The 258,926-nt window shown below is 42.1% G+C and overlaps 6 protein-coding genes, 1 long non-coding RNA gene and 1 pseudogene across 10 annotated transcripts; 4 read left to right on the top strand and 4 right to left on the bottom strand.

Moving 5' to 3' along the window:
- Positions 1-7,666: 7,666 nt before the first annotated feature.
- On the top strand, positions 7,667-13,178 carry LOC106564829 (mitochondrial import receptor subunit TOM20 homolog). The gene is made up of 5 exons (XM_014131264.2): positions 7,667-7,938; positions 9,224-9,270; positions 9,880-9,961; positions 10,202-10,344; positions 12,270-13,178. Exons 1-5 carry the CDS (start codon positions 7,815-7,817, stop codon positions 12,315-12,317), a joined length of 444 nt encoding a protein of 147 aa, XP_013986739.1. The 5' UTR covers positions 7,667-7,814; the 3' UTR covers positions 12,318-13,178.
- A 1-nt stretch (position 13,179) lies between these two features.
- Positions 13,180-22,627, bottom strand: LOC106564828 (RNA-binding protein 34). The gene is made up of 11 exons (XM_014131263.2): positions 22,361-22,627; positions 17,844-18,006; positions 17,426-17,544; positions 17,118-17,334; positions 16,890-16,949; positions 16,663-16,706; positions 16,448-16,531; positions 14,486-14,549; positions 14,252-14,294; positions 14,027-14,145; positions 13,180-13,813 (listed from the first exon to the last, which is right to left on the bottom strand). The coding sequence occupies exons 1-11, from the start codon at positions 22,384-22,386 to the stop codon at positions 13,403-13,405; spliced, it is 1,350 nt and encodes a 449-aa protein (XP_013986738.2). The 5' UTR covers positions 22,387-22,627; the 3' UTR covers positions 13,180-13,402.
- Positions 22,628-22,661: 34 nt separating this feature from the next.
- Positions 22,662-31,583, top strand: LOC106564827 (tubulin-specific chaperone E). Of its 2 annotated transcripts, none has more exons than XM_014131262.2 (17): positions 22,662-22,893; positions 23,172-23,342; positions 23,519-23,603; positions 23,860-24,036; positions 24,431-24,516; positions 24,902-25,001; positions 25,103-25,205; positions 25,640-25,716; positions 25,820-25,912; positions 26,209-26,273; positions 26,517-26,581; positions 26,938-27,090; positions 27,554-27,707; positions 27,993-28,061; positions 28,816-28,875; positions 29,635-29,726; positions 29,964-31,583. In XM_014131262.2, exons 2-17 carry the CDS (start codon positions 23,210-23,212, stop codon positions 30,057-30,059), a joined length of 1,608 nt encoding a protein of 535 aa, XP_013986737.1. In that variant the 5' UTR covers positions 22,662-22,893; positions 23,172-23,209; the 3' UTR covers positions 30,060-31,583. The 2 variants fall into 2 exon arrangements, with proteins under 2 accessions (XP_013986737.1, XP_013986736.1); XM_014131261.2 differs by having other exon boundaries at positions 22,752-22,893; positions 23,161-23,342.
- A 25,213-nt stretch (positions 31,584-56,796) lies between these two features.
- Positions 56,797-60,985, bottom strand: LOC106564831 (uncharacterized). Its single transcript, XR_006757980.1, has 3 exons — positions 60,872-60,985; positions 57,180-57,347; positions 56,797-56,895 (listed from the first exon to the last, which is right to left on the bottom strand). It is a non-coding gene; the product is annotated as an uncharacterized lncRNA (long non-coding RNA).
- A 3,556-nt stretch (positions 60,986-64,541) lies between these two features.
- Positions 64,542-119,521, top strand: LOC106564830 (complement C3). 3 transcript variants are annotated; one of them, XM_014131265.2, is made up of 41 exons: positions 64,542-64,777; positions 67,179-67,374; positions 68,227-68,395; positions 69,004-69,074; positions 71,060-71,148; positions 71,238-71,320; positions 75,056-75,143; positions 75,301-75,403; positions 75,569-75,689; positions 75,790-75,905; positions 76,099-76,251; positions 76,344-76,553; positions 77,794-77,988; positions 78,224-78,379; positions 83,164-83,293; positions 89,320-89,388; positions 89,769-89,963; positions 90,146-90,263; positions 90,382-90,464; positions 90,553-90,692; positions 90,922-91,134; positions 93,064-93,124; positions 93,358-93,444; positions 94,696-94,899; positions 95,588-95,663; positions 100,041-100,200; positions 101,463-101,564; positions 101,899-102,049; positions 102,231-102,394; positions 105,741-105,899; positions 106,204-106,263; positions 106,410-106,500; positions 106,726-106,774; positions 106,938-107,025; positions 110,623-110,712; positions 110,835-110,940; positions 111,268-111,357; positions 111,721-111,804; positions 113,444-113,527; positions 114,650-114,785; positions 119,196-119,521. In XM_014131265.2, exons 1-41 carry the CDS (start codon positions 64,704-64,706, stop codon positions 119,338-119,340), a joined length of 4,959 nt encoding a protein of 1,652 aa, XP_013986740.2. In that variant the 5' UTR covers positions 64,542-64,703; the 3' UTR covers positions 119,341-119,521. The 3 variants fall into 3 exon arrangements, with proteins under 3 accessions (XP_013986740.2, XP_045547257.1, XP_045547256.1); XM_045691300.1 differs by lacking the exons at positions 67,179-67,374; positions 68,227-68,395 and having other exon boundaries at positions 64,662-64,777; XM_045691301.1 differs by lacking the exons at positions 110,623-110,712; positions 110,835-110,940; positions 111,268-111,357; ... (2 more) ...; positions 114,650-114,785; positions 119,196-119,521 and adding an exon at positions 107,171-107,775.
- A 2,032-nt stretch (positions 119,522-121,553) lies between these two features.
- LOC106564832 (nidogen-1) lies at positions 121,554-187,609 on the bottom strand. The gene is made up of 20 exons (XM_014131267.2): positions 187,268-187,609; positions 167,603-167,905; positions 166,951-167,183; positions 166,111-166,658; positions 160,149-160,289; positions 159,671-159,922; positions 157,751-157,951; positions 155,948-156,181; positions 147,734-147,871; positions 146,731-146,859; positions 146,240-146,383; positions 133,273-133,401; positions 130,419-130,655; positions 129,805-129,977; positions 128,213-128,339; positions 126,208-126,379; positions 125,786-125,943; positions 125,291-125,414; positions 124,298-124,410; positions 121,554-122,084 (listed from the first exon to the last, which is right to left on the bottom strand). Exons 1-20 carry the CDS (start codon positions 187,469-187,471, stop codon positions 121,966-121,968), a joined length of 3,879 nt encoding a protein of 1,292 aa, XP_013986742.2. The 5' UTR covers positions 187,472-187,609; the 3' UTR covers positions 121,554-121,965.
- Positions 187,610-193,202: 5,593 nt separating this feature from the next.
- LOC106564968 (vitamin D(3) 25-hydroxylase-like) lies at positions 193,203-197,126 on the top strand (annotated as a pseudogene).
- A 5,253-nt stretch (positions 197,127-202,379) lies between these two features.
- Positions 202,380-228,352, bottom strand: LOC106564833 (zinc finger and SCAN domain-containing protein 21). Its single transcript, XM_014131268.2, has 4 exons — positions 227,724-228,352; positions 226,677-226,870; positions 226,179-226,347; positions 202,380-204,414 (listed from the first exon to the last, which is right to left on the bottom strand). The coding sequence occupies exons 1-4, from the start codon at positions 228,100-228,102 to the stop codon at positions 203,663-203,665; spliced, it is 1,494 nt and encodes a 497-aa protein (XP_013986743.2). The 5' UTR covers positions 228,103-228,352; the 3' UTR covers positions 202,380-203,662.
- Positions 228,353-258,926: the final 30,574 nt, after the last annotated feature.

Here is a 258,926-nt window from a genome sequence, read left to right as displayed (position 1 = left end):
ATAATTGAGCTAATGGAGAAACTCTAGCCGGCAACCGCATGGGAGAGCTGACATCATGAGGTAAAGTGAAACCATACACCTCCTCCAACTGGAGACATAGCTGTCTGTCTGTCTCCCGAACAAACCATCCGATCTGATTACTCACACACATGCACATGCGTGCACACACACACACACACACACACACACACACACACACACACACACACACACACACACACACACACACACACACACACACACACACACACACACACACACACACACACATATATACACACAGTGGTATATCCCCATCCCAAGTCAAAATTAAAGTAAAAGGACAATGTATGATCAGTACACTGACTGAAATAGTAGGGTTTATTTCGGGACGTAAACAGAGGACAGGTCAGGGATGGAACTCGCTGATCCTCACAAACAACATGAAACCCTAACATGAGTTCCATATCAATAAATTATCATTCACTTTATATAATCGCTATGAAAAGCTTGGTATTTTGAGTCTCTTCTCTCATCCAAATGATTTAAACTCATATAATATATGATACAATGTAATTATTAAATCAAAGAAATCTAAAAGTTTGGTTTGATGGAGGCATGGGCTAGAGTAGGGGTATCAAACAAATGTTGCCCTGGGCGCCACATTCGGTTTTCACTTGGGTCAGGAGAGCAGCATTTAAAATGTATTATATTTCCTTACCGTCAAAAATAATCATCTATCCATCACTTTTTGTATTTTTGATGCTCCCTGACTGTCTAGCTTTCGTTTTGATGACTGTTAGCAAACTGGACAGAGTGAAGAGGCTATAAAACGTAGGTCCATTAATATTTCTACCCAGTTTCAAATTGGGTTTAGTCATTTCAATGTCAATTGAGACTGCCCCAAAGTAAAAAAAGAAACAGAGTATTTTACTCAAACCAATCCCGGGACAGATTTCCAACATACATTCCATCTGAAATTCCCCGTCTTTTGATGAATGTTTCTCCTCCCCGGACGGCGCACATGTGATGTGGGAAGCGGTGGCCCGGTCATCTGGACTCCCCCGATCTCCCCTTTAAGTCTGGGGTGACCACCAGAGCCCTCCTTTAATGCGGTGGGTAATCATTGCCATGTGCTAACGGGAGGTCGGAGGGCACGGGGAATTTGAACACACTCGAGGCAGCCATGAGAAAAGAAAAGAGAGATGGTGATAGGGTGGGAGGGATAGGGTTGACTGTCTGAGAACAAGGTATTTTCTGTTTTGTGGAGGAGGGGATGTGAGTGGAAGGGGAATGTGGTTGGGGGGGGTTGGGCTTTGCTGGGATGTAGAAGTCAATCAATGACTTCGACAGAGACCACGAGACAGTCAAATGAAAGGTGTCAAGATCAAACGAGAGGCGGACCAGTCCAATTGTCTTCTTTCTTTCTTTTGTGCCCTCACTGGCTGGTGGTGCCCCTTTCAAAAAAGGTCACTGTCCCAACCTTTAAAGTAGGTCTACCTCCTCGGTATGTACTCTACACTTCTTAAGCGCTCTCTTCTTCTCTTCTCCCACTTTTTCAAAGGGGTGCCGTCATGCTCCCATAAAGCCTCCTTTCTTGACTTCGCCTATGATCCCGATAAATCCGGTTGGTTAACCCCTCTTTTCTACCCCCCCTCCCCCTACCACTTCATTGCTACATATCCCAAGCTGTGACTGGGCTATTACACATGTTAGACATATACATTCATTTCTATTGGCCACATATGTAGTCCGATGACCCATTTCTATCAGCCATAGGTGGACGCTATTGCTCACGTATCACTCTGAATCGAATCATGTCTACACTATTCTGAATCATACTTATGGGTACGGTCAAAATGACCTTGCATGCTGAAGGGGGGGATGATACTGGCTCTGCAATATCCTTTTGCAACCTTATACTACAAACCATTTCAAAGCTTTGCATTCCTGTCACCAGGAAATGAACACATGCCCATGACTAAGCTGAACAACATTATATGACCCCAAGCAATATGGCCGCCTCCTTAACTACACAGCCACAACCATGTTTACATTTTTCCCCTGCCAGAAAAAAAGAGCGAAAAACAGTTGCTGGGGAATCCAAACAACAGCTTGGCCTGTGTGTTGAGAAAGCCCTGGGCTCTGTCATAATTTCCTGAACACAGCACCTCTTTAACACCCCTCTAGCAATCCTCCCCCTCCTTTCTCCTGGTACAGCGAGCTAAACTAAAGGCAGGGTGTCTGCCTACATCCTTGACGACCGGAAACTCCGCTAAAAGCTCACAGACAACCTCATTAATCCCCCCAAAGACTTAACCCGAAGGAGTGCAGAGATTCGCTGCAAGTCACTGCATGGTGGGTATCCCACGACCACGCTAAGGCCCACTCTGGTTTTAAATAGTCATCTACTGATCAGTCTGCTTGTTTGTTTGGTTTACCCACCTCCAGGCAGGCTGGGACAAGCCACCTTTTCAACCAGACTGCTATCTGCCAAGCTTCCCGACACACTTCCTCCTCTTGTGCCCAAATTATTTCCTTTGTTTGATGCCTTCTCGACACAGAGAGAAGGAGAACATTTGTGGACAAAACATTTGTGGACGTCGACCTATACTCAGTCTTCTCACCGCAAAGCAAAGAGGCTGAATTCAAAGAAGATTCCCTCTATTCAACCCTTCCTTCCAAATCTGGTGATGACCAAACAACAACAAAAATAATATGTTCAATTGCTAAGACAAAAATAACACTATAGCTACATTACATAGTGACAACACGATAGCTATACTTCAAAGAAGAGTGAGACCTCCAAGGCCAATTGGTATGCTGAGAGAAGAGCCTCCATGTAAATGGATGTCTATCTCTTTCAAAGAGGGTCTAATCATCTGAGGCATCTAAGGCAGAGGCGTCACACTGAGCTGCCATCCCCGGCCATCTGCACAGACAGCGTCGCTGCCAAGGCCTTCCTACGGGCGTGCTTGGCTAGGCAGCCGTGATGGCAGAGAGACGATATAGCTAGCTAGCTTGCTAACCAGGCTACAGCAGACCGGGACGCTATAGCTAGCTAGCACTACTAACCAGGTGCCGCAGAATAGGGCTGGGGGTAGATGTATGTTGCCACCCAAAAACAGATCTAGGAACAGCTTACCAGGACCCAATCTTTGATCTGACCATAGGAGATGGTTCTCCTCAGCATAGATCAGTGCTTACGAGAACTGTCTCCCTATAGCTCCTGCAGCTGCAATAGGCTGTTATGGAATAGAGCCAAGAAAACAAACAAATACACAGATTGACACTGAAAGTAGCTTTACAGGTTAAGCTGTGCTAGATGGCAATTCCCCAAGTGTAAGAATCTGTATTTTGTACTAAACTACAGCAATGACAGAAAAGCATCTATTGTATACAAGGAATACAATCCTGTTCAGTTAGCAACACTAACTTCCAAGGTCTTGTTTTGTCCACTCTTAAACTTCCCACTTGGCAAAAACGGGTTGAATCAACGTTGTTTCCTTGTCATTACGTTGAATCAAGATGGAAAACCGATTGGATTTGAAAAAAGGCATCAATTTAAGGGAATTTTGTGTATTTATTCACCCAACTTTTAACCTAAATCCAATGACAAGGTGAAATGTTTTGTTGATTTCACGTTGAATTCATGTTAGTTGACTGGACGTTGAGCTGCTGACGTCTGTGCCCAGTGGGTTGTGTGTATTGATATAACCTACTCTAGACTACTACTTTTGTAGTGTCATTCACCCATTACTTCAGCTGAAAGTTATCTTGTTTTGGGAGAGTGTGTGTTTCTCTGAGTGTGGTTGTGTGTTAGTGTTTGAGTGAGCGAGTGTGTTTTTCTGTGTGTGTGTGGTGCTGTGAATGTTGTGCTGGAGCAGCAGCTACCCCTATTGAAAGCTGAAGGGTGGTGGGCTATCTGCCTTGGCTCAGCAGCCTCTTCTCTCTCACTGTGCCAAACAGCCCACTCCATCTTCCACTCTCTTATCAAATCCCTCTAGTCCTCCTTGGCTCCCTCACAGCTCAAACCCTAAACTATATCTCAAGCTCTACAACCAAATGATAATCCTAGAGCTAAATCAGAATATAGAGTTAATTCTAAAATGCTAAATAGCATGAAAGCTCACTCTTGGTCCTGGAGCTAATTCAGCTAACTTTTGGAGATAAAATGGTAGCCAACTCTCACTGGCCAGAACTCTGTTGCACTCATATCCGCCCAGAGATTCCACTCACCCAGAAGGGTGGAGGGAAAGGGAAGGAAACTGTCTGGAGCTGTAGCCAGCCTCCACCGCCGGCGCTTACTTTCCCCTTACTAACCCCAGAGGGAGGGAGTGGTGATTTAAACATGGAGGACTAGTTGGAGCACTGCAGAGAGGGAGACATGGTTCACTTACAGCTGCCAATAAAACCTCCACCGCCAATGCCGATGCCAAGAGCTGAAGAGAAAGCTAGCTAACGGGGTCCTGGAGCGCAACACCATGCTAACACAAGCGGTCCTCTTTACCTCTCGCTCTCCCTTCCCTCTCTCTCTCATTTTCCATTCCTTTTCAGTCAGCACTCTCTCCTCCATTCAGACAACCTAAACAGAAAAGTCTCTCTCTTTCTCCACTTGGCTCAGAGAGTTGGCAAGCCTGCCATCCTCTCTCCCTCCTCCCTCCATTCCTGGTTCCACTACGTGTTTCTCCCTTGAAAACACATCTAATGACATAGCCTTTGGAATGGGGAGAGCACAGGGTTCATGGAAAATACAGGGTAGGCCTGCCATTTCCAGTTTTATGGGACGTTCCTGGGCCGGGATTCAAAACGTTCTGTATTTTATTCCAATAGTAAGAGAGGGGGATTTTTTCAGTTCCTGTCTCCTGGCCTGTCTCTCTGCTGCTGGAGCCAGGGCTGCCAAGACAAACAGAAAAACAGCTGCAGCCAGGGTAAAAATAATTACTTCTCTGTTTGTCCCTGCAAGCTTTCCTTCACTGGAGCCCTTGTGCAAATCTCCACTCAAAAAACACTTTGTGTGTGTGTGTGTGTGTGTGTGTGTGTGTGTGTGTGTGTGTGTGTGTGTTTGTGTGTGTGTGTGTGTGTGTGTGTGTGTGTGTGTGTGTGTGTGTGTGTGTGTGTGTGTGTGTGTGTGTGTGTGTGTGTGTGTGTGTGTGTGTGTGTGTGTGTGTGTGTGTGTGTGTGTGTGTGTGTGTGTGTGTGTGTGTGTGTGTGTGTGTGTGTGTGTGTGTGTGTGTGTGTGTGTGTGTGTGTGTGTGTGTGTGTGTGTGTGTGTGTGTGTGTGTGTGTGTGTGTGTGTGTGTGTGTGTGTGTGTGTGTGTGTGTGTGTGAGCGTGCATGTAAAGCATCAGTAGGAAAGACCTGTGGTTGTGTGTGCATATCTGACTTATTCAGCTGCTCTGAAATAACCGCTTTTAAAAAATCCTGTCATGTTTGAACAGCTTTCTCTCTCTCTCTCTAGCCCTCTCAACACCCCCCCCCATCTTATCTCTCTCCACCGCTTTAGGGAATACCAACAGTGTTGCCATGGTTACCTCTCTGGTCCAAAACCATGGCAACGGAGGAGTGCGCGCACCATTCCAAGGAAGATGACAGTGCAGAAGAAGATAATTGCTTTTGCACTCGCAGACGCAAGTCGCCGTGCCAGGTTTTGCAGTAAATGTGCCGAGTCAGCATGGCTGCGAACATCATATAGCGATGAGCTCACCGTGCAGCATCATGCACACTGATTGGATTATGAGCCCAAGCATTCTAATTGCCTAGCCCTTATGGAGCATGCTTAATTAATTGAATACTATTATGTGCACAGCCAATAAAGGTACAGTGTGGCTCGTATACTGCACAATAAGCAACTGCAGGGTGTCTCCTGTCTTATTGCCAACCTTAGCACACCCAGGAGAACAGTACAGGTTATTCCCATATAAGTGGTTTTAAGAGAGATATGTAGGAATCAGTCGGTAAAGCATCCCCATTGGTTGGTTCTCTTCATAAACTCTAAAGTCTTACATAATTCTACTATCTGATTGAAAGATAGTTTTGCAACAACCATTATTTGTACAACATCCCTAAACAGTCTCTGATGTGTGTGTCAAAGTCTTTCTATCCAAACCTCCAGTCCCAGCTATTGACAAGAGTTCTGGTTTTCTAGGGAGTTGTTACAGACATGTATAATGTGGCCTGGGATGACAGCATGGATTAGGAGACCTCCGAACACACACGCACAGAGATCAAATACAGTAGGGCTTCCAAAGCAGCTTCCAGGAACGATTGAGTAATGGTAATAATAGCCCACCGCCGCGAGAAGACGAGCCTCTGGCTGAGCCGCCTCACGTCATGCCCAGGGACCTGGCGGAGCTAGATGTCCCTGAGGGGTGAATTCTTCGCCAACCCCCAGGCAGCTGCATGCCAGGTGCGAGCTGCTAAGCCGCTGGCGAGAGAGACGACAGGGCAGACGGATAATCCTCCTACCATGTAAACTGTCCATAGACAAGTGTACACACGTACGCACATACACATACATGCCAGTGGAGGCTGCTGAGGGGAGGACGGCTCACTTTATTTCCGGCCATTATTAATGAGTCGTCCTCCCCTCAGCAGCCTCCACTGATACATGCATGCACACACACACACACACACACACACGCGCACACACACGTAGTATGAAGAAGTACACATGCAATGCATGCGCACATACACACACACATAGAGACACAAATAAGGGTGTGAAGGTGTACACACTCTTGTTCAAACACACACTTGTACACAACCACACACCCACAGCTTAACTGGAAACCCCCCAAAAGCACAGACGCCCTTCCAAAAACCCTGTCAACCGGCAACGTTTGGTCAATGACACCAATCTCTAAGGTTCAGTTATCCCTTTAATAAACTGTAACCACAACAACCGGCCACAGAAATTGTGCAAGGGTGCAGAACGGCTCGGTTGCCATTTAAAGGCAAAGGCGCACGTAATGCCAGACCCAGTATGGTGATGATGTAATCCATGCAAGGATGTGCATGCCTGATGGTTTGTATTAATGCAGGTCTGAGCATGTGCCCTCAGAAGCCTAATAGTCAAGGTGGTATATTTTTGCAGCAGTCTGGACTTGCACATGTATTGCAGCTGACCATCTGTTCTGTTGAGCAGCACTTCTAGGGATTTGCTATCATCTGGGAGATGAGAAGTGCCAACTAAGGCCAGACAGGCATATGAGCAACTGGCATCATTTTTCGTAAATGAATTGGTCATAGTGAAAGCAGAATTGTACATGTTTTCTTACTAGTCTTGATGATTGTGTCACTCACCATGTAGCCTAATGTTCAATATTTCACTTGGCCATTGTTTGCTGCTGTGTGGTCTACCCCAGACGTCAAAATACCTAGAATTGTAGCTAAATTGTTTCTATTTTTGTTACTCTGGGGAAAATAGTGTTAAATTGTATCAAATGTGATCATTAGCCTGCTGCTTCTTTTTTTCATGAATTACTACTGCCACCTTGTGGCTTACATTTCAATGCGACCGACTGCTACTTACATCGATTTGAAGAAATCCTAACGCATGTATTTTTTCCCATCTGAGTTCAACAACATCCAACACTTTATATGCACTCAAAATGCATACGTTATCGGAGATATCATGTGATTGGGAATTAACGTTGGATTATTTTTCATCAGGCGTTCAATGCGGACACCCTAGCTGTCAAATTAGTCAGTGGTCCTACTGGTCCTTTTTGCTGGGAACTTGCGCCTGTGTGAGGTCATGTACCGTCTCTGATATAAGCCAAAATTGAAATATTATCTTTGTTAACACAGAAATATAAACCATTTCGAAAGTGATGATGGGCGGTAAATCGAGCACGATAGCCGCCGGTGTTTGCGGGGCTCTGTTCGTCGGCTACTGCATCTACTTCGACAGGAAAAGACGGAGTGACCCCAACTTCAAGAACAGGCTGCGAGAACGTGAGTGTTGTCTGCATCCTGTACACCGGTCTCTGTTTGGGAGACCTGAGGTGCAACAAAATGCCTGAGCCAGGCCGAACTAGTTTAGTTTAACTATTCCCAATTAGCGAAGTATTGATTGGTAACGTTAATGATTTGTGCAATAGATCTGATTCATTAATTCATTGTCAGCGCACTACTAACCCCAAAAGCCCTGCACTTAACTAGCCAGTGCTAACGTTAGCTCCTAGCAGAGGAACGCTCAACTCTGTTCTCTTATAGAGGAGTTGAGCGTTTCTCAGCTAACTAGCTTCTATATCATGTATTAATGTACTTCCTACTCACTCACAAGCGTTCTGTTAGTTGAATTCAGACATGGACAGCTGCACCTACCCTGATTCATTCATTGATAGTGTTTTGAACTGTTATGTAACCTAAACCAACCATTCTAGGCTGCTAGCCATATCAGACAGAGCTTGCCAAGCAGGATTAAAAGCAACCTGGATATCCCTAATGTTACTCTATCCAGGCTTACCGTTCATGTAAGAACGTGGGTTGTTGGTATGAAGAAGCTGACAATGCGCCTTAAGTGCATTAGACTGCGAACTTTAATGATGAGACTGCATAACTCATAAGGGGATATAAAATAAATGAGGATTGCCCACACCTCCACACACTACATCATGGCATCTCTGCCTTGTCTTCTACCCAGAATCCCTCACTCTAATAGAGGAGTAAATTAGAATACAAATATGGATGCATGTATGTCACAAATCCTATACATATATCACATCCTCCCCCCAAAAAATATTAACATTCCAGTCCCACATTAACTAGACTACAATTCTAGCTGGACTACAGTATGAAAGCTGGACTTTGGCTGTCAGCTGGCCACAATGCTTTATACACCTGCTTTACTGCAATTGAATGAGCCATGTTCCTCTGTTTGCATTTTTGTCATTCACCTTCCACTGTGGTAGTTCATCACCTTATCAGAAAAAAAACTAGGATTGTTTGGCTAGTTGTCACTTGCTACTTAGCGGCTACGCTTATATTTCCTGATTCTGACCCGGGTAAACCACTTTATCAAGGGTTATCAGAAGGGGTGGGGATTATATTGGAGCTTTGTTCAAGACTGAAGCTGTACTTCAGGGTGTCAATTTAGGATGTTAATGTGACTTCCTTATTGTTCCTAATCATAGTCTTGCATTGTAGGATTGCCAGAGAAACTAAGATGTCCAAGTACAAACAGGAACAATCCCCAAAGCTATTTATATTAACAGTGATTGTGTTACCTCTGCCCTAGGGAGGAGAAATCAGGCGGCTGCAAAACAAGGGACAGGACTGTCGAAGGTGAGTAAAATCCCCTCAAGGTCATTTTTTAAATTCTTCCTCAATGAACACACAACAGAAGTCATGTCTAGTACGCATCAATGATACCATGTGGAAAATAATCTTCAATGATCTCCAGTGAAATAAACAAGAGACGATCTTCACTGGCATGTATTGGGACACGGCAAGGGGATGGCTGGGTAGGACTGATTTTTAGACTGGAATTAGTGCATTGACTAAACCTTTTGTCTGTACAGTGGTACCAAATTTCAGTCAACACAACTGTATAGCTCCCCAATAGAAACTGACCGACTTGACTACTCTTCCCTCAAATCTGTTACTTAAGGCCCATATACTTGACTCGCACAAGAACGGTTCTGTGGTGAACAAGCCATTGTTTTCCAATGGAGGAAGTGCAAACCCAGCAAGAACTGCTCTGCACTAAGAGTTCACTTAAATTGAACCTTGCACCTGACGAAGTGGCACGCCTCTGTGGATTACCCGACTCATTTGAATAGGCCTTTTATTCCTCCTGGAGCATAGGTCATCGACAACAGTTTTTCCACCAGTACATTGTTTTAGTTATTCCTTGACCTATGGAAAGTAGTGTGTGTTGTGGGACTCTTGCAGCTCCCAGACCTGAAGGATGCTGAGGCGGTCCAGAAGTTCTTTCTGGAGGAGATTCAGCTGGGAGAGGAGCTGTTGGCTCAGGGTAAACCAGTCTTACATTGACATCACTTGGGCTGTGTGTGTGACACACTATTCCCCATATAGGCCTTCTAGTGCACTTCTTTTTACCAAGCGATGACCCCCTATTCCCCATATAGTGCACTGTTCTCCATATAATGCACTACCTAATTTACTTGTGACCAGAGTAACAACACTGTTCTCCATGTGATGTACTACACATTTTGTCAATCTAAACCTCTTTGCACTTGGTGTTCCGGTATAGGAGACTACGAGAACGGCGTGGAGCACCTGACCAACGCCATCGCCGTGTGCGGCCAGCCCCAGCAGCTTCTCCAGGTGCTGCAGCAGACCCTCCCGCCACCTGTCTTCCAGATGCTACTCACCAAACTGCCCACCATCAGCCAGGTACAGTCCTTTTCTCCACTTCAAGGTAATTTAGCAGACACTCCTACCCTGGGCTGCGTACAGTAAGTGCATACAATCAAGGAAGCTAATGTATCTAATATGCAATGTATCTAATGATATTAGATATGCATAATATGTAGTCAGAACTGCAAGCCTATTCGACATTGAGCTTATGTAACAACACTAACCATCAGCCAGGTACAGTGCCTCTCGTACGTTTCAGGATAAAGTTGCTGCGCTATTAGCAGAACCATTGCCACAATGTGTGTGCAACACAGTGCTCTGTCGTCTCCTACTGTTTGTGACAAACTAACTTTTTAGTGCCCGGAACTGCAGCAGATCCGCTTCTATTCAGAGCAACTTGCAGTAAGTGTATTCAAGCAAGGAAGTGGAAACCAATTATGGATGGCTGATGAGGCGTAAAAATCACATCTTTATTTTTAAACATGGGCGATTCCCAATATACCTAGATTTCTCTCATAAGCCTTGTTGCAGTTAAAGGTCAACACACTGTATTTCAAACAATCAGCAATAATGAATTCAGGGCTTGTAAAATGATAACTCGGCTAAGTATAAGCCTTCCACAACCATAAGACTGACTAATTCAATTAAAATAGTTTTAACCTGCTTTTTAAAAATAATTGATTTGGCTTTCAAGTCCATGAAAATGCCATTTGTTACAAATTTAACCAGAAACATGCACAATGACCAACTTCTTGTAGCAGGCATTATAGAAAATTTAACAGGTCTCTTAAACAATTTCTCAAGCACAAACCCACGTGCTAGGGAGTAACCAGCTAACGTTTTATATTAAGTCTAACCAATGTGGATCTATTTGCTTGCCAACAAGGTAGAACACTTATGAACAGACCCTCCAAATCTGTCTCAAGCTGTTTGAACAACACAGCCTGTCCACTTTATTTAGATATCGAAATCAAGTGGCCTACCTGGATAAACCGATGCTTATTTCTCAGAATGAGAACGAGTTACCAATTCCTAATATAAATGCGTATTTTTATGCTCGTTGCATAAGGCTGTGGCTAAAATGCTGCTAGCTGTGCCGCAATCCCGCGCCCGACAAACTGAGCATTACTTTTCCACAATCATGTTCATTGATACTCGTTTTAGTACGGTTTGCTCTGTTCTACATGTTGAGACATAAAAAGGGTATCATCAGAAAGGTTAAGTCCTCGTCTATTACAGTAAAATAGTGTCTAAGCGTTTGTCCATATAAACGATTCTACGTTTTTAAACTGCTTGTCAGAGGAAGTTGTTGTGAGTGGCGGGGGGAGGGGCTTGTCTGTATGCTAGTGGGAAGGTGCACAGTGCACACAAGGAACAAAGGAGACGAGACCAAAGACAGAACGCCAATAAAAACAGATTCATGCGATACAGGCACTTGAACATTGTGCTAAAACAAATTAAAATTAATTAGATATCGCCCAGCCCTTAAACCATTTGTATAATATGCTAGACAGAAGTCAAATCTGATTTCAAGAATGAGTTTAGGTAACAAACATGTCAATAAGACAAACACAGCTCATGACTTTGGTAGAGCTATAGGTGCCTCCAAGTACAGTTCCAGCATTATTATTTTTTTACAAGGCTTGAAAGGTGAAAGCAGTATGGTGGTCTTTCAAACCTAATGAAAGGCACCCACCACACTGTTTAACCATCTTCAGGATATCTCAACCATAGAGTAGGAGTGCTGATTTTAGGATATGTTTTTACCTTGAGTAAGAACATGGACAGAGGGGACCTGAGCCCATATTCATATAGCATCTGAGTAGGAGAAGATGCTTTTTGAATACGGGGCCTGACCCCAGATCAGCTTTGATTATTGTCCCATATCAACAATGAAGAGGAAATGGGACACATTTCTTAAGCATGTTTATGGATTTAGAATTTCCCTGTCTTTCCTGCAGCGTATTGTGAGCGCACAAGGTAGCTTGAATGAAGATGACTTAGAATGAGGATCGTCGATGGAAGTTTCCCCTCGGAACGCTCTTCCTCTGGACCCTCCTATAACAGGAGTTGGGTGAAGTTGCCCCTAGATGCTGATCTTGGGTCAGTTTTGTATTTTCCCCACTAATGGTTAAGGTTAGGATTGGGGAGGGGAAGGTGATCCTAGATCGGTACTTAAGGGAAGTTCATCCCGGAGCTCCTATAACCCCTTATCCTGACTTGTATAGAAAATTGGTAAACTTTTTTTTTTACTCACCTGAGGGTATTCTTTTGCTTCTGTCCAAATGGAAAAACATGAACCCGTCCAATTACCACATGTTGTGTTACTATTGGTCGCATCAAATTACCATCTCTTGATTTGCAGCAATGGTAACCAATCAAATGCCTATCGGACCCATTTTATTCGATTCATATGCAGTTAGTGTTTTGCTTCTCTTACAGTTTGTCTCTGAAAGTTATAGCAAAACATTTCTCAGCATTTACAATACCATCCCTGCAACCGCTCCCACGTTTACACAGCTCTGGGACCATATGTATTAAGCTTCTTGAGTAGGAGTGCTGATCTAGGATCAGGTCCTGCCCATGCAGTCTTATTCATTGTGATCTAAAAGGAAAAACTGATCTTAAATAATTCCTACTCTGAGGCTTGATACATATAGCCCCTGTACTAAAACCTCTTTCTACAAACTTAGTCTTTCAATTTCCTTGTTCCTACATGTGATCTGTCTCAACGCTGTTGCTTCATTGTATAAGTTATTGTTTTGTTTTCAGTCCGACATGGATACTTTAAAGTGATTGAATGTTCTGTTACGTCATTAAGAGGTTGTTCCTCTTTGTAAGAAATCTAAATAAAAAGGTACATGACAACACTTTTGCTTCTTCAAATTTTATTTAGTCTGTTTAATGTCTAGAATAGTTCATGAATGTTTTCCTTACCATTAGATGGGATTGACATACATATTTGGTGGGACAGTCCCAACCAAAAACAACCATGTTTCAACTGGAAATGTGGCTAGGCCTGGATGTTACGTCAGGAACGTTTACACACCATGATAGTTGTACAACAAATGTTCTGCTTTAACGATACATCACATCAAATGTGTACAACCCGATTCCTTTTCCTCGGTTTGAGTTTCTTCTTCAGTGCTTTCGCCTTTGCTTTTTTGCTGTTTGGGTCTGCCATCTCACCTTTGAAGGAAGAGGGGCCTGTGGTGGCTTTCTGTGCCTCGCCTAGACTTTTCTTGAATGTCTTCCCCATCGATTTGATTTGAGGTCCCTTCCCCTGCGGCCTCCCGGAAGACTTGTTTTGGGGACCGCCCTGGCCCAGTCTCCCCTTAAATCCCCCTTTGATAGGTTCCTTCCCTGCACCCTTAGTCTCCCTTTCTTTCCCTCTAGGCCCTCTGTGCACTTCTTTCTCCTTCTTCACCGACCTCTTCACCCGGACCGTCCTCCCGAGGAGTTTGGAGCTGTCTAGTTTCAAGGCCAGCTGGACAGCATCGATGCTCTACAACAAAAACAGCCGTTAGAGATGATGCAGGGGTGTAGTTAGAAAAGAGGTTTCATAAGATATTAATTAGTAGTAGTCTAAACTTAAACTGTGTGCATGCAACGCATTGGCCGCAGTATGAGACTTGGCCAACTCAGTAGTGGGAAGCCTCCTGAAATGCATACATAATCTCTGAGCGGGTCTGGTGCATATGAAATGTTATTTCCTCACCTGGAATAAGATGTAGCCGAAGCCCTTGCCCATTCCGGAGTTCTTGTCCCGCACCAACCGCACCCCCTCCACCTTGCCACACTCCTCAAAGTGCTGTCGCAGTGGCAATTCGTTTATATCTGCAAGTTAATACAGTATGAAATATGAACCTAATAACCTGCATGTAATTGGTTTCCTTTTGACTGACAAGTTCACAGGAAAGTAAACCCTCTTATAGTTACTCACCGAATGGTAGATTGCCAATGAATATTGACCTCTTGTGATCGTGCTGAAAGACGCAACAATTCTATTCAATAGATGTGTCGCAGCATCCTTGCTCAAACAAGTTTATACAAAATCAAAAAGATTAAGCAAATGTATGACCTTTAACGGTCAAAGTGCATTCTATTGCCACCAAGTATACCGGTCTTAACGCTCGGCATGTTCTTTTTAAAATATCCACTGTCGTGGGACACTTACCGATGAACTTTTGGAGACCCTGTCCACCCGGATGTGAAAGTTTTTCTCAATCTCCATGCCGTTCCTGCGAGATTTAAAGTAGTGTAATACATATTAACCCACAAGGGCCTAAAGAGAACACTTGATATGTTAACCTCTCGGACAGATGCGCGTAATATGGTATATATACTGCTCAAAAAAATAAAGGGAACACTTAAACACATCCTAGATCTGAAGGAAAGAAATAATCTTATTAAATACTTTTTTCTTTACATAGTTGAATGTGCTGACAACAAAATCACACAAAAATAATCAATGGAAATCCAATTTATCAACCATGGAAGTCTGGATTTGGAGTCACACTCAAAATTAAAGTGGAAAACCACACTACAGGCTGATCCAACTTTGATGTAATGTCCTTAAAACAAGTCAAAATGAGGCTCAGTAGTGTGTGTGGCCTCCACGTGCCTGTATGACCTCCCTACAACGCCTGGGCATGCTCCTGATGAGGTGGCGATGGTCTCCTGAGGGATCTCCTCCCAGACCTGGACTAAAGCATCCGCCAACTCCTGGACAGTCTGTGGTGCAACGTGGCGTTGGTGGATGGAGCGAGACATGATGTCCCAGATGTGCTCAATTGGATTCAGGTCTGGGGAACGGGCGGGCCAGTCCATAGCATCAATGCCTTCCTCTTGCAGGAACTGCTGACACACTCCAGCCACATGAGGTCTAGCATTGTCTTGCATTAGGAGGAACCCAGGGCCAACCGCACCAGCATATGGTCTCAAGGGGTCTGAGGATCTCATCTCGGTACCTAATGGCAGTCAGGCTACTTCTGGCGAGCACATGGAGGGCTGTGCGGCCCCCCAAAGAAATGCCACCCCACACCATGACTGACCCACCGCCAAACCGGTCATGCTGGAGGATGTTGCAGGCAGCAGAACATTCTCCACGGCGTCTCCAGACTCTGTCACGTCTGTCACGTGCTCAGTGTGAACCTGCTTTCATCTGTGAAGAGCACAGGGCGCCAGTGGCGAATTTGCCAATCTTGGTGTTCTCTGGCAAATGCCAAACGTCCTGCACGGTGTTGGGCTGTAAGCACAACCCCCACCTGTGGACGTCGGGCCCTCCATACCATCCTCATGGAGTCTGTTTCTGACCGTTTGAGCAGACACATGCACATTTGTGGCCTGCTGGAGGTCATTTTGCAGGGCTCTGGCAGTGCTTCTCCTGCTCCTCCTTGCACAAAGGCGGAGGTAGCGGTCCTGCTGCTGGGTTGTTGCCCTCCTACGGCCTCCTCCACGTCTCCCGATGTACTGGCCCGTCTCCTGGTAGCGCCTCCATGCTCTGGACACTACGCTGACAGACACAGCAAACCTTCTTGCCACAGCTCGCATTGATGTGCCATCCTGGATGAGCTGCACTACCTGAGCCACTTGTGTGGGTTGTAGACTCTGTCTCATGCTACCACTAGAGTGAAAGCACCGCCAGCATTCAAAAGTGACCAAAACATCAGCCAGGAAGCATAGGAACTGAGAAGTGGTCTGTGGTCACCCCCTGCAGAACCATTGGGGGTGTCTTGCTTATTGCCTATAATTTCCACCTGTTGTCTATTCCATTTGCCCAACAGCATGTGAAATTTATTGTCAATCAGTGTTGCTTCCTAAGTGGACAGTTTGATTTCACAGAAGTGTGATTGACTTGGAGTTACATTGTGTTGTTTAAGCGTTCCCTTTATTTTTTTGAGCAGTGTATATAGCGTCTCAACGGACTGTGGGATGTGACGACTAATGAGGAACTTTGTTCTAGTATGCAGATTTTGTTTTACATCACGATTTTGCAGGTGCTCACATCTTTCAAATTTCTTAAGGGGAATGTAATAGAGCATCTGACGCAATTAAGCAAGACTTTAGTTCTGGGTTTATGAGATTATGATAACTTAAGTCACGCTAAAATTCAAGTTGAATGCTTGTCAGTGACTACCTTTCCAATGCCTTCTCGGCTCCTTCCTCAGCTTCGAACACCACGTAGGCATTGATGCTCTGCTTCTTTGGGTGAACCTTACGTCTGGAGAGGGAAAGCAACAACAAAAAGTACTTGAGAATACATGCGTCATGTTACCACGGATAAACTCCCATTCAATCAGTGTTAGCATTTCTCATGGTAAAAATAAAAAAAAAAAATCAGGGGAAACTTACTGAATAGCTGCTACTTTGCGTGACATAGATGGATCCTCTCTTACCTGCAAGAAAAATGCCATGTTTTAGCTTCACCGATCAGGGTTGAGTCTTCAGAAAGCGTTGTAACACTAAGATCTTTCATCCGTTACTATTAAACATTCAAGAAGCTCAACCCTAGTGGAAATGAGCACTCGCATTGTCTGATGGGTATTAGGTTAATCTAACACAGTGAATGGAGTACTTACCACTGATCGAAATCGAACGCTTTCAATGGCTCCCTGACCCTTGAAGACAAGCTGTAGTGTCTGGAAAAACCAAACCGGGAAACAACACAAGGCATTTGTATTTTCACTTGATCACCATTTATTTGCTTTGATTTCACATGCTATTTGAACCCAGGTCTGCTTTTGACATACCTAATCAATGAGATTATGGTCACTGCTTATAACGACTAGGACTGGGGCTGCTGTTACCTTCTTTGTGCAGCTGGGAGGAAGGTTGCCGACAAACACCGTCCGTTTCTGCTTTACCCTCTCCTCCGCAATTTGGGGTCCAATCCTCTGTTTTTTTGTCTGCCTCTCCTCCTCCTCTGTCGCACCCCCTTCTCCCATCTCAACAGCTTTCCTTTTAGACTTCTTGGGCATCTTTGGGACCTGTTCATCTTCGTCAGCATTTTGTAACGCACTTTCTCTGAAAGCGAGAGAGAGAATGGGAGAGAGCTTTATCTATCAATCTACATCTCTTGCATATTATTTTGCATGTCATTTACTTTATCGCTCACCTGTTTTCTAGATTTAGGTCTGCAGCCGATTTGTCCTTTGCAGCTTTCTTCGTTTGTTTCTGGTTGTTCGGGACTTTTGTGACTGCGCCTTCCTTCACCTCCACGCTCCTCGGTTCAGGCTATGAAGGGAATAAAAAAGTAAATTAGAATTTCACTCAGTTGGCAAACAAAGAAGATTCTAGCAAGGGTACACGACTCAGGCCCTCAAGCTCTGTAGGCCTGTTGGTTTTCCAGATAATGGGGAGGTATGTCTCTACTGGACACTGATTATCATTTTGCAACGGAAAGCGAAAGTGTGTTTCTTAGTGGACAGGTAGAAACTCCGTTTCTCTACTGAACATGGCCTTGGTATCCTGGAAAACAAAAATTAGCTGGGCTGCAGCATTAAAAGACCTGTGCGTCCTTTCCTTGGCCTTACCTTGGGAGCAGGAACAAAGAACAGAGTGTCAACTACTGGTGCAGCTTGGAACAAGGCAGATAAAGATCCCGAACTGGATGCAGACTCCTTTGGAAACAAGCTGCCTGATACTGATCCCACTACATAGTCCATGGACTGTTTGTCCACAGATGGCCCCTCCTTACTAAGGAAAAACAAGTAACATTGTTAGACTCATGAGATACTGCAGCAGTTCACGACCACAGTGCTGTGTTAGGTAGCTAGATCTGCATGAATGCCAAGGTACGTGTAATATTTATTACTACAAAAGATGTCACATAAGGGCAGCAAGCTATCTTCATAAGCATTTCCCGAACATCCATAGAGGTAACACAATCAAAAGGTAGGCTATCCAGCGCCAATGAGCTGCCAAACGAATTGGTTGCTAACTAGAAGCAACTTACTGAAAAATATAAATGCAACATGAAACAATTTGAATGATTTTACTGAGTTACACTTCATATGATAGTCACCTGAAATAAATAAATTAGACCCTACTCTACGGATTTCACGACTGGGACTACAGATATGCATCTGTTGGTCACAGGTAGGGGCGTAGATCAGAATACCAGTCAGTATCTGGTGTGACCACCATTTGCCTCATGCAACGTGACATCTCCTTTGCATAGAGTTGATCAGGCTGTTGAATGTGGCCTGTGGAATGTTGTTGCACTCTTAAATGGCTGTGCGAAGTTGCTGAATATAGCGGGACCTGGAACACGCTGTCGTACACATAGATCCAGAGCATCCCAAAGATGCACAACGGAACTAGACATTTTCTGCTTCCAGGAATTGTGTAGAGAGCCTTGGAGACATGGTGCCGCACATTATCATGCTGAAACATGGTGTTGGCGACAGATGAATGTCACCACGACGAGAGGCCAATTGTCGTATCTCTGTGCATTCAAATTACCATCGATAAAATGCAATTGTGTTCGTTGTCCGTAGTTTATGCCTGCCCATACAGTACCATAACCCCACCATGGGGCACTCTGTTCACAACGTTGACGTCAGCAAAATGCTCTCCCTCATGATGCCGTACACGTGGTCTGCAGTTGAGGGTGGTTGGACGTGCTACCAAATTCTGTAAAACGACGTTGAAGGCGGCTTATGATAGAGAAATTAACATTCAATTCTCTGGCAACAGCTCTGGAAATTCCTGCAGTCCGCATGCCAATTGTCTATAATAGAGTGGCCAGCACAGTCACCGGATCTCAACCCTATTGAGCTGTTGTGGGAGCAGCTTGACCGTATGGTACGCAAGAAGTGCCCATCAAGCCAATCCAACTTGTGGTAGGTGCTTCAGGAAGCATGGGGTGAAATCTCTTCAGATTACCTCAACAAATTGACAACTACAATTCCAAAGGCCTGCAAGGCTGTAATTGCTGCAAATGGAGGATTCTTTGACAATTATTATTTATAACCTTGTCAATGTCTTGACTATATTGCCTATTAATTTTGCAACTAATTTCATGTATGTTTTCATGGAAAACAAGGACATTTCTAAGTGACCCCAAACTTTTGAACGGTAGTGTATTTAACAGATGTTATTGCGGGAGTAGCGAAATGCTTGCATTCCTAGCTCCAACAGTGCAGTTGTTTAACAATTCACAACAATTTTTTTTATTTCATTTAACTAGGCAAGTCAGTTAAATGTTTTATTTACAATGACGGCCTACTAAAAGGCAAACGACCTGTGGGGACGGGGGATCAAAGAAATTAAACAAAAATATAGGGCAACACATCACGACAAGAGAGACAACACTACATAAAGAGAGACCTAAGACAACAACATAGTATGGTAGCGACACATGATAGCAGCACAAAACATGGTACTAACATTATTGGGCACAGACAACAGCAGAAAGGGCAAGAAGGTAGAGACAACACATCATGCAAAGCCTCCACAACTGTCAGTAAGAGTGTCCATGATTGAGTCTTTGAATGAAGAGCTTGAGATAAAACTGTCCAGTTTGAGTGTTTTGTTGCAGCTCGTTCCAGTTGATAGCTGTAGCAAACTGAAAAGACGAGTGACCCAAGGATGTGTGTGCTTTGGGAACCTTTAACAAAATGTGACTGGCAGAACGGGTGTTGTATTTGAAGGAAGATGGGCTGCAGTAGAAATCTCAGATAGCGGGGAGTGAGGCCTAAGAGGGTTTTATAAATAAGCATCAACCAGTGGGTCTTGCGACGGGTATACAGTGATGACCAGTTTACAGGGGAGTATAGAGTGCAGTGATGTTCTTCACCAATGCTCCTTATAGGACACATCTAGCCGCTCGAGAGCACTCTTACCTGCCGATCTATAAATTACGTCTCCGTAATCTAGCATGGGTAGGATGGTCATCTGAATCAGGGTTAATTTGGCAGTTGGGCTGAGAGAGGAGCGATTACGATAGAGGAAACCAAGTCTAGATTTAACTCTAGCCTGCAGCTTTGATATGTGCTGAGAGAAGGACAGTGTACCATCTAGCCATACTCCCAAGTACTTGTATGAGGTGACTACATCAAGCTCTAAACCCTCAGATGAAGTAATCACACCTGTGGGGAGAGGGGCATTCTTCTTAGCAAACCACATTACCTTTGTTTTGGAGGTGTTCAGAACAAGGTTAAGGGCAGAGAAAGCTTGTTGGACACTAAGAAAGCTTTGTTGTAGAGCGTTTAAACACAAAATCCGGGGAGGGGCCAGATGAGAATAAGACTAATCTGCATATAAATGGATGAGAGGACTTCCTACTGCCTGAGCTATGTTGTTGATGTAAATTGAGAAGAGTGTGGGGCCTAGGATCGAGACTTGGGGTACACCCTTAGTGACAGGCAGGCAGTGGCTGAGACAACAGATGTTCTGACTTTATACACTGCACTCTTTGAGAGAGGTTGTTAGCAAACCAGGCCAAACACCCCTCAAAGACACCAATACTCCTTAGCCGGCCCACAAGAATGGACTATCGAATCAAAAGCTTTGGCCAACCAAACATCTAAAAGTAAAAGAAGAGAATTAAGAAATATTTAAATATTAGATTGAGCAATGTCGGAGTGACAGTGACTAAAATACAGTAGACTAGAATACAGTATATACATATGAGATGAGTAAAGCAGTATGTAAACATTAAAGTAACTAGTGTTCCATTATTAAAGTGGCCAGTGACTGCAAGTGTATGTATATAGGGCAGCAGCCTCTAAGAGGCATGATTGCATAACTGGGTGGAAGCCAGCTACTAATGGCTATTTAACATTCTGATGGCCCCGAGATTGAAAAATAGCTTCTGTCTCTCGGTCCCAGCTTTGATGCACCTGTACTGACCTCGCCTTGTGGATGATAGTGGGGTGAACAGGCCGTGGCTCGGGTGGTTGATGTCCTTCATGATCTTTTTGGTCTTCCTGTGACATTGGGTGCTGTAGGTGTCCTGGTGATGTGTTGGGCAGTTGCCGTACCAGGCGGTGATACAGCCCGACAGGATGCTTTCAATTGGGCATCTGTAAAAGCTTGAGGGTTTTAGGTGACAAGACAAATTTCTTCAGCCTCCTGATGTTAGAGGTGCTGTTGCACCTTCTTCACCACACTGTCTGTGTGGACCATTTCAGATCGTCAGTGATGTGTACGCCGAGGAACTTGAAGCTTTCCACCTTCTCCACTGCGGTCCCGATGTGGATATGGGCATGCTCCCTCTGCTGTTTCCTGAAGTCCACAATCAGCTCCTTTGTTTTGTTGACGTTGAGTGAGAGGTTATTTTCCTGGCACCACTCTCCCAGGGCCCTCACTTCCTCCCTGTAGGCTGTCTCATCATTGTTAGTAATCAGGCCTACTACTGTTGTGTTGTCTGCAAACTTGATGATTGAGTTGGAGGTGTGCGTGGGCATGCAGTCATGGGTGAACAGGGAGTACAGGAGGGGGCTGAGCACACACCCTTGTTGGGCCCATGTGTTGAGGATCAGCGTCTGGGCTGGCAGCCTTGCGAGGGTTAACACGATTAAATGTCTTACTCATGTCTGTCGGGAGAGCCCACAGTCCTTCGTAGCGGGCGGAGTCAGTTGCACTCTGTTAACCTCAAAGCGGGCAAAGGTGTTTAGCTTGTCGGGAAGCAAGACATCCGTGACCGCAACGTGGCTGGTTTTCCTTTTGTAGTCCGTGATTGTCTGTATACCTTGCCACATATGTCTGTGTAATGATCATGCTGTTTAATTGTCTTCTTGATATGCCACACCTGTCAGGTGGATGTATTATTTTGGCAAAGGAGAAATGCTCACTAACAGGGATGTAAACAAATTTGTGCACACTATTTGAGAGAAATATGTTGTTTGTGCATATGGAACATTTCTGCGATCTTATTTTAGTTCATGAAACATGGGACCAACACTTTACATGTTGCGATAAAATGTTAGTTCAGTGTAATACACAGTGTGAGTTTCACCAACTACCTTGTATTTCCAACAATGTACAAATTGAACATAATTATTAACGTTAGTTACATGCGGACACTCGTGGAATGGCGACTAACCTCTCTCCACAAAGTTTATTTTTCATGGTCAGTTCACTTCAATGTTCTCGATGGTCGATCCCAGCTGGTTTGAATGAGACAATCTTATAAAAACGTGCTTTTTATCATGGAAATAATTAATCAAATAAGTTGGACGGAAAGTTCTAATGAACACATCTCATTAGAACTATTTGTTGATGCCAAAAAGAACTGTAGCTATTTACTCACGCACGTAGTCAACGAAGGCCTGTCCTTCACCTAATTATATCCTACCATGCACAACGCAATTGTAAATGGTTCCTAGCTGTAACATACTGGTGGGCTTTCATCCAGTGATCTAAATATTGATGCATTGATTACCTGATTATAACGATGATAGCTATTTAAATAATGATACTAAAATAACGTTTATTGCCGATAACTTAATCATTAATAATCCATCAAACTTGAACGACAAACGTGTGCATCATCATATTCAGTTACTTCCTGTCGGGATGTTGTGAGCTGTGATTATTTATGCTGCTGCAAAATATGACCAACACTCTCTGATTAAGGTAACTATCAAACAAATATTTGGAAATAACAGCATATCGATTCTGTGGATAAGTAGTACTCGTGTTTCTTTGGCGTGAAGATATGTGTTGTAGCTAATCTAGCTAGCCAAGCAAATAAAGCTAAACAACGTCGCAGTTTCCTGGGAGTTGACATGACAGCAAGTATTTTAGCTAGCTACTATAACGTTATTACCTAACTCTTTCTTAAACAGCGCTGTCAAAGTACAGTAAGTACAGAAGGCTTTACCTGCTCATTCTTTTTCATTGTACATATATAGGTAGAATTATACCCAACGTTATAAATACAGTGAGTACAATGAGAGTCCCTGACCAGACACAACCCACCACCATGCACGAGGGCCTTCCATCAGACGCAGTGGGCAGACGTGTGGCTTGTGACGGGGAGCGTGGCACGGTGCGGTTTGTTGGCACTGTACCGCCAACTGCAGGTAAGCTAACTAGCTACAGACTGCTTGGGATATGGTTATAATAGGCAAAATAACATAAGCGTTATCGACGGTGGGTGTGGCAGCACTGTTTGAGAGAAATTTTCCATTATTCTTGGTCATATACTATAACCAAGTACTTATTAAATGCCTGTGCTTACCAATGCCTCTGTGCTTAGGGTTGTGGCTTGGTGTGGAGTGGGACAACCCTGATCGAGGCAAACACGATGGCAGCCATGAAGGTGTCCACTACTTCACTTGCAGGTAAAGTAAACCCTATCTAGTATAGGTGTCATCCTAATCTCTGTTAACCCGTAAGTCAAATATTGCGTAATTTGGTCAGCTGCTTGATTCATTTCTGTGTTCATACGTGTTAGAAATTGAGAGTTCCGGCAAAAATGAAGTCTCCACCCTCAAAAAAAGGAAACGGGAAACATAATTTTTGGGGGTTTGGAATGTGGCCATTATGTGTTTTGCTGCTCTCAGACAAAGGTTCTCTCCCCCCTCCACCCCACTTAAGGCACCCGAAGGGAGGCTCTTTCGTCCGGCCCAAGAAGGCCAGCTTCGGGGTGGACTACCTGACGGCCATCAGGCGGCGTTACGAGATGGAGGTCCAGCAGGTCTTGGGAGAGGAGATCCAGATCTCCACGAGGACGGTGGAGATGGTGGGCTTCGAGGCCATCACAGAGAAACAGAAGTAAGGTGACAACAAGGCTTTGGAGTCTGAGAGTGAGAGTGCATTTTAGTCCAGGGCTAGGCTTAATCTGACTCAGGGAATCTGTCCCTAAGTGTGCTTATTTGTACGGTCAACTCTGTATGTACTGTTTGGAATATTGTTAAAGCATGCAACCTATACCAGAGGATGCCAGTATCAGGCCCCCCTCGCAAAATAGGTTTCTAACCTAAAGGGTATTCCCTGGCTAAATAAAGGTTAAATAAATATTAAGTAAAGAATGGTTACAAAAAGTAGGCTAATGCACTTGAGTTGGGACTGTTGAACTGCACCACACTCCAACAGAGTTTCACTTATCTGATCTGCAGTCATCTGTACTTATTCAGTGAAATGCGTTGTCATCTGTGCTCCTCCGCAGGGTGGAAAACCTGACCGATGTTGCACTGAGGTTGTGCGAGGTTTCCAGCCCAGGCCCTGCAAATGAAATCCGAAACACCACTCCCCGTATCCTTTCATTTAGTAGCTTTTAATTAGTTAAATAAGTGCTCATGTCCAAAAAGTTACAACTATCAGTCATATGAAATTGTTCATGTTAATAATACTTGAGTGCACTTCTCTGACCTGGACTTACTGTGATATGTAGCTACTTGACACCATGTTTGTGTCCCAAATGGCACCCCTTTTCCCTATATAGTGCACTACTTTTGACTAGGGCTCTGGTCAAAAGTAGTGCACTTTAGCGAATATGTGTGTCATTTGGGACGCAGCCCCATGTGTCTTGTTATTAAATGTACGGTCCACCCACCCAATTGAATTAGCTTGGGGGAAGCGTTGATTGGACATTTAGCTGATGGTGCACTACAACTACATCCTTAATGGTCCCTGTCAGACGTGCTGATGTTAGACCTGTGTGGGAACCTCTTGTGCTGCTGGGACGATGTGATGGCCGTCACGGAGCAGATGGAGGAACTCAAAGAGCTTCAGCTCAGGTAGATCACGCTGAATAATGATGTGTGTGTGTTTTTGTGCCTCACTTTTCTCAAACTCTGATCCCCTCACTGACTCTCTCTCTTGTCCTCTTTCCCCTCAGCCACAACAGACTGCGTGTGCCCTCCAACCCTACGGTGCGACCCCGGGCCTTCTCCTGCCTCAGGGTCCTCTCCCTCACCAACTGTGCCCTCACGTGGCCTCAGGTGACAGCCACCACCCTGTACCTTTCCCTTAGGCATTATGGGTCTTTTTCTCAATTCATCTTTCCTCAATTCCTCACATCCTCTATGCTTACATCCTTCTCAAAACCCATTGGAGAAGAAGGCTGGAGGGGAAGAACCTTGGATTTTATCCACCAATATGGTTGAGAAGGAGGCGAGGAGATGGGATGTGAGGAATTGATGAAAGATTAATTCGGATCGATCCCATGTGAAGGAAATACAATATTTTAGGCTGATTTTATTTTTAAAGGTGTTTTTGTACCAGTTAATACGGTAATAGATAATTAAGTTGCAGTGCACAATATGTTAATTAACAAGCTGGTGCAAACATGTGAAGGCCAAATGAAATGAGAAGAACTGATCTATATGCTGTCTCTTTACATTTACCCCATCTCCCTTTGGTGTTGGTCTGTTAGCTGCTTGAGTGTGCCCCCATGTGGCCACTGCTGGAAGAGCTCTACGTCTCTGAGAATGACATCACTGAACTACAGAAGTAAGGTTTTAGCCGTCTGTTTTGGGTCTCCGTTCAGATGTAGTTTTTTTTATTTCTAAAGCAACATATAGGACTGACTTGTATTTCCGCCTCTTTCGCGCAGGCCAAACAATGTCTTACAGTCTTTGACAGTTTTGGATCTCTCAACAAACCCTTTGGTTGATGGAACCGTACTGAGTATTGGCGAACTGCCTAGGTAAGAGCGGGCAAAACCGTACCAACACAGACACTTCTCATAACTGTTCGCTACACCTTATGACAAATGACATAGCCCTGTTGTTAGCTTCGACTTGTGCATTTATAGTTCTTGGGAGTACTTTACTGAGCGTTATCATCAACAACAACAACAAAATGTATACTATTATCCTAATAAATGTCATTATTTGTAAACATTAGCATTTCAATGAATAAGCATTTGTAACATTTATAATAACTTATGTAGCATTTATAATGTAATTTACCTTTTACATCCATGCTTTTCATGAATTTCAGACTGGAGAATCTAAATATGTCTAAGACTGGTTTGTCAACCTTGCGGTTTGAGGACGCACTGCCTGGTAAAGTTTACGTCGGACATTGTTTGAAAAACGTGACACTTTTTTTTGACGTGTTTGTTAATGGAAGTCAAGTTTAATTAGCATAGCAGTAGAGGTAGTTGAACAAGATCCCAGAAGATGCATGTGGATATGTGTTTCGATGACACAGGCATTTGACAATGTGAAGAACTGTAAGGGCGAAAGATCGACGTTGAGTATACTGGTAAGACTCTGTAAATGATTATTTTATCACGTCTTCTGAAGGTTGCAAAACAGCTATGTTTCCTGCCCTGAAAACTCTGTCAGTTAACAGCAACAACATTTCAGAGGTGAGTGTTGTCTGTCTTCTAAGAAAGATTTGATCGTAGTGAAATATATCCGGAGATATAAATGATTAATTACTAAACAAATTTGATGAATGTCACTAAGTCTGCAAAAAGTTAATACTTGTTTTGTGAAGATGGATAGTAAGAGAGAATATGTGAAATCCTTCTTCTAACTCAACCCTTTATCTCCTTTCTCTCTCGCTCTCTCTAAACCCTGCACATACACTCGCTTGTGCTTACACACTGACACGGCAATACGTACAACAATATAAAAAAAAAACGCACACAAACACACACTCACCAACACATTCTTACAATCTCATTCACTCGCTGACACATTCATTGACACACACACACAGTGGTCGGTAATAAACGAGCTAGAGAAGCTGCAGAGCCTGGTCCGGTTGTCGTGTCGGCAGAACCCCCTGCTGAGCCAGGAAAGGAACCCCGGCACGGCCATGCAGCTGCTTATTGCCAGGGTGGGCCGGCTGGAGGCCCTCAACAGGTGGACGGTGAGGCCCCGTCCTCTGTTTTAACGCTACCGCCAAACCTGGGGGTGTTCATTAAGCTCCATTTTAATATACCCGGTTCTGAACGACAGACCCAGCTTCTTACAGTTGATCTCCACATGGCCGACATGCAATTTATACTGGTGCGATTAATGGTCAGCCACTGCGCAAGCAAACCTAAAGTAATCGCAGTGATAGATCCAGCTCTATGCCTCCGTCCCAAATGAATGGAAAAGATATGCACTGAAGAAAACCAGGAAATTAGACAGTGCTTACTATATCTTCATTCGAGATTGAGGCATAATGTCTTGGAACTTCACAACTTTTATCTAGACATTGTGAAATGTTCCTTTTAAAGCTTATATATGTTTCCTTCTCGCATCTCCCACTATGAATACATCAGTGTTTGCAGATGCGCTTGCTGAAATCCTCCATTCTCTTTCCCTGTTACCGTGGTTACCTGTAGGTCCTGCCTGAGGACAGGAGGGGGGCGGAGCTGGACTACTGCAAGATGTTCGGGCTAGAGTGGCTGGCATCCGGGGGACACCGAGACCCCCAGCAGAACCGCCCCAGTGCTGAATTCACCGCACAGCACCCCCGCTATCAGAGTCTCATACAGAGTGAGTCAAGAGTGGTACATTCCTCCCAAGGTTTCCCCGGCACTCGGCTGCTACACCCTATTTCACACTGAGAAGTGGTACAGCCCATCCTATATCTACTCCACTATAGGCATTTCTGAAGAAAAAAACCATCTGCCGTACTGCTACCCATATCCCGAGAAAGAAGTGATACAACGCAACCCATGTCACTCTTACAAAGAGACAATGGTGATCCTAATTCCCGCCCTGTAGTCATTATGAATTCAACGAATTGACAGAGAGGCTCGATTTTCTTTTGTTTTTCAGAATACGGAGCTCCAGAAGACAGCGAACTGAAGAAGCAGGAGCCATTTGCACTGAAAAACCAGCTCTTAAGTGAGTCCTCCTCACTTCTCTTAAGTCTAATTTATACTGTACACAACGCATGAACGCAATTAGCTATGCAAAATGGCGATCCTGTGTAAGTGCGTCAAGTTACAAATTCCGGGGCTGCACACATTTTTGTAAAGCAGTGTTACTTAATCCTGGTCCTGGGATTTTTGCCCTAGCACTACACACCGGATTCCACTAATCAACTCATTATCAAATATTTAATAAGTGTAATCGGCTGTCTAGGGCAAAAACAAAAGTGTGGCCCCCAAGAGCAGGATTATGAAACAGTTCTGGAATTAATAATATTTTTTTAATGATTTGCTAATAACTGTAATAATCTCTTTCCCAGAACTGCATGTGCTGTGACCCAATAAACACATCTAAATATTTACTCAGGAGATGAGTCAGAGTATCTAAATTGCATTATAAACTGGGTGGTTCAAACCCTGAATGCTGATTTGGCTGAAAGCCGTGGTACTGTATAGCAGACCGTATATACCATGGGTATGACAAAACATTTATTTTTACTGCTCTAATTATGTTGGTAACCAGTTTATAATAGCAATAAGGCACCTCGTGGTTTTGTGATATATGGCAAATATACCACGGCTAATGTCTGTGTCCAGGCACTCCGCGTTGCGTCATGCGTAAGAACAGCCCTTAGCCATGGTATATTGGCCATATACCACATCCCCTCGGGCCTTCTTGCTTAATTAGTTCTTAAGAGTAATATAGCTTTTCAAACCTCCCCCACCAGGCATAACATTTGTTTGTCCAGATGAGACGGACCGAAAATCTGTGGTGAAGAAACTCCCAGGTAAAGGCTCCCACCTGTCTTCATCAGCTAGTTAGATGGCATTTAATGTTATTATTATCATTTATGTTTGGTAGCTAAACAAATGAATTGAGATGTGCATGGATGTTAAAGGACTTTTCACATGTGCCAGACTCAGACTCACATATAGCCCCTGGTAAATGTCTGTTCCTCTTAATGTTTCTCCTTCTGTCATTTCTGACTGTGCTTTCAAATAACAGTACAAAACATGCAAGGAGGTCGGGACCCCGATTTTTTTTATTTTATTTTTTTATTTAATTTATTTTTTATTTTTTCCCCATAAACTGAACCGAGCTGAGCCCAATGAAAGTACATCTATTTGACACCCTCGATACCTGTGTAGAATTATAGTAAGAGACACTTTACTAGGCAATAGGAAAGGTGTTGGACGTTTTTGTATTGTGGTCAACATCCAACAACTGCAGACTTTGGAATGTTTGCAGTTGTCAGGCAATGTTTTGGGCAGTGTGCACAATGCATAAAGTTGTCCTCTCTTGACCATAGACCCACGTGAAAATGGCACGCCAAATCATAAATAGTTGCACTTATCCACTGTTTTCATACTCTTCAATCTCTTTGTGCCAATGGGAGATCATGTGTGTAAGATCCTAATGAAATGGCACCTTCAGTGTAAGAGCAATTGTGTGCGACCTTCAGTGTAAGAGCAATTGAAGTGACGGTAACCTATTGCATTTTAATAAAGATATTCAGGGGTCACTCCACTCTTTTGATGTGTTTTAGATTCCATGATCGTTCAGAAAGTGAAGGGGCTGCTCTACAGACTGCTAAAGATACCGGGTGCTGAGTTGAAACTCTCCTACACTAGCTCAAAGGTAAAGAGGTTTACTGACAACAGAAACTGCCCTATACTACCTCAAAGGTAAAGGGGTCTAAATAGACTAGGTGAAATGGTCTTACTCACCTAGACTAGCCCACAGTCTAGTTTTATTTCTGTGTTGGTGTAACCATACTCGCCACTCATAAGTGAATCTGTTTAATAGACCAATGGTGCAGTCCCACTTTCTTAGCAGTGGAATGGGCTCCCTAAAACGACATTTGTCTTTCCTCAGATGGAGGGCAAAGAGATTGAGATCGACAATGACCTGAAACCGCTGCAGTTCTACTCCATCGAAGACGGAGACAAGGTCCTTGTCCGCTGGTTGTGATCCGCAAAGGTCCGGATTGGCTGCCTGATGACTCAAACTGAGTTCTTCCATGGCATAACGTTTGGCCGGAGCAAGGAGTTTGGGTAGCCAGGCAACCGGATTTGAAGTTTAAGCGATATTCCGAAATCCACGAGGAAAAATGTACAGCACTAAACCTTGGACGAAAACACAGCGCAGCTCCTATTCAGCCAGAGGAGACCAATCAATGTAGGAGAAAGAAACACAGGGTCATGTTCATTTGGCACAAAATGGAAGATAACTGTCCAAAAAGGAGTAAAACAGGAAGGGAACATCTGAACTTGTCCAATAAGAGTTGTCCTAATGAACACAACCCAAGTGTGAACAATGTGTATTTGTATTTATTAGGATCGTATCAACAGCTTACATCATAAATAAAACAATTCATCATCCAATAAATAATTTTAAAAAATGACTTTTATTACTCTCACTCAATGAGGCACCAGGCAAAAGAGAATTAGAAGACATTTAGTCCCTTGAGTGGTGGATTTCCCATCCCTGAGCTATGGTAGCTGTCATAGCTTGGCCTTTAGTGACTTAGCAGCAGTTAAGGTATTCTTTACTTAACCTTTTATTTAACTAGGCAAGTCAGTTAAGAACTATTTCTTATTTACAATGACGGCCTACCAAAAGGCTTCCTGCGGGGACGGGGCCTGGGATTAAAAATATTTAAAAAAATACTATAAATGTTGGACAAAACACATCACAACAAGAGAGACAACACTACATAAAGAGAGACCTAAGATGACAACATACCAACACTGCATGGTAGTAACACAACATAACAACATGGTAGCAACACAACATGGTACAAACATTATTGGGCACAGACAACAGCACAAAGGGCAAGAAGGTAGAGACAACAATACATCATGCAAAGCAGCCACAACTGTCAGTAAGAGTGTCCGTGATTGAGGCTTTGAATGAAGAGATTGAGATTAGGCTGTCCAGTATCATCATGTGGTGTCAAATTAACCTAAAACTTTCAATCAAATATAGCTCTGAATATGTGGTCGATAGGCTGTTGGTCGACCAATATGTTTAGTTGTAGCAAATAGATTTTTTTCATGCCACATGAGACACCTGTGTGATTTGCGCCTGTCTCAGTGTACTAATCCATTGAGGAGGCCACAGGGATGCCACGGTCCAAGAAGAAAAGGAGCGTGGCTAAGATGCACAAGGCACATCTCTCTCTAGAATGCGCTCTCCAAACATTTTGTGCACATTCACTGTTTCATAACTTCATTGTGTTAATTGTTTGCCCTTTGATGTTAGTGTTTATCAATTCCCCATTACATGTCACCAGTAGTAGCCTACATTTACTGTTAATTCCCATCATTTCTAATCTACAATGTTTCTTTGGTTACTGTAATTTCTGCTAATGCATTCAATATATTCTTTTTTATAGTCATTTACCATTCTCTTTGTCGGAGTGGACACATTGTTTGCAGAGCTCACAACCTGTATGACACTTGTAAGAAACACGTTTTGGTTTATTTCATTCCATTTACGAGTTTTGTCAATTTTATTCATTGTCTTTTGTTTGGAGCGCTCCTGTCAATGTTGAGTAAAGACGCGCACCTGATTACAGATATAGAGGTACACCCACTCTAAAATAAAAAGGTTCATGGAGACACCTTTATGACTTCCTCAGATTGCCACACCGGTGGAACCACCAAAGGTACTTCCAGGAACCTTTCCCTGAGGAACCTTTTAAACAGGTTCCTCAAATAACCTTTTTAGGGTGTTAGAACCTTTTTATGTCCCATGTATTCTATTATTAATAATAACAATACAAATAACATTGAGTGGAAAACTTGTAAGTCACAAATCACACATTGTATTGACTTTAAAAAGTCACAGAAATCTCACTTGCAGACATCACAGGAATATCTGCTCTCTATCTCGCTCTACAGCAAAAAGTTTGCCATTCATACAATATTTGTTGGTAATTTATCCCCTTATCAATTCCCTGAAGACATTTCTGAATGAACAGCATTGTGCTTTTCACTGATGCTGCTTTTTAAAGTAACTTTTAATACGGCTGGAAATTCTGGAAGCCTAAACACAGACGGCAAAACTCTCTGGTTGATTGATGTGTCCTGTTGCTGGCCAGTTGATATGTCACGCTAAAGGCCAATTGGTGTCTCATTTTGCTGGTCTGTTTGCTGTAGCTGTGAGCTAACAATAATATACATTCTTTCACTTTCAGGCTCAAAAAGCAAAAAAAAGAGCAGAGAATTGGAGTAGGATCAATGATGCAGATGACGTCATAGATTGACTTATGCGTGGTGATGGCTGTTGAAACTGCCTGGTAGTAGTACTTTACCACACAAGCACCAAGGAAACTGTATATTCCACACACTTCCATGAACACAGAGATCTCTTCTGAATGGACAGTGTTGATGACCAGATAGTCTTTTACATTGTATTGCACGTTGTTCACTGCAATGGACTTTGTCTTGGTGACACTTTTTTTTTCTCTGATGGCTTCTCCGAATCTGGCACTTAATACTCCACGGTAGAGTTTAGAAGTGCATGCAGTGGGACGTCTCTTGTGTCCGCACAGTGTGTTGTTGTGTTGCCAAGGCAGTTGTTGTTGGTTTGCTCCCAGCATTGTCTGAGCTAATGTATTTTTGCAAGGGTCTTCTTCGTTCTATTTTGTAAGTTTCCCACAACTGCTGAGAGCCTCTTGAAATATTGGTTGTTCTGCTTCAAATCGCATGGTGGACTGGTGGATCAAAGTTCCAAAGGCAAGTGGCAGGCTAGGGTAGTGGACAAAGTAGTGCGTCTTTGGGATTGTCTTCCCCGGAAACAGGTCCTGGAAGAGCGCTTGAAATTCAGTGATTATTTTTTTCCTGACAGATATGGGATCCAGGATCTTCTTAAAACTGGGGCCAAGATGATGTTGGATATCTCTCGGAGCAGGAAGTAGAGATCCCGAGCACTGCCGTTTTGCCTTTCATGAACTGAAAAGTGTACATTTTTCTGATGCACTTCCGGGTAGATGGCCATTCTTCCTTAGGACTCTCTCGGATAGTGGCACAGATTTAGAAGACATATCTCGTTTGCCATAAAAACAAGTTCTCAATATCATAGTTGATCTGTACAAGAGTAATGTGCCTCTCTTGAACCAGTTATTGCAGCACTAGTCTGAGCACTGTGGGTATGATGCCGTCATGAAGGTCATGTCTGGTGGAAACAGATAGGTAATTGGAGATGGCACATGATTCAGCTGAGAGAAGCAACAGGCTTTTTTGATGCCATACATCAATGCATTGTCTGGATTTTCTTCCACAGCCTGATGGTACTTGTAGTTGTCTAGGTCGCGCATGGTGATTTCTCTTCAGCATTTCTCTTCAGTGATTTTTTTTTAACAAATGAAGGCAAAAAATAAATTTCCCTGCCTAAAAAAACAGCTGGAAGGAATCAAGGCAAGACAAACCACACTGAGCAACAACAAAAAACTGTCCTGCCTAAGAAAAAAGCCAAAACAAAGCACATTGAACTAGAATGTTCAGATTCCTCCAATGATGAAAACTTCTGCATTGTGTGCAAGGAGCACTTTAACAATTCCAAGTCCAAGGAGGTCTGGGTGAATTGCTGGGAATGCAAATTATGGGCCCAAAAGCCTGTACCCCAGGACAACCATACCAGTGTCACAACTGTGACTCTGATTAAGTGAACATTCAGTCACACACACACACACACACACACACACAGAGACACACACAGCACAAACGTTCAGGTGTTTAGTTTAGCCTAGTTGTTGTTTGGTTGAGAAATACTATTTAGTGGAGAGTAAAATAAACATTTTATTATTTATATTTATTATTATTTCTGCCCAACAAAATGTTAAATATCGCAATGTTGCTCTCATGGTCTCAATAAAGGAGTTCAATAATTAGTTGCATGTCATGAGTTATGCACTTTTTCATTCTGTTACAATTCACTGTTATAACTAACCCAGATCATGGGGTAAATTGTAACACTTCACTCCTTGTATTTAAGACAACACCATGATTTGCACTTTGATTTACATATACTGTATAACAAACCACACCAATTTGTAAAGGACAGATGTAGGTTGTTTGTATCACGTTTGGAATACATTACCATAAACGATCACTGAGAAACTGACAAAAAGGTGAAGAGTGTAACAACCATCCCGGTCTCCCCTATACTGTTTACAGGAAACTCACTCTACATCTTTAGATGAAGTTTCGTGGAAAAAGGAATGGGGCGGTGGAATAATTTTCTCTCATGGACAAAGAAACTCAAAAGGTGTAATGATAATAATAATGAACAAAAATGTAGATCTGAAAGTGCAAACAGTCAGGAATGATCCGCAAGGAAGGTGGACCCGTTTGAGTATGAAAGTCGATGAAAAACAGATTTGGCTCATTAATCTATATGGTCCAAACTATATGGTCGAGGATTATCCACACTTCTTCGAAAATATTTACACCAACCTATTGAATTTACAGGCAACAAACGATCAAATCATTATGGTAGGAGACTATAACACAGTGTTTAGTACCTCAATGGACCGTAAAGGAAATCACTCTACAAACTATCATCACTGTGCCCTTAAGGAAATTACAAATATTATGGACACATTATAAATAGTGGATATTTGGAGATTAAAAAACCCAGAACTGGTGAGATATACATGGTGGAGACTTAATCAAGCTAGTCGTCTTGACTACTTTCTTGTTTCTTTCTCTCTTGCATCAAAGGTAAAGAAATATATATATATATTGATAGGAGACCGAATGAGATTGGACCATCATCTAATTAGCCTTCACATAACTCTTAACCTGTTTGGGATAGGGGGCAGTATTTTCACGGCCGGATAAAAAACGTACCCGATTTAATCTGGTTACTACTCCTGCCCAGAAACTAGAATATGCATATAATTAGTAGATTTGGATAAAAAACACTGTAAAGTTTCTAAAACTGTTTGAATGGTGTCTGTGAGTATAACAGAACTCATATGGCAGGCCAAAACCTGAGAAGATTCTATACAGGAAGTGCCCTGTCTGACAATTTGTTCTCCTTCTAGGGCATCTCTATCAAAAATACAGCATCTCTGCTGTAACGTGACATTTTCTAAGGCTTCCATTGGCTCTGGGAAGGCGCCAGAAAGTGGAACGAGAGCTTTCCAGTCTCTGGGCGAAAAACAGCAGGGGTTTTTGTGAGTGGTCCTTCTGAAAACAATGACCCTGAGGCGCGTGTGCACGAGACGACTAAATTTTTTTCTTTCAGTGTTTGAATGAACACAACGTCGCCCGGTTGGAATATTATCGCTATTTTACGAGAAAAATAGCATAAAAATTGATTTTAAACAGCGTTTGACATGCTTCGAAGTACGGTAATGGAATATTTAGCAATTTTTTGTCACGAAATGCGCCGGCGCGTCACCCTTCGGATAGTGACTTCAATGCACGAACAAAACGGAGCTATTTGGATATAACTATGGATTATTTCGAACCAAAACAACATTTGTTGTTGAAGTAGAAGTCCTGGGAGTGCATTCTGACGAAGAACAGCAAAGGTAATCCAATTTTTCTTATAGTAAATCTGAGTTTGGTGAGGGCCAAACTTGGTGGGTGTCAAATTAGCTAGCCGTGATGGCCGGGCTATGTACTCAGAATATTGCAAAATGTGCTTTCACCGAAAAGCTATTTTAAAATCTGACACCGGAGTTCTGTATCTGTAATTCTTAAAATAATTATGTTTTTTGTGAACGTTTATCGTGAGTAATTTAGTAAATTCACCGGAAGTTTGCCGTGGGTATGCTAGTTCTGAACATCACATGCTAATGTAAAAAGCAGTTTTTTGATATAAATATGAACTTGATTGAACATGCATGTATTGTATAACATAATGTCCTAGGAGTGTCATCTGATGAAGATCATCAAAGGTTTGTGCTGCATTTAGCTGTGGTTTTGGTTTTTGTGACATATATGCTTGCTTTGAAAACGGCTGTGTGATTATTTTTGGGAGGATACTCTCCTGACATAATCTAATGTTTTGCTTTCGTTGTAAAGCCTTTTTGAATTCGGACAATGTGGTTAGATAAAGGACAGTCTTGTCTTTAAAATGGTGTAAAATAGTCATATGTTTGAGAAATTGAAGTTTTTGCATTTTTTAGGTATTTGTAATTCGCGCCACTCTATACCATTGGATATTGGTCGTCTGTCCCTAACGTCTGTCCCTAACAAGTTTTAATGAATATTGGAAATGTAATCAAAGTCTACTGGGGGACAATTTGTTCTTAACTAAGTCAAAATTATTTATCAAAAAATGTCCAGTACAATTTACAGTACCAGTCAAAAGTTTGTTCACACCTACTCATTCCATGTTTTTTATATATCTTAACGATGAAATAACACATATGGGATCATGTAGTAAGCAAAAAGGTGTTAAACAAATCAAAATATATTTTATATTTGTGATTCTTCAAAGTAGCCACACTTTGCCTTGATGACAGCTTTGCACACTATTGGCTTTCTCTCAACCAGCTTCATGAGGTAGTCGCCTGGAATGCATTTCAATTAACAGCTGTGCATTATAAAAAGTCAATTTGTTGAATTTCGTCCCTTCTTAATGCATTTGAGCCAATCAGTTGTGTTGTGACAAGGTAGGGGTGGAATACAGATAGCCCTATTTGAAAAGACCAAGTCCACATTATGGCAAGAACAGCTCAAATAAGCAAAGAGAAACGACAGTCCATCATTACTTTAAGACATGAATGTCAGTCAATATGGAACATTTCCAGAACTTTGAAAGTTTCTCCCAGTGCAGTAGCAAAAACCATCAAGCGCTATCATGAAACTGGCTTTCATGAGGACTGCCACAGGAATAAAAGACGTTACCTCTGCTGCAGAGGATAAGTTCATTAGAGTTACCAGCCTCAGAAATCGCAGCCCAAATAACTGCTTCACGGAGTTCAAGTAACAGACACATCTCAACATCAACTGTTCAGAGGAGACTGTGTGAATCAGGCCTTCATGGTTGAATTGCTGCAAAGAAACCACTAATAAAGGACACCAATAAGAAGAAGATACCTGTTGGGCCAAGAAACACGAGCAATGGACATTAGACCGGTGGAAATCTGTCGTTTGGTCTGATGAGTCCAAATTTGAGATTTTTGGTTCCAACTGCTGTGTCTTTGAGACACAGAGTAGGTGAACAGATGATCTCCACATGTGTGGTTCCCACGGTGAAGCATGGAGAAGGATGTGTGATGGTGTGGGGGTGCTTTGCTGGTGACAATGTATGTGATCTATTTAGAATTCAAGGCACACTTAACCAGCATGGCTATCACAGCATTCTGCAGCGATACGTCATCCCATCTGGTTTGCGCTTAGTGGGACTATCATTTGTTTTTCAACAGGACAGTGACCCAACACACCTCCAGGCTGTGTAAGGGCTATTTGACCAAGAAGGAGAGTGATGGAGTGCTGCATCAGATGACCTGGCCTCCACAATCACCTGACCTCAACCCAATTGAAATGGTTTGGGATGAGATGGACCGCAGAGTGAAGGAAAAGCAGCATATGCTCAGCATATGTGGGAACTCCTTCAAGACTGTTGGAAAAGCAATCACTGTCAGAGCAGCTCACTGATCACTGCACCTGTACACAGTCCATCTGTAAATAGCCCATCCAACTACCTCATCCCCATACTGCATTTATTTATTTATCTTGCTCCTTTGCACCCCAGTATTTCTACTTGCACATTCATCTTCTGCACATCTACCATTCCAGCGCTTAATTGCTATATTGTAATTACTTCGCCACCATGGCCTATTTATTGCCTGACCTCCCTTATCTTACCTCATTTGCACACAATATATATAGACTTTTTTTTCTACTGTATTATTGACTGTATGTTTGTTTATTCCATGTGTAACTCTGTGTTGTTGTATGTGTCTACCTACTTTGCTTTATCTTGGCCAGGTCGCCGTTGTAAATGAGAACTTGTTCTCAACTAGCCTACCTGGTTAAATAAAGGTGAAATAAAATAAAGCAATTCAATTCCAGGTGAAGCTGGTTGAGAGAATGCCAAGCGTGTGCAAAGCTGTCATCAAAGCAAAGGGTGGCTACTTTGAAGAATCTAAAATATATTTTGATTTGTTTAACACTTGTTTGGTTACTACATGTTTCCATGTGTGGCATTTCATAGTTTTGATGTCTTCACTATCATTATACAATGTAGAAATAGTAAAAATTAAGAAAACCCCTTGAATGAGTAGGTGTATCCAAACTTTTGACTGGTACTGTAGGTTCAGAAAATCCCCTTATTGTTTGTGGTACATTTAAATGTAGCTTCAGAGGTCATTGAATTCAATATTCATCGGTAAAGAAAAAGCAGTTTCTGTCCAAAGAGACAAGACTAACAAGGGAAATACAGGAACTAACAGTACAGGTAGATAGCAATAAATACGTTACTACAGAGATACGAAAAGAACTGGAGGAACTTATTCAAGAACGATATAATGTATTTTAATTTCAGCCCCCAGAAAAGATAGAACAAATATATTACAATAAATATTATGGTTGATCTCAAATGTGCTGGTTGATAAAATACCTGTATTTATAGAAAATATGTTTGAAAAGGGAATGTTGTTTTTAAATGATACTGTAAATTGGAATGGTAGAGTTATCTTTTTCATGGCGCTGTCAGAATTGTATGGAAAGGTCTGCTCAATCCAAGTTTACAACCAATTGATTAAAGCATTACCTCAAAAATGGAGGAGGCAGGTGGCAGCGGGAGGAGGTAGGGAATTGGTCTGTCTGCCCAATATAAAGGATCAAAACTGGCGGAGGAACAAAAATAGCATAAATAGGAAAATATACCAGTTTCATTTGAGGACCAGGATGTTGACAGCTGTGCCATCCAGACTGCAAAATAGCTGGGAAGAGATTTTTGATGTTCCAATTCTAAGGCACAGGATGTATGAGTTGATATATAAAACGACGCAAAAATTCAAGACTATTTGGGGCATACAATCATCGCAGCTCTGCAGAAATTGTTGCGAGGACACAGAATCAATAGACCATTTGTTCTGGTATTGCCCTCAGGTAGCCTGTCTCTGGTCTCAGGTTCAGGAATGGTTGAAAAAGCATAACATGACTCTAAAATTGACCCTAGAAATAGCATTGTCGGGAGATTTAGAGAGACCTGGTCAGTCAATGGTTGTTTTGGTTGGGATAAGATGATGCTCCAAATGGGGCATTAAATTCTTCTTCTTTGTCAACCCAAATTGGCCTATTAGAGTTCTCAATAAAGAGAGAGCCTATTTGGACAGTTATAAAGGCTTCTTGATACAGTGCTGTGAAAAAATATTCTCCCCCTTTCTAATTTATCTGGTGTGACCATCATTTGCATCATGCAGCGTGACACATCTCCTTCACATTGAGTTGATCAGGCTGTTGATTGTGGCCTGTGAAATGGCACACTCCTCTTCAATGGCTGTGTAAAGTTGCTGGATATTGGCGGAATTGGAACACGCTGTCGTGCATGTCGATCCAGAGCATCCCACACGTGCTCAATGGGTGACGTATGGTGAGTATGCAGGCCATGAAAGAACTGGGACATTTTCAGCTTCCAGGAGTTGTGTACAGATCCTTGAAACATGAGGCTGTGCATTATCATGCTGAAACATGAGGTGATGGTGGAAGAATAGCATGACAATGGGCCTCAGGATCTCATCAAGGTATCTCTGTGCATTCAAATTACCTTTGATAAAATGCAATTGTGTTCGTTGTCTGTAGCTTATGCCTGCCCATACCATAAACTCACAACCACCATGGGGCCCTCTGTTCACAATGTTGACATCAGCAAACCGCTCGCACACACGACGCCATGCACGCTGTTGGCCATCTGCCCAGTACAGTTGAAACCGGGATTCATCCGCGAAGAGCACATTTCTTCAGTGTGCCAGTGGCCATCAAAGGTGAGCATTTGCCCCTGAAGTATTTATTATTATTATTATATATACACAGTTGAAGTCAGAAGTTTACATACACTTAGGTTGGAGTCAAAAACTTGTTTTCAACCACTCCACAAACTTCTTGTAAACAAACTATAGTTTTGGCAAGTCGGTTAGGACATCTACTTTGTGCATGACACAAGTCATTTTTCCAACAATTGTTTACAGACAGATTATTTCACTTATAATTTACTGTATCACAATTCCAGTGGGTCAGAAATGTACATACACTAAGTTGATTGTGCCTTTTAAACAGCTTGGAAAATTCCAGAACATGATGTCATGGCTTTAGAAGCTTCTGATAGGCTAATTGACATCATTTGAGTCAATTGGAGGTGTACTGGGGATGTATTTCAAGGCCTGCCTTCAAACTCAGTGCCTCTTTGCTTGACATCATGGGAAAATCAAAAGAAATCAGCTAAGACTTCAGAAAAAACTTTGCAGACCTCCACAATTCTGGTTCATCCTTGGGAGCAATTTCCAGACGCCTGATGGTACCACGTTCATCTGTACAAACAATAGTACGCAAGTATAAACACCATGGGACCACACCGCCGTCATACCGCTCAGGAATGAGACGCGTTCTGTCTCCTAGAGATGCAAAAAGTGCAACTCAATCCCAGAACAACACCAAAGGACCTTGTGAAGATGCTGGAGAAAATAGGTACAAAGTATCTATATCCACAGTAAAACGAGTCCTTTTTTTACATAATCTGAAAGGCCGCTCAGCAAGGACGAAGCCACTGCTCCAAAACTGGCATTCAAAAAACCAGACTATGGTTTGCAACTGCACATGTGGACAAAGATCGTACTTTTTGGAGAAATGTCCTCTGGTCTGATGAAACAAAAAAATAACTGTTTGGCCGTATAACCATAGTTATGTTTGGAGGAAAAAGGGGGAGGCTTGCAAGCCGAAGAACACCATCCCAACCATGAAGCACAGGGGTGGCAGCATCATGTTGTGGGGGTGCTTTGCTGCAGGAGGGACTGGTGCACTTCACAAAATAGATGGCATCATGAGGATGGAAAATTATGTGGATATATTGAAGCAACATCTCAAGACATCAGTCAGGAAGTTAAAGCTTGGTTGGAAATGGGTCTTCCAAATGGACAATGACCCCAAGCATACTTCCAAAGTTGTGGCAAAATGGCTTAAGGACAACAAAGTCAAGGTATTGGAGTGACCATCACAAAGCCCTGACCTCAATCTTATATTAAATTTGTGGACAGAACTGAAAAAGCGTGTGCGAGCAAGGAAGCCTACAAACCTGACTCAGTTATAGCAGCTCTGTCAGGTGGAAGTTACAGCAGCTCTGTCAGCAGCTTGTGGAAGGCTACCCAAAACGTTTGACCCAAGTTAAACAATTTAAAGGCAATGCCACCAATTACTAATTTAGTGTATGTAAACTTCTGACCCACTGGGAATGTGATGAAAGAAGTAAAAGCTGAAATAAATAATTCTCTCTACTATTATTCTGACATTTCACATTCTTAAAATAAAGTGGTGATCCTAACTGACCTAAGAGGGAATTTTTACTAGGATTAAATGTCAGGCATTGTGAAAAACTGAGTTTAAATGTACTTGGCTAAGGTGTATGTAAACTTCCGACTTCAACTATATATATTTTTTTACTCCCCAATTTTGTGGTATCCAATTGGTAGTTACAGTCTTGTCTCATCGCTGCGACCCCCGTACGGACTCGGGAGAGGCGAAGGTCGAGAGCCGTGAGTCCTCTGAAACACAACCCAACCAAGCCACACTTCTTCTTGACACAATGCCCACTTAACCCGGAAGCCAGCCTCACCAATGTGTTGGAGGAAACACTGTACACTTGGCAACCGTGTCAGTGTGCACTGCGCCCAGCCCACCACAGGAATCGCTAGTGCGTGATGGGACAAGGACGTCCCTGCCGGCCAAACCTTCCCCTAACCCAGACGACACTGGGACAATTGTGCACCACCCCAGGGGTCTCCTGGTCGCGGCCGGCTGTGACAGAGTCTGGACTCAAACCAAGAATCTCTAGTGGCACAGCTAGCACTGCGATGCAGTGCCTTAGACCAATGCACCACTTCGGAGGCTGACCTGAAGTTAGTTACGGCACCAAACTGCAGTCAGGTCAAGACCCTGGTGAGGATGACGAGCACGCAGATGAGCTTCCCTGAGATGGTTTCTGACAGTTTGTGCAGACATTGTTCAGTTGTGCAAACCCACAGTTTCATCAGCTGTCCAGGTGGCTGGTCTTAGACAATCTCTATGGTAGAGAAATGAACATTCAATTCTCTGGCAAAAGCTCTGGTGGAGATTCCTGCAGTCAGCATTCCCAATTGCACGCTCCAAAAAAACTTGAGACATCTGTGGCATTGTGATGTGACAAAACTGCACATTTTAGAGTGCCTTTTATTGTCCCCAGCGCAAGTTGCACCTGTGTAATGATGATGCTGTTTAATCAGCTTCTTAATATGCCACACCTGTCAGGTGGATATTCCATAATGATATTCAATAGGCTACATCTGTTGGTACATTGAGAAATGATGAAGTAATTTAAATTAGTATTGCTCTCCGGCACCTAAAAAATGTGCACTACACCATGAATGGGAGGGGGATTGTTGTGTGTGTGGGTCCCGCAAAATCATCCTGTTGTCCCGCATTTGAGTATTTTAAATGTGGTCACTCAACTGCCATCAACCAATAATATTAGTATTTTCTGTGCAGCCATGTTGTATCTGGCACGTGTCACATATAACGTTCCACCTGAGAACAGGGATCAATCTCTGCTTCCAACCTTGTCACTGTTTCTCCCATTTGCCTGTCTCCCTGTCTCTTTTCATTACTGTCTGAATAAAGTGTCAAACCACCTAAAAAAGATGTTTAACAAAATTATCAGCATACTTAAAATTTCCTCCCCCAAAAACTCAAAGTAACAAAGTTGTAAAATGTGTTCATTTAATGTTCAAATCATCCTGAATAGACCTGACCTGTGTTTTTTTTTGTTATTGTCCACCCTGGTCATAGGCCTAATACGTAGAATTCCAGGAAATGTGCTTTAAAAACAGTAAAATGTTCCTGGCAGAGGACCCCCAGTCCCCCCGTCTAGGGGTTGTGCAAGGAGATAATGAAATTCACAGCAAATCGACCTCAAGCTTTCTACATAAGTTGGCAGCCCTGATTTGGGTAGCCTTGTGAAACCAGACTGACCGCTGCTCTCATGTTTTGTAACAGTTCATGTGAGATCAGGCTGGTTTAATGATGCTAACATTTTGCCGATGTTCATTGGCATTCACACAACTCTGTTAAAAATGTATATTGAAGAAACCAGTTGATTGGTTTGGTCCCCTGGTTAAACACTCCAACATGTAAGCTTCCCCAACACTGTCCCTTCCTACCTGGCAATACATCCCAATTCTGCTTAACCTGTTTACTGAAGATCTGGGTCAAATATGTATTTATTTTCTGTTGATTACGCAAGGTGTGTTTGATTTCGTTGACTCCAGTGTGCTGAGCAAGCAAAATTACCTAAACAAACACTGATGTTTGCAGAGAGATAAGAGCTGCTGGGAATTCTGGTTTAAATGATCGATCAGTAGTTATAACACAACACACACACACACACACATGCTTACAAACCAGCTAAATCGCAAAACATTCCCCAGGTATTGGTGGGTAGAAAGGACTCAATCTTCTGTTTGGTCCAAGTTGATCTAAGAGGTCATATTACAAACAGACATTTTGTAGCTATCAAAAACTTACAGTGCATTAGGAAAGTATTCAGAACCCTTCCCTGTTTCCACATTTTATTACGTTACAACCTTATCCTAAAATTGATTCGATTTTTCCTCATCAATCTACACACAATACCTCATAATGACAAAGTGAATACAGGTATTTAGAAATATTTGCAAATGTAATAAATATAAAAAACAGAAATACCTTATTTACATATGTATTCAGACCCTTTGCTATGAGACTCGAAATTTAGCTCAGGTGCATCCTGTTTCCATTGATCATCCTTGAGATGTCTCTACAACTTGATAGGAGTCCAACTGTGGTCAATTCAATTGATTGGACAAGATTTGGAAAGGCACACATATGTCTATATAAGGTTAAACAGTTGACAGTGCATGTCAGAGAAAAAACAAAGCCCTGAGGTCAACGGATTTGTCCGTAGAGCTCAGAGACAGGATTGTATCAAGGCAAAGATCTGGGGAAGGGTACCAAAACATTTCTGCAGCATTTAAGGTCCCCAAGAACACAGTGGAGCTGGCCGCCTGGCCAAACTGAACAATCGGGGGAGAAGGGCCTTGGTCAGTGAGGTGACAAAGAACCCGATGGTCACTCTGACAGTGCTCCAGAGTTCCTCTGTGGAGATGGGAGAACCTTCCAGAAGGACAACCATCTCTGCAGCACAACCCTAAGCACACAGCCAAGACAACGCAGGAGGGGCTTCGGGACAAGACTCTGAATGTCCTTGAGGGGCCCAGCCAGAGCCCGGACTTGAACTCGATCGAACATCTCTGAAGAATGGGAGAAAGTCCCCAAATACAGGTGTGCCAAGTTTGGAGCGTCATACCCAATAAGCCTCAAGGTTGTAATTGCTGCCAAAGATGCTTCAACAAAGTACTGAGTAAAGAGTCTAAAAACTTGTGTAAATGTGATATTTCCTTTTCGTTTTTGCACAAATTTCTAAAAAACTGTTTTTGTTTTGTCATTATGCGATATTGTGTGTAGATTGATGAGGGGGAAATTATTTTAGAATAAGGTTGTAATGTAACAAAATGTAGAAAAAGGGGTCTGATTACATCCCGAATGTACTGTATATACAAAAGTATGTGGACACACCTTGAAATTAGTGGATTCGGGCATTTCGGCCACACCCATTTTTCACAGGTGTATAAAATCAAGAACACAGCCATGCAATCTCCATAGACAAACATTGGCAAGGGAATGGCCTTACTGAAGAGCTCAGTGACTTTCAACATGGCACCGCCATAGAATGGCACCTTTCCAATAAGTCAATTCGTCAAATTTCTGCCCTGCTACAGCTGCCCTGGTCAACTGTAAGTGCTGTTATTGTGAAGTGGAAATGTCTAGGACAACAACGGCTCAGCCGCAAAGTGGTAGGCCACACAAGCTCACAGAAAGGGAACGCCGAGTGCTGAAGCGCGCAGCAAGTAAAAATTGGCTGTCCTCGGTTGCAACACTCACTAAGAGTTCCAAACTGCCTCTTGAAGTAATGTCAGCACAATAACTGTTAGTCGGGAGCTTCATGAAATGGGTTTCCATGGCCAAACAGCCGCACACAAGCCTATGATCACCATGCGCAATGCCAAAAACATCGACTGGAGAGGTGTAAAGCTCGCCGCCATTGGACTCTGGAGCAGTGGAAACGCGTTCTCTGGAGTGATGAATCACGCTTCACCATCTGGCAGTCCGACGAATTAATCTGGGTTTGGCAGATGCCAGGAGAACGCTACCTGCCCCAATGCATAGTGCCAACTGTAAAGTTTGGTGGAGGAGGAATAATGGTCTGGGGCTGTTTTCATGGTTCGAGCTAAGCCCATTAGTTGCAGTGAAGTGAAATCTTAACGCTACAGCATACAATGATGTTCTAGATGATTCTGTGCTTCCAACACAGGATTTTGGTGGCGCCTTAAAACCTCTCTTGGGCAGGTGGGACGCTACCCTCCCACCCACGGTTCACACTATTCAACAGCCAGTGAAAAATCAGAGCGCCAAATTCAAAACCACAAAATGTCATAATTCAAAGTTCTCAAATATATGACTATTTTACACCATTTTAAAGATACACGTCTCCTTAATGTAACCACATTGTCCGATTTCAAAAAGGCTTTACGGCGAAAGCATAAAGTTAGATTATGTTAGGACAGTTCCAACACAAGAAAAACCACACAGCCACACATACACACATACATTGGCGCGTGATGTTCCGAAAATATTTAGCCTCCAATACTACCGGTGAAGCAGCACAACAATTTACAAAAATACTCATCATAAACGTTGATAAAATATTAAACTGTTATTCAAAGAATTATAGATGAACATCTCCTTTATGCAACCGCTGTGACAGATTTCAAAAAAGCTTCACGGGGAAAGCACACTTTGCAATAATCTGAGTACTGCGCTCAGAAAAATACACTAGGCAATACAGATACCCGCCATTTTGTAGTCATCTAAAATCATAAATAGCATTAGAAATATTCACTTACCTTTGATGATCTTCATCAGAATGCACTTCCAGGGATCCCAGGTCCACTATAAATGTTGTTTTGTTCGATAAAGTCCATAATTTATGTCCAAATACCTCCGCGTTCAGTAAGCTACTCCAAGTGTAGGAAGCGCGGCCAAAATGTCACGACGAAAAGTTATATTTACGTTCGTTCAAACATGTCAAACGTTGTATAGCATCAATCTTTAGGACCTTTTTAACTTAGAACTTCAATAACATTCCAACCGGACGATTCCAATGTCTTGAAAAACGTTTTGGAACACAGCTAACTCTCACGTGAATGCGCGCCAATGAACTCTTGTGCTTTCCTGAGTCAACAACTTCCAACTTCCTCTGTTCGCTCTCTGTTCATCATAGACGCCTCAAACAACTTTCTAAAGACTGTTGACATCTAGTGGAAGCCTTAGGTAGTGCAAAATGAACCCTAAGTCACTGTGTGTTCGATAGGCAATGACTTGAAAGGACTACAAGCACCAGATTTCCCACTTCCTGGTTACATTTTTCTCAGGTTTTTGCCTGCCATATGAGTTCTGTTATACTCACAGACATCATTCAAACAGTTTTAGAAACTTCAGAGGGTTTTCAATCCAAATCTACTAATAATATGCATATTCTAGTTCCTGGGCCGAGTAGTAGGCCGTTTAATTTGGGTACGTTTTTCATCCGGCCGTGAAAATACTGCCCCCTACCCTAGAGAAGTTAATTGGGGGGGAACGGGCTTGTGGTAATGACTGGAGCGTAATAGGTGGAATGGTATGAAATACATCAAACACATAGTTTCCATTTGCGCCGTTCCAGATATTATTATTTGTTGTTCTCCACTCAGCAGCCTCCTGTGGCTTCCAACTTTGTGGCAACAGTTTGGTCAAGGCCCTTTCCTGTTCCAACATGACAATTCCCCCGTGCACAAAGCAAGGTCCATACAGACATGGTTTGTCGAGATCGGTAAGGAAGAACTTTACTGGCCTGCACAGAGCCCTGTCCTCAACCTCATTGAACACCCTTGGAACGAATTGGAACACGGACTGCGAGATTTTGGAATGGGATGTTCGATGAGCAGGTGTCCACATACTTTGTATATACCATGTAGTGTACATTTAAAGATGATCCCTGGGCTTTGATGGACAGTAAAGGGCTTGCAGAGGAGGTGGAGTTTGTCAAGCATGGAGCACAAAGGCCAAGATCTCACAGTCAATCCCCAGCCACCATACACAATGACATACAGCGTCTTTGTTTAAATTTGACCATCCTACGGAGTGTCTTGTTTGCCATAGATGGCATATGAATTTAAAGGGATGTTGGGATTATTGCAGTTTCCCAGAAAAATGCATGAGTCACCCCAACACGAGAGCTCATTCTTGGCATGCAAGTTCAGTTCAGGTATCACATGTGGTGGCCAGCCATTGGTGGTAGCAAAATACAGATGAAGTCAGAAGTTTACATACACCTTAGCCAAGTACATTTAAACTCAGTTCTTCACAATTCCTGACATTTAATCCTAGTAAAAATTCCCTGTTTTAGGTCAGTTAGGATCACCACTTTATTTTAAGAATGTGAAATGTCAGAATAATAGTAGAGATAATTATTTATTTCAGCTTTTATATCTTTCATCACATTCCCAGTGGGTCAGAAGTTTACACGCACTCAATTAGTATTTGGTAGCATTGTCTTTAAATTGTTTAACTTGGGTCAAAGTTTTTGGGTAGCCTTCCACAAGCTTCCCACAATAAGTTGGGTGAATTCTGGCCCATTCCTCCTGACCGAGCTGCTGTAACTGTGTCAGGTTTGTAGGCCTCCTTGCTCGCGCACAATTTTTCAGTTCTGCCCACAAATGTTCTATAGGATTGAGGTCAGGGCTTTGTGATGGCCACTCCAATACCTTGACTTTGTTGTCCTTAAGACATTTTGCCACAACTTTGGAAGTATGCTTGGGGTCATTGTCCATTTGGAAGACCCATTTCCAACCAAGCTTTAACTTCCTGACTGATGTCTTGAGATGTTGCTTCAATATATCCACATAATTGTCCATTCTCATGATGCCATCTATTTTGTGAAGTGCACCAGTCCCTCCTGCAGCAAAGCACCCTCACAACATGATGCTGCCACCCCCGTGCTTCACGGTTGGGATGGTGTTTTTCGGTTTGCAAGCCTCCCCCTTTTTCCTCCAAACATAATGATGGTCATTATGGACAAACAGTTCTATTTTTGTTTCATCAGACCAGAGGACATTTCTCCAAAAAGCACGATCTTTGTCCCCATGTGCAGATGCAAACCGTAGTCTGGCTTTTTTATGGCGTTTTGGAGCAGTGGCTTCTTCCTTGCTGAGCGGCCTTTCAGGTTATGTCGATATAGGACTTGTTTTACTGTGGATATAGATACTTTTGTTTCCTACAGCATCTTCACAAGGTCCTTTGCTGTTGTTCTGGGATTGATTTGCACTTTTCGCACCAAAGTAAATTCATCTGTAGGAGGCAGGACGCGTCTCCTTCCTGAGCGGTATGTACTATTGTTTGTACAGATGAACGTGGTACCTTCAGGCGTTTGGAAATTGCTCCCAAGGATGAACCAGACTTGTGGTAGTCTACAATTTTTTTCTGAGGTCTTGGCTGTTTTCTTTTGATTTTCCCATGATGTCAAGCAAAGAGGCACTGAGTTTGAAGGTAGGCCTTGTAATACATCCACAGGTACACCTCCAATTGACTCAAATGATGTCAATTAGCCGATCAGAAGCTTCTAAAGCCATGACATCATTTTCTGGAATTTTCCAAGCTGTTTAAAGGCACAGTCAACTTAGTGTATGTAAACTTCTGACTCACTGGAATTGTGATACAGTGAATTATAAGTGAAATAATCTGTCTGTAAACAATTGTTGGAAAAATGTACTTGTGTCATACACAAAGTAGATGTCCTAACCAACTTGCCAAAACTATAGTTTGTTTACAAGAAATTTGTGGATGTCACGTCCTGACCAGCAGATGGAGCTGTTGTTGTAGTTTTGGGGTCAGGACGTGGCAGTCTTGTGTGTGTGATTGTTCTGTGTTGGTCTTGTGACTCCTGATCAGGAACAGCTGGGGATCGTTGTTCCTGATTGGGAGTCATATATGTAGGAGTATGTTTGTCACTTGGTTTTGTGGGTGGTTGTTTTTGCACTGCGTGTTGTGTGCCTGCAAAACTGTTCCTGTCGTATATATTGTTTGAATTGTTAAGTGGATGCTCTACTCCTTTATTTTAATTAAAGATGAGTATTCACATACCTGCTGCGCCTTGGTCCATTTCTACAGAAGACAGCCGTTACAGAACTACCCACCAAAGGACCAAGCAGCAGAAGAGGAGGAAGCCACAGGAGAAGAAAATGGAAGAATGGACCTGGCAGGACGAAAGAAAATTCTGGGCGGACAAGTTAAGGGAGCTAAGGGAACCCGAGAGGCAGCCCCAAGATTTTTTGGGGGGGGGCACACGGGTAGTTTGGCCAGGCCAGGGAAGAGCCGTAAGCCAGCTACCCGTGACTACAGGGAGGTGCGTACGAGGTGGAGGGCGTCATGTTACGCTGAGGTGCGCACCATCTCGCCTATACGGACGCACAGCCCACTTCGCCCAGTACCAGCGCCCCGCAGGTGCCAGGGCAAGGGGAGCATCGAGCCGGAAGGGGTGATGCCAACCCTGCACTCAAGACCGCCAGTGCGCCCTTTCGGTCCGGTGTTTCCCGCTAGACACACTAGCATGGAGGTGCGTGTCTCCAGGCTGGTACGTCCAATACCTGCCCCACGCATCAGGAGTCAACAGTCGTCATCAGAGCTGCCCGCCAGTCAACAGTCACCAGAGCTGCCCGCCAGTCAACAGTCACCAGAGTTGCCCGCCAGTCAACAGTCGTCAGAGCTGCCCGCCAGTCAACAGTCGTCGGAGCTGCCCGCCAGTCAACAGTCGTCGGAGCTGCCCGCCAGTCAACAGTCGTCGGAGCTGCCCGCCAGTCAACAGTCGTCGGAGCTGCCCGCCAGTCAACAGTCGTCGGAGCTGCCCGCCAGTCAACAGTCGTCGGAGCTGCCCGCCAGTCAACAGTCGTCGGAGCTGCCCGCCAGTCAACAGTCGTCGGAGCTGCCCGCCAGTCAACAGTCGTCGGAGCTGCCCGCCAGTCAACAGTCGTCGGAGCTGCCCGCCAGTCAACAGTCGCCGGAGTGGCCGGACTGCGCTGAACTGCCGGAGTGGCCGGACTGCGCTGAACTGCCGGAGTGGCCGGACTGCGCTGAACTGCCGGAGTGGCCGGACTGCGCTGAACTGCCGGAGTGGCCGGACTGCGCTGAACTGCCGGAGTGGCCGGACTGCCCTGAACTGCCGGAGTGGCCGGACTGCCCTGAACTGCCGGAGTGGCCGGACTGCCCTGAACTGCCGGAGTGGCCGGACTGCCCTGAACTGCCGGAGTGGCCGGACTGCCCTGAACTGCCGGAGTGGCCGGACTGCCCTGAACTGCCGGAGTGGCCGGACTGCCCTGAACTGCCGGAGTGGCCGGACTGCCCTGAACTGCCGGAGTGGCCGGACTGCCCTGAACTGCCGGAGTGGCCGGACTGCCCTGAACTGCCGGAGTGGCCGGACTGCCCTGAACTGCCGGAGTGGCCGGACTGCCCTGAACTGCCGGAGTGGCCGGACTGCCCTGTTCTGCCGGAGTGGCCGGACTGCCCTGTTCTGCCGGAGTGGCCGGACTGCCCTGTTCTGCCGGAGTGGCCGGACTGCCCTGTTCTGCCGGAGTGGCCGGACTGCCCTGTTCTGCCGGAGTGGCCGGACTGCCCTGTTCTGCCAGAGGTGCCCGCCTGCCCTGATCTGCCAGAGTGGCCAGACTGCCCGGTTCTGCCAGAGGTGCCCGCCTGCCCTGATCTGCCAGAGTGGTCCTCCTGCCCTCCGGTCCAGCCCGAGTGGTCCTCCTGCCCTCCGGTCCAGCCCGAGTGGCCCGCATGCCCTCCGGCCCAGCCCGAGTGGCCCGCATGCCTTCCGGCCCAGCCCGAGTGGCCCGCATGCCTTCCGGCCCAGCCCGAGTGGCCCGCATGCCTTCCGGCCCAGCCCGAGTGGCCCGCATGCCTTCCGGCCCAGCCCGAGTGGCCCGCATGCCTTCCGGCCCAGCCCGAGTGGCCCGCATGCCTTCCGGCCCAGCCCGAGGGGCCCTCCTGCTCCCCGGCCCAGCCCGAGGGGCCCTCCTGCTCTCCGGCCCAGCCCGAGGGGCCCTCCTGCTCCCCGGCCCAGCCCGAGGGGCCCTCCTGTCCTCCGGCCCGGCTCGAGGGGTCCGTCTGCCTGGCGCAGCTATCGGCTCCACCGAAGTGGGCGACGCCGAGGGTGGAGCAGGGTCCACGTCCTGCACCGGAGCCACCTCCAGGATAGGTGGGTTGGGGAGGGAGGGTGTAGCACAGTGCCGTCGTTGACGGCAGCCACCCTCCCTTCCCTCCCTTATTGTTTAGGGGTTATTGTTTATGGGTTTTGTTGGGGATTTTGTTTGTTGGTGTTTTTTTCGTTTGTTAGGTGCATTCCGGGGTCTGCACCTTGAGGGGGGTACTGTCACGTCCTGACCAGCAGATGGAGCTGTTGTTGTAGTTTTGGGGTCAGGACGTGGCAGTCTTGTGTGTGTGATTGTTCTGTGTTGGTCTTGTGACTCCTGATCAGGAACAGCTGGGGATCGTTGTTCCTGATTGGGAGTCATATATGTAGGAGTATGTTTGTCACTTGGTTTTGTGGGTGGTTGTTTTTGCACTGCGTGTTGTGTGCCTGCAAAACTGTTCCTGTCGTATATATTGTTTGAATTGTTAAGTGGATGCTCTACTCCTTTATTTTAATTAAAGATGAGTATTCACATACCTGCTGCGCCTTGGTCCATTTCTACAGAAGACAGCCGTTACAGTGGAGTTGTTGAAAAATTAGTTTTAATGACTCCAACCTAAGTGTATGTAAACTTCCACTTAAACTGTTGGTACTATTGTGCGTAATGCAAGCCAGCTCTTTCCATGTGGCATTTTGGCTGTTGAATGGCCACCTGACATGTGGCAGTCCAGTTCTATGGCGTCTCTGTCTGTTGTAACCGCCAGAGGGGAGAGCTGATGGTGGAGTGGGCCTATCTAGGATTCAGGATGGCATTGACCTTGTAGAGGAGAAATTCCTATCATATGTGAAGGCCCAGTAAGAATGGCATTTCTTGACAATGAGTGTCAGGTAGTGTTGGTTCAATGTGGTAAACACCTGCCTTATGCGCTAGTCATGTGTGGTTGCATCCTCCCTATACACTACACTGGAAAGCCTTATTAGTTATCATTACTCAAGGGTTTTGTGGAAACCCACTGCACTAGTATACTAGAGTACAGTTACTTACAACGTTAGACCTGGCTTTACTAAAACTGTAAGTGTCACATGATCCCAACTAGGCCACAATTTAAAGTTGATTAAACACAAAACGTTTTAGTAGAGAAATCTTTTAAGAGAAGTAGAGAAAGTCTTTTAAGTACATTGTACTCAACATAGTTTGCTAAATGAATTAGGTTAGTAGCATAACACACACTTAAATAAAATAAAAATCCACTAATAGTAATTTCAGAGTTACATAAACATAATAGTTTGAGTTAAATATTCTGAGTCTGGGCAACATGTTGAAGTATAATTTTTTGAGTGCAGAATAATTAAAAGATGTCTGTCCATTAACTTGCTTTTACTCCCTACAATAACTTTAGTTGTAAAGTTAGGTTTGTACTCAAAACATTAAAGCCATGGCAACTTGACACTTAACTTGGTTCTATCATGTCACTGTGAATTCAATTGTTATCCAAACTGTGTAACTTTTGAGCAACTTACTTACAATACCAATTAATATTACAATATTGTATACAGTATGTTAATATCACTTGATTAATAACTTAAATCATTCATGTTGTATCACTGTAAGTAATGACTTTAGTTACTGTATTCTTTGGAGTTCATTCAACAAATACCGAATCAACATGTTCAAGTTTGCATGCAACTTTTATTGAGTAAATTAAACATAAAACAGTTTAAAAAAATGGTATCACATTTTAGTCCTGTGTAACTTCATATTTTTTGTTACTTAACTCAAATAATTTGTGGAAACCAGCTGCACTTCAACATATTAAGTCAAAAACTACTCTTAAAATCCAAGTTCTTTCTTTCAGTCAACTACTGTTAACTTCTATGGGCTAGGTGGGACGTTAGCGTCCCACTCTATTCAACAGCCAGTGGAAGAGCGTGGCGCGAAATGCAAAAACCTCAAAAATGCTATAATTTCAATATTTCAAACATACGACTATTTTACACCATTTGAAAGATAAGACTCTCGTTAATCTAACCACATTGTCCGATTTCAAAAAGGCTTTACAGCGAAAGCAAAACATTAGATTATGTTAGGAGAGTACATAGACACAAATAACCACACAGCCATTTTCAAAGCAAGCATATATGTCACAAAAACCCAAAACACAGCTAAATGCAGCACTAACCTTTGATGATCTTCATCAGATGACACTCCTAGGACATTATGTTATACAATACATGCATGTTTTGTTCAATCAAGTTTATATTTATATAAAAAAACAGCTTTTTACATTAGCATGTGATGTTCAGAACTAGCACCCAAAACTTCTGGTGAATTTACTAAATTACTCATCATCTCAATCACTTTCTCTTTTTCTTTCTCTTTTAAATCCCCATTTTGGGTAACACGTTATAGTGTGTTGGCCCGTTATACTAAGTTCTAATCAATAGCCTAGACTGTGTTATTGTGTATGTGTATCTTTTATTATCATTTTAGTTTTCTAGTAAATAAATAATCAACAAAAATTGGTGTGATACGAACTCATTGGTGGGACACGAGTTTGTGCAGATTCCCGGATTATGCGATGTTCAGAATGAGACTGTAGAGGAAATCGATGAATTAGCGACTGTTGTAAAATCGATATTCTGATATTCTTTGAGTTAATTTGGGAAATAGAAACTCAATAAAACTAATTTTCCCATGGTGCCCCAGGTTAATGAGTTCACATAATGAGTTTAATCACGCAATTATAAACCTTTAATCATTCGATGAGCAGCAGTCGTCACATTAACTAATACAATGTCACAATACACCACACGCACTGACAGAGTACAATGTTATAGAGGGCCAGATTAGGGTCAGCACAGAAGTCATTGCAGAGGACAGTACATCAGCACAATTTACTCTGTCTGATGGGAGACTATAGGGAGGACAAATTGTGTAAGGCATAAAAAAATTGACAAAAGAGTAGAGGGCATGAGAAGACCTCACCAACCATTTCTCACACCCTTTCATTTCTTATCTGGCTGTATCCACATGATGTGGCTGGTGTGTGTTGTGGGAGGAGACAGTAGGAGACAAGTAAGATGACAAGGCATAAGAGGAGAACAAATGATAGGCAAGAAGAGACACTGACTTAGACCTCACTAGCCACCCCTTTCCTAAGCTTTCCATTTCCCTAGTTTCAAAATTATATGTATGGTGAGTCTTAGAAGTAGGGTCTACTAACAGTGATGTTCAGATGCACCAGTTAACCCTGCTGTGGAAAACAATTTTATGCTGTGCAACGAACAAGTAGGTGCCACCCAACATGCCAAAATCAATTCTCATTGGAGCACTGCTGTTAACACTGTGTGGTGAAATGATTGTACTCAAATGGAGAAACTTTTAGATTTCTTCAAAACAGTCAAACTTTATTATTTAATTACTGCAGTAATGGAGCTGGTCGGTAATCAACCATGGAGGTGATCACTGAGAACTCAAAGAGTGGATTTGAGCCACAGCATTTTATTGCAAAGTCCATCCTCCTGGATGTTCATGACAAACAACAGATGTATGGAATGGGTCACAAGGTTAAGATTTCTATGAAAGATACTCATAATTCACAGCAGACAGTAACTCATGCTCTGGAATGCGGTATCACCCAAAGACATTGTAAATCTTCTAGAGGCCCGTCCTCAGTAGAACACACACAGATGAGTGTTCTAACAACCTCTTATTCTGTTGCATAAAACAACCATTTGATGCAATAACAGCATTATAACATAATCTTGAAATTTCCACCATAATCCCCCATTTTGAGAATTCTCTCAATTTAAAAGAAAGTTACAAGATTTAAGAACATTAACTTACATGTAGAAAATGCATACATTCTTCATAAAACAAGAAGCATAAAAGCAATAACTAATTCCATGGGTTCCTGCACATGACCGGATGCTATAGCACTGGCTCAGCCTCCTCCCAAGAAACGTAGCACTGTCTCACATTTCAACCTCCTACACATATTCTAAGCATTCTAGCAATTTGTCTGGGGAGGTCTTGATTCCCAAAGACATCGTAAATCCTCAGTAGAACACACACAGATGAGCATTCTAACAACCCCTTAGTCTGTTGCATAAAACAACCATTTGATGCAATAACAGCATTATAACATAATCTTGTAATTTCCACCATAACTGCCTGAAGGAGCACCTGGAGACCATGAGCTCGCTCAACACCATAATATTATAACACAGACAGTTGACTGATTATCTTACTGTATAGACTGCTATATGAATTACTCTACGTACAGTATTAGTACTGTACGTAGAGGTTAGCATGATGGCATGTTCTCTCAAAGCAAACCAAGGAGCAAAGTTCAAAGCCAAGCCAACCCATTTAGCAGTTCATCATGTGTTGTTTTGTAAACGTCTAATGACTTCAAGTTAATTAATACGAGTATCGACGTCTGATAATTCAAGTAATGATTGTGAGTATTTGTTGGTCAAGCAATATAACCTAAAACAAACATAATAGCTGAAGTGAGTACTATTGTGTAAAACAAATGTAACCCTCTGGTTACACTTCAAGAGAACCCAAATGAGGGGAAATAACAAACAAGCATACACTCTGAAACTTTTTTTTGTTCCAACAATCACCAAGTTCTCTTTTCTAAGGTTGAAGAAAAACAAAACAAAAAGCATCTGTTGTTGTCTTACCACAGGCACATTTGACCTGAAAACAGGTTATAATTAGGTTATAGTTTATTTTTCAAGGCCAAAACTTTTGATTTGAGATTTATGGAATCAACATTAAGGAACACTTGCTGGATGAATAGAAATGAGCTGGACATGGGTTTTGGGTAATCCGGATGTAGAGCATAAACCAGGCCAAAAAGAACGAGAAAAGCATCTGGCCATGATTGGAAGCTGTGCATCACCACTCTATCTTTGAGGATGATGGAGACTTGGTGTGGCTGAAGGGAGACTGCATCTTCATCATCAGAGATGATAGCAAGTTTGCAGACTGGACCAATGAGGACACCATGATTTCTTGACTCACGTTCCTACAGTATGACAACCGGAAGAATGTGAAATACAAATCAACCAATGTGGAAGATGTGTTGTGATTTCTGGGCACGGCTAGTCAATATTAAAAGGAGCAGTCTTAAACTCTGTAATAACCGTGTAAGAACTAACCATCCTTGCAGGTTTTGAACACCTCAGGGTCGCTTTCACGAAGTAGTGCTGGGAGACAATGAAAGGCAGCAGTTCGACTGAAATTCACATCCCTTGATTGCTAAAAGGACACAGACAGAACATTCATAAATCAACTTGTAGAGGACAAATGGGAAAAGTATATAGGCACTGTGATTTTAAACCAATATGGCTATCCATTGGCTCAATCCCTAATCGAGACATAACACCCCTTTTACTACCATTTCACACCAAACCAATTTTATGTACTGTACACTACAGGTGGGGTTTGGAAAATTGTCAAAAATGTAATAAAATAATAAATAGGGGGAGTGCCCGCACAAACCAATGAAACCGACCAAATATGTAAATTAGAATGTAACAAACCATTTCATCATACGTCTTCAGAATGGCAGAGAGCCGAAAACCAAAGCTCCCCATCTGTCCCTGCACCTCCCGGGATAAAGCCAGCAAGCGTTCAGTGTGATGGTCTAGTGCAGCAAAGAACGATCGCTGCAGGTTCTGATTAGTTATGGGATGAAACTCAGCACATATCTGTAGATTAAATATATTTTTTAAAGACTCTAGAAATTGTGTCAGCCATCTATTCTCCACTGTCTGTATTTCAGGACTGCTGTTCAGAATCTCCTGTCTTCTCAGGGCAAATGTCTTTCCCATACAGCGATTGATTACAGCCGTCTTTGTGTGTCTTAATCTCAAGAGCAATAGCGGTCCTTAGTTTTTCCAGATCTGCTTCAACTTTTGATTGAGGGAACTGTGAGAGGTTGACTGGGCCACAGTAAACGGTGTGTTTTAGTGGTGGTTCTGGATCTTTCCTTTTTTTGGCACTTTTTTTTACCAACCTGGGACTCCTTTCTCTGCTGTGACGACCCTCCCACTCTGTGTGCCGAATTCTTTCTCTTTGCTCTTGTTTTCCTTAATAGGATGTCGGTGGGCGGAGCCGGGAGGGTCATCAGCGAAATGAGACACACCTGGGTTCGGGTGTGTCCCAGGATAAATGCACCTCTTCCCCATTCATTGAGGAGACTCTCCATGCAGACACCGATATATTTTGGTTGTGGCATTTTTGTTTGTTTGCGTTGGCACCTTTCAACACCCCCATTATCACATTTATGCATGCATCCACTCACTGACACGACTGATTACTGACTACACACACCATTGTTAATTGTCTTTAGTTTACTTTAGTTAATAAATATATTTTGTTATTCCTTATCTCCACGTTGTCTCCCTTTTTGTTACGATCTTTGAGCCGGTTCGTGACACTGCCTAGTTTTGTTCTGTATTTGCCTACTTTAAGGGGCTAGGGGGCAGTATTTTCACGGCCGGATGAAAAACGTACCCAATTTAAACAGGTTACTACTCTGGCCCAAAAATAGAATATGCATATTATTAGTAGATTTGGATAGAAAACACTCTGAAGTTTCTAAAACTGTTTGAATGGTGTCTGTGAGTATAACAGAACTCATATGGCAGGCAAAAAACCTGAGAAAAATTGAGTCAGGAAGTGGGAGAAATTCGAAATGTAGTTTTCTTTTGAATCCCTTGAAAAACTACAATGACATAGGATTTACGTTGCACCTCCTGACTCTTCCATTGGCTGTCAACAATCTTTAGGAACTGCTTTCATCCGTCATCTGTAACCAGGCAGAAAATTCTGGCTCGTTCAATCCCTGGCCAGTCTGAGAACAGGTGTCTTATGACGCGCATCCACGTGACTTCGCTGTTGTTTTATTTTTCTTGTATGACGAATACCTATAGCCCGGTTGTAAAATTATCGCAATTTTACGTAAAAAAAATACCCTAAAGGATTGATTGTAAACATCGTTTGACGTGTTTCTACAAACGGTAATGGAAATTTTGGCCATTTCGTCTACGGATTTGCGTCCACGCCACATGGTATTGTAAAGTGTTCTGGATAGGTCAACAAAACGGACGTATTTGAAAATAAATTATGGGCTTTGCAGAACAAATTAACATTTCTTGTGGAAGTGGGTGCCCATCCGAGTGCATTCTGCCGAAGATCAGCAAAGGTAAGTAAATATTTCGAACATATTTTTAGAGATTTGTCAACGTATACTGTATAGCTTAGCATTGAAGGCTAAGTTCTGTACTCAGAATATTGAACAATGTGCTTTTTCCGTAAAGTTACTTTGAAATCTGACAAAGTGGCTGCTTAAAGGAGTAGATTATCTCTAATTCTTTAAATAATTGTTAGAATTTTTTTTCAACGTTATGAGTTCTTCCGTAAATTAAATGTGCCTTTTCACCAGAAGTTATCGGGGGAGAACATTTTCTGAACGTAACGCGCCAATGTAAAAGTTGTGTTTTTGGATATAAATATAAACTTGATCGAACAAAAAATGCATGTATTGTCTAACATGATGTCCTAGGAGTGTCATCTGATGAAGATTGTCATAGGTTAGTGCTTAATTTTAGCTGTATATCTGGTTTTGTGATGGCTATCGTGCTTATTTTTTTTTTAAATTGGTGATGTGCTATGCTAAAATAATCTAATGTTTTGCTTTCACCATAAAGCCTTTTTGAAATCGGACAATGTGATTGGATTAACGAGTAGAGTATCTTTAAAATGCCGTGTAATACTTGAATTTTAATTTTGAGATTATTATTTTTTGAATTTCGCGCCGTGTTCTCTCACTGGTTGTTGCCCAACCAATCCCGTTAACGTGATTGTATCCCCAACAGGTTTAAGGCCATTCTTCCATCCCTCCCACCCTTTTGGTGACCCATTGTCAGCAAGACATTTATGTCGGTGGACTAAGGTTTCTGCAGCATCAAAGTCACACTCACCTGGATACTCATTCCTCTCATACATAGCTTTTGCCTCGCTGTCACAGATCCCTCCGGAACTGTCATTACGCACACCTGGTCCCCATTTTCCTTGATTAAATACTAAGTATGCCATTTGTTCACCATGGTCTTGTCGGTTATTGTTCCCATGTCTGTTGGTCGTGTGAGTACCTATGCGTTGGTGCAGCTGTTATGCTGCATGCTTTATATGTTGTGTTTTACGGGCATCGTCCTGTGTCGTTCAACGAGGTTTACCCTTGCTCTTTTGTTTGGGTATAGCCCATTGCATTGTATATGTGTTTGTTCGGTCTTCGTCCCCGTGCCTTACATGGTGCGCTGTAATTTGGGATTACGCATTCCTGCTCCTGTCTCCCGATCCCTTATACCAATGTGACAGAATAATTGACCATTAAGGGAGACAGCGGGAATGGTCCGTCCGACGGTCCTGCGACTGATCCGTCCAACGTCGCCGCAACTTTGGCAGCTGCAACTGGGCCGTCTGACGTTGCCACAACGGGTCAGTCCAACGACGCAACTTCAGCAGCTGCAACTGGCCCGTCCGACGCAACTTCGACAGCTGCATCGGATCCTGATCGACCCACACTGTGTTCCTGTGATCACCCTCGAGGCCGGTGTCGTTGTTCCATTTTCCTTGATTAGTATTGTATAAGTGTGCCCTTTGTTCACCATGGCCTTGTCGGTTATTGTTCCCATGTCCGTTGGTCGTGTGAGTACCTTTGTGTTGGTGCAGCTGTTATGCTGCGTGCTTTATATGTTGTGTATTACGGGTATCGTGTTGTTCAACGAGGTTTACCCTCGCTCTTTTGTTTGGGTACAGCCCAGTGTTTTGTATACGTGTTTTGCGTGTATTAAAAACCCCTATTATGTATTCCTGCACCTGTCTCCAAATCCTTTATACCAGCGTGGCACCAGCCATCCAAAATCTGTCTTTGGTTTCTGGTCAACACCAGTTGTCTTCCAAATTGGTAATACCCTTGATTTCCCTCTCTCAGTAACAATTCAAGATCATGTGAAAAGGTTGTCACTCAGTTTTCCTGGATGCTGTGAAGTTGATAAGTGTGGATTACTCAATGACACCCCAGAGCTAGTCATGGCATCCTCCAATATCAAAAGCTTAATTGTGCCCCTGTTTGGCAGATCATCAATGCAAGTCAGCTTACAAAACTGTGAATCATACTGAGTTTTGAAACTGAATGTCAATGACGTAAGGAATGTCAAATTGCTACCTCAGTAAAATGATAAGTTGGTCAATCGAGGCTGGACGTTATGGTAGTATCATCCTTTCAATTCCATCTTCCTCCAAGATCACTAAGTTTGAAGGGAGATGATACCATACCCATTTCTGCAAAACCAGAGAGAACATAATAACAATTACTTTAAGACGACTGATGTCAAGCCTGTAATTCAATAAGTAGTAACGGAATTAATATGCATATGCTCGAATTAAGCATATCCATAATATGTGAATGTGAAGCTGTTTTCAGTGATGTCAGTGGCCACACACAACAAAAAGTATGGTGCCACCACATGGAGGTGGGCACAAACTAAACCTTCAATTCCATCCAACAGAACGGCATACATAAAGTATAGGTTACACAAAACACATGCACTTTTCTTTAACTAGCTAAATACCTTTACTGTGGGGCAGCAGGTTAGCTGTATCTAGCTAGCCTGAACCTCGCATATCACATTTGCAAATATCAAACATGCAAACATGCAGTACAGCAAGTTAGCTTTCTACGTACCATTAGAACAAAAACGTCTCCAGTCCCGTGCGTTGTCGTTTGCTAGCAGTGGCAACATAATCGTAAATGAGCAAGTACAATGGAAGTAATCGCGACCCTGCAGCCGAACTCTGAAAATTCTTAGCAGGAAGCAAGTAACGTTGGCTAATGATCCTCTAGCCATTGCATGGCATGACATATCTAGGCTGGGAATTTCACTATGGAATTATATGTAAACAAAATTCTGTGAATTTCCAAGTAAAAAAATATTACTTAAATTAGGCAATTTTTTTATTGCAAAGTCAGCTGGACGAAAACCTGTAAGTCATATTAAATAAATAAGTTATAAGTTGAAGACACACTATATTTAATATTGAAGTCAACACAAAGTTGCTCTAATTTCCACATACTTTTTTTATTGAAAGTAATGTAATACTGGAAATGTTTTTGTACACACCCATTGCAAGTTTTATGTTCACCTGACATGACACTTATAAATCAACAAAGTAGCCTACTTTACTATTCGAGTGCTACATAAGTACTTAATTTTAGCAAGGTAATAATACTTTTATTGCGAAGTCAGCTGAACAAAAATATGTAATTCAAGGTTGACAATTAAAATGTAATTGTAAACACAATATGTTTACCTGATTTGAACACAAAATTACAATGTTACAAATCCCAACTAAGTATCACATGTAACAAAAGAAAAATATATTTCTTACTTAAAAATCAGGTTTTGTTATGTTACAATTACTTTTAAGTTGCATCTACAAGCAAATGAATGTTCAATGTACAAGCTATCTTTTGTTACATGCACTTATACAACTAAGCTACTGTCACTTAAAAATAATATGTTACAAGTACTTAAAAGTGTTTAATTGTTTTGGTCAACTTACACATGTAAAGTTCACATGACTTCTCATCAAGTTTTGTGTCAGTACCACTTAAAGTGTTTGAGTGAGTGAAACATTTGGAAATATTTAAGTTCAGCCTACTCAATATATTTGTGCTAGTAAAGAATAAAGGTTTGCAGTGTATAATGTCACCAAGTCAACATTCACTTTCCTTTTGTTGGAGACTGAGTTGGCTCATTGAACCTCAAAGAGGCTTGTGACTTGGAATACATGGTGTTGCCATGACAAGCAGTCTGCTTGTAACGGCTATCGTAGAGAGGGGACCAAAGCGCAGCGTGTTGATTGCTCATGATGAATATTTATTATAACTCAGAACACAAAAGAAAAAAGAACAAAGAGAAAACGAAAGTGCACAGTTCTGTCAGGTACAGAAAACTAAACAGAAGACAACTACCCACACACACAGGTGGGAAAAGGCTGCCCAAGCATGATTCCCAATCAGAGACATCGACAGACAGCTGCCTCTGATTAGGAACCATACTCGGCCCAAAACAAAACATTGAATGCCCACCCCACACCCTGACCCAACAAAACAGAGAAATAAACCGTCTCTCTCAGGTCAGGGCGTGACACTGCTGCCTTTTCTATATCCAGAAAAAGATGATTAAGTGTAATTATGGCAGGCATATTGGATTCCCAACATAATTGAATTGCACAAAATAGTATTGAGTACAGGTCATAATAACTGTCACGTCCTGACCAGTAAAAGGGGTTATTTGTCATTGTAGTTTGGTCAGGGCGTGGCAGGGGGTGTTTGTTTTGTGTGTTTCGGTGTTTTTGGGTTTAGGTTCTATGTTCTCTATTTCTATGTTTGTATCTAGTTTTCTATTTCTATGTTGGGTTTTTGGCAATGACCTCCAATTAGAGGAAGCTGGTTGTCGTTGTCTCTAATTGGAGGCCATATTTAGTTGTGTTTGTTTCACTTGTGTTTTGTGGGTGGATATTTTCTGTATAGCCTGGGAGCCTTATGGAACTGTTATCGTCGTTTGTTTATTTTGTTTAAGTGTTTTCTTTAAATAAATTAAGAAGATGAGCACTTTACCCGCTGCGCCTTGGTCCAATCCTTACGACGCCTATGACAATAACAGTACACAAATTGGAATGTCTCTCATAAAACAGGTGATTAAACAGTAATTGAATGGTATTGTGGCAGCCATATTGGAGTTTTTTTTGCGGGGAGGGCTCTAACGTATTAGAGCCAGCTGGTTGTCATTGCCTCTAATTGGAGGCCATATTTAAGTGGGCTAGTTTTCTCTTGTGTTTGTGGGTGGTTGTTCCTAGTATAGTCTGTGCACCTTACTGGGCTGTTTTCGCCGTTTGTTTTGTTCAAGTGTTTTTCTTCAATAAATAAGAAGATGATTAATAAGAAGATGATTAATATACCTGCTGCATTTTGGTGTACCTACAACGACGCTTGTGACACTACCAAAAAGTAAAGCTTACATTCATTATAAATATTCATTGTAGATATTTATGCCTATTGTATCTCTGTGTTTCCAGGCATGTCCAAGATAAAATAAGATATCTTAATGTTATTTGTGTTATTTGTGTAAGAAGTGCATACGACTGACAACTTTTATTTCAAATTTAAGCAATATCAGAGCACGTGATATTGGGTTACATGAGTTATGTGGCCCATCACCACTCAAGCCAGGAATTATTCTGCACTTTTTGAGTTTAGGGGCAGGGGGTTGTCACAGTATCTATCAATTTAACCACTTTTGCATAACATATTTCTACACAACCATCCATTTCATAAATGGATTAGGGATGTGAAAAAACATTTGTATTTTGTTGTACCTTGGGTAGGGTTATCTGAAAAAGATTGGGGGCATTGCCACTTGCCTATTACACAGCAAACACTGTTTGCAGAGAGAGAGAAAAGCTGCCAGGAAATGTCGTTGAAATTATCAATCAGTAACCCACACACACATTAGCTAAATCATAAAAAATGTGCCAGTTATTGGTGGGCAAGAATGGCTCAAACATCTATTTGATCAACGTTAAGTAGAAACAGAAATGTTGCATCTATCAGAAACCCACTTAGCCTATTGTTTTTCTTTAAAGAGTCTCTCAGTTGAACTCCTTCACACATTCATTTAATTTATCTAGCCAACCGGTGTCCCAAGTTCTCGTTTTTTGAAGATACCCACATGCCATCTTACTGACATGCATAGGTAAAGTCTTAACAGCAATAAATAAACAATTACACACAGTGGGATTTAAGGGATGTCTTGTATCTCGCTGTCCTGGGAATTCCCAATTCTGCTAAGAACAAATACAGGGAGGGAGGGTGAGCGTGTTGTCTGGCACCCGTCCCAATGTGAAGGGTCAAGAGCAGTTACGGTCAGGAAAATGCAACGATAAAAGCTTGAGCCTGGGTGAAGCTATTTAATTTGGATTTTAATTTGACTCACATGATGCGGGTGGAGCTGGTGTTGCTGGCCGCTGTGGCTGTATCTCTCCCTATTCTCTCCAAGGGTGAAGTGCTGTGAGTACATCATAAATAAGATCGGTTTCAACGTGGTACAACATTTGGTTCCACAATTGTAAAGGCAATACATCAGCCATCATTCCAAGAATTGTCATGGTAAACGTATCATAGAAACATTGATAAATAATAAGTACTACTTCTAAAAATGGTGTATTAATAGCTAGGTTTCCATCCAATTGGCGACATTACGGATTTGTTCCGGATAAAATTGACTAGTTGTGGACACATATCTGTGTGTAATAACGTAGTGCATTACAATGGCGATAATAATAACAACAATAACAATAATGACGTAGTGCATTACACACAATATGTTTCCATCGCATTTTCAACTTGACTTAAATAGCAAATGTGCCTACTCTGGTCTTGGCAAATGCGCTCTATCCAACCGCTCGCAGATACAGTGAGGGTAGGCTAGTCTAGTTGATGAGATTATTATGGATAAGAGCGAGAGAGAATATTTGTATTTGACAAACGGCAGTCAAGCATCGATCATCATATCACCAGAATAAGACCCTCAATATTTATTGGAAAGAAGCATCAAGATCACTGTGCACTTTTAACCACCCTGTGAAGTTCATCATAACTTCATAACTTAATCTGTAGCCTAATAAACTGAATGGATAAACTGAAAACCACACACCATGTCATTGTGTGACTTACAAATTTAGCTCGATATGATGGTTATTATATCAATATTTGTGCATAAAGGAGTTTCCACCGCAATTTCTCGCATAATTAATTTTACAGACACAAAAAGATCACATCATGTCAAACAAACAAATTATTTGTCTGCATTTATAAAATTGTACCTGAAATGTATAGTTTCCATCACAGCTGTCGTGATTTTTTTTTAGACGATGACTTTACTCTATGGATGGAAACGTGGCTAGTGCCATACAATTGATTGTTTACCAGTTACTGTGCATGCATTGTGGATTTATTCATGTTTTGTTTGCATGGTCACTGCGGGTCCCATAATGTTATGACACACCAGTTGAATTTTTATCCCCTGTGATTACACCAAAATTTGCAATATATTACAAAAAAAAAGGGGGGGGGATTGTTCACCTTTTAAGTCAAATAGGAAGATCGGATTTTACAACTTGATGTTAAGAAGTTCCTCGCCCTGAAAGTAGTCTATTGGCTGGGAGAAACTGTAATCTATGGTTTAGTTTTCTTTAAACAACCTCTACAAACATCAGTTTACTTTAGCCACCGTCTCGACCTCTACTGTCTCCACCTCTGAATGCTCGGCTATGAAAAGCCGACGGACATTTAGGGTACTAGGGGCTAACTAGCCCCTTCTAAGAACAATGTCGAATTGCTAACAACAAAAAAGCAACATTTGGGAAAAAAATGTGAAGGTCATGCTTAGGCAAATAAACTATAAAGGGAAATAAATGGGTACAGTTTACATTTAAACTCCATTTAATACGTTTTATATGGAAATGATTTAGTAAGTAAGAATTAAAAGCTAAGTCTAGTTGTCTTATTTTAATTATTTAAATCAAACATGGGGTGGAAATGGTGTTGCACATGTCACCATTAATATCCGCAGTATGAGGAGATTTATTGTAAAGTGCCTCTTTTTAATTCACCTGCACATTCATTTACTTTGTTCTTTCTTTGTTGTACAATTGCACTGAATATTATTTGAATAATGCAAGATTTTAAATCCCAGCAGTCAATAAAATTACATTTAGGAGCAAAAGGTTTTCAATAGTTGTTTTTAATTATTTTTAAAAAATGTAGTAATTTAAATATAATATTGGAATAGGAATACAACTAATAACATTAAATAACATTGGAATATAACATTTAATAACAATAACTTAACTAATTAACAAATTAATTCAGTGTAACATTGATCTCTTACGCTCTGTTATTGCACAATTCTCATTTGTACATACGCCTACTAGAACCTTGTTCAGGGGTAATACATTTGTAACACACAATGATGGTCTCTGCAGATTACAGCATTTTGCTATACTTTATGAATGGCGTGAGAAATGGGAACTAAAAAGGATTATTATGCTGCTCCAAACACAGCATGTTTCTGCAGACAGATGCCCAATAAACACATATGCAGACAGATGCAAGTACAAACACACTGATCAGATGTCAGTCATTCCATAACAAAAAGGTCTAGGCTGGGATTCAGTGCACTAGACAGCCAACAATATGCCTTTTGAAGGCATTTTCTCCAACATTCACAGAGATCACATTCATGGTAAATGCTGCACATGTCAGCTCAACTGTAAATTACCTTTAAAGTCTGTTATAGCGTGCTGTGCTATGACGTGCCTTGAATTAAATCCTGGCCTTAGTTAAGTACAAATCAATCTTCCACCCTCCATATTTTTCATCTTCCTTTCTCCTCTCTTAACCACTGCAGGTATGTCATGTCTGCTCCTAACCCTCTACGGGTGGGTAGCATGGAGAGGGTCTTTGTTGAAGCTCAAGATTACTCAGGCAATGATTTCAATGTCAAAATCACGGTGAAGAACTTCCCTGCAAAAGATAAACTGCTCGCATCTACAACGGTGTCCCTGAATTTAGTTAACAAATACCAGGCACTTATGGACGTTAACGTAAGTCTTTATATATGTTTCCTTACATAAATTAAATGTACAGTGGCTTCAGAAAGTATTCACACCCCTTGACTTTTTCCACATTTTGTTGTGTTACAGAGTGAATTAAAATGGATTACATTTCGATTTTTGTCACTGGCCTACACACAATACCCCATAATGTCAAAGTGTATTTATTTTTTATTTTTACAAATTCAAAACTGAAAGTTGAAATGTCCTGAGTCAATAAGTATTCAATCCCTTTGTTATGGCAAGCCTATATAAGTTCAGGAGTAAACGTACTTAACTACTCACATAATACGCTGTATGCACTCACTCTGTGTGCAATAAAACGGTTTAAAATGATTTTTGATGACTTCCTCATCTCTGTACCCCACACATACAATTATCTGTAAGGTCCTTCAGTCGAGCAGTGCATTTCAAACACAGAATTTTGAAATTAATAATGGACAAATGTCGCACAATCCAGGTGTGGAAAGCTCTTAGAGACTTACCCAGAAAGACTTACAGCTGTAATTGTTGCCAAATGTGCTACTGGAAAGTATTGACTCAAGATTGTCAATACTTATGTAAATGAGATATTTCTGCATTTAATTTTCAATACATTTGAAAAAATGTCTAAAAACATTTTTTCACTTTGTCATAACGGGGTACTGTGTGTAGATGGGTGATATTTTTTTGGTTAATCCATTTTGAGTTCAGGCTGTATTACAAAATGTGGAATAAGTCAAAGGGTATGAAGGCACTGTATCTGAGATCACTTCATATAAGATATTAATTTCAGTATTTTACCTGTGGTCGTGTACTTCGCACAAAAAATCCTCATCACCTGTGTTTTCTCAAACTTGTCAGATCTTGGAGGGACCTGACTTCTTTGATGAGGACTACACAGGGAACCAGTATGTGTACCTGCAAGCTGAGTTCCCAGGCCGCAGTCTTGAAAAAGTAGTCCTGGTCTCCTTTCAAACCGGCTACATATTTGTACAAACGGACAAAACCATTTACACGCCAGAAAGTAAAGGTATGGCTGAGCCCACTGACCTAAAGTCTTCGAATTAGCATTGCTCAGCAATCACCTCTGCTCAGGGGCGGACTGGAACCAGAAATCGACCCTATTATTTCTAATGAGCCGGACCATTTTTTTAACTTGAGGCCACCACACGGCCCATGTTTTTTTCTTGAGGCCACCAATATTAGCCAGATAAAAAAAAAATAGTTAGACAGGCCCACTGGGCTAAAAATGTGACCTACCCATCTGTCATTTGCCGGAAATGCTTTGCCCTGTGAATCAGTTTGATTAATTTGGGGTCAGGTCGAAAGTCACATGAAACATTAATGGACATTTATCTTTAAAAAAATATATAATAATTTCACCTTTATTTAACCAAGATAAAGCAAAGCAGTTCGACACATACAACAACACAAAGTTACACATGGAATAAACAAACATATAATCAATAATACAGTAGAAAAATCTATATACAGCATGTGCAAATGAGGTATCTAGCGAGCTGGGAGATGAACATTTGGGTGATTTTGATCCAGAGTCAAAACCGTGTTACTCTAATTAATCCACAGATAAAAGTGTGTTACACTATATAAACCTAACATCTTAAACTGCATTCTTAGTGTTTTACAGAGTCTTTTCCTTAAACTCCGGTCTAGTGCCTGTAACAGATACCATCAATGTGGAAATTATGGTAAGTTGTCCTCATAAAAAAATGAAACTGCATTGAGAATACTTCCTTAGTAGTGGTTGATGCATATGGCCCGTTAACAAAATAGGTATTTTCTGACATTACAAATGTTTACTACTGTAAATCTTGAGCAGCAACAGATTAATTATCTGTGATCTGTCCATGTATTCTTTCACATATCATGTACAGTTAAAGTCGGAAGTTTACATACACCTTAGCCAAATACATTTAAACTCAGTTTTTCACAATTCCTGACATTTAATCCTAGTAAAAATTCCCTGTCTTAGGTCAGTTAGGATCACCACTTTATTTTAAGAATGTGAAATGTCAAAATAATAGTAGAGACAATGATTTATTTCAGCTTTTATTTATTTCATCACATTCCCAGTGGGTCAGAACTTTACATACTCTCAATTAGTACATGGTAGCTTTGCCTTTAAATTGTTTAACTTGGGTCAAACGTTTCGAGTAGCCTTCCACAAGCTTCCCACAATAATTTGGGTGAATTTTGGCCCATTCCTCCTGACTGAGCTGGTGTAACTGAGTCAGGTTTGTAGGCCTCCTTGCTCGCACACACTTTTTCAGTTCTGCCCACAAGTTTTCTATAGGCTTGAGGTCAGGGCTTTGTGGTGGCCACTCCAATACCTTGACTTTGTTGTCCTTAAGCCATTTTTGCCAACTCTTTGGAAGTATGCTTGTGGTCATTGTCCATTTGCTTCAATATATCCACATAATTTTCCTACCACATGATGCCATCTATTTTGTGAAGTTTATTATTTTTTATTTTACCTTTATTTAACTAGGCAAGTCAGTTAAGAACAAATTCTTATTTTCAATGACGGCCTAGGAACAGTGGGTTAACTGCCTTGTTCAGGGGCAGAACGACAGATATTTACCTTGTCGGCTCAGGGGTTTGATCTTGCAACCTTTCAGTTACTAGTCCAACACTCTAACCACTAGGCTAACCACTCTAATAACTAAGTGCACCAGTCCCTCCTGCAGCAAAGCTCCCCCACAACATGATGCTGCCACCCCCGTGCTTCACGGTTGGGATGGTGTTCTTCGACTTGCAAGCCTCCCCCTTTTTCCTCCAAACATAAGGATGGTCATTATGGACAAACAGTTCTATTTTTGTTTCATCAGACCAGAGGACATTTCTCCAAAAAGCACGATCTTTGTCCCCATGTGCAGTTGCAAATCGTAGTCTGGCTTTTTTATGGCGGTTTTGGAGCAGTGGCTTCTTCCTTGCTGAGCGGCCTTTCAGGTTATGTCGATATAGGACTCGTGTTACTGTGGATATAGATACTTTTGCACCTGTTTCCTCCAGCATCTTCACAAGGTCCTTTGCTGTTGTTCTTGGATTGATTTGCACTTTTCGCACCAAAGTACGTTTATCTCTAGGAGACAGAACGCGTCTCCTTCCTGAGCGGTATGACGGCTGCGTGGTCCCATTTTGCTTATACCTGCGTACTATTGTTTGAACGTGGTACCTTCAGGCGTTTGGAAATTGCTCCCAAGGATGAACCAGACTTGTGGAGGTCTAGCATTTTTTTCTGAGGTCTTGGCTGAATTCTTTTAATTTTCCCGTGATGTCAAGCAAAGAGGCACTGAGTTTGAAGGTAGGCTTTGAAATACATCCACAGGTACACCTCCAATTGACTCAAATGATGTAAATTAGCCGATCAGAAGCTCCTAAAGCCATGACATAATTTTCTGGAATTTCCCAAGCTGTTTAAAGGCACAGTCAACTTAGTGTATGTAAACTTCTGACCCACTGGAATTGTGATACATTGAATTATAAGTGAAATAATCTGTCTGTAAACAATTGCTGGAAAAATGACTTGTGTCATGCACAAAGTAGATGTCCTAACCGACTTGCCAAAACTATAGTTTGTTAACAAGACATTTGTAGAGTGGTTGAAAAACAAGTTTTAATTACTCCAACCTAAGTGTATGTAAACTTCTGACTGTATATTGTTTACTTGTAGAATCCTGATGGAATCACCTTAAAGCAGAAAAATTACAAACCAGATAATGGAATGACATCTGGAGACTTCACTGTCCCAGAGATCACCAGGTTTGTTTTTGTTATTCAATCATCCTAACACACTTATCAGGAACACTTTTGCCTGTGAACTCTTCTGCTCTCATTCTCTCTTAATATAGCTATGGAAACTGGAAAGTGGTGGCAACCTTCAAGAATACCCCACATAAGAACTTCACTGCAGATTTCGAGGTGAAAGAATATGGTAAGAAGGGTATTCATTTGGGTAGCCTTTTATTAAAGGACAATTCCACCACTTTTCAACCTCATATTCATTATCTCCAGAACCATACTGTACCAGTCTACATATGTGAAAATGGCACATTTCTATAATCTGTGGTTAAAAAGACAAGATGTTTTAATCTCTAATGATGCCATTATGTAGAACATTTTAGTTTATATATTTCTTTCAATAAAACCTAGAAATGCACCAAAGTTGTGGTGGAATTGCCCTTTAAGAACAGTCCTGGCTAGTCTAGGACTTGGAGTGTTTATATATAATAAATAGGGCCTATATAAACTAAATTAACTGAACAAAAATATAAACGCAACTAGCAAACAATTTCAAAGATTTTACAGAGTTACAATTCATATAAGGAAATCAGTCAATTGAATTTTTATTTTTATTTTTTATTTCACCTTTATTTAACCAGGTAGGCCAGTTGAGAACAAGTTCTCATTGACAACTGTGACGTGGCCAAGATAAAGCAAAGCAGTGCGACAAAAAACAACACAGAGTTACACTTGGGAAAAACAAAAGTACAGTCAATAACACCATAGAAAAATCTATATACAGTGTGTGCAAATGGCGTAAGGAGGTAAGGCAATAAATAGGCCATAGTAGCGAAGTAATTACAATTTAGCAAATTAACACTGGAGTGATAGATGTGCATATGATGATGTGCAAGTAGAAATACTGGTATGAAAAAGAGCAAAATAACTAAATAAAAACAATATGGGGATGAGGTAGGTAGTTGGATGGGCTATTTACAGATGGGCTGTGTACAGCTGCAGCGATCGGTAAGCTGCTCAGATAGCTGATGCTTAAAGTTAGTGAGGGAGATACAAGTCTCCAACTTCAGCGATTCTTGCAATTCGTTCCAGTCATTGGCAGCATAGAACTGGAAGGAAAGGCGGCCAAAGGAGGTGTTGGCTTTGGGGATGACCAGTGAGATATACCTGCTGGAGCGCGTGCTACGGGTGGGTGTTGTTATTGTGACCAGTGAGCTTAGATAAGGCGGAGCTTTACCTAGCAAAGACTTATACATGACCTGGAGCCAATGGGTCTGGCGATGAATATGTAGCGAGGGGCAGCCGACGAGAGCATACAGGTCGCAGTGATGGGTGGTATATGGGGCTTTGGTGACAAAACGGATGGCACTGTGATAGACTGCATCCAGTTTGCTGATTTGAGTGTTGGAGGCTATTTTGTAAAAGACATCGCCGAAGTTGAGGATCGGTAGGATAGTCAGTTTTACGAGGGTATGTTTGGCAGCGTGGATGAAGGAGGATTGGTTGCAAAATAGGAAGCAGATTCTAGATTTCATTTTGGATTGGAGATGCTTAATGTGAGTCTGGAAGGAGAGTTTACAGTCTAGCCAGACACCTAGGTATTTGTAGTTGTCCACATATTCTAAGCCAGAACCGTCCAGAGTAGTGATGCTAGTCGGGCGGGCATGTGTGGGCAGCGATCGGTTGAAAAGTATGCATTTAGTTTTACTAGCAATTAAGAGCAGTTGGAGGCCATGGAAGTGGAGTGTTGTATGGCATTGAAGCTTGTTTTGAGGTTTGTTAACACAGTGTCCAAAGAAGGGCCAGATGTATACAGAATGGTGTCATCTGCGTAGAGGTGGATCAAGGAATCACCTGCAGCAACAGTGACATCATTGATATATAGAGAGAAAAGAGTCGCCCCGAGAATTGAACCCTGTGGTACCCCCATAGAGACTGCCAGAGGTCCGGATAACAGGCCCTCCGATTTGACACACTGAACTCTATCTGAGAAGTAGTTGGTGAACCAGGCGAGGCAGTCATTTGAGAAACCAAGGCTGTTGAGTCTGCCGATAAGAATACGGTGATTGACAGAGTCGAAAGCCTTGGCCAGGTTGATGAAGACTGCTGCACAGTACTGTCTTTTATCGATGGCGGTTATGATATCGTTTAGTACCTTGAGTGTGGCTGAGGTGCACCTGTGACCAGCTCGGAAACCGGATTGCACAGCAGAGAAGGTACGGTGGGATTCGAAATGATCAGTGATTTGTTTGTTAACTTGGCTTTCAAAGACTTTAGAAAGGCAGGGCAGGGTGGATATAGGTCTGTAACAGTTTGGGTCTAGAGTGTCTCCCCCTTTGAAGAGGGGGATGACTGAGGCAGCTTTCCAATCTTTAGGAATCTCGGACGATACGAAAGAGAGGGTGAACAGACTAAAAATAAATTCATCAGTCCCTAATCTATGGATTTCACATGACTGGGAATGCAGATATGATTCTGTTGGTCACAGATACCTTAAAAAAAGGTAGGGGTGTGGATTAGAAAACCGGTCAGTATCTGGTGTGACAAACATTTGCCTCATGCAAATAGAGTTGATCAGGCTGTTGATTGTGGCCTGTGGAATGCTGTCCCACTCCTCTTCAATGGATGTGCGAAGTACCTGGATATTGGCAGGAAGTAGAACACGATGTCGTACACGTCGATCCAAAGCATTCCAAACGTGCTCAATGGGTGACATGTCTGGTGAGTATGCAGGCCATGGAAGAACTGGCACATTTTCAGCTTCCAGGAATTGTGTAAAGACACTTGCAACATGGGGCCGTGCTTTATCATGCTGAAACATGAGCTGATGGCGGCGGATGAATGGCACAACAATGGGCCTCAGGATCTCGTCACGGTATCTTTGTGCGTTCAAATTGCCATTGCTAAAATGCAATTGCGTTCGTTGTCCATAGCTTATGTCTGCCCATACCGTAACATTGTCACGTTTGTCGTAGAGAGGAGCGGACCAAAGTGCAGCGTGATTATCGTTCCACATATTTTATTGAACTGTGAAAGTATGCAATACATACAAAATAAACTGAATGACACAACAACAACAACAACAACAACAACAACAACAACAACAACAAACCGTGACGAAAAGTACAACATACACTTACTCAAAACAATCTCCCACAAACCCAGGTTGGAAAAACACCTACTTAAGTATGATCTCCAATTAGAGACAACGATGACCAGCTGCCTCTAATTGGAGATCATCCCAAACAAAACCCAACATAGAAATACAAAACTAGAACATAACAACATAGAAAAACTAAAATAGAAAACCCCCCTGTCACGCCCTGACCTACTCTACCATAGAAAATAACAGCTTTCTATGGTCAGGACGTGACAAACATGGGGCACAACGTTGACATCAGCATACCACTCGCCCACGTGACGCCATACACACTGTCTGCCATCTACCCAGTACAGTTGAATCAAGCATTTGCCTACTGAAGTCGGTTACGACGACGAACTGCAATCAGGTTAGTACCCTGGTGAGGATTAGAACGCAGATGATTTTCCCTGAGACGGTTTCTGACAGTTTGTGCAGAAACCCTCAGTTTCATCTCTCATTCCTACAGTGCAATGCTCCCTCAAAACTTGAGACATCTGTGGCATTGTGTTGCGTGGCAAAACTGCACATTTTAGAGTTACCTTTTATTGTCCCCAATACAAGCTTCTTGATGTGCCACACCTGTCAGGTGGATGCATTATCTTGGCAAAGTAGAAAAATGCTCACTAACAGGGATGTAAACACATTTTTGCACCAAAGTTTTGAGAAGTACACTTTGTGTGTTTACAAAATGTTGAGGATCTTTTATTTCAGCTCATGAAACATGAGACCAACACTTTACATGTTGCATTTATATTTTTGTTCATTATATTAATTCTTCCTATCTAGTTCTACCCAGCTTTGAAGTCAAATTGACAGTGAGCAAGTCCTTCTTCTACGTTGATGATCATGAGCTATCGGTCAACATTGATGCCAGGTTGGAGCCATTGTAGAATGTCAAAATATATTTATTGTTGTTATTTCCATGGTAACTAGTAACTAAAATTGCTACTTAACATATCTAATTTACAGTACTCCTCTATTCCCCCCCCCCCCCACCCCCATTATCTGGTATTTCTGGTTTGGGTCTGAAGGTACCTGTTTGGGAAGCCTGTGACAGGATTTGGTTTTGTGGTGTTTGGGGTGATCCAAGGAGATGGCAGGACGAGTTTTCCCGGCTCTCTCCAGAGAGTGGAGGTTTGTGCATGTAATATGGGAGGGAGTTTATTTGGATAATTCGGTACACATATAGGTATTCACAAACATTCCCCATGGGTAGTCTATATTTGATGAGCTTTATAGCTAGAATATCACAAGAAGTCTGACAGACAGACATCTTTGCTCTGTTTCTTACGAATGCAGCTTATTGAAGGAGTGGGCAAAGCGGTTCTGAAGATGCAGCACATTGAAGAAACTTTTCGAGACATCAATAACCTTTTGCAGAAATCCCTCTACATATCAGTCAATGTGTTAACAGACACAGGTAAGTAGAGTGTTTGTGGTACGTGCATACTTTTGCATCTTATGAAGTGTGCGTTTGTGTTCAATCTCAAAACAGGGAAGGTGTTGGTTTTATCCCTCAGGGAGTGAGATGGTGAAAGCAGAGAAAAAGGGAATCTTCATAGTCAAGTCACCGTATAGCATTCACTTCAAGAAGACCCCACTGTACTTCAAACCAGGAATGCCTTATGACATCTCGGTACATTTAAGAACATTCAATCACTGTGTTCTACATTAACTCAATTACTATGCTATTCCAAAGTGTTGCCTAGTTATTTTAACCATGGAAACCAACCAAGTAACTGTGGTCAAGGGGTAGGATGGTATATTGGGCTTGCACTGTCTTTCCCACCTATTGGTCTAATTGTACCACTTTGAATTTGTACCATTAGGTGTATGTGACCAATCCAGATGATTCTCCAGCCAAAGGTATCGATGTGGAGGCTTTACACAAAGACAAACAAGTGCAGGGGAAGACTCAAGAAAATGGTATTGCCAAAATGACAATTAACACGGATGTGAGCACTGCTGAGCTGTCTATCATGGCAAGTTCAAAAACCAAACATGTTTTTTAATTGTGTCAAGAACAGTGTTGACACCTTGTAGTCATTCATTTTGTTGCTTTATTTCAACACAGGTGAAGACCAACGTCAATGGACTTAGAGATGACAGGCAGGGCACACAGACGATGACTGCCAAGCCCTATAAATCAAAAGACAACTCACAGAACTACATTCACATAAGCATCCATTCTGCAGAGGTCAAAATCGAAGATCGACTCAAAGTAGACCTAAGCCTCGGCAGCAGTCCTGCGGCCCAACATCCCAAACATGAGATAACCTGCCTGGTGTGTACCAGTCAACTTTAATCATTTAGACTTGTGCATTTGACCAAGCTGTGGTGCATTGGTTGCCAACATTACAGGGTAAAAATGCTGCATGATGTGTATCGTGTGGTATGTAAAAAGAAAAATATATATACACTACCGTTCAAATGTTTGGGGTCACTTAGAAATGTCCTTGTTTTTGAAAGAAAATCACATTTTTTTTGTCCATTAAAATAACATCAAATTGATCAGAAATACAGTGTAGACATTGTTAATGTTGTAAATTACTTTTGTAGCTGGAAATGCCAGATTTTTAATGGAATATCTACATAGGCATACAGAGGCCCATTATCAGCAACCATCACTCCTGTGTTCCAATGGCACATTGTGTTAACTAATCCAAGTTAATCATTTCAAAAGGCTAATTGATCATTAGAAAACCCTTTTGCAATTATGTTAGCACAGCTGAAAACTGTTGTTCTGATTAAAGAAGCAATAAAACTGGCCTTCTTTAGACTAGTTGAGCATCTGGAGCATCAGCATTTGTGGGTTCGATTATAGGCTCAAAATGGCCAGACCTTTCTTCTGAAACTCGTCAGTCTATTCTTGTTCTGAGAAATGAAGGCTATTCCATGCGAGAAATTGCCAAGAAACTGAAGATCTCGTGCAATGCTGTGTACAACTCCCTTCACAGAACAGCGCAAACTGGCTCTAACCAGAATAGAACAAGGAGTGGGAGGCCCCAGTGCACAACTGAGCAAGAGGACAAGTACATTAGAGTGTCTAGTTTGAGAAACAGACGCCTCACAAGTCCTCAACTGGCAGCTTCAATAAATAGTATCCGCAAAACACCAGTCTCAACGTCAACAGTGAATAGGCGAATGGCCTTCTAGGCAGAGTTCCTCTATCCAGTGTCTGTGTTATTTTGCCCATCTTAATCTTTTATTTTTATTGGCCAGTCTGAGATATGGCTTTTTCTTTGCAACTCTGCCAAGAAGGCCAGCACCCTGGAGTCGCCTCTTCACTGTTGACGTTGAGACTGGTGTTTTGCGGGTACTATTTATTGAAGCTGCCAGTTGAGGACTAGACACTCTAATGTACTTGTCCTCTTGCTCAGTTGTGCACCAATGCCTCCCACTCTGTTCCTTACTTAAACCGGGAACTCTCTGACTCCACCCATCACTGGCTGGCACTCTTTTCCAGTTAGTGCCAGTTTGTCCTCCCCGTAGAGATGAATACTGACAAGTCTCTGTGTTCACAGATCTTGAGCAAAGGACAGCTCATTTCCTCCCAAAGGTTAGAGTGGAGGAATGGACAAGGACTGGTGACACATTCTCTGACGGTGAACAAGGATATGATCCCTTCCTTCCGGATTGTGGCATATTACCATGTGGGCCAGAAAGAGGTTGTGTCTGACTCTGTGTGGGTCGACGTCAAGGATACGTGCATGGGATCGGTAAGAATGTTGCCTCACTGTACAGAACCCATCGTCTAGTGGTTACACATGGCTCTAGTCACATCTACCACTCTCCACCGGAGTTTGGGGTTCAATCCCTGTGTCCAACCTTTCTACTGTTATACCCATTTGCCCATTGCCCCCTCTTAAAACTGTTGCCTTGCTGTGTTAGTATTTCTATGTGAGGTATTGTATTCAAGACTTCTCAAACATTACCTCTGTCTGTGTCCCACAGCTAAAAGTGGATGCTGTCAGACCCAGTGCTAGTTATGCACCTGGGGAAGAAGTCACCCTGTCTGTCATTGGTGATTCAGAGGCCAGGGTGGGACTTGTGGCTGTGGATAAAGGGGTCTACATCTTGAATGACAAAAACCAACTTACTCAGACTAAGGTGAAGAACTGCAGACTGAACATACCCTACTTCTGCCACCTAATGAATAAGACTCTGAGTCTTCTCATCTAAATTGTCCATAATTGTTTATTTATTGATGTTAGTCCATACCTACAGTGGGGTCCGAAATGATTGACATGCTTGAAAAAGATACGCAAAAATGACTGTTTAAAAGAAATACTGAGTTATATTGCATGTCCCAAAAAATTTGGAAATTCTATTATTTTATACTATTGCAATTGCTCAGAGAAAGAGATTTTGTTTAACAACTAATAAAAAATAAGGTAGAGTTTAAAAAAATTGACACCACGAAAGATTCTTATCAATAAAGTAGTCAAAAGTTTAGTATTTGGTCCCATATTCCTACCACGCAATGAATACATCAAGCTTGTGACTCTACACACTTGTTGGATGCATTTGCAGTTCGTTTTGGTTGTGTTTCAGATTATTTTGTGCCCAATAGAAATGAATGGTAAATAGTGTATTGTGTCCTTTTAGGATAAAATATGTTTTTAAACACTTCTACATTAATGTGGATGCCACCATGATTAAGGACAGTCCTGAATGAATCGTGAATAATGATGATGAGAGGGTCCAAGATGATACCCCCCAAGACTTGCTAACCTCCCCTGTTATTGGAACTTCAAATGCAAGCTTGATGTAGTCATTGTGTACTAGCAATATGCGACCAAATGCAAAAAATGTTGACAACTGTATTTATAACAATCTTTAGGGGTGTCAGTAATTTTGACATCCACCGTTTTTTAGAATAAATGAATTACTTGTTAAACAACATCTCTTTCTCAGAGAAATGTATTAGCATAAAATAATATAATTTCCCAATTTTGGAGCGTACAATAGTTGATTTATAATTTTATACAGTCATTGTTGCTAATCTTTATCAATGGTGTCAATAATCTCAGACCCCATGGAATGTATTTCATGTGGGTATAAAAAAGTGACGTGTTTTTAAAAAAAAAGCCATGTGGGTACAGTGCATTCGGAAGGTATTCAGACCCCTTGACTTTTTCCACATTTTGCTACGTTACAGCCTTATTCTAAAATGGATTAAATTGTTTTTCTCCCTCATCAATCTACACACAATACCCCACAATGACAAAGCAAAAAAATATTTTTAAGCATTTTTGGCATATTTAGATATAAAAAAAATGAAATATCACATTTACATAAGTATTCAGACCCTTTACTCAGTGCTTTGTTGAAGCACCTTTAGCAGCAATTACAGGCTTGAGTCTTGTTGGGTATGACACTATAAGGTTGGCACACCTGTATTTGGGGAGTTTCTCCCATTCTTCTCTGCAGATCCTCTCAAGCTCTGTAAGGTTGGATGGGGAGCGTCGCTGCACAGCTATTTTCAGGTCTCTCCAGAGATTTTAGATCGGGTTCAAGTCCGGACTCTGGCTGGGCCACTCAAGGACATTCAGAGACTTGTCCCGAAGCCACTCCTGCATTGTCTTGCCTGTGTGTTTAGGGTCCTTGTCCTGTTGGAAGGTGAACCTTCACCCCAGTCTGAGGTCCTGAGCGCACTGGAGCAGATTTTCATCAAGGGTCTCTTTGTAGTTTGCTCCGTTAACCTTTCCCTTGATCCTGACTAGTCTCCCAGTCCCTGCCGCTGAAAAACATCCCCACAGCATGATGCTGCCACCACCATGCTTCACCGTAGGGATGGTGCCAGCTTTCCTCCAGACGTGATGCTTGGCGTTCAGGCCAAAGGGTTCAATCTTGGTTTCATCAGACCAGAGACTCTTCTTTCTCATGGTATGAGAGTCTTTTTGGTGACTTTTAGTAAACTCCAAGCTGGCTGTCATGTGCCTTTTACTGAGGAGTGGCTTCTGTCTGTCCACTCTACCATAAAGGTCTGCTTGGTGAAGTGCTGCAGAGATGGTTGTCCTTCTGGAAGTTTCTCCCATCTCCACAGAGAAATTCTGGAGCTCTGTCAATGACCATTGGGTTCTTGTTTTTTTCGCCGACCAAGGCCTTTCTCCCCCGATTGCTCAATTAGGCTGGGCGGCCAGCTCCATGAAGAGTCTTGGTGGTTCTAAACTTCTTCCATTTAAGAATGATGGAAGCCACTGTGTTCTTGGGGACCTTCAATGCTGCAGACAATTTTTTGGTACCCTTCCCCAGATCTGTGCCTCGACACAATCCTGTCTCGAAGCTCTACGGACAATTCCTTCGAACTCATGGCTTGGTATTTGCTCTGACATGCACTGTCAACTATGGAATATTATGTAGACAGGTGTGTGTCTTTCCAAATCATGTTCAATCAATTACATTTGCCACAGGTGGACATCTCATCATCTCAAGGATGAGCAATAGAAACAGGATGCACCTGCGCTCAATTTCGAGTCTCATAGCAAAGGGTCTGAATAGTTACAGAAGTTTACATACACTTAGGTTGGAGTCATTGAAACTCATTTTTCAACCACTCCGCAAATTTCTTGTTAATAACAAAGTATAGTTTTGGCAAGTCGGTTAGGACATCTACTTTGTGCATGACACAAGTCATTTTTCCAGCAATTGTTTACAGACAGATTATTTAACTTATAATTCACTGTATCACAATTCCACTGTGTCAGAAGTTTACATACACTAAGTTGACTGTGCCTTTAAACAGCTTGGAAAATTCCAGAAAATGATGTCATGGCTATAGAAGCTTCTGATAAGCTAATTGACATCATTTGAGTCAACTGGAGGTGTACCTTTGGATGTATTTCAAGGCCTGCCTTCAAACTCAGTGCCTCTTTGCTTGACATCATGGGAAAATCAAAATAATTCAGCTAAGACCTCAGAAAGAAATTGTAGACCTCCACAAGTCTGGTTCATCCTTGGGAGCAATTTCCAAACGCCTGAAGGTACCACGTTCATCTGTACAAAAAATTGTACGCAAGTATAAACACCATGGGACCACGCAGCCGTCATACCGCTCAGGAAGGAGACGTGTTCTGTCTCCTAGAGAAGAACGTACTTTGGTGAGAAAAGTGCAAATCAATCCAGGAACAACAGCAAAGGACCTTGTGAAGATGCTGGAGAAAACAGGTACAAAAGTATCTATATCCACAGTAAAACGAGTCCTATATCGACATAACCTGAAAGAACACTCAGCAAGAAAGAAGCCACTGCTCCAAAACCGCCATAAAAAAGCCTGACTAAGGTTTGCAACTGCACATGGGGACAAAGATCGTACTTTTTGGAGAAATGTCCTCTGGTCTGATGAAACAAAAATAGAACTGTTTGGCCATAATGACCATCGTTATGTTTGGAGGAAAAAGAGGGAGGCTTGCAAGCCGAAGAATACCATCCCAACCATGAAGCACGGAGGTGTCAACATCATGTTGTGGGGGTGCTTTGCTGCAGGAGGGACTGGTGCACTTCACAAAATAGATGGCATCATGAGGGAGGAAAATTGTCACTATATTAAAGCAACATCTCAAGACATCAGTCAGGAAGTTAAAGCTTGGTCGCAAATGGGTCTTCCAAATGGACAATGACCACAAGCATACTTCCAAAGTTGTGGCAAAATGGCTTAAGGACAACGAAGTCAAGGTATTGGAGTGGCCATCACAAAGCCCTGACCTCAATCGCATGGAAATTTGTGGGCAGAACTGAAAAAGTGTGTGTGAGCAAGGAGGCCTACAAACCTGACTCAGTTACACCAGCTCTGTCAGGAGGAATGGGCCAAAATTCAACCAACTTATTGTGGGAAGCTTGTGGAAGGATACCCGAAACGTTTGACCCAAGTTAAACAATTTAAAGGCAATGCTACCAAATACTAATTGTGTGTATGGAAACTTCTGACCCACTGGGAATGTGATGAAAGAAATAAAAGCTGAAATAAATCACCCTCTCTACTATTATTCTGACTTGTCACATTCTTAAAATAAAATGGTGATCCTAAACGATCTAAGACTAGGATTAAATGTCAGGAATTGTGAAAAACGTAGTTTAAATGTATTTGGCTAAGGTGTATGTAAACTTCCGACTTCAACTTTATGTAAATACGTTTTTTTATTTTTATACATTTGCAAAAAAATATATATTCACTTTTCCATCATGTTGTGAGTAGATTGATGAGGATTTAAAAAAATAATCCTATTTAGGATTAAAACGTAACAAAATGTAACGTAATAAAATGTGGGAAAAGGGAATGGCCAGAATACTTTCCGAATGCACTGTATTTAACAAAATTCTGCTCAAATGAATTTACGAGGGAATTCAACTAGGAGAATCTTCAAATAAAAACAAATTGCTAAATGGGTTTTTGATAGATGCAACATTTCCGTTTGTATTATGTCCTTTTAGACTGAAATAAATTTGGACCTAACAAAAGATTGTGCCCTACTTGCCCACCAACACTTGTGAATGTATTCGTACTTAGCTGATTTGTGTGTATGTGTGTTTTTGGTTTTACTATCCTTGTGCGGACCAGAAGCGGACCAGAAGTCCTCACAAGGATAGTAAAATAGGAACGTTTGGACAAGTGTGGACATTTCGCCGGTCGCCACAAGGAAAATGGCTATTTTAGGCTTAGGGGTTAGGGTTAGAATTAGGGTTAGAGGTTTAGGTTTAGGGTTAAGTGTACGGTTGGGTTCGGGAAAATAGGATTATGAATGCAAATCAATTGTTTTGTCACCACAAGAATAGGTAAATGTGTGTGTGTGTGTGTGTGTGTGTGTGTGTGTGTGTGTGTGTGTGTGTGTGTGTGTGTGTGTGTGTGTGTGTGTGTGTACATGGTATTGGTATGTGCATGAATCCATCCTTAGATCTGGGACATAATAGAGAAACATGACACAGGCTGCACTGCAGGGAGTGGAATGGACAGTATGGGGGTTTTCTACGATGCTGGGCTGGTGTTTGCATCCAGCGGTGCAGGGGACACCCCTCAGAGGACAGGTATGTGAATCCCAAGTATAAGGCCTCTATATAAAAGCTGAAATACACATTCAGGCCTGCCTAGTCTTGCGTGGCCAGCCTTCCAAATTCCTATCTCGTTCACTTGACTATTGGAAGTCAGGCGAACTTCACATTTGGATTTTTAGTTTGAATGGGAACGGTTGGAGTCAATTGCATTCAGCGCTCGGATTTGATTGCCTTAGTAGAGGCAATTTTTCGTAATTTTTTCTTGTTTTGTCCGTGTCTCTGTTTTAGTAGCCTATGCGGCATTTGTTTTCTATCTTATGCACGATAGCTTGCTGCAAGTCAGAGGTATTTTTTTTTAACTCAATGTCTCTTTGGAACTGCACCCATTCAAAATACTTTATTGGTTTGATAGAGGCAATGTGTCACTACCCACTGGGCACAAACTGGTTGAATCAACGTTGTTTCAACATCATTTGTCAAAAAACTGTTCGCTGCTCTGGCACCCCAATGGTGGAACAAGCTCCCTCACGACGCCAGGACAGCGGAGTCAATCACCACCTTCCGGAGACACCTGAAACCCCACCTCTTTAAGGAATACCTGGGATAGGATAAAGTAATCCTTCTACCCCCCCCCCAAAAAAAATATAGATGTACTATTGTAAACTGGTTGTTCCACTGGATATCATAAGGTGAATGCACCAATTTGTAAGTCGCTCTGGATAAGAGCGTCTGCTAAATGACTTAAATGGAAATGAAAAACATATTGTGACATTGAATCTATGTGGAAAATAAATTGGATTTGAAAAAAGTCCAACTTTTGGAAAAAGGGAAGGGAACTGTTGTTTTGAGGGTGAAATTTCAACCACAGGATTATGTCATCATGGTAACCAAATTTCATCATCGACAAACCTTTGTACCTTTTAAAACAATGTCAGATCTTCAACGTTATATCCAGTATCAGAAAAAAACTATAGGCTGGGCAAAACTAAATAGATTCACTGTTGCTATCGATATCAGGTATGAAGGTAAGACCCAGATGCAGACCACGTCAAATAAACAATAGTTTAATATTCCAACAGGGGCAGGCAATAGACAGGTCAAGGCAGGCAGGGGTCAGTAAACCAGAGGTGGGGCAATGGTACTGGGTGGCAGGCAGGCTCAGGGTAAGGCAGAGGTCGGTAATCCAGAGGAGGGCAAATGTAAAGGTCGGCAGGCAGGCTCAGGGTCAGACAGAGTGGTCAGGGCTCGGAGTCAGGACAGGCAAGGGTCAAAACCAGGAGGGCGAGAAAAGCGAGACTGGATAAAGCAGGAGCTGAGACACAAAATGCTGGTTGACTTGAACAAACAAGACGAACTGGCAACAGACAAACAGAGAACACAGGTATAAATACACCGGGGATATTGGGGAAGATGGGTGACACCTGGAGGGGGATGGAGACAGTAACCCTCCCAGTCAACCAGGTACTGGAATCCCCTGCCCCGAGGTCGAACCTTCAGGAGACTTCTCACCATGTAAGCCGGTTGGCCATCGATAAGACTGGGGAGAGGGGTGGGCCTGGAAACGGGAGACAAAAGGCTGTGAGACATGAGTTTGTCTCTGGACACATGAAATGTGGAATGCATATATGAAGGGTACGGGGCAACAGAAGATGAACAGCAGAGGGGCTAATGATCTTGGAGATGGGGAACGGGCCGATATTCCGGGGGGAGAGTTTGCGGAATTCCACCCGGAGGGGCAGATCCCGGATGGATAGCCATACCTTCTACCCGAGACGATACCGGGGAGCTGGGATCTGATGGCGATCCGCTTGTCATCGATACCTGGATGTGGTCTTGAGGAGGGCCGACCGAGCTCTCCTCCAGGGACGATGACAGCAGCGGAAAAACATCTGGGCAGAAGGTATGTTGACCTCCTCTTCCAGCTCAGGGAAGAGCGGGGGCTGATACCGCAGGCAACAATCAAATGTTGATAGGCCCGTGGCAGAGCAGGGAAGGGTGTTGCGGGCGTATTCCACCCACACCAGCTGCTGGCTCTAGGTGGTGAGGTTGGCGGAGACCAGGCAGCGCAGGGTGGTCTCGAGGTCCTGGTTGGCTCATTCCAACTGGCTGTTAGACTGGGGATGGAAGCCGGAGGACAGGCAGGCCGACGACCCAATGAGGGTGCAGAATGACTTCCAGAACCAGGACGAGAACTGAGGGCCGCGGTCAGAGACCATGTCTACGGGCAGTCCATGGATCCGGAAGACGTGCTGCACCATGAGCTGGGCCATCTCCTTGGCAGAGGGTAACTTGGGGAGAGGAATGAAGTTGGTGGCATTGGAAAAGCGATCCACCACGGTCAGGATGGCAGTGTTGCCATCAGACAGGGAGACCTGTGGCAAGCCTGAAGGAATGGGCCCACTTCAGGACCGCGAAGCGGACAGCATCAAGCACAAACATCCCAGCCGAACCACTGCGTCTCCCGGCCCTGTTTCCAGATACCCCAGCTGAGTGCCATCGCCAGGCACGAGGTGGGAAGGATGGTCTCGGGCTCCGGGGTTGAGACAGAACGTTGAGACAGAACAGCCCCCACTCCGACATCCGACGCATCGGCCTCCACCACGAACTGACAGGAAGGATCCGGATGAACCAGGATCGAAGCCATGGTGAAGTGATGTTTAAGGTCCCGGAACGCCCCCGATCCACGGCCGTGAACCGCGTGAACGGAATCTTGGTAGAGGTGAGGGCAGATAGGGGGAGGCCAGGGTGCTGTAACCCCAGATAAAGCTGCGATAAAAGTTGGCGAACTCCAGGAAGCATTGCAGCTGCACCCTGGACGTACTGGCAACAGACAAACAGAAACACAGGTATAAATACCCAGGGGATAATGGGGAAGATGGGCGACACCTGGAGGGGGTGGTGACAATCACAAAAACAGGTGAAACAGATCAGGGTGTGACAATCGAAGTCATTCCAATGGGTTGGTTTAACCTGTTGGGGCTAGGGGGCAGTATTTGCACGGCCGGATAAAAAACGTACCCGATTTAAACTGGTTACTACTCTTGCCCAGAAACGAGAATATGCATATAATTAGTAGATTTGGATAGAGAACACTCTAAAGTTTCTAAAACTGTTTGAATGGTGTCTGTGAGTATAACAGAACTCATATGGCAGGCCAAAACCTGAGAAAAATACAAATACCTAAAAAATGCTATAACTTCAATTTCTCAAACATATGACTATTTTACACCATTTTAAAGACAAGACTCTCGTTAATCTAACCACATTGTCCGATTTCAAAAAGGCTTTACAGCGAAAGCAAAACATTAGATTATGTCAGGAGAGTACCCTGCCAAAAATAATCACACAGCCATTTTCAAAGCAAGCATATATGTCACAAAAACCAAAACCACAGCTAAATGCAGCACTAACCTTTGATGATCTTCATCAGATGACACTCCTAGGACATTATGTTATACAATACATGCATGTTTTATTCAATCAAGTTCATATTTATATCAAAAAACAGCTTTTTACATTAGCATGTGATGTTCAGAACTAGCATACCCACCGCAAACTTCCGGTGAATTTACTAAATTACTCACGATAAACGTTCACAAAATACATAACAATTATTTTAAGAATTATAGATACAGAACTCCTTTATGCAATCGCGGTGTCAGATTTTAAAATAGCTTTTCGGCGAAAGCACATTTTGCAATATTCTGAGTAGATAGCTCGGCCATCACAGGCTAGCTAATTTGACACCCACCAAGTTTGGTGCTCACTAAACTCAGATTTACTATTAGAAAAATTTGATTACCTTTCCTGTTCTTCGTCAGAATGCACTCCCAGGACTTCTACTTCAACAACAAATGCTGTTTTGGTTCCAAATAATCCATAGTTATATTGAAATAGCTCCGTTTTGTTCGTGCGTTCAGGTCACTATCCGAAGGGTGATGCGCGAGCGCATTTCGTGACAAAAAAACTCAAAATATTCCATTACCGTACTTCGAAGCATGTGAAACGCTGTTTAAAATCTAATTTTATGCTATTTTTCTCGTAAAATAGCGATAATATTCCAACCGGGAAACGTTGTATTCATTCAAAGGCTGAAAGAAAAAAATGGAGTAGTCTCATGAACGCGCATCTCAGTGTCACTGTCCCCAGGCTGACCACTCACAAATTCTGCTGCTGTTCTTTGCCCAGAGACAGCAGACACCCCATTCCACTTTCTGGCGGCTTTAGAGAGCCAATGGAAGCCTTAGAAAATGTCACGTTACAGCACAGATGCTGTATTTTCGATAGAGATGCAACAGAAGGACAACAAATTGTCAGACAGGGCACTTCCTGTATGGAATCTTCTCAGGTTTTGACCTGCCATATGAGTTCTGTTATACTCACAGACACCATTCAAACAGTTTTAGAAACTTTAGAGTGTTTTCTATCCAAATCTACTAATTATATGCATATTCTCGTTTCTGGGCAAGAGTAGTAACCAGATTAAATCGGGTACGTTTTTTATCCGGCCTTGCAAATACTGCCCCCTAGCCCCAATAGGTTAATAGGTCTTTGGAGCTCTTCACAGAGCTGTAATAATCTGCGCAGAATCTCAAACGGCGTTAATCACTTGGACCATGTACTTTTAATATAATCTCAACTGCAATACAGGTGATTTGGTTCTGCTATTAGATGAAGCACAGTGATGACGCATTAATCCTTTGTATAAATAAACAAAATATCTGACATTGTATTCCCATTTGAACTTTGCTGTGCTTGTAGATGGTTGAAAGCGTAGTGATAGACATTTGGGTGACAACTAAACCAAAAATCTGATGTTGTTTTTCCATTGGAATTTGGTTATGCTTTTAGATGGTTGAAAGCATAGTGATAGCACATTAGAAATTCTGCTGTCGGCTGTTTTTTTTAGTGGGTGAATATAAGTTGTAATTTCATTGATCAATGCTAGCAATTTACTTCGATCTGCACACTGTCATGTGGGTCGTATAAAGGGGACCAAGGCGCAGCGGGTAAAGTGCTCATCTTCTTAATTTATTTAAAGAAAACACTTAAACAATATAAACAAACAACGAAAAACAGTTCCATAAGGCTCCCAGGCTATACAGAAAATAACCACCCACAAAAACACAAGAGAAACAAACATCAACTAAATATGGCCTCCAATTAGAGACAACGACAACCAGCTGCCTCTATTTGGAGGTCCTACCAAAAAACCCAACATAGAAATAGAAAACTAGACTTAAACATAGAATAGAAAACATATAACCTAAACCAAAAACACCAAAACACACAAATCAAACACCCCTGCCACGCCCTGACCATACTACAATGACAAATAACCCCTTTTACTGGTCAGGACGTGACACACACAGGGAAATAAAAATGGTATCCTTGAGTTAATCTGAAAATTGACAATCTTGCAATCTCTTTAACCTGATCTGAATGTGTGCAAAATATGTGTTGGCCGAAAACCATAGGCAGTCAGCTTACTTCTACTTCTGACCTCATAAAGGTTGATACCTTGGTTGGCCACGTAGAGTTATCATTTCTAGACACTTTGTAAAAGTCTTACAACGTAGCAAAAAGATGCCAATGACTACTAAGTGTTTGTTTTCGGACACACAGAACACCTGCTCACTCATCCGTACACTGATACATCACACTCTTTCTCTTAATTGAGGCCTCCTTTCACTTTTTTTCATGTTTTTGTTTAGCCTGGCTTTGTTTTGACTACTGTTTCTTTTCTTCATTTCTACAATTGTAACGTGACTTTGGTTCTTTGCAAGCGCTATATAATCCCATGTATTATTATTATTGTTATTATTACTTAAGTTATAATATTATTACTTAAGTTATAAAATACACTATTGGCAATATCACATTTTAGACAGTTTTAGCCAGTTATCAGCTGGTGTATCATATTTTACTTCACCATAGTATCTTCATTCTCACTTTGGAATTTTATGTAGGCCTAAAACATTTGTCCTTAATATTGCCTTGTCAAGTCTCCCAGGCAGGTTTTGTGCATTGAAATCCGTCTTCTTCTTTGTGTGCTTTAGTCTCCAGCTGCCCTGTCAACTCAAGGAGACGACGAGCAGTGACTATAAATGATGTTGTAACCACACTGGGTAGGACAAGAGTTTCTCTGCTTGTGATGCCTGATCATAAAACTGGATGTTTTTGTTTTAACCATGTACATATGTATTTATTTATTAGTAGAACTTAGTACTTCTTTCTTACCAAACAGACATCTGTTGCAAGGATGTCAAATACTGTTTTATTGTTTATGTTTTCAACCTCTGGGAATGAGAACCAATTGTGAAATAGGAAGACTGCTGTCCAGATTGGCCACTAAACAAACTTCAAATGATGTTCGTTTTTTTTTTTCTTTCATTGAATTATATTCCTTTAAAATTCCTTTAACTCTCAGCACTGGGTTTCCCTAAAGGTTTTGCTTTGCCTGCGATGATGCAGAATCTCACTGGTAATGCACTTCTCTCTGTCCTAGCGAGCCAGTACACAGGCCTGGAGAGACAGTGCTGCATGGACGGTATGAGGAAGAACATTCTAGATTACACGTGCGAGCGGCGTGCCCAATACATCAGCGATGGAACAGAGTGTGTGGAAGCCTTCCTGAAATGTTGTAGAGAAATGGCCACCAAACGTGAAGAGGCCAAGACTGACCAGCTCATATTAGCCCGCAGTAAGTGAAACAACTGTAGTGGACTGGAATTGTCATTTCTAAAATTGCACACTATGTAAATCCAGTGTGATAAACTAAACCAGAGTGTGAATGTATAAAATATGCTGGTATTCCCTTCTGTGTAAAAGGGAAATACATTAACAGTAATGGGAACTGTCTGACTTTCTGTCACTCTTGGTAAGGTGAAGAAGAGGATGACGATTTTGAAAGTTTTGACAACATCATTTCCCGTTCCTTCTTCCCTGAGAGTTGGCTATGGGATGAGGAGAGTCTGCCGCAGTGTCCTGACAATAAGCAGTGGTAAGAGCAGTATTTATTGAGATCGTTCAATGCACCACAGTAAAATGCCTTCTAATGCATATTCCTTTTCCCATGTAATGAAAATCCTACCTATTTTCTTTCTCTTTTTACCATTTAGTCCTACGCATAACAGAAAAATTACCTTACCGAGTTCCATCACCAGCTGGCAGATCACTGCCATTGGCCTGTCCAACACACATGGTACTCTCACTTATTTGTGCCCCTCTTTCTATATTGGTGGCTACTCTTTCTACATCTTCCATCTTATGGCAACTCTCTTGCTCAATAGGAATCTGTGTGTCTGAACCCCTCACGCTAATTGTTTGGAAGAACTTCTTCCTTGATCTGAAGCTGCCCTACTCTGCCGTACGCAACGAGCAGCTGGAAATCAAAGCCATTCTTCATAACTACATGGAGAACGCTATAACCGTAAGCTTATTGTAATTTAAAGGCAGGCAGGCAACCCAGACCGTGTTGAGTTGAACCTGCAGATGCAGGTAGTATACAGAGTAAACTGCTAGATTGCCCAAATATTTCATTCTAAAATCAGCATGACCTCTTCTGTGCCTTATTATTATTATTATTATACCATTCAGTGTGGTACTTATCTGATTAGATGCACGGTGATGTGACTATCCCCTCTCCACCTTAATGGCAGGTCCGTGTAGAACTGAGGGAGACATCAGACGTGTGCAGCTCTGCCAGCAAGAAGGGGAGGTATATTGTTACTGTTGTGGTGGACCCCAGGTCCACACGAAGTGTCCCCTTTGTCATCATCCCCATGAAGCTGGGCCTCCATACCATCGAGGTGAAGGCCTCCGTCCGAGATTGGGGTGGACGCGACGGTGTTAAGAAGGAGCTACGTGTGGTGGTAAGGCAAACCGTCGCTTCTTAACAGATGTAACTACCCTGAGGATGATATGGAATTTATATATGAACATGTGCCGATCAGTGTGAATCTGATTGATTGAGTCTGAAATCCCAGTCCTCGAAAAATGAGGGCATCCATCTTACAATTATGCTAAGAGGTAAAACCTGGAAAGGAGTAGAAGGCGCTCAACCAATTTCAGATGAGGTGCCGCATAAAAAAAGAAACGGTCCAATTGTAACCAATAAGGGGGGGTTCTTTGGGCCAACATAGGGAAGGGGCCCTTGCCCTTCACAGAAACCTCCTGTAGTCAATGTAGCCATTTCCAAATGTCTAAGTTATTGAAACAAGGTTTTGACTTCTCATTTAGAATGTGACCTTTCCCAACCTATCCGAGGTGCAGGTTGGCTTTATTTGGTGCCATCCATGTAACCAACTACACTGTAAGAAGAACACTAAATAATTAGTGTTGCTAGAAAAAAGGAAGTTCACTTGTCACTGAAATCACTTGTCTTTATAATAAGATGGCAGAGTAGAAAGCTCCCAATATCTGACACAATGGGTCTGCCTGTCCAGGCCCTTGTGGATCTTCAGTTACGTGTAGAAGAGGGGGATGTTGGACATACAGGAATGCTCTCTCATCAGTGATTTACTGCTTCCACCAATGTCTCCTTTACCCCTTTTTCGTGATATCCAATTGGTAGTTACGATCTTGTCTCATCGCTGAAACTCCCCAATGGGCTGGGGAGAGGCGAAGGTCGAGTCATGCGTCCTCCGAAACATGAACTGCCAAGCCGTGCTGCTTCTTATTAACACACTGCTCGCTTAACCCGGAAGCCAGCCGCACCATTCAACTCATAACTGAGGTCAACTTGCAGGCACCTGGCCCGCCACAAGGAGATGCTAGAGCGCGATGAGCCAAGGAAAGACCTCCGGCCAAACCCTCCCCTAATCTGGACGGCACTGGGCCAATTGTGTGCTGCCCTATGGAGTTCCCAGCCGGCTGTAACACAGCCTGGGATCGAACCCAGACTGTAGAGGCACCTCAGCACTTCGATGCAGTGGCTTTGACCGCTCCGCCACTCGATAGGCACACCGATGTCTCCTTGTTCAGTTTGTTGTTGGTTGAGGTGGGGTCAGAGGACAATGGCCTGTATGAATTGAAGTCTGACAATTGTCTTTTGTATTCAACAATATAATTGCCAGTATCCATAATCACTGTCGCCCGCCCTGGTCCACTTGATGAAAATATTGAGTGTAGAATCTGCCTGTAGTTTGTTCAGGGACATATTTAGTTTTTTTGGTTTGTTTATTCTGCTCCCACCAGACTTTACCTCATCTTCAACAAGGTATTCATGGGTTTGAATTGAATCTCTTCAAGACAGGTGGAGTGGGTATCACTTGTGGGGGAAAAAAACACAATCTGGTAGTGCTGAACATTTTCTGGTCACTAGAAATGTTAGTCAATAATAGGTGTTTTGGAACAAAATATGAATCTTGATTAAGAAGGAAGATTTCAGCTGGTGTGAGGTGCTTTTGGAAGAGGTTGACTTTTGGCTCGTCTGGTGTTGTACTGGTGCGTCAAAACCTGTCAGCAAATACAGCGAGCTCTCCTTTAAAAATATACCTAATGGGACTCCTTGTACTAAGATCCGATGGTCCATGAGACCATTGTCCTCATTTTTGATACCAAAGTAATGTGGCGGTTCTTGAACCTTGTGGCATATGTTGAATCTCGAATCTTTGGTAACTGAAAAGCCCAGCTATTTTACTGTGATTCCAGACTATTCCCATAAGAAGTAGGCCTATTTGCTGTTAAAGTAAATACATTATCGCCCCTATTTGGATAACCTAGGCCACCAGGTGAATTATTGTAATTCAAGCAAAAAACATATATGTTGAGTTGATTAGTATTCATTCTAACAATGACAGGCTGAAGGGGTGCTGACAAGGCTTCAGGTGAAGAAAGTGGAACTGGATCCCGCCAAACACGGTGAGTGTATGGTAGCATATACAGATGTAGATAATCTATAGTTCCAGTGACAGTGCAACGAAGGGTAACACTGATGAGTATCATGATGGTTGATAATATACATTTTCCTCTCTTAATATGCAAGTCAAATTGTATGGCTCTACCTGTAGGTGAGATTGAATGGAAAAACTCGTAACAACTGTTTACATCATTTGCTCTCTCTGTCTTTGTCGCTGTCTTTCTCCGGTTAAAAGGGGGGACGGATACTGTGCTTGTTAGGAGTGGTGCACTGACTAACCAGGTTCCAAATACACCTGCCAGAACACACATAAGTGTGACAGGTGAGAAGGAATGATCTGACACACATGGACCATTTAGAAATGTACTACGAATACATGTTAACAACATTAGTTGAATAAGCTGGAGTTGCCCTAGGCTCACTAGCTTCATATTGGTTCACAAAGCTAGAGGACCACTGAGTAGCAAATGTATCTGCCATGGCTATTAAGATCATCAGTAGTCTATAGAATAAAACATTGTGTGGAGCTTCGGAAGCTTACACTATTAGAAAAAACGTTCTTCAGCCTCTGGGGAAAGGGTTCTAACCTGGAACCAAAAAGGGTTATTTTATGGTGACAGCCGAAGAACCCTTTTAGGTTCTAGATAGCGCCTTTTTTTATGAGAGTGTAGTGTAGGGATAAGTCGAGATCAGTAATAATGCTGTTGTAGTGTAGGGATAAGTTGAGATCAGTAATAATGCTGTTGTAGTGTAGGGATAAGTCGAGATCAGTAATAATGCTGTTGTAGTGTAGGGATAAGTCGAGATCAGTAATAATGCTGTTGTAGTGTGGGGATAAGTCGAGATCAGTAATAATGCTGTTGTAGTGTAGGGATACGTTGAGATCTGTAATAATGTTGTTGTGGTATAGGGATAAGTCGAGATCAGTAATAATGCTGTTGTAGTGTAGGGATAAGTTGAGATCTGTAATAATGCTGTTGTGGTGTAGGGATAAGTCGAGATCAGTAATAATGCTGTTGTGGTGTAGGGATAGGTCGAGATCAGTAATAATGCTGTTGTAGTGTAGGGATAAGTTGAGATCAGTAATAATGCTGTTGTAGTGAAGGGATAAGCTGAAATCAGTAATAATGCTGTTGTGGTGTAGGGATAAGTCGAGATCAGTAATAATGCTGTTGTGGTGTAGGGATAAGTCGAGATCAGTAATAATGCTGTTGTAGTGTAGGGATAAGTTGAGATCAGTAATAATGCTGTTGTAGTGAAGGGATAAGTTGAAATCAGTAATAATGCTGTTGTAGTGTAGGGATAAGTCCAGATCTGTAATAATGCTGTTGTAGTGTAGGGATAAGTTGAGATCTGTAATAATGCTGTTGTAGTGTAATTCTATTAGATCCATGGTATTCTTTATAGGTTAAGTTAAATAAAGGTAAAAAAATTAATAAAATAAACTGTCTTTGTCATGTTGTCACTGACCATTGACTAAGTCATATTCCAGTTATTATTATGTTTAATTGTATGCATTTATAATGTTTTAACGTCTGCATTTATATATGTTTTACTATCTGCATCTTTTCAGGTGAGCAGTTGGCCAGCACGATAGAGGCAGCTATCAGTGGTTCACCCCTGGGCGACCTCCTTAGACAACCTGGTGGCTGTGGGGAGCAGAACATGATAGGCATGACTTTACCTCTCATTGCCACACATTACCTGGACAAGACCAAACAGTGGGATACGGTGGGATTAGAACGCAGAAATCAAGCAGTCAACTACATTCAAAGAGGTGAGAAAGTTATGAATTCCACATTTTAGTTTTGCATTTACAGTTGCACGTCTCCCAGAGAGGATGGCATTGATTGGAAGTAAACACATTATAGTTATGCTATAGGCCTAATATTACAGTGCAGTTTTAACAAGTCATGTTTTTGTTTCTCACATTTAATTTGGTTAACAACCACACAAAAAGCAATAGTTTGATTTTTGACATTTTTTTTTTTCTGCTTGAACAGATCAGGGGTGGATTTCCTAGCCTTTGCAGCGAATTTGGTTCTTTATCTTTCGACAATCAGTGATGTAGGAGTAAATTAAAATGGGTGGGTAAATGCTGATCGTCGTTCGGGATGAGTAACGCTCCCTATATTTTCAAAATAAGTGTGTTTACTTCCACTACACAACTATCGACAACCCAGACTGAACGCTACTCGTACAAAAGAAAATTGCTTCATTTGTTGACTTTTGTTTGTAAACGCACAGAAGATTGCCCGTTAAACATAGATTTGTATCATTGTTACTCTCTCGCTGCTTTGTGATTGAGTTGTGGAGTGAAATAACATAGCATGTTAGCTACAAAGGCTTTGGGAAACTCACCACACTGCCTGTGGTGTTATCAGTACAAGTTTTTTCTTATCAGCACAAGGCCAATCAGCTTTGATTATCTTCATGGTTCATGGTTTTCTTTTGTTATTATCAAGGTTATGATCAGCAACTGGCCTATCGGAAAAACGATGGATCATATGCTGCCTTTGATCATGAGCGTAGTGGTACCTGGTGAGCTACACCTTCCCCCACTCCCTCTCAATACCAGGGACACAACATTAGATGTACATCATATAGGCCTAGGTCTACTGTATGTTAAAGCAACAGTCTGCAATTGGTGCGTCCATTTTTTCAACGAAATGAATGACATTGCCATTGATTCTTCAAGAATTTAACAGCTGTTTTACCCCATTAGAACCCAAAATATAAGCAAATTTTTACTAAAATGTTTGTAAAAAATGTTTACTGTTTTTGATCTCATGAATGGTCAGTCCTTGCATCCACTGTATGTAACGCCATTTGGGTCTTTGCGTGTCAAAAAGATAGACGTCAAATAACACTATTTGACGTGTCAAATAACACGATGACGAGGATGTCGATTAACTCCGCACCTTTCTGATTCAGAGGGGCTGGGTTAAATGTGGCAGACACATTTCAGTTGAATGCGTTCAGTTGTACAACTGACTAGGTATCCCCCTTTCCTTTTCCCTTTCATAACTCTGTCTGCGAATTTGAGAGTGGTCAGTCCTTGCATCCCTCAGCTGTTTACCAAAATAAGTAACAGGGCAGCCGTTTTATTATTTTTCTAATTACATACTGCATCTTTAACTGAATTGTACAGTACCCCCCTGAATTATTGACACCCTAGGTAAATATGAACAAAAAAGGATGTGAAAAAATGTCATTTTTGTTCATCAGATTGATTTTATACTCTAAATATCATATGACTATAACCTCAAATTGTTAAACATCTAAAATTGTAAAAAAACAAATTGTCGTCAAGAAATTATTATTATATTCAAAAACATGCGTGTCACCATTATTGGCAGCCCTAGAAATTCTTATGAACATGAAGTTAATCTGAGTCTTTGGGAACTCTTAAGTGGTCCATGAATTCCTGTTTCACTGGGGTATGAATATGAGGTGACACCAGGCTAAACTCCCTTAGTCATCCATCAACATGGGAAAGGCCAGAGTACACATAAATTAAATGAGACAAAAGGTTGTTGACCTTAACAAATCAGGCAATGTCTATGAAATAGATAGCTAAATGCCTGAAAATACCCATCTCCTCTATTAGAGCAATAATTAAGAAATGTAAAACAACTGGATCTGTGATGAACCTGCCTGGAAGAGGATGCAAGTGTATTTTGCCCCCACGCACAGTGAGAAAGATAGTTCAAGTGGCACAACAATCTCCAAAGATCACAGTTGGAGAATTGGAGAAGTTGGTTTCATCTTGGGGTCACCAAGTCTCCAAAACTACAATTAGATGCCACCTTCATGCCAACAAATTATTTGTAAGAGTTGCCAGAAGAACACCACTGCTGTCACCAAACCACACATTTAAGCACCTGGAGTTTGCTAAATGTCATTTGTACCACATTTGATTGGAACCCTGGTGCTATGGTCAGACGAGAGTAAAATAGAGCTTTTTGGCAACAAACACCAGAGGTGGGTTTGGTGTAAAAAGAGCCATGGTCATGCAGAAAATAACCTAATCCCCACTGTGAAGTATAGTGGTGGATCTGTGATGTGAGACTGTTTGACTTCCAAAGGCCCTGGGAACCTTGTTAGGAGACATGGCATCATGGACTCCATCAAGTACCAGGAGATTTTAGTCCAAAACTTGTCTGCCTCTGCCAGGAGTCTAAAACTTGGTCGTCATTGGGTCTTCCAGCAGGACAACGATCCAAAGCATACCTCCAAATCCACACAAAAATGGTTCACTGACCATAGAATTAAGCTTTTGCAATGGCCATCCCAGTCCCCTGACCTAAACCCCATTGAAAACCTGTGCGGTGAGCTGAAGAGGAGAGTCCACAAGTGAAGACCAAGGACTCTGAAGGATCTGGAGAGTTTTTCTATGGAGAAATGGTCTCAAATCCCGTCCTATGTGTTCACCCACCTCATCAAACATTGTAGAAGATGACTCAGAGCTGTTATCTTGGCAAAGGAAGGGTGCACAAAGGACTAAATGCAGCGGTGCCAATAATTGCGACATGCATGTTTTTGAATAAAAGTATTATTTCTTGATGATTTATTGATTTTAGATTTTTTTTTTTAACTCAGTTAAATGTTTGAGTCATATGATATTTTGGTGTAAGATTAAGCTGATAAACAACTAAGACAATGTTCGCAGCCTTTTTGGTTCATATTTACCTAGGGTGCCAATAATTCAGGAGGGCACTCTATATGTTGACTTAAGACAATAAGACCTCATAATGGTGAGAAAAAACCAGAAGCAGCTTACACTTTGAAGAATCCACTTTAAGGAATCACAAATTAAGGCAATTTACAGTGCCTTCAGAAAGTCTTCATACCCCATGACGTATTCCCCATTTTTTTTGTTACAGCCTGGATTTAAAATTGATTAAAAAAAATAACAAAATCTCACCCATATACACATATACACCCCATAGTGAATTGTTTTATTTTTCTTATTTTAACACATTTATTGAAAATGAAATACTGAAATATCTAATTTACATAAGTATTCATAACCCTGAGTCAAATCTTGCCATAGATTTTCAAGCAGATTTAAGTAAAAACTTTAACTCGGCCACTCAGGAACATTCACTGTCTTCTTGGTAAGTAACTCCAGTGTAGATTTGGCCTTGTGTTTTAGGATATTGTCCTGCTGAAAAGTGATCTCCCAGTGTCTGATGGAAAGCAGACTGAACCATGTTTACCTCTAGGATTTTGCCTGTGCTTAGCTTAATTCTGTTTCTATTTTATCCTGAAAAACTCCCCAGTCTTTAACGACTACAAGCATACCTTTAACAAGATGCAGCCACCACTATGCTTGAAAATATGGAGAGTGGTACTCAGTATGTGTTGCATTGGATTTGTCCCAAAAACAACACTTTGTATTCAGGACACCTTAGAGGCTGCGGCCCTATGTACATAGACTTGAAATCACTGGCCAAAATCACTGGCCAAATTCACTGGCCAAATTAAATGTATTTATAAAGCCCTTTTTACATCAGCAGATGTCATAAAGTGCTTATACAGAAACCCTAGCCTAACACCCCAAACAGCAAGCAATGCACATGTACTGTAGAAGCACGGTGGCTAGGAAGGCTAGATTGTTCTTCAAGATGTTCAAACATTCATAGATGACCAGCAGGGTCAAATAATAATCACAGCGGTTGTAGAGGGTGCAACAGGTCAGCACCATAGGGTGTAAATGTCAGTTGGCTTTTCATAGCCGAGCATTCAGAGGTAGAGAGAGAGAGACGAAAAAAAACAGGTCCTGACACATAGACTATTGCAGCATAAATACTGGAGGCTGAGACGGGGAGTTGTGGACACTGTGGCCCCGTCCGACGATACCCCCGGACAGAGCCAACCAAGCAGGATATAACCCCACCCCCTTTGCCAAAGCACAGCCCCCACACCACTAGAGGGATATCAACAGACCACCAACTTACTACCCTGAGATAAGGCTGAGTATACTGTAGCCCACGAAGATCTTCTCCACAGCACAAGCCCAAGGGGGTGCAAAACCGGACAGGAAGATCACGGCACTAGTAAGCCAGTGACTCAGCCCCTGTAATAGGGTCAGAGGCAGAGAATCCGAGTGGATAGAGGGGAGCCGACCAGGCAGAGAACGCAAGGGTGGTTCGTCACTCCAGTGCCTTGCCGTTCACCTTCACACTCCTGGGCCAGACTACACTCAATCATAGGACCTACTGAAGAGATGAGTCTTCAATAAAGACTTAAAGGTTGAGATCGAGTCTGTGTCTCTCACATGGGTAGGCAGACCATTCCATAAAAATGGAGCTCTATAGGAGAAAGCCCTGCCTCCAACTGTTTTCTTAGAAATTCTAGGGACAATTAGGAGGCCTGCGTCTTGTGACCATAGCGTACATGTAGGTATGTATGGCAGGACCAAATCGGATGGGATAGGTAGTAGCAAGTCTCCCGAGTGGCGCAGCGGTCTAAGGCACTGTATCTCAGTGCAAGAGGCGTCACTACAGTCCCTGGTTTGATTCCCGGCTGTATCACATCTGTCCGTGATTGGCAGTCCCATCATGCAGCGCACAATTTGTCCAGTGTTGTCCGGGTTTGGCCGGGGTAGGCAGTCATTGTAAATAAGAATCCATGTAATGTTTTGTAGGTCAGCAGAAAAACATTGACCTCATTGACTAAAGATGTTTCAACTTTCCGTTTTTTATTCATTTGTAAAAAAAAAAAGAAAAAAGAAAAAGTAAAACATAATTCCACTTTGACGATATGGGTTATTGTGTGTAGACAAGTGACCCCCCCCCCATGAAAAAAGTCAAGGGGTGTGAATACTTTCTGAAGGCACTGTACAAGTTGACATTTCATTCATGGCAGGGTAAATGATACCTAACTGTACCTAAATATCATCCTTCCATCTAGGTTAACAGCTTATGTTGTTAAGGTATTTGCCATGTCAAAGTCGTTAATCGATATTTCGGAAGATGTGCTGTGCAGTGGAGTCAAGTGGCTTGTCATGGAAAGACAGCAGCCCAATGGCATTTTCGAGGAAACTGGCAAACTCCTACATCCCACCATGATGGTACTGTTTGTGTTGCTGACAGAAATATAGTTAAATACATTTATTAAACTATTTAATATTTCATTTATTTAATTGTATTTATCATATTATTTTGCTAAACTGATTTATCTAAAACAAATACATCTCACTCCTACCCTTGACAATATTTACATTACCATTTTCTTACAGGAATTAGCCTATCTCTTATGTTCAGAGTATCCATGTAAATGTAACAAGAATTATAAAAGAAATACTGAACAAAATATAAACACAAATGCAAGAATTTAAAAGATTTTACTGAGTTAGAGTTCATATAAGGAATCATATAAGGAATCTTCAACGGCTGTGTGAAGTTGCTGGATATTGGCGGGAACTGGAACACGCTGCCATACACGTCGATCCAGAGCATCCCAAACTTGCTCAATCGGTGACATTTCTGGTATGCAGGCCATGGAAGAACTGGGACATTTTCAGCTTTCAGGAATTGTGTACAGAATCTTGCAACATGGGGCCGTGCTTTATCATGCTGAAACATAAGGTGATGGTGGCGGATGAAGGGCACGGCAATGGGCCTCAGGATCTCGTCATGGTATCTCTGTGCACTTAAATTGCCATTGATAAAATGCAATTGTGTTCGTTGTCCGTAGCTTATGCCTGCCCATACCATAACCACCATGGGGCACTCTGTTCACAATGTTGACATCAGCAATCCGCTCGCCCACATGACGCAATAGACAACCGGTTGGACGTACTGACAAATTCTCTAAAACAAAGTTGGAGGCAGCTTATGGTAGAGAAATTAACATTCAAGTCTCCGATGGCCATTCCTGCAGTCAGCATGCCAATGGTATGCTGACTCAAAAAAGATCTGTGGCATTGTGTTGTGTGACAAAACTGCACATTTTAGTGGCCTTATATTGTCCCCATCACAAGGTGCACCTGTGTAATGATCATGCTGTTTAATCAGCTTCTTGATATGCCACACCTGTCAGGTGGATTATCTTGGCGAAGGAGAAATGCTCACTAACAGGAATGTAAAATCTGCGCACAAAATTTGAGAGAAATAAGCTTTTTGTGTGTATGAAACATTTCTGGGATCTTTTATTTCAGCTCATGAAACATGGGACCAACACTTTACATGTTGCCTTTATATTTTTGTTCAGTGTATTTCTCAGTTTTATCTTGAGTTTTTGAGTCTCTAAAATATTGAGAACGTAAAATATTAAACAAAAAACCCATATACCAACTTAGATATGGTCATTTCTGTCTGTGCCTATCTACAGGGAGATGTACTGGGGAAAGACGTGGATGACACCTTGACAGCATTTGTGCTCATAACCATGCAGGAAGCACACACAATTTGCGAAAATTACGATGGTATCAGTGTAAGTGGAATTTACACATTCTCATGTCTTCCTATTACTTCTCTCATACCCATGTTTTCTATGGCCATGCATAGTCAAATAACAAAGGCATTGAGTAGTTTTTGAATGCCTTTTAGGATAGGGTCCGGTGTGGCTCAGTTGGTACAGCATGGTGTTTGTAATGCCAGAGTTGTGGGTTTGATTCCCACGGGGGACCAGTAAGGAGAAAAAGAAATGTGTGAAATGTATGCATTCACTACTGTAAGTCGCTCTAGATAAGAGCGTCTGCTAAATGACAAAAATGTAAAATGATACTTAAAGAAGTTAGCAATTGCCTCTCTTCCTCTCTCTCCAGAACCTGCCAGAGAGCATTAAAAAGGCTAGGCAATACCTAGAATTTCGGAATCAACACCTGACCAACCCTTATTCAGTGGCTATGACCTCATACGCCCTGGCTTTCAAGGGCCAGCTCAACAAGTCTATCCTATTCAAACACTCATCTACAGGTGACAGTATAAATCCTCCTTTATAGTAGGAAATATTGAGTAATTGAACCCTATGATGGACAGTGTTATGTAGCCTAAGCCCGGTACTCTGCATCAAAAAGCTACATTTTGCAAGTGTAGCAGATGTTTTTGTACATTTTGGTTTTGTTAATAATAAATAATGTTTGTGTTTCCCCCACAGACCGGACCCACTGGCCTGTTTCAGAGAATCACCTTCTCACACTGGAGGCCACAGCTTACGCCCTGTTGGCCCTGGTGAAGGCCGGTGCCTTTGAGGAAGCTGGTCCCATCGTCAGGTGGCTCAAAAGCCAGGGTTTTCAAAGAGGAGGTGACTCATCCACTCAGGTACAGCCAGACCCATGTAACACGTAACATCAAGCATCCAACAAGGGCAAACAGGCTGGCTAACTAACCTTGGCTAAGACGGGCTAATGTCCATACATCGTTTGAAACAGGCTGCTTCGGGGTCATGCAACATTTTAATTCAATATAAGGAAATATCCTGTGTGGGGATGCATCATGTTATAGAAATCTGCATTTAGGATACAACACTCAAGAGCCACATACATCGAGGTCTAAAATGATTGACACCCTTGATAAAGCTGAGCAATAATGACTGTAAAATAAATAATTCAAATACTGAGTTATATTGTGCTCTCAAAATGTTTTGGAAATTACATTATTTTATACTAATACAATTGCTCAGAGAAATCGCCTAGGATAGGGGGCGCTACAGCGCGTTTTGGAAAAAATCTGTGCCCATTTTAAACGGCCTCCTACTCAAACTCAGAAGCTAGGATATGCATATAATTAATAGCTGTGGATAGAAAACACCCTAAAGTTTCTAAAACTGTTTGAATGGTGTCTGTGAGTATAACAGAACTCATATGGCAGTCAAAACCCCGAGACAGATCGTAGCAGGAAGTGGAATTCTGAATTGCGGACTCAAATTCATCGCTTTGTCTATAAATCACACTGTGAGCTATGGTTCATTGAGCACTATTGCTTCCACTAGATGTCCCCAGTCATTACAAAGTGGTTTGAGTCTCCTACTGTGAAAACTGACTGAATGACAGTCTATGGAACGTGGTCACATGCGGAGGGCCATCACCATTATGACGCCGGCGCCCCTGGCTACCCCCACCTTTCGAAACGTTTTGCAAGACAATGCAACCGTCCCCCTTGAATGCTATTGGATCTGTGGTCGAAAAAGGCCCGAAAGATTTATGTTATACAACGTTTGACATGTTTGAACGAACCTAAATAAGAAAAAAATCCATTTTAGTAAGAGAGGTGTCCCGCGCACGACGGTACTTTTGGTTGAGCCTTCAGAACGCGCTAACAAGAACAAGCTATTGGGACATAAAGAGTAACTTTTTCGAACGAAAATACATTTGTTGTGGACCTGGGATTCCTGGAAGTGCATTCTGATGAAGATAATCAAAGGTAAGGAAATATTTTCAAAAATATACAAGACTAGATTTGATATGCGATTGTTCCAAGATGGCGCTGAACTGTAACGGTAGCCTATTATTCTGAGTATCGCATCCCCTTTTATCGCAAAGTGTGATTACCCAGTAAAGTAAATTTTTTAATCTGGCATTGCAGGTGCTTTCAAGAGATGCTAATCTATAAATCTTAGAATGACAATATTACATTTTAAAAATGTTTTCGAATAGTAATTTAGTAAATTGTAGCGCTGTTTGACCGGATGCATTTGAGGGAAAATAGTTAGTCAACGTCACGCGCCGATGTAAAATGCTGTTTTTATATATAAATATGAACTTTATCGAACAAAAGAATGCATGTATTGTGTAACATGATGTCCTAGGAGTGTCATCTGATGAAGATTGTCAAAGGTTAGTGCTGCATTTAGCTGTTTTTTGGTTATTTGTGATGCATGTGGTTGGTCGGAAAATGGCTATGTGGCTACTTTTACGATACACTCCTCTAACATAATCTAATGTTTTGCTTTTGCTGTAAAGCCTTTTTGAAATCGGACAACGTGGGTCGATTCAACATAGTCCTATATTTGAAAAGAAAAAAATATAAAATGTTGTTATGCTAATGGCGATAGGATTTTTCGCTGGATTTCCGTCCCGCATACGGGACGAGCCCGTCAAGAGGTTTTAAGTATGAATTTTTTTCTCGAAAAGGCAAGGGTCAAAATTATTGGAAAGGTAGGGGTCAAAACGGGAGGTTAGCATGTCTTGGGGGTATGATCTTAGACCCTTTGTAACTTTCTTACTCATTGTCATTCATGATTCATCCAGGATTATCCGTAATCATGGTAGCGTCCCCATTAATGTAGAAGTGTTTAGAAACATATTCTATTATTATTTACAATAAAAGTAACTCCAAAATAACACAATACATTATTTACCATTCATTTCTATTAGGCACAAAATAATCTGAAACACAACCAAAACTAACTGAAAATGGTTCCAACAAGTTTGTAGTGTACTAGGAATATGGGACCAAATACTAAACTTTATTTATAAGAATCTTTAGGGGTGTCAATAATTTTGACCCCTACCTTTTTCAGAAAATGAAGTACTACTTATAAAAAAATATATATCTTTCTCTGAGCAATTCTATTATACTCAACAAAAAATATAAATGCAACATGCAACAATTTAAAGGATTTTACTGAGTTACAGTTCACAGAAGGAAATCACTCAATTGAAATCAAATCAAATGTATTTATATAGCCCTTCTTACATCAGCTGATATCTCAAAGTGCTGTACAGAAACCCAGCCTAAAACCCCAAACAGCAAGCAATGCAGGTGTAGAAGCACGGTGGCTAGGAAAAACTCCCTAGAAAGGCCAAAACCTAGGAAGAAACCTAGAGAGGAACCAGGCTACGAGGGGTGGCCAGTCCTCTTCTGGCTGTGCCGGGTGGAGATTATAACAGAACATGGCCAAGATGTTCAAATGTTCATTAATGACCAGCATGGTCAAATAATAATAATCACAGTAGTTGTCGAGGGTGCAACAAGTCAGCACCTCAAGAGTAAATGTCAGTTGGCTTTTCATAGCCGATCATTGAGAGTATCTCTACCGCTCCTGCTGTCTCTAGAGAGTTGAAAACAGCAGGTCTGGGACAGGTAGCACGTCCGGTGAACAGGTCAGGGTTCCATAGCTGCAGGCAGAACAGTTGAAACTGGAGCAGCAGCACAGCCAGGTGGACTGGGGACAGCAAGGAGTCATCATGTCAGGTAGTCCTGAGGCATGGTCCTAGGGCTCAGGTCCTCTGAGAGAGAGAAAGAAAGAAAGAGAGAAAGAGAGAATTAGAGAGAGCGTACTTAAATTCACACAGGACACTGGATAAGACAGGAGAAATACTCCAGATATAATAGACTGACCCTAGCCCCCCGACACATAAACTACTGCAGCATAAATACTGGAGGCTGAGACAGGAGGGGTCAGGAGACACTGTGGCCCCATCCGATGATACCCCCGGACAGGGCCAAACAGGAAGGATATAACCCCACCCACTTCATTAGGCCTTAATCTATCGATTTTACATGACTGGGATTTTTTTTCGGGATACAAATAGCTCAGTATTTGAGTTATTTATTTTATACATCATTATTGCTAATCTTTATCAAGGGTATCATTAATTTCGGACCCATCTGTATACAGGCTTGGTACACTTTCAACCCCCTCCTTCTGTTTCTTCCAAAACAGTCCACTATCATGGTGTTCCAGGCTGTGGCAGAGTACATGACGAAAGCAGGAAAAGTTAAAGCCATTGATCTGAATGTGGACATTGATATCTCAGGGAGAACTAATGTCATCAAGTGGTCATTTAGCAAGAGTACCGCCTTACTCACACGCACCGACAAGGTAAGGACGTATGCACACATAAGCCTCTTTGTAACACATAAGAAGTGCAAACCTATTGTCCATGATCCTAGAACACAGTCTAGCCAAACTTTTGGGTCACTCGAATCACATTTCTCAGTCAGAATGTTGTGGTGTGAACATGGTTCCCTGAGGAAAGGAACAAGGCAACCTGCATCACAGAGGGGGAAGGAGAAATGTATGTTAGAGAAAGTTAATTAAGAGAATAGTTGATCATAGTGAGAGACGGAGGAAGGCTATTTTGTCTGTTAGGCAGGTCTTAAATGAAAGTTTGTATTCTGTATAGGTCCAGCTGCAAGAGAACTTCACAGTAACTGCCAAAGGAACCGGTCAGGGGGTATTATTGGTAAGAAGGAGGGGGGGTTAAATTGCACTGGATTTAAATTAGCCTAATTAGTGTGTGAAGACTTTTGATTGATAACATAAAGATAACAATTAGTACCCGAGGATAACCAAGTAACACCAACCCTTTCCTTGCCTATCCATGTAAAGGTTACAACCTTATACTATGCCATACCCAAGGAGAAGAACCAAGACTGCAAAACCTTTGTGCTTGATGTGGAACTAATAAAGCAGGCTACAGGTAGGCTACTTGTCATGGCTATTATATTTAAACTTGTTTCCACTCAACAGTGATAACTGATGTTTTGTTTGTTTTGTTTTATTCATTGAAATGTGGAAAAGAGCTACTAGTGGCAGATTTAAGTTTGGTGGTTGTTGATATCTGCATGACTGAAGTGGCCCCACTGTGTATGATGATGTCATTTTGCTAAATCTACCTTCAAAATGACATCTCTTGTCTTTAAAGTTGCACTCAACGGAGCTAAAGAGACATATATGCTCCACATTGACGTGTTGTAAGTAAAAGAAAAACCTGATTACTCGGGCTATACTGTATTCACCATCATACTTTGTCTTAGGCCAATATTATTGTTAGATTTTATTCTTATCCAGTGAGGAAAAGGAAACACAGTACATGCAAAAAATGAAATCAGATAAAATATCCTATTGTCTCCTAAGGTTTAAAGCTGACAGAAATGCCACCATGACCATTTTAGACATCAGCTTGCTGACTGGCTTTGTAGTTGACATTGAGGATCTGAAACAGGTGAGTTATCAATGTTGATATAGCAGATGGCTTATGGTGCATTGCTACTGCCTTTCTGAGACCTAGAAGTACTGTTGCCCGGGCATGGATCCAGAAAACGTATTGTCATGTACTGGGTCATTAGTATTGACTGTGCTTCTTGCAGATGGCTTCGACTCCAGGTATTCTAGAAGGTTTCTCCAGGACGCCTGGATTCATTGGATGTCAGAGAGGGATCACAGTGCTCCTTTTGGCTGGACAATTTCTGTGATACATACATAGCAAAACAGCTTGCAGATATGCTATTTTAATTTGATCACTCCATTGTTGCAGAGAAATGCAAATTGTACTGTTTTTGAGGTTTAAAAAGGCTTCTGAAGTTTCCACAAATCAGACTTGATTTGCCCTAAAGAAAAATGTATCAAACCCTACAAAAATGTTCAGTAGTTATAATCCACATGATAATTCAAATTTTTTGTTGCTGCAGAACTATCTTTCTGCTGTGAGAAACATGATCAAATTAAGATAGCAGATCTGTATGTACTCTTATCCTTAATAGTCTTTCATTGGCCTAATTGTAATATTTTCCTGTAAAATTAATTAGGTCTATACTTGCAAACATTTAAAAAGAGTTTTAGTTTAAGATTAAGCATCAGCCAATTAAAATCGTTAATTCTTATGGATAGCCCCCTTTTTTTTCAATTTTCACCTAAAATGACATCCACAAATCTAACTGCCTGTAGCTCAGGCCCTGAAGCAAGGATATGCATATTCTTGGTACCATTTGAAAGGAAACACTTTGACGTTTGTGGAAATGTGAATTGAATGTAGGAGAATATAACACAATAGATCTGGTAGAAGAAAATACAAAGAATTTTTTTTTATTTTTTTTTCTACCACCATCTTTGAAATGCAACAGAGGTCCAAAATCTAGCCATCACTCTGGTTGTAATTCCGATGGTGTCCACAAGAGCGCAGCAGTGTATGTGCAAAGTTTCAGACTGAAGTATGAGCAAGCTACATGACATTTAGTGTGAAGTCACCCAGGTACATTTGGGAAAATCATGAAGGACACATTTACATTACATTTTTCTGCAAGAATATCGTCAAATCTGTATACTTGGACTTTGATTTAGCTTTTCCAGTATTAGTAGCCATATTGTAAGTTCAACATTTGCAAAACACCCAGTTTTCATAACTTCATAACTCTCCATATTCTTGCAATTTTGAGGCTTGCTGTCGCACAAGGTTAGCAGCAAAATTGTGCAACAGATACAGGGTTTCCGCATACCCCCGTAAAGCCCAGCTCATTGGCTATCTAGATAGCTTTGTTTGACCCCGATTGGTGCATTTGACAAAGTTACAGTCAATCAAGTGAAGACCGCCCGTGTCATCGGGCCGCCATGAAGGTGTCACTCTCTGACCAAATTTGGTGTCCTATAGGATATACTACACTCCTAATGATATAGTGAAGTCTGGTTACGTTCTAGGATCTCTGAGGAATAAATACGAATGTAATTTGACTGGTTGAAAAAACGTTTAGGGTTAGATTTTCACAGATTCCTTTCTTTGCAAATTGAACAAGTGGAAATACAAAATCGATTGTGCATGCTATATGGACCTTTTTAGGATATGAAAAATGATTTTATCTAATGAAACTTCATGTTATCTCTTGGACCCTTGGGATGATAAATCAGAGCAAGATTTCAGAATGTAAGTAGACGTTTCACCGTCAGAGGTGATTTTATCAAATCTGTCGCGGTGAAAAAAGTGTTTGTTGTTTTGAGCTCTCCTTAAACAATAGCATGGTATTTTTTCGCAGTAATAGCTACTGTAAATTGAACAGTGCAGTTATATTAACAAGAATTTAAGCTTTCAGCCGATATAAGACACTTATATGTTCCGACATTTGTTGTTTCTCTAAAATCTGAGATCATGACACACGGAGCTTCATGATTAAAATTGTCCCGTTGATGGAATGCCTATCCCTAATTAACGTAGTTGCACTTGATCAAAGGCTACATGTTAGCTGTTTCCATTACATAACCTGGCAAATGTAGCTCTATGCTAACCTCACTATGTGAACATGATTATATCCGGTTAAAATTCCATATTAGGCAATTAAAATTGGCGATGTAGTTGGACGTGATAGAATACTTTTCCTTAACAGCAGTCAAACGGCAAAATCTGCTAATCAGTTACTAAAACGCGCACCAAATTTGTGGATGATTAGCTCACCTGGTGAGGTTAGCATAGGGCTAACGTATGCCAGGTTATCTGATGGGACCAGCTACAATGTACCGTTCTATCATGTTACACTACGTCAACGATTTTAATTGGCTGGTGCTTAAACTTAACCTTGAATTGAAACTTTTCTGAATGTTCTCAAGTATGGTCCTACATATTTCCATTTCACACAATATGAACATGTTGCTGTTCATACAGATGAGAGGAGGCTGGTGGGAGGAGCTATAGTAGGACGGGCTCATTGTAATGGCTGGAATGGACTCAATGGAACTGAGTCAAACACATCAAACATATGGAAACCACATGTTTGACACCGTTCTAATTACTCAATTCCAGTACCCGTCCTCCTATAGCTCCTCCCACCAGCCTCCTCTGATACAGATAGAAATAACTGAGTGTGGCAGAATATGGACAAAATGCATAAAACTGTTAAACATTACATTCAGTGTCACCAGATTATATAAACCATTAAATAGTTTCTATAGTCTTCTGCAACCAGACTGTCTGCACTAAAGTCCCTTTGTAGCAGTTAAGTACCTTACTCTTTTAGTTTTCCATTAAAATAGGCAAAAAGAAGGAAAAAGTGTTTGCATTTAAGCAACAACAAAAAAATCCAGAGAAATAATTTTGCTAGGACTGTGAGAGTGGTCAGACAGTCCTAGCAAAACTAGCTGTTATTATTGGCTGAGAGGTCATGCAAAACCTGATTACAGGGTGCTGTTTTTACCAGCAACAATCAGGAATAACACAGATCAATTTGTTTCACACGTTTACAATGTTAGTTTCATCAGCTGTTGCGCAATAGAATACAAAACACAGGCAAAACAGAATTTTGACTGCACTGGGCCTCACACATGTGATTACACCTTTGGCGGAATTGTTACTGAGGATATTATAGACATGTTTTTTATATACATGATTTTACATACCTGTAGTCGTCGATAACTGGACACAAAAGTTACTGTGTTCGCAGTTCTGGTGCATTCTTTATTCTGAAGAATCTCAGCCAGAACTTCTTCCATCACTACTACCGCCACAGCGTAACAGCGCCATCTATTGGATTGATAGTAGAACTACAGCTACTGCTTGTCGGAGATAAATGCGACATTAATTAGACAGCTTAACTTTTGGTTTAAAAAATATCAAAAGCGTGTCTCTTTTTCTAGTGTCTAATTTTTCAACCCATTACAACTGCTTAAATGCCGTACTGATGTAGTTATGGCAATACCCTTAAACCTTCAGGCTGCATGAACACACAGCATTGCCTAAGTACACAGTTTTTCTTCATTTTCCGATTATTTTTTTTAATTTTTTTGGATAATACCATAAACATTAGTGGTTCAAAGTTCACTCTTGTGTTTCTGCTTGCAGTTGTCAACCGGGACGGAAAGGTACATTCAGAAGTTTGAAATGGACAAAAAGTTGTCTGAGAGGGGCTCCCTCATCATCTATCTTGACCAGGTATCTGTTTGTGACATGCCACGCTGGTATTGAAATGGCTTTCTTCTTCTCAGTGGCATGTATACAATGACGTAACTTAATTTTATTGTTCAACTTTCACTATATCTCCGGTATCCTTTAAGGTTTCTAATAAACTGGCAGACAAGGTGGCGTTCAGAATACACAAGGTACAAGATGTAGGTCTGCTTCAACCTGTTGGGGTCACCGTTTATGAATACTATGCTCAAGGTATGCTTTATTTTTAGAGGGGATATGAATCAGACCTGGTTTAAATAGAATTCACATTACTTTAAAAATACTTAACCTGTGCTTGATTCAGCTTGCCTGGTGGAATGGAACAAATGGAATAGTCCCAAAAGTATAAACCCTGCCCATCTGGCATTCCAGGCAGGCTCAATCAAACACTCAAAGTATTTGAAAAAAAACATATACTATTAGAACCCAGGTCTGATATAAGCACAGACACTCACATGTGCCTCATAGACTACAATGCATTCACTAGAAATGCCAACGCACAGAAGAAATTGTCTTGAATAGGGACTTTTGTCATTTTAGAGAACCGCTGTGTGAAGTTCTACCACCCAATGAAGAAGGATGGAACCCTGAACAGGCTTTGTCAGGATGATGTGTGTCGTTGTGCTGAAGGTACCACGCCTCGGTGGCCAAATTGCTGCCAAAAAGTAGTTGCCGTTATAGGATCAGCTTACCCTACTCTGATTATTTTACCATCATCCATTCAATGTTCAGGAAAATCCTAAATATCATGTTCCATTTTCACATGGAATGATCATTTTGCCTGTACAATAATATGTTAATGTAGCCTGCGTAACAGTCTGTTTTTGCCATCATTCCACTCCAGAGTACAAGCAGTGGAATGTTCGCACAAAACAGGTTCTGAATTTCAGCCTAATGTTAATATACTGAATGCCAAAGTAATACTGTCCCCACTATATAGATTGGCTGGTTACTTTGACATTTTCATACTCACACATGACCTTTCTTTCATAGAGAGCTGTAGCTTCCAGAAGAAACATGGAGACGTGAGTGAAGTGAAATTGTTGGACAAAGCCTGCGAAGCTGGAATGGATTATGGTAAGTCTCTAGTCTTTTGAGACAGACAATTGTGTTCAGTAGTATGGCACAACGATGCAAAGTGCTTTGCAATGGAACATTTGTGTTTTCTCCCTACTGGACACAACTCAGGTAATTATTAAAGTGAACAAAATTCTAAACTCAGCAAAAAAAGAAACGTCCCTTTTTCAGGACCCTGTCTTTCAAAGATAATTCATAAAAATCCAAATAACTTCACAGATCTTCATTGTAAAGGGTTTAAACACTGTTTCCCATGCTTGTTCAATGAACCATAAACAATTAATGAACATGCACCTTTGGAACAGTCGTTAAGACACTATCAGCTTACAGACGGTAGGCAATTAAGGTCACAGTTATGAAAACTTAGGACACTAAAGAGGCCTTTAGTGTCCAAAAGAAAGATGCCCAGGGTCTCTGCTCATCTGTGTGAACGTGCCTTAGGCATGCTACAAGGAGGCATGAGGACTGCAGATGTGGCCAGGGCAATAAATTGCAATGTCCGTACTGTGAGACACCTAAGAAAGCGCTACAGGGAGACGGACAGCTGATCGTCCTCGCAGTGGCAGACCACGTGTAGCAACACCTGCACAGGATCGGTACATCCGAACATCACACCTGCAGGACAAGTACAGGATGGCGACAACAACTGCCCGAGTTACACCAGGAATGGACAATCCCTCCATCAGTGCTCAGACTGTCCGCAATAAGCAGAGAGAGGCTGGACTGAGGGCTTGTAGGCCTGTTGTAAGGCAGATATCACCGGCAACAACTTCGCCTATGGGCACAAATCCACTGTCGCTGGACCAGTCAGGACTGGAAAAAAGTGCTCTTCACTGATGAGTCGTGGTTTTGTCTCACCAGGGGTGATGGTTGGATTCGCGTTTATCGTCGAAGGAATGAGCGTTACACTGAGGCCTGTACTCTGGAGTGGGATCGATTTGGAGGTGGAGGGTCCGTCAGTGTGTGGGGCGGTGTGTCACAGCATCATCGGACTGAGCTTGTTGTCATTGCAGGCAATCTCAATGCTGTGCATTACAGGGAAGACATCCTCCTCCCTCATGTGGTACCCTTCCTGCAGGCTCATCCTGACATGACCCTCCAGCATGACAATGCCACCAGCCATACTGCTTGTTCTGTGTGTGATTTCCTGCAAGATAGTAATGTCAGTGTTCTGCCATGGCCAGCGAAGAGCCCGGCTCTCAATCCCATTGAGCACGTCTGGGACCTGTTGGATCGGAGGGTGAGGGCTAGGGCCATTCCCTCCAGAAATGTCCAGCAACTTGCAGGTGCCTTGGTGGAAGAGTGGGGTAACATCTCACAGCAAGAACTGGCAAATCTGGTGCAGTCCATGAGGAGGAGATGCACTGCAGTACTTAATGCAGCTGGTGGCCACACCAGATGCTGACTGTTACTTTTGATTTTGACCCCCCCTTTGTTCAGGGACACATTATTCAATTTCTGTTAGTCACATGTCTGTGGAACTTGTTCAGTTTATGTCTCAGTTGTTGAATCTTGTTATGCTCATACAAATATTTACACATGTTAAGTTTGCTGAAAATAAACGCAGTTGACAGTGAGGACGTTTCTTTTTTTGCTGAGTTTATGTTTACATATTCATATGACTGTCTTTTTTTTACAGTTTTCAAAGCCTCCTTGGTTAATGCAACACTGGAGTCCTCCACCGATACTTACCTAATGGAATTAAAAATGATTATCAAAGAAGGTAGGATAAGTCCTTAATGTTTAGTCCGGAGTTCCCAAACGATAATCATTCACTGCTGGATTATATTGAGTAGGAATATGTGTATCAACAGTGACAGTTGATATTTTGTTAACATTTTCAAATGCTCCTCTCACTTTAACACAAATGTGTCATTCCACAAATAGAGTGCCTATTGGGTAGTGTAATTTGTCAAAAATATATATTTAGAATTTTTCACAAAATGTTCACATTCTGTTCAACTTCATAAAAAACATGTTTCCCCATCGAAAAAGGTTTAATTAAGAGGAATTACTATAAAATTGAAAGGGTTGATCGTAACAGTGTTGACAATTTCATCTTGAATCAACCATAACTTCCCTTCTGACAGGGGAAATGGAAGCTTGTAGTGTGCAACAGGGAGGGGCAATTGAATGCAAGCTTGTTAAAATATTTCTAGCCTACCTATCGATGGGTAACAAGGTTGACTTGTTATGTTCAATGTGCTCAGTTTTTCACCAGTAAACACCAGAAAATGGCCAGGTCACCTGCTTTTACACTTTGATTTGACTATTAAATGTTCAATGTTTCTTTGGAAAAAAATCTTAATTTTACCAGATTAAAACGAGACTTCAGGTTGACCTTAAAACTGAGGGACATATGTTAATGAATCCCTAATCACATGAAATAAGTAAACATCTTCAGAAATGACTTTCCCAAAGCAACAAAGTAAAAAGGGCTTCACAATGATGGTGAAAACTTGTGAAAATCTTGGGGTTATGTGGGATTAAATTTTCCCGAGAGGTTGACATGATGTGGGACATGCCAAAATGGGGATTTTCAGAGAAAACAAATCCCTTACTTGAATAAAAACACACTGCTATTGGAATTATTAACATGGTTTAGTTAAAGCATAGATATTTGTGATCCAAATGGTAAATCAAGTGTTTTATCAACATTTACACACAATGTCTGAAGTACATAAAAGGCAATGTATTCGTGGAGTGACCCAAATATTCCCTAGAAACACTATGGTTTTGCACACAAATGCAAATGTTTTTGTTTTGCAAGCCACTCTTTTTCCAGAAAGTTTAAAACCAAGTTCTTTAGAAATGAGATCAACGTTAATGTTCAATTTCTCTTTAGGCACTGACCCTCTGTTGGACGGGGAAAAGCGCTTGTTCCTGGCCCACCCCTCCTGTAGAAAGGCACTGGATCTAAAAGAAGGCCAGAGCTACCTGCTCATGGGAGACACTGCAAATCTTATCCAGAGTGGTGACAGGTAAGAAATGTCTCATCATTTCATTACGCTAGTTTCAAAAGAGTTTTGAAGAGAAATCTTGCCTGCGACTCATATTTTTGCAAAGAGCAACTTTCATGATTTTTTTGGTTTGTTTACGAAAACCAGGTGTTTTAGGCTCAGTTATAGTGAAACACGTCTATTCTGGTCTTCATTTTGACTGTTCGTTGCAAAAGTGATATATTTAGGTATTTTAGTAGTAAATCTAGCTCTTTTCGGCCCTAGCAGTACCATTGGAATCGTAATGTAAAGTGACTCCACGTCATCTCAAGGGAGGGGTTCCGTATGAAATACCCTCCCTTCTAGATGTGCTGGGTGGTACCACCTCAAGTCTTACTATAAAAGCAGGTGAAAGCCCGCCTTATTTGGTAATGGTCTTGGTAAGTGGAGTGTGCCAATATATTTTGCATGATGCATCCTTGATTAGACTACTGAAGTTACACAAAATTCAAAAGGCAGTAAGGCACATTTCCCCATATGGACAACAATTCAACGTTTTTGCTTACCGTTTCATACACATCTATGTATTTCACAAAAAACATGTAAGCTATGAGGATTATACATTTATATTTGTAGCTACATCCTAAGAAGAAATAGATGACAATGGTGGTCATGTCAACTTGTTGTATTTTTTCCCCCAACCACTGACTGATTGGTGGCACAGTCTGCTAAAACAGTTGGCTCATACTGTAGTTGAATGGTTGTGAACTCTAATCAATATGTATAACTTTTTTAATTTAACCTTTATTTAACTAGGCAAGTCAGTTATGAACAAATTATTATTTACAATGACGGTCTAGGAACAGCGGGTTAACTGCCTTGTTCAGGGGAGGAACGACAGATTTTTACCTTGTCAGCTTGGAGATTTGATCTAGCAACCTTTCAGTTATTGGCCCAACGCTCTAACCACAGCAGGTAGCCTATAACAGGGGGCACTGTATTGAAGCCACCGCGCAGCCATCTTGGTACTACTCCTCAATTGTAAAAAATATTTAGGAAGCTATAGAAATGCATTTATTACTGTCTACATTCCTTTTTGACACATTTATTATATTACAGACACCTTAATGCACACTATTATGTGAGCTAAACTTAAAAATGAAAAAATATATAACATTTTCCTTCAAGTATGTTTTGGAGTACTAAAGTTTCAACAAAAATGCTTAAACACATGTAACTTTGTCCTTGAAACATTTAATTGAAATACTATAGAATTCCATTCATTCCTATGGTGGACTGCTCCTACTTGGGAGTGCCAATATGGCCGACTGGTGGCTTCAAAGCCTCTCAATGGCTAATACATAGCATCAGAAATCCAGGGTTTATATACGTTATTGGTTCTAATTCCACATGAGGCAGATATCTATATACTGCTCTGGAAAGAAATAAAAGAGACCACTGTAAAATGATCAGTTTCTCTGGTTTTACTATTTATAGGTATGTGTTTGGGTCAAATGAACATTTTAGTTTTATTCTATGAACTACTGATAACATTTCTCCCAAATTCCAAGTAAATATATTGTCATTTAGAGCATTTATTTGCAGAAAACGACAACTGGTCAAAATAACAAAAAAGATGCAGTGTTGTCAGACCTCGAATAATGCAAAGAAAATAAGTTCATTTTCATTTTTAAACAACACAATACTAATGTTTTCACTTAGGAAGAGTTCAGAAATCAAAATTTGGTGGAATAACCCTGATTTTCAATCACAGCTTTCATGTGTCTTGGCATGCTCTCCACCAGTCTTTCACATTGATGTTGGGTGACTTTATGCCACTCCTGGCGCAAAGATTCAAGCAGCTCGGCTTTGTTTGATGGTTGTGACCATCCATCTTCCTCTTGATCACAATCCAGAGGTTTTCAATGGGGTTCAGGTCTTGAGATTGGGCTGGCCATGACAGGGTCTTGATTTGGTGGTCCTCCATCCACACTTTGATTGTCCTGGCTGTGTGGCACAGAGTTGGGGAACATTGTCAGAGCAGAAGGAAGCAAGTTTTCTTCCAGGACAACCTTGTACATGGCTTGATTCATGCGTCCTTCACAAAGACATCTGGATTCGCACCAGGGTCTGTAGTGACACCTCTAGCACTGAGATGCAGTGCCTTAGACCGCTGCGCCACTCGGCAGCCCCCACACCACGTCGTCTTGAAGGAGTTCCCACATATGCTGAGCACTTGTTGGCTGCTTTTCCTTCACTCTGCGGTTGAAGTCGGGGGATTGAGGAGGCCAGGTCATCCGATGCAGCACTCCATCAATCCCCTTCTTGGTAAAATAGCCCTTACACAGCCTGGAGGTGTGTTGGGTCATTGTCCTGTTGAAAAACAAATGATAGTCCCACTAAGCCCAAACCAGATAGGATGGCATATTGCTGCAGAATGCTGTGGTGGCCATGGTGACAGTGTCACCAGCAAAGCACTCCCACCACATTACACTTCCTCCTCCATGCTTTACGGTGGGAAATACACATGTAGAGATCATCCGTTCACCCACACCGCGTCTCACAAAGACATGACGTTGGAACCAAAAATCTCAAATTTGGACTCCAGACCAAAGGATACATTTCCACCAGTCTAATGTTCATTGCTTGTGTTTCTTGGCCCAAGCAAGTCTCTTCTTATTATTGGTGTCCTTTAGTAGTGGTTTCTTTACAGCAATTCGACCATGAAGGCCTGATTTCACACAATCTCATCTGAACAGTTGATGTTGAGATATGTCTGTTACTTAAACTCTGTGAAGCATTTATTTGGGATGCAATTTCTGAGGCTGGTAAGTCTAATGAACTTTTCCTCTGCAGCAGAGGTAACTCTGTGTCTTCCATTCCTGTGGCGGTCCTCATGAGAGCCAGTTTCATCATAGCACTTGATGGTTTTTGCGACTGCACTTGAAGAAACTTTAAAAGTTCTTGAAACGTTCAGGGTTGACTGACCTTCATGTCTTAAAGTAATGATGGACTGTCATTTCTCTTTGCTTATTTGAGCTGTTCTTGCCATAATATGGACTTGGTCTTTTACCAAATAGGGCTATGTTCTGTATACCCCCCTACCTTGTCACAACATAACTGATTGGCTTAAGAAGGCACACCTGTTAATTGAAATGCATTCCAGGTGTCTACCTCATGAAGCTGGTTGAGAGAATGCCAAGAGTGTGCAAAGCTATCATCAAGCCAAAGGGTGGCTACAAGGAAGAATCTCAAATATAAAATATATTTTGATTTGTTTAAAGAAATTGGTTACTACATGATTCCATATGTGTTATTTCATAGTTGATGTCTGCACTATTATTCTACAATGTAGAAAAATAGTAAAAATGTATTTACAATATTCATCCTGTGCCCACACACTTCTAATTCTGAAAAGTGAAAATATACCTGTGAGAGGGGTCGCACCTGGTAGTAGTTGAAGGTTTTTATAAAGTACCCAAAACCAATCTGTGAGTTAATTTGACAATTGGAAAACGAGCTACTGTGTAAATACTGCAATGCGGGTTGGATTGAATTGAACCCCCAGTCTTCATTTTCATGGTGATGATTGCACTTTTCTTCCCAACATAATCCCGCAATAAATGTGAGTCCACATTTCACTGTGAGCTAACTGTCCAGAGCCGTATTTGCTCGTGATGCACATCATTTTATTATCAGAGTGTGCCAGTGGACTGGTAAGTGTATATATGAGCAATTCCCCCTATCCACAACTTCTCATTTGAATGTATTTCTTTTAAAGGGGTTGTGCAAGGCTGAAACTGAGCTTGAAAGTTACCCCCTGATGTTAAATCTGACTTTGGAATCAGATTCCTGATTAACCCTTGAAGTGTAGATCAGATGAAACAAACAATGGCATGCAGTATCAGCTTTAAAGGAGTAGTTCAGTATTTTACTACTTGCTGTTAGATGGTTCCTCACCCTTAAAGCAGTCTATGGGCCAGGAAAAACTGTAATCCATGGTTCTGTTTTCGTTAAACAGCCATTAAAAACTTCAACTAACTTTAGCCACCGCTAGCTAACAATCAATGGAAGTGATGGGGGGATGTGAGCATGTTATTTTTTGAATGGCCAAATCACCTTTAAGTAACATCAAGCCGAATATGGAGTTGATTTTTAATTGATTTCAGGTGATTTGGAGAAACAAAAATGTTTACATGCTCACATGCCCCCATCAATTTCAATGATTTTTATGCAAGCAGTGGCTAAAGTTTGTAGTGGCTGTTTAAAGAACTGAACCATGGGTTACAGTTTCTCCTGACCCATAGACTACTTTCATCTAACATCAAGTTGTAAAATCCTAAACTACTCCTTAAGCAAAAGCTATAAATGAGCTATTTCAATCACTGTAACTATATTTCTGTCATGCTACTAGACCGCAAACCCTGCTAAGAGCTATGTCTTTGTTTCTAGATTCGAGTACGTATTGGGTGAGCGGACATGGATCGAATACTGGCCCACAAGTGATGAGTGCAATATCCGGGGTCCGATCAGGAAAAGATGTTTGGAAATCAATGACTTCGTTCACGTAATGGAAAACGAAGGATGTGTAAACTAGAGTGAACATGTGTTATTCTGTTGTTTTCATTTGTCACAGTAATTTTTTTTCCTTGCAAAAGAATGTCTTTGCACCAACTGTAGCCTAAATTAGCTCTATACCTGTCAATTAAAATGCTTTGTTTGTTGTACTGGAAGATGATTGCGAAGAAAAAAAAACATGAATAAAGATGTTATTCCAATTTTCTGGGTTGACACCAGTCTCAGTCAAGGGTTTAAACCAGGGTCATCCATGTCCCTACCTGTCCCATGCGGTCCTGTGTGGCTCAGTAGGTAAAGCAATTGACTTGCACCATCTGGGCATACCCATACGAAAATGTATGCATGCACCAGTTAAGAGTAAAGACATATATCCATGAAGGTAAATCTACAAAGAAATTATGGCATGGCTGGTTGGTGTTGTAATGCAATGCAGTACTTTTTCAAACCAACTTTTAAATAGATCCAAAAAACTAACTCTACCAGTAGGTGGCCCACTTCCACAGACCGATGAAATCACTTGTTCTAACGAGTCTGCACACATTTGAATGGTATCTCTGCACTGCTCAGTGGATGTTTACATGCTGACCAAACCGGACACGCGCACGTTGATTTTGTTCAACCACACCAGAAGCGATCAGAACACGCAGGTTGAAATATCAAAACAAACTCTGAATCAATTATATTAATTTGGGGACATGTCGAAAAGCATTAAACATTTATGGCAATTTAGCTAGCTAGCTTGCTGTTGCTAGCTAATTTGTCCTGGGATATAAACATTGGGTTGATGTTTTACCTGAAATGCACAAGGTCCTCTACTCTGACAATTAATCCACAGATAAAACGGTAAACCGAATTCCTTTCTCGTCATCTCTCCTCCTTCCGTAGGCTTCTTTTTTACTTCTTTGGACTTTATATGGCGGTTGGCAACCAACTTTACAGTGTATTACTACAACAACTGGAGTGTGGACATCAGTTCATCTTTCAATCACCCACGTGGGTATATGCTGCTAAACACCAATGAGGAGATGGCACTTGGGTATATGCTCTTAAAAACCAATGAGGAGATGGGAGAGGCCGGGAGAGGCTAAAATAGAAACTATTTATATTTTAGCGCCTGGCAACGCAGACACTCGTGTGCAGTGTTGGAGCAATGATTGAATAACGTGTGTAAATTTATTTTACAATACCCGCTCACGCGACGCGACCGGTGTGGTCAGCATGTTAGGAGAAATTCCACTTTTGTTGAATAGGAAAAAAAATTACTTAAAATAAAAAACACATTTATACTATGTACTTGAGCTTGTGTCCTCAAAAGTGAGTACACCGCAGCAATTTAAAAAAAAAACATTACCAGAAAGGTGAGTACCAGACATTTCTAAAACTTTGCAACATTAGCAGTTATTGTTTATGGCCGTCTCATGATAAAATAATTACATTTGTGCATGCCTGTTTAGGCGGAAATCAATTTTTTCCCCATAGCATATAAGACGATAACTGGCCAACTGTTGTTAGTGTTTGCTCTGAGATTGGAAGTTTAGGGATTCAATCCCCTGTCGAGTCATACCAAAGACTTACAAAATGGGGCTGATGCCCCTGTTTGGCACTCAGAATTAAGGAGATGGATTTATGGTATAGCCCTTTGATAGACTAGCGCTACAAAGACAGGAGATGGGCATCTGCCCTACTGGCCGTTCTGGCTCGGACAAGGCTTACTTACATAGGCCATGGCCAGAGATTTTGCGTTCACCACAGTTCATTTTGAGATATTTTAGAAATATAATGCATTTACAAATGACAATGTGTATTTTCACAAACCGCAAACTGGTATTATAGTTACTGTATGCTTTTAAAAAAGACAAATAGCTTCCTGATAACTAACATGTTACTGTACTAACAAGGAAAAAAGACCATGTACACCAAACTTGTAAAAATGTTAATAGGACAGCTGCACAATGTAAATTATCTTGTTTTTTCTCATAGTCACCGCACAGCTGCACACACAGTACACGCATTAACCTTATGTAACACTCCTATGGTGGGCTGTCAACCCTCTCAAGGGGAGAATGAGGTCATCAAAAGGCGATGGGCCAACTTCTCTCCAGATAGGCTTGTGGCAGCCAAACACCAACAACTTGGCGTTATGCCTAACAATCTGTACACCTTCACAGTAATAATCAGCTATAACTGGTCATCAAGAGCACCAATGGAAATGTGTACTTCAGATAATACGTCTATATTTCAGGTATTTATTTACAATACAAAAAAATACAATGTGACTTTTTATCAAATGGATCAGAAAATAATGGCAAAATAATTTGGGAGATTTCAATTACACACCATAACAGTAACAAGGTCAAAGGACTAGATAGGTGTAAGCAATAGGATAGCAACTCCACCTAACTAACCAGAGAACTACAGTAGAGATCGCTATCATATCCTTACAAACTACCCAATCCTCTCAAATCTGCCAGAGGGGAATCAACAAGAAACTGAGCAGTAGAGGCCTAGCAATCTGAATGGATTTGGGCTACAGAGTAACCCCCAACCGGATGCAGCTTAATTATTCTTCCTCTAAAGAGGAAGTTGGAAGGTACACATGTCACAACCCCTTTAGGAGGATAATCTACTATTCTCTCTTCAGTCCTCACAAGTTCCTCTCCACACAGCTTCCGTCCACCACGTCTGGGCACCGGCAGGTGAAGCCGCCGCGGCGAGGTAGACAAAGGTGTGAACAGCCTCCGTTGTTCGAGCAGTAGTTATACGCTGCGGGAAACATTTGGATAACATTACCATCACTTACAGGAGTTTCTAGTTATTTGGCACAATTGTACTTTAACTTGTACTTTGAAATCAAATGCACACTACATGTGGTCTGAATAAGAATAAGAGCAAACCCCACCAAAAGCAGCAGTAGGTACAGTTGAAGTCGGAAGTTTACATACACCTTAGCCAAATACATTTAAACTCAGTTTTTCACAATTCCTGACATTTAATCCTAGTAAAAATTCCCTGTCTTATGTCAGTTAGGATCACCACTTTATTTTAGGAACGTGAAATGTCAGAATAAGGAATAGGAGAGAGAATGATTTATTTTAGCTTTTATTTCTTTCATCACATTCCCAGTGGGTCAGAAGTTTACAAACACTCAATTAGTATTTGGTAGCATTGCCTTTAAATTGTTTAACTTGGGACAAACGTTTCGGGTAGCCTTCCACAAGCTTCCCACAATAAGTTGGGTGAATTTTGGCCCATTCCTCCTGACAGAGCTGGTGTAACTGAGTCAGGTTTGTAGGCCTCCTTGCTCGCACACACTTTTTCAGTTCTGCCCACAAGTTTTCTATAGGATTGAGGTCAGGTGGTGGGCACTCCAATACCTTGACTTTGTTGTCCTTAAGCCATTTTGCCACAACTTTGGAAGTATGCTTGGGGTCATTGTCCATTTGGAAGACCCATTTACGATCAAGCTTTAACTTCCTGACTTATGTCTTGAGATGTTGCTTCAATATATCCACATCGTCTTCCTGCCTCATGATGCCATCTATTTTGTGAAGTGCACCAGTCCCTCCTGCAGCAAAGCACCCCCACAACATGATGCTGCCACCCCCGTGCTTCACGGTTGGGATGGTGTTCTTCGGCTTGCAAGCCTCCCTCTTTTTCCTCCAAACATAATGATGGTCATTAAGGCCAAACAGTTCTATTTTTGTTTCATCAGACCAGAGGACATTTCTCCAAAAAGTATGATCTTTGTCTCCATGTGCAGTTGCAAACCGTAGTCTGGCTTTTTAATGGCGGTTTTGGAGCAGTGGCTTCTTCCTTGCTGAGCGCCCTTCAGGTTATGTCGATATAGGACTCGTTTTACTGTGGATACTTTTGTACCTGTTTCCTCCAGCATCTTCACAAGGTCCTTTGCTGTTGTTCTGGGATTGATTTGCACTTTTCGCACCAAAGTACGTTTATCTCTAGGAGACAGAACTTCCTGAGCAGCATGACGGCTGCGTGGTCCCAAGGTGTTTATACTTGCGTACTATTGTTTGTACAGATGAACGTGGTACCTTCTGGCGTTTGGAAATTGCTCCCAAGGATGAACCAGACTTGTGGAGGTCTACAATTTCTTTCTGAGGTCTTGGCTGAATTCTTTTCATTTTCCCATGATGTCAAGCAAAGAGGCACTGAGTTTGAAGGTAAGCCTTGAAATACATCCACAGGTACATCTCCAATTGACTCAAATGATGTCAATTAGCCTATCAGAAGCTTCTAAAGCCATGACATAATTTTCTGGAATTCTCCAAGCTGTTTAAAGGCACAGTCAACTTAGTGTATGTAAACTTCTGACCCACTGGATTTGTGATACAGTGAAATAATCTATCTGTAAACAATTGTTGGAAAAAAGACTTGTGTCATGCAAAGTAGATGTCCTAACCGACTTGCCAAAACTCTAGTTTGTTAACAAGAAATTTGTGGAGTGGTTGAAAAATGAGTTTTAATGACTCCAACCTAAGTGTATGTAAACTTCTGACTTCAACTGTACCTCTCATCAGTCCAGTAAAATATAAAAGCAAATTATTTGCAAATTATTTCAATTTATGCTCAGCTGTGCCTCAAAAGCGCTACACCAACTGATCTATTTTGTTATCAAAGCTTGAGTTTTGAAATATATTATTGTCTGAAAAGAACATTAGGCTGTGATAATGTATTAGGCCTACAGCACAAACCTCATTCCTACAAAACAGTTTTTATTAGATTAATGTAACATTTTTTAAGTCATGTTTTTTTATTTTTTTCCCTGACCAAGCGATCTCGGCTTACTTTTTGACTACGAAAGTGATCTTGACTCAGAAAAGGTTGGTGACCACTGACCTCGACTATCCCCAAATGGCACCCTATTCCCTATACAGTGTACTTATTTTGACCATAGGGTGCCATTTGGGATGCATACCAAGGCTATTGAGAGAGTGAAGAAGTGTGAGGAGGCTTACCTTGTGGGCATTGAGTTGGGGTCGTGGCAATGCCGTACACTCGCGAACGCTTCTGTGGCAGAAACTCATCTGTCTCTCTGTCCGTTGTGCGGTCCACGGCTACCACCGCCTCCCTGGCAACAGCAAACAACATTATCAGAACATTCTCTAAACATTCGCTGCCCCCCCCAACTATGAAGTCTACTACCATTCTTTTGAAGGCTCTTACTCTATTGACTACCATGAAAAACTAAATTCTACATGACAAGAATCCTTTCTATCATTCATTGCCAAGTTTTTTTTATTTTATTTTCATTAATCTTTTGAAAATGGGGCAATATACTGGCCTGGTGTATACAAATCTGAGCATTGTAAGTAATGGGAAATGTATGCATGCTCGTGTGTATGAATTAATTAATTAAGCAAATGAAATTGTATTCGTCATGTGCACAGCTTATGAAAGGTCATGTACACAGTATGAAAGGTGCAGTGAAATGCTTATTGTTACACATCATGAAATATATTTAGCCAAAAATTACAGACAGTAGCTGACAATTAGCAAATTAGAACTCAAATTATTGATCATGGAATTAATTTTTATATTATTTAAATATATAGGGATATGTAGCCTATAGGTCTAGACCTAATGTATTTCTATTTTAATGCAGTTATCTCTGTTTTAATTTGAAGCATTTTTTATCCTTCGCTTGTTTGTAACAATTGTAAAGACATTGGCGACTTTGTATTTGTTGTCAACTTCGTTCCGCAGTTATCGTCAGTCACACAGAATAAAGATGTTTAGGCCTATCTGTCTCTATGTATAGCAGAGATTTTATGTGTATAGTAGGAGAATCTACAGAAAGGCAGTCAGTAAATAACAAGCATTTTCATGTGCAACTTTAGTAACAATAGTTTTGGGAAACAGCTTGGAGATTTAACGACGCTCCTACGAAGGTTCAAACACTGAACTTAGCCTTAAGATGCTTTTGGGAAACTGGGCCCAGGTGATCATACCTTCTCCAGTCAGTGTAGTAAAGGTTCCTCCCATGGGATACAATGGCGAAAGGATACTGAATCCCTTCCACAATAGTCCTACGGTTCCTACCGTTGGGGTCCATACACTGTACCTTACGAGTACCTGTAAAGGTAAAAGAAAACATGCAGCAGTCAAACCAACATCCCTGCTGCTAGCACCATGCTCTAACTAACTGAGTCATTTGAACTGCCTCAGTAGAGTGGGATTTTCCCATGGATTGCTACATAGCATGTTTAGCTCATGATATCAATAGTGTTAGCATGTTTAGTGTAGCGTCTTTACCAGCAACAATAGGGTTAGCATGTTTAGCATAGTTTATTACCAGCACCACTAGTGTTAGCATTTTTAGCATACCTTCTCAACAACATCAATAGTGTAAGCACGTTTAGCATAGCTTTTTACAGATAGTGTTAGCATTTTTTTCGTAACTTCTTACCAGCATCGATAGTGTTATGTTTAGCATAGCCTCTTACCAGCATCGGCCCAGCACAGCTGTTGGCTCTCAGGGTCATATGTCAGGCCGTTGGGCAGCCCCAGGTCATCCTTAACCAAGACTGTCCTGTCGGTTCCGTCCATGTTGGACATCTCGATTTTGGGCCCGTCTCTATTCCAGTCTGCCCAGTAGAGTCGTCTGTACAACAAGCCAGAAAAAACATGTTCCTGTCACAATGCTTAGAACCATATTTTTAAACCAACACAGTACTGGTGATTTGTGTCGTCAAACCTACATTATGCTATCGAAACCATGAAAAGGCTAACATGCCAGATTCGCTAGCGAAATCGTTCCAGGCCTTAGCGGTTAAGGACAATATATCTTCAGCACAATGAACTAACTGCTTATTTTATCACAAATTTGCATCAAGGAATCACTAAGACATTGTCCAAAGACACGTACCCATAGGAGGGGTCAGCGACGATGGGCCGGGGGTTGACCAGGTCGGTGTCGAAGAGGACACGGCGCTGGCTTCCGTCCAGTTTGGCCACCTCAATCCTGTCCTTCATGGAGTCCGTCCAGAACATTAGTCGGGCCAGATAGTCGATAGCCAAACCTTCTGGACTCTCCAGGTCTAACGAAAAGAGAAGGAGGACATCATAATGCCTAGATCGGACAGAAACTACTGATTTTCTATGGGAGTCATCAGGGATGGAACTTAAGGAGTTGGGGCACTGGCCAGCCGGGCTAGTAGACTGCAATTCCTACAAGCCTGGGTCCAAAAACTTTAAGAAGAGGACATTTCAATAGACAGCAAGCTAGTTGGTCACATTTTCTACAAGCCCGGTATAAAACAATACTATCCTTAGGCAAGCTTTATTTCCATCCCTGGGGGACACTACATTGATGCTCGTCGAACATCTCATTCCAAAATCATGGGCATTAATATGGTGTTGGTCCCCCCTTTGCTGCTATAAAAGCCTCCACTCTTCTGGGAAGGCTTTCCACTAAATTTTGGAACATTGCTGCAGGGACTTGCTTCCATTCAGCCACAAGAGCATTGGTGAGGTCGGGCACTGATGTTGTGCGATTAGAGCTGGGTCACAGTCAGTGTTCCAATTCATCCCAAAGGTGTTCGATGGGGTTGAGGTCAGGGCTCTGTGCAGGCCTGTCAAGTTCTTCCACACAGATCTCAACATATAATTTCTATATGGACCTTGTTCTGTGTATGGAGGCATTGTCATGCTGAAACAGGAAAGGGCCTTCCCCAAACTGTTGCCACAAAGTTGGAAGCACAGAATCATCTAGCATGTCATTGTATGCTGTAGCGTTAAGATTTCCCTTCACTGGAACTAAGGGGCCTAGCCCGAACCATGAAAAATAGCCCCAGACCATTATTCTTCCTCCACCAAACTTTACAGTGGGCACTATGCATTCGGGCAGGTATTTGTCCATCAGACTGCCAGATGGTGAAGCGTGATTCATCACTCCAGAGAACGCGTTTCCACTGCTCCAGAGTCCAATGGTGGAGAGCTTTACACCACTCCAGTCGACGCTTGGCATTGTGCATGGTGATCTTAGGCTTGTGTGCGTCTGCTTGGCCATTTCATGAAGCTCCCGACGAACAGTTCTTGTGATGACATTGCTTCCAGAGGCAGTTTGGAACTCGCTAGTGAGTGTTACGTGCTACGTGCTTCAGCACTCGGCAGTCCTGTTCTGTGAGCTTGTGTGGCCTACTACTTTGCGGCTGAGCCGTTGTTGACTGGGCAGCTCTAGCAGGGCAGAAATTTGACAAACGTACTTGTTGGAATGGTGGCATCCTATAACGGTGAAACATTGAAAGTCACTGAGCTGTAAGGCCATTGTACTGCCAATGTTTGTCAATGGAGATTACTTGGCCGTGTGCTCGATTTTATACACCTGTCAGCAAAGGGTGTGGCTGAAATAGCCGAATCCACTAATTTGAAGGGGGGTCCACATACTTTTGGATATATAGTGAACATTGAAAGACTACCAAGACAATGGATGGCAATCTGACATTTGTCCGTGTTGTTTCACACATGTCAAAAGATGAAATTAATGGAACTTTTGATGGATAGACAGATCGCTAATGTGTTTTTGTTCACACATTATACCTACATGTAAAGCCTTTATAAAGATAAATTATGAGAAATAAAACATGATAAATGAAAAGTTAACTATTACCATTCTTGATGCATTTCATGGAGCATGCTAGCTAGGTTTGAACTGATCTCAGACCAGTGTACCGCTCACCTGTTGCGACGAGAGAGATTGTGTCTCCTCCCTCCAGACTGGCCCGAGACCTGCATACTAAAGCTGTTGTGACAAGAGAGATGGTTTCTCCTCCCTACAGGCTGACATCAGACCTGTGAACAGCTCACCTGTTGTGATGAGAAAAATGGTGTCTCCTTCCTCCAGGCTGACCGGAGACCTGTGTACTGCTCACCTGTTGTGACAAGAGAAATTATGTCTCCTCCTTCCAGGCTGGCCTTGCTGATGGAGGGCCCTGTGATGTCCGTCCAGTACACCATCTTCTCCACACAGTCGTAGGCCACGGCGATCGCCACTCTGTCCTGGGAGCAACACATAAAGACAGAAGGTTTTATTGATTAATGGTTTATTTAGATCGGGACAGATACAAACACATTGTCACATTGAAAAGACCAATCATCCGATGCACTTTGCACCATAGTAGTGTGTGTAGCTGGCCTGGCACTAATTTTAAAAAAAGCCCTTATTTTTTCCCTTAACTGCTAATTGGAAACCATGCAAGTGTCAGAATATAGGATGTCACACACACACTCAATAGAACCCCTGTTCATAGCAAGAGAACAATTTATAATGTAATAAATTGTTTAACTAGATTGTCACATTTATGTTGCAAGCAGAACAGGAACTACTTTAACAGTGATAATATCTCACCCCATTCATTTCACAGATGGGGTTCAACCAAATTACATAAGAAGTACATAATGTTACATTACATTTCACAATGGCAGAATGCGGCTCGCCAAACAATTGAAGCTTTTATGGGGAAGAATCCCTTTGTATGTCCAGTTACATGTTCTGCCAGACCATTCCACGCTAGTGAGAAGAAAGATGAAAAGCCTGAGGACAAGTATGGATGGTCGACTCACACAATCAGGAGATTGGCTTCCAGTTGAAGCTCGCATCCGCTACAAGACCATGGTGATTGCCTACGGAGCTGTGAAGGGAACGGCACCTCCATACCTTCAGGCTCTGATCAGGCCCTACACCCAAACAAGGGCACTGCGTTCATCCACCTCTGGCCTGCTGGCCCCCCTACCTCTGAGGAAGCACAGTTCCCGCTCAGCCCAGTCAAAACTGTTCGCTGCTCTGGCACCCCAATGGTGGAACATGCTCCCTCACGACGCCAGGACAGCGGAGTCAATCACCACCTTCCGGAGACACCTGAAACCCCACCTCTTTAAGGAATACCTAGGATAGGATAAAGTAATCCTTCTAACCCCCCCCTTAAAAGATTTAGATGCACTATTGTAAAGTGGTTGTTCCACTGGATATCATAAGGTGAATGCACCAATTTGTAAGTCGCTCTGGTTAAGAGCGTCTGCTAAATGACTTAAATGTAAATGTAAATGTAAATTGTTCAAGTGGCATTTGGAACATTCCAGAGAGTGGGTGCGTGGACCCACAACACCCATCAACACACTCTCAGTCCGGTTAAAGGAAACATCTGATATGCGAGCAAGAGATTAGCAAATCCCCCTCTTTTCATTCAACCTAAGACTGGGGGTCTGAGAAGACAGCTCTGGCCATCTGGTGAGCGGCCATCTTAACAAAGCGTGGTATGCCGGGGATTACAGAGGAGTGACTTACTGACTGAGTGAATCTCTCACTTGAGAAGCGAGTGAGTGAGTTAACGTTTGTGAGTCAATAAGTAACTTCCCACAGTGCTTGTAGCGAGTGATGTGCAGTGCTTGACTGAATGAGTGACTATCTGACTGTCTGTTTGAGATAATGTGAGGTGAGTTGAGGTGCGTCAATGTGGAGCCTCACAGGCAGGTGCAGCAGGGCTTTGGCCTCCCCTTTGTTCATGCTGTATCCATCCAGAGGGATGTGCTCGATCTTCCCGCTCTGGACAAACAGCAGGTGGGTCCCTGGGGCCACAGGAGAGACATCCGGCCTGGTGGTGGGTCCGATCGGGGGAGGAATCACTCCCTGGTCAATACCTGTCAAGGGAGGACAACTGAAGTTACATTTCCCACTGGGCACAGATGTCCTATCAACATCTAGTATTGATTTATATATGATTGAGTTTTCAACTAACCTGATTTAAATGTGAAATCAACAAAACTTTCAACCATGCCATTGAATTTAGGTTAAAAGTTACTTTACTTTGATTACTTTTTGCAAATCCAATCAGTTTTTCACGTTGATTTAATGTCATCACATATCATTTTTTTGTTGAAATGACGTGGAAACAATGTTAATTCAACCAGTATGCGCCCAGTGGGTTCCTACTGTATTTTTATTTAGCATACGGGTACAAATGTTGAGTGCAATGGAATAGACATGAGTGCTATGAATGCATGAATATGTTCAATATAAATATTAAGGTAAAAGCCAAGGATGACCAATCGGCCCCTTCCCATTTTGAGGCAGTCACTCACACAAAGGTCTTTGGCCGGGGCCAGTTCTAGTGTTGGGGATCTCCTGACCATTGCCGTCCACACACCAGCACTGCCCAATGCTACCGTGGCACTGGGTAGGCTCGTAGGCACCATGCTGGTCGCAGGTAGGAACGTACTGACTGACGGCGGGGCGTGGGCGGAAGAAGGAAAACGAGCCTGTGTTGGAAGAGACCTGGATGCTTTCTCTGTCTCGCTCACACTGCGTCTTCTCAAGCTCTGGAATAAAACAGAAAGATGACATGAGAGAAGTAATAAAAGAAATAGAGGAAATTAAGAAAATAAAAATGATCCTACATGTCTTTTAGAAAGGTTTCTAAGAAATTGCTTTCTTTTTAAAGTGCTATATAGCTTTGGTTTAAATAGAATTGCCTTACTGTACTACATGGCACATGGCAGTTCAAAACTAAAGTTACTTGCCCTCTACTAATATGGAAAACATGGAATAAGGAGAGAGCCGATGAGCATATGATTCAACGTAGAATATTTTTGCAGTCCCGTAAATCTGACATAGGGGACACGGTGACATCTGGAATATAGTGTCTCACTGAAAGACTTATCCCCAGGGTATCTGTCTGGTTAACCACAGACTAGTCATAACAATCTCAAACAGCCGGAACATACAATCTGCGCTATGCACAACGTCTGGCCGCAACAATCAACAAAAGCCACCAAATAAAGACAATTAGTCAACGATGGAAACAGTTAACAGTTTATGTCAGACGGTCGTCAACCGTCGAGACGAGAGGAAGACAACCAGGTCAACTCTCACAGGGTCCAGACACTACAATGTGTACTACAAGTACAAGTTCAGACAAAGGAGGACAAAATTATGCCCCTTTTCAGAAGGCTTGTACAAAATATGACAAAACTGGAGGCAGAGGAGAAGGAGGTATAATTAGCGTGGTGGAGTACATACATGCAGTTGACACCTGGATTGGACTTGAACAAAGAGGTAACATCTGAGAAAGATGCCAACTCATAAACACCCAAGGCTCCAGTACATGACATGAAAGCTGCAGACTATAGAAAAATAATGGAACACTTGAATACACATACCCTATATTCCCAAATATACAGTGGTGAGTTGAATCAAAGAGAAAATGGATTGGTTGTTAAGTCAATAGGGGCAAGTCCTACTTTTCCCTATTACTTCAGTTGTTGTTTATTAAATGTTTAAATTCCTGTTTGTAACTCCAGGGCATCTTTACCTTTATGTTAAACTAAATTGGACTACTGGTCCTGGCCAAAAGTAGTGCACTACATCGGCCATTAGGGACGCAGCTCAGGAGTCTGTATTCGGGAGTGTGGGAGCATTGGCTCTATTCCAGCACATCCTTGTGACATGTTCCAGGCCTTTGGCCCTAATTGTATGGAGAATGAGCAGATATGTTGGTCTTTCCGAAACGGGGATCGTATGTCATGTATCAACACCAACCTCCCTTTCCATTCCTTTATCCTCCCTAAATAACATCTGTGTGTTGTTATATCCATCCCCACACAGGAAGGATGCACAGTGTCAAATGTCAACCTTTAAATGTCATTCAAGGGGGGAGGGAAGAGGGGGACATGTGGTCAAGGCACACCAGAAACCAACAGACACTCAGTTCAGAGTGAGTTTCAGGACCCCGAAGCACACGCACACACACCCTTCATCCATCCTCCCTCCCCCTAACAGTTCCATATTTCAGCAGTCTCACATAGTCTTATATCAGTCTTGTGGAAGTACACACAGTTCCGGCCTTCGCCTCAATCCATGTTCTACCATGCTGGGAGCGTTCCATGATTAAATAACTTTCTATTGGTGCCAGGCGATGACGCAACACTGATAGACTTGTTTAACTTAGGGAGCAGACCTCCACTAATAAAATGCACTGTATATACTGTTTAGTCCACTATGGCTTGTGTGGACGTTCAATATAAACAATTTGTCTCTGGTGTATTATGCTTTCCTTTGATAACAAATCTGTCTTGCTCCCCCGCCTCCCTCTCCTCCTCCCCCCTCCCTCTCCCTCTAAACCAAACTATACTGATAGGAGCTTCACATGTTCCAGCTGTTGGCACTAAGACAGAAAAGTAAAACTACGCGAACCCTAATGTTTTGAGGGGAAGAAGACGTCTGATGAGAGCTCGAACTATACCCATGCAATGTACACTATTTAGATACTTCCGGACATAGCCGTACAATTTAGAGGTTCCTTCTGAATGCATGTCTCTTGACTTCCCTTGCACATTTTGGACTATACTGCCTCTGGCTGCTGTTTAACTTAGAAGTATCAGTAGCCGTGTCTGAGACAAAATGGCCCATAGGGTAGGAGCCTATATCCTGTTTCTGCAACATGAGGCAGCTTAATGTACACCCCCTGTCCATTTCCTTAAAGGGCCAATCTGCACATCACAACTTATAAATGTCTCATGAACTTATTTCAACTGCCGTTCCCCATCAGAACCCAAAATATAAGCTTATTTTACGCCAATGTTTGTAAACATTGTAATTGTAAACAAACAATGTCTCGCTTTAAAGCATGGTTAAAACTATAATTTTGATGTCATGGATGGTCAGTTCTTGCATCCATAGCTCCATCTATACACTTGAGAATGGTTACATTTCTCCAGCCCCATCCCTGAACTATTTACCAAAGCACTGGCCGGGTGACAACTTTGTTAGTGTTTGAACTGCAAATTCACCCATTTTTAGAGTCATTGGTATGACTTGACCGGGGATCAAACTTCTGTTTGGTTCCAAATGAACATGACCCTGAGAAGAACTCCTCGCACACAATTTGGGGTTTGAAAAGGGGATTTATTTACACTAAAAAGCACAGGGGTTACCTACCTGGGGAGCCAGGGGCACACTGGAAGCCGTCGCCATGGAAACCAGGGCGGCACTGACAGGTGAAGGAGCCCTGAGAGTTATAACAGACGGCGTCCCGGTGACAGCGACCTTGCTCGCACTCGTCAATGTCTGTGTGTGTGAGGAACAACAGTCAATGAGAAACAATAAGGACACAGATGCTAAATTCAACTGAAAATAAGGTATCAAAATATTTAAATATATAGCTGAAATATACACAGTCAATTGGAATGTGAATATTATATCCTGCTATGGAAATACAAAAATTATTGGTATTGCACTACTATATAAAGTATCTAAATGTGAAACATACATTCATGACATGTCACATACTGTGTTATGTAATGGCGTTAGATGGGGAAAGAAACATCATTCTTTAGAAAAGTACTGTCAATAAAACATTGTATCTGCATAACTAAAGTATTGTGTACACGTGTTGAAGCTTAGCGTTCAGGGATACCATTCTTTGGATGCAACTTGGATGTAACACACCCAGCTCACTACCTCAACCTCTAAAGTCTATCTCTATGGCCAACAAATAAAAAAGGAGTTCTACAAATCCACAAATTCTACAAGGACATATGGAAATTCCTACTGCTTTCGTTTGGTGGTGGGCCATGTTGCATTGGACGAGGGAAAAAAAGAAATACTGGGATGGATGGATGAATTAAACGCATGACCAACGAGCTCCCCAGCTGTAGGGCAGGGTTGTTTGCATTTCCTGTCCAGGTGGACACATTTCCGTATAGCTATGGACACTCAATCATTATGGTACTTTGTAATGGTGAGTTTACGCACATATATTATGATAAATAAAAAAATGTCCTCTCACTGTCAACTGTGTTTATTTTCAGCAAACTTAACATGTGTAAATATTTGTCTGAACATAAGATTCAACAACTGAGACATAAACTGAACAAGTTCCACAGACATGTGACTAACAAATTGAATAATGGGTCAAAATCAAAAGTAACAGTCAGCATCTGGTGTGGCCACCAGCTGCATTAAGTACTGCAGTGCATCTCCTCCTCATGGACTGCACCAGATTTGCCAGTTCTTGCTGTGAGATGTTACCCCACTCCTCCACCAAGCGACCTGAAAGTTCCTGGACATTTCTGGGGGGAATGGCCCTAGCCCTCACCCTCCGATCCAACAGGTCCCAGACGTGCTCAATGGGATTGTGATCTGGCCTCTTCGCTGGCCATGGCAGAACACTGACATTCCTGTCTTGCAGGAAATCACGCAGAGACGAGCAGGATGGCTGGTGGCATTGTCATGCCAGGATGAGCCTGCAGGAAGGGTACCACATGAGGGAGGAGGATGTCTTCCCTGTAACGCACAGAGTTGAGATTGCCTGCAATGACAACAAGCTCAGTCCGATGATGCTGTGACACACCGCCCCAGACCATGACGGACGCTCCACCTCGATAAACGCAAATCCGACCATCACCAGTGGTGAGACAAAACCGTGACTCATCAGTGAAGAGCAATTTTTGCCAGTCCTGTCTGGTCGAGCGACTTCTTCCACATTTTGTTACGTTATAGCCTGCCATACAACAGGCCTACAAGCCCTCAGTCCAGCCTCTCTCAGCCTATTGCGGACAGTCTGAGCACTGATGGAGGGATTGTGCGTTCCTAGTGTAACTCGGGCAGTTGTTGTTGCCATCCTGTACCTGTCCCGCAGGTGTGATGTTCGGATGTACTGATCCTGTGCAGGTGTTGTTACACGTGGTCTGCCACTGCGAGGACGATCAGCTGTCCGTCCTGTCTCCCTGTAGCGCTGTCATAGGCGTCTCACAGTATGGACATTGCAATTTATTGCCATGGCCACATCTGCAGTCCTCATACCTCCTCGCAGCATGCCTAAGGCACGTTCACGCAGATGAGCAGGGACCCTGGGCATCTTTCTTTTGCTGTTTTTCAAAGTCGGTAGAAAGGCCTCTTTAGTGTATTAAGTTTTCATAACTGTGACCTTAATTGCCTACCGTCTGTAAGCTGTTAGTGTCTTAACGACAGTTCCACAGGTGCATATACATGAATTGTTTATGGTTCATTGACCATGCATGGGAAACAGTGTTTAAACCCTTTACAATGAAGATCTGTGAAGTTATTTGGATTTTTTACGAATTATCTTTGAAAGACAAGGTCCTGAAAAAGGGCCATTTCTTTTTTTGCTGAGTTTAGATTTGAAACTTGTATCTCATTATGGTAAATTGTGAAATTAGTATAGCCAGTTATAATTGTAATGGTTTAGCAGATAATAAGAAGAGACAATCAGAAGAAATATCATATCTAGTGTTTACAGGAAACTCATTCAACAATTTTAGATGAAGTTGTGTGGAAAAAGGACTGGGGCGGCAAAATATATTTCTCCCATGGGCAAATAAATTTAAAAGGGTGATGATATTAATTAACAGTAATTTTGATCCAAATGTGCAAATTGTCCAAACAGATCCTCAAGGTACATGGATGATTTTAAATATGTTATTGGACCATAAACAGATATGGCTCATTAACTCCAAATAATGATGATCCACGCTTCTTTGAAAATATATATAATAATTTATCAACCCTACAAGCAATACAAGACTATTATTATGGTGGGAGATTATAATACGGTTTTAAATACCTCTAAGGACTGTAAAAGAAATCACACTTCAAACTGTCACCCTTAAGGAAATCAAGAATGTCATGGATATATTGGAACTATTGGCTATATGGAGGCGTAAAAATCCTGACCTAGTGAGATATACATGGCGGAGGCTCAATCAAGCTAGTTGTCTTGACTACTTTCTTATGTCATTCTCTCTGACACCAAAAGTTTAAAAAGTGTTTATAGGGGACAGAATGCGGTTAGACCATCAAATAATTGGCATTTATATTACTCTTACAGAATATACACGTGAGCAAGGATATTGGAAATGTAATCAAAGCCTATTGGATGATAACTTGTTTTTAATTAGTACAGAAGAACGTATAACTGACTTTTTCCAACATAACATAGGTACAGCAGATCCCCTTATTGTATGGGACACTTTTAAATGTGACTTTAGGGGCCATGAAATTCAGTCCTCAAAAGCAATTTCGGTCAAAAGAGTCCATATTAACAAAGGAAATGGAAGGACTAACAGAACAGATAGATAGCAATAAAAACTGTACCATAGAGGCTCAGAATAAGTTAGAGGAAAAACAAAAAGAAATGGATGAACTTATTCAAAAAAGATCAAGTGTAATATATTATAAAAAATAAAGTGAACTGGATGGAATATGGAGAAAAATGCACCAAATTATTTTTTAATCTTCAACATGCTGCCAAAAATAATTTACTGAAACTTGTCACAAATGACAGTCACCCACGATTCACCAAACAATATTTTGAAAGAGGAAATAAAGTACTTTAAGCATGTTTTCGTTTCAGTCTCCTCCATCTCCACTAACCAAAGTTAATTGTATGGATTTTTTTTCTATTAATAATGTTAAAAAAAAAATGCTGTACAGAAATACTCATGTGACGGCCAAATTACAGAGGAAGAACTTCTTGATGCAATTAAAGCGTTTAAGTCTGAGAAAACTCCAGGGCTGGATGGCATACCAGTGGAGGTACATCAAACCTTTTTTTTATACTCAGAGGACCGTTATTAGCATGTTTTAACCACTCCTATATAAATGGTAGATTATCAGACACTAAACAAGAAGGTCTGATTTCATTATTACTGAAACAGGATCCAAGTGGGAAATATAAAGATCCAGTCCATTTAAAAAATTGGAGGCATCTTATACTTCAGTGTTGTGATGCAATTTTTTTGTTGCAAAATGCATAGCGCATAGAATTTAAAAGGTATTGTCGGATATAATTCATCCTAATCAGACAGGTTTTTTACATCGACACTACATTGGAGATAATATAAGACAAGTACTGGAAATAATTGAACAATATGAAATATCTGGGAAACCAGGCCTGGTATTCATAACTGACTTTGAAAAGGCATTTGATAAAATACGACAAGTTTATATATAAATGCCTGGAATATTTCAATTTTTGAGAATCTCTTATAAAATGTGTTAAAGTTATGTTAGCTATTAAAATCAGCTATTAAAATAAGATCCAACAATAATATCAAGGGATTAGAAATACAGGGCTTAAAAACAAAGGTGTCATTGTACGCTGATTCATGTTTTCTTTTAAATCCACAACTTGGATCCCACCACAGCCTCATAGAAGAACTAGATCATTTTTCTAACCTCTCTGGATTACAACCAAATTATGGTAAATGTACTATATTACGTATTAGATCACTAAAAAATACAACTTTTACATTACCGTGTAGTTTACCAATAAAATGGTCTGACGGTGATGTCGACATACTCGGTACACATATCCAGAAAGAAAGAAATGATCTCACTCCAATACATTTTTGTAAAAGGTTAGCAAAAATAGATAAGATATTGCTACCATGGAAAGGAAAATACCTGTCTACTTGTGGAAAAATCACCCTAATTAACTCTTTAGTCATATCCCAGTTTACCTATTTTCTTATGGTCTTGCCTACACCTAGGGACCTGTTTTTAAAATTACATAAGCAAAAAAGGGCCTATTTATATAGTGAATATGAATTCAGAGGGCAGAAATGATTAAATATTAAGGCATTAGACCTCTCACTAGAGGCGTCAGTCATACAAAAGCTATACCTAAATCCGAACTGGTTCTCTAGAAAATTTGTAAAAATGTCTCACGCCATGTTCAAGAATGGCCTTCTTCCCTTTATTCAGATTACAACCTCTCACTTTCGGTTATTTGGAAATTAAATAATCTCCAAAATATCTCTATTTTTAAAACAAGCCATAGAAAGTTGTTTGAAATTTCAGTTGAATCCACCTGAAAACACAGAACAAATAATACAACAAATATTTTGGTTAAACTCAAATATAATAATTCATAAAAATATATAATTTTTCAATCCATTTAAAAAAAATAAAAGGTACAATCTTTGTAAATTATATCATAAATAGGACTGGTGGAGTTATGTCACACATGCAGCTAACAAAAACATATGGAAATGTCTGCTCTACCCAAAAGTACAACCAACTAATTGCAGCATTGCCGCAAAAATGGAAGGGGCAAGTGGAAGGGGGAAAGTAAGGAACTTTTCTGTCGGCCCTGCATTAAAAACTAAAATTGGTTAAAGAAAATTGTGTTGAATAAAAAAGTACACCAGTTTCATTTAATTAAGGACCAAAAAATTGACAACTGTGCGATTCCATGGCACATGGTTTATGAACTGATACGCAAACTGTCACCAGATTCAGAACTTTGAATTTTTCCATTTAAATGTTTATACAATATTCTTGAAACCAATAGAATGTTATATATATGGGGGATTTAACCTTCCCAGCTCTGAAGATTTTGCTGCGAAGAGACAGAGTCATTAGATCATTTATTTTGGTACTGTCCATACAGTGCATTCGGAAAGTATACCGACCCCTTGACTTTTTCCACATTGTTACTTTACAGCCTTATTCTTAAATGGAGTAAATAGTTATTTCCCTCATCAATCTGATGACAAAGTGAAAACAGGTTTTTAGAAATGTTAGCAAATTTGTCAAAACTAAAAAACTAAAATATCAAATGTACATTAGTATTCAGACCCTTTACTCAGTACTTTGCTGAAGCACCTTTGGCAGCAATTACAGCCTCGAGTCTTGGGTACGACGCTAGCTTGGCACACCTGTATTTGGGTAGTTTCTTCCATTAATCTCCGTAAATCCTGTCAAGCTCTCAAGGCTGGATGGGGAGTGTCGCTGCACAGCTATTTTCAGGTCTCTCCAGAGATGTTTGATTGGGTTCAAGTCCAGGCTCTGGCTGGGCCACTCAAGGACATACAGAGACTTGCATTAAAAGTCGTGCTATAAATTCTCAGACAACCCAAAGATTCCTTGATGCCCTTCCAGACTCCCTCTGCCTACCCAAGGACGTCAGAGGACAAAAATCAGTTAACCACCTAACCGAGGAACTCAATTTAACCTTGCGCAATACCCTAGATGCAGTTTCACCCCTAAAAACTAAAAACATTTGTCATAAGAAACTAGCTCCCTGGTATACAGAAAATACACGAGCTCTGAAGCAAGCCTCCAGAAAATTGGAACGGAAATGGCGCCACACCAAACTGGAAGTCTTCCGACTAGCTTGGAAAGACAGTACCGTGCAGTATCGAAGAGCCCTCACTGCTGCTCGATCATCCTATTTTTCTAACTTAATTGAGGAAAATAAGAACAATCCGAAATGTCTTTTTGATACTGTCGCAAAGTTAACTAAAAAGCAGCATTCCCCAAGAGAGGATGGCTCTCACTTCAGCAGTGATGAATTCATGAACTTCTTTGAGGAAAAGATCATGATCATTAGAAAGCAAATTACGGACTCCTCTTTAAATCTGCGTATTCCTCCAAAGCTCCGTTGTCCTGAGTCTGCACAACCCTGCCAGGACCTAGGATCAAGGGAGACACTAAAGTGCTTTAGTACTATATCTCTTGACACAATGATGAAAATAATCATGGCCTCTAAACCTTCAAGCTGCATACTGGACCCTATTCCAACTAAACTACTGAAAGAGCTGCTTCCTGTGCTTGGCCCTCCTATGTTGAACATAATAAACGGCTCTCTATCCACCGGATGTGTACCAAACTCACTAAAAGTGGCAGTAATAAAGCCTCTTGAAAAAGCCAAATCTTGACCCAGAAATTATTTAAAAAACTATCGGCCTATATCGAATCTTCCATTCCTCTCAAAAAATTTTGAAAAAGCTGTTGCGCAGCAACTCACTGCCTTCCTGAAGACAAACAATGTACACGAAACGCTTCAATCTGGTTTTAGACCCCATCATAGCACTGAGACTGCACTTGTGAAGGTGGTAAATGACCTTTTAATGACGTCAGACCGAGGTTCTGCGTCTGTCCTCGTGCTCCTAGATCTTAGTGCTGCTTTTGATACCATCGATCAAATCAAATCAATCAATCAAATTTATTTTTATATAGCCCTTCGTACATCAGCTGATATCTCAAAGTGCTGTACAGAAACCGATCAAAGTGCTGTACAGAAATCGATCACCACATTCTTTTGGAGAGATTGGAAACCCAAATTGGTCTACATGGACAGGTTCTGGCCTGGTTTAGGTCTTATCTGTCAGAAAGATATCAGTTTGTCTCTGTGAATGGTTTGTCCTCTGACAAATCAACTGTACATTTCGGTGTTCCTCAAGGTTCCGTTTTAGGACCACTATTGTTTTCACTATATATTTTACCTCTTGGGGATGTCATTTGAAAACATAATGTTAACCTGTTATGGCTAGGGGGCAGTATTTTCACAGCCGGATAAAAAACGTACCCGATTTAATCTGATTATTACTCCTGCCCAGAAACTAGAGTATGCATATAATTATTAGCTTTGGATAGAAAACACTCCAAAGTTTCTAAAACTGTTTGAATGGTGTCTGTGAGTATAACAGAACTCATTTGGCAGGCCAAAACCTGAGAAGATTCCATGCAGGAAGTGGCCTGTCTGACAATTTCTTGCCCTTCTTGATTATCTCTATCCATTACAGAGGATCTCTGCTGTTACGTGACACTTCCTACGGCTCCCATGGACTCTCAGAAGGCGGCAAAAAGCTGAATCGTGGCTTTGCAGGCTCTGGTTGAAAAAAAGTAGCGCGTTTGGGTAGTGGCTGGTTACAGTACTGTGAGACTCAGGCGCGTGCCCGCGTCGACCCCATGCTATGTTTTCTTTCGTCTGTTTACCTAAACGCAGATTCCCGGTCGGAAAATTATCGCTTTTTTACGAGAAAAATGGCATAAAAATTGATTTTAAACAGCGGTTGACATGCTTCGAAGTACGGTAATGGAATATTTAGAAATCTTTTGTCACGAATTGCGCCATGCTCGTGACCCTTATTTACACTTCGGATAGTGTCTTGAACGCACAAACAAAACGCCGCTATTTGGATATAACGATGGATTATTTTGGACCAAACCAACATTTGTTATTGAAGTAGCAGTCCTGGGAGTGCATTCTGACGAAGACAACAAAGGTAATCAAACTTTTGTAATAGTAAATCGGAGTTTGGTCAGGGCTAAACTTGGTCGGTGTCTAAATGGCTAGCCGTGATGGCTGGGCTATCTACTGAGAATATTGCAAAATGTGCTTTCACCGAAAAGCTATTTTAAAATCGGACATATCGAGTGCATAGAGGAGTTCTGTATCTATAATTCTTAAAATAATTGTTATGTTTTTTGTGAACGTTTATCGTGAGTAATTTAGTAAATTCACCGGATGTTTGCTAGTTCTGAAAGTCACATGCTAATGTAAAAAAGCTGTTTTTTGATATAAATATGAACTTGATTGAACAAAACATGCATGCATTGTATAACATAATGTCCTAGGGTTGTCATCTGATGAAGATCATCAAAGGTTAGTGCTGCATTTAGCTGTGGTTTAGTTTTTTGTGACATTATATGCTAGCTTGAAAAATGGGTGTCTGATTATTTCTGGCTGGGTACTCTGCTGACATAATCTAATGTTTTGCTTTCGCTGTAAAGCCTTTTTGAAATCGGACAGTGTGGTTAGATTAACGAGAGTCTTGTCTTTAAAATGCTGTAAAATAGTCATATGTTTGAAAAATGGAAGTTTTCGGATTTTAGAGGAGTTTGTATTTCGCGCCACGCCCATCATTGGATATTGGAGCAGGTGTTCCGCTAGCGGAACGTCTACATGTAAGAGGTTAAATTTCACTGCTATGCGGATGACACACAGCTGTTCATTTCAATGAAACATGGTGAAGCCCCAAAATTGCCCTCTTATGTCTAAGCCTGTGTCTTAGACATAAGGAAGTGGATGGCTGCAAACTTTCTACTCTTAAACTCGGACAAAACAGAGATGCTTGTTCTAGGTCCCAAGAAACAAAGAGATCTTCTGTTGAATCTGACAATTAATCTGGATGGTTGTACAGTCATCTCAAATAAAACTGTGAAGGACCTCGACGTTACTCTGGACCCTGATCTCTCTTTTGAAGAACATATCAAGACTGTTTCAAGGACAGCTTTTTTCCATCTACGTAACATTGCAAAAATCAGAAACTTTCTGTCCAAAAATGACGCAGAAAAATGTATCCATGCCTTTGTTACTTATAGGTTGGACTACTGCAATGCTCTACTTTCTGGCTACCCGGATAAAGCACTAAATAAACTTCAGTTAGTGCTAAATACAGCTGCTAGAATCCTGACTAGAACCAAAAAATGTGATCATATTACTCCAGTGCTAGCCTCCCTACACTGGCTTCCTGTTAAGGCAAGGGCTGATTTCAAGGTTTTACTGCTAACCTACAAAGCATTACATGGGCTTGCTCCTACCTATCTTTCCGATTTGGTCCTGCCGTACATACCTACACGTACGCTACGGTCACAAGACGCGGACTTCCTAATTGTTCCTAGAATTTCTAAGCAAACAGCTGGAGGCAGGGCTTTCTCCTATAGAGCTCCATTTTTATGGAATAGTCTGCCTACCCATGTGAGAGACGCAGACTCGGTCTCAACCTTTAAGTCTTTACTGAAGACACATCTCTTCAGTAGGTTCTATGATTAAGTGTAGTCTGGCCCAGGGGTGTGAAGGTGAACGGAAAGGCTGGAGCAACGAACCGCCCTTGCTGTCTCTGCCTGACCGGTTTCCCCTCTTTCCACTGGGATTCTCTGCCTCTACCCCTATTACGGGGGCTGAGTCACTGGCTTACTGGTGTTCTTCCATGCCGTCCCTGGGAGGGGTGCGTCACTTGAGTGGGTTGAGTCACTGACGTGGTCTTCCTTTCTGGGTTGGTGCCCCCCCTTGGGCTGTGCCGTGGCGGAGATCTTTGTGGGCTATACTCGGCCTTGTCCCGGGATGGTATGTTGGTGATTGGAGATATCCCTCCAGTGGTGTGGAGGCTGTGTTTTGGCAAAGTGGGTGGGGTTATATCCTACCTGTTTGGCCCTGTCCGGGGGTTTCATCGGATGGGGCCACAGTGTCTCCTGACCCCTCCTGTCTCAGCCTCCAGTATTTATGCTGCAGTAGTTTATGTGTCGAGGGGCTAGGGTCAGTCTGTCACATCTGGAGTATTTCTCTTGTCTTTTCCGGTGTCCTGTGTGAATTTAAATATGCTCTCTCTAATTCTCTCTTTCTCTCTCTCGGAGGACCTGAGCCCTAGGACCATGCCTCAGGACTACCTGGCTTGATGACTCCTTGCTGTCCCCAGTTCACCTGGCCGTGCTGCTGCTCCAGTTCCAACTGTTCTGCCTGCGGCTATGGAACCCTGACCTGTTCACCGGACGCGCTACCTGTCCCAGACCTGTTGTCCCAGACCTGCTGGAACCCTGACCTATTCACCGGACGTGCTACCTGTCCCAGACCTGCTGTTTTCAACTCTCTAGAGAAAGCAGGAGCGGTAGAGATACTCTCAAAGATCGGCTATGAAAAAGCCAACTGACACTTACTCTTGTGTTACTGACTTGTTGCACCCTCGACAACTACTATGATTATTATTATTTGGCAATGCTGGTCATTTATGAACATTTGAACATCTAGGCCATGTGCTGTTATAATCTCCACCCGGCACAGCCAGAAGAGGACTGGCCACCCCTCATAGCCTGGTTCCTCTAGGTTTCTTCCTAGGTTTTGGCCTTTCTAGGGAGTTTTTCCTAGCCACCGTGCTTCTACACCTGCATTGCTTGCTGTTTGGGGTTTTAGGCTGGGTTTCTGTACAGCACTTTGAGATATCAGCTGATGTAAGAAGGGCTATATAAATAAATTTTGATTTTATTTTATTTGTCCTGAAGCCACTCCTGCATTGTGTTGGCTGTGTGCTTAGGGCCGTTGTCCTGTTGGAAGTTGAACATTCGCCACAGTTTGAGGTCCTGAGTGCTTGGAGCAGGTTTTCACCCAGGATCTCTCTGTACTTTGCTCCGTTCATCTTTCCCTCTATTCTGACTAGTCTCCCAGTCCCTGCCCCTGAAAAACATTGCCACAGCATGATGCTGCCACCACCAAGCTTCACCGTAGGGATGGTGCCAGGTGTCCTCCAGACGTGACGTTTGACATTCATGCCAAAGAGTTCAATCTTGGTTTCATCAGACCAGAGAATCTTGTTTCTGAGAGTCTTTAGCTGCCTTTTGGAAAACTCCAAGCAGGATGTCATGTGCCTTTTACGGAGGAGTGGCTTCCGCAAGGGTGGAGTGCTGCAAAGATGCTTGTCCTTCTGGAAGATTCTCCCTTCTCCACAGAGGAATTCTGGAGCCCTGTCAGCGTGACCATCAGGCTCTTGGTCACCTCCCTGACCAAGGCCCTTCTCCCCTGATTGCTTAGTTTGGCAGGAGGGCCAGCTCTTGGAAGAGTCTTCGTGGTTCCAAACTTCTTCCATTTAAGAATGATGGAGGCCACTGTGTTCTTGGGGACCTTCAATACTGTAGACATTTTTTTGGTACCCTTCCCCAGATCTGTGACTTGACACAATCCTGTCTCGGAGCTCTACGGACAATTCCTTCAACCTCATGGCTAGGTTTTTTCTGTGGGACCTTACTGTGGGACCATACATAGACAGGTGTGTGCTTTTCCAAATCATGTCCAATCAATTGAATTTACCACAGGTACACACCAATCAAGTTGTAGAAATATCTCAAGGATGAAAACAGGGTAGACCTGAGCTTAATGCCAAGAATACCAAGAGTGTGCAAAGCTGTCATTAAGGCAATGTCACACCCTGATCTGTTTCACCTCTCTTTGTGATTGTCCCCCCTGCCCCCGATCATCTTCCCCATTATCCCCTGTGTATTTATACCTGTGTTCTCGGTTTGTCTGTTGCCAATTCGCCTTGTTTGTCAAGCCAACCAGAGTTTTTATGTCAGCTCCTGCTTTTCTCTAGTCTCTCTTTTCTCGTCCTCCTGGTTTTTGACCCTTACCTGTCCTGACCCTGTACCCACCCACCTGACCACTCTGCCTGCCCCTGACCCTGCCTGGCGTCATGTACCTTTGCCCCACCTCTGGATTACCGACCTCTGCCTGACCTGACCCTGACTGCTGTCCTGTTCCTTTGCCCCTGTTTCTGTAATAAACATTGTTACTTCGACACGGTCTGCATCTGGGTCTTACCTTGATATCCAAATCTATTTTGATTTGTTTAACACTTTTTTTGTTACTACGTGATTCCATAGGTGTTATTTCATAGTTTTCATGTCTTCACAATTATTCTACATTGTAGAAAATGGTAAAAATAAAGAATGAGTAGGTATCCAATCTTTTGACTTGTACTGTACATATATTTACAAAAAATATCTATTGGGGATTGGAAATGATGCAGACAATTACATTGATGGAAGCTACAATCTATCTGCAATATTAAAGCTGATCTACCCCCTAATAACAAATAAAACATTAAAAAAAGGTTAAGACATCACCTGATGACAAATAAATATTGTTCCCGATCATTTAAGTCAAATTATATGGAATCATTTATTAGTAAAAAAAAGTGCTTCAACCTCAGAAAACAAGCTGCCACCAAGCATGCACGCACGCACACATACAGCACACACGCATACACATACAGCACACACACAAACTTGTACAGCTAACCTTGTGTGGACACACAATTCAGTCCCATTCAAAATCCTATTTTCCCTAACCCCTACTCTAACTCTAACCCTAACCATTGCGAGGACCAACAAAATGTCCCTTGTTGGTCCAATTTTTCTTTTGGACTTCTTGTCCCCACAAGAATAGTTAAACATGTACCCTCACACACACACACACACACACACACACACACACACACACACACACACACACACACACACACACACACACACACACACACACACACACACACACACACACACACACACACACACACACACACACACAACTGTTTAAGTGTCATCCTACCCTGGCAAGTATGACCATCACCCACGAATCCGGACAGACAGGAGCAAATATAGGCGGACGCCCCCGTGTAGGTACAATATGCCCGCTCTGGGATGTCGCAGTTATTGGTACCCCTCTGGCAGTGGTCTATGGGACGGTCCACTTCTACAAGGGATAGGGGGGAAGGGGGAGGCAGATTTTAGACTTAGTAGAGACAGAAATCCCCTGAATCCTTTGTTTGATTAAACTAAAACCATAAAAAGGAGTAGCAAATGTGAGAAAGTTCTCAGTAGACGGTTTGATAGACTAATGAAAACAACAGATTAATAGACTTATATGGCATAGAAACTCTTAAATTGGAGTTGAAGATGAATATAGATGCTATGAAAAAATCTGTAAAAGGTTAGTGTATTTAAGTGTGTATTAAGTTGTGTGAACTACAACAGTTATTTTGGGGGCCATCCAAACAAAGACCAACACAGCTGCAAACACACTTTTTCAGCACTACATACCGACACAGGTCTTGCCATTGCTGGCGAACTGGAAACCGTCCACACACTCGCAGCGGAATGTTCCCGGTTGATTGTTGCATATGGCGTGAGAACCACAGATCTCGGGTGTCTCTCTGCACTCGTCAATGTCTACAAAATGAGCACATTCAACTCAATTCAACTTAACTCAGTTCAATTCAAACAACTTTATTTGTCCCGAGGGCAATTCTGTTGCACCAGATTCATGTTTACTGCAAGTCATATCAACAGCCATGATAATAATTACATTATTTCATTGCATATTTGTAATAAATTATTTAATGTGATAATTTGTGTCATTTGTAGTTTAAGTAGCAATATACTGTACATTACAGTATATTAATAATATGAATTATTAGTGATGGAGCATTTCTGATGACATTGCTTGTTTTCCTATGCTACAGTCTGTCTCAGTCCTGTAATACTTGTTTATCTCTTTGTGCGGTCTTGCCCTTTACTGATGTAAAGCATCTTTGAGTTCTTAGAAAGTGCAAAATAAGCTAAATATAATATCATGACCACTACTATGAAGATGCCATCTTACTAATATTACCTATTTTATGAAGATCAGTCATGAAATGTAATGAGCTGTTTTCAGCTCAATCTTCCCCCAATCCTTAGTGGGGAAATTGCTAAACTGACCGAAGATCAATGTCTAGGGCAACTTCACTTTCAGTTCTATTGCAGCTAGTATTTACTAAATCAATTGCTACAATTGGTATGCTTTGCTATTGAAATCATTTAAGGAAATTGGTCACCACTAAATGGTGCCAAGTAGTCTTTATTTCAAAGAATCCCCATGAAACCAATAAGTTTATTAGATAATAACAATGTAATAAAGTTATTACCATGCATTCTTTAATGAATTACCAGGTAAATAGGTAAAATAAAGTATAACCCAAACTTCAATAGACTATTCCCCATGTCCCTTATGCATCAGCTGGTGTAAGTTTAAGCTGATATGTATAGTGTGCAGGGCCCCTACCATAGCATTGACGTCCGTCCCCAGTGAAACCAGTGGAACACTCGCAGGTGAACTGGATGCCTTCTCCGGGTCTGCAGGCGGCATTGGTGTCGCAGCCGTGTCTGCCGGTGAAACATGGGTTCTGCTCTGGTGGGCCACCTGTCAATCAAAACAAACGTCCATTCTCTTGAGGGGCAGCAGTGGGTTCCGTGTTAGTGGGTGATGCCATCAATGCCTAGTTCAGGGTTAGTTCTGATGTTATAGCTAGAATTTAAGTGAAATAGTTGCAGTAAACATGGAATGGACCAATTGGTTGCAATTCACTTATAGGCTACATATAGTCCTTCAGTAAGGCTTTTGTGTGGCTGTTTTCCGATGATGGATTTTGTAAAACAAGGGATCAGGGGAGTTCTACTTTGGAGTTAATTCAGTCTTTGGATACTTCAGTCTGAAAAGCCACAGTATAGTACTACAACCTGAAATGAATAGATTCCTAGTAACCCTCACGTTAGTTATTGTTGGAAATGGCTTACACTGTGGAATAGCTGGACAAGATGTTGTGACATCACACACAAAGTGTCAGTTTTGTAGACACAGGCATGTAAGACACCTCTCCTGACTATTAGACGTGCCGACCGGTTATCAGACAGCTGCTTATTGGAGGGGGGGGCACGTTTGAAGTCCCTGCTCCTCCAGACCCCATTGCGTCCTCACAGGAAACTCGGCACAGATGTTACACTTTTGCCAATAAACTTCAGCTGAGTCAAGTTTGCTTGCATAACCTACCCCCGGCCCCCTGATCGCCACCCCCGGCCATCCCCTATGTACCTTTACCCCTCTCCCAGTGCCTTCCTCTTGCCCTCCCCTCTCTCCCCTTCTTCTTACACCTCCTACCTGCAGTAAATAACCTTGTGTGAACTGAAGCACGGCCCCTTGTTTACCTTATCCGCTAACCTTTACCGTGTCAAGGATTTGGGTGTCTTTGAAAGGCCAGCTGAGGAAATACAACAACACTAGGTTTTTGGTTAACCTACGGATAATGTTACACTACAGATAATTATTATTCATTTGGCTCGACATTCCATACTGTGTATAGTCAGGAATTCAAACGCTCTTGAAGCGAAATGTATGTAATACGATGGTCCATTGAGACAACAAATGAGTGGTAACAACATCCCCCAGATGTCTAAAGAAGACACACGTATGAGTAGAGACAGAAGAATCTGTTGGGAAAATGTATACTGTTACAATCGCAGGTCCTGATCCTAATCTCTTAGAACATGCTGTTCTGTAAACACCAGCAAGAATCTCACAACATTAGGAACCACTGGTGTCTTTGGTTTCCCCGTTTGACATCAATACGTTTCATAATAATATTGTGGTTCATAGATGCAACTGAATGCAAGTGCAAGTTTAAATGTAATCCTTAAGCTGCATATGTGGACTTTTTAGAGAGCCATCACTCCACTCCGTTCAATAAATTGAACAGTCGTCATTATCATCAGATGTGCTTCACATGTGTCCTTTTCCCCGTCTAGTGTATTGAAATGAGCTAAACCAAACATTTGCCGTGTTACAATCTATCTGCCCATAAAGGGTTAGCTAATGTACAGTGCGTCGACTTTGGACTTATTCACAAAATGAATAAAGTCCCCTTGATACGGAGTTCCGTCCGATTCTCTTATGAAGTTTCCTCCGGTTCTCATGAACTTGTTTTGAATTTCCATTGTCATTCCCCACACCACCTTCACACACAGCAGCATCCACCAGTCACAAAATAAGAATACACTTTCATAAACTTTGCTCTTCTCACTAACATCAGTAAGCTGACCACTAAGTCCTTACTGTACTGAGGCTTTGCTTACAATTGCAGTCCTTGATATCCTGATGCCAAGGGCACATCTTATCTTTAACTTGAACTTGAATGCCAGATGTGTTCAGGAGGGAGATGCTACAGCTATTTAGGTCAGAGGCGTTGTGCTGTGATGTGCTGCTTCATTTTTTTTTTTTTTTAAACTACTGTTGCTTGATTGAGTGATTTGAGATGGCAGGGAGGGACTATGAAGATACCTTTAGTTGCATGCCTTGTGGAATATGAATGTCTGTCAGAGCTGTATGTTAGTTGATTGGTTGAGCTGTATGTTAGTTGATTGGTTGAGCTGTATGTTAGTTGATTGGTTGAGCTGTATGTTAGTTGATTGGTTGAGCTGTATGTTAGTTGATTGGTTGAGCTATATGTTAGTTGATTTTAACACCTTAATATTTCTAATAAAATTGCGAAGCGACGCAGACAATGTCTCCTGTACTTTGAGCCAGGAAAGGCCAACATGAATTTTGTTGACATTAGATCTCTTGGAACATTGCAGGGCAAGACGTGCTGTTCTGTTTTGAGCCAGCTTTAGCTTTATTATGTCTTTCTTTGCAGCACCTGACCATATTACTAGGAAGTAGTCAAGATATGATCCAACTACAGCCTGTATGACTTGTTCGGCCATTTGTGGTGTTAAGAATACTGAGCATCTCCTTACCCCAGCTCCCCATCTTGTCAACAATTGAATCAATATACCTCGACCATGATAATTTACAGTCTAAGGTGTCACCAAGAAGTTTAGTATAGTCACATTTTTCATAACCAGTTCCATCTTAGGTCTAGAGCTTAAAGGGATACTCCGGGATTTTGGCAATGAGGCCCTTAATCTACTTCCCCTGAGTCAGAGTTGCAGTGATTTCGCTAGCTGTGGCCGCTGATGTGTATAGGATTGAATACTCATCATACATAGACACACAGGCTTTGTTTAAGGCTAGTAAACGGGGCTTGCGGAACTTCACACTTTACATGTATTATGTTAGAGAGGCTTCCATTGAAGAAATCCCTCTGTGTTCTATTAGATAGATAGCTTTTAATCCATGATATGCGTGTAAAGCCATAACACATACATTTTTCCCGCTAACAGATTAATTTGTGTCAGTGCAGTATGTGCAGAATGCCCTTCTCTATAGGCATGCTTAAAGTCTGTTGTTAATTTGTTCATAAAGAAATAACATTGTATCTGGTCAAACATAATTCTTTCCAAAAGTTTGCTAAAGCCAGCAGTAGACTTACTGATCTGCTGTTAGAACCAGAAAAGAGCACTTTAGCGTAATAACCTTAACTTCCCTCCAGGTCTGACATTTTTCTTTTTCTCCAGATCATAATACTGAAGATATGAGAAATAGGAGCGGCAAACATATTCCGTTACTAACCTCAGGAGCTTTCCATCTAAGTTGTCAATAACAGGTGGTTTCTCAATTTTTTCACCTCTTCCACACTTAAGTTCATGACATTTAAATTAACCTTGCTTTTCTTTCATAATTAGGTATTTTATGCATGAATATGATGGCTCACAGTTTGTTTTTGGAGTTTAATGCCTGAATTTGCCCACTTTGCCAATGAAGTAGTTGTTGAAATAATTGGCCACATCACAGGGTTTTGTGATGAATGAGCCATCTGATTCAATAAAAGACAGTGTTGAATAAGTCTTTCTGCCCATAATTGAATCTAATGTCCTCCAAAGCTTTTTTCTATCATATTTTATATATTTTATCATAGTTTCATAATACAGTTTCTTCTTCTTTTTGTTTAGTGACATCATTTCTCAACTTACAGTAGGTTTGCCAATCAGATGTGCAGCTAGACTCATTAGCCAATCCACTCTTTAGCCAATCCACTCTTTCCTCATCGATCCACGGTGTCTTAGCAGTTCTAACAGTCCGTTTCTTAATAGGTGCATGTTTATCAAAAACTGGAAAAAGCAATTTTCAGAAATGTTCTGCAGCGTTTGGATACTCCCCTCTTGTCACGTCCTGACCAGTAGAGGGTGTAGTTGGGTCAGGACGTGGCAGAAGGGAGTGTGTATTTTTTATTGTTTCATTGATTTTGGCCGTGTGACTTCCAATCAAGCACAGCTGTAGAGGGTTGTGGTTGATTGGGAGTCACACATAAGTTGCCTACGTTTCCTTTGTGTTTCGTGGGTAATTGTTCTTGTCATTGTGGTAGTACCTGACAGGACTGTGTTGGCTGTCAGTTTGTTGTTTTTGTGAAATGCATAGTGTTCGTAAATTAAATATGACGAACCCTAACTCCGCCGCATTTTGGTCCACTCATTCCATAGACAGCCGTTACACCTCTACACACATTTGACCAATCAATCTTCTTTACATCATCAGCATAGGAATCACTACAAAAATGTTGTATGATCTCTTAAACACTATTTTAGGCCCTGCCTTTGGAACCTTGGCTTTTCTGGATACAGTTATTCTATTGTGGTCACTACATCCAATGGGTGTGGATGCACCTTTCGAACAAAGTTCTGCAGCATTACAAAAAATGTAATCAATACACATGGATGACATACAGTAGTTCCTGTACTGTTTGTAAACACCCTGGTAGCTTGATTAATAACCTGAATGTCACGACTTCTGCCGAAGTTGTTTCCTCTCCTTGTTCGGGCGGTGTTCGGCGGCCGGCGTCGCCGGTCTTCTAGCCATCACCGATCCACTTTTAATTTTCCATTTGCTTTGTCTTGTCTTCACACACACCTGGTTTCAATTCTATCATTACATGTTGTGTATTTAATCCTCTGTTCCCCCCATGTCCTTGTCCAGAATTGTTTATTGTAGTGCTTGTGCACGTTATGCTGGTGTGTAACGGGTTTTGTTTACCCATTGTATTATTGTTCTGTTTACGGTGGTTTTATTTATTAAACTGCGCCATTGTAAATCAGTTTTTGCTCTTCTGCGACTGACTTCTCTGCCGCCAGTACGCACCCCCTACAGAATTCCGGACCAAACTTATGGAGTCAGCAGGAGCAGGTACCCCGGGTATAGGGGTGGAGGAGCGCGTCCGGGAGCACGCAGCAATGCTCCACCATCTTGGCACCGCCATGGACCACGTTGTCCAGACAATGGACCGCTGGGAGAGACAGGGAGTTCTCCCAGCGCCTCCACCAGCACAACCGGGGTCTCCACTACGCACCCCTCCTTCTCCTGGTCCCAGTGGGATTGGTCTCTCCCTTCCCCAGGAATACGATGGGACGGCTGCGAACTGCCAGGGGTTCCTGTGCAGCTGGACTTATACCTGGCAACCATCCACCCAGCTCCTTCGGGCCGTGAGAGGGTGTCCGCCCTCGTCTCGTGCCTCACCGGGAAAGCCCTGGAGTGGGCCAACGCCTTGTGGAGAGAGGGAGATGCGGCGTTGGACCAGTTTGAGGAGTTCACCCGCCGCTTCCAGGCAGTCTTCGACCACCCGCCCGAGGGTAGAGAGGCGGGTGAACGCCTCTTCCATCTGAGGCAGGGGACGAGGAGCGCCCAGGAGTTGGCCCTGGATTTTCGGACCCTGGCTGCCGGCGCGGGTGGACCGACAGGGCCCTGATCGACCATTATCGCTGCAGTCTGCGCGAGGATGTCCGTTGGGAGTTGGCCTGCAGAGACACCACCCTCACGTTCGACCAGCTGGTGGACCTGTCCATCCGGCTGGATAACCTGCTGGCTACCCGCGGATGTTCAGATCGGGGTCTGTTGGTTCCATCCCCCCGCACCCCCTCTCCAATACCCATGGAGCTGGGAGGAGCGGTGCGCAGGGAGACCGGAGGGGGTTCAGGCTTGTGCACCATCTGTGGCCGCAGAGGTCACACTGCTAGTCGGTGCCGGGTTGGTTCCTCTGGGTATCGAGGCAGCAGGCAGGGCGCTCTGGCGTCACCCCAGATGAGCCGGCACCATTCTCACCCAGAGCCCTCTGTTGCACATATGTTTGTGTATGTCACTTTTCCTGAGTTTTCCCCGCATTCCCAGCATAAGGCGCTCGTCGATTTGGGCATGGCTGGGAATTTTATTGATAGATCGTTCACCCATAATTTAGGGATCCCCATTGTTCCCGTGGCTGTGCCCTTCCCCGTTCACGCCTTAGATAGTCGACCATTAGGGTCAGGGTTGATTAGGGAGGCCACCGCTCCTCTGGGCATGGCGATGCAGGGGGGTCACAAGGAGAGAATTAGTCTCTTCCTTATTGACTCTCCTGCGTTTCCCGTGGTGCTAAGCCTACCCTGGTTAGCTTGTCATGACCCCACTGTTTCTTGGCCACAGAAGTCTCTCACAGGGTGGTCGCGAGAGTGCTCGGGGAGGTGTTATGGGGTTTCCGTTGGAGCTACTAAGGTGGAAAGTCCAGACCAGGTCACCACAGTGCACATTCCCCCTGAATATGTCGATTTGGCTCTCGCCTTCTTCAAAAAGAGGGCACCTCAATTTCCACCCCATCGACGGGGCGATTGTGCGATAAATCTCCTGGTAGACGCTGCACTTCCCAGGAGTCACGTGTATCCCCTCTCACAGACGGAGACAGAGGCTATGGAAACATATGTCTCCGAATCCCTGCGTCAGAGGTACATTCGGTCCTCCACTTCACCCGCCTCCTCGAGTTTCTTTTTTGTGAAGAAGAAGGAGGGCGGTCTGCGCCCGTGTATTGACTATCGGGGTCTGAACCAGATCACTGTGAGGTATAGTTACCCGCTACCACTCATAGCCACAGCGATTGAGTCAATGCACGGGGCGCGCTTCTTCACCAAACTAGATCTCAGGAGCGCCTTGTCATTATTGGGTATTGTATGTAGATTGATGAGGGAAAAAAATTATTTTAATCTATTTAAGAATAACGCTGTAACGTAAGAAAATGTGAAAAGGGGGAAGTGGTCTGAATACTTTCCGAATGCACTGTATACAGAGACACCTCCCCCAGATTTATTCCTCTTTTTTTGGATGTTATATCCCTGTATTGCTACTGCTGTGTTGTCAAATTAATTATCTAAGTGAGTCTCAGTGATGGCTAACATACACTATATATACAAAAGTATGTGGACATCCCTTCAAATTAGTTGATTCGGCTTTTTCAGCAAAACCAGACTTTCAACGTGGCACCGTCAAAAAGGATACCACCTTTCCAACAAGTCAGTTTGTCAAATTTCTGCCCTGCTAGAGCTGCCCCGGTGAACTGTAAGTGCTGTTATTGTGAAGTGGAAACGTCGAGGATTAACAACGGCTCAGTCGTGAAGTGGTAGGCCACACAAGCTCACAGAATGGGAGTGCTGAAGCGGGTACTGCTTAAAAATCGTCTGTCCTCGGTTGCAACACTCACTACCAAGTTCCAAACTGTCTCTGGAAGCAATGTCAGCACAATAACTTTTAGTCGGGAGCTTCATGAAATGGGTTTCCATGGCCGAGCAGCCGCACACAAGCCTAAGATCACCATGCGCAATGCCAAGCATCAGCTGGAGTGGTGTAAAGCTTGCCACCATTGGACTCTGGAGCTATGGAAATGCGTTATCTAGAGTGATGAATCATGCTTCACCATCTGGCAGTCCAACAGACAAATCTGTGTCAGGAGAAGGAGAACGCTACCTGCCCGAATGGATAGTGCCAACTGTACATTTTGATGGAGGAGGAATAATGGTCAGGGGCTGTTTTTCATGGTTCGGATTAGGTCCCTTAGTTCCAGTGAAGTGAAACATTAATGCTACCGCATACAATGACCTAGACAATTCTGTGCTTCCAACTTTGTGGCAACAATTTGCGGAAGGCCCTTTCCTGTTTCAGCATGACAATGCCCTCTTGCACAAAGCGAGGTCCATACAGAAATGTTTTGTCGGTGTGGAAGAACTTGACTTGACACCTCAATCTTCTTATGATCTAGCTGCAGCTTTTCAGCGATCATTTTTCTCACTTTCACCTCAGACTCCGTCCAGGTCTTGTGTGGAGAATGGGATTCCATCCATAACAATGTTATTTTGCCTTGATTGTCCTTCTTGGTACTCCTGTTTGCCTGTCATTATTAACATCGATCATATGATCTTGTTACAAATCCACACAGGGTTTCCACCACCATTTAAATTTAAGCATCAGGTGTCTGTCTTACAGCCACATCCAGCCAAACATAGAGGATAAGCCATATGTAGCGGGAAAGTTAGCGGAAATATAGCAGAACATAAGCACAACGTTAGCTGAAGATTATCAGTATGTACATGATAGGCTATACTACTGAGGATGACCCCAATCCTGTTAGCAGAGGGTTAGCAGAACATTAGCAGAATATTAACAGAAGGTTAACACAACTAGCAGAACATTAGCGGAACAATAAGCACAAGGTTAGCATAACATTATAGGAGAATATGAACAAAGATTAGCTGTAACACAAGGGGTTCTACTCACTGTGGATGGAGCCAATCTTGTTGCTCATAGCGTAGCGGATCAGCTGGTTGCCCGAGTCGTACATGACGAAGATCTGGTCGACGCTGAGCTGCTGGGTAGGCTGCACGGCTCTGACCGCCTCGTCATTGGGACAGCTCTGGTAGGTGATAGTCTGACGCCACTGGTAGGTCTTGGTCTGGACGCTGCCGTCCGGTAGGCTCACGGTGTAGTCGCGTTTGGAGGAGGAGGTGATCACTGAAGAGAATTTGAAGAAATGGAATGTTGCTACATTGAACATCCATATACAGTTGGTATCATAAGTATTCACCCCCTTGGCTTTTTTTTCACTTTTTGTTGCGTTACAAAGTGGGATTTGATTTTGATTGGATTTTGATTTGATTGAAATAGATTTCATTTAGATTTTTTGTCATTGATCTAGACAAAATAGTCCATAATGTCAAAGTGAAAAGAAAATGTAAAAAATTAATTCTCAAATGAATACAGTTGTTGCATAAGAATTCACCCCTTTTGTTCAGCCAGGCCTAAATTAGTTGAGGAGTCAAATTTCGTTTAACAAATCACATTGTCTGAAATAATACGGGTTGACATTAATATTTTATGACTACCCCTATGACTACATACAATATCTGTAAGGTCCCTCAAGGACAGATTCAACTACAAAGAGCTTTTCCAAAGCCTTATAAAGAAGGGCAGTGATTGGTAGATTGGTAACAACAACAAGTCAGACAATGAATATCTCTTTAAGCATGGTCTAGTAATAAGTATGCTGTGGATGATGTACTGAACCACCCAGACACATCAAAGATACAGTTGTTCTTCTGAACTGAGCTGCAGGACAGGAAGGAAACTGCTCAGTGATTTCACCATGAGGCCATTGGTGATTTTAAATGGCTGTGATTGGAGAAAACTGAGGATGGAGCAACAACATTGCAGTGACTCCACAATAATGACCTAAATTAAGAATAAAAATGTGCAGAATATATACAGAATAGTCCAAAACATGTATTCTGTATGCAACCAGGCAATAAACTACAACTGCAATAAAAGCACGCAAAGGAATATACTTTTTGGCCTAAATGGAAAGTCTTGTGTTTGGGGCTAATCCAACACAACACATCACTGAGTAATTTCCTCCTTATTGTCAAGCATAGTGGTGGTTGCATCATGGTATGGGTATTCTTGAGGCAAAGACTGGGGAGTTTTCAGCATAAATAGAAACAGGATGGAGCTAATCACAGGCAAAATCCTAGAGGAAAACCTGGTTAATTCTGCTTTCCAACAAACACTGGAAGAGGAATTCACCTTTCAGAAGGACAACAACCTAAAACACAAGGCCAAATTTACACTGGAGTTGCTTTACCAAGTTACAGTTTTGACTTAAATCTGCTTGAAAATCTATGGCAAGACTTGAATATGACACCTTGAAAGAGCTTGAAGAATTTTTTGAAGAATAATGCGCAAATATTGCGCAATCTAGGTGTGCAGAGCTCTTAGAGAATTTACCCAAGAAGACTCACAGCTGTAATTGCTGCCAAAAGTGTTTCTAATACTATGTGTCTCATGAAAAGAATAAGATAGACTACTATCTGATCGCACATAAGAGCAATTTCACTAATAACAACATTGGGATTAATGCTGACCTTTGTTATGTGATTACATGTATTTCAAACTGTGACAGTGTTGAGTTTCAGGATTGGGGTCAATTTCATTTAAATTCAGGAGCTCAAAATAATTTTAGTGAATTGACTCAGTTGAAATGGAATTGACTGCATTCCAAGTTATATTGGTGTGGTCATGACTTACGGTTACTGCCATACTGGTAGAGCTCCTTGTATGGGTCGATCTGGACAGTGGAGCCGTGTGGGACCTCAGGGAGACGGCCCTCCAGCTCGGTGCTCACCACCAGGTGGTCGTGCTCGTCGATGCCCTTGAACTCCTGCTTGATGGTCAGCCTCTCGTTGCCCGGTAAGAAGGTCACCTCGGCCTGCCTGGAGAACACGCCACCTGGAGGGGGAGCGGGACGATTGAGGGTGTTTGTGTTTGTGTGCGCATGTGAGTGAGCAGAGATGGCGGTGGGAGAAGGAAAGAGAGAGATAACCAAGTCGCATAGGTTCTCTTCAGCTCCTGAGCACAAATGTAGGATCGTCTTGCCTTACCCAAAAGCTCAACCATTATGTGATGAAACACAAAACCTAGCCGTACCTAAGATCAGCATTTAGGGGCAACTTCATTCTGCATCCTCACCCATAGCCTTGAGTGTATCCCCCGACTTTTGGTTCTCCCTGGAGCCAACAACATTACACATCAAAGGGGAACATTTTGAAAGAAGTGAAGCCAGCTGGAAGCAATGAGCTGGAGCAACATTTTGAGGCCCGAAAAGCAGAAAAATGCACTGAAAACAGGAACGCAGAACAAATTCCCCATAATTTTACACATCATCGTTCTACCAACAAATCGTGGGCTCCCGAGTGGCGCAGCGGCCTAAGGCACTGCATCTCAGTGCAAGAGGCGTGCGTCACTGTAGTCCCTGGTTTGAATCCAGGCTGCATCACATCTGGCCATGATTGGGAGTCACATAGGGTTGCGCACAATTGGCCCATCGTCGTCCAGGTTTGGCCGGGGTAGGCCGTCATTGTAAATAAGAATTTGTTCTTAACTGACTTGCCTAGTTAAATAAAGGTTACTTTTTTTATGTCCAAGTGGAAGACTAAAGTGAAGTTCAACTTGTTGAGGAATGTATCAAAAAGAGAAAGATAGTACTAATCACATGGCACAATTCACTCAAACTTCCACGTATACCACTCAAATGGCCAGTAGAGCATGTACTTTCCCTGAGCAAAGAGATTGGCAGTGTCCGAATACCCTTACTTGCGTTCTAAATAGTTGGCAAAAAAATTACATTTTATAGAACGTACGTGAAATGTCCAAAAGGTTGTATGCTTTAAATGCCAGGACGTCATACTCATTTCGGCTTTTAATCTAGTAGAATTCGCTACACACTAGTGAGGAATAGAATCGTCTTTCGAGACCAACGTGTGTTTGACAATAGCTGATAATCAGCTGAGGGGACGTGCTGTACCAAAATGAATGGATGGCGGGAATCAATGCAATTGTGTATTAGATGACACATTCTCAGTATGGATGAGCCTAGTATGCTGATATTTGTTGCTTACAGCATTCGTTTTTACTAAACAGTACATTCTTAACAGTATGTAGTACTATTAGTACACAGTATGCAGTTTAGGTAAGTAGTATGTAAGCCAGATTTTGGACATATAGAAAAAAATATGTCATTCAAAGAGAGCAAATAAATCAAACTTATCAAACTTCACTTGAATAAATGTTGACCTAAGCAGCAATCCCACAGCGGTCATTCACACCTGTCTTTGAAGGACATCTCATTAGACCACAGCAAACAAAGTCCCAAGCCCCAGGTGCCTTTGCTACAATGGAAGGAGAAGCAAAACCAAATGCGACCCTATTCACATTAGAAAAGCCTAATGTATTCAAATCACCTGCTGCCTTTTTAATGACACTATGGCACTTTCTCAACTTGAGTTCCCTTCTCATGGACATTCTCCAGGGCAAGGAAGTCTTGAGAAAGACGCTATGAATCAAGGAAGCGAGGAATCACTTTTGTGATTCACCCAATGTCAGCTCTTACCTTAAAACAACTCTTAATGACACAACAATGTGCAAGATAATCGGCGAACCAGCTCTTACCGATGATGCTGAAGCCGTTCTCATAGCCGGGCTGCTCCAGAGCGAAGGCCCAGCCGATGACCCCTCCCAGGGAAGAGAGTGGCTGCAGGGAGGGTCCCAAGCCAGCCGGGATGGTGCTGATTGCCACGTAGGCGCGCCCATCGTTGGCCACCACATACGAGTGCAGGTCATTGTTGGAAAACTCCAGTGGCGAGGGCGAGTTGCCCACGAACACCCGGCCGTTCACTTTGCCGTTCATCCGCTGGGGCTTACCTGCGTGTGGAATGTAAGGAAATTAACTTAATTGAATTTGATTTTAATTAATGTAACTTAAAATGTAACTGATGTGTGACTGTGTGTCAAGCATTCAGGTTTTCAATTTCTTTATAAAATATTGAATCATTCTAAAACTTTATTTCACATATTTCATAAATGAAGGTAGCAGGATAGCCCAATTACACAAATACTGTATGTACCTTGGGTATGGGGTTACTCCTACCTTCAGCCACACAATCCTTGCCGTTGCCATAGAAACCAGGCCTACAGTGGCAGCAGTAGCCATTGGTGTAGTCCTTACAGTCAGCGAAGGACGAGCACCTCTGCCTGTTACTGGCGCATGTCTCAGAATTGTACGCAAACACTGCCGAAAAGAAGACAAACCAAATTTTTTGAAATAATACAATTTTTGAAAAAAAGGTGCTGTCTAGAACCTTAAAGGGTTATCCGGCTGTCCCAATAGGAGAAACCTTTGAAGAACCCTACATGGAACCCAAAAGGGTTATACCTGGAACCAAAAAGAGTTCTACCTAGAATCAATAAGGATTCTCCTATGGGGACAGTCAAATAACCATTTTGGAACCCTTTTTTTCTAAGATTGTAATTTCATTGGAGCTCTTGTTTTCTACAAAATACTTACGCAGGCCGGTTAAACAAAGAAGCATGGCTAAAAACAAAGGAGCACAAAACAAAGCAGCATGCCTTGCCCTAACTGCACACACAGAACTAACATCAACAACATGCATGATAGTCTATCATGGTTGAGGGTTGAGGAGAAATGTACTTCTTCTCTTCTAGTCTTTTTAAGAAACGTGTGTGTTGAAAATGCCTAACCAATTGTATAATCTATTTGCATACAGTTCAAACAGACGTACAGTTTTTCATATTTTGATACGTTACAGCCTTATTCTAAAATTGATTAAATGCAAATCATTCTACATGCAATACCCCATAACAACAAAGCAAAAACAGGTTTTCAGAACTTTGTACAAATTTATAAAAACAAAAAAACACAAATACCTTATTTACATAAGCATTCAGACCCTTTGCTATGAGACTAGAAATTGAGCTCAGGTGCATCCTGTTTCCATTGATCATCCTTGAGATGTTTCTAAAACTTGATTGGACTACATCTGTGGTAAATTCAATTGATTGGACATGATTTGGAAAGGCACAAACATGTCTATATATTTTTTTTTCACCTTTATTTAACCAGGTAGGCCAGCTGAGAACAAGTTCTCATTTACAACTGCGACCTAGCCAAGATAAAGCAAAGCAGTGCGACACAAACAACACAGAGTTACACATGGGACAAACAAACGTACAGTCAATAACACAATAGAAAAGTCTATATAAAGTGTGTGCAAATGTAGTAAGATTAGGGAGGTAAGGCAATAAATAGGCCATAGTGGAGAAATAATTACAATTTAGCAATCAAGCACTGGAGTGATAGATGTGCAGAAGATGAATGTGCAAGTAGAGATACTGGGGTGCAAAGGAGCAAAAAATAAATAACAATATGGGGATGAGGTAGTTGGGTGGGCTATTTACATATGGGCTGTGTACAGGTGCAATGATCGGTAAGCTGCTCTGACAGTTGATGCTTAAAGTTAGTGAGGGAGATATAAGACTCCAGCTTCAGTGATTTTTGCAATTCGTTCCAGTCATTGGCAGCAGAGAACTGGAAGGAAAGGCGGCCAAAGTAGGAGTTGGCTTTGGGGATGACCAGTGAAATATACCTGCTGGAGCGCATGATATGGGTGGGTGCTGCCATGGTGACCAGTGAGCTGAGATAAGGCGGGGCTTTACCTAGCAAAGACTTACAGATGACCTGGAGCCAGTGGGTTTGGCGATGAATATGAAGCGAGGGCCAGCCAACGAGAGCATACAGGTCGCAGTGGTGGGCAGTATATTGAGCTTTGGTGACGAAACGGATGGCACTGTGATAGACTACATCCAATTTGCTGCATAGAGTGTTGGAGGCTATTTTGTAAATGACATTGCCGAAGTCAAGGATCGGTAGGATAGTCAGTTTTACGAGGGTATGTTTGGCAGCATGAGTGAAGGATGCTTTGTTGTGAAATAGGAAGCCAATTCTAGATTTAATTTGGGATTGGAGATGCTTAATGTGAGTCTGGAAGGAGAGTTTACAGTCTAACCAGACACCTATGTATTTGTAGTTGTCCACATAGTTGTCACATATAAGTCAGAACCGTCCAGAGTAGTGATGCTAGACGGGAGTGGCGGGTGCGGGCAGCGATCGATTGAAGAGTATGCATTTAATTTTACTTGCATTTACGAGCAGTTGGAGGCCACGGAAGTGGAGTGTTGTATGGCATTGAAGCTCGTCTGGAGGTTTGTTAACACAGTGTCCAAAGAAGGGCCAGAAGTATACAGAATGGTGTCGTCTGCGTAGAGGTGGATCAAAGAATTACCAGCAGCAAGAGCGACATCATTGATGTATACAGAGAAAAGAGTCGGCCCGAGAATTTAACCCTGTGGCACCCCCTTAGAGACTACCAGAGGTCCAGACAACAGGCCCTCCGATTTGACACACTGATCTCTATCTGAAGGGTAGTTGGTGAACCAGGCGAGGCAGTCAATTGAGAAACCAAGGCCGTTGAGTCTGCCGATAAGAATGTGGTGATTGACAGTGTCATGACGTTGCCCTCTTTGGGTTTTCTATGTACCATCCCCCCACCTCCCCCTACCCTGGCCCTGTGAGAGCGGTCGTAAATTCCTAAGAAAATTTCCCGCCTCATGGCCGCAGTATAAAGAGAGAGTGGGTTTCAGAGAAAGAACCCAGGAATTCTTCCACCTCACAGGACTGGAGAACCGAACGACATTTATGTTCTGGAGAGGTATAAAAGATCGGTGAAGAATCCAGCTACGAACTGGTCCGTTTGGTACAATTTTGTGAAACTCATGAGAGACAATACGGCCACATTACCATGGCTCTGTTTATATAATAGCCTCAGTTGTGAGACTTACATCTAATGGTTGTATAAAATGAATGAATAAGGATAAAGCTATTTGGAATATGTTGGGATGCTTGTAAGATGTTAATGTGAGAGAATTGTATTTCTGTTTAAAGTTTCACCAAGTCATCGGCACGCCCCCATGACCAGACGGGACCTGGCGTCATGAGGCAGCCTTTTCTATGTTCCGAATATAACCCCCACCTATCAACAGACCGAGCTTACGTCCATTACGAGTGGCTAAAGGTTTGACCATGCATTCCTCGTTCTGAACTTTAACCATACCACGTGGTTAAACTCTTAGACTATTGATACCAACAGAATAATAACAAGTCTTTGATATTAATTACTAGTCTGCAGCTAGGAATTCAGTATCATTGAACGTGAAGACCGACGAAACATCTGTCCTATAACGACATTAATGAATGTCACTTTGAAATATCCATTCTAACCGAGAGAGAGAGAGAAAGAGAGGGCGGACAGATCTCCAACAGAAACAAACTTTTCAACAGAGATCCCGACGACACACTGAGCGCAAATATATATATTGATTGCAATTGTTCCCGAATGAGTGAGCGTTCATGTGTAAAGGATTAGCATATCAATTGTTATAATTATCAACCCTTTGTCTAACAAGCCGCCATGCCGGTTTAGCCCACTAGGGCACATTCTCCTATCATTTCCTTGTAACCATAGCTACTGTTTGTTATGCATTTCTGTGAATTACTTAGTAAATAAATGATTTTAAGACAATTGATGTATGTATGACTCATAGTGAAGACTGGGTTCGTGCAGATAACCAACAATTTACGACGTCTGGAATGAGACTGACGTGAGGTAACTAATACGTCATTAATCAGAAGACTCATAGATCAGATATTATGATATCTGAAAGATATATTAGGAAAATTATAACTTTGCAATCTGAATATTTTCCTTGGTGCCCCGACCTCCTAGTTAATTACAGTTACACGATTAATCAGTTTAATCGCGTAATAATAATTACAGAGAGTTATTTGATAAACATGTCTTCAGTTTAATGATGCCAAAGACACGACAACAGAGTCGAAAGCCTTGGCCAGGTCGATGAAGACGGCTGCACTGTATTGTCTTTTATCGATGGCGGTTATGATATTGTTTAGGACCTTGAGCGTGGCTGAGGTGCACCCATGCCCAGCTCGGAAACCAGATTGCATAGCGGAGAAGGTACGGTCGGATTCGAAATGGTCAGTGATCTGTTTGTTAACTTGGTTTTCGAAGACTTTAGAAAGGCAGGGTAGGATAGATATAGGTCTGTAACAGTTTGGGTCTAGAGTGTCTCCCCCTTTGAAGAGGGGGATGACCGCGGCAGCTTTCCAATCTTTAGGGATCTCAGACGATACGAAAGAGAGGTTGAACAGGCTAGTAATAGGGGTTGCAACAATTGCGGCAGATAATTTTAGAAAGAGGTTGTCTAGCCCTGCTGATTTGTAGGGGTCCAGATTTTGCAGCTCTTTCAGAACATCAGCTATCTGGATTTGGGTGAAGGAGAAATGGGGGAGGCTTGGGCAAGTTGCTGTGGGGGGTGCAGAGCTGTTGACCGGGGTAGGGGTAGCCAGGTGGAAAGCATGGCCAGCCGTAGAAAAATGCTGATTGAAATTCTCGATTATCGTAGATTTATCGGTGGTGACATTGTTTCCTAGCCTCAGTGCAGTGGGCAGCTGGGAGAAGGTGCTCTTATTCTCCATGGACTTTGCAGTGTCCCAGAACTTTTTGGAGTTTGTGCTACAAGACGCAAATTTCTGTTTGAAAAAGCTAGCTTTGCTTTTCTAACTTCCTGTGTATATTGGTTCCTAACTTCCCTGAAAAGTTGCATATCGCGGGGGCTATTCAATGCTAATGCAGTACGCCACAGGATGTTTTTGTGCTGGTAAAGGGCAGTCAAGTCTGGAGTGAACCAAGGGCTATATCTGTTCTACATTTTTTGAATGGGGCATGCTTATTTAAGATGGTGAGGAAAGCACTTTTAAAGAATAACCAGGCATCCTCTACTGACGGAATGAGGTCAACATCCTTCCAGGATACCCGGGCCAGGTTGATTAGAAAGGCCTGCTCACTGCTGTGGGAATGTTTTAAAGCGGCAGGGACTGAGGGAATGATGAACGGAGCAAAGTACTGAGAGACCCTCGATGAAAACCTGCTCCAGAGTGCTCAGGACCTCAGACTGGGGCGAAGGTTCACCTTCCAACAGGACAATGACCCTAAGCACACAGCCAAGACAATGCAGGAGTGGCTTTGGGACAAGCCTCTGAATGTCCTTGAATGAACATCTCTGGAGAGACCGGAAAATAGCTGTGCAGCGGCGCTCCCCATCCAACCTGCCAGTGCTTGAGAGGATCTGCAGAGAAGAATGGGAGAAACTCCCCAAATACAGGTGTGCCAAGCTTGTAGTGTCATACCTAAGAAGACTTGAGTCTGTAATCACTGCCAAAGGTGCTTCAACAAAGTACTGAGTAAAGGCTCTGAATACTTATGTAAATGTGTTATTTCAGTTTTTTATTTTAAATAAATGTGCAAAAATGTCTAAAAAAATGTTTTTGCTTTGTCATTATGGGGTATTGTGTGTAGATTGATGAGGGAAAAAAACAATTTCATACATTTTAGAATAAGGCTGTAATGTAACAAAATATGCAAAAAGTCAAGGGGTCTGAATACTTTCCGTATGCACTGTACATTCCCCACCAGACACGCGACTATGAGTTTCTTCACGGTACCCAAACCAAAAACAGATTTAATGCGTCGCTCAGAATGCTCTGCCTCCAGAGCTTACTCAGGCAAAACCAAGATTAGCTTTAAAAAACAAACAAAAAATGTATCACAGTGCCTCTCCTCTTTCTAAACATCTAATTTAACTGTACTGTATGAATATGAATAGTGTGTAAATAGTATTTTTGTTGTCTCTTGGTGTCTTTCCTATATATAACTTTATCTGTTTACATTTTTTGAATTTAACGTAATATCTTATGTTGTTCTTGTCTATAACTGTTCGGTACTTTGTCATGTATTTGTATGTTTTATGTGGACCCCAGGAAGCGTAGCTGCTGCATGTGCAGTAGCTAATGGGGATCCTAATAAACTAAACTAAACCAATGTTTATGTCATGGCAGTCTTGACTAGGATTCTATTTCAGACACAGATTCAATTGTTGTTGTTTCTTTCATGGCTTACCATCAACATCAAGGGCATCATCTTCATCCACAAACACCACCTGTGGGGTTTGAGGCTGGTAGCGGGGTGGCTGGAGCTGAGCGGGCTGGACCGTCTCAAGGTACCTGGTCTGGACCGGCTCAGGGTACCTGGTCTGGACCGGCTCAGGGTAGCTGGTCTGGACCGGCTCAGGGTAGATGGTCTGGACCGGCTCAGGGTAGATGGTCTGGACCGGCTCAGGGTACCTGGGCTGAATCGGCTCAGGGTACCTGGGCTGGATCGGCTCAGGGACAACAGGGTATCTGGGCTGGTACTGGACCGGGTAGACAGTTGGGGGCAGCTCCGGCTCAGGTGTCTCCTCTTCCTCCTCGCGCTCATACGGAGGGAATTCAATCTCCTGTTGTTCTCCAGTGGTTCTGGGTGGAAACTCTGGCACGGGCTCCACCTGCCCAACTGCCACGCCCTCCTCCGGGGACAGGTTGGTGACCTGGCCTGGGCTGATGGAGGAGAAGAACGGGGAGGTGCCGATCTCATACACCCACACACCACGCCTGCCTGAGTTGGTCTCCCTAGCGGGAGACAGAATGCATCATTATGAGACCTACCTCTATGAAGAAGCTTTATGCATATGTCAGGGTATATGTAATCATTACATAATTACCATAATGCAATGTAACTATGCAAATACCAGGTCAAAACATAATGACAGAAACCTAACCAAGTTTTCTATGAACAACACTTACTAAGCCTATGTAAAGTTCTTGGAGCATCTGGAAGCGCACTATAGAAATCCAATCAATCAATCATCCAATCAATCAATCAACCAACCCAACCAACCCACCCACCAACCAATCAACTTACTTGGAGAGCTGTCTGACGGATGCCTCGTCGTCGGTGGTGATGCGGTAGTAGGGCCCCTGGCTACTGCTCCAGCTGAACCAGGCCTGGACCAGGCCCTGGCTGAAACCGGCGTGAACTGGTTCACTCTGGCCCGCCACAGGCGTGGAGATGTACTGCAGTCCCTCCCTGGGGTAGAACAAGATGGCGTAGGAGGCGGACTCCATGGATGCCACCACCAGCTGGAAGGTGTTTCTCTACATGGTAGAAAGAAAAGATAGAAGAGGGAAACTGAGTCCTAGCACCCTATTGCTTCTTTAGTGCACTACCTTTGAGTTTGGCTTGGTAGAGTGAACTAAATATGTAACAAAATAAATCTATGTAGCCCACCATAAAAACTGCAAACAGGTAACACAGTTAAAAGGACTATGTAACCATGAGTAACATCACTCTAACTATACTATACCTGCAACTACATTGTACAATGTATGGGTTTTAGGCAACTTCATATTAGGTGGATAGAAAAGATGGTGTCAAATTGTAATTTCAAATGCTATCCATATTAATGTTGCATTAAAACAAGTTTATCAACAGTTCAATATATCCAATGACATATTTTAAAAGACATAATATGAATATGACCCTATCTAGGCCAATCTATGAGGGTCCTCCTTACCTTTCTGTCCAGCCCATCTCCTCGACCAGGCGCGCCGTGGGCCGCCATGTTCTCCCATGTGATGATTAAGGCGTGGGTGGGCTTGATCTCGTCGTCCTGAGGGAATGCCTGGCTGATGTGGTCAGTGGTCCTGAGAAGCACGGAGGGCCTGCTGTCCTGCCGGTAGTACACCTTCCCCACTCCGTCGCTGTTGTCCAGATCTCCGAGGAAAGCCGCTATCATTCCAAAGCTGGCAGGCATCTTTCCCAGGTACTCAGACTCCACCTTAGGTTCTTCTACTGCCAGAAAGCCATTGGTGTTGATCTGGGATTGGAATATCATAAATGTGTTATCATCAGCAAAGACATGAATGACAATTTTTCTGCAGAATTTTCTGCAACTTCAAGATTTTCTCATAATGCCGAAGTTAAATATAGCCTACAGTTCAAATAGGTTTTTGGATAATGATGTTTTTAAACCACAATGTGATTGAGGTCACAATTGTCAATGTCCATGATACAATCGGAGATCCTGTCACTTTTTACCCGAAAACTGCTGGGAATGACCGGCTGTGGGGTTCAGAAAGTTAATTTTATCATGATGACTTCAACTAGAATTGAAATCTTTGGAATTTTGACAATGGTAAGCGATTGTAGCTACAGTGGGGGAAAAAAGTATTTGATCCCCTGCTAATTTTGTACGTTTGCCCACTGACAAAGAAATGATCAGTCTATCATTTTAATGGTAGGTATATTTGAACAGTGAGAGACAGAATAACCACAAAAAAATCCAGAAAAACGCATGTCAAAAATGTTATACATTTATTTGCATTTTAATGAGGGAAATAAGTATTTGACCCCCTCTCAATCAGAAAGATTTCTGGCTCCCAGGTGTCTTTTATACAGGTATCGAGATTAGGAGCACACTCTTAAAGGGAGTGCTCCTAATCTCAGCTTGTTACCTGTATAAAAGACACCTGTCCACAGAAGCAATCAATCAATCAGATTCCAAACTCTCCACCATGGCCATGACCAAAGAGCTCTCCAAGGATGTCAGGGACAAGATTGTAGACCTACACAAGGCTGGAATGGGCTACAAGACCATCGCCATGCAGCTTGGTGAGAAGGTGACAACAGTTGGTGCGATTATTCGCAAATGGAAGAAACACAAAAGAACTGTCAATCTCCCTTGGCCTGGGGCTCCATGCAAGATCTCACCTTGTGGAGTTGCAATGATCATGAGAACGGTGAGGAATCAGCCCAGAACTACACGGGAGGATCTTGTCAATGATCTCAAGGCAGCTGGGACCATTGACACCAAGGAAACAATTGGTAACACACTATGCCGTGAAGGACTGAAATCTTGCAGCGCCCACGAGGTCCCCCTGCTCAAGAAAGCACATATACATGCCCGTCTGAAGTTTGCCAATGAACATCTGAATGATTCAGAGGACAACTGGGTGAAAGTGTTGTGGTCAGATGAGACCAAAATGGAGCTCTTTTGGCATCAACTCAACTCGCCGTGTTTGGAGGAGAAATACTGCCTATGACCCCAAGAGCACCATCCCCACCGTCAAACATGGAGGTGGAAACATTATGCTTTGGGGGTGTTTTTCTGCTAAGGGGACAGGACAACATCACCGCATCAAAGGGACGATGGACGGGGCCATGTACCGTCAAATCTTGGGTGAGAACCTCCTTCCTTCAGCCAGGGCTTTGAAAATGGGTCGTGGATGGGTATTCCAGCATGACAATGACCCAAAACACACGGCCAAGGCAACAAAGGAGTGGCTCAAGAAGAAGCACATCAAGGTCCTGGAGTGGCATAGCCAGTCTCCAGACCTTAATCCCATAGAAAATCTGAGGGGGAAGCTGAAGGTTCGAGTTGCCAAACGTCAGCCTCCAAACCTTAATGACTTGGAGAAGATCTGCAAAGAGGAGTGGGACAAAATCCCTCCTGAGATGTGTGCAAACCTGGTGGCCAACTACAAGAAACGTCTGACCTCTGTGATTGCCAACAAGGGTATTGCCAACAAGTACTAAGTCATGTTTTGCAGAGGGGTCAAATACTTATTTCCCTCATTAAAATGCAAATAATTTTATAACATTTTTGACATGCGTTTTTCTGGATTTTTTTGTTGTTATTCTGTCTCTCACTGTTCAAATAAACCTACCATTAAAATTATAGACTGATCATTTCTTTGTCAGTGGGTAAACGTACAAAATCAGCAGGGGATCAAATACTTTTTTCCCTCACTGTATGAAAACATGTTCAAGTGAACCCTCTCCTCCTGCAAACTCGGTTAAGTAAATATCCGGTTTTCCAGCACGGTCTGGGTCCTCGTGAAAATAGCTGCCCAGTAAATCTTACCATGCCATGACCCTTCCTTCCATTAGTTAAGGCTTCCTCCCCTCCCCCCAGGGAACATGCAGTATCTTTCTCCCCCTATTGTGAAAGATGTCTGAGGTTCCCCCTACTGATCTAGGATCAGTTGATTCTAGAGCAGACCTTATAAATGGGATATGGTTCACCTACTGATCTAGGAGCAGTTCAACCTGGACAAGGCCTGACTGCTTTATTTATACACTACATGACCAAAAGTATGTGGACACCTGCTTGTCGAACATCTAATTTCAAAATCATAGGCATTAATATTGAGTTGGTTCCCCCTTTGCTGCTATAACAGCCTCCACTCTTCTAGGAGGGCTTTCTACTAGATGTTGGAACATTGCTGCAGTTTCCAGTCAGTCACAAGAGCATTAGTGAGGTCGGGTACTGATATTGGGAGATTAGGCCGGGCTCACAGTCGGCGTTCCAATTCATCCCAAAGGTGTTCGATGGGGTTGAGGTCAAGGCTCGTTGCAGCCCAGTCAAGTTCTTCCACACCGATCTCGACAAACCATTTCTGTATGGACCTCGCTCTGTGCACGAGGGCATTGTCATGCTGAAACAGGAAAGGGCATTCCCCAAACTATTGCCACAAAGTTGGAAGCACAGAATCATTTAGAATGTCATTGTATGCTGTAGCGTTAAGATTTCCCTTCACTGGAACTAAGGGGCCTAGCCCGATCCATGAAAAACATCCCCAGACTATCATTCCCCCTCCACCAAACTTTACATTTTGGTGCATTCAGGCAGGTAGCGTTCTCCTGGCATCCACCAAACCCAGATTCGTTCATCAGACTGCCAGATGGTGATGTGTGATTAATTACTGCAGAGAATGCGATTCCACTGCTCCAGAGTCCAATGGCGGCGAGCTTTACACCACTCCAGCCAATGCTTGGCATTGCGCATGGTGATCTTAGGCTTGTGTGTGGCTGCTCGGCCATGGAAACCCATTTCATGAAGTGACCAACTAACAGTTCTTGTGCTAACGTTGCTTCCAGAGACAGTTTGGAACTTGGTAGTGAGTGTTGCAACCGAAGACAGTCGATTTTACGCGCTGCATCACTCGACGGTCCCGTTCTGTGAACTTGTGTGGCCTATCACTTACCGGCTGAGCCGTTGTTGCTCCTAGACATTTCCACTCCACAATAACAGCACTTACAGTTGACCGGGGAAGCTCTGGCAGAAATTTAACGAACTGACTTGTTGGAAAGTTGGCATCCTATGATGGTGCCACGTTGAAAGTCACTGAGCTCTTCAGTAAGGCCATTCTATTGCCGATGTTTGTCTATGGTAATGGTTCTCAATCCTGGTCCTGGGGACCCAAAGGGGTGCACATTTGTATTTTTGCTTTAGCACTACAAACCTGATTCAAATCATAAAAGCCTCATGATGAGTTGATAATTTGAATCAGCTGTATAGTGCTAGGGCAAAAACAAAAATGTCCCCAGGACCAGGATTGAGAACCAGTGGTCTATGGAGATTGCATGGCTCTGTGCTCGATTGTATACACCCTTCAGCAACAGGTGTGGCTGAAATAGCCGAATCCACTAATTTGAAGGGTTTTCCAAATACTTTTGTATATACAATGCTTTCGGAAAGTATTCAGACCTCTTCAGTTTTTCCACATTTTGATCAAAATCAAATTCAATTTTATTTCTCAAATGCACTGAATACAACAGGTGTACATCTCACAGTGAAATGCTTACTTACATGCCCTTAACCAACAATGCAGTTTTAAGAAAAATACCAAAAGAAAAATAAGTAATAAAAGTAACAAATACATTACAACCTTATTCTAAAATTGATTGAATAAAAATAATCCTCATCAATCTACAAACAAAACCCCATAATGACAAAGAAAAAAAAGATTTGTAGATATATTTGCAAATTTATAAAAAATGTAAAACAGAAATACCTTATTTACAAAAGTATTCAGACCCTTTGCTATGAGACTCGAAATTGAGCTCAGGTGCATCCTGTTTTCATTGATCAACCTTGAGATTTCTACAACTTGATTGGTCCCACAGTTGACAATGCATGTCAGAGCAAAAACCAAGCCAAAAACCAAGGAATTGTCCGTAGAGCTCCCGAGACAGGGTTGTGGGGAGGCACAGATCTGGGAAAGGGTACAAAAAATGTATGCAGCATTGAAAGTCCCCAAGCACACAGTGGCCTCCATCATTCTTAAATGGAAGAAGTTTGAAACTACCAAGACTCTACTTAGAGCTGGCCACCCGGCCAAACTGAGCCATCAGGGGAGAAGGGCCTTGGTCAGGGAGGCGACCAAGATCCCGATGGTCACTCTGACAGAGCTCCAGAGTTCCTCTGTGGAGGTGGGAGAACCTTCCAGAAGGACAACCATTTCTGCAGCACTCCACCAATCAGGCCTGTATGGTAGTGGCCAGATGGACGCCACTCCTCAGTAAAAGGCACATGACAGCCCACTTGGAGCTTGCTAAAAGGCACCTAAAGGACTCTCAGACCATGAGAAACAAGATTCTCTGGTCTGATGAAACCAAGATTGAACTCTTTGGCCTGAATGCCAAATGTCACGTCTGGAGGAAACCTGGCACCATCCTTACCGTGAAGCATGGTGGTGGCAGCATCATGCTGTGGGGAAGTTTTTCAATGGCAGGGACTGGGAAACTAGTCAGGATCGAGGGAAATATTAACAGAGAAAAGTACAGAGAGATCCTTGATGAAAACCTGCTCCAGAGCGCTCAGAACCTCAGACTGGAGCGAAGGTTCACCTTCCAACAGGACAACAACCCTAAGCACACAGCCAAGACAATGCAGGAGGGGCTTCGGGACAATGTGCAGCGACGCTCCCCATCCAACCTGACAGAGCTTTAGAGGATCTGCAGAGAGGAATCGAAGAAACTCCCCAAATACAGGTGTGCCAAGCTTGTAGCAACATACCCAAGAAGACTCGAGGCTGTAATTGCTGCCAAAGGTGTTTCAACAAAGTACTGAGTAAAGGGTCTGAATACTTAAGTAAATGTGATATTTCTGTTGTTTTTTTAAATAAATTTGCAAAAATGTCTAAAAACCAGTTTTTGCTTTGTCATTATGACATACTGTTTATAAATTGATGAGGGAAAGAAAAACAATTCAATTAATTTTAGAATAAGGCTGTAACGTAACAAAATGTGGAAAAAGTCAAGGGGTCTAAATACTTTCCGAATGCATTGTAGTGTAGTCAAATCATAATAAAGAACAGAGAAGAAAAACTGGTCTAAGGCCAGTGCTTGGGAATTTCATCCTATACTGTGAAATATGGATATGAGTTGTTGACCTATATTGTATTGTGATACACTGAGTATACCAAACATTAGGAACACCTTCTTACTATTGATTTGTACTGAAAAAACACTACAGTAAATACTGTAGTATTTACTGTCGTATACTGTAGTATTTACAGTTAACTATAGTTCCAAAAAATTGTATATACTATAGTAATTCATGTAGTGTTCTTGCGGGCTGTACTATACTGTAGTATTTACTGTAGTGTTTTTACGGACTGTAGTATACTGTAGTATTTACTGTTGTGTTTTTGCGTAAATTACTGTAGTACAGCGTCTTCAGAAAATATTCACACCCCTTGGCTTTTTACAGTTGTGTTACAGCCTGTATTTAAAATAGATTTTGTGTCACTGGCCTACACACAATACTCCATAATGTCAAAGTGTAATTATGTTTTAATCGATTTTTACAAATTAATTTAAAATGAAACCTGAAATGTCTTGAGTCAATAAGTATTCAACACCTTTATTATTGCAAATATAAATACGTTCAGGAGTAAAAAATTTGCTTAACAAGTCACATAATAAGTTGCATGGACTCACTGTGTAAAATAAGTGTTTGAGATGATTTTTGAATGACTACCTTATCGCTGTACCCCACACATGCAATGATCTACTGGAGAAATACTAAAAGAGCACAATTCCCATAACCTGTAGGTAAGACTGTGGCCTGAATGGATAGTTCAGAGCTTCTGCTCTTTTCAATAACCTGTAGGGAACACAATATATGGTCTATACTTTATACTTGCTAGCAGCCAACAAAGCCAGAAGCCCCAGGTGCCTTTGCTACAACGGAAGAAGCAACGCAAATCACATCTGACAAGTCTCATGTATTTAAATCAACTGTGTTTAGCCTAAAGAAAAATAGTTCAAATAGAATTTGAAATCTTTCAAATAGTTTAGCTGTGCTTGACTGAACTTGCCTGGCACGATGGAACTAATTGATAAGTCTCAAAAGTTCACCTGGCAGGTGCAAGCAAACACACATAGTTCTTGACAGGTTTTGAATATTTGAGCCTAGGTCTAGCTGGAATTACTTGTGAACTTAGCTTGCTCTCTCTAGAAAAAAAAAGTTTTTTTTTTTTTATCTGAGTGGAACTACCTGGAGAAAACGGCAGATAACAACTACATACGGCACAAGGAGAAATAGCGGAACTAAACCAATGTTAAGTCCATTCTCCCGTCCGGTTGAATTAATTTGAAAAGCCGGGGGGATTTAGCTGGCTAAACTATTTGAAAGATTTCAAATAATATTTGAAATATTTGTCTTTAGGCTAAACACCGTTGATTTAAATACATGAGACTTGTATCCACACATGACCGTAAGTCGCTTTGGATAAAAGTGTCTGCTAAATACCATATATTATTATTATTATTAGCTGGCGATAGCCTTTGGCTTGGACCAAAGGAGAATCTAGACTACAGTACTACATCTGTTTCAGGCTCTCAGGCTCAGCCCTTGGCTCTCGTCTCTAAACGACACTTCATCCAAAGGAACGCATGAATGACAATAGCATCTGGGTGAATAGCTGCCCTCACAGCAGGTATTTGACTTGAAGAAAATGCCTGTAGTGCAGGAGTCGCTTGGCTGCAATGTGACAAGAATTTGGCTTAAAGTCCTCCAGGGGTTGAAAAGACAGGAAGCCCTTCTCTTTGTTTCGGTTATGGTCTTGGACATCAAGCTAAAGCCGCCCGTAGGGATTACCAATATCACTTTAAGAGACCCTTTCCACGTACCCAAATTAAGCCACTCCTGGATTTTGAAAGCCTGCTCAATAGAGAATCTGACATTCTCCACTGAGCATGCTTTCAGAATCCAGTAGCGGGCTTAATCTGGATACGTGGGCTTAAAAAATGAATATAGGTTTACTCTGGGTCTGGAAAAGCGCACCCAAGAGAAAACTGTGAAGTTCAAGGCTGTAAAGTTATGCAAAGAACGCTGTAAAGCTTTCCTGAGAGGTACGAACAGGAACAGCATCTTGGTTACATCATACAGACACTTGAGATCATAATTATCAGTTGAGTGGAAAAACAAGCAGAGTGAGAGAGACAGAGAGACAGAGAGACAGAGAGAAGAGGAAGTGAGAAGATGAACCAACTACTTGTTTTTTAGACAGAGAAAGAGAAAGAGAGAGAGAGAGAGAGAGAGAGAGAAAAGACGAACCAAGCAGTCTTGCCTCCTGTCCAGCTTTACAGATGTGTTAGTCTAATAATGGCATTGTTCGTGGATAAATCCTTAAGATTCCCACTGAAAAATGATTACCTGGGTCATTCCACGAATAGAGTGCCTTTTGCGTCCATTTGATATCTTAAGTAGAAATTGTGCACCAATATTGCATTTTAAAAGCCTGATATATTAAATAAGGTGCACTTAAATATGCACTGAGTGTACAAAACATTAAGAACACATCCTCTTTCCATGACGTAGACTCACCAGGTGGATCCAGGTGAAGGCTATGATCCCTTACTGATGTCACTTGTTAAATCCACTTAAATCAGTGTAGATAAAGGTAAGGAGACAGGTTAAAGCCTTGAGACAATTGAGACATGGATTGTGTATGTGTGCCATTCAGAGGGGTATGGTAGTAGATGCCAGGTGCAACGGTTTGTGTCAAGGACTGCAACGCTGCTGGATTTTTCATGCTCAACAGTTTCCCATGTGTATCAAGAATGGTCCACCACCCGAAGGACATCCAGCCAACTTGACACAACTGTGAGAATCATTGGAGTCAACATGGGCAGCATCCCTGTGGAACGCTTACGACACCTTATAGAGTCCATGCCCTGACGAATTAAGGGCTGTCCTGAGGTCAAAAAAGGGGGGTGCAACTCAATATTAGGAAAGTGTCAAAATCCAATTTTATTGGTCACATACACATGGTTAGCAAATGTTATTGCTAGTGTAGCGAAATGCTTGCCATTATATAGTTAGTCAGAAGTTCACTGAGTTAGAGAATCAACATTGACCACCTCAATGCACTTTAACACCCAGAATATAACAAGTCGCAAAACACCAGAATATTTTTTTTTCTTCCTGAACAAACAATCTAATGGACAAACACACTCTTCTCCCACTCCTACAGAGCACTGAAAGAATGAAACTCCCCAACCCCCCACTCACACATACATGTCCACCCTCTACCCCTCTGCCAACATCTAAACATTCCCTCCTGGAGGTGTGTGTGTGTGTGTGTGTGTGTGTGTGTGTGTGTGTGTGTGTGTGTGTGTGTGTGTGTGTGTGTGTGTGTGTGTGTGTGTCGGGGGGCAATTTCAAAGACAGCTGCTGGGACAGCTGGAAAGGCACCGACTAGAGCAACACAGCCTCGACCAGGAGGGAGAGAGGGAAAGAGGGAAGAAACCGAGGGAGAGAGCGAAGGAAGCGAAGGATGGAGGGAGGGGTAGCTCTCGGCATTTGCTGAAGCTCGACAGACTGCGATTGAGAGTGAAGGGGAAATCCCACATGCACAAGGGGGTGTGGGAGCAGAGTTTGGTGGGAGGAAAGCAGACCTTAGAGCTCGTTGCTGAATCTTACAGATGACACGCAACAGACCGCGATGGTGATGTGCAAGCAGGAAAACGCCATTCTGATTTATCTTAAACAAACTCACACCAGTGACTATACAACATTTGCAAAAGATTTTCCTCTTCCGTTCGCTGTCATGCATTGAAACATTCTGGGATTTTTGTGTGTGTGTGTGTGGGGGGGGGTTAGAAGGAAATGAGATCAAAACTGAACAGAAAAAACATGCTATGCATGATTCCATTGCGATCAACAAAATAAAAATATATACACAGCCGTTCACTTAGAAATATCCTTGTTTTGGAAAAAAAGCACATCTTTTGTCCATTTAAAATAACATAAAATTGATCACACCTAGTCATTCAAGGGTTTTTCTTTATTTTTACTATTTTCTACATTGTAGAACAATAGTGAAGACATCAAAACTTTTAAATAACACATATGGAATCATGTAGTAACCCAAAAAGTGTTAAACAAATCAAAATATATTTTATATTTGAGATTCTTCAAAGTAGCCACCCTTTGCCTTGATGACAGCTTTGCACACTCTTTGCATTCTCTCATCCATCTTTTTTCTCCGTACATCCAGGGATGAGACAGTCACATTTCATATGCAATGTAGGCTATGGGATGGTAGCTAGCCAAGTGCATAGACGCAATGCATACAACACTAATTACTTCCTCCAAGCTAGCTAACCACTGTAGCTAGTATTGTCATTATAATTAAATCACAATGTATTAGCTAGTTTCCATGAAACAGATGCATGTGTTAGCTGCCAAGTTAGTGCAGTGCACTGGGAAAACTCCAGGGCTGGATGGCATACCAGTGGAAGTATACAGAACTTTTTTTGATATACTCAGAGGACCTTTATTAGCATGTTTTAACCACTCCTATATAAATGGTAGATTATCAGACACGCAACAAGAAGGTCTGATATCATTATTACTGAAACAAGACCCAAGTGGTATATATAAAGATCCAGTCCATTAAAACAATTGGAGACCTCTTACACTTTAGTGTTGTGATGCAAAAATTCTAGCAAAATGCATGGCAAAATGCTTGGCGCATAGAATTAAAAAAGTATTGTCAGATATTATTCATCCTAATCAGACAGGTTTTTTTTACATGGTCGATGCATTGGAGATAATATAAGACAAGTACTGGAAACAATAGAATACTATGAAATATCGTGGACACCAGGCCTGGTTTTCATAGCTGATTTTGAAAAGGCTTTTGATAAAGTATGACTGGAGTTTATATATAAATGCCTAGAATATTTCAATTTTGGGGAATCTCTTATAAAATGGGTTAACGTTATATATAGTAACCCTAGGTGTAAAATAGTAAATAATGGCTACATCTCAGAAAGTTTTAAACTATCTAGATGAGTGAAACAAGGTTGTCCACCATCGGCATATCTATTTATTATTGCCATCGAAATGTTAACTGTTAAAATTAGATCAAACAATAATATTAAGGGATTAGAAATCCGTGGCTTAAAAACTAAGGTGTCAATATACGCTGATGATTCATGTTTTCTTTTAAAACCACAATTAGAATCTCTCCACGGCCTCATAGAGGAACTAGATACTTTTGCTATCCTCTCTGGATTAAAACCAAATTATAATATTACGTATTGGATCACAAAAAAAATTCTAATTTTACATTACCATGTAGTTTACCAATTAAATGGTCTGACAGAGATGTGGACATACTTGGTATACAAATCCCAAAAGAAATAAATTATTTCACTCCAATACATTTTTATAGAAAGTTAGCAAAAATAGATAAGATCTTGTTCCATGGAAAGGAAAATACCTGTCTATTTGTGGAAAAATCACCCTGATTAACTCTTTAGTCATATCACAGTTTACCTATTTGCTTATGGTTTTGCCTACACCTAGTGACCTGCTTTTTAAATTATATGAACAAAATATATTCAATTTTATTTGGAACGGCAAGCCAGACAAAATTAAAAGGGCCTATTTATATAACGAACATGAATCCGGAGGGCAGAAATGATTAAATATTAAAGCATTAGACATCTTACTAAAGGTATCAGTCATACAAAAGTTATTCTTAAATCAAAACTGGTTCTCTAGTAAATTGGTAGGAATGTCTCATCCTATGTTCAAGAATGGCCTTTTTCCCTTTATTCAGATTACACCTGCTCACTTTCGGTTGTTTGAAAGGAAATAATCTCCAAAATATCGTTATTTTTTAAACAAGCCTTAGAAAGTTGGTTGCAATTTCAGTTTAATCCACCTGAAAAGACAGAACAAATAATACAACAAATATTGTGGTTAAACTCAAATATACTAACTGATTAAAAAAAACATATTTTTCGAAGAAATGTTTAAAATAGGTATAATTTTAGTGAATGGTATCATAAATAGGACTGGTGGAGTTATGTCACACATGCAGCTAACACAGACATATGGAAATGTCTGCTCTACCCTAAATTACAACCAATTAATTGCAGCATTACCACAAAAATGGAAGGGGCAAGTAGAAGGGGAAAAAAGTAAGGAACTTGTATGTCGGCCCTGTATTAAAGAACATAAATGGTTAAAGAAAAGTGTGATAAATAAAAACATATACCAATTTCATTTAAGGAACAAAAAACTGACAGCTATGCCATATAAATTGCAAAATAGTTGGGAAGAGATTTTCGATGTACCCATTCCATGGCACATGGTTTATGAATTGATACGCAAAACAACGCCGGATTCAAAACTTCGAATTTTTCAATTTAAATTATTATACAAAATTCTTGCAACCAATAGAATGTTATATATATGGGGGATACAATATTCCCAGCTCTGCAGATTTTGCTGTGAGGAAGCAGAGTCATTAGATCATTTATTTTGGTATTGTCCATATGTAGCTCATTTTTGGTCACATGTCCAGGAATGGCTGAAGAATTGCAACATTTGCCTAGAACTAACGCTGCAGATAGCAATACTGTGTGATTTGAAAAGCCATAGTCAGTCAATCAATAATATAATAATTATTTTAGCAAAAATGTTTATTTTTAATTTACAATCTGTAGAAGCTATGAGAATAGAAAGGTTCAGTACTTTTGTGAAGCATCACAGCACAGTTGAAAAAATATATGGCAAATAGAAATCCAAAATGGATGATGTTGAGAGATAGATGGGAGGGGTTGAATGGAGCTGAAGGCTGGGACTAATAACAAGATAACAAATGTAAAACATACGGGGTCTGTAAAATGTATATAGGTTCAGAAATGTTGTGAAATAGCACAGTTACAAATAGAAATCAAACTGAATGGACATCAGAAATAGAGGAAGGACTAAAAACAAACAAAATATAACTATTGTAAAATAGATTGTGTCTGTAAAATGTGTATAAGCTGTATAAACTGAAGGTAGAAGCCTAAGTGTTTATTAGTTTACTCCAATTGGGGGAAGGGTGGTAGGGTTTGCGGGGAATAATAAAGGTATATTCTTTAAAAAGTATGAATATCTATATAGGTATGTGTATGTATATATTGTATATGTATGCATATGTGTATGTATATGGATACATAGTTTTACCCCAAAAATATATGGGGGATTGGAAATGATGCAAACAATTACATTGATGGAAGCAACAATCTTTCCGCAATATTAAGCTGATCCACCTGTTTTTTTAAGTTAGTGCAGTGTCCTAAGCTAGCTAGCTATGTTGTACTAGCTAGCGTATATGCTAATGTTATCTAGCTTGCTAAACATTCTGCTATGGGCTGGCACTGGCAGTATGCGATTATGGAGAGTGAATTAAATAGTTTCTTCGTCATCTTGCTAGGTACTGTAGTTATCTAGCAACATTAGCGCAGATACAGTAGCTTCAAATCTAGGCCATAAGCAATACACATGGATATGCATTGCCAAACAACGCTACTGCCACCTTCTGGTTTGGAGTATTTTAACAAGGCTGAGTGGCTGACACCTTCCAAGGTCTTTGCTGTGTGAACACAAAAGAGATTGACTACCGACACTGTTCTGAGGTGCTAAGTACAGTCGGCAGACAAACGTTTGACAATCATACCGGTGTGTCTGAGCTTTAAGGTCACTCTGTAGCCTCTTTGGAGATAAATCACACAATAGTCCTGCTGTGTGGGGACCTCATTAGTTCTCTGTGCCGTCTCTGTCTTTTGATCCGACAAAAGGCGGGTCACGTCACAGACAAAGCTTTCTAATGGGGCATAGGGATGAGTTTACCTGGACCTTCTGGCTGTTTGTGTGGAACTTGACCAGTCTTGACCAGTCTTCTCTTACTTTGCTAACTGACGGTTTTTTACTTTTTCATTACCGTATATTTTTACTTTTTCCCTCACTCAACTTTTTTCATTCAACTTTTTCACCCCGGAGGTTTTATCTGGACATGGTTCGTCAGGACTTCAAACAGCCGAAGCTAAGTAACATTAACATGATGCCTTCTAATTGCAGTCGTTATACTTATAATATACAGGAGAACGATTGCCTTACGGCAAGGATAGCTGTGCTGCAAGCCCAGCTTCAGACGCAATCGTTAGGCAAGGGCAATTTCAGTGTAGGAAAGGATGAAATAGCGTCTGTGCCACCAGTAAGTACAGATAGTAACATTAGTATAAACCCCCTCGCACGGTCCCCGCAGCCGGACAACTTTCTCATGGCTTCTGGAGGGAAACGCTGTAGGAATGCTCAACCGGTGTCGCTTATTCAGCCGACAGAAACTTTCAACCGGTTCTCCCCATTAAGCGAGTCGGAGTCGGAGGCCGAGACTTCTCTGGTCTCTACTCCTCCCGTTGTGGTGTCTGAGACGCCGACGGCTGCCACCATTAGCTCTGACAAATTGAAAACCCTAGTCATTGGCGACTCCATTACCCGCAGTATTAGACTTAAAACTAATCATCCAGCGATCATACACTGTTTACCTGGGGGCAGGGCTACCGAAGTTAAGGCTAATCTAAAGACGGTGCTGGCTAAGGCTAAAACTGGCGAGTGTAGAGAGTATAGAGATATTGTTATTCACGTCGGCACCAACGATGTTAGGATGAAACAGTCAGAGGTCACCAAGCGCAACATAGCTTCAGCGTGTAAATCAGCTAGAAAGATGTGTCGGCATCGATTAATTGTCTCTGGCCCCCTCCCAGTTAGGGGGAGTGATGAGCTCTACAGCAGAGTCTCACAACTCAATCGCTGGTTGAAAACTGTTTTCTGCCCCTCCCAAAAGATAGAATTTGTAGATAATTGGCCCTCTTTCTGGGACTCACCCACAAACAGGACCAAGCCTGGCCTGTTGAGGAGTGACGGACTCCATCCTAGCTGGAGGGGTGCTCTCATCTTATCTACGAACATAGACAGGGCTCTAACTCCTCTAGCTCCACAATGAAATAGGGTGCAGGCCAGGCAGCAGGCTGTTAGCCAGCCTGCCAGCTTAGTGGAGTCTGCCACTAGCACAGTCAGCGTCTGTCACTAGCACAGTCAGAGTCTGCCACTAGCTCAGCTTTCCCCATTGAGACCGTGTCTGTGCCTCGATCTAGGTTGGGCAAAATTAAAAATGGCGGTGTTCGCTTTAGCAATCTCACTAGTATAAAGACCTCCTCCATTCCTGCCATTAATGAAAGAGATTGTGATACCTCACATCTCAAAATTGGGTTACTTAATGTTAGATCCCTCACTTCCAAGGCAGTTATAGTCAATGAACTAATCACTGATCATAATCTTGATGTGATTGGCCTGACTGAAACATGGCTTAAGCCTGATGAATTTACTGTGTTAAATGAGGCCTCACCCCCTGGTTACACTAGTGACCATACCCCCCGTGCATCCGGCAAAGGCGGAGGTGTTGCTAACATTTACGATAGCAAATTTCAATTTACAAAAAAAAAACAATGACGTTTTCGTCTTTTGAGCTTCTAGTCATGAAATCTATGCAGCCTACTCACTCACTTTTTATAGCTACTGTTTACAGGCCTCCTGGGCCATATGCAGTGTTCCTCACTGAGTTCCCTGAATTCCTATCGGATCTTGTAGTCATAGCAGATAATATTCTAATTTTTGGTGACTTTAACATTCACATGGAAAAGTCCACAGACCCACTCCAAAAGGCTTTCGGAGCCATCATCGACTCAGTGGGTTTTGTCCAACATGTCTCTGGACCTACTCACTGCCACAGTCATACTCTGGACCTAGTTTTGTCCCATGGAATAAATGTTGTGGATCTTAATGTTTTTCCTCATAATCCTGGACTATCGGACCACCATTTTATTACGTTTGCAATCGCAACAAATAATCTGCTCAGACCCCAACCAAGGAGCATTAAAAGTCGTGCTATAAATTCTCAGACAACCCAAAGATTCCTTGATGCCCTTCCAGACTCCCTCTGCCTACCCAAGGACGTCAGAGGACAAAAATCAGTTAACCACCTAACCGAGGAACTCAATTTAACCTTGCGCAATACCCTAGATGCAGTTGCACCCCTAAAAACTAAAAACATCTGTCATAAGAAACTAGCTCCCTGGTATACAGAAAATACACGAGCTCTGAAGCAAGCTTCCAGAAAATTGGAACGGAAATGGCGCCACACCACACTGGAAGTCTTCCGACTAGCTTGGAAAGACAGTACCGTGCAGTATCGAAGAGCCCTCACTGCTGCTCGATCATCCTATTTTTCCAACTTAATTGAGGAAAATAAGAACAATCCGAAATTTCTTTTTGATACTGTCGCAAAGCTATCTAAAAAGCAGCCTTCGCAAATGGAGAATGGCTTTCACTTCAGCAGTAATACATTTATGAACTTCTTTGAGGAAAAGATCATGATCATTAGAAAGCAAATTACAGACTCCTCTTTAAATCTGGGTATTCCTCCAAAGCTCCATTGTCCTGAGTCTACACAACTCTGCCAGGACCTAGGATCAAGGGAGATACTAAAGTGCTTTAGTACTATATCTCTTGACACAATGATGAAAATAATCATGGCCTCCAAACCCTCAAGCTGCATACTGGACCCTATTCCAACTAAACTACTGAAAGAGCTCTCTATCCACCGGATGTGTACCAAGCTCACTAAAAGTGGCAGTAATAAAGCCTCTCTTGAAAAAGCCGAATCTTGATCCAGAAATTATAAAAAACTATCGGCCTATATCGAATCTTCCATTCCTCTCAAAAATTTTAGAAAAAGCTGTTGCACAGCAACTCACTGCCTTCCTGAAGACAAACAATGTATACGAAACACTTCAGTCTGGTTTTAGACCCCATCATAGCACTGAGACTGCACTTGTGAAGGTGGTAAATGACCTTTTAATGACGTCAGACCGAGGCTCTGCATCTGTCCTCGTGCTCCTAGATCTTAGTGCCGCTTTTGATACCATCGATCACCACATTCTTTTGGAGAGATTGGAAACCCAAATTGGTCTACATGGACAAGTTCTGGCCTGGTTTAGATCTTATCTGTCGGAAAGATATCAGTTTGTCTCTGTGAATGGTTTGTCCTCTGACAAATCAATTCAAAATTTCGGTGTTCCTCAAGGTTCCGTTTTAGGACCACTATTGTTTTCACTATATATTTTACCTCTTGGGGATGTCATTCGAAAACATAATGTTAAATTTCACTGCTATGCGGACGACACACAGCTGTACATTTCAATAAAACATGGTGAAGCCCCAAAATTGCCCTCGCTAGAAGCCTGTGTTTCAGACATAAAGAAGTGGATGGCTGCAAACTTTCTACTTTTAAACTCGGACAAAACAGAGATGCTTGTTCTAGGTCCCAAGAAACAAAGAGATCTTCTGTTGAATCTGACAATTAATCTGGATGGTTGTACAGTCGTCTCAAATAAAACTGTGAAGGACCTCGGCGTTACTCTGGACCCTGATCTCTCTTTTGAAGAACATATCAAGACTGTTTCAAGGACAGCTTTTTTCCATCTACGTAACATTGCAAAAATCAGAAACTTTCTGTCCAAAAATGACGCAGAAAAATTAATCCATGCTTTTGTTACTTCTAGGCTGGACTACTGCAATGCTCTACTTTCCGGCTACCCGGATAAAGCACTAAACAAACTTCAGTTAGTGCTAAATACGGCTGCTAGAATCCTGACTAGAACCAAAAAATGTGCTCATATTACTCCAGTGCTAGCCTCCCTACACTGGCTTCCTGTTAAGGCAAGGGCTGATTTCAAGGTTTTACTGCTAACCTACAAAGCATTACATGGGCTTGCTCCTACCTATCTTTCCGATTTGGTCCTGCCGTACATACCTACACGTACGCTACGGTCACAAGACGCAGGCCTCCTAATTGTCCCTAGAATTTCTAAGCAAATGGCTGGAGGTAGGGCTTTCTCCTATAGAGCTCCATTTTTATGGAATGGTCTGCCTACCAATGTGAGAGACGCAGACTCAGTCTCAACCTTTAAGTCTTTACTGAAGACTTATCTCTTCAGTAGGTCCTATGATTAAGTATAGTCTGGCCCAGGAGTGTGAAGGTGAACGGAAAGGCTGGAGTAACGAACCGCCCTTGCTGTCTCTGCCTTGCCGGTTCCCCTCTTTCCACTGGGATTCTCTGCCTCTAACCCTTTTACAGGGGCTGAGTCACTGGCTTACTGGTGTTCTTCCATGCCGTCCATGGGAGGGGTGCGTCACTTGAGTGGGTTGAGTCACTGACGTGGTCTTCCTGTCTGGGTTGGCGCCCCCCCTTGGGTTGTGCCATGGCGGAGATCGTTGTGGGCTATACTCGGCCTTGTCTTAGGACGGTAAGTTGGTGGTTGGAGACATCCCTCTAGTGGTGTGGGGGCTGTGCTTTGGCAAAGTGGGTGGGGTTATATCCTGCATGTTTGGCCCTGTCCGGGGGTATCATCGGATGGGGCCACAGTGTCTTCTGATCCCTCCTGTCTCAGCCTCCAGTATTTATGCTGCAGTAGTTTATGTGTCGGGGGGCTAGGGTCAGTCTGTTACATCTGGAGTATTTCTCTTGTCTTATCCGGTGTCCTGTGTGAATTTAAATATGCTTTCTCTAATTCTCTCTTTCTCTCTTTCTGTCTTTCTCTCGGAGGACCTGAGCCCTAAGACCATGCCTCAGGACTACCTGGTATGATGACTCCTTGCTGTTCCCAGTCCACCTGGCCGTGCTGCTGCTCCAGTTTCAACTGTTCTGCCTGCGGCTATGGAACCCTGACCTGTTCACCGGACGTGCTTGTTGCACCCTCGACAACTACTATGATTATTATTATTTGACCATGCTGGTCATTTATGAACATTTTAACATCTTGACCATGTTCTGTTATAATATCCACCCTGCACAGCCAGAAGAGGACTGGCCACCCCTCATAGCCTGGTTCCTCTCTAGGTTTCTTCCTAGGTTTTTGGCCTTTCTAGGGAGTCTTTCCTAGGGAGTTTTTCCTAGCCACCGTGCTTCTTTCACATGCATTGCTTGCTGTTTGGGGTTTTAGGCTGGGTTTCTGTACAGCACTTTGAGATATCAGCTGATGTACGAAGGGCTATATAAATACATTTGATTTGATTTGATTGAATGTTTTGTCAATCTTCAACAATAGGGCTCAGCGCTTTTTAATGAACAGACTAGTCATTGTTTGGGTTAATTAACCCTTACACTGCACTGTCTGGGGTCCATAGCTAAAGGGGAATTCATTTATAATGAAGTAGATACATCATACAAAGATGTAGGAGAGAGAGAGAACTTGGAACTTCTGTGAGTGTAATGTTTACTGTTAATTTGTATTGTTTATTTCACTTTTGTTTATTATATACTTCACTTGCTTTCACAATGTTAACATATGTTTCCCATGTCAATAAAGCCCTTGAATTGAATTGAGAGAGAGAGAGAGAGAGAGAGAGAGAGATGGACATTTGGGGACGAAAGGGGTGACAATTGCCAATGTGACATTTTGGGCAACTTTCAGGTGCTTGGGAAGATCTGAACCATTCTAAACTAAAGACATTTGTGGATCAATGAATGTATCATTCTCTATCAACCATCATCACATGATTTGTTGGTATGTGATATTCTACAGTATAAGGAGGCACAGAGCCAAGCCATTGTTTATGAAGATGGGCATTGATAGCCTTATCAGTCACATAATGAACTGACTGACATTCCAAACCCTCCCAGCAACATTCCACATGGCCTTTCATCCCCCCAATTCATGGGATTTGAGCAATTTATGCTAATTTGATTATCATCAAAGAGTACTTTAATATGTGAACAGATTTTGAATGATGTGAAATGTGGCACATGCATGAGATGGTAAACTAATTGAGAACATAGGATGTAATTGGTTTGTTAGCTATCTTTCATGGACAAAATAGCCTATCACAATGGATGCATAGGAAGGGGTTCTCAACAGTCAACATGCACGTGAATATCATAATTGATGGCTGTGCAAGGTTGCCATTGATATATTTTGCAGCTATTCTCGTGTATAATTAAGCTACTATTTTCGCATGCGCATAAAACCTAATTATACTCACATAAACAGTGTCATATGCGCCATCGAAGAAGAACATTGACTGGTTCAAAATAAATGCTTGAGTTTGGTCGGTCCCCTGCTCCAACAGTTGGTCTCCAGCTTGCTCTCCATAATCAAACATGTCGCGTTTGCTCAAACTGTTCACTGATAACGCAATGGCAAACAGAGTTGCCCATCCTAACCAACCTCGTTGATGAAGATCCATGTTTAAATACGGCTATGCCCAGAACTTTTATTAGTTTTGACCTATATGCTTGGCTACCCAGTTCGCCAAAGCGGTTCCGATGCGGTGCACACATCAGGGCGCACAATAACGGAATGAATCGGCGGTAGCAAAAGACAATATAAAGGGAGGGTGGAGTTGGAGAAAGCAGAGAAATTTGCATGGGACACTCTTGCGCGGGGTTGCCTGCCTCACATGCAGCTTTCCACCGAGGTAAAATCAGTTTCAGATCGGATATTCACGCTTTCAAACCTCAATAACCTTCAATCCACTTGAGCCACGGAGTCCTAATAAATGTCATGATGTTGGAAAAATTGCGCACAACAATGCACGTGTCTTATTTTCAAGATTTGGACATTAATTCGCTTTCCAAAGCGAATAAACATATGGAAATGTGTGCGGCATTTTGTATTCATAGTTGAATTAGTTAGGGAGCGTAAACAAAGTACACGCTTTTTTACATTCAAATTTCCATAGCTCCTTGATCATATGACCTACTGACCTCTAACAAGGTTCAGAATGTACAATCAGTGGGCCTACACATTGCACACCCTTTAGTTTGTCCATTTTCATCTCATGCAAATTGACATTAATTTTCAATGTTTATCAATGTTTCTAATTTCAATAGCTCCTTGGTCATGTGACCTATTGACAAGGTTCAGAATGTCCACTGGCTACCGTTCTATATTGCACACCCTTTGGTTTGTCCATTTTCATCTCACACGATTTTACATTAATTTAGTTAACTTTAGCATTTCAATAGCTCCTTGGTCATGTGACCTACTGACCTCTAACAAGGTTCAGACTGTGTAATTAGTGGGCCTACACATTGCACACCCTACACATTGCACACCTCATGTGACCTACTGACCTCAAACTACTTTCAGAATGTCCATGGACTAGCAGAGACGGGCGCCGTGAGGCGTCCAGTGCGGAAAAGCGACCGATCCCGGAGAAGCTGGTGGGAGCCCCATGGAGAGTTATTTTTTCTTTGTGAAGGGCAGGGCGCCCTGGAATAGGTTGACCCCGAGAGAGGGACCCAAGCCCTGGAAAGCATTGCGGTTCCGGCAGTGTCCGGTGAGCTCTCGCTGGCCCTTGAAAATCCGGGGGAGATGGTGTAAATCTCAAGCTGAGCCATACCCATATCTGCAACAGGTCTCCAAGGTGAACAGCCTCTGGCATGTTATAACAATGTAGGTAAGGCCTCTACGTAACAAATTGGATGCAGTCTATTACAGTGCCATCCATTTTGTCACCAAAGCCCCATATACCACCTACCACTGCGACCTGTATGCTCTCATTGGCTGGCCCTCGCTTCATATTCATCGCCAAACCCACTGTCTCCAGGTCATCTATAAGTCTTTGCTAGGTAAAGCCCGCCTTATCTCAGCTCACTGGTCACCATAGCACGCGCTCCAGCAGGTATATTTCACTGGTAACCCCCAAAGCCAATTCCTCCTTTGGCCGCCTTTCCTTCCATTTCTCTGCTGCCAATGACTGGAACGAACTGCAAAAATCACTGAAGCTGGAGAATAAATATCTCCCTCACTAACTTTGAGCACCAGCTGTCAGAGCAGCTCACAGATCACTGCACCTGTACGTAGCCCATCTGTAAATAGCCCATCCAACTACCCCATCCCCATACTGTTATTTATTTATTTATTTTGCTTCTTTGCACCCCAGTATCTCTACTTGCACATTCATCTTCTGCACATCTATCACTCCAGTGTTTAATTGCTATATTGTAATTATTTCACCACTATGGCCTATTTATTGCCTTACCTCCCTTATCCCACCTAATTTGCACACACTGTATATAGACTTTTTCTATTGTATTATTGATTGTATGTTTGTTTATTACATGTGTAACTCTGTGTTGTTGTTTCTGTCGCACTGCTTTGCTTTATCTTGGCCAGGTCGCAGTTGTAAATGAGAACTTGTTCTCAACTAGCCTACCTGGTTAAATAAAGGTGAAATAAAAATTAAAAATTAAAAAGGGAAGTTGCCAAGTCAGATGCGTAACTTCAGGATAAGGATTGGCTCTAAGGGCTGGGTCGGTCAGGCTGTGGTGCAAAGTGGGGCTTGAGCCGCAGCTGGGGGAGCAGTCGCTCCGTCGCCCTCCTCTCGCCACCGTTGGAAGTTCGTTATGCGGACCATATCGCGGTCTCTCGTGTGTGGTCTCGCAAGGGGCAGCGTGCGGAGGTTTGTCAGGGTTGTGTCTGTCGGCGGGCCAGTGGGGGGTTGGTTCTGATGGTTGGCAGCAGCAACTTTGGATGCACGCTGGGCCCTTCTCGCGGATCTCCCCAGCTCGTTCGCTGGGGGGGGGGGGTCTCCGGCGGGTCGCCTTAACATTAGCTGACACTACCAGGCCTCAGGCTTGCCTGAGTGCGGGACACCACACATTGTAGGTGGGGAGGTCTCCTCAACGCTCACTAGACTCGAGGCGGAGACTAAACCCATTGGCCCTGCAGTGATAGGGTATTGCATGTATCTGGCTCATGCCCTACGAAGAGGCGAGAGGTATCTCCAGCTTGTCTGGGGAGGGAGGCCTACATCTGATGTGGGTAGTACCATTGATTTGCTGTGGACTCCTAAAACGGACAGAAGAAGCCTAGGTTCCCACTGGGCATGGATCACTGAATGTCAACTTGATGAAATTCAAAGGAGCGTACCCACCTGTAGTAATCCTGCTCAGTACGAAAGGAACCGCAGGTTCAGACATTTGGTGTATGTGCTTGGCTGAGGAGCTAATGGTGCGAAGCTACCATCTGTGGGATTATGACTGAACGCCTCTAAGTCAAAATCCCCCCTAAACGTAATGTTACCGTAGTGGCGCGGGTCTTCGGTTGGCCCGGGATAGCCTCTTTTGGCAGGTGAGTAGAGCCGTTAGTGATGGTGTTGGAGTGCCGCCCCTCTCCTGATGCGCACTGCATGTTTGTGGGGAACCCAGGCTGTGGAGGTTGGAGTAGGGAAAAAAGTGGGTGGGTCACCAGGTGCACAGAGCTTGTTTCAGCTTACCAGGTGCACAGAACCTGTTTTGGGTTATCAGGTGCACAGAGCCTGTTTCAGCTTACCAGGTGCACAGAGCCTGTTTCGGCTTACCAGGTGCACAGAGCCTGTTTTGGGTTATCAGGTGCACAGAGCCTGTTTCGGGTTACCATGTGCACGTGGTTCCTGACAGCGGGACTATAGACGTCTTAGTAATTCCAGGGTGTAAGTTATACTCTAAGGCCAAGGGAGAAGGGTGTTGACCGGGTAGGGAGAGTAGGTGTGGAGGCCTGGAGGTCTGTAGTTCCAGGGAGTAAGCTATACACTCTCAGGCCCAGGGAGAGGACAGGCAGGCGGGCAGGGAGTGTTGGCCTGGAGGCCCGAAGTCAGAGGTCACCAGGTCAATGGGGGGCTGCCTGGAGGTCAGGAAGGCCCCAGGGAGAAGGCCCAAGTGAATAGGTGTGTAAGTGACACTGTCCTTCAGGGGAGCAGAGCAGGCAAATTCATGTAAAATCATGTGAGAAAATGGACAGACAAGAAGGTGTGCAACGTGTAGGCCCACTAAGTGTACATTCTGAACCTTGTTTGAGGTCAGTAGGTCACATGACCAAGGGGCTATTGAAATTCTAAAGTTTACAGAATTAATGTAAAAGCGTGTGAGATGAAAATGAACAAACTAAAGGGTGTGCAATATAGAACGGTAGTCAGTGGACATTCTGAACCTTGTTTGAGTCCAGTAGGTCACATGACCAAGACTAGTAGTGTGTGCCACAGAGAGTATTTGACTCTAGCCACATAATTAGGAAAATTAGAAGATGGGAGAGAATTTCAGCAGGCTAGAAAATGGCCTTGCCGACATCCTCCCCGAAACCCCTTCTAATTTCCTTAATTTTGTCACTAGAGTCAAATACTTTCTATGTCACACGTCAGAGTGAAATACTTTCTATAGAACAAACTTGACATCAGGATAGGCAACCAAAATGAATAATTAATGTATGTGTGTTATATTAAACATAGAGGAGGGAGTAAAATGTAGGCAAGCAATAAACGTTTCAGAACAACTACTAGTCGAATAAGACATGGGAGAGATGACGAATTTTGGCAAAGAGATTTATTTATAGACTAATACACTTGAAATTAGTCCTTCAAACAGCCAAACTAAAAACTTCAGACATTACTAGTGCCTCCCCCGCGATCAAACCGCATCAAAAATAAAATGATATGCAGCCTAACGTGATCATTGACAGCTGCCTTGAAGGACACAAATAACAAATGCTTTCTGCTACTAAGATCAGTGAAATGTAGGCTAAACTGACAACTGAGTGAAGAGCAGAAATCTCAACTAGCAAGCAAGTTGCAGCAATGAAGGGGGGGGGATTCTGACAGGGGGGAGATTTTCGGCACACCACCTGTTACCGAAAGATTGCTGTTTCGAATCCCCGAGCCGACTAGGTGAAATATCTGTTGATGAACGCTTGAGCAAGGCACTTAACAAAAGAGAGTCTGCTGAATATTAAAATGTAAACAACAACACTGTTGAGTAGAGCATCATGCCAATATATTTAACAGCTGAAAAGTATTGCCTATGTTAACCTTCAACCGACATTTTGTTCCAAGTTAAGTAACAGATTGTAAACAATTGCAAACAATTGCAAAATAACTATATAATATGTGTGCAACATAGAGTAGTGTTGCAATGGCAGGTCGCAGTTTTCTTTTTCCAAACCTGATGAACTAGTTAAGCAAATGAATATAAGGGAGAGAATAAAAATGTAAAGGTACTATAAACATACTGTAGTTATTTTTTGTTGTTGTCTTTCTTTTTCATTTGACACTGCAACCTGCTGACTTGTGTCTGAAATGTAATGTCAAAGAGCCTTTAACAATCCATTTGAATGGATGAGGATCATTTCATTATCTCTTTTTTTGTGTGATATATTTGCTTTTTGATTTAAATGAAAGCTACATTTATCTGTTTTTCACATGTAGTCACTACATTCAAAGGTAGTATTGTACCATCCTCTCTATTCCTATCAGGGCATGGGCAATCTGACGCACAGTGCAGTCTTTACTGACAGATGTTTACTTTAACTCAAATATAACTGGTGAATAAAAACACATCACTGACTGATTGTTTGCTAATAAAATATTTATTACAAAAATATTTACTTGTGTGTGTGTGTGCGTGTGTATGTGTGTGCCTTTGTATACGTGTGCCAGGGTTGGAGTCAATTCCTTTTAATTTCTCTCAATTTAGGAAATAAACTGACTTTCTACTTCCCATTCCAATACTCCTCAATGCCTTGCTTTAAGAAATTGTTTTAATGGAAACTGGGATTTCAGCCTACTTTCTGATTTGACTGAATTGAATTGAATGGAATTGACCCCCACCCTGATGTGTGCATATTAATGGGTGAATATCAGTGACTATGGTCCCTCGCCTTTCTTGCGATCTGGGGTCTCATCCCTCTTCACTCTGGCTATATGCTCTCTTGCGCCCCTTGCTGGCAAACACCTTATCTGACATACCAGCAGGCCTCTCGCTGCTGCTTCAGTCTAGGCCTCTGACTTTCTCAGTTCCTGATCGAGACTGTCCCTCAGCCGCTTCCAGGAAAGGTACACAGACACCTGACAACCTTGGCCCTGGCCTCCACATGCTACACAGATTTAGCTCAGGGGATGACAGTTGAGGTCTCTTGAGCTGGCTCACTTCCTGATTGACGGGATGACTATTCTTCAACCGCTCCCATGTCAGGGGGCAGCAAAGGTACCCAGACACCTGACTGGCATTGGCACTGGCCTCCACATACTGCACAGCACTCTGGAACTCTGAAACTGATGCAAACGGATACAAACAGCGCAATCATGCCGCAATTGGACTAGAAAATACTCAAAAAGGTTGGAATGTCAATACACAATTTCAACAAAAGACAATGATTAATTCATTTGACAATAAACAGAAATATTTATGTAATTTAGTCTAATGTTTTAAAATAATTAGTGAAAATTGTGGATAAAAACCACGCTTTCCGTTATTTCTAAACCGTAAAATTCTAGGGAAAGGGAAACACTTTATTATCCTGGGAAGAAATGGTGTTATTACACACTAATAACAGTGTATAGATATGTTGTGAATAAGGTTGAGCTTTTTTTTGTTATTTCACATAATGAGGAAACCAATTGACACTGCGACTCAATGTTTAATATCAGAGTGCTACGCAACTTGTAAAGGGACAAAATAATAGTAGTCAGCCAAGAGTTACTCCTGGAACCACTAAAACGCAAGACTGAAAGCTTATCCATCAACCCTTGCATTTTCTCCCAAGTGCCTGAATAGCATTTCAAAAGAAAAGTCCCACATTATATTCCCACAATAAATACTCCCCCTGTCCCTCTCCTTCTGTGCTTCAGCTGAAGAGGCGCTATGGTAACGTGTTCAGTCTGTACATCGGCTCACGGCCTGCTGTGGTTCTGAATGGCCTGGAGGTGGTTCGTGAAGCACTGGTGACACACGCAGAGGAATATGCTGGACGACCAACCCATCTTCTCATCAGCCACCTCTTCGAAAGCAAAGTCGTAGGTCCTTGACCCATTTTGTAATGTGTGTGTGTGTGTGTGTGTGTGTGTGTGTGTGTGTGTGTGTGTGTGTGTGTGTGTGTGTGTGTGTGTGTGTGTGTGTGTGTGTGTGTGTGTGTGTGTGTGTGTGTGTGTGTGTGTGTGTGTGTGTGTGTGTGTGTGTGTGTGTGTGTGTGTGTGTGCACCACCAGCGGTATCTTCCATGGGAGACCAGGAATTAGCCTAATAGGAAACAGGAAACAGGATACAGGAATTAGCCCAATAGGAAATCCCCCCTTGGGCTGAGGGTGGCACTGATTTTAAAGTAGTAGGCATGAGACCGTGAGCCCGACCCATGTATGCTCCGTGTGTGTTTGTATGTGTGTGTGTTGATCAGGGATCGCCCTGGCCAATTATGGCTGCAGCTGGAGGGACCACCGGCGCTTTGCTCTGACCACGCTGAGACAATTTGGTCTGGGCAAACGCTCCATGGAAATGGGCATCCTAGAGGAGGTGTCCCACATCTGCACTGAGCTGGAGAGCAGTGCTGGTACAGTCCCACACACACAACGCCCTAGTAATCACAATCATCACCGTACATATTCATGTCATTATCAGCGCTTAGTATCCACCCCAAAGGTCCTCCAAATACTGTATCAAACAATTACACTATTAACCCCTTGTAGTTGTAACAAGGTTCCATAAATCACACAAACTTCACAGAAATAAGATCCTCTCAGTAATACTCCCAGTATGACTATATTTACTATACTTGTTTTAACATTAGGTATAAAGACTGTGGGGATTGTTACTTTATCTATCCTGTCAGTGTGTTCAATTCAGTAGCTCTGTGATCGTTGTTCTTACCTGGTCTGTGTGTATTGCCTGGTGTGGTGACCGTTGCTGTGTCCTGGTAGGCGGTTCGACGGACCCTCAGCACCTGTTCCATCTGACTGAGTCTAACATCATCTGCTCGCTGATTTTCGGAGAGAGGTTCGAATACGACGACCCGGTCATCCTCACCCTCATCCAGAGCTTAGAGGAGTTGACCAAAGAAGCTTTCGGACCTTGGGCCATGGTACAGTCTAAGCCCTGTGCCACTCCATGTTTACTAAAAAAAAAGGATTCCAAAATGGTTCTTTCGGCTGTTCCCAGGTAGAACCCTTTTGGGTTCCAGGTAGAACTCTCTGTGGAAAGGGTTCTACGCTGATCCCAAAAGTGTTCTTCAAAGGTGTTCTTCAAAGTGTTCTCCTATGGGGACAGCCAAAGAATCCTTTTAGGTTCTTGATGGAACCTTTTTTTTAGAGTGTACATGATCCTCACTGAACTCTCGGTGCTAGACATGACACACTGATCCACATTCCCCTCTGTTTTACATCCATTTCCTCCAATCTAACTTTTGTAGCTCTATGGAATCATATCGGTCTTGAGGCCCCTCCATTTTCCCTTCAGGAACGTTTCACACAAATTTAATCAAATGAAGGAACATATCAAGAAGATTGTGACCAAGGACAAAAGTTCAAGGGTCATGGGAGAGCCCAGAGACCTCCTTGACTGCTACCTGGACCAGATTGACAAGGTAGGACAACAATAGAACTAGTGTTCTAGAAGTAAATAAGATAAGATATATAGTAATTAAGTAGCCTTGTACAAGTAAACCTGAACGGTCCATGGGGCAGGAGCCTGTCTCCTGTTTCTGTAGCATTAAGCAGCTTGATGTAGAACCCCTGGATAGAACACTAGTCTGTCGCAGGACTTTACCCTGAGTCCATCTGCCAATCAGAGAGGCATTTTTAGAGTCTTTGGTATGACTTCCGTGAGAAGGGCAAACATTTTTATTGGGCTGGTGGAAGAGGAGGAAGTACTTTACAGGATGGAGCAGAATTTAATGTAGAGGCCTTTGGTGTCTGTGTGCGTGTATGAGTGTGTTTCAGACAGCTGATGGAGGCTCCACATTTAATGACACTCAGATGGTGTTCTACTACTTGATCTGTTCATGGCTGGGACAGACACCACTTCCAACACCCTCCGCTCTGCCGTGCTACACCTGATGACCAACCAGCATGTACAGGGTGAGGAAATACACACACGACACACACACTGGCATACATTTCATTCAATCCGATGGCGCTTGTAGACAATGTGTCCGCATTCACGGTAAACACTGCATATGTCAGCTAAATAGGAAATTGTTCTACAAAACTTGATCGGATTGAATCCCGGGCAAAGAGTGCGCGTTTGTCCCAGATCGCTGTTACCGAGAGATCGCCGACGTTCTTGAGGGACGTGCAGACGCTTCGTTTGAGGACAGACATGCAATGCCGTATGTTCAAGCCATGATCCATGAGGTACAGCACATGAGTGACACCGTTTCTCTTGGCGTGTTCCGTACTACCTGCAGCGACACGCAACTACACAGCTACCAGCTGCCCCAGGTGAGCATTACCATGACGACTGATATGCTGCCTGTTGTTGACCTTAGAACTATAAAGGTCGCCTGGGCTAGAGGGAGTGATGTCATGACGGGTGCTGTCTCAGTCTTTAGTGTACCTCTCCACCTCTCCTTCGCACCCTTAATCCCTCTCTCCCTCATCTGTTCCAGGGAACTATGGTAATTCCTAACCTGTCTTCGGTGATGCATGAAGAAGGCCAGTGGAAATTCCCTCACGAGTTCAACCCTGAAAACTTCCTCAACGAGGTTGGAGAGTTTGTGAAACCAGAAGCCTTTCTGTCATTCTCAGCAGGTGTCTTTTTGCAAAAGCATCAATATCTATGGCTTATAAGTGATAGTATGTTGTACAGAGACAGGAGAATATGTTGACATAAAATGCCAGGCTGCATGCATATGAAGGTATGAGTGAAATGTTGTTCTCATTGATAGCCGTGTGTGTGTTCCCCAGGATCTCGTGTGTGTCTGGGGGAGGGGTTAGCACGTATGGAGCTCTTCCTGGTTCTAGTGACATTGCTTCGGCGTTTCCGATTCGTCTGACCTGAAAATGGAGGTGTCCCAGATTTCAGCCTCATCTTTGGTGGGACACAGTCTCAAAAGCCCTTCCGCCTGGGAGTGCGCCTGAGGAGCAGCGAGAGAGGGTGAACTACCCACAAGAGAGCACTAGTTCTGCCAGACAGCTACAGATCTTATTCTGTAATAATTCACCTTAACTTTAGTAACTCGTCAAATAAGTCGTTTTCAATAATGTGTAACCCACCATTGAATGCCTTATAATCTGTGTCAGCTTCTGTAAGGATCAGATATAGGAATGATCATTCACAAACTAGATCTTTCAGTATGCTTGCATGGATTTTGTAATACATACCTTGTTAAAAGCATTGGTTTTGTGTTTCTGTTACTGACAACTAATTGCTAAAAACATGTGATTTGGATTTTTTTAAAAGGTGGACCTCTGATTTTATGTCCTCCTATCCCCTTAACTGCATCTATAACTCCTAGGTTTGAGGTTGATAGCTAGCTAGCTAACATTATTTGCATTTTTAGGGCGTCCACACACTGCTGTACAACAATGTAGAAGAAAAACGGGGCAATTCAAGAGGGTGCTATGAAATTAATGTCAAAAAGTAGTTATTTCTGTGGCTTATAATTTAAATAAACTGTAACCTCTTCATCAGGTTGTGTATTGCTACTGGACCAAAAAAGGTATCCCCGAAAAAGGTCAAAACTGTGAACGACCAGACAAGACGTAGAAAATGATACAATGGGCCAGAATTCTGGAGACCACAGGTAAAGTGAATATGTTTTGAAAGTGATAGTATATATGAAATCTGGATTCAGTATGACCATCTAATAGGGTATGTCCAGTATGATACTTTACATTTGGGTGTGGCATTTCATTTCAAACAAATAACCATTGAAGAATTATTTGTAACCAGATGTTATTTTTTTACTCATATGACAGAGCAAAGAAGAAAGCTAACTTGGCAGAGACAGATATTCATGAGAAAAAGAATGCTTCCAGGCAAAAAGAATGTAAACTAACATTTTCAAAACTATCAAAGTCATGGCAATACCGGTAATCTATATAACTAGCCGTTAACATTACGGTGTCCTAGCAGGCCATGTTTAACTTACATTTGATGCCATTGCATTGATTGTATGGAACTTACAGGTCCTTCAGGTCAAAAAGGTGAAGAGGCAGAGCAGAGAAAGGAGGCAGACAGACCATGAAAGTGTTCTTGATCTATACTGAATCACACCTGTTTTGTTCAATTGTGGTGTAGTCATTGAAAAAACAATACAAGTTTGATTCTCACTTTTATTTAAATGTATATTAAACATTTATTAAAAATGTCAGCTCAGAAAACAACAATGTCTGCAGTACCAGAGGTACACTGTAGTGACTCTAAATTAGGAACATTCAAAAGAAATGTGAAAATACATTCATATACAGTACCAGTCAAAAGTTCGGACACGCCATTCAAGGGTTTTTCTTTATTTGGACTATTTTCTACATTGTAGAATAATAGTGAAGACATCAAAACGATGAAATAACACATAAGGAATCATGTGGTAAGCAAAAAAGTGTTAAACAAATAAAGATATATTTAGCCACCGTTTGACTTGACATCTTTGGACACTCTTCGCATTCTCTCAACCAGCTTCATGAGGCAGTCACCAGGTTGCAGATTTCTGAATTGTTAACTAAAATTAGTGTTAACTGTTAAAATTCTACATTTTTTAAAACAATACTAAACATGCACATCCAAACAACAGCACACAAACATCAACGTCATCACATCTGGCCAGACCTATCTGCTCAGACGGATTAAAAGTACATTTACATTTTGATACTTCTGACAGACAACTTTCTAACTCTGCCCAAAACTTTTGGACTTTATAGCATTCGCAGAAGGCATGGGTTATTTAGTCATTGTTAGTTTTACTACTTATACAACAGGTGGGTCTAATCCTGAATGCTGATTGCTCAAAACCGCATTCCAGCCGGTGTCTACTCCACAAGTTACCACCGGCTAAATCTATGATGTTAAAATGCCTATTTACTCTGTTCCATCTGCCTGTGCAATCCCTGTCTCATCAGCCCAGCCAGGCAATTTATAAACTTGATCTCCACTATAAAAAGCATGTAGACATTATCTTCCATTTCTTTTAGACTAACATTTAGTTTTCAACATCGGAGATTTGTATAAACCTTGCTGTCTGTCTCTCCGACATTTGCTAAATTGTTTCAATATTCAAATTCGATCTCCACCTGTCCCATAGTAATGAACGTGTTGGGATGAGACAGACAGGTAGACAGCTTTTCTCAGCCAGTTCGAGATCATGAATCAACATAATTTTTATGGATATATACAAAGAACTAGCAATAGAAAACAGGTCAAACCAAACAATGTGCAGCTAGTTTGTAGTCTTTCCAGCTTCAGTTTAAAATGATTGTGTTAGCTGTGTTGTTGGCTAGCTCTCGAGCAACAGTGTCCTGACGAGAGAGAGCACATTTTCTATGCCAGGTGAAATCGTGCATCATTAGCTCATTGTTATGGACGTATCCAAATAAATATCACTAGAAAACAACTTAAACAAATGCAAATGCAGCTACTTTCTTGTTATTCTGGCTGCACTGTTTGGCGTGACCGTAATTTAGCCGTAGTTGACTAGCTTGCAAGGGATAAGAACATTGCCAGCCAATATGGCAATGGAACATTTAGATCTGGGTTGCGTCCATAGATACAGAACAAAAAGACTGAACGACTGGGTTGCGTCTCTGGCAACCTAACAGATAGAAAGAACGACCAGCCGGCTTGGGTAGCAACCCTAGATTTGTGTCGGGACTATTTCTTGTGGAAGGATGAAATAGCATGAATAAATTAATCTAAATAAGTTTTGTTAATAAAAATATGTCAATCATTATTTATATATGTTGGTAACCCGTTGTATAAAAGTGATAATGCCCTCGAAGCCGGTGTTTAGAGGATATATTGGCACGATTTGACTTGGTCTCAGGCCGTGCCAATATATCCTCCAAACAGCGGCTACTCGGGCATTATCACTTAATTAAAACATAACTCTGCCGTTTTGCTGTAGAATTTGTGATTTTAACTTGTATAATACATTCTATACATTAGTTTATACTGGATTAAGGGTCATTTTTGTTAACTGTAATTTCGTTGGAACATCACTAACATTCCCTCTGTCCAATATCATCAGTTCTTTTTAAGTCTTGGAAGACTTGAAACTTTTATTTTTTATTGCCCATATAAAGTCAGTTATGACGTAGTATACTTTAAAAAAAAAATGTCTTCAGTGGGATAATTGGTATAAATATAAGAATTAATTGTTAATATTTAATTGTGCCATCCTGTGTGTGTGTGTTAAGAATTTTGAACCTTTAGGGAACATTGTTAACCTTCAGAGAACATTCCCAGAACCTTCAGAGAACGTTGCCTACAGTGTAACCTTCAGAGAACGTGCCCCGCTATCTTTGTAAAACCAAAAGAGAACGTTATAAGAACGTTAAGAAAACCATCTGTTTAAACCTTTAGGGAACGTTGGTGCAACATTCAGGGAACGTTCCCACAACCTTCAGGGACCGTTGCCAGAACCAAAATGTGTTATCTGGGTATGTCTGTGGTTGAGATGATATTGACATTGTTCATTAACATGCTATAGTAAGCGTTTCTGTTTTAAAATGGGTCCCTTACCCCTTGGAGCAGAGGAGAGCAATGTTTTAGCTACATTTTGCCTCCAAAAAGTAAATATGTTAAAACAAGGGGTGTAACTTGTTCGCTATTGTCAGCTGATTTAGAATTACATTTCTATAATTTTCCTGGCATGTTCTGTTGAGGTATTGATGAGTAAAGTCAGAATCTTCAATATAAAGCTAACTTCACTGCAGTAGTAAAATAGATAAGTGTTTAAGATTTGTATCCCTGAATTTTTGACCAGCTGATTATAGCTAAGAAAATACATCTGCATTTCCCGCTGTGTAAACACGTTGATTCTCATAGCAAATAGTCTCAAGATAAAGCCTGATAAACTTGGGGAATTGATATTCAAAGCTTAAATAGAAAAACCTTTGTCAGGAACCAGGACTAACACCAGAACTAATAAATCCAATGCAACTGCATGTTTTACAAACGGTACCACATGGATGGGCACAGTGTTGTAAAAATACTTCAAAAGTACACCTTAAGTCTTTTTTTGGGGGGGGGGTGTACTTTACTATTTATATTTTTTACGTTTACTTTTTACTCCGTGAATTGTCCCTGTCACCCAAAAGAACTTGTTACTAACATAGACTCCCGAGTGGCGCAGCGGTCTAAGGCACTGCATCTCAGTGCTAGAGGCGTCACTACAGACACCAGGCTGTACCACAACCGGCCGTGATTGGGAGTCCCATAGGGTAGCGTACAATTGGCCCAGCGTCGTCCGGGTTTGGCCGTCATAGTAAATAATAAATTGTTATTAACTGACTTGCCTAGTTAAATAAAAGTTACATTTTAAAACATTGACACTTATCAAGTGAACATCCCTGGTCATCCCTACTGCCTCTGATCTGGCAGACTCACTAAACACAAATTCTTTGTTTGTAAATGATGTCTGAGTGTTGGAGTGTGCCCGTCTATCCGTAAAAAAAGAAGAAAAAAAGAAATTGTGGCATCTGGTTTGCTTAATATAAGGAATGTTAAATGATTTATACTGTTACTTTGATACTTACAGTGCATTCAGAAAGTATTCAGACACCTTGACTTGTTCTACATCTTGTTACATTACAGACTTATTCTAAAACGGATTAAAAAAAAGTTTGCCAAAAGGCACCTAAAGACTCTCAGACCATGAGAAACAAGATTCTGTTCTGATGAAACCAAGATTGAACTCTTTGAAGGAAACCTGGCACCATCCCAACGGTGAAGCATGGTGGTGGCAGCATCATGCTGTGGGGATGTTTATCAGCGGCAGGGACTGGGAGACTAGTCAAGATCAAGGGAGAGAAGAACAGTGCAAAGTACGAGAGATCCTTGATGAAAACCTGATCCAGAGTGCTCAGGAACTTCAGACAGGGAAGAAGGTTCACCTTCCAACAGGACAATAACCCTAAGCACACAGCAAAGACAATGCAGGAGTGGCTTCAGGACATGTCTCTGAATGTCCTTGAGTGGCCCAGCCAGAGCCCGGGACTTGAACCAAATACAGGTGTGCCAAGCTTGTAGCATCATATCCAAGAAGACTCGAGGCTGTAATTGATGCTAAAGGTGTTTCAACAAAGTACTGAGTAAAGGGTCTGAATACTTATGTAAATGTGATATTTCCATTAAAAAAAATTATACATTTGCAAAAAAATCTAAACCTGTTTTTGCTTTGGTATTATGAGGTATTGTGTGTAGATTGATGAGGGGAAAAAATAATTTAATCAATTTTAGAATAAGGCTGTAAAGAAACAAAATGTGGAAAGTCAAGGGGTCTGAATACTTTCCGAATGCACTGTAAGTATATTTTTGCAATTACATTTACTTTTGAATCTTAAGTATATTTAAAACCAAATACTTTTACTCGAGTAGTAATTTACTGGGCGACTTGCACTTTTACTTGAGGCATTTTCTATTAAGGTACAGTATCTTTACTTTTACTGAAGTATGACAATTGGGTACTTTTTCCACCACTGGGTGGACACGGCACACTATTCTAGTTTTGCGGAGAGAGAGGAGGATGGCGTCAATTTATTTTCTCGCCTAGGGTGGCAGAACAGCAAGGACTGGGCCTGCTTTCCTTTTCGCAGACTTAGACCTGAGGGGTATACAACAAAGCAGGATCAATGAGTTAACTTAATCATATAAAAATATATTTTCCTGCAGTGTGGATTTATTCAAGGATTCTCTGCAAAGTGTGTTAGCGCATGTTTTTTTCAAGTATCTTGACTAGGTAAAACTCTTTCCAGACTGGGAGCTGCGGAAAGGCTTCTTCCCTGCATGTCATCTCATGCATTTTAAGATATCCTAACCGGGTAAAAGCTTTTTCACACTAAGAGGATTTGAAAGGATTATTTATCTCCTGTGTGTGTCATCTCATGTGTTTTCAGTCTCCTTAACCTGGTAAAACCTTTTCCACACTGAGAACATTGGAATGGTTTTTCTCCCGTGTGTATTGTCATGTGATCTTTCAGATGAGATGACTGGATGAATCTCTTCCCACACTGAGAGCATTGGAAAGCCCTCTGCCTCTCTACTAAGTGTGTTCTCTCATGTGATTTCCGGTCCCCTGATGAGAAAAATTTCTTTTCACACTGGGAGCACTGATACGGCTTCTCGCCAGTGTGTGTTCTTTCATGCACTTTTAGATGCCCTGATCGCCCGAAACCCTTCCCACAATGAGAACAGTGGTATGTTTTCTCTTCCCCTGTATGTATTCTCTCATGCTCTTTCAGGCCCCTTAACTCAACAAAACCCCTTCCACACTGTGAGCAGAGGTGAGGCTTCTCTTCTGTGTGTGTCCACTCATGTGTTTTCAGGCTCCCTAACTGGGTAAAACTCTTTCCGCACAGGGAGCACTGGAAAGGCTTCTCTCCTTTGTGTATTCTGTTATGTTTTTTCAGGCTCCCTAACTCAGTAAAACTCTTTCCACACAGGGAGCAGTAGAAAGGCTTCTCTCCTGTGTGTGTCCTCTCATGTGTTGTCAGGTGCCCTAACTGGGTAAAACTCTTTCCACACTGGGAGCAGTGGTGAGGCTTCTCTCCCTGTGTGTATTCTCTTGTGCATTTTTAAGTTCCCTAAATGGGTAAAACTTTTTCCACACAGGAAGCATTGGAAAGGCTTATCTCCTGTGTGTGTTCTTTCATGGTCTTTCAGGGTCCATAACCAAGTAAAACCCTTTCCACACTGAGTGCATTGGAATGTTTTTTCTCCTGTGTGTGTTCTCTTATGCTCTTTCAGATGAGTTGACCTGATAAATTTCTTTCCACACTGAGTGCATTGGAAAGGCCTCTCTACAGAGTGTGTGTTTTTTTTCCCAGTGTGTATTCTCTCATGCGTTCTCAGGTTCCCTGACTGGGTGAAACTCTTTCCGCACTGAAAACAATGGTAAGGCTTCTCCCCTTTATGCGTTCTCTTATGGTCTTTAAGGTGCCCTAACCGGGTAAAAGTCTTTCCACATTGGGAGCAGGGGTAAGGCTTTTCTCCTGTGTGCGTCCTCTCATGTGTTTTCAGGTGCCCTGACTGAGTAAAACTCTTTTCACATTGTGAGCAGTGGTAAGGCTTTTCACCTGTGTGTATTCTTTCATGATCTTTTAGGTTCCGTAACTTAGTAAAACTCTTTCCACACTGCGAGCAGCGGTGTTGTCTCGCTGGTTTGGGCATCTCTGGGTCTGGTTCCCCTGAAGTACACTTTCCGCTGTTCGAGTGAGAGTCTAGTCTCTCTCCTGCCAAAGACAAACAGAGTGTTTAGTTAAATACTAAACAGAGACCTGAATGAAACCTCCATATGATAAAATTGTCTTCCTATGAGATTTAATCAAGACTAGATCCATCAATAAAAACAACAGTGCACGTCATCACAGAATGGCGGTAGTGTTTTGTAGCCTAATAAAAACAAAATAGAACTTGACTGTTATGCATTTATTAGACCTAATGGACTACAATTACAGTGTATACAAACAATGGAGTAAAACAAGCTTACATTTGGGGTTCTGAGGGGTAAATTATAAGGTTAGCTACATCTACTTATGGTTTTCTGAAACAAGCCAGCTTCAGTTAGCTTCACATTCCAGCTCAGGCTTCATCCACATTACAGATGTGGATATTGATCCTGCAGCTGCCACTAACTCCAGCCTGGCATGTAACTGCTTGTCCATGTAGCACGTGGACAACCTAGTGAGTCGAACGCCAAACTCTTTATTGAGATAACCCTGAAAACGGCATTCAATGGGCGAGTCAGTGCCACGTTTTCATTTTTTGGCGAAATGAAAATGAAAGTTATCTTGCAAATTCAGCAGGCTAAGGTGGCAAATACGCTATTAGAAGTGCCGTCTTTCTTTTATTGTGTGTGTATCATAATGCCGTCATTGATGTGCTTATCAATACACGAGCATCTTCTTTCCCACTCCTTTCATTTTATTCATATGAAAGTTTTAATGTGCATGACGTTTCAAATGCCTCCTGTATTATTCCTAAATGTGTAGTGTGATATATATTTTTTTACACAAGAACATTTTACGAATAAAATATTTAATCAGTCATCTTCCTCATATTGTCGAGAGAATGAAGGGGTGATAATGCACTCTGAGCTCTATTTAAACAAACTTAACGCAGCAGTAAATCTTAACACTGGCTGTAGCACTATAGGTTCGAGGGGGAGTGTCAGGAAAATGTATTGTATTTTCACAACCCGGAATTTTGGGCGCAGAGTCAACGCCCACTGCCATCCGTTCTATTGGCCAACGTGCAATCATTGGAAAATAAAATCGATGAGCTATGATCAAGATTATCCTACCAACGGGACATCGAAAAACTGTCAAATAATATGTTTCACCGAGTCGTGGCTGAACAACAACACAGATAATATAGAGCTGGCGGGATTCTCCATGCACCGGCAGGACAGAGAAGCTACATCTGGTAAGACGAGGGGTGGGGGTGTCTATTTGTCAATAACAGCTGGTGCGCGATGTCTAATATTAAAGAAGTCTCGAGGTATTGCTCACCTGAGGTAGAGTACCTTATGATAAGCTGTAGACCACACTATCTACCAAGAGAGTTCTAATCTATATAGGGATGAAATGGTTACTGGTTTCACAATAAACCACTGTAAAATTCCCGACGGTTAGTATTACCATTTCAAATTGTAATTATCATTAAAACCGTTTTTGAAAAACTCACGGTAAATACTGTCCAACATCAACCAAAGTTAGCAACAGTCTAGTGCAGGCACAGCATGCAATGTGGGTTTTGTTTTGTGTGGAAACATGGCGGAAGGCAGTGACAGCGCTCGGGAAATTTTTCAGCCTTCTAAGAGAACCAAATCTGAAGTGTGGTCATATTTTGGGTTTTACAAAAGTGCTGAGGGAAAATTAATCGAAGATGGTCACCCTGAAGGCAGAACATGCAACAACAAAAAACACTGCAACACTTCAAATCTTTTGAGTCATCTTCGTGACCACCACCCACTACTTTATAGCCAATGCAAGGCAAGTTAACTTTTAGCTCAATGCATAATGTGGGGACTTTGGAATGGGGGAAAACGTCATGGTTTGTCTCTCTAACTTGCTAATAGCTTGTCAATAATGTAAACTGAAGCTTTCAGTGTTAACTACTCTTGTTAAAACACTACACGTTGTTCTGCTGCTGTATGCGTTGTGTCTGCAGACTATTCGCCCATTGCACATGATAACACGTCATGTAGTTTAGTCACCCAACCAACATATTTTGTTCATTTAAAATCCGTCAGTCGTCGACTTGGTTGTAAAAGTGTTCCAACAGGAGGAACACTATAGACTCCTATACAAGACTCCTGTATTTATGTCATTGCAATTACTATCACCGTCTTCTTAAGACTCATTTGTATTTATGGAAATTGTCCATGGGGTCATTGCATATACTCAAATCCAACACAGAAGATAGACTGTGTGCGTGTGCGTGCGTGTGTGAATAATAATAATTATAACAACGAGGGGCCATGCACCAAGAGCTCCCTCACCTTGCCAGGGTTGCAAGGAAGCTTTTGTGCATCCCAGCAACCAGCGTGCCATCAGAGGGAGTGTTCAGTGCCAGCAGGCACATCGTCTCCCCTCGCAGATCACTACGTAAACTGGACAAAGTAAATATGCTGACATTTTTACATTTCAATCTCAAGTAAACAAAGATGAATACATACAGGAAGTTAGGCCAGCAGCACCTTATTTCTTTATGAAGGAGAAAACGGACATACAATCAGTGCTGTTCATTTGATTTGTTTACATATTTTGTGTTATTTTAATGTCAACACCTGCACATTGGATTTGTTTACATATGGTAGTATTGTTCTTACATGCACATTGCTTTGTTTGTGTTGCTTTTATATGCACATTTGATTTGCTTATGTTCATGGTTGTGTTCACTAAAACCTGCACTAGGGAAACATTTACCTCTCATGGCCACATGGTGCCATCTTTAATGTTAATGTTGTTATTTTTATGTTTATGCACACAAAAAGTGCATAGTGCTGCTAATTTTATTTGTTGTTTGTTTATTTGATTTGCTTAAGGTTGTGTTCATTTAAACCTGCACTAGGGAAACTTTTACCTCTCATGGCCACATGGTGCCATCTTTAATGTTAAGGTTATTATTTTCATGTTTATGCACACAAAAAGTGCATAGTGCTGCTAATTGTATTTGTTGTTTGTTGGTTTTCAATATAAAACTTGGTGAAATGATTTCAGTGCGTGTATCAGTATTTTCTTTTACATTTCAAGCACAATTTAACAATACCGCCATAATACTGATAACGGTGATAACTTTGCTCACTATAATCGTGATATGACATTTTCATACCGTTTCATCTCTACATGTACAGTTGAAGTCGGAAGTTTACATACACCTTACCCAAATACATTTAAACTCAGTTTTTCACAATTCCTGACATTTAATCCTGGGAAAAATTCCCTGTCTTACGATCACCACTTTATTTTAAGAATGTGAAATGTCAGAATAATAGTAGAGAGAATGATTTATTTCAGCTTTTATTTTTTCATCACATTCCCAGTGGGTCAGAAGTTTACATACACTCAATTAGTATTTGGTAGCATTGCCTTTAAATTGTTTAACTTGGGTCAAACGTTTCGAGTAGCCTTCCAACAATAAGTTGGGTGAATTTTGGCCCATTCCTCCTGACAGACCTGGTGTAACTGAGTCAGGTTTGTAGGCCTCCTTGCTCGCACATGCATTTTCAGTTCTGCCCACAAATGTTCTATAGGATTGAGGTCAGGGCTTTGTGATGGCCACTCCAATACATTGACTTTGTTGTCCTTAAGCCATTTTGCCACAACTTTGAAAGTATGCTTGGGGTCATTGTCCATTTGGAAGACCCATTGGCGACCAAGCTTTAACCTCCTGACTGATGTCTTGAGATGTTGCTTCAATATATCCACATAACTTTCCTGCCTCATGATGCCATCTATTTTGTGAAGTGCATCAGCCCCTCCTGCAGTAAAGCACCCCCACAACATGATGCATGCACCCCCGTGCTTCACGGTTGGGATGGTGTTCTTCGGCTTGCAAGCGTCCCCCTTTTTCCTCCAAACATAATGATGGTCATTATGGCCAAACAGTTCTATTTTTGTTTCATCAGACCAGAGGACATTTCTCCAAAAAGTACGATCTTTGTCCCCATACGCAGTTGCAAACCGTAGTCTGGCTTTTTTATGGCGGTTTTGGAGCCGTGGCTTCTTCCTTGCTGAGTGGCCTTTCAGGTGAAGTCGATATAGGACTCGTTTTACTGTGGATATAGATACCTTTGTACATGTTTCCTCCAGCATCTTCACATGGTCCTTTGCTGTTGTTCTGGGATTGATTTGCACTTTTAGCACCAAAGTACATTCATCTCTAGGAGACAGAACACGTCTCCTTACGGAGCGGTATGACGGCTGCGTGGTCCCATGGTGTTTATATTTGCGTACTATTGTTTGTACAAATGAACATGGTACCTTCAGGCATTTGGAAATTGCTCCCAAGGATGAACCAGACTTGTGGAGGTGTACAATTTTTTTTCTGAGGTCTTGGCTGATTTCTTTTGATTTTCCCATGATGTCAAGCAAAGAGGCACTGAATTTGAAGGAAGGCCTTGAAATACATCCACAGGTACACCTCCAATTGACTCAAATGGGGCGGCAGGTAGCCTAGTGATAAGAGCGTTGGACTAGTAACCGAAAGGTTGCAAGATTTCTGGCGCAGGAGTCCCGCTAGCGACCCACCTCGACAGCATCCGTGAAATCGCAGAGCGCCAAATTCAAAATACAGAACGTGATATTAAACCTTCATGATAATACAAGTGTCATGCATGATTCTTTAGCTTAGAATCTTGGCAATCTAACTGCATCGTCGGATTTCAAAAAGGCTTTACGGCGAAAGCACAGCATTCGATTATCTGAGGTCAGCGCCCCACAACAGCATATTATCCAAACAAGCACAGGCGTCACAAAATCCCAAATAGCAATAAAATAAGTCACTTACCTTTGAAGATCTTCCTCTGATCGCAATCACAAGAGTCCCAGGAACACAATGAATGGTCGTTTTGTTCGATAAATTCCTTCTTTATATCCCAAATAGTCTGTTCAGTAGGCGTCATTGAGTTCAGTAATCCACCCGTTCAGAATGCAGACATAGGAGTTCCAAAAGTTACCAGTAAAGTTTATCCAAACAAATCAAACGACGTTTCTAATTCATTATTAGGTACTCTAATATCTAAATAAACGATAATATTTCATACGGAGCGAACTATTTTCCAATAGGTAAGGAAAAGAACGCAGCGCGCTCCCTCGGTCACGAGCGCAATGAGACTAGTTTTTCCTGAGGATAAACAACTATTCCTCGTTGGTTTTTCAGAATACAGCTTAAGCTTGGAATTGGCTGGCAGGTCAACAGAAAAGAAATTGGTCCTCGGGTTTTCGCCTGCTAAATCAGTTCTGTTATACTCACAGACATAATTTTAACAGTTTTAGAAACTTTAGAGTGTTTTCTATCCAATACTACCATGCGTATGCATATCCTAGCTTCAGGGCTTGAGTAACAGGCAGTTTACTTTGGAAACCTCAGTCATCCAAAATTCCTATCCCTAACAAGTTTTAAAGGCACAGTCAACTTAGTGTATGTAAACTTCTGACCCACTGGAATTGTGATACAGTGAATTATAAGTGAAATAATCTGTCTGTAAACAATTGTTGGACAAATTACTTGTGTCATGCACAAAGTAGATGTCCTAACCAACTTGCCAAAACTATAGTTTGTTAACAAGATTTAATGACTCCAACCTAAGTGTATGTAAACTTCCGACTTCAACTGTATATTATTCATAGCCATCTATTTACCACCACAAAATGATGCTGGCCCTAGGACCTCACTCAACCAACTCTACAAGGCCATAAGTTCATCCAGAATCGGCGCTCCTATTGGCCGGGGACTTTAATGCAGGCAAACTTAAATCTGTTTAACCTCATTTCTAACAGCATGTCACATGTACAACCAGAAGGAAAAACACTCTAGACCACCTTTACTCCACACACAGAGATGCATAGAAAGCTCTGCCCTGCCCTCCATTTGGCAAATCTGACCATAATTCTACCTTTCAGATTCCTGCTTACAAGCAAAAACTAAAGCAGGAAGTACCAGTGATTCACCCAATAAAGAAGTGGTCAGTGGTCAGAATGCTACACTACAGGACTGTTTTGATAGCACAGACTGGAATATGTTCTGGGATTCATCCAATGGCATTGAGGAGTATACCACCTCAGTCATCGGCTTCATCAATAAGTGCATCAACGACATCGTCCCCACAGTGACCGTACGTACATATCCCAACCAGAAGCCATGGATTACCTGCAACATCTGCATCGAGCTAAAGGCTAGAGCTGACGCTTTCAAAGAGCGGGACACTAATCTGGACGCTAATAAGAAATCCCGCTATGCCCTCAGACGAACCATCAAACAACCAAAGCGTCAATACAGGATTAAGATTGAATCCTACTACACCGGTTCTGACGCTTGTCGGATGTGGCAGGACTTGAAAACTATTACGGACAACAAAGGGAAACCCAGAAGGGAACTGCCCAGTGACACGAGCCTGCTAAATGCCTTTTATGCTCGCTTCGAGGCAAGCAACACTAAACCATGCACGAGAGCACCAGCTGTTCTGGATGACTGTGTGATAACACTCTCGGTAGCCGATGTGAGCAAGACCTTAAAACAGGTCAACATTCACAAAGCCGAGGGGCCAGACAGATTACCAGGACGTGTACTCAAAGCATGCGCGGACCAACTGGCAAGTGTCTTCACTGACATTTTCAACCTCTTCCTGATCGAGTCTGTAATACCAACATGTTTCAAGCAGGCCACCATTGTCCCTGTGCCCAAGGAAGCGAAGGTAACCTGCCTAAATGATTACCGCCCCATAGCACTCACGTCAGTAGCCATGAAGTGCTCTGAAAGGCTGGTCATGGCTCACATCAACAGCATCCTCCCGGATACCCTAGACCCACTCCAATTCGCAAACCACCCCAACAGATCCACAGATGACGCAATCTCAATTGCACTCCACACTGCCCTTTCCCACCAGGACAAAAGGAAAACCTATGTGAGATTGCTGTTCATTGACAACAGCTCAGCATTCAACACCATAGTGCCCACGAAGCTCATCACTAAGCTAAGGACCCTGGGACTAAACACCTCCCTCTGCAACTGGATCCTGGAATTCCTAACGGGCCGCCCCAAGGTGGTAAGGGTAGGCAACAACACGTCTGCCATGCTGATCCTCAGGGGCCCCTCAGGGGTGTGTACTTAGTCCCCTCCTATTTTTTATTACCCCCAATTTCGTGGTATCCAATTTGTAGTTAGTCTTGTCTCATTGCTGCAACTCCCATACAGACTCGGGAGAGGCGAAGGTTGAGAGCCACGCGTCCTCCGAAACACAACCCAACCAAGCCGCACTGCTTCTTGACACAATGCCACTTAACCCGGAAGCCAGCCGCACCAATGTGTCGGAGGAAACACCGTACACCTGGCAACCGTGTCAGCGTGCACTAAGCCCAGCCCGCCACAGGAGTTGCTAGTGCGCAACGGGACAAGGACATCGCTGCCGGCCAAACCCTCCCCTAACCCAGGCGACGCTGGTCCAATTGTGTGCCGCCCCATGGGTCTCTAGTGGCACAGCTAGCACTGCGATGCAGTGCCTTAGACCACCGAGCCACTCGGGAGGCCAGTCCCCTCCTGTACTCCCTGTTCACCCACGACTGCGAGTCCAAACACAACTCCAACACCATCATTAAGTTTTCTGACAATAGTGGTAGGCCTGACCAACCGACAACGAGGAGACAGCCTATAAAAGGAGGAGGTCAGAGACCTGGCAGTGTGGTGCCAGGACAACAACCTCTCCCTCAACGTGAGCAAGACAAAGGAGCTGATCGTGTACTACAGGAAAAGGCGGGCCGAACAGGCCCCCATTAACATTGATGGGGCGGGTGGCTTGCCTCAGACCATCCGGGTGGCTCACCTCAGACCATCCCGCAGGTGAAGAAGCCAGATGTGGAGGTCCTGGGCTGGGGTGGTTACACGTGGTCTGCAGTTGTGAGGCCGGATGGACATACTGCCAAATTCTCTAAAACAACGTTGGAGGCGGCTTATGGTAGAGAAATTAACATTCAATTCTCTGGCACCAGCTCTGGTGGACATTCCTTCAGTCAACATGCCAATTGCATGCTCCCTCAAAACATTTTAGAGTGGCTTTTTACTGTCCCCAGCACAGGGTGCACGTGTGTAATGATGATGCTGTTTAATCAGCTTCTTGAAATCCCACACCTGTCAGGTGGATGGATTATCTTGGCAAAGGATAAATGCTCACTAAAAAGGATGTAAACAAATTTGTGCACACAATGAGAGAAATAAGCTTTTTGAGCGTATGGAACATTTCTGGGATCTTTTATTTCAGCTCATGAAACATGGGACTAACACTACATATTGTGATTACATGTTTGTTCAGTGTACATGTGTTTTAAAGACAACACTTCAATTGGACAATGCTCGCGCAACTCAGGAGAGGCGGTGCACTCTAGTAGTTTCAGCACAGACGTGGGGGATGGGGCGTGAGTGAGTAGGGGCCGGTTGTGTCTGACACAGAGTAGAGAGAGTAAATAGCCAAACTGACTCGCGCAAGTTAGACAAATATGTCGCTGCAATATGTTGTCTATCATCTCATCTGATAGTGTCTGTCTTGACTGCATCAAGAAGCCAGATAGCTACACTTGCCAGCTAAGTTAGTTAGCTAGGCTAATTGAGGCTATTTAGAAGCGCTCCCCGCGTCCTGGTCTACAACAACTCTATTCATATTAAACAACAGCCTACCTGTTGGTTGATCATTGGAGCCTACTGCTTCTCATTGTGACAACTTTATTCTGTAATTGTAATTAAATGTTGCATTGATTACAAATCTTCCACATCGCTTGGTACACATGGAGCTTCTGACAGTAGTGCTGCTTTGATTGACCGATAATAACAAAGTGTGTAGACTACCAGCCGTTTTTATGATGCGCACTCCAGTGGAGGCTCCTCAGAGGAGGAAGGAGAGGACCATCCTCCTCAGTGAAATTTCATAAAAATAAAAATAGTGAAACATTAAAAAAGTTATCCTTTTTAGATAAAACTATACTAAATAAATATATGTCACCAAATAATTGGTTAAAATACACTGTTTTGCAATGAAGGTCTACAGTAACTTCAACAGCACTGTCTGGGCTAGCACCATAGCGTAGCCGGAGGACAGCTAGCTTCCATCCCCCTCTGGCTAAATTGACTTCAATACAAAACCTAGGAGGCTGGTAGGCCTCACCCCCTTCCGTAGACATATATGGTAATTATGACCACTTCCAGAGGACGTCCTCCAACCAATCAAAGCTTTTGCAGTATGAACTGACATTTTGTCCATCCAATCATAGATGTAGGATCAGAGAACGAACCTAGTGTGTTGTATTGGGATTGTGCCACTGAGCATTTTGGGGGTTCTGTGTGTTGAGAAGCTTGGTGACATTGTTGGATAGAGATTAAGAGTGAAGAGTGATAGATGAGCATTTTTGGGACATTATTCAATTCAAATTAGTTTTTTCAAATTACAGGAGAAAGAGGTATTTTATAAATTGTTTTCTTGGGTTAAGAATTTCATTTTTTGTCCAGTAAGTGCAATTTACAGTTGAAGTCGGAAGTTTACATACAGTCGTGGCCAAAAGTTTTGAGAATGACACAAATATTAATTTTCACAAAGTCTACTGCCTCATTTTGTATGATGGCAATTTGCATATACTCCAGAATGTTATGAAGAGTGATCAGATGAATTGCAATTAATTGCAAAGTCCCTCTTTGCCATGCAAATGAACTGAATCCCCCCAAAATATTTCCACTGCATTTCAGCCCTGCCACAAAAGGACCAGCTGACATCATGTCAGTGATTCTCTCATTAACACAGGTGTGAGTGTTGACGAGGACAAGGCTGGAGATCACTCTGTCATGCTGATTGAGTTAGAATAACAGACTGGAAGCTTCAAAAAGGAGGGTGGTGCTTGGAATCATTGTTCTTCCTCTGTCACCCATGGTTACCTGCAAGGAAACACGTGCCGTCATCATTGCTTTGCACAAAAAGGGCTTCACAGGCAAGGATATTGCTGCCTGTAAGATTGCACCTAAATCAACCATTTATCGGATCATCAAGAACTTCAAGGAGAGCGGTTCAATTGTTGTGAAGAAGGCTTCAGGGCGCCCAAGAAAGTCCAGCAAGCGCCAGGACCGTCTCCTAAAGTTGATTCAGCTACGGGATCGAGGCACCACCAGTACAGAGCTTGCTCAGGAACGGCAGCAGGCAGGTGTGAGTGCATCTGCACGCATAGTGAGGTGAAGACTTTTGGAGGATGGCCTGGTGTCAAGAAGGGCAGCAAAGAAGCCACTTCTTTCCAGGAAAAACATCAGGGACAGACTGATATTCTGCAAAAGGTACAGGTATTGGACTGCTGAGGACTGGGGTAAAGTCCTTTTCTCTGATGAATCCCCTTTCCGATTGTTTGGGGCATCCGGAAAAAAGCTTGTCTGGAGAAGACAAGGTGAGCGCTACCATCAGTCCTGTGTCATGCCAACAGTAAAGCATCCTGAGACCATTCATGTGTGGGGTTGCTTCTCAGCCAAGGGAGTGGGCTCACTCACAATTTTGCCTAAGAACACAGCCATGAATAAAGAATGGTACCAACACATCCTCTGAGAGCAACTTCTCCCAGCCATCCAGGTACAGTTTGGTGACGAACAATGCCTTTTCCAGCATGCTGGAGCACCTTGCCATAAGGGAAAAGTGATAACTAAGTGGCTCGGGGAACAAAACATCAATATTTTGGGTCCATGGCCAGGAAACTCCCCAGACCTTAATCCCATTGAGAACTTGTGGTCAATCCTCAAGAGGCGGGTGGACAAACAAAAACCCACAAATTCTGACAAACTCCAAGCATTGATTATGCAAGAATGGGCTGCCATCAGTCAGGATGTGGCCCAGAAGTTAATTGACAGCATGCCAGGGCGGATTGCAGAGGTCTTGAAAAAGAAGGGTCAACACTGCAAATATTGACTCTTTGCACCAACTTCATGTAATTGTCAATAAAAGCCTTTGACACTTATGAAATGCTTGTAATTATACTTCAGTATTCCATAGTAACATCTGATAAAAAATGTCTAAAGACACTGAAGCAGCAAACTTTGTGAAAATTAATATTTGTGTCATTCTCAAAACTTTTGGCCACGACTGTACACTTAGGTTGAAGTCATTAAAACTCGTTTTTCAGCCACTCCAGAAATTTCTTGTTAACAAACTATAGTTTTGCCAAGTCGGTTAGGACATCTACTTTGTGCATAACACAAGTCATTTTTCCAACAATTGTTTACAGACAGATTATTTCACTAATAATTCACGGTATCACAATTCCAGTGGGTCAGAAGTTTACATACACTAAGTTGACTGTGCCTTTAAACAGCTTGGGAAATTCCAGAAAATGATGTCATGGCTTTAGGAGCTTCTGATAGGCTAATTGACATAATTTGAGTCAATTGGAGGTGTAACTGTGGATGTATTTCAAGGCCTACCTACAAACTCAGTGCCTCTTTGCTTGACATCATGGGAAAATCGAAAGAAATCAGCCAAGATCTCAGAAAAGAAATTGTAGACTTCCACAAGTCTGGTTCATCCTTGGGAGCAATTTCCAAACGCCTGAAGGTACCACAGTCATCTGTAGAAACAATAGTACACAAGTATAAACACCATGGGACCACGCAGCCGTCATACTGCTCAGGAAGGAGACGCGTTCTGTCTCCAAGAGATTAATGTACTTTGGTGCAAAAAGTGCAAATCAATCCCAGAACAACAGCAAACGACCTTGTGAAGATGCTGGAGGAAACAGGTACAAAGGTATCTATATCCACAGTAAAACGAGTCCTATATCGACATAACCTGAAAGGCCGCTCAGCAAGGAAGAAGCCACGTCTCCAAAACCGCCATAAAAAAGCCAGATTACGGTTTGCAACTGCATATGGGGACAAAGATCGTACTTTTTGGAGAAATGTCCTCTGGTCTGATGAAACAAAAATAGAACTGTTTGGCCATAATGACCATTATTATGTTTGGAGGAAAAAGGGGGATGCTTGCAAGCCGAAGAACACCATCCCAACCATGAAGCACGGGGTGGCAGCATCATGTTGTGGGGGTGCTTTGCTGCAGGAGGGACTGGTGCACTTCACAAAATAGATGGCATAATGAAGTAGGAAAATTATGTGGATATATTGAAGCTACATCTCAAAACATCAGTCAGGAAGTTAAAGCTTGGTCGCAAATGGGTCTTCCAAATGGACAATGACCCCAAGCATACTTCCAAAGTTGTGGCAAAATGGCTTAAGGACAACAAAGTCAATGTATTGGAGTGGCCATCACAAAGCCCTCTACTCAATCCTATACAAAATGTGTGGGCAGAACTGAAAAAGCGTGTGCGAGCAAGGAGGCCTGCAAACCTGACTCAGTTACACCAGCTCTGTCAGGAGGGATGGGCCAAAATTCACCCAACTTATTGTGGGAAGCTTGTGGAAGGCTACCCGAAAAGTTTGACCCAAGTTAAACAATTTAAAGGTAAGGCTACCAAATACTAATTGAGTGTATGTAAACTTCTGACCCACTGGGAATGTGATGAAAAAATAAAAGCTGAAATAAATCATTCTCTCTACTATTATTCTGACATTTCACATTCTTAAAATAAAGTGGTGATCCTAACTGACCTAAGACACGGAATTTTTACTAGGATTAAATGTCAGGAATTGTGAAAAACGGAATTTAAATGTATTTGGCTAAGGTGTATGAAAACTTCCGACTTCAACTGTATTTAAAGTTGCCTTGCTAACTTCAGTAGCTAGCTACCAGCGTGAGCGTGTGCAGACTTTTTGTTGAAGAACCCCTTTCATTCTCTGGGGTACACGGAAAAGGTGTGAATTAAAAGCGAGGGTCGTCCTCTGCCTGAGATCAGTTTCATGAAGAAGGATGAAAAGGTGAGAGCGTTCAATATCAACTGGTATGAAATGTATAGCTGGTTAACAGGGAGCCTATCATCAAGCCACCTGTACTTGCACGTTACGATTCTTTACAAGTTGAACATCTTTTCTGGGATGTCGAAAACAATTCCGAATGATTTGATAGCTCCCATCGCATCATCCATTAAACGTTAGATTAAAGAGAGAGGTTGACGCAGCACATTTTTTTTCGCATGCACTCAAGTAGGCTTTGCACTTTCCTCCGGTATTTATTTAGCAAAGACGATAACACATAATCACTCCGGACAGACAAGCAAAAACTCATGACATAAATGTTGCCGCAGCCTAGGCTACACCTAAACATTTTTCCGTCTGATCAACTGTAGGTTACTAATAAGAGCGGCTGCATACAGCCTATGCTCCCTGTCCATCTGGTCAGGGTAAACTAATTGTTAACGTTATGTATAGTCCATTTGTGTGTCAGGAGAAAATGTGAACGTGATCACGTTTCTATTATATTCAAAATTGGGCTGGCTAGGCTGCCTATACGTTTTTAATCCAAAATGATTACCTGGAATGAACCAATCAACATGATAGTGATGGCAGATGTGTCATTTTATTTACAAGGCCTACAGTTGCATAGGCCTGCATGATGCAAACATGCATAAAGCCAGCTCAGCCCTGTGAGTTCCATTGTCTATCAGTTATCTATGTGTCTGAGTAGAGGAAATCCCCCTCCTAATCCCCCTCCTAATCTAGTCTAAATATAATTTATATGAACAAATATAAGGAAGCTGCAGTTTGACAGGGTTTTCATCCCCCCCAGGGCCAGGAGTTATTTAAAACAATGTGACTTGATTAGGAAAAAATGGTCCCATCATAGCCCATATAAAACCTTTTTACAACTGATTAATCACTGTCAATACTGATGAGGAATTGAAAAATCGTATGGTTGAGAGGGATGAGGCAAAAGGTATGGCAATTAAGTCTGGCAGCCAAACTGATTGGCAAACGTACTGCAAATTAAGAAATCATGTGACTAAACTAAAGAAAAATAAACTACACTATGAAACAAAGATAAATTATATAAAGAATGATAGAAAAAAGCTTTGGGGCACCTTAAATGAAAATTTGGGAAAAAAAGCCAACTCCTTCATTCATTGAATCAGATGGCTCATTCGTCACAAAGCCCACTGATATTGCAAACTATTTTAATGCCTTTTTCATTGGCAAGATAAGGAAACGTAGGGATGACATGCCAGCAACAAATGCTGACACTACACATCTAAGTATATCGGACCAAATAATGAAAGACAAGCATTGTACTTTTGAATTCCGTAAAGTCAGCGTGGAAGAGGTGAAAAAATGATTGTTGTCTATCAACAATGACAAGCCACCGGGGTCTGATAATCTGGATGGAAAATTACTGAGGATAATAGCAGACGATATTGCCACATCTTCAATTTAAAACCTACTTGAGACCGTGTGCCCTCAGGCCTGGAGGGAAGCTAAAGTCATTCCGCTACCCAAGAATAGTAAAGCCCTCTTTACTGGCTCAAACAGCTGACCAATCAGCCTGTTAGCCCAACCCTTAGTAAACTTCTGGAAGAAATTGTGTTTGACCAGATACAATGCTATTTCACATTAAACAAATTGACAACAGAATTTCAGCATGCTTATAGGGAAGGACACTCAACAAGCATGGCACTTACACAAATGATGATTGGCTGAGAGAAATTGATGATAAAATGATTGTCAGACTTCAGTGCAGCTTTTGTCATTATCGATCATAGTCTGCTGCTGGAAAAACGTATGCGTTATGGCTTTACACCCCCTGCTAAAATGTGAATAAAGAGTTACTTGTCTAACAGAACACAGAGGGTGTTCTTTAATGGAAGCCTCTCAAATATAATCCAGTTAGAATCAGGAATTACCATGGGTAGCTGTTTAGGCCCCTTGCTCTTTTCAATTTTTACTAACGACATGCCACTGACTTTGAGTAAAGCCAGAGTGTCTATTTATGCGGATGACTCAACACTATAGACGTCAGCAACTACAGCGACTGAAATGACTGCAACACTCAACAAAGAGCTGCAGTTAGTTTCAGAGTGGGTGGCAAGGAATAAGTTATCCCTAAATATTTCCAAAACTAAAAGTATTGTATTTGGAACAAAACACTCACTAAACCCTAAACCTCAACAAAATCTTGTAATAAATAATGTGGAAAATGAGCAAGTTGATATGACTAAACTGCTTGAAGTAACGCTAGATTGTAAACTGTCATGGTCAAAACATATTGATGCAGTAGTAGCTAAGATGAGGAGAAGTCTGTCTATAATAAAGCGATGCTCTGCCTTCTTAACAACACTATCAACAAGGCAGGTCCTACAGCCCTAGTTTTGTCGCACCTTGACTACTGTTCAGTCGTGTGGTCAGGTGCCACAATTGCAATTGGCCCAGAACAGGGCAGCACGGCTGGCCCTTGGATGTACAGAGAGCTAATATTAATAATATGCATGTCACTCTCTCATGGCTGAAAGTGGAGTAGAGATTGTCTTCGTCACTACTTTTATTTATGAGAGGTATTGACATGCTGAATGCACCGAGCTGTCTGTCTAAACTACTGGCACACAGGTTGGACACCCATACATACCCCACAAGACATGCCACAAGAGGTCTCTTCACAGTCCCCTAAGTCCAGAACAGACTATGGGAGGCACACAGTACTACATAGAGCCATGACTACATGGAACTCTATCTACATCAAGTAACTGATGCAAGCAGTAAAATTAGATTTAAAAAACAGATTAAAAAACACCTTATGGAACAGCGGGGACTGTGAAGCAACACAAACATTGGCACACACACACACACACACACACACACACACACACACACACTATAAATACACATGGATTTAGTACTGTAGATATGTGGTAGTGGTGGAGTAGGGGCCTGGGGACACACAGTGTGTTGTGAAATCTGTCAATGTATTGTAATGCTTTTAAAATTGTATAAACTGCCTTAATTTTGCTGGACCCCAGGAAGAGCAGCTGCTGCCTAATGGGGATCCATAATAAATACACATACAAAATGAGGTAGTCACCTGGAATGCATTTCAATTAAGAGGTGTGCCTTGTTAAATGTTAATTTGTGGAATTTCTTTCCTTCTTAATGCGTTTGAGCCAATCAGTTGTATTGTAACAAGGTAGGGGTAGTATACAGAATATAGCCCTATTTGGTAAAAGACCAAGTCCATATTATGTCCAGAACAGCACAGATAAGCAGAGAAACGACAGTCCATCATTACTTTAAGACATGAAGGTCAGACAATATGAAAATGTCAAGAACTTTGAAAGTTTCTTCAAGTGCAGTCGCAAAAACCATCAAGCGCTATGATAAAACTGGCTCTCATGAAAACCGCCACAGGAAAGGAAGACCCAGAGTTACCTCTGCTGCAGGGGATAAGTTCATTAGAGTTACCAGCCTCAGAAATTGCAGCCCAAATAAATGCTTCACAGAGTTCAAGTAACAGACACATCTCAAAATCAACTTGCTTGGGCCAAAAAACACAAGCAATGGACATTAGACCGGTGGAAATCTGTCCTTTGGTCTTATGACCCCAAACTTGAGATTTTTGGTTCCAACCGCCGTGTCTTTATGAGACGCAGAGTAGGTGAACGGATGATCTCTGCATGTGTGGTTCCCACCGTGAAGCATGTAGGAAGAGGAGGTGTGATGGTGTGGGGGTGCTTTGCTGGTGACACTGGCGGGGATTTATTTAGAATTCATGGCACACTTAATCAGCATGGCTATCACAGCATTCTGGAGCAATACACCATCCCATCTGGTTTGCGCTTAGTGGGACTATCATTTGTTTTTCAACAGAACAATGACCCAAAACACACCTCTCGGCTGTGTAAGGGCTATTTGACCAAGAAGGAGAGTGATGGAGTGCTGCATCAGATGACCTGGCCTCCACAATCACCCGACCTCAACCCCACTGAGATGGTTTGGGATGAGTTCGACCACAGAGTGAAGGAAAAGCAGCCAACAAGTGCTCAGCATATGTGGGAACTCCTTCAAGACTGTTGGAAAAACATTCCTCATGAAGCTGGTTGAGACAATGCCAAGAATGTGCAAAACTGTCATCAAGGCAAAGGGTGGCTACTTGAAGAATCTAAAATATATTTGGATTTGTTTAACACTTTTTTGGTTACTACATGATTTCATATGTGTTATTTCATAGTTTTGATGCCTTCATTATTATTCTACAATGTAGAAAATAGTAAAATAAAGAAAAAACCTTGAATGAGTAGGAGTGTCCAAACTTTTGACTGGTACTGTACATGTAGGTAAGGGTAACGTGACTATGCATAGATAATAAACAGCGACTAGCTTGTGTGTGTGCCATTCAGAGGGTGATTGGGCAAGACAATAAGTGTCTTTGAATGGGGTATGGTAGTAGGTGCCAGGCACACCGGTTTGAGTGTGTCAAGAACTGCAACACTGCTGGGTTTTTCAAACTCAACAGTTTCCCGTGTGTATCAAGAAATGGTCCACCACCCAAAAGACATACAGCCAACTTGACACAACTGTGGGAAGCATTGGAGTCAACATAGGCCAGCATCCCTGTGGAACACTTTCAACACCTTGTAGAGTACATGCCCCAACAAATTGACGCTGTTCTGAGGGCAAAACGGAGTGTAACTCAATATTAGGAAGGTTTACCTAATTTTTTGTACACTCGGTGTACAGTGTCAACGTTTTGGATCACTATGTTTGTTGTACAGTTACAAGATGTCATACTCTGGGTAGTTCTTAACATAATGAGCCTATGTTTGTCTATTGTGAAGACAATTATCCATGGAACACGCATTTATTAATAATAGGCCTGTAATATGTACATACATTCACTGATGAAATAGATTCTAAATTTGACTGCTAAGATATTTAACGCAAAATTGACTACGGTAATGGTGGAGCTCAAGAGCTTTTAAAGGTGACTTGGTGGTCCCCGGAACAGAAAAGGATAGGAACCACTGACCTACAGAGCTGACATCACTTGGAGCAAGGTCACCAATGTCCTTAACCCATGAAACAAACACACATTAGAATTCCCATTTTTAATAGCTTCCTATCCACATGTTGTATAGACATGTGAAGACAAGTACTGTGGGTTCCCTTTCCTTTGTTGTCTACGATACACCAATTACTTGATCAAAAAGCAGCTCGTGAGTAGTTTTAGAATGGCCTGCGACATGGTTTAGGAATGTAAAAAGCGGTCCCGCAAATTTGCGATACAAAGAACAAAAAAGCGCAGGAAATATGGGTCTGGGCTAGAAAGACGTGGTTTTCTCTGTAGTAATGGTGCAAGCATTCAGTGTACTCAGTGTATTCGCTATGGCACTCAGAGGCTGCAGTACAACAAAGTACTTTTTTTCTAAGCATACTGGTGTCCCAAATTAAAATTCCACGTCGCACAGCAAAATATTTCAGAGTATATGAGACTAGGGCTGTCGCGATGACCGTACTATCACCACACCAGCAGTCATGAGTCATGAAAGGCTGTCAAATTCCACGGGACCATTTAGTCACGGTAATTAGGCTTAAGTTCTGATGCTGCTGATGGTCATTAGTAGTCTACCAAACTTGCTAACTGCCTGTTACTCAGCACTCTATTGTCCCTCTAATCACTCTCACATCAATGCAAATGTTTCGAAAATCTAATCCAACACTTCATGAGGGCCCATGGGCTCCTGTTGCACAACATTTCTATAGGCTATGCAATTGCGCGAGAAAACAGAGTGATGGCATCTATTAAAAAGAGGATCCCATCAGCTTTCTATAGGCTATTCCTACTATATTTATTTCTCAACTTTCCTAATATTAAGCAAATATTAAGCACATTGCTTAACTCTACAACAGGTGTATAGCCTACCTGGCTGTCATAAAAATGAGCCACATTTGCTATTTAAGTGCAGAGATGACATGTATTCTTTCCCCCGCCGTTTCCAGACATGTGCATGATAATGGTCTATTCTAAATCAAAGCGAATTTCACACATATATTATTTAGTATATGTAAAGACAAGATTAAAACAAGAATAGTCTGACATGTGACATTAGCCTATCACTTGTGAATTATATATTATCCCTTGTGAATGATGCCCAGCTTAAGGTAAGAAACAAAGATTTTTTATGTTTTCATCATAGTCGCACACCTCATGTAGCCTATCCCATTGTTCTATATGTTTTGATACTAAAGTGGCCAAATAACTTCTTAAAATGAAGCACATTAAATCGGTTTTACAACAGGTGTAGAGCCTAACTGGCATACAGTGCAGTGAGGTTCAAGTTTGGGGAAGATCATTTTCACCATAACAATGCACCTTTATAATAAAAGCATTCCATGCATAATCACATTTGTGGTTACTTTTGATGATGATGTTTTCCCACTAATGGAACCTTTGTGCTTATAGCCTACTGCCGTGTGCACATTGCAGTGCTTATAATGTGAAGAAATAGCTTAATAGTTTAGCAACATTTTAAGCTAAACGTTCTGATCTGTTGCGTCAGCCACACTACGTAGTTTTTTTTTAAAGCTAGTGGTTGTATTAATTTGAGATCTCTCACATCCCACAACTGTCCCAGACTATGTTTGGAATATGTATTTCTTGCACAGAATAGGTCAACTTTTGTACTATGGGGGATAGTAGATTGACATAGGTTAGTGCTGTTGCTGTTCGTTAGGCCTACTCATCTTGTTGGCTGACGAAAAGTAAATATGGACAGTTCTTCCAATATCTTCAATATGCACCTCGGAATAGGACAAGGACGCGTGCAGTTGCGTCCCCGATAGACACATTGGGGACGCAACTGCAAGCGTCCTTATCCTATGCACACGTTCTTAACCTATTACACGTTCTTAACCTATTACAAGTGTCTTCACTTGTAGCCTGTGAGAAAGACCCAATCACGTGATGGAGAGCCGTGTGAGTGAGATGATAGATGCTTCGGAGCAGGCTGCACTCAGGGAAAAGGGCTGCAAAGGGGATATTTTTTAGGGTGTATTATGGCCACACAAAGGGGATGCCGCCGGGAAATTCAAGGCATTATCAAGTGCTTGTCAAATTGTGAATGAGGGACTGATGAAGTGTGTAGAAACAAAGCAGAGCCCATGCCATTCAGGCAACTTTTTTCAAATCATCATTAGAGTCACATCATGCAGCCTGACAATGTATTAAACATCTAAACATATAGCCCAACGTTTGTAGAACGACTAAAGTTACATTAATAACACTAAATTAAGCATATAAGAGCGCACTCCCTCAAATTGTTTGGAGAAAATATCCTTTCTATTTTATTCAGCTTTGTTCAATTGTATTCTTCATACTATAAAATAATGCCATGGAATTCTAAGCAAATCTTGTCTGCTAAATGAACTAGTGTAGCCCACAGCCATATGTTAGGTCCTGATCTGGCTATGCCATAAGGACAACTCAGAGTATGCTATTCTGTTCTTCTGAAATAGAATACATTTTCTTCATATCATGTTTCTTTAGACCAGTCTAAAGTAAATAATGGATTTATTACATGGATTTATTCGACTTTTTAAAATGTAGATGTTCCAAAGTTCTGCATCAGTGGCTTGTAGGCTGTGTGTGGAAGCCAGACGATGCTAAATGTGTTCAAGATTAATTAACGGTCAAATACTGTGAGACCGACAGATACTTGCTTGACAATCACCGGGACCACCACAGCCCTATACGAGACCAAAACGGTTGCACTGTATAGCCCTGACAGATGAGCTGCTAATCAACACTAAATAGCTATGTTTTGCAAATATGGGTCAATAAATAAATATTGATCAATTAATGAACTGTTACAGAAGATTGGAGTCTAATCCTAATGGATTTATTACATGGATTTATTCGACTTTTTAAAATGTAGATGTTCCAAAGTTCTGCATCAGTGGCTTGTAGGCTGTGTGTGGAAGCCAGACGATGCTAAATGTGTTCAAGATTAATTAACGGTCAAATACTGTGAGACCGACAGATACTTGCTTGACAATCACGGGACCACCACAGCCCTATACGAGACCAAAACGGTTGCACTGTATAGCCCTGACAGATGAGCTGCTAATCAACACTAAATAGCTATGTTTTGCAAATATGGGTCAATAAATAAATATTGATCAATTAATGAACTGTTACAGAAGATTGGAGTCTAATCCTAATGGATTTATTACATGGATTTATTCGACTTTTTAAAATGTAGATGTTCCAAAGTTCTGCATCAGTGGCTTGTAGGCTGTGTGTGGAAGCCAGACGATGCTAAATGTGTTCAAGATTAATTAACGGTCAAATACTGTGAGACCGACAGATACTTGCTTGACAATCACCGGGACCACCACAGCCCTATACGAGACCAAAACGGTTGCACTGTATAGCCCTGACAGATGAGCTGCTAATCAACACTAAATAGCTATGTTTTGCAAATATGGGTCAATAAATAAATATTGATCAATTAATGAACTGTTACAGAAGATTGGAGTCTAATCCTAATGGATTTATTACATGGATTTATTCGACTTTTTAAAATGTAGATGTTCCAAAGTTCTGCATCAGTGGCTTGTAGGCTGTGTGTGGAAGCCAGACGATGCTAAATGTGTTCAAGATTAATTAACGGTCAAATACTGTGAGACCGACAGATACTTGCTTGACAATCACCGGGACCACCACAGCCCTATACGAGACCAAAACGGTTGCACTGTATAGCCCTGACAGATGAGCTGCTAATCAACACTAAATAGCTATGTTTTGCAAATATGGGTCAATAAATAAATATTGATCAATTAATGAACTGTTACAGAAGATTGGAGTCTAATCCACACACACCATTATTCTTACCTGATGACATTGAATCTGAATCTCCCTTTTCATCTCCTTCTCTCGCAGTTTCACTCAGCCCCGGTGTTTTCCTGCAATCGACTAGCCGCACAGACACCCTCTTCAGACCCCACAGTGAGGCACGACCTGAGGACTCCAGGAAATGGGAGGGGGGCGGGAAAGACGTGTCCTGGAAAACACATGCGGAAATAATGACAGAATCAATTTAGGGTATGAAACTCTCCTACATGTCAAGGAATTTTGAATTCTCAAAAGTCTCAGCAGTCTTTCTTTGATTCCTCTCATTCTCTGGACCTCCTTCCCAAATTGCATTGGAAGAGAAAGTCCAATCAGAATCACCTTTATTTGCTAAGTGCATTTACATATATAGGACATTTGGAGGAACCTCAAATATTCTCCTCCAATGTATTCAAAGAAGGAGGTTGAAGAATCAAGAATGAGAGGAATCAAGGAAGGACTGTTGAGAACCAAAACACTCAATGACTGGGAAATACTTACCTCCAGCCGGTTGCTAGGAAACCAATCCTTGTCCTCCATGTCCCATTCTTCATTGCAGTGAATAGCATTGTCATCATTATCAACAGTCTGGCTGGGACTCACAGGTGCCGCACTATATTCTCCCTGTATCTTTCTGATGTCCTCTTTCACTATACAGCCCTGGGAGGGCCAGAAAACAGCATTTTGCCTTGGTTCTGTAAAGGGAAGAGTTCAACTATTGGTTAAAACAAAGGGTGTAGCTGGCTCTCTACCTGTTTCCAGGCATATCACTCTCTTCATCCAAGGACCTTCAGTCGGAGAGCGAACTCTGAATACAAACTAAACAAAAATGAAAAAAAAATATATTAAAAAACGGAGGTCAGTAGAATGCCTCTTAAAACCACACATCGGTTCAACAACTGCACAGTTTGTGCCCCTGTTTTTAAGACAATATCAAAGATTTGTATAACTAACCCAAGATACACCACAGTCTGTTGTTTCCAATGGGATCAAATGAAGCATAGTGGGCAGAACAAACATACATATTGCCATTATGGCACCCCTACTCTGTGAAGTGTGTGTGTGTGTGCGTGTGTGCAATAACTCAAATCGCCCTTGCTCTTCTAAACACCACCATTTTTCTTTTACTTTAGCAAAGGGTAAAGTCTACAAAACGTACCACCCTGTTCGTAACATATTCTTGTTTTGTGATTAAAGGTTCTGTAGATTTTGAAAATTAGCTGAATGTTGGCCCAGTTCCATCTCACTCCATACTCTCCCACTGCTGGACACTGGGCTTCCTTCCTCTCCTCAACATATTTGATGGGGAATGGAAATTCCAACCGGATGCTTCAGATTTATACATCCCGTGAAACATCTGGCTCCTTGTTCTATAATCATGGCTAGGTGGGATACAGATTTTGTCAGATTTAGTTTTTTGGGGGGGCATTTTAGCTAACCCTAACCTGCTGCATCAGTTCTCCTAAACCTGCTAGGAAAAGTCAATTTTGACAAAATCTGTAAAATCCCTTCTAGACAAAACCTTGTTCTATATGTGACAAAACTCACTGGTGTCTTCAGTCTCCTCTCCTTCCTCCTCTTTCAGTTCCAAAACGTCTTCCTCCTCCTTTATTGAGATAGCTATCTCTTCCTCTTTCACTATGCAATATTCTTCTTCTTTTAATGTGATAGTCTCCTCTTTCATTCTGAATTCGTCTACTTCCTCTTTCACTACAAAAGGTCCTTTCTCTTCGTTCACCATAACAACCCCCTCTTCTTCTTTCAATGTGATAGTCTCCCCTTTCTCCTTCATCGTTCTGAAAGCGTCTTCCTCTCCTTTTACTGTATCCCCCTCTTCTTCTTTTACGACAATGTTCAGCCCCAGAGGTTCTTTCTCTGTCCAGCAGACCTCTTTTTTAGCAGCGGGGGAGAAGCTTTGTGAGCTCATTGTCAGGGATGTTAGCTAGCTAACGTTAGCATGAGCGACTGCCCTAGTGCTAGGCTCAGTATCAATCTTAAATGGCAAATTCCGTTTAAATCAACTAGTACATACGTTATCAGAATTGTGTTTAAACCACTAATATTCATGTAGCTACACAAAAAAATGGTCTAAAGTGATGCAATGGGTAGGTTTTATGTTGGCTAACAAGCTAACAGTACAGAGCTGGTGAATCAGTAGCCGTGTTGTTGTTGTTGAAGAAGCTTCTTCTTCTACTAGTATTCTGTCAGCAGCACAAACGATGACGTCCTGTTTGTATGGTAATGAGGAAATCTTCTAAATAAAAGCGCGCATTTCAAAACATTGCAATGTGGATAGCTCATTCCCAAGATATTTAAAATGCAATGAGTCATTTATGAAAACAAATTAAAAACCTTTTTTTAATACCAATAATTTTTAAAAAAATACAACGTTGACACTGGTATGTTGAGAATATTCACCTGTAGAGAGAATTGTTCTACCTGTCTCAGCTAAAGTGGGATAGGAAATACTCAGTAGGGACTCTGCTATCCAAATGGTTCGTTTTGGAAGGGGTCTTTGTTGCACGACCTGCTGCTGGCTTTTCACTCCGCCCCATCTACAGTTGAAGTTGGAAGTTTACATACACCTTAGCCAAATATATTTAAACTCAGTTTTTCACAATTCCTGACATTTAATCCCTGTGTGGCTCAGTTGGTAGAGCATGGTGTTTGCAACGCCATGGTTGTGGGTTCAATTCCCACAGGGGACCAGTACGAAGAAAAAAATGTATGGAATGTATGCGCATTCACTACTGTGAGTCGTCTGCTAAATGACTAAAATATAAATGTAAAATGTAATCCTAGTAAAAAATTCCCTGTCGTCAGTTAGGATCACCACTTTACTTTAAGAATGTGAAATGTCAGAATAATAGGAGAGAGAATGATTGATTTCAGCTTTTATTTATTTCATCACATCCCCAGTGGGTCAGAAGTTTACATACACTCAATTATAATTTGGTAGCATTGCCTTTAAATTGTTTAACTTGGGTCAAACTTTCGGGTAGCCTTCCACAAGCTTCCCACAATAAGTTGGGTGAATTTGGCCCATTCCTCCTGACAGAGCTGGTGTAACTGAGTCAGGTTTGCAGACCTCCTTGCTCGCACACGCTTTTTCAGTTCTGCCCACAAATGTACTATAGGATTGAGGTCAGGGCTTTGTGATGGCCACTCCAATACCTTGACTTTGTTGTCCTTAAGCCATTTTGCCACAACTTTGGAAGTATGCTTGGGGTGAATGTCCATTTGGAAGACCCATTTGCGACCAAGCTTTAACTTCCTGACTGATGTGTTGAGATGTTGCTTCAATATATCCACATAATTTTCCAACCTCATGATGCCATCTATTTTGTGAAGTGCACCAGTCCCTCCTGCAGCAAAGCACCCCCACAACATGATGCTGCCACCCCCGTGCTTCACGGTTGGGATGGTGTTCTTCGGCTTGCAAGCCTCCCCCTTTTAAATAATTTCAATAATTTCAAGGCAATGCTACCAAATACTAATTGAGTGTATGTAAACTTCTGACCCACTGGGAATGTGATGAAAGAAATAATAGCTGAAATAAATCATTCTCTCCACTATTATTCTGACATTTCACATTCTTAAAATAAAGTGGTGATCCTAACTGACCTAAGACAGGGAATATTTACTAGGATTAAATGTCAGGAATTGTGAAAAACTGAGTTTAAATGCATTTGGCTAAGGTGTATGTAAACTTCCGACTTCAACTGTATATATATATATATATATATATATATATATATATATATATATATATATATATACACACACATACTTACATACTGCTCAAAAAAATAAAGGGAACACTTAAACAACACATCCTACATCTGAATGAAAGAAAAAATCTTATTAAATACTTTTTTCTTTACATAGTTGAATGTGCTGACAACAAAATCACACAAAAATAATCAATGGAAATCCAATTTATCAACCCATGGAGGTCTGGATTTGGAGTCACACTCAAAATTAAAGTGGAAAACCACACTACAGGCTGATCCAACTTTAATGTAATGTCCTTAAAACAAGTCAAAATGAGGCTCAGTAGTGTGTGTGGCCTCCACGTGCCTGTATAACCTCCCTACAACGCCTGGGCATGCTCCTGATGAGGTGGCGGATGGTCTCCTGAGGGATCTCCTCCCAGACCTGGACTAAAGCATCCGCCAACTCCTGGACAGTCTGTGGTGCAACGTGGCGTTGGTGGATGGAGCGAGACATGATGTCCCAGATGTGCTCAATTGGATTCAGGTCTGGGGAACGGGCGGCCCAGTCCATAGCATCAATGCCTTCCTCTTGCAGGAACTGCTGACACACTCAAGCCACATGAGGTCTAGCATTGTCTTGCATTAGGAGGAACCCAGGGCCAACCGCACCAGCATATGGTCTCAGAAGGGGTCTGAGGATCTCATCTCGGTACCTAATGGCAGTCAGGCTACCTCTGGCGAGCACATGGAGGGCTGTGCGGCCCCCCAAAGAAATGCCACCCCACACCATGACTGACCCACCGCCAAACCGGTCATGCTGGAGGATGTTGCAGGCAGCAGAACGTTCTCCACGGCGTCTCCAGACTCTGTCACGTCTGTCACATGCTCAATGTGAACCTGCTTTCATCTGTGAAGAGCACAGGGCGCCAGTGGCGAATTTGCCAATCTTGGTGTTCTCTGGCAAATGCCAAACGTTCTGCACGGTGTTGGGCTGTAAGCACAACCCCCACCTGTGGACATCGGGCCCTCATACCACCCTCATGGAGTCTGTTTCTGACCGTTTGAGCAGACACATGCACATTTGTGGCCTGCTGGAGGTCATTTTGCAGGGCTCTGGCAGTGCTTCTCCTGCTCCTCCTTGCACAAAGGCGGAGGTAGCGGTCCTGCTGCTGGGTTGTTGCCCTCCTACGGCCTCCTCCACGTCTCCTGATGTACTGGCCTGTCTCCTGGTAGCGCCTCCATGCTCTGGACACTATGCTGACAGACACAGCAAACCTTCTTGCCACAGCTCGCATTGATGTGCCATCCTGGATGAGCTGCACTACCTGAGCCACTTGTGTGGGATGTAGACTCCGTCTCATGCTACCACTAGAGTGAAAGCACCGCCAGCATTCAAAAGTGACCAAAACATCAGCCAGGAAGCATAGGAACTGAGAAGTGGTCTGTGGCCCCACCTGCAGAACCACTCCATTATTGGGGGTGTCTTGCTAACTGCCTATAATTTCCACCTGTTGTCTATTCCATTTGCACAACAGCATGTGAAATGTATTGTCAATCAGTGTTGCTTCCTAAGTGGACAGTTTGATTTCACAGAAGTGTGATTGACTTGGAGTTACATTGTGTTGTTTAAGTGTTCCCTTTATTTTTTTGAGCAGTGTATATATATATATTAATCCAAGCCCCCGTCCCCGAGGCCTTTTGCCTTTTGGTAGGCCATCATAAATAAGAATTTGTTCTTAACTGACTTGCCTAGTTAAATAAAGGTTTAAAAAAAATCTCTCTCATGTTGTCTGGGCCAAAAATAGTATTTTAACCAGACAGCATCAGATACATGGGCTGCATAAACTGAGTGTACAGTATAAAGCACCTTCCTGATATTGAGTTGTCCCCCCCACCCTTTGTCATCAGAACAGCCTCAATTCGTCAGGGCATGGACTCTTCAAGTTGTCAAAAGCATTCCACAGGGATGCTGACCCATTTTGACTCCAAGCTTCCCACAGTTGTGTCAAGTTGTCTGGATGTCTTTGAGTGGTGGACCATTCTTGAAACACACAGGAAACTGTTGAGCATGAAAAACCCAGTAGCCTTGCCGTTGACATCTGCATTGCTTGCTTTTTGGGGCTGTAGGCTGGGGGACTGTATAGCACTTTGTGACATCTGCTGATGTTAAAAGGGCTTTATAAATACATTAGATTTATTTATTGGCACAAACCATTGCGCCTGGCACCTACTACCATATCCCGGTCAAAAGGCACTTAAATCTTTTGTCTTGCCCATTCACCCTCTGAAGTCACTTTAATAATTTTACCTACACGTACATATTAACTCAATTACCTCGTCACCGGTGTCCCCGCACATTGACTCTGTACCGATAACCCCGCTATTTTTATTTACTGCTGCTCTTTAATTATTTGTTATTCTTATCTTACTTTTTGAAATATTTTTTTAGGTATTTTCTTTAAATTGCATTGTTGGTTAAGGGCTTGTAAGTAAGCATTTCACTTTAAGGTCTACACCTATTGTATTCGGCGCATGTGACAAATACAATTTGATTTGAATGGCACACATACACAATCCATGTCTCAAGGCTAAAAATCCTTCTTTAACATGTCACCTCCCATTCATCTACACTGATTGAAGTGGATTTAACAAGTGACATCAATAATGGATTATAGCTTTCACCTGGATTCACCTGGTTAGTCAATGTCATGGAAAGAGCTGGTGTTCTTAATATTTTGTATACACAGTGTATATCGGCATATAGTGAGTAAAAAATCCAATCAAATTTTATTGGACACATACACATGGTTAGCAGATAGTGTGAGTGTAGCGAAATGCTGGTGCTTCTCGTTCCGACAATGCAGTAATATCTAACAAGTAATCTAACAATTTCACAACAACTGTCACAGGCATCAAAATGAGTAGACCAAGGTGCAGCGTGGAATATGTTCATCTTGTGGTTTAATGAAAGAACAAACACTTTACAAATTAACCAAAAATGACAGCAGACAGTTCAATCAGGTACTTACAACTAAACAGAAAACAACTTCCCCCAAAACCCAAAGGAAAAACAAGCTGCCTGTCACAAGATTCGTAGTGGAGAGAAGACCAAGGCGCGCGGGAATGTGGATACTCATGTTTATTGATAAAAAACAAGTAAAGTATCCACTGGAAAACCCAAAAAAAACAATACTCACAACGGCACCAGTGTGGCAGGCTAAAACAAACGCAGTGCACACAAACAACTACCCACAATCCCAAAGAAAAACACACCCTTCTATATAGGACTCCCAATCAAAGGCAACTCAACACACCTGCCTTCAACATACAAACAACCTGTCACATCCTGACCACAACTGATACAATACCTCCCTCTGCTGGTCAGGACGTGACAGTGCCTAAGTATGGTTCCTAATCAGAGACAACGATAGACAGCTGCCTCTGGTTAGGAACCATACTTGGCCCATCACAAAGAAATACAACACATATAATGCCCACCCCACACCCTGACCTAACCACATAGAGAAACAAACCCTCTCTCTCAGGTCAGGGCGTGACAACAACTACCTTAAACAGGGGCACAAACTCTGCAGTTGTTGAACCGATGTCTCGGAATATATCTCTTTCTGTAATGCTTTAATCAGTTAAAATACTTGACATCCAATGAGAGCAAAATTATTATTTTTTAAAACATGATTTTAAGCTCAACATCAGGGATCATCAGCTGCGGGCCGATTTTTTTCATGAATGGATGGTCACCGGGCCGGAAAATAATTACAAATAATTTGTAGACTGCAAATTGACCACAAGAAGCCCAAACATGACAAATTGCCATGCCCGTACTGTGAGACACTTAAGACAGCGCTTAAGGGAGACAGGACGGACAGCTGATCGTCCTCGCGGTGGCAGACCACGTGTAACAACACCTGCACAGGATCGGTACATCCGAACATCACACCTGCGGTACAGGTACAGGATGGCAACAACAACTAACCGAGTTACACCAGGAACGCACAATCCCTCCATCAGTGCTTAGACTGTTTGCAATAGGTTGAGAGAGGCTGGACTAAGGGCTTGTAAGCCTGTTGTAAGGCAGGTCCTCACCAGACATCACCGGCAACAACGTTGTCTATGGGCACAAACCCACCGTCGCTGGACCAGACAGGACTTGCAAAAAGTGCTCTTCACTGACGAGTCGCGGTTTTGTCTCACCAGGGGTGATGCTTGGATTCGCGTTTATTGTCGAAGGAATGAGCGTTACACCAAGGCCTGTACTCTGGAGCGGGATCGATTTGGAGGTGGAGGGTCCGTCATGGTCTGGGGCGATGTGTCACAGCATCATCGGACTGAGCTTGTTGTCATTACAGGCAATCTCAATGCTGTGCGTTACAGGGAAGACATCCTCCTCCCTCATGTGGTACCCTTCCTGCAGGCTCATCCTGACATGACCCTCCAGCATGACAATGCCACCAGCCATGCTGCTCATTCTGAGTATGATTTCCTGCAAGACAGGAATGTCAGTGTTCTGCCATGGCCAGCAAAGAGCCCGGATCTCAATCCCATTGAGCATGTCTAGGACCTGTTGGATCGGATGGTGAGGGCTAGGGCCATTCCCCCAGAAATGTCCAGGAACTTGCAGGTGCCTTGGTGGAAGAGTTGGGTAACATCTCACAGCAAGAACTGGCAAATCTGGTCCATGAGGAGCAGATGCACTGCAGTACTTAATGCAGCTGGTGGCCACACCAGATACTGACTGATTTTGATTTTGACACCCCCTTTGTTCAGGGACACAGTATTTAATTTCTGTCACAATTCTGTGGAACTTGTTCAGTTTATGTCTCAGTTGTTGAATATTGTTATGTTTATACAAATATATACACATGTTAGGTTTGCTGAAAATAAACGCAGTTGACAGTGAGAGGATGTTTCTTTTTTGCTGTGTTTCTCTCTTATGCATGAAAATACTTTGGAACAGATTGCCTGAATGAAAATCACTTGGAGCTGATTTGCAGTGTTTTTACAGTCTTTTATGTCCTACAATTAACAATCCACTGCACATATTGTGTTTTTTAATAAAAATAAATATTTTATCCTATTTTCTTGAAGATTTAAGCTTTATGATAATGTATCAAGCAGACATTTCATGGTTGCCTCAGGGCAACACTGCCATATGGGTACTAAAGCACCAAGGAAAATCGGATATTTTCAGAACATTTATTGACTGAAATATAGTAGAAACAAGCACTCTTTTCATAAGAAAATACAAGTTTGGCATTAACTCAGAGGGCCTGTTGCCCGGACATCTGGCAGTCTCTATTGGGGTGCCACAGGGTTCAATTCTTGGGCCGACTCTTTTCTCTGTATACATCAATGATGTCGCTCTTGCTGTGATTCACTGATCCACCTCTACGCAGACGACACCAGTCTGTATACTTCTGGCACTTCTTCGGACACTGTGTTAACTAACCTCCAGACGAGCTTCAATGCCATACAACTCTTCTTCCGTGGCCTCCAACTGCTCTTGAATGCAAGTAAAACTAAATGTATGCTCTTCAACCGATCGCTGCCACACCTGCCCGCCCGTCCAGCATCACTACTCTGGACGGTTCTGACTTAGAATATGTGGACAACTACAAATACCTAGGTGTCTGGTTAGACTGTAAACTCTCCTTCCAGACTCACATTAAGCATCTCCAATCCAAAATAAAATCTAGAATCGGCTTCCTATTTCGCAACAAAGCATTCTTCACTCATGCTGCCAAACATACCCTCATAAAATTGACTATCCTACCGATCCTTGACTTCCGTGATGTCATTTACAAAATAGCCTCCAACACTCTACTCAGCAAATTGGATGCAGTCTATCACAGTACCATCCGTTTTGTCACCAAAGCCCCATATACTACCCACCACTGCGACCTGTATGCTCTCGTTGGCTGGCCCTCGCTTCATATTCGTCGCCAAACCCACTGGCTCCAGGTCATCTATAAGTCTTTGCTAGGTAAAGCCCTGCCTTATCTCAGCTCACTGGTCACCATGGCAGCACCCACTAGTAGCACGCGCTCCAGCAGGTATATCTCACTGGTCACCCCCAAAGCCAATTCCTCCTTTGGCCGCCTTTCCATCCAGTTCTCTGCTGCCAATGACTGGAACGAACTGCAAAAATCACTGAAGCTGGAGACTCATATCTCCCTCACTAACTTTAAGCATCAGCTGTCAGAGCAGCTCACAGATCATTGCACCTGTACACAGCCCATCTGTAAATAGCCTATCCAACTACCTCATCCCCATACTGTTATTTATTTTGCTCCTTTGCACCCCAGTATCTCTACTTGCACACTCATCTTCTGCACATCTATCACTCCAGTGTTTAATTACTATTCTGTAATTATTTCGCCACTATGGCCTATTTATTGCCTTACCTCCCTTATCCTACCTCATTTGCACACACTGTATATAGACTTTTTCTATTGTATTATTGACTGTATGTTTGTTTATTCCATGTGTAACTCTGTGTTGTTTTTGTCGCACTGCTTTGCTTTATCTTGGCCTGGTTGCAGTTGTAAATGAGAACTTGTTCTCAACTAGCCTACGTGGTTACATTTATTTAATGGTATTTTTTCCAACAATTTACACAACATTCTCTGTCGAAGTGGAAGAAAAATTATAGCATTTGTAAAAATGTTATAAAAAATGAAACACTAATATGTCTTGATTAGATAAGTATTCAGCCCCTTGAGTCAATACATGTTAGAATCACATTTGGCAGCGATTATAGCAACTGTGAGTCTTTCTGGGTAGGTCTAAGAGCTTTTGCACACCTGGATTGTACAATATATGCACATTATTATTTTTTAAATTCAAGTATACCCATAACATGATGCAGCCACCACCATGCTTGAAAATATGAAGAGTGGTACTCAGCGATGTGTTGTGTTGGATTTGCCCCAAATATAACGCTTTGTATTTAGGACATAAAGTTAATTTCTTTGCCACGTTTATTTTTATTTTTACTTTGGTGCCTTATTACAAACAGGATGCATGTTTTGGAATATTTTTATTCTCTACAGCCTTCCTTCTTTTCACTCTGTCATTTAGGTTAGTATTGAGGAGTAACTACAATGTTGTTGATCCATCCTCAGTTTTCTCCTGTCACAATCATTAAACTCTGTAACTGTTTTAAAGTCACCATTGACCTCATGGTGAAATCCCTGAGCGGTTTCCTTCCTCTCCGGCAGCTAAATTAGTAAGAACGCCTGTATCTTTGTAGTGACTGGGTGTATTGATACACCATCCAAAGTGTAATTAATTACTTCACCATGCTCAAACGGATATTCATTGTCTGCTTCTTTTCTTTTTACCTATCTACCATAGGTTTCCTTCTTTTGCAAGCCATTGGAAAACCTTATGTAACTTATTTTGTGACTTGTTAAGCACGTTTTTTATCTAGGCTTGCCATATCAAAGGGGTTGAATACTCAAGACATTTTAGCTTTTCATTTAGTAAAAATGTCTGCATTCATTACACTTTGACATTATGGGGTATTGTGTGTAGGCCAGTGATTTAATTCATTTTAATATTCAGTCTGTCACAAAATAAATGTGGGATAGTCAAGGGGTGTGAATACTTTCTGAAGGCACTGCATTAGTGCGACATTATCAAATTAAATTTGATTGGTCACATGCGCCGAATACAACAGGTTTAGACTTTACAGTGAAACGCTTACTGACGAGCCCTTAACCAACATTGCGGGGGTTAAAAAATAAGGACATATTTGCTAAATAAAAAGAAATAGTAACACAATAATAAGGCTATATACAAGGAGTACCATTACCTAGTCTATTTTATTTATTTATTTAACTAGGCAAGTCAGTTAAGAACAAATTCTTATTTTCAACGACAGCCTAGGAAACTGCCTTGTTCAGGGGCAGAACGACAGATTTTTACCTTGTCAGCTCAGGGATTCGATCTTGCAACCTTTTGGTTAGTAGTCCAATGCTCTAACTACTAGGCTACACATACAGAGACAAAGGGGCAATGTTTAGCTCTCACTCAGATGCTTAATTTTTCTTAACTAGCCAAGTGAGAAAGTACAAATTCTTATTTTCAATTACGGCCTAAAAAACTGTGGGTTAACTGGGGCAGAAGGACAGATGTGTACCTTGTCAGCTCAGGGATTCGATCTTGCAACCTTTCGGTTACTAGTCCAACGCTCTAAACACAAGGTTACCTGCAGCCCTTTATCGGATATTGATGCTCCTTTCTGTTTTAATATTGAAATATTTTATTTGGAGGGGCATGCAGATATGTTAAGAAGAAAGCATCTTGAAGATTATTGCATCATACCATTTAAATATATATATATATATATATATATATATACACACTGTATATTTTTCTATTGACATACAATCAGTCAGAAGCACCGTACATCAAATTGGCCAGGTCCTGATAGGAATGTATGTTACTTCTGAATGTAGGTACTGTGTAAATTCCAATTAGCTTTCATTAAAGACAAACAATATAGGCTACATAAGAGAGATCATCATATGTCGCTTGTCAATTCAAAGTCACTATGTTTTCTGGTACCTTTCTAGTTTTATTATCATATTATTATATGCTTGAGGTAAACAGCATATCTAGTTTAGTAATAGAAAACGATATGCCATTTTACCACCAGTTTTTATACAAAAAAACCCATAGAATCCTTGGTATAGCTGTTGCACATGCAGAATACTCTTGTCATAGCCTAGCCTATATATTTATTTATCAATTACTGTATGATAATATAGGGTGTAATCATTTACAGTGTATATTTTACTAAACGTTGAAGAGGAATTACAGTACACTAAAACAACCAACTTTTCAGCGGTTATATTTATACTTGGGATATTGTGTTTCAACAGTACAATTTCAAAAATAGCTGGAGGACCTCTTTAAATACAAAGAGGAGGATGAGAACATTGGGGATTTAGTTAATAAGCAGGTTACGGCAAATACAGCTTTCATCCAGAGGGTTCAATGTTCTCCTTTCTAATTAAAGCACAGACTACCACCTGCTGACTTTTACTACATTCAGAGTTAATATATTTTTTTAACACTTCTACATTATAATGTGAATGCTACCATGATAACGGCTAATCATAGCCTCCCGAGTGGTAAAGCGGTCTAAGATGCTGCATCTCAGTGCTAGAGGTGTCACTACAGACCCTGGTTCGATCCCGGCCTGTATCACAACTGGCCGTGATCGGAGTCCCATAGGTAGGAGCACAATTGGCCCAGCATTGTTAGGGTTTGGCTGGGGTAGGCTGTCATTGTGAATAAGAATTTGTTTTTTATCTGACTTGCCTACTTAAATAAAGGTTAAATAAACATACATTAAAAAAATTAATGAATAATGGTGAGTGAGAGTTACAGAGTGTCACGATTCCTACCGACGGTGGCGCCCCCTCCTGCTCGGGTGGCGCTCGGCGGTCGTCGTCACCGGCCTATTAGCTACCACCGATTCCCTTTTTGTTTTCCCCTTTTTTTATGTTTTCTCACCTGCCCTGAGTTAGTCATTAAGAGGGCTATTTAGTTCAGCTGGCCCGCTCCCTATTGTGCGGGATTGTCTTTCTGTGTGTCGACTGCGGTTTGTTCGACTGTGCTTGTCGAGTGTATTTTCCCTGTTGTTGGGAAACCTTTTATTTTGTGCTTGTGGTTTATTAAAATTACCACACAGTGTTCGCTGCTTCCTGCGCTTCTTTCCGCCACACAACAGACAAGCCGTTACACAGAGGCATACAGTGGCAAGAAAAGTTTGTGAACCCTTTGGAATTACCTGGATTTCTGCATAAATCGGTCATAAAATTTGATCTGATCACAACAATAGACAAACACAGTCTGCTTAAACTAATAACACACAAACAATTCTACGTTTTCATGTCTTTATTGAACACACTGTGTAAACATTCACAGTGCATGGTGGAAAACATATGGGAACCCTTGGATTTAATAACTGGTTGACACTCCTTTGGCAGCAATAACCTCAACCAAACGTTTTCTGAGGTTGCGTATCAGACCTGCACAACGGTCAGGAGGAATTTTGGGCCATTCCTCTTACAATTACAGTTACAGTTTACCAAACCGTTTCAGTCCAGCAATACTCTCGGGATGTCTGGTGAGAACCGCTCTCGAGGTCATGCCACAGCATCTCAATCGGGTTGAGGTCAGGACTCTAACTGGGCCAATCCAGAAAGCGTATTTTCTTCTGTTGAAGCCATTCTGTTGTTGATTTACTTCTGTGTTTTGGGTCATTGTCCTGTTGCAACACCCAACTTCTGTTGAGCTCGAATTGGCGGACAGATAGCCTTACATTCTCCAGCAAAATGTCTTGATAAACATGGGAAGTTTCATCTTTAGTTTCATCTGTCCACAGAATATTTTGCCAGTAGTGCTGTGGAATATCCAGGTGCTCTATTGCGAACTTCAGATGTGCAGCAATGAGAGATATTTGGCGAAATATACCAGCATGCCCCTTCATAGGAAAACAATGGTGGGAGTTCAGCGGTCCAAGGGCAAAAAGTATTTTGGGGCTAGCGAACGATGACAACGAGATACACTGCCCAGCCTTAAATAATTAGAAAGAAGAGATTATCCTGATTAATATGGGGAGCTCAAATAATGTTACCTTTGTAAAGAAAGTTTGTTTATTAATTAACTACATCTATGGTGTTTTTTGTATATGCGTATGGTCCATCAGTTTAATTGTTATGCTGTAAATGTTTTATTTTATGATTGTAATTGATTAAATGAACTAGCAAATATTTTATATTAAGCATTTCTGAGTAATTACTATTTCAGTAAGCATATACACTTTATTCAGTGACCTTAGGTATTGACATTTTTTGATCTTATGATCAGATTGTTAAAAAAAAAGGAATGAACTGCAGTTTCTAAATCAGTCCAATAGACTGATAAGACCACAAAGGACATTTCAGAAGATTAGTTTACAAAACAACTACAGTTGAGGGGGAGCAACAATATAAATACTGCGTACAGCTAGGTGTAAATGTAGAATTAAATTGAACAAATTCTTATTTTCAATGACAGCCTAGGAACAGTGGGTTAACTGCCTTGTTCAGGGGCAGAACGACAGATTTTTACCTTGTCAGCTCAGGGATTCGATCTTGCAACCTTCTTGTTGCTAGTCCAATGCTCTAACCACTAGGCTACCTGCTGCCCCTTAACAACATTATGACCAGGAATACGACTTTCCCAAAGCAGATCTTCTGTTTGGACCACCACCCAGGACAATAGATTTAATCCCAGTAGCCGACCCAAAACAACGACACCGCAGAAGGGGCAGACGGAGCGGCCTCCTGGTCAGGCTCCGTAGACGTGCACATCACTCACCGCTCCCGAGTATACTACTCGCCAATATAGAGTCCAGGCTCACTCGGGATATGTTGTCAGAGTTGGTACAGCCACCCGGTTTCTTCACACATCGCGCCGACAGAAACAAACATCTCTCTGGTAATAAGAAGGGCGGGGGTGTATGCCTTATGATTAACAATTTGTGGTGTAATCATAACAACATACAGGAACTCAGGTCCTTTTGTTCACCTGATCTAGAATTCCTTACAATCAAATGCCGACCGCATTATCTACCAAGAGAATTATCTTCGATTAGAATCACAGCCGTGTATATTTCTTCCCCCCCCCACGCCCCCCCCCCCCCCCAGAAGCAGACACCTCGACGGCCCTGAAAGAACTTCACTGGACTCTATGTAAACTGGAAACCATATATCCTGAGGCTGCATTTATTGTAGCTGGGGATTTTAACAAAGCTAATCTGAAAACAAGGCTCCCTAAATTTGATCAGCATATCGAATGCGCAACTCGAGCTGGCAGCATTCTGGATCATTGCTACTCTAACTTCTACGACGGATACAAAGCCCTCCCCCGCCCTTCTATCGGGCAAATCTGAACACGACTTCATTTTGTTTCTCCCTGCCTATAGACAGAAACTAAAACAGAAAACACCCGTGCTCAGATCTGTTCAACGCTGGTCCGACCAATCGGATGCCAAGCTTCAAGATTGCTTCGATCACGTGGACTGGGATATGTTCCGGATAGCCTCAGACAACAAGATTGATGTTTACGTTGACTCGGTGAGCAAGTTTATTAGCAAGTGCATCTGTGATGTTGTACCCACGGTGACTATTAAAACCTTCCCCAACCAGAAACCGTGGATTGATGGCAGCATTCGCGCAAAACTGAAAGCGTGAACCATTGCTTTTAATCATGGCAAGGCGACCGGAAACATGACTGAATACAAACAGTATAGCTATTCCCTCCGCAAGGCAATCAAACAAGCTAAGCGTCAGTATAGAGACAAAGTAGAGTTGCAATTCAACAGCTCAAACACGAGACGTATGTGGCAGGGTCTACAGTCAATCACGGATTACAAAAAGAAAACCAGCCCCGTTGCGGACACCGACGTCTTGCTCCCAGACAAATTAAACAACTTCTTTGCTCACTTTGAGGACAATACAGTGCCACTGACATGGCCCGCTACCAAAACCTGTGGGCTCTCCTTCACCGTGGCCAACGTGAGTAAAACATTTAAACGTATTAACCCTCGCAAGGCTGCCGGCCCAGATGGCATCCCTAGCCTCGTCCTCAGAGCATGCGCAGACCAGCTGGCTGGTGTGTTTACAGACATATTCAATCAATCCCTATCCCAGTCTGCTGTGCCCACATGCTTCAAGAGGGCCACCATTGTTCCTATTCCCAAGAAAGCTAAGGTAACTGAGCTAAACGACTATCGCCCAGTAGCACTCACTTCTGTCATCATGAAGTGCTTTGAGAGACTAGTAAAGGATCATATCACCTCCACCCTACCTGATACCCTAGACCCACTCCAATTTGCTTACCGCCCCAATATGTCCACAGACAGCGCAATCGCAATCACACTGCACACTGCCCTAACCCATCTGGACAAGCGGAATACCTATGTAAGAGTGCTGTTCATTGACTACAGCTCAGCATTTAACACCATAGTACCCTCCAAACTCGACATTAAGCTTGAGACCCTGGGTCTCGACCTGCCCTGTGCAACTGGGTCCTTGACTTTCTGACGGGCCGCCCCCCGGGTGACAAGGGTAGGAAACAACATCTCCACCCCGCTGATCCTCAACACTGGGGCCCCACAAGGGTGTGTTCTCAACCCTCTCCTGTACTCCCTGTTCACCCATGACTGCGTGGCCATGCACGCCTCCAACTCAATCATCAAGTTTGCAGACGACACACAGTGGTAGGCTTGATTATCAACAACGACGAGACGGCCTACAGGGAGGAGGTGAGGGCCCTCGGAGTGTGGTGTCAGGAAAAGTGGAGAAGGTGGAAAGTTTTAAGTTCCTTGGCGTACACATCACGGACAAACTGAAATGGTCCACCCACACAGACAGCGTGGTGAAGAACCTCAGGAGGCTGAAGAAATTTGGCTTGTCACCGAAAGCACTCACAAACTTTTACAGATGCACAATCGAGAGCATCCTGTTGGGCTGTATCACAGCCTGGTACGGCAACTGCTCCGCCCACAACCGTAAGGCTCTCCAGAGGGTAGTGCGGTCTGGTTACAGAACCATTCTGGAGAGTCCTTGGAAAGAAAGAACATTTCCTTGCAATGAACAACAGGTATAGAATGCTTGTTAGAAAGCTCACAGAGTGGCAGGCAGACAGCAGCACTTTCATTAGAGGTGAGGTCACTTTGTTTGATGGTGTAGACGTCCACAGGGGACCCATCTTCGACAAACTTATAGCACAAGAATCAGAAGAGTTTGATGACATGACAAAACAAGCCCTAGAGCAAATTTTTGCTAGTCTAGTGAAAGCATGGACGGTACGACAGTGTATCTGACGAACAGTATAAAGCATTAGAATCTGCTCCAAAAACACACGTGAGAGAGGGATCTTGGGATTTTTAATCAGTTAATAAGATTAAAGACTAGGGCAAGGAAGGTAGCATTAGAGGGCATGATCTTGTTTAAACAGAATAGGTCTTGGGAATGGTTGGCTAGTTTAGGTCCTGAGAGGAAAGCTGAGGTCCTTGAAACATCTAGGGCATCAGTTAAAGGACAGAGAGCCATATATTGTGAGCGCATGTCAAAATAAGAGAGACTAGACTGCAGGCACTTAAAGAGAAACAAGATAGACAAAAGCAAAACGACCTTCAGGGAGTCAGTAAAAATAACAGATTACTGTAGACATGGGCAAATATGGTGGGTTCTGGACCAGTGTGGAGGAAGTGGATGAGCAGAATGCTAATTTAAGTGATGTGGACAAAATACCAGCCGTGACAGCGCAGTTAAAATTTTGACGCTTTGTTATCAGGCCAGAAAGACGAGAATTCAATTTTGAACTTATCAAAATATGGGAAACGGCTGTCATTGGATCAGCTCATCAGTAACCTGAAGAGTGTAGTAGTTGTTATGAGTGACACTAGTTTACACGAAGCACGCATGACTGCACCAGCTGATCTTGTTGCTCAAAGGAAAGAGGTATTTTTGAGAGATGCTACCAAACAGCACCTTAAAGCACAGGATCTGGGACGAACGAGAGGACATTTAGATGGGGTTAGATTACCAAGTATTAAAATGCCACTGCAGTTACTTGGAAACCGTGTTCAGCATACGTTTAGTGGAAACGTTTTAGATACAGAATATGATGCAACAGTGGTTGACATTAGAAAAATCAGATGACATTTATGAGTTTAGAATAAAATATGACAGAACTAGTAATATGCCCTGGTTGCCCTTATGGTCAGGAATATCAAGAAAACCGTACACAACTAATCCTTGTTTGTGCAAAGGATCTGGTAGGGGAAAAAAATTGAACACATGTTTATTAGCAGCGAGGATGGAAGTGTGTGCTGGTGGCTGGGTAATGTAGTTAGTTCTAAAGGAGACACATTTGTAATAGACTATGAAGAAGAGGAAGATGAAGAAGTGAGTAGTTCTGTATCAGAATATCCACTTCTATTCGATTATTATGAAAATGAGGTTAGAATTCTTTCATAGAATTGTGTTCGTTCTAATATATAACTCTGTTGCAATACAACGTAGCTGCTTTAGGACGGGCAGGAAAGTGATATGAGACAGGGGGCCTACAAGGTAACTCCTTGTTAAACTTGAATGCTAGTTTATAAAACGTAACTTGTCATTTGATTAGATTTGCGTTCTAATATATAAAACTCTGTTACTTTCCCTAACCCAAAACAAAGGCGCTTTTAAGAGAGCCAACTCCCACCTTCCGAGTCCCACCCCCTAATCATACTATTTTACAGGACTGTGTATATAATCTATATATATTTGTGTGTAATTATGTATGTATATATATTTTAAATTTTTTATGTTCATAATGTACTTAATTCAAAGACATGCTAATCATAGTCTTTACAGTATATTATGTTTATATGACTTTTGCACCAAAAAACGTTTTGTTCTTGTGATTACATTCACTAGAATATGAGTGTTGGTGCAACATTCTTAAACATAATTTTCTATTACAAAACCAAAGGCTCTTTTAAGAGCCAAATCATTCATAATAAAGGGCTAATTTCCATTGTAGTGTGTGTGTGTGTTAGATTTGAGATATTGCACAGCTACAGAAAGTTTTGAGCTGATTACTGTGAATTAATTACCCTTAATGTCACGTCCTGGCCAGTATAAGGGTTAATTGTTATTGTAGTTTGGTCAGGACGTGGCAGAGGGTATTTGTTTTATGTGGTCCGGGGTGGTGTTTTGGTAAAAGGGTGTTTGATTTAGTATTTCCGGGTTTTTGGTTTAGGGTCTATGTTTATGTATTTCTATGTGTAGTCTAGTAAGTGTGTTTCTATGTAGAGTTAATTGGGGTGGACTTCCAATTGAAGGCAGCTGTGTGGTGTTGCCTTTGATTGGAAGTCCTATATTAGTTGGGTGTGTTTGTGGGAAATTGTTCTGTGTTTAGCCTTGTGCCTTGCCAGACTGTCGGTCTATTGTTCGCTTGTTTTGTTGTTTTTGTACGTTCATTTCGTGAAGTTAATAAATGTTCAAAATGAACAAACACAGTCCTGCTGCATTTTGGTCCTCCTTCACCGACGATAGCCGTGACAGAATTTCCCACCAACTAAGGACCAAGCAGCAGAAGAAAGGGGACTTTGAGTTGGACTGGCGGGAGAGATGGACCTGGGAGGAAGTTCTGGACGGGGCTGGACCTTGGCACCAGGCTGGGGAGTACCGTCGCCCACGGGAGGAAATTGAGGCAGCCAAGGCAGAGAGGCGGAGGTACGAGGCCTTTGATGCGCTGAGGGAGAAGCACGAGAGGCACCCCCAAGAATTTTTTTGGGGGGGGCACACGGGTAGTCTGGCTAGGCCTAGGAAGAGCCGGAAGCCAGCTACCCGTGGTTATATGGAGGAGCGTATGAGGTGGAGAGCGCCATTTTTCGCTGAGGAGCGCACTCTCACCCATACGCACGCACAGTCCGGTGCGCGTTATTCCAGCCCCTCGCAGGTGCCGTGTTAGAGCGGGCATCCAGCCTGGTAGGAGGATGCCTGCGCAGCGCATCTGGTCGCCGGTACGCCTCCGAGGACCAGGCTACCCAACTCCCGCACTACGCACGGCTACCATCAGGCCCCTGCACAGCCCAGTCTGCCCTGTACAAGCACCCCGCTCGTACAGGGCTACTAGTTCCATCCAGCCAAGACGGGTTGTGCAGGAGGTAAGATCAAGACCGACTGTGCGCCTCCATAGCCCTGGGTTTCCAGCTCCTGTCTCTCGTGCGGACCCGGAAGTGCGTCAACCCAGTCCGACTCGTCCTGTTCCCGCTCCCCGCACTAGCCTTCAAGTGCGTAAACCCAGCCTCGCCAGTCAACAGTCACCAAAGCTGCCGGACTGCCCCGAGCTGCCGGACTGCCCCGAGCTGCCGGACTGCCCCGAGCTGCCCCGAGCTGCCAGACTGCCCAGACTGTCCCGAGCTGCCAGACTGCCCCGACTGCCTGGAACGGCCAGAACCGGAGCCACCTCCAGATATAGGTGGGTTGGGGAGGGGGGGTGTAGCACAGTGCCGTCGTTGACGGCAGCCACCCTCCCTTCCCTCCCTTTAGTAGGGGGGAATTGTAGTTTTGTTGTTTGGGGTTGTTGGTTTTGTTGTCTTTTTAAGGTGCTTCCGGGGTTAGCACCTTTAAGGGGGGGTACTGTCACGTCCTGGCCAGTATAAGGGTTAATTGTTATTGTAGTTTGGTCAGGACGTGGCAGAGGGTATTTGTTTTATGTGGTCCGGGGTGGTGTTTTGGTAAAAGGGTGTTTGATTTAGGATTTCTGGGTTTTTGGTTTAGGGTCTATGTTTATGTATTTCTATGTGTAGTCTAGTAAGTGTGTTTCTATGTAGAGTTAATTGGGGTGGACTTCCAATTGAAGGCAGCTGTGTGGTGTTGCCTTTGATTGGAAGTCCTATATTAGTTGGGTGTGTTTGTGGGAAATTGTTCTGTGTTTAGCCTTGTGCCTTGCCAGACTGTCGGTCTATCGTTCGTTCGCTTGTTTTGTTGTTTTTGTATGTTCATTTCGTGAAGTTAAATGTTCAAAATGAACAAACACAGTCCTGCTGCATTTTGGTCCTCCTTCACCGATGATAGCCGTGACACTTAATTTGTATTATTACCTGTATTCATGTGCATGTATTGAAAATATAGTTCATTACTATTTAAATAATGATTATCAATCATCCTGAACATTCATTCAGTCACATCATATTGACACTTTTAAGTGGGACGCCCATATCTAAACCTACTATCTTTGCTAACATTAACCCTCAAACTCAATGGATAATGGATAGGTACGTTCCAAGGAACCTGGATAGCAAGGACCAGAAGGTCCTATTGAATACACACTATAGCTGACAGCGCCCCCCCCCCACCCCACCCCAGCTCCCACACCCCTTTCTCACAAAACTCACGAGCACGCTTTTTTTTTATAAGAGGAAGTACTGAAACATTTTAACACATTACTATGATGTTTCATGTTCATTATCGATTTTCATGCTCATGTTTTGAAATTATACTTGATTACTATTTCAATAACTTTTATCAATCCTGGACATTAATTCAGTCACCTCTAGTCGAGAAACGTATTTTCCTATTACATTCATTGCCAAATTTATCAACCAACATGATCTAGCTGCTCTGCCTTCTCGCACAAGTAGCCAACTCAACAATACCTGCCAAAAGCTCGTGCTGTCAGCGGCAGCGATCACTCTGCCTTCTCGCGCAAGCGAAGGGCATGTCGAGGTAAATGTGTTAATTGCGAGGGTTGCAATGATGTAATTTTTTTCACGGGCTGTTGAAGAGGCAGTCTTCTGTTTTCTATTTCTGTTATATGAGATATTAAGATGATTACATATTGCATTTATACTAGAGTTGAGGTTAGCGCATCTGACTAGCGATTATTAGTTTTTTCTCTCTCCCAAAACCAACACAGGCCTAATACGATATATATATCTATATATAAAGTAATGATTAACCATTTTAGAAAATCATGGGACATATAGTCTTTTGTTGCATGCTATTTTATGTCAATCAGGGTTAGGGTTAGGTTTATGGTTAGAAAAATGGTGACCATTACAGCTATAGGTGCATTGTGTTACAAGTTAGGGTTTAGGGTCAGGGCTAAAATAGGTTATACCTACAGTCTTGGCCAAATGTTTTGAGAATTACACAAATATTAATTTCCACAAAGTTTGCTGCTTCAGTGTCTTTAGATATTTTTGTCAGATGTTACTACGGAATACTGAAGTATAATTACAAGCATTTCATAAGTGTCAAAGGCTTTTATTGACAGTTACATGAAGTTGATGCAAAGAGTCAATATTTGCAGTGTTGACCCTTCTTTTTCAAGACCTCTGCAATCCACCCTGGCATGCTGTCAATTTACTTCTGGGCCACATCCTGACTGATGGCAGCCCATTCTTGCATAATCAATGCTTGGAGTTTGTAAGGATTTGTGGGTTTTTGTTTGTCACCCGCCTCTTGAGGATTGACCACAAGTTCTCAATGGGATTAAGGTCTGGGGGAGTTTCCTGGCCATGGACCCAAAATATTGATGTTTTGTTCCCCGAGCAACTTAGTTATCACTTTTGCCTTATGGCAAGGTGCTCCATCATGCTGGAAAAGGCATTGTTTGTCACCAAACTGTTCCTGGATGGTTGGGAGAAGTTGCTCTCAGAGGATGTGTTGGTACCATTCTTTATTCATGGCTGTGTTCTTAGGCAAAATTGTGAGTGAGCCCATTCCCTTGGCTGAGAGGCAACCCCACACATAAATGATCTCAGGATGCTTTACTGTTGGCATGACACAGGACTGATGGTAGCGCTCACCTTGTCTTCTCCGGACAAGCTTTTTTCTGGATGCCCCAAACAATCAGAAAGGGGATTCATCAGAGAAAATTACTTTACCCCAGTCCTCAGCAGTCCAATCCCTGTACTTTTAGCAGAATATCAGTCTGTCCCTGATGTTTTTCCTGGAGAGAAGTGGCTTCTTTGCTGCCTTTCTTGACACCAGGCCATCCTCCAAAAGTCTTCGCCTCACTATGCGTGCAGATGCACTCACACCTGCCTGCTGCCATTCCTGAGCAAGCTCTGTACTGGTGGTGCCTCGATCCCGTAGCTGAATCAACTTTAGGAGACGGTCCTGGCGCTTGCTGGACTTTCTTGGGCGCCCAGAAGCCTACTTCACAACAATTGAACCGCTCTCCTTGGAGATCTTGATGATCCGATAAATGATTGATTTAGGTGCAATCTTACTGGCAGCAATGTCCTTACCTGTGAAGCCCTTTTTGTGCAAAGCAATGATGACGGCACGTGTTTCCTTGCAGGTAACCATGATTGCAGAGGAAGAACAATGATTCCAAACACCGCACTCCTTTGAAAGCTTCCAGTCTGTTATTCGAACTCAATCAGCATGACAGAGTGATCTCCAGCCTTGTCCTCGTCAACACTCACACCTGTGTTAACGAGAGAATCACTGACATGATGTCAGCTGGTCCTTTTGTAGCAGGGCTGAAATGCAGTGGAAATATTTTTGGGGGATTCAGTTCATTTGCATGGCAAAGAGGGACTTTGCAATTAATTGCAATTCATCTGATCACTCTTCATAACATTCTGGAGTATATACAAATTGCCATCATACAAAATGAGGCAGCAGACTTCGTGAAAATTAATATTTGTGTCATTCTCAAAACTTTTGGCCACGACTGTAGGGTTAGGGTTTTTAAGGCAGAAAACAGTATGGGTTTATAACTCTCTTGCTCCTCCCTGTGGCCTTCTGTGGGTACTACATAACTCATTCGTGACACTGTTAAGTTCATAATCTGAGGTAGCAACTGCTTCAGATCTACCAATCAATGAGCTAGACCTATCCATTTTGTTTGCAACTCAGTGAACCTGCGCAGCATTCGCTCAATTTGATGCCTATGAACAAACATATTTCAACGCATATCAAATTACCCAGCAGTCATTTAGAAGCAACAAATCGTTAAAAAAAGGTTAATTCTTAATTAAAAAATGTCTTATGGCTGTTTACATCGGCCACATCTTGAAAAAGAGGACAGGGACATGCATTTTGTTCAGGTTTACACCTTGATGGCTATGCGCCATCTGACCTCTGTGTGCATTACTGAGTATAATTTGCTGGTGACAAACTATATATGAAAACATGATACATACAGTATTTTGAAAGCTGAGAAAGAGCTCTTTCAAATTATATGACATACAATAGCACCCCATCAATCAAATTGTAATCATTCAAGAAAAAAACACCTGTGAAAATGTGTATTTTATACGAAAATCACTGTATGACAACAATCATACAGTAGGACGTGGCAAAACAGCGTAAACAGTTGTGGGATCAGGCTAGCCAAATGTCGATTCTCTGCACTCTTAGAAAAAAAGGGTTCCAAAGGGGATCTATATGGAGGGATAGGGTTCTACTAAGAAACACTTTGATCTGAATAACTATTTTTGGAAGACAAGTGTTCTTTGTAAGGCAAAGGGTTCTACCTAGAACTTTTAACACCCTAAGAACCGTTTTTGGAAGAAAGGGTTCTTTGATGATTCTTTGGAAGGCAAGAAGTGTTCTTTGGAAGGCAAAAACGGTTCTATATAGAGCCATATCGTATTTTCCAGCATGCTCTATAGCAGGGTGATTTTTTTTTGTTAGTTGTAATATCTGTATTTTTGCATGGACGTTGATTAATTGTATGCTACACAAAGATAAATAACCTACATTTTTGTAAACTAATCCAATCTGTTGGTAGTTGGACCTATTGCACTCGTTACTGGGATGGTTGTTCCAGTTTAGATTATTGAGGTAGTCTCAGTATTCAATCTTCCCTACCCTGGCAGTCATTCTGAATGCAGGTTGGGTGTGATAAATAAATTCCACTTGTTGGATATCGTAACTCTGGCTGGATTCCAATAGGAATTACACATGACTTTGCAAGCCTGCATAATGTGACTTGCAGGCCTGATGTGGCCTGTAGACCTGGAGTTTCCTAACACCCCTGTGTTAAGGTATAACTAGGCCCTCAAAGAAAGTCCTTATGGTATGTAATTATACAGGGGCTACTATGAACAGCCATACATATAGGGTTCTAGGTAGAACCCTGTGCAAATGGGTTCTACATAGCACCAAAAAGGCTTCCCCCATGAGGACAAACTGAAAAACCCTATATGGTACTACTTAGCACCTTTTTCTAAGAGTGTGCCAGTCAATGTTAACCTGCCTGTCCTCCTCTGTGTGTGTGTGTGTGTCCTGTTACCCTGGCCTATTGTATTGTGCTCACCTGGGCTGTGAAGGTGTGTCCCGTGAGGTCTTGTTGTCCCTCAGCCCTGTCTGCAGCATGTTCTCCAGTCTCTCCAGTCCCTGCCTGTCCTTGTCACTGCAGGGACAGATTCAATAGACTACCTGGTGCACAGGTGATATGTCTACAGTGTCCTTCTCACAATGGCCCACCACATCATCATATAGAGAGAGAGAGAGTGAGAGAGAGAGGAGACTATTTAAAAAACATAGACCTAATATATTTACATACTGTATATATACAGTTTATTAGGTACACCCATCTAGTACCAGCTCGGACCTCCCTTTGCCTCCAGAACATCCAGAATTCTTCGGGGCATGGAAACATTGCTCAATTGGTATCACAGGACTTAACGTGTGCCAGGAAAACATTCCCCACACCATTACACCAGCATGTACAGTTGACACCAGGCAGGATGGGGCCATTGACTCATGCCGCTTACGCCAAATCCTGACTCTGCCATCAGCATGACGCAACAGAAACTGGGATTATTCGGACCAGCCAAGGTTTTTTCACTCTTCAATTGTCCATTGTTGGTGATGGCGTGACCACTGGAGCCACTTTTTCTTGTTTTTAGCTGATAGGAGTGGAACCCGGTGTAGTAGTCTGCTGCAATAGCCCATCCGTGACAAATATCGACGAGTTGTGCATTCCGAGATGCCGTTCAGTACACCACTGTTGTACTGCGCCATTATTTGCCTGTTTGTGGCCCGCCTGTTAGCTTGCATGATTCTTGCCATTCTCCTTCAACCTCTCATCAACAAGACATTTTCGGCAAAAGGACTGCCGCTGACTGGATGTTTTGTTTGTCACACCATTCTCGTTAAACCCTAAACACTGTTGTGCATGAAAAGCCATGGAGACTGGCCGTTCATTATTATGGAACAGCTGGAGATTGAATTTAAATATTGAAACAATGTTTAACATTTCGGAGAGACAGACAGCAAGGTTTATACAAATCTCCGCTGTTGAAAACAAAATGTTAATCTAAAAGAAATGTGAGATAATGTCTAGATGCTTTTGATAGTGGAGATCAAGTTTATAAATTGTCAGGCTGGGCTGATGAGACAGTGGATTGCGCAGTCAGATGGAACAGAGTAAATAGGCATTTTGACGTCATAGATTTAGCCGGTGGTAACTTGTGGAATAGACACTGGCTGGAATGCGGTTTTAACCAATCAGCAATCAGGATTAGACCCCCAAGGTTATCAAAAAGAAAGGAGGACCAAAGTTGAAAAACTCTGATGCGTTTCGGCTGCATGGCCTTCGTCAGGGAGTACAAAGATATAATACATTATTGTATTATACATTATTAACTTTTTTAAACATTGTATTGTATTATCATTTCTTTGTACTCCCTGACGAAGGCCATGTAGCCGAAACACATTGGAGTTTTTAAACTTTCTTTATCATATCTTTGTACTCCCTGATGTAGGCCATGCAGCGAAAATGCATCTGAGTTTTTAAACTTTGTTTCCATTAAACATGCCATACAAATAAAGGCATTTTAATATATTATATGAAGGGTGCCTTGGTCGTCCTTTCTTTTTGATGACCAATTTACCCCTTTTACCAAAGAGCACTTTGTGTCTACCAAAATCTACTATTGTGTACCTTAGCAGCGCTTCCCTTCCTCCTTTTTTTATTATTATATTTTTTCTGTGGAATGTTAGTTCCACTCCGCTAGCACATCTTGGAACACACCTTCCATGTCGTTCATTATTTTCCACAGAACGCATAGCCCCTCGTTGATTATCCCTTACATGTTGTATATGCAACAGCATGTTCTGAATCAGATCTGAATCAGAAAAATTGTAGTTTGACTTTTTTTACCCATAGCGTGCAGCCCTACCATCAAGCAAACATTTGTTGGCCCAGAAAGAATGGAAAAGTGCAGTGTTCTTCAGGAGTGTTATGTTGTTCAAAAGTAAGTAGGATTCATATAAGTCCAATATAGGCTATTATCTCAATCAATTAAAAAATCGTATTTTCTGTTTCTGCTCAATTTTATGTGATGCTCCTAATTATTCTTAGTTAGGAGCATCACAGTGCTACCTATTACATTGTTTAACTTGGAGCCCTGAGTGCATTGTGCTGGATTGAATCCTGGCCAATATGACTCAGATTAAGTATTTTTTTATGTTCCTTAATTTCGACATTCCTAGACTGTTTAAAATTGTTAGCACCATGCATTACTAATTTATACAATCCACCTCCATTAGCCTTGCTAAATTCACCCTAAATGCAAACCAGATCATTCTGGACTTACACTTTTTTTTTTTTTTTAACAGTTTGGAAACAACAACATAGGCAAGTCGAAAACAAGCTGAATTTCAGAAAAATCTCTTTAAAAATTGATAAAAGCAGTTTTGTCGTGTTGGGTTATTGTATAGATACATCTTCTTACTACAGAAAATAAAAAATGTTTCATGAAAGTACTTGGATTAATACGAAAACATTGTAAAAAAAAGTATACTCATACAAAAAACTTTTTCACATTGTGAATTAAACTTCATCCCCCAATTTCTGCTGATCTCTAAACAATGAACATTATATTCTTGCATTTCATACCTGGGATCAGCGTCTTTACGTGACTGCTCCATTGTCCGTTGGTATCTGGTGGGAACTGATCAGTATTCTGAGAAAGATCATCTTGGATCAATATTCAAAAAAGTATACTTAAAGTCTCATAAATATCCAGCTAGTAACTTGATGACTTGCACACTTTACTTAACAAAGATTTATTTTAAATACATTTTATATAGCCATTGATTCTTGAAGAATATAATCCGGATGCCTTTTATTTCTACTGTCATACCCCATCAGAACCTCAAGCTTGTTTTACTCTCTGGGGGCACCCTGCTAAATTCTGTATTCCGGAGCATTTTAAACGGGCATGAAAGACTACGCTTTCCACCATCACAAAAAAAAAGAATCTGCTGTCGAGGTATGGCTAATTTAATAATATATATTATTCTAATATTACTGACTCCACTACTTCCCTTTAAGTGGTTAAAAGTTAAACCTCTGTGATATTGTTATAAAGAAATGACAGAAAGAAAAACACCCTGTTTTATTTATAATTATTTAATCCAATACAATACATTTTAGTCAACTTTTAAACAACAGGAAAACTGGATTTGCATTTTATCATTCAACGATATAAATTTGGACTTCTCCACTTTTAAAAATGGAGAAGTCTTGGGACTTGTTTAGTTAGAACATTATTAAAGGCGCAATATGTAGGATTTTCATCCACAAATGTAACCAAATATCTATTGTATGCTAATAGTTTATGATTAGTGAATGCCTACAGTGCATTCAGAAAGTATTCAGACCCCTTGACTTTTTCCACATTTTGTTACATTACAGCCTTATTCTGTTCCTAATCAATCTACACACAATACCTCAATGACAAAGTGAAAACAGATTTTAGAAATGTTTGCAAATGTATTAAAAATAAAAACCAGAAATAACTTATTTAGGGCTCCCGAGTGGCGCAGCGGTCTAAGGCACTGCATCTCAGTGCAAGAGCCGTCACTATAGTACCTGCTTCGAGTCCAGGCTCTATCACATCCAGCCATGATTGGGAGTCTCATAGGGTGGCGCATAACTGGCCCAGCGTCGTCCGAGTTGGCCGGAGTAGGCCGCCATTGTAAATAAGAATTTGTTATTAACTGACTTGCCTAGTTCAAAAAAGGTTACTTTTTTTTTTTTTAATACATAAGTATTCAGACCCTTTGCTATGAGACTCGAAATTGAGTTCAGGTGCATCCTGTTTCCATTGATCATCCTTGAGATATTTCTACAAGTTGATTGGAGTCCAACTGTGGTAAATTCAATTGATTGGACATGATTTGGAAAGGAACACACCTGTCTATATAAGGTCCCACAGTTGACAGTGCATGTCAGAGCAAAAACAAAGCCATGAAGTCAAATAAATTGTCGTTAGAGCTCTGAGACAGGATTGTGTCGAGGGCACAGATCTGGGGAAGGGTACAACAATATTTCTGCACTATTGAAGGTCCCTAAGAACACAGTAACCTCCATCACTCTTAAATTGAAGAAGTTTGGAACCACCAAGACTCTTCCTAGAGCTGGCTGCCCAGCCAAACTGAGCAATTGGGGGAGAAGGGCCTTGGTCAGGGAGGTGACAAGAACCCTATGGTCACTCTGACAGAGCTCCAGAGATCCTCTGTGGAGATGGGAGAACCTTCCAGAAGGACAACCATCTCTGCAGCATTCCACCAATCACGCCTTTATGTTAGAGTGGCCAGACGGAAGCCACTCCTCAGTAAAAGGCACATGACAGCCTACTTGTAGTTTGCCAAAAGGCACCTAAAGGACTCTCAGACCATGAGAATCATGATTCTCTGGTCTGATGAAACCAAGATTGAACTATTTGGCCTGAATGCCAAGAGTCACGTCTCGAGGAATCCTGGCAGCATCCCTACGGTGAAGCATGGTGGTGGCAGCATCAGGCTGTGCGGAAGTTTTTAGGGGCAGGGACTGCGAGACGAGTCAGGATCGAGGGAAAGATGAACGAAGCAAAGTACAGAGAGGTCCTTGATGAAAACCTGCTCCAGAGTGCTCAGGACCTCAAACTAGGGTGAAGGTTCACCTTCCAACAGGACAACGACCCTAAACACACAGCCAAGACCACGCAGGAGTGCCTTCGGGACAAATCTCTGAATTTCCTTGTGGCCCAGCCAGAGCCTGGAATTGAACCCGATTGAACATCTCTGGAGAGACCTGAAAATAGCTGTGCAGCGACGCTCCATATCCAACCAGACAGAGCTTGAGAGGAACTGCAGAGAAGAATGGGAGAAACTCCCCAAATAGAGTTGTGCCAGACACCCTCATACCCAAGAAGACTTCAGGCTGTAATCGTTGTCAAAGGTGCTAACAAAGTACTGAGTAAAGGGTATGAACACTTATGTAAAAGTGAAATTTCATTTTAATTTTTTTATACATTTGCAAAAATGTCTAAAAACCCGTTTTTGCTTTGTCATTATTAGGTATTGTGTGTAGACTAATGAGGGGGGGGGGGGGGACTATTTAGTACCTTTAAGAATAAGGCTGTAACAAAAAGTGGAAATACTTTCTGAATGCACTGTATAAGAAAACTCAGGAAACAAAAATGTTTTAGACCGATCTTACGTCACGCTATTCGTGGCACTTTTCACCCCTTATGCACTTACTGCCATGTTTACACCCAGTACTGGGTTACCTTCAGATGACTCCCCTGAAGCTTGTGTGCTTCATAGAGTGAAACAACCAACACTGCCGGGTTTGTGGGAGTCTCATCTTTTGATTACTTTGTAGCTCAAATGGTTTGGGTTTTACAGACAGTTTTGTGACGATATTCTTGTCCAGGTCCTCTCATGTTTCGACAAAGACAGCTTTCACAAGCCCCATGTTATGGAATAGGAACCAGGACCAATGCCAGAACGAATCATTTGGATGGCCTTTGATTTCCATAGGCAGGCACGTTTTTTCACGGGACCCCCTATGTGTGACCGCGCTCGCACGTTCACAATTATTTTTTATCTGTGTTAAAGAACATAGGCAGCTCGTGAGTTTACAATTTATCCTACCATTTCTAACAATCTGTATGCCAGTTATGATTATTTTTATATGCGCATTTTCATGGAACAGTTTTATTTCAACAATAGCTTTTTGGTTTCTCAAAATCATTGTCGCGTGGTGAATCATAAATATTAGAAGTAAAACACCAAAAATGTAAAAGTTAAAATTTTACTAATGCAAGAGCACCAGTCTATGCCATATGGACACACTGACACACTATGATCAATCGGCGGCTAAAGAAATGAGTGCATAGAACTCAACATATAGGCCAATGCAGCAGTACGCCTATAAATTCATCGTTAACTTAATAAAACACAGGCCTAAAACCGACAAATAAAAACTCCTAATGAAAATATCCTGATGAAAATTCTGGTTCTTTCAATCACATTCATCTCTCTACTCCACCTGTCTGCCTCCCTTTCTATTTGTCTTGACTTGAGCTGTCACTAGCAAACTGGCAACATTGTATCAACTATCCTATTCTGGGCCTTCAGAGTTTCCCAAACCAGTAAACTGGAGACAGAGCTGTTTTTTTATGACGTTTCCCCAGGATATATTGAATCATCAGATAATGATATTTTCTTATTTTGTCTTTTTGTTCTATTGCCATACTGGCTGGCAATGTGCTTATCCCTTGCTAGCTAGCTAACTTAGAGTCAGTGCGGAGGCTCTCCGCACTGCTAAAGCTAACTCTCTCTCCTCTGCTCTCATCCTCCTAGACCTATCTGCTGCCTTTGATACGGTGAACCATCAGATCCTCCTCTCCACCCTCTCCGAGTTGGGCATCTCCGGCGCGGCCCACGCTTGGATTGCGTCCTACCTGACAGGTCGCTCCTACCAGGTGGCGTGGCGAGAATCTGTCTCCGCACCACGTGCTCTCACCACTGGTGTCCCCCAGGGCTCTGTTCTAGGCCCTCTCCTATTCTCGCTATACACCAAGTCACTTGGCTCTGTCATATCCTCACATGGTCTCTCCTATCATTGCTATGCAGACGACACACAATTAATCTTCTCCTTTCCCCCTTCTGATAACCAGGTGGCGAATCGCATCTCTGCATGTCTGGCAGACATATCAGTGTGGATGACGGATCACCACCTCAAGCTGAACCTCGGCAAGACGGAGCTGCTCTTCCTCCCGGGGAAGGACTGCCCGTTCCATGATCTCGCCATCACGGTTGACAACTCCATTGTGTCCTCCTCCCAGAGTGCTAAGAACCTTGGCGTGACCCTGGACAACACCCTGTCGTTCTCTACTAACATCAAGGCGGTGACCCGATCCTGTAGGTTCATCCGCTACAAGACCATGGTGCTTGCCTACGGAGCTGTGAGGGGAACGGCACCTCCGTACCTTCAGGCTCTGATCAGGCCCTACACCCAAACAAGGGCACTGCGTTCATCCACCTCTGGCCTGCTCGCCTCCCTACGTCTGAGGAAGCACAGTTCCCGCTCAGCCCAGTCAAAACTGTTCGCTGCTCTGGCACCCCAATGGTGGAACAAGCTCCCTCACGACGCCAGGACAGCGGTGTCAATCACCACCTTCCGGAGACACCTGAAACCCCACCTCTTTAAGGAA

This window comes from Salmo salar, chromosome ssa12 (assembly GCF_905237065.1).
Source record: "Salmo salar chromosome ssa12, Ssal_v3.1, whole genome shotgun sequence".
Taxonomy (NCBI): Eukaryota; Metazoa; Chordata; class Actinopteri; order Salmoniformes; family Salmonidae; genus Salmo; species Salmo salar.
The sequence above is the reverse complement of the archived record's forward strand: the minus strand, read 5'-3'. Positions and strand labels throughout refer to the sequence as shown.

Coding starts and splice junctions, on each gene's coding strand:
- LOC106564832 (XM_014131267.2), bottom strand. CDS start 187,471: ATGGATCTTCATCAACGAGGTTGGTTAGGATGGGCAACTCTGTTTGCC. Junction 130,656..133,272: donor GTGTGCCCCTGGCTCCCCAG/GTAGGTAACCCC, acceptor GTTTTATTCCAG/AGCTTGAGAAGACGCAGTGT. Junction 128,340..129,804: donor AAGCCCTGCTGCACCTGCCT/GTGAGGCTCCAC, acceptor TGTTGCTCCCAG/GACAGAGTGGCGATCGCCGT.
- LOC106564833 (XM_014131268.2), bottom strand. CDS start 228,102: ATGAGCTCACAAAGCTTCTCCCCCGCTGCTAAAAAAGAGGTCTGCTGG. Junction 226,348..226,676: donor TTCCTAGCAACCGGCTGGAG/GTAAGTATTTCC, acceptor TGTGTTTTCCAG/GACACGTCTTTCCCGCCCCC. Junction 204,415..226,178: donor TTCAGATTCAATGTCATCAG/GTAAGAATAATG, acceptor TGTCTTTGGCAG/GAGAGAGACTAGACTCTCAC.
- LOC106564830 (XM_014131265.2), top strand. CDS start 64,704: ATGATGCGGGTGGAGCTGGTGTTGCTGGCCGCTGTGGCTGTATCTCTC. Junction 91,135..93,063: donor AGAAGGAGCTACGTGTGGTG/GTAAGGCAAACC, acceptor TAACAATGACAG/GCTGAAGGGGTGCTGACAAG. Junction 95,664..100,040: donor CATGAGCGTAGTGGTACCTG/GTGAGCTACACC, acceptor CCTTCCATCTAG/GTTAACAGCTTATGTTGTTA.
- LOC106564828 (XM_014131263.2), bottom strand. CDS start 22,386: ATGAAAAATAAACTTTGTGGAGAGAG. Junction 16,950..17,117: donor CTCCCAGCTGCACAAAGAAG/GTAACAGCAGCC, acceptor TGGTTTTTCCAG/ACACTACAGCTTGTCTTCAA. Junction 16,707..16,889: donor GCGTTCGATTTCGATCAGTG/GTAAGTACTCCA, acceptor TTTTTCTTGCAG/GTAAGAGAGGATCCATCTAT.
- LOC106564827 (XM_014131262.2), top strand. CDS start 23,210: ATGAGAGTCCCTGACCAGACACAACCCACCACCATGCACGAGGGCCTT. Junction 23,604..23,859: donor GTCCACTACTTCACTTGCAG/GTAAAGTAAACC, acceptor ACCCCACTTAAG/GCACCCGAAGGGAGGCTCTT. Junction 28,876..29,634: donor TGTGGTGAAGAAACTCCCAG/GTAAAGGCTCCC, acceptor GATGTGTTTTAG/ATTCCATGATCGTTCAGAAA.
- LOC106564829 (XM_014131264.2), top strand. CDS start 7,815: ATGATGGGCGGTAAATCGAGCACGATAGCCGCCGGTGTTTGCGGGGCT. Junction 7,939..9,223: donor CAAGAACAGGCTGCGAGAAC/GTGAGTGTTGTC, acceptor CCTCTGCCCTAG/GGAGGAGAAATCAGGCGGCT. Junction 9,271..9,879: donor AAGGGACAGGACTGTCGAAG/GTGAGTAAAATC, acceptor GGACTCTTGCAG/CTCCCAGACCTGAAGGATGC.